At 46.0% G+C, this 285321-nt stretch overlaps 5 protein-coding genes and 1 non-coding gene across 13 annotated transcripts; 4 read left to right on the top strand and 2 right to left on the bottom strand.

The window, feature by feature from the left end:
• Nucleotides 1–61126: 61126 nt before the first annotated feature.
• On the top strand, nucleotides 61127–152470 carry JAM3 (junctional adhesion molecule 3). 4 transcript variants are annotated; one of them, XM_053595798.1, is made up of 9 exons: nucleotides 61154–61800; nucleotides 141799–141864; nucleotides 142301–142414; nucleotides 147038–147190; nucleotides 147685–147887; nucleotides 148753–148852; nucleotides 151049–151178; nucleotides 151266–151320; nucleotides 151655–152470. In XM_053595798.1, exons 1-9 carry the CDS (start codon nucleotides 61518–61520, stop codon nucleotides 151688–151690), a joined length of 1140 nt encoding a protein of 379 aa, XP_053451773.1. In that variant the 5' UTR covers nucleotides 61154–61517; the 3' UTR covers nucleotides 151691–152470. The 4 variants fall into 4 exon arrangements, with proteins under 4 accessions (XP_053451777.1, XP_053451776.1, XP_053451773.1 ...); XM_053595799.1 differs by lacking the exon at nucleotides 61154–61800 and adding an exon at nucleotides 93744–93954; XM_053595802.1 differs by lacking the exons at nucleotides 141799–141864; nucleotides 142301–142414; nucleotides 147038–147190; ... (3 more) ...; nucleotides 151266–151320; nucleotides 151655–152470 and adding exons at nucleotides 70227–70428; nucleotides 77217–77601; nucleotides 78337–78726 and having other exon boundaries at nucleotides 61127–61800.
• On the top strand, nucleotides 117146–117252 carry LOC128589408 (U6 spliceosomal RNA). Its single transcript, XR_008380995.1, has one exon. It is a non-coding gene; the product is annotated as a U6 spliceosomal RNA (small nuclear RNA).
• Nucleotides 152471–152625: 155 nt separating the features above from the next.
• On the bottom strand, nucleotides 152626–216665 carry NCAPD3 (non-SMC condensin II complex subunit D3). Of its 3 annotated transcripts, none has more exons than XM_053595793.1 (36): nucleotides 216306–216665; nucleotides 215108–215249; nucleotides 211681–211835; nucleotides 207240–207402; nucleotides 205591–205775; nucleotides 204212–204379; nucleotides 204048–204109; nucleotides 203766–203853; nucleotides 200987–201120; nucleotides 199246–199318; nucleotides 198293–198418; nucleotides 197909–198161; nucleotides 197418–197474; nucleotides 197077–197166; nucleotides 191536–191609; nucleotides 190572–190706; nucleotides 189288–189508; nucleotides 185891–186082; nucleotides 185111–185208; nucleotides 184882–184997; nucleotides 183939–184046; nucleotides 181365–181479; nucleotides 181163–181270; nucleotides 179110–179348; nucleotides 177475–177554; nucleotides 170306–170443; nucleotides 169860–169993; nucleotides 169154–169353; nucleotides 165263–165373; nucleotides 163041–163223; nucleotides 161611–161777; nucleotides 161229–161368; nucleotides 159713–159790; nucleotides 156097–156168; nucleotides 155953–156013; nucleotides 152626–155595 (listed from the first exon to the last, which is right to left on the bottom strand). In XM_053595793.1, the coding sequence occupies exons 2-36, from the start codon at nucleotides 215169–215171 to the stop codon at nucleotides 155487–155489; spliced, it is 4497 nt and encodes a 1498-aa protein (XP_053451768.1). In that variant the 5' UTR covers nucleotides 215172–215249; nucleotides 216306–216665; the 3' UTR covers nucleotides 152626–155486. The 3 variants fall into 3 exon arrangements, with proteins under 3 accessions (XP_053451768.1, XP_053451767.1, XP_053451769.1); XM_053595792.1 differs by lacking the exon at nucleotides 216306–216665 and adding an exon at nucleotides 215553–215676; XM_053595794.1 differs by lacking the exon at nucleotides 216306–216665 and having other exon boundaries at nucleotides 215023–215238.
• On the top strand, nucleotides 216332–237511 carry VPS26B (VPS26 retromer complex component B). Of its 2 annotated transcripts, XM_053595796.1 has the most exons (8): nucleotides 216332–216554; nucleotides 225046–225202; nucleotides 229998–230162; nucleotides 232592–232767; nucleotides 234733–234875; nucleotides 235252–235353; nucleotides 235692–235801; nucleotides 235983–237511. In XM_053595796.1, exons 1-8 carry the CDS (start codon nucleotides 216332–216334, stop codon nucleotides 236080–236082), a joined length of 1176 nt encoding a protein of 391 aa, XP_053451771.1. In that variant the 3' UTR covers nucleotides 236083–237511. The 2 variants fall into 2 exon arrangements, with proteins under 2 accessions (XP_053451771.1, XP_053451772.1); XM_053595797.1 differs by lacking the exon at nucleotides 235692–235801.
• A 395-nt stretch (nucleotides 237512–237906) lies between these two features.
• THYN1 (thymocyte nuclear protein 1) lies at nucleotides 237907–243170 on the bottom strand. 2 transcript variants are annotated; one of them, XM_053595804.1, is made up of 8 exons: nucleotides 242930–243170; nucleotides 242773–242832; nucleotides 240806–240984; nucleotides 239912–239980; nucleotides 239480–239572; nucleotides 238827–238922; nucleotides 238442–238592; nucleotides 237907–238118 (listed from the first exon to the last, which is right to left on the bottom strand). In XM_053595804.1, the coding sequence occupies exons 2-8, from the start codon at nucleotides 242813–242815 to the stop codon at nucleotides 238072–238074; spliced, it is 678 nt and encodes a 225-aa protein (XP_053451779.1). In that variant the 5' UTR covers nucleotides 242816–242832; nucleotides 242930–243170; the 3' UTR covers nucleotides 237907–238071. The 2 variants fall into 2 exon arrangements, with proteins under 2 accessions (XP_053451779.1, XP_053451778.1); XM_053595803.1 differs by having other exon boundaries at nucleotides 242773–243170.
• A 91-nt stretch (nucleotides 243171–243261) lies between these two features.
• ACAD8 (acyl-CoA dehydrogenase family member 8) lies at nucleotides 243262–263976 on the top strand. The gene is made up of 11 exons (XM_053595795.1): nucleotides 243262–243474; nucleotides 246518–246618; nucleotides 247022–247191; nucleotides 249213–249322; nucleotides 249749–249825; nucleotides 250503–250640; nucleotides 252548–252683; nucleotides 252776–252873; nucleotides 253225–253377; nucleotides 254301–254403; nucleotides 263148–263976. Exons 1-11 carry the CDS (start codon nucleotides 243366–243368, stop codon nucleotides 263198–263200), a joined length of 1248 nt encoding a protein of 415 aa, XP_053451770.1. The 5' UTR covers nucleotides 243262–243365; the 3' UTR covers nucleotides 263201–263976.
• Nucleotides 263977–285321: the final 21345 nt, after the last annotated feature.

The following is a 285321-nucleotide window of genomic DNA, read 5'->3' as shown; positions in this document are numbered from 1 at the left end:
ATATGAGGACAATTAATGACAATTAAGGTCATGGGGGGGAAGCAGAAAGAGGGATGGAGGGAGGGGGGTGGGGCCTTAGTGTGTGTCACACTTTATGGGGGCAAGACATGATTGCAAGAGGGACTTTACCTAACAATTGTAATCAGTGTAACTGGCTTATTGTACCCTCAATGAATCCCCAACAATAAAAAAAAAAAAATAAACAAAAAAAAAAAAAAAAGAAAATGCCATGAAGGCTACATTGAACAGTTTGATGAGAATATTTCAGATTGTATATGAAACCAGCATATTGTATCCCTTGGTTGCACTAATGTACACAGCTATGATTTAACAATAAAAAATAAATAAATAAAAATAAAAACTATATCCTATAAAAAAATAAAAAAGAAACCCATCTTCTCCCAACTTGTGCACAGAAAGAGGGTGAGAACAAGGGAGTAGGAAAATCCAGAAGCTTCCCCTAGGAGCTGATGCCTCAGGCCAAGTTGGAATCTAACTGTGCTTCCAATGTTGTTGGGGTCCATATCTCCCACCTGAGCTGACAGTATGAGAGACCAAGTTGCTGATGCTGTGGAGCCTTTAAATGGTGTTATTTCCAGCCTAGTGTTGCATTAACACTGCTCAGCCTAGTGATTATTACATGATTATATATTAATCATAGGCTAATGATACACTCTCACCTGCTTTGCTCCTCAGGTTGTACAAGATCCCACCCACAGCCTGAAGAACACCAGCTCTTCCCAAAGTCTGCACCCCATCCCACCCTCAAGGACCAGCCCTGCTGTCAGCACTCTATCCACAGATAGAAGCAGTCACTTCCTATGTCCACACTCTAAGCTAACAATGTCCACAGCCAGGGTTTGGAGCCCACAGGTCTTTGCAACCCTCTTTCTTACCTTCAGATGACAATGGTTTAAGATAGCAGTCTCCAATCCTTTTGACCACTCTCCTGGAAGACAATTTTTCCATGGACCAGTGGGGAGGGATGGTTTGGGGATGATTCAAGCACATGGCCACCCCGTATAATGAAATTATTATACAACTCACCATAATGCAGACTCAGTGGGAGCCCTGAGCTTGTTTTCCTTCAGCTAAACAATCCCATCTGGGCATGATTGGAGACAGTGACAGATGAAGAGTGTTGCTCAGGTCCAGTCTACTCCATAATCTTGTTTTGGTTGTTGTCACTCATAAGGAGCACGCAACCTAGATCCCTCACATGTGCAGTTTACAATAGGTTTCATGCTCCTGTGAGATCTAAGGCTGCTGGTGATCCGACAGTAGACAGAGATCGGGGGGTGATGTAAGCAATGTAGTTTTGATGTTTTCTGGGATCCAGAAGAAGAGGACAAGGCTGAAGCTGTGGTTACCTGGGACTCGTTAACTCATCTGAGTGCTGATTCCACACTACTTTGTGCCAGGTGTTCATTCATCCACTCATTTAATAAATGTTTGTTAAGCCTTTTTCAGCAGGTGCTGTTTCAGGCAAAGTGAAGAAGACAGACTGATGCCCTGTCCTCAAGGACCTCCACTCCTGACAGAGCTACTGTGACGGGCCTGGGGACACAGCCGTGAAAGCTCATGGTCCTTGAACATGGAGTGAGGACAGTATCAACCAGCCATTTCAGGGCCTGGTCTGAGTACCCACTGCTGTGTTGAATTTAGAAGTCAAGAGATGCACCCCAAAGACAGAAGACTCACTCCCTGACCTCAAAGAACAGAGGCTAGTAGGAAAGAAGGGCAAACAAATACAAGACAACTGACCAGGTACCAAGGAACCAAGGGAATATAGCAATGAGATGGGCTTGACGAAATGATCAGGGAAGATGCCGCTAAGTGTGTCTGCACCTGTTTCAGGAATCAAGCCCCTCACCTATGATTTATACTTTGCCTCGCAGCCTGTTCATTTTTTCAGGAGTCTTTCTGTGCCATGAGATCATTGGTACATGCTTACCCACAGAATAAGCAAGGCATAGAACATGCCCAGACACAGGATATAACGTTGTGGGCCTAATAGTTATTAGCAGGCTACCTTGAGGAGAAGAAAGCGGCTGGGGTAGTAGTGGTGATATTGGAGACAAGGGGCTTCCTCGGCAAGACTGGTCACCTGCAGATGATGTCAGCAAATGCGGAGCCCAGGCCACACCAACTTATTTGCAAGTTGTGACCACTGTAGAGAATGTGTTCACCTTACTCATCTGTGTTGGCTCAGGTAGGCAGTTTATAAGGTGGCCCACAATGGTCCAGACCACCCAGTATTCACATGCCTTTATATCATCAGCACCTTAAGGCTGACAGGTGTTACCAATAGAGTTCTGTGGCAGCAATGGTGTAAAACTTCCATCACCAGACCATAAAGTCATTGTGCTTTGCTCTCCTGGATTACTCACTTGGGAGAAATCATTACCAGGCTCGGAGGACACTTTAGCAGCCCTGTGGAGGGGTCATTGTAGAGAGGAGCTGGGAACTCCTGCCAAGAGGCAATACCACCTTGCCAGCCATGAGAATTAGCCTCCTTGGAAGCATGTATTCCAACCTCAGTCAAGTCTTCAGTTAACTGCAGCCCAGGCTGACATTTTATTACAGCCCCATGAGAGACCCCCAAGCCAGGACTACCTAGCCAAGCCACTCCTGAATTCCTGAAACCCAAATACTATGAGAGGTAAGGTATAGGTATGGTTGCTTTCAACGGCTAAGTTTTGGGATAATATGCCATGTAGCTAAGATAACTAATAAATATCCCTAGCAATAATGTGGTTCCTAGAAGACAACAGGGGTGGTCAGGAAATCTTTGATGAATGAAAAATGAATGAAGCTTCCAACAGAGGGGCTACAAGTCAAACATTATGATAATTGATAGGAGAAAGGCCATGGGTGGTCATGATCAGGAGAACCAACATCCAAAACTTGGAAAGATAACGAACTTGGGTACTCAAGAAATGTCATAATACTTCCATCTTTTAAAAATCAAAATAAATTGACTCCAAGTCACTATTATTACCCAAGACCCTTTTCCACTCCTACCTCAACCTCACTCAAGAATCTGGGAAAGAACCCGATGTGGGAAAAGAGCTTTTACTCCCATCTATCATGGTCACTTCTGATACCTTCAGAGCCCACACACCATGATTCTTCAAAGTCAGGTTGTACTATCTAAAAGGACTTTCTTGGGAGCCCCAGGGTCTAGAATAGTCTCTTAGAAACACAATTAAGCCATTCCTTCCTGTGTTCTCACACAGCATTCATTTACTAACAAATGTTTATTGGGTGTTGTATTAGCCAGTGTTCTCCAGATAAGCAGAACAAGATCTGTGTTTGAGTGAAAGAGGGAGTGCTGTGTGTATTTGCATGCATGTATATGGACAGAGAGAGAAAGACAGAGAGATTTATTTTCTTTTCTATTTATTTTAAGGAATTGGTTCAGGGGGTTGGAACTGACAAGTCTAAAGTCTGTAGCACAGCCACAGGCTAGAGAAGATGCTGATGTTGTAGGTCAAGGCCAAAGGCAGTCTGCTGGCAGCATTCCCTCTTCTTTGGGGGAAGTTAAATCTTCTTCTCTTAAGATTTAAGAGAGGGTGAGGCCCACACACATTCTAGAGAGCGATCTCCCTTACCTAAAGTCTACAGATTTCAATGTTAATCTCATCTAAAAAGTGCCTTCACAGCAACATCCAGATGAGCCACCAATATTTGGGTACCATGGCTGAGACGAGTTGACACATAAAATTAAGCACCATAGATGCCATGAACTGATCCAGGCACTAGGGATATAGGAGTGACCAAAATAGACAAAATGACAAAATCTTGTCCAAGATTTTGGACTCCAAGGGCGGGGGGAGTAATAAGAAACAAATAATCAAATACGTATATCATATTTAGGTAGTTCTTATGCTAAGAAGAAACATAAACCAGGTGAAATAGAAGAAACTAAGGGAGGTTGCCATTTCAGATGATGGTCATGGAAGATCTCCTTGAGAAGACAACATTTGAGCAGAGATCTCAACACATGAAGAAGCAAGTCATATGAATACTCGGGGGGAAGAACATCCTAACCTAAACAGCAAGGTCAAAGGGCCTTCTCCCCCGAGAGCTGAGGACTGAGATCGCATGGCCTACTCTCCATTGTGAGGAATCGCTGCCCGGCCTCTCCTCCCCATCATGGGGAATCACTGGTCTCAGAAGCTCTCTTTACCCCAATTCTTCCAAAGAGCCCAGACTTTCAAAACAAAAGCTAGGAAGGGAGTCTGTCTTTTGGTGATAGAAATCTAATCTGCATAAGCAAAAGAAGGAATGTACAAGACCCAGCTACTTTCTTGGGAAGGGGTGGGGAAAATATAAACAGACCAACAATTAGTTTTCTCAAAAAATCCAACAGCCGCAGGACCAGCAAGTACCCATCATACTCTACTCCCAGCTGGGATCTGGAGACAGATGGAGGAGAAGCAGGAAATCTCTCAATTTTGGAACTCTCTGGTTCAGGAGAACTTAAAATTTTCCTGATAAAAGCTAGGGAATTGTTTTTACCCAAACTATCAGGCTTTCCTTCCCCCAACCAACCTAACATGGAGTGGAAAGGCTGAGTGGGAACAGCCATGTGATCATCTCCACTCACACCATCTCAGAACTGGAGCCCAGGGTTCCCTGGAGAGAAAGCTATTATACCTGCTGCTGCCAGACTCCACCCATGCCCAGGCCCTGGGGGCCCAGGAGAAGCTACCGGAAGCTCAGAGAAATCTTAGGCCATTGTGACCACTCCCTAAGAGAGAGAGGAGTCAGTGAGGGGCACTGGCCTCCTCACAGCTGAGCCACTGGCAGCTGGCCATGGGCTCAAGGTAGGAAAGCTGGAGGTGGAAGAGGGGAGTTGAGCTTAACCAGAGACCTGCAGCCAAGGAGGGCTGAGTGGCCTTGGTTCTATCCTCCCTCTGCCCCCTCCCCCTTCACGCTCCACACACAAAGCCCCTAGAGAAGATGATATCTGGAAAATTGAGATCAACTCAGTCCAACAAATGGTGTGTGCATTATATTTTCTTCTCTGTACTAGGTACTTGCCAGGTGCTGGAAATGCCAAGAGGAATAAAATGCAGCCCTGCCCTGTGTGAGCTGATCTGAGGTTATGGCACGATCCCTGGCATACCAGCCGTCCGAACAAAGCATCAGTGGGAACAAAGTATAAAAAGGGTGCAGAGGAGGAAAAAATTAATTCTGCCTGGAAATTGCAGCTTAAGGAAAAAAGGAGGCAGATTTCTCAGAGATGGTGACACGTGATCTTGGGGAGTGACTGGGGATGATGTAAGGTGGTGGAACAGAATGTGTGGTGCATATTCCAGGGTGGTCCCAGGCCCAGACAGAGGGTAGGAGGCATGAGGGAGTGGGTACAGATGGATGAGAGACAGATCTGTGCTTCAGACAGGAAGCACCCTGAGAAGAGCTAGGCCCTCATCCCATAGGCAGCTTTTAAACTTCAATGTTCTTAGCCAGAAATGGGTATCTCAAAGTCTTTAAGAAAGATGACCCTGGAGGGAGGGGGGTGGGGCCTTGGTGTGTGTCACACTTTATGGGGGCAAGATATGATTGCAAAAGGGACTTTGCCTAACAATTGCAATCAGAGTAACCTGGCTTATTGTACCCTCAATGAATCCCCAACAATAAAAAAAAAAAAAAAGAAAGACGACCCTGGTGTCAGCAGGGTATGAGGTGAGGGGTACATGAGGAAGAAAAGGGGATGAACAGGGAATATAGACCCAGCCCAAGGACAGGGAAGAGAGAGTGGATCTGAGGGAGGGCTCAGGCTCAGCTGGCTGGAAGGGGACCTGGAGGGCAGAGGAGGAGGGGTGGCTTGTCTAGGTGGGTGCAGAGATGAGGAGCTCAGGTATCAATGTGGAGAAGAACAGGCAAGTAGGGCAGAGGGAGGGTGATTGGTGGGATTAAACCTGCGGTGCATCTTACTAGGGTACATGTGAAACTTAGTAAATGTAGAATATAAATATCTTAACACAATAACTAAGAAAATGCCAAGAAGGCTATGTTAACCAGGGTGATGAAAATATGTCAAATAGTATATAAAAGCAGTGTATGGTGCCCCATGATCGCATTAATGTACACAGCTGTGATTTAATCATTTAAAAAAATAAAATAAAATAAAGAACAGGCCAGAACGTGAGCCCCATGCAGGCAGGACTGGCCTGCCTCCTCCAGCCGTAGCCCAGTGATGGACACATGATGCTCAATGATGTGGGGGGGGGGGGGGCGGGGGGGCGGGGCTTAAGAGCAAAAGAATAAACACGAAGTCGTAGAAAAGGAAAAGTAACAGTGAGGTCACCTACCCTGCTGCCCTGCGAGGGACAGTTGCTTTCCATTAAAGGGCACTTCCTGCTCAGCAGCCCTGAGGGAAATATTTCCAGTCAGTGGGGTCTGCGGCTTGCTCTGCTCCTTCTGGCTTGCAGGCCAAGCTGGGGCCCTGTAGTGAGTGTCAAGCGCAGATCCTAGAGTGGGAGAGAGCTGTCAGGAGGCAGAGGGCACAGCCACAGCAGTAGAATGGTTGGGGAAGGAGGACAGTGAAGGAGCTGAAATCTATTAACAGCAGGAAATCCATAACTGGGTCTGAGGCCAGGAAAAGGGATTTGCAAAGAAAATTCTATCCAGGGTGTATTTTCTCCTTATCACAGTAAATGGGTTGCCAAAGTGGTATTGCTCTGTATGAAAAGCCTACTGTCCTTTTAAAAGTGCACACAGACAGCCATGCATTATATCTGCTGTGTGTACATAAAGAGAGAAACCTATCTGCAGCTCCCATTCACAAATGCAGGGCCTCACACACTCTGAACGAGACAGGCGGGGGAGCAGCTTCTGCAGGACAGACAGCTCTCCCTTCAGCAGGGTTCATGCTCCGCGTACGCATCACCGTGGAATTTGTGCCTCTGTATACATTCTGGCCTCTCCCTTTTTCAACAATTTTCCTGTGACTTCAAAATTTGTGTAGAGCAAAATTGACTCTTTTCTGTGAGTCTATAGCTCTGTGAATTAATACGTGTGTATGGAGTCATGTAACAGCTCCATCAGCCCAAAAAAACTCCCTTGAGATACCCCTTCATTCTCTAGCCTCACCCAACCCATAACCCCTACAACCATTTGTCTTCCATCACTATAATTTTGTCCTTTTAAATATGTCACTTCAATATAGTGAGTGAATGGGGTTTACGGCACGTAACCCTCTGCGACTGGCTTCTTTCACTGTGCACCATGTCTTTGAGCATCACCCATGGTGTTACTCCATGAGCAACATGCTCTCCTTTCTGTGAGTCAGTGTCCCCTAGGATGAACGGGCCGTGTTTTGCTCCCCTGCCCTTTTGATCCTCCTTAATCCTTAGTGCTTGTTGCACAGTGTAGGACAAGAAAGAAGGAAAATAGGCTTTGGCTTCCCACCTCCATTCATTACACAAGAATGTATTGAGTGTGTAAACTGGGATAAAATTCTAAGCCTGCTGCAGCTGAATTAACCCCTCATTGGCCAAGGGACACCTGAAAACTGAGTTCCCAGCCATGAAAGGATGAGAGGTCAGACACACCTCATTACACCCCCTCCCTTGCTAATAACCATTGGGCCTTTTTCTTTAAGGGCTAATCTGAAACCAATCTCATCATCTCTACTCCTCTCTATTTTTGGTTTCAGCACTGTAACTAACCATGACTCTTCCCTGATAAGAGACTACCAACCATGGAGTGATTTCAACCAGTCAATGGAGCATGTACAGAGATGGCTTTTCCTATCCTCTGCCATTTCTGAACATGGACCTCTTAAAGGGGCAAAAAACTCGACTGAGCGTGCAATGTTTCTCCTTTCATAAATATTCATGACTCCTCCTATAGCTTGTTAAATAGTCATATTTGGTTATTCTGCTCAATATAAATTCCTGTTCCCATTGCCCCTCCCTCCAAGCGTGTGTTCCTGGTGTCTTCCATGTGTTTGCGTGTTGTATGACTGGGGTCTGCACTTCCCACCCTCACATAGCTTCCCTTCTAGTAGGAGGAGACAGGTGGTGAATAATACACATTAACACATAAATGGTATGGTGTGTTAAGAAGTGGGTAGTGCGATGAGGGAATGAGGGAAAAATAGAGACAGACAGGAGTAGTCAGAAGGGTGAGCAAGGGGGCTCCTCGTTGGGAAGGGAACACTCAAGCAAAGCCTTGAAGAAGTGGGGGAGTTTCATCAGTGGTACCCCAGGGAAGCGGGAGGCCAACAGACCCTAGTGGATCAAAGTAAACACAATACTGTGGTGTTTAGGGAAGAAGGCACGTCTCTAAGACTGGGTGCTCAGCCACTACCATGCCTCCCCAGCTCCTGGCTGTGACATTTCAGAGCCTGCAGGATGGCTGCCTCTTACTCACCTCTCCATAGCCAACCCCAGAATAGGTTCCTGAAGCCCACTCAGGAGAGCCCAAAGCAGCATCCCAAGCCCTCCCATAACTACCTTCACCCTCTACGCAGCATCACAGACCCTTTATTCTCCTCCTGGGAAATTGGCATCTGGCCCAATTCTGCAGCAGTGCCCTGAGCTGAGGAGTCTATGGAAGGTGCCAGGGGTCAGGCATGGCCTTAGTCTTGGGGCATAGCTTCAAGAGGCTGAGGGGACAGGGATGCCTGGATCCCCAGGAGCACTCCTACCAAGCCTTGTTCCCAGAACTGGCAGAAGGGCACTAACCCACACCTGTCCCACTGGTCAGGGTTCCAAATCTCATTTCATTAGCATTACAAAAGTAGGGTTAATCTTCTCTTGGTTATCTGGCCACTATTGATTTTTAATTCTTGTCTTACAAAGACAAAGTGCCTTCAGTAGCACAGATGTTCCCAGGGGCCCAAACTAAGGGGATGCAGGGGAAAGGAACATTCAGCCAAGATCACAGACCATCTTGGGGCTCTATCAACAGGTTCTGGGAGCAGGATAAGAAGCCAGACTCCTCTGAGCCTTTCAACTGCCCAGGACCAGGGAGAACCCCCAAAGGACAGGGACTCAAACCCCCCAATGCCCCAATTCGGCCCATCTGCAGCTGGTGGAGACAGCTCTGATTCATCTAAGTCACATGCAAGTTAAAAATAAATATCAATAACCAGTGGCATAAAGAAAGGAGATGACATTTTGAGATGCAAATAAAGTGGGAAGTCCTAAAGCCAGGCAAGGAGAGTGGGAAACCTCAGAGCCCCTGTGCATTCTTGAAGCCAGCAGACAATTTGGAGACCACCCCTTCTACCTCCACATGCCTCAGGCCCAGACACAGAACACCAGCTGCTAATTTGTCAGCGTGGAATTGTGAAGGCTTCTTACACACAGTGCCCTCCTGGTCAGCAAGGCTATGATGGGCAAACTTGGGTGCTAAAAGACAAGGGCTCCCATCCACATGGGTCACTCAGCACCTCCTGTGCCTGAGTTATGGGCGACACAGGCACAGTGCCTGCAGAGGCCTGGCACAGAATAGGAGCTCAGCTGGTAGCCAGCTATTCACTCCTTTCCTGCTTCCCTCAGAAGACAAAATCCAATATTTAGAGAAATCGGTTTAAATGATGGAAGATAAAAATCTTGATTGAATGCCAAGCATGAGAACTTTCTCATACTAAATCAGGCACCAAGGATTCTACGGGAATATATGAGGTCCTTGGAATATATTAATATATGAAATAATAAATTCCCACTCCCACCCACATAGAGCTTAAAAACCTAGCAGGGGTGTTTATAAACAAGCCTCTGCGCATGAGGGAAATTAGAAGCTGATGGGGATGTGTTCTCCACTTTTATGCAGCTCCCACTGTCTGGCTTCCATTCCGTCCTGCCCAGAAGCAACGGCAAGATGGGAGGGGAGTTGCTGCCTCTACACCAGGCATTTCCACCTATGCGCTCTTATTGAATTCTCAAGGCCACCCTGGGAGGATCAATATTCTCATTTTCAGATGGGCCAAGGGGACCTCAGCCGAGTTGGGTGAGTCACCCAAGAGTGGAATTGTCTGAGATTCTAAAGCACATCTGCCCACCCCACCCTGTTCTTGCTCTCCCCGCCCAATGTTGCTATCAGTAGAACCCCTCAGCCCAAGCCTGGGGACCTCTCAACCTGAAGAGTCTGTGATTCACTAATACATTGCATCATCCAAGCGTCTGGGCCCTCTGCTGCCCGTGCTCTTGATAAGCGCCTCTGAGGTCCCATAAGTCTCCCTCACTACCACGCTGTCCCAGAGCCTCCTGCTCACGTGCTCCCTCAGTTTGCAAAGTGCCCTTCTCTGCTCAGCTGCTGAACCTAAGGGCCAGGTGTCACTGCAGGACTTGGAAGGCAGGGTGGCCAGGTGGAGCTCAGCTCCTAGTCCCCCCGCCTGCCTCTGGGATGGCCAGATCACCCCCAGCACAAGGAATACAAGGCCAGAAACATTCACCCCCTGAAATATTATCATCTCCTGGTTCCTGGTATGGGGGGACAGGGTGCAGAAATTGGCTGATTAGGAAGGCTGCATTAACACCCAGTCAAAACAGCTCCTTAAAACAAGCTTTGACAAAATTGTCACATTAGATGTATCTGAATAAAGTCAGCCAGGCGGCTGGCAGAGCACAATTCTACATCATTTTGACAGCCTGCATTAAGAAGCTGCAGGCACCACCAGGAAATTACCTCCAAGCTAAGCCCAAATTATAGCCAGTGCAACATATTCAACCCTTAGAGGGGCGAGAGGAGGCCAGGGAAGGGGCTTTGAGGGCCAAGTGTGGACATTTTCCTCTCCTCTCCTGCCTCAGTCAGGAGCGCAGACAGCACGACTTCCTGAGCCGTTAGGAGAGAGTTTTCCCCTCCCTCTGGGCAGGAGCCCTCCAACGCCCACACTTTGTCAAGTCTCCCCATTCAGGGGCAGAAGGCCTGACTCTACGTCCTCCTGCTTCTGTTGGGCTTGTCCATCTAAGGTGATTCACCTTCCCTCCTGGGTCCCCCACTTTCTTTCCTGGGGGGAAAAATAGAAAAAATAATAATAAAACAACTAGAATCAGGGTTTTGCAAAGTGTGTTCCTTAGATTTGCAAAAGGTAACTTCAAGGTGATCCGATGGGAGGGGAGACTGCAGATGAGCTGAGACTGTGCTGTTTTTTACCTTCTCTACACACTGAGGGCCCAGAGAAGGTAACTTTGAAGGAAGGGTCTGTTGTTAATATATATATATATATATATATATTTTATTTTATTTTATTTTTTTTTTTTTTTGCAGGTTTTGGCAGGGGCTGGGTTTGAACCCGCCACCTCCGGCATATGAGATCAGTGTTCTACTCCTTTGAGCCACAGGCGCCGCCCTGTTATTAATATTTTTTAAAAAATGAAGGAGGGAGGGAGGGGAAAGGAAGGAGTGAGGGAGGGAAAGTACAGAGGAAGGGAGGGAGGGAGAGAAAGGAAGGGAGGAAGGGGAAGGGGGGGATCGATCAGACTTCTAATTGCTCTGGTAGTCTGTGCTTAAAAAGTCCAGTAATCTAGTCCTCAGGGCAGGCCTTTTCCAGAAGTAATCATCCTTATCCTCATAGGCTTCATGGCAAGTACAGAAACCTTACTGTACATTGGGCACCCCACCTTTCCCCAGACGGGGTGATCTGATGGCTGAGCCTCCAGCTTCTGGAAGAGGAGGGGAGGCTGGGAGAGCTGGGGTCTCAGGGGTCCCACGTGGAGAAGACGGAAGAGGAGACTGAGCGAGGCGGTGTCCACTCCCACCGCACAGGGTGTCACCACTGCACTCTGATCTCTGACCCAGCAGCCTGGTGGGGAGATTCTGGGGAGGGGGAGGGTATGAGGACTCTGAATATTCATGATGCTAATTAAGCAGCAGCTAATTGGAAAATGTTGGATTTTATTAAGACCTCAGATTTATATCGTTGCAACAGGCACCAACACAATAACAATCATCTAATGGGCACTTTGGGCCCTTTCCAGCGTTCCTTTCCTCTCTCACTGGCGGTTAATGTGCAGGGCAGAGCATGCTGGTGAGCAGACGGGGCGAGGGGAGCCTGTGGCTTGGATTGTGCAGCAGCAAAGAGGCAGGAGATGAGGCTGGATGTGCTCTCCGCACCCTTCCTGCATCCTGAGCAGCGCTGCTGAGCCAAGGGCTGGGGAGGAGTTTTGAATTTTCTGCACTTCAGGATTTCTGAGATGCGGATCAAGGGAGCTAAAGAGAAAGTAGATGCTTCCCCACCCCCGCCCCAAAGACAGAGAAGGCTTCACGCCTATCTTCACACCTTGCACTCAGCAGCCGGCAAAAAGTTAGTGGAATAAACAGGAGCTAACGGACTTTAGACCCAGGAAGCACTGCACTGAGCTCCAGACTCCTGTTTCTGCCCCGTGGAGCTGGGAGCTGCACTTCTCAAGGTCAATGTCAACCTGAAGCCCGGAACAACACTCCAAAGTTGGGGAAAACTCTGATGTTCTGGTTAAATTTCCCTGCCCTACAAAGAGAAAGAAACATCGCCTTTAAAGGAAACAGTATAAAAAGTAAAAGGTGACTTCGATCCTTTTTTTTTTCTTGTTTTGGCCGGGGCCGGGCTTGAACCCACCACCCCCGGTATATGGGGCTGGCGCCCTACTCCTTGAGCCACAGGCACCACCCAGTGACTTAGATCCTTTGAAGAATGCCTACTGTTGTGATGTTACACTAGAAGGCAAATACAAATCTTCTGTACTTTGGGATTTGCTAAAATGGACCAGGATAGAAATGGAACAGAGAGGGGCAGCCTGGAAGCCCTGTCATAGTGAATATCTCTGTTATTTACGAGGATATCAGAGCTCAAACTACTCCAAGTTAATAGTCCCATTTTTATCATAGAAATGATGGAGAGGGAGGAGTAATAAATGCCTACTAAGAAAATAAAAATGGAACATTAGAATCAGAGGAAAGGGCCATAAATACCCCCTGATTAATGGTGCCTTCAATAAATTTACCTGCTTTGCAGAACTGCCAAAGTCACCAGCAAAGGCCTCATGATCCTAAGGCCCAGTGAGCCACAGACCCCTACCTGAGGTATGGGCTGAGGGGCCAGGCCTGAGCCCCATCCCTCTTCACACCCTACTGCAGGCAGACCTCGCCCTTACACAACCCTCCACAGCCCAGCAGGCCCTTCCGAGTCAGCAGGCAGGAAAGCCCTCTCAGGGACAGCAGGTCTACCTCCAGGAGGCAAGGCAGGACTGGACCCCCATCCACAATCATGGGTAAGGAAGAGGTGATGCCCATATCAAACGCTGCTTCTGGATGGATCAGTAAGGATGTTTCTGGATAAAGTTATCGTCTGAGTCACTGGATTCAGTAAAGTAAGTTGCCTTCCATTGGGGATGAGCACCCTCTAATCTACCTGAGAGCATAAAGACAGGAGGGGAATGATTCTTCCCTTCCCGCCTGCCGGAGCTGGGACACCTCATGCCATCCCCTCTCACCTTTGAACTGGGACTCACGTCATCGGCTCCCCTGGTTCTCAGGCCTTGGCACTTGGACTGGAATTGCAGCACCACTTTTCTGGGCCTCCAGCCTGCAGACAGTATATTGGGGGGCTTCTCAGCTTCCATCATTGTATAAGCCAATACCATACCCATACTAAATGTCCGTGCACACATCACCTGTTAGTTCCAGTTCATTGAGGAACTCCAACACTCCCCTGGCATTCACAAACCCAGGAATAATCTGGGAACAAAGTCTCCACTGAGCTGACCCGACAGCCTTCCCTCTGCCTGAACCTCAGTTTTCCCATCTGTTAGAGGAGAGTGAATAGTGACTGGGGTCTGTGGAGGAGAATCATGCGGACACATCTGTTGAGTTTCTTGGTCACAAACTCCCCACAGGATGATGATGGACATCTTAATGAGCTTGATTGCAGTAATTATTTCACAACGTACAGATGCCTCAAGGCCTCATGTCTTATGGCTTAAAAATATACAACTTTATATGACATTTGTTCTCCAAAGAAGCTGGGGGTGGGAGAGCGTTTCACTTAAAAAAAATCTTTATCCTCTTCTGTCTCTTAACTTACTCTTTCAAGGGGAAGATTTAGTACATTGCTGACAGTTACTTGAAATGTGAAATCAATGTGTATATAGAACTCTAGAGTATGTGTGTGTGTAAATATCTATGTTCCCTATTTCTTTTACAGGCTTGGTAAGCCTTCCAATCACTAAGCAAGAGTTTTGATAAAATGGAATGTCATTGTAACTCCATATTATAATCCCTTGAGATTTCCTGCAAGTTTGTGCTTCTAAGTATTTAAAAATCAGTAATTTAGGCTCAGCGCCTGTAGCTCAAGCGGCTAAGGCACCAGCCACATACACCAGAGCTGGTGGGTTCGAATCCAGCCTGGGCTCGCCAAACAACAATGAAAACTACAACCAAAAAATAGCCGGGCGTTGTGGCGGGCGCCTGTAGTCCCAGCTACTTGGGAGGCTGAGGCAAGAGAATCGCTTAAGCCCAGGAATTGGAGATTGCTGTGAGCTGTGATGCTACAGCACTCTACCCAGGGCGACAGCTTGAGGCTCTGTCTCAAAAAAAAAAAAAAATCAGTCATTTTTCCAGCAGTGAAAATAAATAAATAAAAGCCACTCCCAAGAGCCTGGGGTCAGTTGCAACCCAAGCCAGGCTATCTCTCAAAGGAGAGAGGGAGCGGAGCCAGAGTAGCCAGCACAGTAAGAAGCCCAGGGGTCTGGCCCCAACCAGCTGGTGTCAGCAAAACTGACGGGGAGAGGAAGGTGCCCAGGTGTGACCCTCCTTTGAGAGATAGCCTGGCTTGGGTTGCAAGAGGTAAGACTGCCACAGAGGATCGGATGATTGGAGTGAGGGAGCTTCATGGGCCAGGGCTCCCGGCATGGCCCAGAGAGGAGCCCTCATGTCAGCACGTGAACCCGGGGCCTTTGCAGGTTCACAGGATGACACACAGGTCCACATGGGATGAGTCCCCCTCCCAGTCGGCCACCAAAGCCCGTGCCTCACCACCACATCAGGCAGGAGAAAGAGCCACTGTTTCCATTATTCCCTAATCCCTAGGTTTTTTTCCTTTTATTCTCAAAGTGATTGTGAGAGCCCAGAGTCCCACACCCACCCTGCCCGGGGCCCAGCTCACTGCTCTGGCTTCCTCCCACCTCCCTGCCCAGCCCAGAGGCTGCGTTCAGGCTGCTCATTTCTCTGGCCAAGAAGATACCTGCTTGCTCCAGACTCTTCCCGCTCTCACTGCAGTCCCATCAGGGCCTGCTCTGCTCTCCCCTCGCCTAGGCATCCTACGTGGTCCCCCAGTCTGCAGAGCTCTCTGCTGCCCAGACAGCACTGGCCCTGCCTTTGGAGCCACTGTCTGTCCCCAGGGCAGCATGCTGGTGTCAGTCAGCATCCTCTCCCCAGCTATGGTGTGAGACACGGACAGAAGCTCTGCTTCCTATACTCCCCCTGGGCAGGCCCCAAGCTGCGTCTTGCACAAAGCGTTTTCTGGTCTCTTCCCTTTGGCAGACCTGCATCAGGGTCTGCACATGCCAGGCACAGCACTGGGCACCAGGGATTCCAGCCTGAAGCGGCTCAGCCCTCAGTTCACCTGCATCAGGGGTCTGCACCAGGCACAGAGCTGGGCACCAGAGAATCCAGCCTGAAGTGGCTCAGCCCTCAGCTCACCTGATTCTCTGTCCCTTCATCATCAATAATGAGAGCACAGGGGCAGCTCTCTCCAGACAGGCGTTTAGCACAAACGAGCAAGAAGGAGAGCAGGCCTGGGCAGCTGCCCACGGATCTCTAGAAAGGGCTGCGGACACAGAGCTGCTGGCCGAGGGCCCCTCTGGCCTCCTCCTGGAGGCATCAGGTCTGTCCTTGACTTGGTGACGGATTTGGCAGCTCCTCACCCCACCATCTGTCTGCCTCCCTGCCAGCCCTGGGTTTCTGACCCCAGCTGGCTCCCCCAGCAGGCTCTGTCGGCCACAGCCATCTCCTTGCCTAAGTGACAGCACTGCTTGTCACTGCAGCCAGGCAGCAGCACGTGGCGTCCTTGGCTTCTCCTACCTGCGGCGCACGCAGGGCTGTCCTCTCCCCACCGCAGCCCTGCCCACACTCTGCAGCCGTCCTGTTCTTCCCAACCACACCCCATCACCTGGGGAAGCCTAACTGTTTGCATGTGTAACCCGGCAGACCTCTGGCCCTTCTCAGCCTGTCCTCTCCTCCACAGCAGTGATAAGGCACAGAATTGCTGTGAGGGTGAAATAAGGCCACAAGTGAGAAAGCGCTTTGCAAATCCCAAAGCACTCTAAGACTCTAAGATAAAAGTATCAGTATTCTTATTTCTACACTACAACCCACCCCAAAGCTGATCACCGCAAGCTGGGCTGAGAGAAGTTCCAACGCTCAGAGACCATCCCCTCCTCCTTCCTAGACAGATTCTGTTGGGTCACTCATGGCTTCCCTCAGCAAGCTGAGCCCCGCAGGGAGCATGGTAAGGTTCCATGAGATTGTGATGGGTAATTTTACTTGTTAACTTGTCTGGGCCACTGGTGCCCACACACTGAGTCATACATTACTCTGGGCTTTTCTGTGAAGGGGCTTGGGATGAGGTTGAATCCGTAGATTAAGTAAAGCAGGATGCCCTTCCCCACATGGTGGACTTCATTCAACCACGTGCCAGCCTAAATTCAGAACAAAAGGTTTGATCCTCCCACAGGTAAGAAAGAATTCCCTCTGCCTGGCCACCTTCAAGCTGGGACATCAGCTTTCTCCCCCATTCAGACTTGAACTAGAACATTGGCTCATCCTAGGTCTCAAGAAGGCAGACTTTGGATGGGAGCTACACCCTTGGTGCTCCTGGGGTGGCAGTTTGCAGCTGCAGAGCTTGGGACTTGTCAACTTCCAGCATTGCATAGTCAGTTTCAGGTTGGCACCGTGGCTCATGCCTACAATCCTAGCACTCTGGGAGGCCGAGGTGGGTGGATTGCCTGAGCTCATGGGTTCCAGAACAGCCTGAGCCAGAGCAAGACCTCATCTGGAAAAATAGCTAAGCATTGTTACTTGGGAGGCTGAGGTAAAAGGCAAACACCTGAGCCCAAGAGTTTGAGGTTGCTGTGAGCTATGATGCCAGAGTACTCTACAGAGGGGGGTAAAGAGAGACTCTATCTAAAAAAAAAAAAAAGTAGAGCCAGGTCCATGTACACACACACACACACACACACACACACTATGGTTCTATTTCTTTGAGAACCCTGGCCAATCCAGCGACCCTCTAGTGGTCCTCAGCAGGCAGAGTGTGTGAAAGGAAATGTTGGTGAACTTTTTGATTGTCATAATGACTTGGGGGAGGGGATGCTCCTAACACTTAGTGGATGAGAGGTCTAGATGCCACATGTCACCTAACATCCAGACTTGTCCTTTAAGATGCTCTGGATTGAGTCTCAGCCAACATCTCCAAGTTTGCCCCTCCACTCTGGCCACGCTCACTGCTCCAGGACCACGCAAGCAGCCCTGGCTCCCTTTGAGTTTCTCAAACACCCCGAGAGCTCATTTCTGCTCAGAATCCCACACTCAACAGCTTCCCTGCTAGGAGCACTCTTCACCACCCTCCTGCGCCCACCCAGATGGTTAAGTGGCTTGTTCTTTCTCGTCTGTCTCAGCTCAGAGAGGACTTTCGTGACCATTCAATCCCTCCCACCCAAGCGACTCAAATCTGTCTGTCTCTCCTCCCACAGAGCACTCGGTCCCCTGGGAAAGGATTGTGCCCCTCCACTTCCTTGCTCCACCGCTGCCGATCCACTCCCACTGGAAAGCCAGCCCCGTGAGGACAGGGACCCTGCAGCATTCACCACTGCATTCCTAGAATACAGTAGGAGCTCAGCCAGTGTTTATTAGTCCTTGAATGAGAACACATAATGTTCCAGACGCTGTGCTGGGCACTGGACAAGGTAAAGTGGATGCTCTTCCCACCGTGGGGAATGGCAGGCTCTGGAATTCATCTGGGGAAGCCATCTTTGTCCTGGCGTTCCTGGTAAGAGTACTGGACACCTGCACAGTCCCCCAGGTGTTTTTGTAGGACCAAGTTTCTGCCTCAGTCCATAGGAGAGACACACCCTACCCCTGCTCTCACCAGCTCTGCCCTAGGGCTGGGTCCTGTGTCCTCTGGACCCCACCCATCTCCAGAAGTCTGACTTGTGGTGTGATGACCACCCCAGCAGGCTCTGCAGCCGGCCTCCTGCTGTGCTCCATCTGCCGAGTGGGTCCTCACATTGGTTGGCACAGAGTGGCTTGAGACTGCCCTGCCCCTTAACACTTCATCACGTGTGGCTGTCATCACAGGATGAATCTAGGGGACAGGGGTACATTCTCCACAGCCCCGACTCTCTCCAGATTACCCACAGTTTAGGTAATCCCTGCTGTCCCATGCATGTACCACAAACTCAGTTAGGTTCAGATGGACAAACTCACCCTGCTGTGGGATTTGGTCTTAAAGATACTGTTTCAAAACTGACTGGCCTTCAACTTGATCCAATGTCTACTTACTGGCTCCATGGGGCTTCAGATTAGTCAAGTCTCTGGTGCTCACTGGCCAATCTTTCCTTTAGTGGCAGGTCTGGGAATCAAACTCTAGGGTTGTCTGCAGAGAACAGGGCTTAAACAGGACACTCACGGTTGCAGGGAGGACATACACCCAGAAAAGCCAGTGAAGTAGATGACTAGCTCCACAGGCCAACACCCACCTGCTGTGGGTGTCGACCTGCTGTGACTTGAGGGATGACCCCTGCCTTTCTTTTTTTTTTTTTTTTTGTAGAGACAGAGTCTCACTGTACCGCCCTCAGGTAGAGTGCCGTGGCGTCACACGGCTCACAGCAACCTCTTAACTCTTGGGCTTACGCGATTCTCTTGCCTCAGCCTCCCGAGCAGCTGGGACTACAGGCGCCCGCCACAACGCCCGGCTATTTTTTGGTTGCAGTTTGGCCGGGGCTGGGTTTGAACCCGCCACCCTCGGCATATGGGGCTGGCGCCCTACTCACTGAGCCACAGGCACCGCCCAGACCCCTGCCTTTCATTCTGGCACAGTCACTGAAGCTTTTTGTCAAAAATGTAAATGTTGGTGGCGCCCGTTGCTCAGTGGGTATGGCAACCAGCTACATACCCCGAGGCTGGCAGATTCGAACCCAGCCTGGGCCAGCTAAAAAAGCAACAATGACAACTGCAACAAAAAAATAATAGCCAGGCATTGTGGTGGGCACCTGTAGTCCCAGCTACTTGGGAGGCTGAGGCAAAGAGAATTGCTTAAGCCCAAGAGTTGGAGGTTGCTGTGAGCTGTGACGCCATAGCACTCTACACAGGGTGACAGCTTGAGACTCTGTCTCAAAAAGAAAATGTAAATGTTATTATTCATGTGCAACCCATTAGCAGTGAAACATCAGCATTACCACACCATCACTTTATCATGCTACCGGAGGAGGAAGGATCCAGAATATAGGAAGAAGAAAGAGAAGGAAGTCTTATAGGCAAAGACTTTTGTTTAAGAATTTTGCCTCAGGTCACAGCTTTGTGACACTATCTCTGGAAGGGAACACCGCATCCAGGAAGGGATCAGGAGGTGTCAATCCCATGTGGCTTGTCAGCCTTGCCCTGACGCTCTCGCTGAGCGGGAAGAACTGCTTGTCCTCCCCCCTTTACGGATGTCAGTCTGATCACTAAACTATCTCTGCAAAGCGCGAACAATGATTTTTTTTCCTTCAGATCACTTGGTACAAGGTTGAAATGATTTAAAGGGAATTCGTGAAAAGTAAGGGGGGAGAAAAATGAGAAATCAGAAAATGCAGACAACTGTTTTCCTAATGCAATGAATACACCCCTTTCTGCAGGTGGGAAGGGCCCTGCTTGTTGAGATATTTTCCAAATGTCCTCAGGATATGAGATGACTGTTCCGTAAAATGTATATCAAATACCAGAAGTGTCTTTTTCTTTTTCTCCGATGTAAGTTTCATTATGTTATGCTATAACCTATTTGCACAAAGCAAAACACTTTAATAAATAATAAAAGTTGGAATATAGATTATAGTCAGCTTTCTAATTTCATGTGTTTTCATTGAAGCTACACATTCTGATCAAGCATATCTAATATACAGTAGAAGCTTCATAGCTGACCACTTCTCTACATTGACCACCTCCATATATTGACCAGTTTGTTACAGTCCTTCATGTGGTCAACTTACAGAGTTTCTACTATATTTGTTGAAACTACCTGGAAGCTGGGAACAGAGACCTCATCTGGACCCTAAACAGAGGGAACGTTCTGTTGCTCACAGCAGTGAGTTCTTCTGGCGTGGGGCTCCCCTACCATGTAGGCAAAGCTGAACTCAGCCTGCAGCCCAGGCACTGTTTTTAAGGGCTCAGTGAGATTTATATCTGGGACTAGTCTCTCTACTTCAGTGTTTTCTGTAAGTATTTTTTTTTTGTAGAGACAGGGTCTCACTTTATGGCCCTTGGTAGAGTGCCGTGGCCTCACACAGCTCACAGCAAAATCCAACTCCTGGGCTTAAGCAATCCTCTTGCCTCAGCCTCCCGAGCAGCTGGGACTACAGGTGCCCGCCACAACGCCTAGCTATACTTCAGTGTTTTCTAAAGAATTTTTTGCAATTACAAAGTAGCCACTAGCTAGCTACATGTGGCTTCTGGACACTTACAAGGTAACTAAGGAATGAGTTGGGTTTTGTTTTTTTTCTTTTTCCTTTTGAGACAGAGTATCACTTTGTTGCCCTCAGTAGAGTGCGATGGCATCACAGCTCACAGCAACGTCAAACTCCTGGGCTCAAGCAATTATCTTGCCTCAGCCTCCTGAGTAGCTGGGACTACAGGTGCCCACCACAATGCCCAGCTATTTTTAGAGACAGGGGTCTTGCTCTTGCTCAGGCTGGTCTCGAACTTGTGAGCTCAGGCAATCCACCTGCCTCAGCCTCCCAGAGTGGAGGAATGAATTTTTAATTTCTTTTAAATGTGATCACATTTTGTGCTTATTTTTTGAGACAGTGTCTCACTTTGTCTCCCAGGCTGGAGTGTAGCAGCATCAGCCTAGCTCACTGCAAACTCCAACTCCCCAACTCCTGGGCTCAAGTGATCCTCCTGTAGCAGGGACTACACATGCACATCCCAAGCCTGGGTTGACTAATATAAACTACAGAGCCAGACGTGCTAGCAGCTACTGCATCAGATAGCGCAGCCCTGGTGAATGGCCGCCCCAGCACCTGAGCTGTCTGGCTCCACCTTCAGCCTGCCCCCTCCCACCCCCACCTCCCACCTCCCCACACACACACACCCCTCACTCCAGCTGCCCAGGCTGAAAGAACAGTGCAGGCTGTATCTCTCCTTTAAACCCTGCCTTGTTTTCATCATATTTGCATGGCAGATTTATGTCTTTAACCTTTAACTGCTCCTTTAACCTACTGAGGGATCTGTTTCTCTCCAGTTTAGATGGTGGACTCTGCCCGCCCCCCAGGAGTTCTTTACTTGTCCCTTGTGGGTGCCTGGAGGCTGAGGAAAAGCTGCCTGACTGGAGCAGAGAAGTATCAAGGAAAAGGAATGTAGATGTGAGGCCCTCTGCTGAGAAAAACCCTGGAAAATTACAGAGCAGAGAAGTGAAGAAGGTAGCAGACAGTGAAGGAAGGCTGAGTGATTTAATGTCTAGAAAAGCTGGGTTTGGGTTCTCTTAACTATGAAAAAGGGTCTTAATATTTCAGAGCCTCAATTTCTTTGTCTGTAAATTGAGGAAACATCCAGTAGTATCAGTAAGGGTTCTCCAGAGAATCAGAACCCACTGATTTAGATAGAGGTATAATATAGAGAGAAGGGGATATTATATACAGAGAGAGGGAGAGCCAGAGAGAGCTACAGATGAAGGCTGAGGTTTAAGGAATTGGCTTTCACCATTATGGGGACTGAATCTGTAGGGTGGGCCAGCAGGCTGGAGATCGTGGAAGAGCCCAAGTGGTAGGTTGAGTCCAAAGGCTGCTCCTGGCAAAATTCCTTCTTGCTCACAGAGGTCAGTCTTTTGCTCCATTCAGGCCTTCAGCAGACTGGATGAAGCCCCCCCATATCATGGAGAACACTCCCACTCACTCAAAGCTCACTGATTTAATGTTAATTTCATCCAAATATCTCCTCACATAAACAAGGAGAATAGTGTTTGACCACATAGCTGGGCACCCTATGCCCCAGCCAAGTGGACACATAAAATTAACCATCACACCATCCTATCGTGAAGGTCACATTCATTTACATATTTGAGAGAACATGTTTTGGGACTATCAAGAGCTATAGGAAGGCGAAAACCAACAGGTAGGGCGGCGCCTGTGGCTCAAGGAGTAGGGCGCCGGTCCCATATGCCGGAGGTGGCGGGTTCAAACCCAGCCCCAGCCAAAAAAAACAAAAAAAAAAAGAAAACCAACAGGTATAGCAAAAAAGGCCCAACATCACTAATCATCAGTGAAAATGCAAATTAAAACCACCATGAGATATCACTCTGCACCTGTCAGAATGGCTATTATCAAAAATATGAAAGATATGTCTTGGCAAGGATACGGAGAAAGGGGACCCCTTCTCCCCTGCTATGGGAATGTAAAATAGTGCAGCCATCATGGAAAACGGCATGGGGGGTTCTCATAAAATTAAAAATAGAACTACCCTAAGATTCAGTGATCTCACTTCTGGGTATACAGCCAAAGGAAATGAAATCCGTATGTCAAAGAGATATCTGCACACCCACGTTTACTACGGAATCATTCACAATAGCCGAGATACAGAATCAGTCTACGTGTCTAATCAACAGATAAATGAATACAGAAAATATGCACAAAGGAATACTATTCAGCCTTAAAAAAATCAAATCCTGCCTTTTGCACAACATGGATGACCCCAGAGGACATTATGCTAAGTGAAATACGCCAGGCACAGAGAGAATAAACATCACATGATCTCACTCTTGGATCTAAAAGAGTTGAACCCAGGGCGGCGCCTGTGGCTCAAAGAGTAGGGCGTCGACCCCATATGCCTGAGGTGGAGGGTTCAAACCCAGCCCCGGCCAAAAATGCAAAAAATAAAAAATATATATAAAATAAAAAGAATGCAAAGAGTCAGGAGGAAAACAAGTGTATGCTCTAGAGGCAATAAACAGGACTGAGTGGGGAGGGTGAGCCTAGACCCTGGGGGGTTAGGTGAGGCGGGACAGTGTCACAATATCTCAGAGGATGGGGTCTTGCGTGAGTTTGTGGCCCAGGAAAGGGAAAGCAGTGGATTGGGTGACAACTTGAAGAAGTCACCCCCAAACTTGATGAGGAATGGGATGCAGTGAGGAGCAAGATAGAGAAGGGGACAGCTTCTGTGAGTGTGACAAAGTGCTCTGGACTCCTGGGGGTGATGTTGAGCTGTGGGAATGAGGGTGATGGCTTTGGTTGTGAACGTGTTGCGTTTTAAGTGGCAGCAAGGCCTTTAAAAGAATGTGCCCATGAAGAAAGGCTCCCGTCATTGACAGCTGTGAAGACTCTAAGATTTTATCCCAGTTATAAGCCAACGTGGTGGACTGCCGCAGCTTCGTGGATGCTGGCACAGGCCACAAGACCCTGAGTCAGAGACAAAGGCTTTGTCACTCACAGCAATACCAGTAGCCAAAGTATCAGCATTTCTCAAGCCCCAACTCCTACAGGACAACAGGAAAAGGGCCGAGTGAGTCCTGCATAAGCAGGAACTGATATGTTCCAAGGGAGGAGCCCTGAGCTCAGGACAGTCAAGTCCTTTATACCTGGGAGTTTATCTGGCTGTGCCCAGGGAGGCATTAACCATATTGTACCAGACAGAAACAAACCTGCCCTTTACTCCGAAGGGAGACCTACAAACGTCCTAGAAAAGGCAGTCTGGAGAAGAGGAGGCCCTGTCTCTGCAGAAACGCCAGCCCCATGGAGAACTGACCCTCAACACCAGTCTGGAGCTTTAAGAAGGGAAAATAACCGGCGATTTAGATTTGGGAGTCTTTGGCAAATGCCCAAACATAGGAATGGATTAGTATTCCTTAGAGTCCTTATCTATCAGGATCCCGGCCCAGAAAATGTATTCATCCCCACCGGTCCAAAACAAGAGTTTGTAATGAAGGGTTACAGAAGAGGGATGGCAGGGTGAGGGGACAGTGGGGATGCAGTGCACCCCTCAGTGGCTGCTAAAGACCTGGGCTGGTCACAGATAGCAGCCCCCATCACCTTGTCTGACCCCACAGCAGCCTTGCCATGGGGTACAATGCAATCCCTGATTTACAAATTGGGCGACCGTGCCCAGGATCACAGAGCTGCTCTTGTGCTTTCACAGGCCGAAATTTTTCTCCCATGCTGCAGTCTTCCCCAGAGAGGGGAGCACAGTAATGGACCTTGGGAAACATTCAAGGCGAAGAAACACATTCGCAGGCATCATTTCCTAACGGTGCTCACCCCATATGGATTCCCCCCACCCCTGGGGGAGAGAAGAGCACACAGCGGCTGGGATTGTCCCTTTGAATACTCACCAGGAGATGCCACACTCCTGATCTCTCTCTTTCTCTCCAGTGACACGCCATCACGCATCAAATGCAGTGAAAAGTACTTTAGTCTTATAAGGCCCTCTGGGATCTGGCCCCAGCAGGTCCCTCTCTGGGACCTAACTTCCTCATTTGCTCTTTCCCTAGGACACTCAATGAAACCCGATCTCTCTGTCCCCCCTTAAACATGCCAATCACAGGGCCCATCAGGTCCTTGACACTGGCTGGTCATTTTACTTGGAATTATTTTCCCCAGGTTCCATAGGGCTCGCTTCCTCCCTTTACCCAGGTTTCTACTAAAATATAAAAGATAGCCTTCCCCCAGGAAGCCTTCCCAGTCACTGTAGATGTAATATCTGCCCCCCTTCCTCAGTCCTCTCTCTCTCTCTCACATACACACCCCATCACTTCCTCACTTCCTTTATCACCACTTGGCAGTGTATTTATCTGTTCATCATCTTTCTTCAATACTAGCAAATAAGCTCCCCAAGGGTAGGAGCTTCCTTCTTTTCCACTGTCTCCAATGCCCACTTCAGTACCCAGCAAATACTAAGGGCACAAAAGAATTGCTGCTGAACGAATGAATGAATGGAACAATGGGGGGGGGAGTGTGTGAGAGGGCTCAGGAGATTCCAAACTGGGTATCCCAGCCGTCTCCTTCCTTGCTCTCCTGCCGCAGGCTGTGGCTGTGATACTCCAAATGTTGACTCCAGTGCCTCCCTGCAGAGTTTGGGTCTGTTAAATATTGCAGAGTCTCCCGGGCAGAGCAGATGCTGAATGTCAGGAGAAGGTTTGTCTCCAGAAACAAAAGCAGGAAACGCTCTCACCGCTTCCACCCTCCAGATGTCAGAGGGCTGCTGTCCGGCCTTTAGAGACCGATGCCTCGCCCCATTCCCTGGCTCCTTCCAGGGCTTTCTCAAGAAAAACAACTGTGCCTTCTGCCCCATGGTGCCTCCCCACATTTGCTTTCCTCTCCAGCCCTGCAGACACAGAGGCTGTGGGGGGCCAGAGGGACTTCCCTTCCTTTTTTTCCTGTATATGCAGAGTGAGAAAAGTCACCGAAGCCTCCTTCTGCACATTCGTGTTTGGGATGCTGGATGTGCTTGGAACATCAGGAGGACACCCAGAGATCTATTTTCCAAAGGAAAGCTCTTTCTTAGGAGAAATGACTTGAAAAAAGAAAAAGTCAGTGGTTCATGAGCACCGAGCTACGGTTCATGAGTTAATGAGCGCCAGCCACGTAATGGGAGCTTATATGTGTTTTGAAAGGATGAATCGTGTAAGATTGCCAACCTCGAGAGTCGGGGAGGGGGTAGCACGGAGGGGAGGAACTCAGTCAGAAAGCAGGTCACTCTTGCTTTGGGGCCACAGCCTGGAGCGACAGGGCTGCCTCTGAGTCAGCATCAGGGCACCCCCTCCCTCTGCTGCCTCCAAGGACACTGGATATTGAGTCTCAACACAGGGAACCTTAAACAGTAGAAGAGCTCTGAGAAGGTGTAATTACAGATTTTCCAGATCATTCACCACTGATGGTGATCTCTAAACACAAGAGAGGGAAGACTCTCTTGCAAAGTAGAGGGCCTGCTGGGATGCCGGCACCTAGGGAAGAAGGGGCAGTCAACGACAGCGCTGGCGGGCCATGGACGCAGAGCCAGAGACGGCCACATCAGAGCCCCAGCCCCAGCCCCGCATGACAGTGAGCAGGAGAACCCAGAGCAGGGACCCTGGGCAACAGGGACAGAGGCCCAGACAAGTTACTGTGGCCTCTGTGGATAAAACACAGGAAGACCATAGTCCACCTCCGTGCTCTGCAGCAGTGGAGACGTTGCCAAACCACAATGGGGGCCGCACAGCCTGTAGCTGAAGGTTAATCCCGGAGGTGCATAGAACAGTGGAGCAGCCCTGGGCAGGGAAGATGAGGACCCATTTCTAGTTTCAGCTCTGCCACTAACTCATGGTGTGCCTTGAGCAAACCACATTACCTCTTGGAATCTCATTTCTTGTCTGTAAAGTGAGATAATGTCACCTCCTCAGCGACTTGTGAGGACTATTCCAGACGCCCTGCACACAGACAGAATGGCCTGGCCTTCCCCACAGCCCCAGCACCAGCCTTGGTGGAGGTGACCTCTGCTCACCACACCTCACCTTGCTGAACTGTGCCTCTGGTGACATGATGAAGGACCCTCCAGACTCCTTAGCCAGGATGACGATGAGTGCCCCTCCCTCCCCGCTCTGTCCCTGAATCCCCAGCTGTGATTCTCACCAGGAACATGTGATATGGCCTTGAAGGCAGCAGAGGAGCCCGGGAGATGGTGCAGCCACTAGGCCTGGGGGCAGAGGTACGCTTCTTGTTGCAGGAAGACAAGGCCCAATGGAAAGGAACGAATACCCAAACACCGTGTTTAAAAGAGGAAGGACTGGTTTGGCATCTATGGCTCAAGCAGCTAAGGTGCCAGCCACATACACCTGAGCTGGCGGGTTTGAATCCAGCCAGGGCCCGCCAAACAACAATGACAGCTGCAACCAAAAAAATAGCCAGGCGTTGTGGCGGGGGCACCTGTAATCCCAGCTACTTGGGCAAGAGAATCGCTTGAGCCCAGAAGTTGGAGGTTGCTGTGAGCTGTGATGCCACAGCACTCTACCCAGGGCGATAGCCTGAGGCTCTGTCTCAAAAAAAAAAGAGGAAGGGCTTTATTCCAGCTGGCAGAACAACGGGCGCACCAGAGTCCAAAAAAGGCCGGGCTCCCCAACTGGCTCAGTCTTCTCCTTTTCATTCCCAGTCAAAATGTTCCAGCTCACAGGTACCTTTCTCACTGGTCAGTTTGAATCAAGCTAGAGAAGCAGCCTCCAGCTTTTACAGAACCGGGGCTTTCACAGAAGCAGAAGCAAGTGTTAGTTTCCAGGTCCCAGAAAGTTAAACTTCTACAAATTCCTAAGAGCTGAGTCACCACGGAAGGAACTTGCTGGTATATGCTTGGAGCCTTCTTGAGAAGACTTCTGTTCTCTTAGCCCTCACTTTTTCTGGGAATCCTCTCTCATCCTTGCTCCCAGGGAGTAGGCGAGGAATTTGGTGAGTCTACACAGCAGCCGGTCGGGATGAGGAGGGGAGGTGGGCGCTGCTCCCTTCCCTGAGCCACTCACCAAATTCCAGCAGTGGGCACCTGCTGTTTGTGCCAGTGTGTCCTTGGCTAGAATCTTCAAGGTCAGGGGTGCTCTAGGTGTTTTTTCCATGTCTGCATATGTGTGTTTACTTAGTGAGAAGCCCTGTAGAGGTTGGATTACAGAGGAGGCTGAGAGTGCCTCAAGGAATGCAGATGAGGTCCCACATCCCAAAGGGCACATCATTCCTCCTCCTGCCCCAAAGCCTAGAAGATCATAGAAGATTCTGTATCTACCAGAAAAGTCTTTGTGACAAAGCCAGTTCTCTGGCGGGAGGTCTGCTGTGGGAATTGCTTAGAACCCTTCTAAGATGGCCAGTAATTTTGGTATCTAGGGACTGAGGAGTTAGTTCCCCAGGACACAGGACTTCCAGGACAGTGCTGAGCACACCAGGATGAGCTGGTCTCCAGACCCTTGTGAGCTAGCTCTCAGTACCATGATGGATGACCTTGGCCCTCCAGGAAACTCTCCAACCTTCCACGGCAATGCTTCCACCAGCCTCTAGAGGAAAAAAGGGAAGGGCTATGCCCGCCTGTAGCCACCTGTCTTGGTTACAGGCAAAGGCATTCTTCCAGGGCAGGTCTCTTTTTTTTTTTTTTTTTTTTTTTTTATTGTTGGGGATTCATTGAGGGTACAATAAGCCAGGTTACACTGATTGCAATTGTTAGGTAAAGTCCCTCTTGCAATCATGTCTTGCCCCCATAAAGTGTGACACACACCAAGGCCCCACCCTCCTCCCTCCATCCCTCTTTCTGCTTTTCCTCCCCTCCCATAACCTTAACTGTCATTAATTGTCCTCATATCAAAATTGAGTACATAGGATTCATGCTTCTCCATTCTTGTGATGCTTTACTAAGAATAATGTCTTCCACGTCCATCCAGGTTAATACGAAGGATGTAAAGTCTCCATTTTTTTTTTAATGGCTGAATAGTATTCCATGGTATACATATACCACAGCTTGCTAATCCATTCCCAGGGCAGGTCTCTTTTTTTCTAGAAGCTGAGCTGCAATGAGGGATGAAGGCAGAATCCAAAGCCAGAAGAGAAACCAGATGAAGCCCCTGAGCCTTTTTTTTTAATTCCACCTGCTTTTTGACAAAGCTGAACCCAGTCCCTTAAAATATCCCTCCCCGGGTTCTGGGGGACCCTCTTTACCTGCTTGTCTGCTCTTATGAAGACAGTGGCGTCCTGCTGACAGCTTCAGCAGAAATATGTCTAATTCAGACACAGGAACAAGGAAGTTTCCTCCTCCCTAGGCCCTTGGTAAACAGATCTCCCCCCAGCAGGGGTCTTTCCCGGCCCCTCCTCAAAGGAGCTTAGGACCAGGGTGAGGAGGGGTATAGCTGCTTCAGTAAGAATTGGGTGTGCAAGGAATCATGACATCTCCTACTTTCGAAGTATCTTAAGCCTTTCTAAGTGCTCTTGTCCATACATTTTCTCTTTTGCGTCTCATGTCAATCCCAGGAGCTCCCAGGAGCCGGAGTAATTTGCTCAAGGTGACACAGCAGAGCTGTACCAAGGCCCAGATTCTGCCTGTCCGCTCTTCCTTCTGGCCTATTTTGCTTCATTCATGAACAGCATCACCTACCAAGGCCTGCCAGGTGCTAGATGGCCCAGGCATATGAGGAAGCATCACGCCACATTCTGATGAGGACCAAGCCACGGTGACAATGACCTGGGACGTGGCCCAGATCCCCCACCTCCAGAACCCCCACCTTAGACATCTAAGCCCAGCCGGAAGCCAGAGGAAACACCTTTTAGGACAGGCTGTATCTGCAGGGCAATCAGCAAGAGCTCAGCAGGTCTCTAAATACCTGTGTTCGTTCCAACAGATACCAAAATATAACAGAGGTGTCAACTCAGAGGTGTCAACTCTCTTTTAAGGCTGCATTTTCTATAGTTTCTCCAACTTAAAGAAGCTTTTGGCAACATCAGATCTTCTGAGTAATTTCCTGCCCAAGGAGAGGCTGCGAAGACCATAATTACATTCTAATGTTGAGCATGGAAATACCACCCTTCCTCCAAGACATTGTCACCAAGGGGGAGACACCTATCAGGGTAGTCAGTTCCAGGGACCAGGACCCTCCAGTCAGTTCCTGTGACCTTGTTTGAATTACTGAGTCAGAATAATTCTTATTCCAAAAGGAAGATGCAACCTTTGATAGTAGTCTGCAGCCGAGTCCCTGGGACTCAATCCACACATGCCAATCGCCATGGTTCATCCTCCTACAAGGGTGTGGCCTCGGGCCAGCAACTCCGTGCCTCTGCATCTGTGAAATGGGAATCCTGACAATGCCTGGAGGTGGTAACAGAATCCTCCTGAGGATTAGAGGAATGGAAAGAAGGCTACCTCTCTCCAGAGTGCTGGCTCACGGAAAGTGTCCCAACTATCTTGGCTGTTACTACTACCGGGTACCAAGAAGGCAGAGAAAGGTTCTCATCAGGACTTTCTGTGTGTCACTGTGACTAATTGTTATTTTTTATTTTAAACCATGAGACAAATGGCATTAATCCCTTTTGACAGAGGAGGAAATGGGCTTAGAGAGGTAATAGGGAGAGTGGGGGCAGGGCAGGGCCAGAGAGCCATGGGGACCATATGTAGACACACAGATCCTGCTGGAAGCCTCCCCCACTGCTCACTGTGGGAGGCTGCAGTTCTGGTGCCTCGTTGGCCTGCTCCAGGCCCAAGTCGCTGGGCGTCTGCCTTCCCTGACCTCTGCAGGCCTCCCCTCTCAGCACCTTCACACATCCCGCCCCACTTCCCTGAGAGTGCCTCTCCCTGCCACGCACCTGGCCAGCCCCTCCTCACTGGCCACCAGCCCATAGGATAACCGTGCACATTAGGAAAATTTGTCCACGTGAGTGCTCACAACAGTGCCACACAGGCCGGAGCTCAGACATTCCTCTGAGAGGCCCCCTGACCTGCTTCTCTAAACAGGGCCTCACTCGTCATTTGCCACAGCTCGGCTGTACATTTACACGTGTTTATCTATCAGGGCCCACCACTCCCCTGCACTCGATGAAGGTAGGAACTGAACCTGCTTTTTTACCAGCACTGGCACATACTGGATACTTACAAAATATTAATTACGTGGCAAATTGGATGGATAAAGGAAAGAAGAAAGGAATTAAAAGTAAGCAGTATGTCTAAGTTAACTAGGTGTCACCTGCCTGGATTCTGAGAACATCATTGATGAGGGTTAAAAGAATATTGCTGGTGATGTCACCAAAGGAACTCCAACCAGAAGAGCTGGATCTGCGTGGAGTGCTCAGTGTCACACTGAATTTCTGGAATAGTTACTGTACACGGGGAAAGGGGTGGAGACCTGCTCCACTTGCTCCCCACGACATTCTCAGGGAGGATCGCAGTCTCCCGCACATGCGGACACTTAATGCATGTTTGGTAAACGAATGAATGTTTCCAGCCGGTTTGGTTTCAAATCCGTCCTATTTCCATATTTAAGCTAAAATCTTATTTTGTTGATCATATCTTCACAGGAAAGCCATATTCAGTGGAAATTATCAGGAAGCTCCCTGAGAAGTGTGATGCTTAACATAGGTCAGGGCCTGAGTATTCAAACCTCACAATATTGAACTGGTATCTCTTCCTGCCACAGTCTCTTTAAAAGTAACGACACAGACCTGGCACCAGGGCTCATACCTGTAAACCCAGCACTCTGGGAGGCCAAGGTGAGTGGACTGCTTGAGCAAGAGCAAGACCCCGTGGCTACTAAAACTAGAAAACCAGGTAGCACCTGTGGCTCAGTGAGTAGGGCGCCGGCCCCATATACCAAGGGTGGAGGGTTCAAACCTGGCCCTGGCCAAACTGCAACAAAAAAACAGCCGGGCGTTGTGGCGAACGCCTGTAGTCCCAGCTACTTGGGAGGCTGAGGCAAGAGAATCGCCTAAGTTCAGGAGCTGGAGGTTTTTGCTGTGAGCTGTGTGATGCCACGGCACTCTACCATGGGTGATAAAATGAGACTCTGTCTCTACAAAAAAAAAACTAAAAACTAAAAAACCTACCCAGGCATTGTATTGGGCACCTGTAGTCTCAGCTACTCGGGAGACTGAGACAAGAGGATCACTTGAATCCAGGAGTTTGAGGTTACCTTGAGCTATGACACCACGCACTCTACCAAAGGCAATAATAAAAATAAATAAATAAATAAAAATAGTAACACAATGTACATAATAAATACAAATCATCTCCACCCCAGTCCAAAGTCTGCAATTTTAGCCATGCGTCTTTGGAAAAGTCTCTTCACCAGGCCTCACCTTATAAATGTGGATAATCAGGTGTGAGGCTTAAACTAGGCATCACCCAGCCCACAACAAGGCACCCTGATCGTAATTGTTCATACAGGAGGTGCCACTTCAGACGGAAGCTGTTTAAAGCTCAGAGAAGATTTTGCAGGAGAATTTCCCTGACATCATTCTATACACAGAAAACGTCAGGAAATTCCTTGAAATGCGCGGTCTCAATAAGCGTATTTCCTTTCAACCTCACTTCTACCTCAATCAACTATCCAGTTTGAGGTGGATCCTTATTGAAATTCTTAAAAAAAAAAAATTGGCAATAAGAATGTATATTGCAAAACAAAATGTGTTGCTTTTAAAGTGATTTTGGAGCCTCGGTAATTAGTCTAGCAAGTTCCAAAGATACATTCTGTAGTCATCCTTCAGTATTTGTTTCGTTTAGTAATCTGCCTTTCTTAAAAAAAAAAAAAAAATCAACTAGGGGAAAAACATCCGTTCTGTGGCTGCCTGGGACTGAAGGGCCCCCCCCAGGCCTTGCGGGGTTCTGTGTTATAAGAAACCTCCCTTGGATCCCACAATCTTTTTTCCTGCCAGGCTGCTCCTGGGTCACTTCTCAGCTCTGGTAGCTGCTGAAACAAGACAGATGCTGCTATATAAAATAACTCAAGAACATACCAAAGCCTGTTGCTTCCAGCACTTGGAAAATTTGACATTCAAATATGCAAATATTTTATGGCACGAAGAGAGAAAAAAAGAGAGAAGGAGCTGCAAAGTCACATTTGAAATAAAACATACTAGAGATGTAAGCAAACTGGAATTTACACTTCTGGATTATAATTAAACGGGTGTTATTATCAGAAAGAGCACAGAATTTGCGCTGATTTGCCACAAGGGTCTCTTGTCACTGCTGAAGTCATCGGACACGTCACTCAGTCTTTGGCACTTGTGTGATGACAAAGCTGAATTTGCAACCCTGGATACGAGCCCCACTCTCAGGCTGACCCAAAATGCATGTTGGCACATAGGGCACAAGGGGCGTGCAGCGAAGAAGTCAGAACGCTGTTGTCACCCCATTTTCCACAGTGCAATATTTATACCTCTTTAAAGATGGAGATTAAAATTCTGTCCATCACCAACTTTCACACCAACTTTTTTTTCTTTTTTGAGACAGAGTCCTACTCTGCTGCCCAGGCTAGAGTGCCTGGGGTCAGCCTAGCTCACAGCAACCTCAGACTCCTGAGTTCAAGTGATGCGCCTGCCTCAGCCTCCCGAGTAGCTGGGACTGCAGGCACCCACCGTGATGCCCAGCTAGTCTCTTTTTTCTTTTTTTTTTTGTTCTATTTTTAGTAGCAATGGGGTCTCACTATTGCTCAAGCTGGTCTCAAACTCCTGAGCTCAAGGGATGCTCCAAGACAGAGTTCTAGGATCACAGGCGTGAGCCTCAGCCATTCGTACAACTTTGCGTTAGTTTTCAGGGAGCTCTGGGGGGATGAACAAAGTCAGTCTTACAGTCTCAGGTGGTGAAGTAAAAAGAAAAATAAACCAGGCTTGGCACCCATAGCTCAGTGAGTAGGGCACCAGCCATATACACCGAGGCTGGCGGGTTCAAGCCCAGCCCGGGCCTGCTAAACAACAGTGACAAACGCAACCAAAAAATACCTGGACATTGTGGCAGGCTCCTATAGTCCCAACTCCTCGGGAGGCTGAGGCAAGAGAATCACTTAAGCTCAAGAGTTTGATGTTGCTATGAGCTGTGATGCCAGGGCACTCTACCAGGAGTGACATAGTGAGACTCCTTATCTCAAAAAAAAAAAAAAAGAAAAGAAAAACAAACCAGAGGTCCAACTCAATCTGGGTCAGACCATTAATTGCTAAGTTATTTTGATAAATTTAACCTTTTCGAGTCACTATCTCTCCATACATGCTAGTACAATTAGGCTAGAGCAGTGTTTTTCAAACTTTTTTAATCTCCCAGCACACTTGAACCTATAGTTAAACTTCCGTGGCATACTTAAATTATGTTGATCAAAAAAAAAAAAAAGAGGGCGGCGCCTGTGGCTCAAGGAGTAGGGCGCTGGTCCCATGTGCCGGAGGTGGTGGGTTCAAACCCAGCCCCGGCCAAAAACCACAAAAAAAAAAAAGAGTTAAAAAAGAATATACTTACTGTGCTTTGAATTTCTTTTGAAAATAATTTAATTAATGATCTTTACAAATTTCTGTGGCACACCAGTGGAAAATCACCAGTCTAGACAGTTCCAAAGTTGCCTTCCAGGTCTTGAAGTCTATGAGACATTGTAGGGGAAAGATTAGACTCAAACAGATCTGAGTTTAAATTATGGTTTCACGCCCAGGTGCAGTGGCTCATGCCTATAACCCTAACACTCTGGGAGGCCAAGGTGGGTGGATTGCTTGAGCTCAGAAGTTTGAGACCAGCCTGAGCAAGAGTGAGGTCTCATCGCTACTAAAAATAGAAAATCTAGCTGTGTTAGGTGCCTGGAGTCCCAGCTACTTGGGAGGCTGAGGCAGGAGGATGAGCTATGAGGTTTCTATGAGCTATGATGACACCACAGCACTCAACCCAGGAGGATAGAGTAAGACTCTATTTCAAAAAAATAATATATAAACAAATAAAGTTATGGTCTCATTATTTACCAGCTTTGTGAACTTGGGCAAGTTGCTTAATATCTCAGAGCCCTGGTTTCTTGTGCGTAAAACAGAAATGGTAATGGTTCTTATTTCACAAGGGTCCTGTGACGTTTAAGTGCAATTATGTCAGTAAAACATTTGACACAGGGTAAATTCTGGTTTTACGTCCTAGTTCTTACCATTTCTTTCTTCTCTTTTGTGACAGAAGCTACAGAATACCACTAATCCTGATGAGAAGGTTAATATCCTAGATTATTAACCTCATCAATGCTATGTTCTAGCCAACCAGGATAAAACCAGAAGGTCTAAACACAGGCCCAGCCAAACATGGGACTAGTCACTTACCTGAAAGACCTTGCCTACTTATACTTGAACATCTCCTGGTTCCAGATGCACTTCTGAGCATGCCCTGCCATCATCAGGTGACATGTGTCTAGTGAACCGCAGTTATTTTTAATTTAAATCTAGTGATTCAGGTTGAACTTCAGTATCTGACTCCTCCTCCCCCCATAATTCACAGAAAAGTGTCCAGAAATGAGTTTTAAGTGTATCAGTTAACACTATCCCCCCTTACCTGACATAGATATTGACATTCATTGATTTGCTGAACTAAACCAGTTGATTCCGCTGCTATTTGTGCCTTTTTTTTTTTGCAGTTTTTGGCTGGGGCTGGGTTTGAACCTGCCACCTCTGGCATATGGGGCCAGCGCCCTACTCTTTTGAGCCACAAGTGCTGCCCTGTGCCATATTTTTTAATATTGAGACTTACCACGCCCCAGGTGGGATACTAGGCACTCAATAAACAAACATTTCTTTGCTTTGTTAGGATGAGGGAGCCCTACTTTACGGCCAGGTGTGGCTGCATTAAAAAAAAACATTATCAGGAAGAACATAATGAAAGAAGGCCACCTAGAGAAACTAGAAAGCACGCATCATTAGTTATCTATGGCTGTTCAACAAGTTACCCCAAACTTAGTGGTTTAAAACAATACACACTATTTCACACAGTCTGTAGGACTCAGAAATAACCTGGGAGCAGCTTAGCTAGATGGTTCTGGATCAGTGAGGGCCACAAAAATTGCAGATGACAGGAGGCCAGGATCCTCGGGGTATAGGGGTTGGCCACATACATGTCATTGGATCGAAAAAGAAGTCCGACTTTGGGCCATGGAGGGGACATTGGGCAGCAATTCTAACCAAAAATAAAGAGAGCGGGCAGCACCTGTGGTCCAGTGAGGAGGACGCTGGCCCCATATACTGAGGGTGGCGGGTTCAAACCCAGCCCCGGCCAAACTGCAGCAAAAAATTAGCCAGGTGTTGTGGCAGGCGCCAGTAGTCCCAACTACTCAGGAGGCTGAAACAAGAGAATTGCCTAAGCCCAAGAACTGGAGGTTGCTGTGAGCTGTGATGCCACAGCACTCTACCGTGGGCAACAAGTGAGACTCTATCAAAAAAATAATAATAATAAAAATAAAAAGAGAGGAAGAAACAAAGATATCACAGTGAAGATCAGAAAAGAAGTAGAAACTGTCCAATGACCCTGTTAAGAAGGTGGGCAGAGGGTCTGGCCACTGGAAGTCTGACCCCAGCGCACAGAGTGAAGACAGGGAAGAGCCTGGGAAGGCTCAGAAGCTGTGGATTCCAGAAGGACTGGTACTAGCCCTCTGGGAGAGTAGAGGGCTTGGGCTGGGGGAGGCATAGTAAATGCAGCTGAATCATCTCCAAGACAGCCTCCTGCTCCAGTACTTGAGGGTGCAAAGGGGTGGACGGATTGGCAATTGGTGTGTGACATGCACCATCTTCCAGGACACTCAGCTTGTGGCTCTTTTTTCATCAAAGAGAACAATTCAACTGTTGCATTTGGTCCAGCCTTCACTCTTGTCTTCTTTCCCTTGGACCTTTGATCAAGAAGTTTAACCTAGGGCGGCGCCTGTGGCTCAGTGAGTAGGGCGCCAGCCCCATATGCCGAGGGTGGTGGGTTCAAACCCAGCCCCAGCCAAACTGAAACCAAAAAATAGCCGGGCGTTGTGGCGGGCGCCTGTAGTCCCAGCTGCTCGGGAGGCTGAGGCAAGAGAATCGCGTAAGCCCAAGAGTTAGAGGTTGCTGTGAGCCGTGTGACACCACGGCACTCTACCCGAGGGCGGTACAGTGAGATTCTGTCTCTACAAAAAAAAAAAAAAAAAGAAGAAGTTTAACCTAGACATAAGTCTTGGAGTGGCCATGCAACTGGGTGTGGCTGGGATTATTTTATACTTTGGTAATTTACATCTTAGTATTGTAATTTAAAAATAAAAACAGAAGGCCTGGGCCAAGCATTGGCTCATGCCTATAATCCCAGCACTCTGGAAGGCCAAGGCAGATTGCTTCAGCTTAGGAGTTCAAGACCAGTCTAAGCAAGAGTGGGACCCCATCTCTAAAACTAGCTGGGCATTGTGGTGGACGCCTAGTCCCTGCTACTTGGCAGCCTGAGGCAAGAGGATTGCTTGAGTCCAAGAGTTTGAGGTTACTGTGACCTATGACTCTGCAACACTCTACCCAGGGTGACAGACAAAAATAAAAATAAAAAATAAAATAGGGCAATTCCCGTAGCTTAGTGGTCAGGGCGCCAGCCACATACACCAAGGCTGGCAGGTTCAAACCCAGCCCAGGCCAGCTAAAACAACAATGACAATTGCAACAAAAAAAATAGCCAGGTGTTGTGGTGGGCACTTGTAGTCCCTGCTACTTGGGAGGCTGAGGCAAGAGAATCACTTAAACCCAAGAGTTTCAGGTTGCTGTGAGCTGTAACGCCACAGCACTCTACCCAGGGCAACAGCTAGAGACCCTGTCTCAAAATACAAAACAATACCCATGAAGGCTATGTTAACCAGTTTGATTAAAATATTTCAAATTGTATATAAAACCAGCACATTGTACCCCATGACTGTATTAATGTACACAGCTATGATTTAATAAAATAAAATAATAAAAAGAATACAATGCAACAAAATAAAATAAAAATAGAATGAACCCAAATTATGTTTCAAAGTGTTATTCCAAAATTAGCTGAGCATTGTTCTGGATGCCTATAGTCCCAGCTACTAGAGAGGCTGAGGCATGAAGATTGCTTGAGCCCTAGAGTTGGAGGTTGCTGTGAGCTATGATGACCCCAGGGCACTCTACCCAGGGTGACAGAGTGAGACTCTCTCTCCCAAAAAAAAACAAAGTGTTATTCCATAAGCCACCATTCTAAGGCTCCCAGTGTTGCACTAAGCAGATAAATGTGGTTTCCTGAGGCTCTATTCCTTGCCTGGGGCATGACCTTGAGGGCGTGCCTGCTGGCTATTTACAGGTGCTGGGTAGCACTACAGCCTCTTCCCCAAGTAAATGCAGCTAAAGCAGCCCCTGAGTTGCCAAAGTTTTGTTGCCAAAGGGGCAGTGATCTTGTCCAGAGTGCCCCTTTGGCAACAAAGCTTGAGCCATCCTCTTCTCTTCCCTTCCTGGCAGGCTCTGAAGATCCCACGTGGAAGGTGAGGCAGGTGACGCAGGTCTGGAAAACCTGACTAGTGATGAGAGCTCTTTCAGGGCTGACAGCACAGAGCTGGTGTGGTCCCTGGGGGCCCCCAGCACTGGGGGAAGTGAGTCTGATCCCAGAGATCCGGGGGCTGTGCTGATGCCGTTGACTCTGGTGAATAATAAAATCAGGGCAGATCTGCTCAGAACCACCTGGCCGTGTCCCTCTGGGGAGAACACAGGGCAGAGACATTGCCAGCTGTGAGATGGAAGGACAGTCAGGCCCCTGTGGCCTGTGAGAATGACGTCATCTAGGCAGCATCTGGGACCCTGGGGGAGGGTTATTCCACTGGCTTCAACAGCCTTCAGTGCTCAAGGTCAGGACCTCATGAGGATGAAGCAAACTTGGCCCAAAATGCACTATGTGAACAGCAGAGCTGCCAAGGGTGAGCTGACATGCAAATACTCAGGGCAAAGATAATAGCATTTCCCCCAAGCCCTTGACTCAGCAGAAAGGCAGTTCACCCTTCTCATCAGTCAGGAGCTCCCGAGTGGCCCAGAGAAGCCCACAGCCCTACAGTGGGGAGGACGGCTGTGAGACCTCCCAGACGGCCTGAGCCTCTGGGCCCCTCCCCTTCCACAATATCCACACCCAAGATGGACTCAGGCACACCCTCCATCATCTTACTCTTCCTGCGGCTACAAGAAGGCCAAGCTCTATTTCAGCTGTTTTGCGTAAATTTTGTCATATCTAGGTTCATATCTTGCCTTGTTTTAGAGGCTTCTTGTCCCTAATATATATTCTTTGCTTCTTCCAGCACAAAGCTCAAAAAAAGAGGAATCTGCATATTTCCCCCCTTTAACAGGGGAGGAGGGAGACCTGAGGCCCTCTTCCCTTTCCTAACAGCCTAGCCAAGGGCACCCCGACAAAGGGCTTGCATGTATAAACACATGCACACACTTACATATGCACGCCCACATACTCTAAGAAAATGCAGATGAGAGAATGTATGTTAGGTGACCATGTCAGCACACCCTAGCTATCCAACGTTTATTCATCTGCTAGCTGGGCGTTGTGGCGGGCGCCTGTAGTCCCAGCTACTTGGGAGGCTGAGGCAAGAGAATCAATTGAGCCCAAGCGTTTGAGGCTGCTGTGAGTTATGACGCCACCGCACTGTATCCAGAGCGACAAAGTGAGACTGTCTCAACCAAAAAAATAATCATAATAGGGCGGCGCCTGTGGCTCAGTGAGTAGGGCGCCGGTCCCATATGCCGGAGGTGGCGGGTTCAAACCCAGCCCCGGCCAAAAACCACACACACACACAAAAAAAAAATAATCATAATAATAACAAGTTATCTGGTAATAGTAGTTGCTGTGCTTGTTGCTGTTTAACTTAGGGCAGGATAGGAAGACAGGAACAGAGTGAGCTGCTGCTCTGGTTACACACTGCTACGTAATGTTGCTCATATTATCCTACAAATGAGCTGCTAAAAACAACAAGTTTTGTTTGTTTGTTTTAATTACAACTCTGTGGTCAGAGAAGGGAGGGAAGGCAGGGTTCATCTGGGCAGCTCTCACTTGGCACCTCTGGTGCAGTTGCATTCAGACGTTGACTGACACTGCAGTCGCGGAAGGCTCATCCTGGCTGCATCTCCAAGAGGACTGGCTCACACAGCTCACAGTGCCTGCTGCCTTAGCTGAAAGCTCACGTAGATCTCCTGATCCCTACTGAGTACCTGCACATGACCTCCTCATTGGGTCTGGGCTTCCCCAGAACATGGTGACCCCAAGTCTGCAAAGGTCAGTGTCCCAGCAGGCAAGGCAGAAGCTGCATTGTTTTTGGCGACCCGGGTTTGGAAGTCATCTAGGGCTGCTTCCCCATCATCTGCGGAACAACGCAGGCACAAAGCTGCCCAAATTCAACAGACAGAGAGGTAGAATTTATAGGCATCTTTTAGTGCTCATTTTGCCGATGAACATGAAGGCAGCAAGTGAATTCTGAAACGATTCCTCCAGCATTGTAGGCAGCCGTGCATAGTGGCTAAGAGTTTTGTGTGGGCTCCAGTTCTGACTCCATCATTTATTGGCTGCACATCCTTGGACGTCACTTACATCTCTTGGATTTCTCGTTTGTAAGCTGGAGATGATAATAGTACTACCTTCCCTGGGCTCTGTTGGAAGGAGAGTGTGATCCACGGTAAAGAAGCTCAGTGAATGTTAGCTTTTAGGGTTGCTTCCATGCAGGTTTACACGGAACCCCTTGGTCTTGGGCTCTGGTTGTGTCACTCCTGACATCAACCCCAGACATCTTCATGCTTCCTGTGGAGATCTGTGCCTCCTTCCCGAGATCTGTGCCATCTGACTGCCTCCAGGGAGGGCAGACCTAGGGACAGACGTGATAGTGGATGAGCACTTGAGTTGGAGTCATCAGGTGATGCTGAGTCTAAATTCTAATTCTGCCTCTTGTTGAGGGAGTTGGCATAACCTGGGTATTCTCTGAGATGCAGTTTCTTCATCCGTCAAGAGGCGGGAAAGGGGCCGAAGATGTCCAACAAGAAAGTGCTGATGAAAACCCTCAGCAGTGCCTGGCATTTCCTGGGATTTGAAATTCATTTGGTATTTTTGTTTAGTTTTCAGAAGCAAGAAAACATGAGTCTCTGAGAAGGTGGCCAAAGAAGCTCAGAGGCAGCAGCAATAAACAACTCAATTAAATCATCCGTCCTCTTTGGCCAAGAACAAGGAAGCCTGGAGTCTGGTGGAGGAGGAAGTGGCGATTCTCTCCCTTCCTGCCTCCTCTGCACAGTCCTGCCCAGCTCCCTGCTCTGTGTGAGCTCTGGAGCTGACGCCACCCCAGCCTCCCCCTGCTGGAACCCGGGGGAAAGACCAGCCACAGTAGCCCACGATCTGTCTGGACTCTGGGCATCTCCAACCCTTCCGAGTCTCCCCAGTGGCTGGCTTTTTCACCGTGGCCCCTTGGGCCCAGTGACTGCAGGCTGGGATTGCACGAGACTCTGCTCCCTTACCGAGTCATGGCTCAGCCGCTCTAATACTTATCAGAGAACAAAACTTCAGCAAAGGAGCCAGACCCTTGGTGGGGGCAGGCTCTGTCCTTCCCCATAGTTTGCTCCCTGCCTTGTGCCTACTTTGTGTCAAAGAGCCTCATCCTCTGCCTTCTCTTTCTCCACCATATCATTCATTCATTCGTGCAACCAGTATTTATTAAATATCTCCTGTGCACAAAACACACAAAAACCACTGCTCTACTGGCCTGTATTTTCTAGCAGGGGGGAGGCTTCCCTGCCTCCCAAAGGGATCTCCCCGAGCTCCTTCCTCAGACAAAAACTCTAGAAGACAGCGTCCCCACATGGGCCAGGCAGGGGATTGCAGAGGACAAGAGTCTGGTAAAAGCCCAGTGAGGGTTTATGGTTATGGACACAGCACAGTGAAATGAGGTTCACAGGTGCCCCAGCGGGAAGTCAGATCTCCAAGGTACAGACAGCTCCTGAATGTGTCAAAAACAAGACCAGAGTAGGATGGAGCCCAGTGGTTGGGGAGAAATGCACCAGGTCTGACCAGCGACCTTGGGAAGGAGAGTCAAGAGAAGGTGGGATCCAGAGACAATTATTCTTTCTCTCTCTCAGGATTTAGGACCCACACGAAACATAATGCCAGCGGCAGTGGAGATGGAGACCGAGTGCTGTTCTCCCATGGGGGCTCTATAAACTGTCCAGCCCACGGATCTTTCAATCGAGGAGGCAGCTCTGCGATCTCAAGGCACAGGTGGTCACTGAACTCAGGGCCACTGGAGCAAGGGTCCTTCACTCTCACCTCCCTGGAAATGGGATTCTGGGGACCACAAGTATATCCTGGCTCTGGGAAAAGCGAGCTGCTTCAACTGCCCTAGACTCCAGCCACCAATAAACTTACCATTTCTCCACCCACAAAATGTGAGGCTCTCCGGAGTTCCTGGATAAAGCAGAGCTTATGTACTGCCAAGTGAACTTGTGTGTCAGCTTATTAAAAATGACTGTATATACCACACACACGGGCTGTTTCCATAAGGCGCTCAAAATGAAAATTAGACAAATGAGTCAAAGCTGAAAGAAATGAAAACAGGTATCTTAAATGTTTGACAAATTGCCCAAAAGTTCATCAATAGCACTTGGTTCTCTTGAGTCACTGCGTGACCTCTAGCTCTACCCATCTCTCACGAATCACTGTCCATGGCAAGATTCCACAACTGGAAGGTCGCACAGATATGCACTTCTGTTCTCTAAAAGGAAAAGACTTTGAAAATACTCTAGGGTACAGGAGAAGAAGAGTTTTCTGAGAGAACAGCCAGGGACAGATTAACCAAATTACATGGGGGTGACAAACACACTTACCTTGATCTTGCATAATATGAATACTTAATACCTTGTTTTACTTTTTAAAATTTTGCTCTTTGTGTCCTGTGGATGGTTGCCTGGACCCTGTTGTCTGTCTTTAGACTTGACCCCTCAAAGACACGTCTCTGTCTGAAATAATTAACTTTTATTTTAAAACATGAACAAGTAGGCAATTTCATCTGCTTCCAGTCAATGTAGAGAACGTGACCCTAGGTGTACCCTCAAGAAGAAAGTAAGACCGTTCCCTGCTCACCACTCCTCTCTGAGACGCACCTGATGGGAGAGGCTTACGGCATTGGGGCAGAAAAATTCTAAGAAGTGGCTCCCCCTGCCTGAACAGCGAGAGCCTCAGCATTACTGGACTTGCCCATGGAAGTCCCAGAAGAGAGGGAGGGAATGTTCCCATGGTTGTTCCTCATAATTAAGAACAAAAGGTTATTACTGGACAAAGGCACATCGTATTTGTTAGGGACACATGATTAAGTGTTAACAGAAGAAGAATCCTGAAACCCCATAGACAGGGAACCCAGAAACTGATAAATCCAGTTACTATTGTTACAAAGGGCAACAGCGACTCATGAGAAGGCCTTCAATGAGCAGGGATTGCAGAGATGTTGGCCAAAGGATACAAAATTTCAAGTAGGAGGAAAAAACTCCAGCTCTATTCTGGAACATGGTGACTACAGTTAATAACAATGAATTGGAAATTGCTAAGAATAGATGTTAGGTGTTCTCACCACAAAAATGCTAAATATAAAAGGTGATACGTATATTCATTAGCTCAGTTCAGCCATCCCACACTATACATATACATCAAGACATCACGTACAGATAATTGTATTAAAATTAAATTAAAAATAATTCTTTTTTTAAAATTAAAGTTAAGAAAGGAAGGGCGTGGAATATTTATGGAAGAAGTATAACATTTGTTCTCAATGGCCAATATTACGACATTTAAAAATGCAATAATAGGGCGGCACCTGTGGCTCAGTCGGTAAAGGCGCTGGCCCCATATACCGAGGGTGGCGGGTTCAAACCCGGCCCCGGCTGAACTGCAACCAAAAAAGAGCTGGGCGTTGTGGAGGGCGCCTGTAGTCCCAGCTACTCGGGAGGCTGAGGCAAGAGAATCGCTGAAGCCCAGGAGTTGGAGGTTGCTGTGAGCTGTGTGAGGTTACGGCACTCTACTGAGGGCTATAAAGTGAGACTCTGTCTCAAAAAAAAAAAAAAATAAATAAATAAATAAATAAATAAAATAAAAATGCAATAATAAATGGCACTCCATTAGTCTAGAATGTTCAGTTCATCTTTCAAACATGACTTTCTCCTCAGAAGTATGAAAAAACAATTTATGCATAAATGCAAACTTTTCCAAGAAGTGAGTACATTCTTGCACTTATCAGTCTAGGGCACATGATAGGTGCTCATTAGACATACTTGCTGTGCTGTTGAACTGGATTGAGTAAAAAATAAAACCAAGAGTCAGGGGTATCCGTTCCTCCCAACTATATCCAGCTGATCATGGCTCAGCCACCTGGGGCAGGAGCTGTGCTGGGCACTGCAGTCTGGCTCCTGTGCTGAGTCTCACACCTTCCAAGGAGACCTCACACCCATCTCTGAATTTCTTCTTGATCCAGACTGTTCCATGGGTATTTTTAGCCTTTCTTCTTGGCAGCTTCACAAACGCTTTTCAAGATGCTATGGGCACGTATTGAAAATTACATGGTAGAAATTGGGGGGGGCTCCCCTGAAATCTACCCATTGCACATTTATCCTATAAGCCCCATGTATGAGGGTCCCTGTCTTGTTCTCTGTCCCAGATTTTCCCTATGACATTCTTGGGTGCCAGAGCCTAGGCTAAATGTAGCCTAATAAATCACTATAACTTTGGCATGAAAAGGGAAAGCTTTTAACGATATTACGTTTTTGGTCATTAAGCAAAGAGTCTTTACTCCAAAGGACTGACCTTTACTTGACGTTAGGAGGCTGAGCATCTATATGGTGTATAAGCTTGGAAGTTTTAATGCTTCAACCAGAGAATGCCGGATGAGAGGAGAGAAAGGAAACCCAGGCAGATTTGCCTATTTGACATCTGTGGAAAGATACGTGTGCGTGAAGATCCCTTTCTTCTCCCTTCACTGAAGAAGTTCAGGAAATACAGCCGGAAGACGAGTGAAGTTAGGTGGCAAGAAGACTTGATGGATTTAGAAAAGTCATGTCTTAAGGGATTGAAAGATACTAGTGACCTCTTACATGCCGGGCTTAAAAAATATATTCCCTTATGATATGTTTAGGAAGAGGACAGGGGACTCAGAAGCTAATAGACCTACAGTGCAGGAGAGATAAACTAAAGGTGAGCTGGGGGTCCTGGGAAGAACACTGCAGGACGGGTAACTTTAAGAAGCAAGTCGCGGCTCGGTGCCTGTGGCTCAAGCAGCTAAGGTGCCAGCCACATACACCTGAGCTGGCGGGTTCGAATCTGTTGTTTGACAGGCCTGCAACCAAAAAATATCCCTGTGTTGTGGCGGGCGCCTGTAGTCCCAGCTACTTGGGAGGCAGAAGCAAGAGAATCGCTTGAGCCCAGGAGTTGGTGGTTGCTGTGAGCTGTGATGCCACAGCACTCTACCCAGGGCGACAGCTTGAGGCTCTGTGTAAAAAAAAAAAAAAAGAAGAAGAAGCAAGTCCACACATCCCGACCTCTGTTTCCTTTTCTGTTAGATGAAGGGGTTCAGGTGAGCATCTTCAGGACCCTTTCAAGCTGTGACATCGCATAATTCTACAGGTCTCGTCAGCTGGTGAAGAACACAATTGCACATGGGGAATCCCGGGGTTTGTAAGTTTACACTGCAGGGTAACTAACAGCTCAAGTTTCTCAGTTAACTTGGGGTGGGCTCTTAGACAAAACTGATGCCACGAGAACAGATTATCGCCTGAGCAGAACACAGGGTCACAGCAAACCCCTTCTTCAAATTAAATGGAGACCTTTCCGTTTGGTGGGGCTGAAAGGAGACAGAGAGAAGAATGAAGAAGAACCAAGACCTTTTGAGGAAGCACCACTGTGTGGGGACTTGGAGGACAGGGGAGAGGACTTGGATATTTGTCCACAGAAGAGAGGAGGTTAGGTCTCAGGTATACATGGCTATTCCTGCATATTCATAATCGTGCATGTAGATTATTCAAAAGGTGAACTGGGAGACACTGGCACTGATGCTCCGATCTTTTGTGGCCCTTTTAGTAGACGCAAAGCAGATGACAGGGAGGGCAGACTCATCTGCCCCCTCACAGTGATGGATGTGAGTGCGGCCGTAGCATGGCAGCCTCTTCCCACAGCTGATCCCTACTCAGAGACTTGTTGCAACTACCTGGGAAAACCACTATCAAATATATCAGTATTGGCTGGAGCCCCACAGCCTGGCCAGAAAGTGCTGTGATTGGGTACCAGATGCATGCCTACCCTCGCTTAGGAAAACTCAGCTTCACGTGTGAAATGACATTAATATCTGCCTCTTCCCAGAGGGTGGTAATATGATCAAATAAGTGGATGTTTATGAGGCTTCTCGAAGTGCAACAAGCTCCACCTGAGTGCGCGCTGTTATTACGACTGACCCTTCTGCTGGGTGTGCGGCTGTCATCCTAGACTTATTAATATTTGCCACACAAAGACATCTCTGCGCTCGCCACCTGGAACACACATCTTGCATCTGTTTTATTGGTTGCTGTCTTGTTCCCTTCCTTGCTTAAAAAAAATATCTTTTTTTCAATATGGATGCCTCTGAACTTCCCTCTCTCTTGACTGTTATTTCAGCAGCTCTGCTGTTTAGCTCCCCGGTGTCACAGCAGACGGTTGGTGGGAAGCCATGCTAAGCACTGTCACATCAGAATCCGGGCCTGGCTTCACAGAGGGGAGAAAGCAGTCTTCAGAGTTCATCGAAGTTTCACTGCTTTGCAGGGAGCTCCCTTTGGTGAAAGAAAAGAAAGGACCATTGACCCCACCACTTCCCATATCAATGCACACAACAGGTGCCTAAGAGGGAGCCCGGTGGTCCTTCGTCACCAGCATGGCATGGCTGTGGCCATCCTGCCTTCACGGGGTTGGGGGGTCGGAGACACCAGCAATAGGAGTTCAGGTGTGTCTGTTCCTGCTCTAGAACCCACACAACCCTGCCTGTCCTCCCGTTAGGGTGTCCGCACAGTGTTCACAGAGTGATGTATGTTCTTCTCGACACATTAAACTTGGTAAAACAAAACAAAGCCAGCTCTCTTTTGGGAAGCTGGATGATATGTGGACTGCGTGGCCTGGGTGAGGGATCAACCCGGGCTCCATGCCTGGCTCTGCCTCTTCCTGGCCCTGTGCCTGTGAACAGCGCCCTTCTCCTCAGCCTCCTGATCCACAGCAGAGTTCACAAACTGTCGGGAAATCGCTGCCTTTGCCAGCTCACCAAAAGGAATTATGATGTGCTAAACAGAAAGCGAGCCTTGAAATCAGACAGCATGCTGGCCCCGGCTCTGTCACTCCAGCTGTGTGACGCCGGACGAGCTGCTCTGCAGTCTCAGTTTCCCACCCTTCAGCAGGAAGGCCAGGTGATCAAAGGTAGAGATCTTATACTCATATACACATGTTTTCCTCTAAGGATAGCAAAGTGGAATTTAAAGTTGAAATCTTATAACATAAGCCTTGTGAGTCTGTAAGAAAGTCCCTGGACCCTTTCTGTTCCAACAGTCCCCGACTCTGATAAACCCTGAAGCTAAAGTATGGCCATGAGCTTTCACAAAACCAATTATTTGCTGAAAATTTACTGTATAATGTAGAGATGGGTTAGGGTTCGGGTTAGGGTTAGGATTGGGGTTGGGGTTAGGGTTAGGGTTAGGGTTAGGGTGTGACGCCAGACGAGCTGCTCTGCAGTCTCAGTTTCAATATATTGTTTAATCACAAAAACATAAGATCACATATGCCTAGTGGCAAAAGATGGAATTACACATGCAGAACATCTCCCTGGACTCTGGGCCAAGGGCCTGACCAAGATTTCACATCTTTTATATTAACCTGGATGGGGTTGAAACACATTCTTCTTAGTAAAGTATCATAAGCATGGAAAAGCACGTATCCGATGTATTCCATACTAACATGAAGCCAGCAGATGAACAAATACATGCACATGGAAGAGAAAAACTCAATTCAATTCAAGTTGGGGGGAGGGAGCAGGAGGAATGGAGGGAGGGGAATCGGGGAGGAGGGAGGAGGCCTGGTGTGCTCCCACCTAATGGGCACAATGTAAGGGTTTCTAGCACAGCTCCTGGGTGCTGGACACAACTACAACCAGGACCTTACCTAAAAAATGCAAATATCGTAACCTAATTGTACCCTCGTATTACCAGAAATTTTTAAAACTACTGTAAAAACAAATAAAATTAAAATTCTAAGATCTCAGGATTCAAAAGGTATAGCAGGTGGCCCTCAGGCCTTCCCCTAACACACTGGGTTTGCCAGTCCCATGGTTTGGGGGACATAGTCCACAGGAGTTCCTGTGATGGTCCTGCAGGAGGGGCCCAGCTCACAGCTGGTTCAGATGGGAAGGCCAGCAAACGGAGGAAAGGGCACAGTTGTGACCTAAAAACATCACCTGGCCAGAATCCAAGTCTTGCACCTCCCTGGTTTGTAAAAAGAAACTCTGGGGTGGCGCCTGTGGCTCAGTGAGTAGGGCACCGGCCCCATATACCGAGGGTGGCGGGTTCAAGCCCAGCCCTGGCCAAACTGCAACAAAAAGATAGCCAGGCGTTGTGGCGGGCGCCTGTAGTCCCAGCTGCTCGGGAGGCTGAGGCAGGAGAATCACCTAAGCCAGGAGTTGGAGGTTGCTGTGAGCTGTGACGCAAGAGCACTCTACCAAAGGCGATGGATAAAGTGAGACTCTGTCTCTAAAAAAGAAACTTTGAAGAACTTTCTTCCTCGTTTCAAGGAAATTAAGGCACAGAATAGAGAAAGATACTTACCTGGGTTTGAAATAAATCAGATAGAAACGCATGGTGAGCATTGCCTGTGAGGGTCTGGTAGCCTGGAGGCCCCCTCCCCACCCGCCCTTGCACCCTTCCCACGGAGTGTGGGCTCGAGTATCCAGGGGGCAGACACTCTGAGCTGGGGGACAACTTGCCTGGCAGGAGGAAGAGGAAGAGACCTCTCTCTGGCCAGCCAGCTACTGTTTGGCTGCTGGGTTTATGTTTTTGGAATAAATCACTTGGTATGATAATAGAACTGGAGGCGCTGGAGCGAAACATCGTGACAGGAAGCGTTCCCACTGGCATCCCAATCAATTCTCTCTTTGGCCCTGTGGTCCTCTTGCTCCTGGACAGAGGAAACCCTGACCCAACCTAGGAACATGGAAACGAGGTTCCTCCCGCTTCTTCTGCTCACTCCACCCACCAGGACCAGCAGGCTGTCTTGCCACCCATGTCTGACTTTCTAGAAGAGGGAGGTCTCAGCATTTATGAGCTGTATTTACTTTTGTTTGGCTTTTCCTGTATGTTTTGGAGGTGGAAGACCTCTGCTCTGCCTGGACAGGGACATCACAGGTCATGTTTTCCAGTCCTCTCGCCTTCCATGAAGACGGGTTCAGTGACTGGCCAGGGTCCAGCTCATGGCGGACCCCACAGCTGCACCTCTGTGTTCGGGTTTTCCTTGCTGTGATGCTCTTTCCATGCAGCATGCTCACCCCAGTGAGGAGACTGCTGACCGGGTGCCCGCTCACCCCCCGTAAAGTCAGATCAACCCTGCACCTGCCCTGTACTCTTTCCAGGGCATTTCCCCAGTGGGAGCAAAAGCACCTTCCTCCATTCCTTTCCCTCTGCCTCATCTTCTCCCTTCACCCTCCAACGTGCCCCCTAAACATTGCCTCTGGGAGCTTCCTGATCCCCAGGCTGACTTGACTATCTCTCCATTCTGTTCTTAAAACTCCGGGTCCCTTATGGCCCACTATAGACCTGTTATATTGTAGTCAAGCCAGTGATTTCCCTGCCTGCTTTCTCATTCAACTGAGAGCTCCTGTGAGGGCAGAGACCCTGTTTTGGGTAACAAGGCCCCCCAGCATCTAGCATAGTGCCTGGCACCCAGCAGACATGCAGTGAGGCTTGTAGGATGTATGCAGAATTGCTCACATGGGCAGCAGATGTCTGCCCCACCCCTGGGCTTCCAGTTTCTCCCAGCCTTCCAGTCATGGAAAGGAACAGCAGGTGGGGTGGAGGAGGCCCCCGTGGAGGTGGTGCTGGGAGGGAGGGAAGGCGGGAGCAGGCTCGAGATCAGCTGTGGGAGTAGTGAGGATGATGAGTCCAAGTGCAAGGAAACACTAAGTCACCAGGAAAATCACGAGCCACCCGAATGCAGGAGAAACCAGAGACGGAGAAAATGACGGGTTGACGTTGTGACTTCATTCAGAGCTTCGTCTGTTGCAAAGGCTGCTGTGATCAGGGAAGTGAGGTGGTGTGTCTCCAAGCTGAACGCCCCATGGTGAGGGGCCCTCTGTGTGTCTGCTCCATGCCCTCAGGCCAGAGCTGACTCAGACCACCACACACCAGATGCCTGTTGAAGAGTTTGAGAGAATGGATGGTAGGCAGGATTGCTGTTCAGTTTCCAGAGCTCCCTGCTTGGAGGAGGAAGGGCCAGGAGTTAGATAACCCGAGTTTTATTCTTGCCCTTTGACCAATGAGCAGCATCTTTGAGGAACCATTTCATCTCACAGGGCATCAGTTTGCTATTCTGGAACCCCAAATGTGTGTCTAAGCCTGTGCGTCTGTGCGTAGCCATCCCTCAGGCCCCCAGCTTGAGAGGGATTCTGGGCCCCAGCCCTAAAACCCACACTGCATCTTAAATGTTCTCTAGTGATGAGAGACAGCAGAGATCTGGTTGTGACGGAAATTCAAAACAGGTGGACTCAAGGAGGACCCCAACTCAAAAATCAAGGCTATACAGTATAAACCCCTGCACAGGCTGACCGCTGCATTCAAGGAGGAAGCAGAGCAAAGCTGACAGCCTCTGCCACCTTGGGTCTGCCCCTCTGTCCTCTCTGCTCCTGTGTGTGTGCTGGGGACAATGGGGAGGGAGACTTTTGATAAAACCTCTCGTTAAAATGCTCCCCATAGCCTCTGCTGAGTGGCCTGGATGGCTGGTCCACCCCTGCTCTGAGAGGCAAAGTTTGCCCTAGAAGAGGCCAAATCAACGCCATGATTCTCTTGCCCTTGTCCTTGGCAGTCCTGATGGGGCAGCTCAATGTACGTGCTGGTTGCTGGTGTCCCAGCGTTACAGGGCAAGAGGCTGCAGTCCATGCAGGCAAGTGGGGGGAGGTTCCATAGGAGGGAGTTGTTCATTGCTCTGTGGGTGGTGGATGCTGGCGAGCCCACGAGGAGCAGAACTGTCAACGGAGGACTGGGCTCCTCAGAGCTGAGGGAAAAGATGCTTCACGGCCCGCCAGACCCTCCCAACAGGGAGGGGCACAGGAATTGGGGTTTCATTTGCAAGGATCTCTGCGATAAAGATCTTGGTTATTTGGTACCCCACCTGATGGTTAAATCATCCTGATTGTCAGAGTTCTGGGGGTCAATGGAATGTTCTGGATGTAGTCTGCAGGAGAGAATTCTCACAGGCTGAAACCTAGGCCACTAAGGGACACTCCTGAGCAAAATGACCTTGGCTTTTCCCAATGTCGTAAGAAACACTGATGGATGGGTGGGTAGCTCTGCATAAGTTGTCTGCACGGGGTGAACATTCCGGGCTATGGCGAGAGCCCCTAGAACAGTCAGAGCAGAAGGGGACAAACGAGAACCTGGGAGTGGAGAGGAGCTTCACAGGGTGAGCCTGGCAGGGACCCCCAGCTGTGGGTCCTCACAGGCCGCCTGGGCAACATGGAGCTCTGCTCTGTCTGGAAACACGCTGCTGCCTCTGGCTCAGATGTCCTTGAGGGTAAAGAAAGGACATTCCCTAACTTAGCCCATTTGCATCTCAGATCCTTCATAGTGCTTTGGCATCCTGGCAACCTTGCAAAATCTAAACCTTATTCTTCTTCCTGGTCAACTTTCCTTCTCCTTTGAGATAAAGAAAAGCTGAAAAAGAAGCCAGCACAGTAGCACTCTAATCCTGGCACTCTGGGAGGCCGAGGCAGGTGGGTTATCAAGCTGAGAAGTTCAAGACCAGCCTGAGTGCGAGTGAGACCCCCATCCCTAAAACTAGCCAGGTGTTGCGGCAGGCACCTGTGGTCCCAGCTACTTGGGAGGCTGAGGCAAAAGGGTTGCTGTGAGCTTCTCAAACCCAGGAGTTTAAGGTTGCTGTGAGCTCTGATGCCATGGCACTCTACCCAGGATGAAAGAATGAGACTCTGGAAAGTAAGAAAGGAAAGGAAAGGGGTTTAGGACAAGCAAAGGAAAGGAAGGGAAGGGAAGGGAAGGGGAAGGGGACGAGGACGAGGAAAGGATAGGAAAAGAAAGGAAAGGAAAGGAAAAATTGAAAAGGAATTAAAATATTCAAGGCATATGCTGGGTGTTGCCCCAGTCTGAGATGGGGGGATTTAATGAAAACCCTCAAAATCTAGCCCTACTCACCTGAAATAGCCCACTCAACCTTCTCCAGAGTGACCCCAGGAAAGTAGGGGGGACCAGAGTGTCTGTTTCCAGCTCAGCTCCCCTGAATGCCCCGTACTGGCACTGCACCCTGACTGCTAATTTCTAAGACCCTGCACCCACAATAGAAAGTAGAGCCATGTAGGTCTCCTCAAATCCTAACTGGGCATTTTCCAGATACGTGCCTTTTTGGTCTGTTTGGTTTTGTTTTTAGGATATAAAAGTATACGTTTGTTTTATATTAGAGGGAGGAAGAGAGTGGGGGTAAGAGATGAGAAAAAGTGAAGAATGTTCAATACCACTGAGCAGGTAGTACTGAAAGAAGAATGTCCTCTAGGTCCTTAGAAGAGGAGGACAGCAAGGTAAGGAGTAGCAAACAGCAGCAGCACAGAGACTGTTAGAGAGAGGGAAGAGAGTTGGGGGAAGAGATGACAGAGAGAGAGAGAGGAAGACGGGAGGGAGAGCGAGCAAAGGAGCGAGAAAACAGCATGGCACCCCAAAGAAAGACAGGAAGACTGCTCCAAGATGCATGCCTCTGGACACCTTCCCCAAACATGGAAGGTTAGTTGCCAATAGTAAAACAGCCTCTGTGATTAAATATTTCCTGCAGATGTATTTTTTTCATGATTTACACCTTCACATCACTCATGTTGCTGTTCCATTGTGACCCCCTCACATAATCCAAGCTGCTTCTTCAGACTGGTCAGGTTTTCTTGCTTCTCTTTGGAATAGAGAAGGGGGGGATTGAAGAAAAGTTACTGCTGTCCCTTTCAAGGCAGATGATCAGGGTAGCCACTCCAGGGATGGGCATTGGCTTCCCCTGTCCCAGGTCTAGTCTCTGCTGATGCTTCACCCTTATCACCTCCCTGAGTCCCCGTGAGGCCCTGTGAAACAGGCACCGGCATCCTGGCGGGACAGACTTGGAGACGTCAGCTGCTCTCCAGAGCTGCCCAGAGCTCACTCAAGGTTAAAACCCAGGTCTCCTTAAGTAGAAGCCCTGGCTCATTGTCTGCCGGGGAGCAGCCCCTCCTCCCGCTTCTGATGGGAGGGTTGCTGTTCTGCAGGCCTGGGGTCCTGGCAGTGCTCATCCCGCCGCCTACCCTTCACTCTGAGAAGATCCCCAACCTGCTCACAGCACCACTGGACAATGAAAGGGTTAAAGAACAGCCTTCAAGGCTCAGAGCTCATCAGTGTAAGAAAGGCCGCCTTTGAATTGCCTCTGAATCACTGGCTGCCAGGCAGCCCCTCCCTGCCAATGAGGCAGGTGAGGTGGGAGAGGGGAGCGGCCAGCCCTTAGTCAGCAATGACTCCCAGTGCCTTCTCCTCCGCAGATTAATCACCTCCAATTATGGCTCCTATTATGGATCCTACCGGGCACGAGTCATTCCCAGCAACGCCTGCTTTGTCTGACCCTCGCCCCCCTTCCAACAGGCTGCTTATTTGACCAAGATGATGGTTACATGCTGTACCTCCCAGAACCTCAAAAAGGTACCTCGGCAGCCAAGTGACTCAAGAAGAAGACCCACCCTCTACCCCCTCACCATCTGCTCTCATCACCATGAGTCTTCTGGGGCAAAAAGAAAAGAGGATGTGAAATCCCTCCCCCCCAGCAGCCTATTGAGGACTATGAACCCCGCCATTAACTGATTGGATAATACCTTGTTGTGTTTCTCCTCAGCAGTGACTAATAAAGCTTGTTCTTGCTTCCACTAATTATTCATCCTCATAGAGAAGGGTGCCAGCACCTGGCATGGCTCTGAGACACCCTTGGAGGGCGTCCCGTGGCCCGCCCACCCTCTCCCCCTCCCATCTCTCTCGCCAGCCTCATACTCACACCTGCCTCCCTCCCTCCCTTGCCAGGAAGCCTGGGCCCAGCTGCCTCTGTGGAATTCCTAAGCTTCCTCATCTTGGCTGCTGACCCAAGCACATGGGTCCCCCAAAGGCACTAGGCCATTTGCCCTCTTTGGGGTATCACCCTGGGCTCCCCAACCTGAGCAGCCAGCTGAGCTGAAAGAAGGGCACTCAGCCTCCTGTGCACGAGCCAGGACTCAGCGCCAGGGTATCAAGTACATCTCTCTAATCTCTCTAGCATGGCACAGCTTACAAAGAACTTTCCCAAAGTCAGTTCATTGATCAAATTGTAATTAGCAGTGATTGCTTACTATACAACCATCCTCTGAAATATATGGTGTCTTTCAGAGATAAGGAAACTGAGGCTCGAGACACCTGCACCCATACTCACTCAGTAAGTGAGAACACAGGGTTTCATATTATGTCATGATCATCCCAGTGTGAGGATGGTGAAACACCTTCCAAAAACCCTTCTGTAGAGTACATGGGCTTTAGAATTAGGCAGACCTTAGCTTGGCACCCACAGCTCAGTGGTTAAGGTGCCAGCCACATGCACCAGGGCTAGTGGATTCGAACCCAGCCAGGGCCTGCTAGACAACAATGACAACAATAACAAGAAAACAGCCGGGTGTTGTGGCAGGCACCTGTAGTCCCAGCTACTATGGAGGCTGAGGCAAGAGAATTACTTAAGACCAAGACTTTCAGGTTGCTATGAGCTAAGATGCCACAGCACTCTACCAAGGATGACATAGTGAGACTCTGTCAAAAAAAAAAAAAATTAGACCCCTACTTGATTCCTCCTTTGTTTAGCTCTGTTTTCTTTGGTGATAGACAATGTTCTAAGCACTTTTCAAATAGTCTCAACTTATCTCCCCTAAGTATTCTTTGAGGCAGGAATCATTGTAGCCTCAGTTTGCAGCTATGAGAGTAGAGACGGGGTCACTTAGCTAACTAGGGGTACAGCAGGGCCAGACTTTTACCACTCCACCGAGCTGTTCCCAGCTTCTCCAACTTCTAACTGCATGAACTTGAGCAAATCCCTGAAGTTTTTTGTTGTTCCTATATTCTCATGTTGTAAATGGCAATGTAAGAGATTTCTCTGCAGTGTTGTATGCGGGTGAAGCAATAATGCCGAGAGTGCCTATACCTGTGTGCTAGGAAGACCACTCCCAGAGGGCCGTGATGGGGCACAGGATGGCTCTCGGGGATGCCAGGGGTCAGGACAGGGCCCAGGAAAACGTGCCACATGCTCCCACCCTGTGTGGCAATCATTTCTTTTCTAACCACATCTCCCAAGTCTGCCTGATCAACCAATCCTTGAGATACTTCTGATTCTGAAAAGCAAAAGGCTCTGTAATTAAGGTTCTTTGAGAATCGGATGAAAACTATAAACCACTTCTCCAAAAAATTTACATCACACTCAGAAACATAGGCATGTTCTTAGACCTTCAGGGAACAATCCCCAGATCGCCAAGAGGCCCGTTAGCCCCACCCCACCCCGTTTCCGAGCCTTTTCTCTACACAATCAGGAAGCAGCCTTACAATCGTGTCAGTAGAATCATGGCTAAGACTGTCAAACCTTTTCTCTTCCTTTTCCTGTTCATCTTCATACCCAGGCTCTGCTCCTCCCCAGACCCGCTGCACGCTGTCCCTGGCCAGTGCAGAAGCTGCAGTGGTGGCTGCTATGGCTGTTGCTAAGGGAGCCAGGAGGCCAGGGTGGGGGGAGGAGAGTGGGCAGCAGCCCAGCAGGGCAGCACCCCCTCTGCACATCTGAGCGCCTCAGGCCCTGGAAGCGGTGTTCCCAGCTGGCTGCCATGGCAACGGCAGGCTTGGGAAACTGTTCCTCGCAGTCTGGACAGCTTCCCTGCCTTGCCTTCCTGCTCTCCTCTCCCTAAGTGGCTAATTGAGGTGTGAAAGGGTCTGTGGTGAGTGGGCAAAGGGCCACAGAAGGCAAAGCAGTGGTCTCGTGTTCCACACTAAGTAGACACCCCCGCCGTCAGGAGAGCTAACAGGCCAAGGACGCAGTCTGAGCCAGCTCCTGAGCAGAGGGCTGTGACAGGGAGATGCCCTGCCCTCCGCAGGGACCTTGCCAAGGTCCATCCTTGCCAAGCGTCATCCTAGGAGGATACCCTACTGTTTTGTCCCAGGTAAGCCAACAGCCAGGTGACACCTTGTTACCTCTAGATGGGTGACTACCAATTTTCCTTCAGGCTAATGGGGAGGGGTTGTAAGGGTAAGAGATTGGGAATGGGTAACCATAGGTCTAGTTTAAAGGTGGCTAAGCATAGAATGAAGTCAGAGGTCAAAGCAGCACATTAAGGTCCTGTCACAGTCTCAAGACCACGAATGCACTGATTGTAAGTGTTATTTAACATGATCAGCCCCTGGGCGGCACGTGTGGTACAGTGAGTAGGGCGCAGGCCCCATAAACCGAGGGTGGCAGGTTCAAACCCGGCCCAGGCCAAACTGCAAGAAAAAATAGCCAGGTGTTGTGGTGGGCACCTGTAGTCCCAGCTACTTGGGAGGCTGAGGCAAGAGAATCACCTAAGCCCAAGAACTGAAGTTTGTTGTGAACTGTGACACCGCGGCACTCTACCGAGGGTGACAAAGTGAGACTCTGTCTCTAAAAAAAAAAATAAATAAATATATATATATATATATATATATGGAATAAAGTAGAAGGATCACCTCTGTGACTTAGAGCACCAGGTGCCCAGTGGTGACTCTCCAGAATTTCCATAAGGAAGAAAAGACCTTGTGCTGACAAAATAGCCAGGGCAGCATGTCCAGGAGGCTGCCAGGGCAGCTCTGCTCTCAGAAGCATTGAGAGCAGAGGGAGGTGGCTAGGCCCAGCTGGAATAAGGGACTGGCCAGGAACCAACATTTAGAAGCACCTGCTGTGTTCTTGGAACTCTAGTCCATTTGTTTGTTCAACCTTCATGGTAAGTCTATAAGGTTGATAGGACTGTCCCCCTATATTATGGAGCGAGAAGCTGAATTCATAGAGGTTAGGTAACTTGAATCAGGCCATAGAGAATGTAAGTCCAAACTTCACTGGCTTCAGATCTGTACCATTTCTATCCTATCCTCTGACCTCCCACAGACAGTGGTTGTTCCTCATGGCCTGTCAAAGCCAGGACCCTCCCCCCCCCCAGCCTCTTAGCTGGGAATCCAAGTGGTTCACCTTCCTCCTTAGGGCTCCCTCGCTCACACAGCAGATGGGCATCTTTCATCCTGCAGCTATTTTTATTCTCTTCTTACCCTCCTAGCTCAGTCCAAACAGGAGAGCTGAAGTCAGAGCCAGGAAGCCAGAAGCCAGAATAAGGCTCTCAGCCCATCTTTTTTCCCCTCAGGCAGAACAGAAGACAGTGGGGTCCTCATGAACTCTGAGTGCCAAGGAAGGGTTCTCAGAGCTGCTGGAGATAAGGTCTCAGTTACCCCCAGCCTTGACTCAGAGTATGCCCTCTCCAAACTTTGCTCTCTGACCTCTGCTGGCCTGGCCACCAGAAACTCTGGTGAGATCAGAGTCAGAAAGCATGTCCCCTTAGCGTGCTGTTTTCATTTCTGTGATGGACCCTCTCTATCTCAGTCTGGCCTTCCTGCTTCATGTCAGAAGAAGACCTTGAGCTCCACCTGGCTTGGGTGTTTAGCCTCTTTGGACTCTGTTCTTAGGTGGTAGTTTGTAGTCACGGAAGAGCTCAGGGCTGCGAGTCAGAAAACCTATATTCTATTCCACGTTCTGCTGTCAACAAGCTGGGTGAGCTTGGACAACTAACTTAGCCTTTCTGGATCTTGCTTTCCTCACCTGCCATAATTGAGCCAATGCATCCATCCCAACATTCAGAATTGCTTCTCTGAGCTCAGTTAAGAGATTTAACTTGTTAAATCTACACAAGCTGCCAACCACACCCTCCACCCCCAAGAGTCCCTGTCCAAAATATAAAGAGGACAGGGCTGTTGGTTTGCTGGGTTACGACTTCCTTCCGTTTGAGGCAGGAAGTCAAATTTTAACTGTGCCACATCAGTACTGAAGCTGGGGTGCTCAGGTCTCCTGCACAATGAGTTACATAAAAACAGCTCACCTCTTAATTCCTTCTCTCTTTGTTCTGCTCTTTTCCAATCATTCAGTCAAGTAATAGTATCAAGTGGATGTGTCTGCAAGGCACCACACAGAAATGTAATCCAAAATGACAAGGTCCTTGTCTAAGAGGAACTTACAATTCCACAAGGATGCCACACAGACAGGAGCATTAAAGGCAGCCCGCTGCCCTCATGCCGTGCAGAAAGATAAAGGATTTTTAAATGCCTTTTCATGTTTCAACATTTCTTTTACCCCCTTCAGTTGCTAATTTTATAGTGATACCATGTTTTTGGTATCTGTCTTCAAGGCACGATCCTGTCTTCTGCTTTCTCATCCATGGAGGAAGTTAAGCGGCTCCAGACCTCAGTACCTTTTCTGCAGACCCACCTGCCATGCCCTCTCTTGCCAGAACCTCACCTTGAACCTGGATGTGCCAACTAGTCTCCATATCTCTGCAGCCCAATGTAAGGGGTTGAAGCTGTGACATACCAGCCGTTTCTGTGCAAGAAAATGACACAACAGGAGCTGGGGGATATGGGACACTGGGGCTCGACTCCCTCCCCTCCTGCGAGCCCTGGGCTTCCTGGTGTCCCCATGCTTCTGAGTCTTTCTCAGAACTCACTCAGGAGGCCTCTCAGAGGGCAAGTGCTGCTGGCTTCCTCCTCTCCCTCTTTAGTCCTGGCACCTAACACATTACACCTGCTCCATAAATACCTTCTCTAGAGCTCTTTGTAATTTATGAAGGGTTTGCACTCATAGTTTCTCTTTTAATCTTCCCAACGATCCTGTGGGATGGGGTCATTACTGCATCTTCTTTATAGATAAGAACCTGAAGCCTGGAGGGATTTAGTGAGTGGTCCAAGCCGGACCCAGCTGAACTAAGCTGGGACTTAACCGAGCTCTTTCAGCTTCTCTGGGATATTAGAGGGAGAAATTGCTTCTCCCCACTACGTTCATCATTCTCATAAGATGTCATTTGTACCACCAGGGTCTGGTGGCCAGTAAGTCTGGAGGAGATCTCTGGGGGGCCTCTGAGAGGCTCTGGGGGATCTGAGGGGAGCTCACATTTCAGTATCTCCCCATCTCCTTATACTGCACAACAGCCCAGAGCTCAGGACATGACAAGCTCAGCAAAGGAAGGAGAGCAGGTGAGAGCCCGGGGTGCTTTGGTGTCCACTCCCCACCTGCGGAGCAAGCCAAGTGTCCCAGGCTGATGTTAGATCTTTCTGTGGTGGGGTGGGGAGTTTAAAATATTTAATGTGGGGCGGCGCCTGTGGCTCACTGGGTAGGGCGCTGGCCCCATATACCGAGAGTGGTGGGTTCAAACCCAGCCCCGGCCAAACTACAACAAAAAAATAGCCAGGCGTTTTTGTGGGTGCCTGTAATCCCAGCTACTCAGGAGGCTGAGGCATGGGAATTACCTAAGCCCAGGAGTTGGAGGTTGCTGTGAGTTGTGATGCCAGGGCACTCTACCGAGGGTGATAGAGTGAGACTCTGTCTCCAAAAAAATAAATAAATAAATAAATATTTAATGTGTTTTTTAGGGTTTCATAGGATTGTTTTTTGTTTTTTTTTTAAGACTGAAATAACAAAGAAAAATTAAGACAAAATTAGGACACTGGCCAAAATTAGGCTCCAAAATTAGGAGCCTCCTGTGAAAACTGGTAAGCAGCTGGTGGTGCAGTCTGAGGGCTGACCCATCGTCTTGGCTAGTGGAGCCTAGCTGCATGGGCAGGAGAGGGAAGTGTCAGGAGCTCTCCCTGAAGAAGAAGTCAGTCAACTCCACAGCTGCTAAAAGGTCCCTTAATGAGGCCCTGCGTGAGTCTGTAAGGCAGCGTTTTTCGGCCTTTTTCATCTCACAGAACACTAGAACCTATAGTTAAACTTTTGCAGCACGCTAAAATTCTGTTGAGCAAAAAAAAAAGAATGTACTTACTGTGCTTTGGACTTCTTTGGAAAATAATTTAAGAATCTTTAACATTTTTGCAGCACACTGAAGATCCTCTCGCGCCTACCAGTTGAAAATCACCGCAGTAAGGGCTGGAGGCAAGTCTGCCACACGTGTGCCCTTGAAGCTGTGCTTACCGCTCCCCACCGTTCATATAGGAGAGGATGGAGCTCCCTGGGCTCAGACCAGAGTCAGGACCTTTGGGGAAGGGATGTGAGAGCCAGCTCCATCCCTCCCATGCAGGCTCTGCTTCTGGCCACGTCCAGGCTAGCTTAAACTGACATGACACCGGCTCCTCCAGCAGTGAGAAGGGGAACCCCAAGTGTGAACTTAGGAAGAATCAGGCAGGGAGCAGAGAGAGGTAAAGGGAAGGTGGAGGGGAAAGGGCTGAGCCCTACCATGCAGGGGAAAGCAGGCAGGTGACTCACAGGTGGAAAGGAGAGAGAAAAAAAGCAGAGAAGGAAGCAAGAGGCCAGCTAGCTGGGCAGAGAAAGGAGACAGAGAAACCACAGGGGGCTGGGAGCGACAGGTTGGGTTACCCTGTGAGGACAAGCAGACATAGTGGCCCATCCTCCCTTCCTGCCACTGGTGGTCAGTGTGAGACTGACAGCTGCTAGAAACAGGCCCTGCCCTGCCCTGCCTTCCCCTCCCACGGGCTCAGCCACAGGTCTTCTCTGCTCCTCACCCCTGCCAACCTCTAACTAACCCTTCCATGTTTTTTCACTCTTTTATCTCATCCACCTGCCATAATCAAGGGCTGAAAATCCAGAAGCCAAGCTTCTGATTCCCACTCTGTTCCTCAAACGCCAGGCAGCACCAGCAGAGGGACTTCTGGGTGGACACCACAACTTCTTCATTTATAACCCTCTCGTGAGAATCATAAGGGATGACAGAGTGGATAGGAAAGGACTGTGAAAGCACCAAGGGGCTAAGACACTCAGGATCCTAAGTTTACTCCCACGACTGAACCCCCCAGGTTCCTTTAAGGAGAGAAGCTCCTTTTCCTCCCGTGTCACCCGCTGGGGCCATGTGGCTTGCCTATGTGCACGACCCACCTTGCAACTGTCTTGTCCCAGGCTCAGCTTCAGAAGAGGAGGCATTGAAAGGTGGGTGGACTTGCCAATATTTTCTAGACAATTAACCTGACTGTGGTCTGAGGGTAGGACCCAGAGTTGGAGATTAACAAGTTTTATCCCTGGAGCAGGAGAGTTAGGCTTTTAACATGTAGAATAATCTAGGTGAATTTTGAAGGAGCCGCTGAATATGTATGAGAAGAGAGAGAATATGAATATATGGGGGAAACCGCAGAGAGGCAAAAGAAGGAATGAGGCCTGAGAGAAAGCAGAGCCCTAAAGGAGACCTCCGGGATGATGGCATGAACGTGCTTGGACGGAGACAGGGAAACAGGAAGGGGAGAAACCAGGAGAAGATCTGGGAGAGAAATAAAGAGGCCGCGAGTTGCTGAGCCAGGCAGCCGGTGGAGCAGGCAGATGGGACAACAGAGTCAGAGAAGCCAGCCACAGCGCGGGCACACGGCGAGCCTGGCAGCCGAGCCCTGTGGATTCCATGGGAGCAGATGCTTCTGTGGGAGCAGCAGCTGATGGCCCTAGGCACGTGCGCCCTCGTTGACTGCAGGCCCAGAGCAGCGTCCTCGGCAGCCAGCCTTAGCCTGGAGGAGCCGCGCGCGGGTCCAGAGAGGCAGACGCACGACAGCCTGTGCCCCGTGGGGGCTCCATTGCTTCCCCTCCATCCTCCTGCAGGCTCCGCCCACCCCTCCGTCTGCGTCCTGAGGCCTGTGAATCCCAGGGAAGCCATGAGCTGCTACATCACGCCGGAAGGAAGCGGGCTGCGTTGGAGGGGTGAGTGTGAGCCACGGCGCGGGGCGCTCAGCTCCTACCGGGGTGGGAGCATGTGCAGGGTTGGGCACACTGGCGGGAGGGGCGGGAGGGGGAGAAACGTCCGGGGCCTAGTGGCCAAGAGGCTGGGACGAGGTGGGGAGGGGATTGATCCCCAGCAACCCTTTCCCCCTGGCTGCCTGGAGGAGAGTGTCTGCAGCCCCTCACCCCCACCCAAGCCACCCAGACTGACACAGCCTGTTGTGAGCAGCAAGCAGCTGAGTGGGCCCTGGGTCCTGAGTTGGAAGAGCCTGGGGGCCTCTGTCTTCATTCTCTGCAGTGGCTACCCACCAATGGACCACTTTCCTATCACTTAGCACTCTGAGAGCATCTGCAAGACCCCCACGGGGGTGACATTCCCACCCCAAGAATTCCCTCTGAAAGGAAGGAAGCTCAGAAGGGCCTGGGGAAAGGAAGGTCTCCACTAGAATGCAGCCCTGCCCTCAGAACAAAGGCAACTGCAACACTGCCCCTCACACCCACCCCAACCCCACCCCCCAGTGGCATCCTCAGAACAGTGAGGGGACACCCCAACATCAGGCTCCCCGCTGTGCCTGGGGCAGTCCTTTACTGGTCCAACACTCAAGGCTAGGGGTTGCTGCCAATGGCCCCGGAGTGGACAACAGCCCTGCCCTGGGAGGGAGGAAAAAGCTGGTGGGGAGTCCGTATTGGGTTCAGGCGCGATCGGAGCGAAAGGCAGGTACCGTGGAGCCAGATGGGCCAAGTGGAAACAGAAGTTAAGTAGGAAGAGACGGATAAACAGCAGACACCAAGCAACCAGCCAAGCATATGCTTTGCAAGCAGGCAACACAAGCACCCAGTAGGGTTTTGGTGGGGGGAGGGGACATGAGCCCACAGGGAGAGGGACATTAGGTTTGCTGTGAGCTGACTGCTGCCTGGTCAGAATTAGTGATCTAATTCTTCTTCATGGTGCCTCAGAGAAACAGAGCTGCAGCTAGTCCTGGCAAGGAAAAGAGGCATTTGGCCAGGTGGAAGGAAACTGCTTATGCCAGATGCCCAAGGAACTGGTCTCTGGCCGAAGGAACACAACCCCAGAGTTGGAAATCTGAATATTAAGTGCCATCGCCAAGACCCCATAGCAGAGACCCCTAGTGCTGAATCAGATTCGGGAGCGGAGTGAGGACTGCTGCCTGCAAACCTGGGAAGTCCTTGAGCCTGTAGGTGCCGGCTTCCCCCACTGACGAAGCCCACGCAGGCAGGCTGGAGCCCTGTCTGGGTGATGTCATCCTTTGAGCTCCAGGCAGGGAAGAGGTGGAGCCAAGCTGGAGCTTTGCGGAGTTTCAGGCTCCACCTCCAGACCAGCTCAGCTTCTGGGCCGTGTCTTCTCAGCTCTCTCTTGGTCAAGGCTTCCTATCCAGCCTACTGGAAGCCAAGAGCTGCTGCAGAGCTGGAGGAGGTGGGAGGGCCACCAGAGGCACGCTGTGCAGAAAGCAGGGCCAGGCAGGGGATGGGCTTACCAGGGGCCCTTGTCCACCCCACCATGCTGGTTCTCATGTTCAATTAGGGGAGCTCAGAGGTTTTTTGGGTGCCCACTTTCCTTGTAACCCAGCCTCAGCCTTTCCTCTCTACCCAACATGTCCAAAAATGCTCATCTGCTCTGCCGAGTGCCAGGTGTCCCACTGGAATCGCTTTCTCTGAATACTGCTCCAGGGAGGAGTCGCTGTCAGTGGTAAGCTATAAGAATGCAGACTCTGAGCTGAATCTGAGCCTGTTCTAAGCCCCAACGCCAGCCAGCCCTCCTGCAGAATGGTCCCTTCACCTCTCACATGCTCGTGCTGGACATAAGCCAGCCCATACCAGCTGCTGGCCGCTTCCCAAAGTTGGCATAGGTCCCAGCTTCCTGCCTCCCCTCCTCCAGGGCTACCCTGGCCCGTACAAGTCACTGTGGCTTGGAGCGTTGACGTCTCTGGGCACAGCAAAAACCTGCTGTTGCTCTGCCTGTTTTAGATATGGAGGTGATATTGGGGGTTGCATCAGGCAGCAGCATACCCACCCCAGGGTAACACAGGTGCAGAACCACCCTGGCCTAGTCCGTAAAACTCACCACACCACAGGGCCTCTTGTTTGGACTCAGCTGCTTGGCACAGCCCCAGTGCCCAGGAGCAGAGAGGAGCTTTCCCAGGTGCAAGCCCTCGGCCGCCTGGAAGCCAGGCCCCTGGGTGGCCACATGCCCAGGGCAGATGCTCAGCTCAGTGCCAGGGCCCTCTTAGCCCTTACTCAGTCATCGGCTCTGTAACCATATGTCTGGGACACAACAATGACACTAGCAGAAGGAAAGGAGGGCCTGGGAATGAAATCTCTACTTTTAGTCCTGGACCAAGGGCCTCTTAGCAAGACCAGCACTAGGGCCAAATCATACCAGGAAAGTGCTACCCTAACTTTATTGACCTGCACGTGAAACACTAATCGCTGTAATAGCCTACATTAACATACACACTATGCTTTTCAGGCAGCTTTTGTTTTATAACGAATTTGATTCCCATAACATTGCCGTGATGGGGAGAAAGCAGATGGTATTTCGATCCATTTTATGGATGAGGAAACTAAGGCTGGATTTGAGTATATGTTTATAGAAAGGCTTACGAGGCATGCGAAGGTATACAAAAATAAATGAACTAAATAGCTTATTATGAACCTATCTGAGCCGAGAGTCCATGGTTCCAAAGGCCTACTACCAGGATCCTTCCCCACTTCACACCACTCCATATGCTCAACTCAAAGTAAAGAGACATGGTAGTGACTGGGGCAGAATTTCCACCCAGGAATGGCTCGTTGAGGAAGGAATAAGGAAAGGAGAGCGGGGCAATTGTGTGTGGAATGGCCAATCACCTGGCGCATGGGCCTGAGGTGGAGGGGTGTGGCCTGGGGTGGAGGGGCGTGGCCTGGCATAGAGGCGTGGTCCACACGTGCAGGCACAGACCTATGAAGCTTGCAGTTTCTGTGTGCCCAGTGTGTGCAGGCCGTGCATCCTGTTTTTAGGTGTGCACATACATGATAACATTGTGTTTGTTTCTTAGGACGTGCCAGGGAAGGAGATATGCATGAACTTGACCTGTGCACGGTAGTAGCACATCTATTGATGGCAAATGTGTATATCTTAAGGACAGAAAGGGATGATGAGGATGTGTTTATGTGGAGGTGTGAGCAGGGTTATACATATGTCACATAGTTCTAGGTGACTGTAAAAAAATTATTCTGTTTCAAGAATGTGTATGTCAGCATAGCTCATGGATTTGGGTGTACAAGCATGGCCTGTGCATAGTGGTGGATGTGTAAGTATGTAAGGAACTCAGCACCAATTGTGGGAAGGTTGCTTCCCACCCTGCACTCTAACCCCAGGACTCTTTTTTTTTTTGAGACAAAGCCTCAAGCTGTTGCCCTGGGTAGAGTGCTGTGGCATCACAGCTCACAGCAACCTCCAACTCCTGGGCTTAAGCAATTCTCGTGCCTCAGCCTCCCAAGTAGCTGGGACTACAGGCACCCGCCACAACGCCTGGCTATTTTTTTGGTTGCAGCCGTCATTGTTGTTTGGCCGCCCGGGCTGGATTTGACCCCGCCAGCTCAGGTGTATGTGGCTGGTGCCTTAGCCGCTTGAGCCCCAAGCACCGAGCCTAACCCCGGGACTCTAACTCAGTTGCTTCCTTATCTTTCTTTCAAAGGGATTTTCGAGGGCCTTCGTACCTAGCACAAAATGATGCCTGTGCTCAGGCCCAGGCAGTGCCGGCAGAGCCTGTGCTACCTTGCAGCACATCTTTTTCATCCACTCCCCTCCAGTTCCATAGAGGACCCAGGAGAAACCTCAGTCCTGGGCAGATCAGTTATTGCTAATAAAATTTAAATTCTGGCCTGGAGATGCTGAGGAGGCCTGGGAAAGAGAAAGAAAAAGGTGGCATGGATTCCATAGAAGGGGCCTGGAGTCAGCAGATTTTATCCCTGCGGTCCTCACATGTCCAGCTCCACTCCCACCCCCATGCCCAAACCCAGTCCTAACACCAATCCCTGAGCCCACCTCACTTGCATGGACGCCGTGGCCAGGTAGGAAGACTTTAGCTCTGAGGGGTGGGGGGCCACGAGAAGCTGCCCAGTCCACGCCCTTAAGAACAGTGCAGACCACTCCACAGAGCAGACAGGCTACCTTCTCTGCCCTTCTCTAACGTCCAAGCAGGTGCCCCTGTCAGAGAACTGGTAAGGAAAGGTCTCCCCTGAGCAAGGTTGCCCCGGTTCTCCTTAGCACCCCTTCCCACACATGTGCCATGAGTCCCAAGGAATACAGAACCCTTGGCACACCCATCCACTGGGTCCAGCTGCCCCGGGAGGCCATCCATGGTCACACAGAAGACCACTTCTCCTCCATCTCCAGGTATTAGGGCTGTGCTGAGCCCTCTCCCACTGAACTGAGATTTATAAGGGTGTAACCTCTGCTGGAGCAAAGGCAGCCTCGCTTCAGTCACAGAAAAGGATACTAAATCCTGAAGCTCAGTCGCAGTCTCTTGCAACCTGGCCCAGCCTTAAGCCTCAGCCTCAGTATCAGAGGTCTGGGAGGGCAGGAGCACAACCAGGGTGTCACCCAGTGCCGTGAGGACAGTAGCGCGTAAGGTTATGAATGCTTTCTCCCCTTGCCCCTTGCCCCTTGCCTGTTGCTGGAGGACGCCCTTGCACCCAGGGCATGGCAGACAGGCCTGCGAGGGATCTCAGTTCTACTCCAGGGTCCCAGCTGCCCCACTTGCCTCACAAACAAAAAAGCTGAGACCCCCTAAAAATGGGACTTGACCATGGTCACAGAGCTCATTTGGGGCCCTGACAAGATTGTGACTGGTTAGGAGTTTTGCAAATGGGTTTTTCTATAATTTGGTAGAACCTAGTCATTTTTCAGAAGGCCAGACGGTGGCCAGCTCCCTCTAATCCACACTGCTAGAACACTGTGATTAAAATTCAGCTGCATAGCTCCTGCTGGGAAATGCAGTGATACATTCATCATTGCCGGCCCAAGTAACTGCCTCCCACTCTTAAAACAAGGGCTCTAAACCCCAAGTCCACACATGAGCTTTGTGGAGCTCACAGCCCCTCAGATTGTGGGCAGCTTTTAGAGTACCTGTGTTCCGGACATTTTTCTGAAGATGTGTTCACAGCTTTAGTTGATTTGCAAAGAGATGCATAATGTGGAAGAGGTTGAGGGTCATTGCCTTAAATCTTTAGGAATCTGGGCTCCATAGAAATCTGATTTTAGGGGCGTCGCCTGTGGCTCAGCGGGTAGGGCGCCGGCCCCATATGCCGAGGGTGGCGGGTTCAAACCCAGCCCCGGCCAAACTGCAACAAAAAAATAGCCGGGCGTTGTGGTGGGCGCCTGTAGTCCCAGCTGCTCGGGAGCCTGAGGCAAGAGAATCGCCTAAGCCCAAGGATTTGGAGGTTGCTTTGAGCTGTATGATGCCATGGCACTCTACGGAGGGCGATAAGGTGAGACTCTGTCTCTACAAAAAAAAAAATCTGATTTTAGTCATCAGCTGCTAGGCACCTTACCAGCATTCAGAGACAACAAGAGTTGGTTGTTTCTTCCTAGATTTATGACTATGTATTTTGCAACGTGTAAGAGCATCTATGCTCTAGAATGTAAGTCCCTTGAGGGCAGCATTCTTGTCTATTTCTTTGCCCATGTAAGGTATCCTGGGTCAGTGTGTGAGCGTAGAGGGGCACTTCTCTTCCCATGCACACTCCTGCTTGGTCTCAACCACATGAATTACTGTCATTGGAGGAATCCTGATGCAAGAATTGTAAGAGTAATTTCACGATTCCTTGTTGGGCTTCTGGACCTTTTTTGTCTTTTGTTTTTTTTTTTTGAGACAGAATCTCCCTCTGTCACCATGGTTTTTGTCCCCTGGCATCACAGTTCACAGCAACCTCAAACTCTTGGGCTTAAGCAATCCTCTTGCCTCAGCCTCCCAAGTGGCTGGGACTACAGCCATCCTGCACAACGTCTGGCTAGTTTTTCTATTTTTAGTAGAGACAACGTCTTGCTCTTCTTGCTGAAGCTGGAGTGGAGCTCCAGAGCTCAGGCAATCCACCTGCCTCAGCCTCCCAGTTTTTTGTCTAGTATTAAAGAATGATCACCCTGGGGTCATCAAAGTAGTCCAACCAAACCATGCATCCGGGTCTGACGCGGGCTGTGCCGTGTGCCCCAGCTGCCCAGCACCTGTGGGAAGCTTGCTGCTTTAGGCACAGAAAGCTAAAGCAGGGGCACATGTGCTCTCACCCTGTGATCGCAGTATCCGGCAAACAGAACAGGACTGAAAATTTCACTCTCGGAGCCTGAACCTGGGGTTCCCAGGGACAACAAGAGAAGAGTTCCAAGTCTGACAAGGACCTGGCCAGACTCGGCCTCAGGACCGGCCCCAGCCCCTCCACTTCTCTGTGGATTCCATTTGATCATCCCCTCCTTGTCCCACTTTGCCGCCTCTGCAGCTCAGCTGCTAAGCCCACTGGGGATTAGGAAGCTGGGGCCACGAGGGAAGGAGGAGGGCAGCTCGTTCTGGGGCCAAAAGGGCTCCTTTCTGGGGAAGGAAGTGAAGAAGTTGGGGCTCTCAGGGCACCGGCTGAACCAGCCTTCGTGCCGCTCCTCAGCTTTGCCCACGTTGGCTGAAACCTCCTATGGAGAAAAGAGCTCTGAGAGGCGGCTCTACAGCTGCTGCTGCTTCTGTCTGGGGCTAAAAATAGCCTCCTCTCTGCCCATGTCCGGCACAGGCTGGGCCAGAGCTCTGAAGAGGACTCATAGGCAGAGGGAAACAGAAGGTAGGACCACAGACAAGTGTCCCCAAATGGGCAAAAGCCAAGTGAGGGTGGAGTAGGGAGAGGGTGGACTTGGGCTGAGTCTCAGCTCCGGTCTTCTTTTTTTTTATTTTTATTTTTCTTTCTTTCTTTCTTTCTTTCTTTTTTCTTTTTTTTTTTTCTGAGACAGAGTCTCACTCTGTTGCCCAGAGTAGAGTGCCATGGCATCGGCCTAGCTCAAGCAACTTCAAACTCCTGAGTTCAAGTCATCCTCCTGCCTCAGCCTCCTGAGAAGCTGGGACTACAGGCACCTGCTATTCTTCTATTGTTAGTAGATACGGGGTCTTTCTCTTGCTCAGGCTGGTCTCAAACTCCTGAGCTCAAGCAATCCACCTGCCTCAGCCTCCTGGTCGTTTCTGTCCCAGACACTCTTTGGGAAGGGGATGGGGTCTCCATCCCTATGTTTCTGAGGTGGAGAATAGACACAGGGAGGATGGGCAGGCTGGCCTGGGTCTGTCCTGCTATTAACACTGATTGCTGACCCAGCACCATGTAAAAGGAACCTACAATGCAGGTATCATTGTTGTTATTATTTCCTTTGACATTTGAGGAAATGAAGGCCTAGAGACATCAACTCACAAGGCCAGAAGGTGGGGGCTGGAGTCTACCTGGGGCAGCCTGAGTGCAGGGCCCACATCACCAACCCCAACCCCAACCACAGCCATGGCCCCAGCCCAGCCAGGGCACAAAGGGGCTGAGAAAGAGGGAATAAAATTCCAGGGCTACAGAAGGGCAGCCCCACCATGGCTTAATGGCCCACCTTCCAGAGAGCTCATTATAATCTTGGACACATGACATGTTCCTAGGCCCACGGATTTGCTGGGATTTTAGTAAATCCTCTCTAGCGGCCGCGCTCACCCTTGCATGCCTGCACATCGTCATTTTCAGAAGAGGCGCAGGCACGCCACGGCCAGCTGGCTCAGGGTGTGGGGGCCCCAGAGACACAGAGGATTGCAGCCACAGCCAGTGGTCCACGCTGTCAGTGTAGGAACAGGGCGGAAGGGGCAGCTAAGGGCCTTAGGAGCCTGAGTTATTTAAGCGCTTAGAGTAAAGCAGATTTGGATTTCACAAAGACGGGGTGAAAGCGGGGAGGATAGAAGGAAGGACTACAAGGGAACTAGAGAAAGGCAAGGAAGAAGAGAGGAGGGGAGAACGGAAGAAAGTGAGATTCTCAACGATGACTGCCAGCCTGGCCTTTTCATCTAGAGGAGCCTAGGAGAGGAAGGCTGGTCCTGCAGAGTGAGATGGAGCAGCAAAGGAGACAAAGAACTCAGGTGGCCGGGACAGAGCCCTGGTGTCACCAAGAGAGCAGGGAAGAGGCGGTGGGGACCTTGGTAGCCTCTGGGTCACAGGTGCTCATACAGAGTGGGCTCGTCCTATCTCCTCTACCAGCGTGTCTGTTGGGCTCACCTTGTTTAAGGCCAAAGCGCATGCCATCCTCCCACGGAGCTACTAATGCAATTAACAAAACGCATTCATAAATCTTTTTCTTTTTTTTTTTTTTTTTTGTGGTTTTTGGCCGGGACTGGGTTTGAACCCGCCACCTACAGCATATGGGACCAGCGCCCTACTCCTTGAGCCACAGGCGCCGCCCCGCATTCATAAATCTTGCGTGGCATCTGGAGTGCAGGGGCCAGAGCCAGAGACGCTGCAGAGAACTGTCCTCTCCAGCACCAGGCCCTCCTGCAGAACACAGCCAAGGCTCAGTAGGGACTGCAAGACCATCCCCTTCCTGCTGAGTCCCATCACAAGGTGGGTTGGGTGGGTTGGGGAGGTGGTCAGGAAGTACAGGGAAATCAGTAGAGGCTGGGAAGATGGAGAAGAATGTGCGCTTCTGTCTGCAGGGGCCTGGGGAGTGGCTCAAAGAGACAGCATTCTGCAGAGGCCCAGAGAATCACCTCTTTTAGATTCCACCTCTGGAGGACAGAGAGCAAGAGTGCGTAAGATCGAAGGCATCTTTGGCGATGCAGGCGTGACTTGGAGGCACGTCAGTGTTTGTGTGTGCGCGCACGCGTGTGTGTTCAGTCTGGAAAACTGGTGACTCACTAGAACAGGGAGTTTTCTGATCCGAAGAGCTTACATTCAGCTATTTTTATCTCTTCTTGTCTCTTGGTCCTTTTTCCCCTTGTCTTTCTCAAAAGCAGAGGAATCTAGGGGAAGGAATGCTGTGTGGAGGCTGGTTAGCTTAAAGCTTGGGCCCAGAGGGGTGCCCCCTGGAGATGCAGGATATCTACATATCTGTGGTCTCTGCGCGTACAGCAGGTGATACGGAGACGACACACGTTGTCAAAGTCTGGCATGTGCACGTGCTCACCATGCATACGAGCAAGTAAGAGCCCGGCCAAAAATGTCCCTGGAAAATTCCTACCTAAACTCTTGGATGTGAGTTGGTGTACGCGCTGTGCTGTGCACACTTCACTTTGCAGCTGCCTCCCCAGCCCAGCCCCGTACTTTGCACCACCCACATGGGAACATTCGCATGAGCCACATGCACTGTCCTGGCTCTGTTTTGTGGGTGGCCCCAGCCCCTGCGTCTTCTCTCTTCTCTGCCCAGCCATTCATCCAAAATCATGATATCAGGAAAGCCTTTCTCTGCTGATCATTAATAGGGTACCAGAAATGCTGGTGGTTGGACTTGCTGGGTTTCTCCTGTGACTCAGGGCAGCTGACCCACTCACCTGCCACCTTTGGCACTGAGAACCCTGCTCCCTAGTCCTGCAGTCATCCAGTGAGATGGAGTCTGGCAACTACTTGCAAAGGCCAGGTGGGGCTCCAATGCTGCCCTCCTCCTGTAAGCTTGGCCCCCTAACATGGAAAAAGGGAGAAGCGGATGTGAGTTCTGGATGCCATCTGGCTCGGTCCAGCATGGGTGTGGGCAGAGAGTGGACTGCATTCTTCAAGGTGCCTGGACCTTGACCCCACATTGACAGGACCATACGTACATCCTGGTGCCTGGCACAGAGGTGCAGGGATGCCGCCTGTGACCAATGCCTCTGTACTGCTGCTCCCTTTGGGGGGGGGCACCCTGCCTCCCTTCCCACACTCGTGCACCCATGGACTCATACACAGTGGCATAGGTCTCCATGAAAACTCTCTTAGAAGACCATGTTAAGAGATAACACAGAGATTCCATGATTACAGGCAAAGCAAGCCCTGAGCTCTGCCAGTTCCTCAAGACTGCAGCTTATGTGCCACTAAGATGCCCCAAGCCAAGGAGGCCCAAGTTAAGGTGTGCGTCATTCCTTAAGCTGTGTCCTCTGGAGGGGCTGCATCTACCAGGGGAGGGGCACCTGTGTCTCAACTGCCTGCCCAGAGGCACTGTGGTTCCCGATGTCCAGGGAGCAATGGGCATGAGCTCCTGGGGAGAGCAGCGTCCATCTCCCTGGCTGCTGCCTCGCTGCCCTTTGCTGCACAAGCATTGGGAGATCAAGTGGTCTGTACAAGGCATCCCAAGTCATTTCTTAGGAGGGCAAAGCCAGAGTTCCCACCCCAGATCCCTGCCTCGTAGGGAAGAAGACAGTTAGCTCTTATAATTGCCACCGGGGTGTGTGAACCACACAGGACCATTAACTCTCTCCTTCCACCAGGGCCTGGGGGCCTTCATGGAGAACAGGACAGGGGTTTCTTCATGGACCTTGAGCAATGAGTAGATTTCACCAGGTGCAGGAGGAACTTCCCAAATAGGGGAACCGGCCTGCATGAGGGTGTAGTGTTGAGGATGTCAGTAAGAATTGGGGGAGAAGTCAGATCTTGCAGGCGGGCAGACCTGGGCTCTAGTCCCGCCTTGACTAGAATCCAGCTTTCCTGCTCTTGCCTCTAGAAGTGATTTTGTTTGTTTAGACACAGTGTCTCACTTTATTGCCCTCAGTAGAGTGCTGTGGCATCACAGCTCACAGCAACCTCCAGTTCTTGGGCTAGGGCAATTCTCTTGCCTCAGCCTCCTGAGTTGCTGGGACTACAGGCGCCCACCACAACGCCCGGCTATTTTTGTTGCAGTTGCCACTGCTGTTTTAGCTGGCCAGGGCCGGGTTCGAACCTGCCACCCTCGGTATATAGGGCCAGCACCCTACCCACTGAGCCACAGCCGCCACCCTCTAGAAGTGATTTTGAATGAACAACCTCTCTTCTCACTTACATGGAAAGAAAAAGTCTTTGCCTTTCGTGAATGATCTGGATACCTTTAAAGTGAATGCCTTCTGGGCGGTGCCTGTGGCTCAGTGGGTAGGGCACCAGCCTCATATACCAAGGATGGCTGGTTGGAACCAGCCCTGGCCAAATTGCAACAAAAAAAATAGCCGGGGGCAGCGCCTGTGGCTCAAAGGAGTAGGGCATTGGCCCCATGTACTGGAGGTGGTGGGAAAGAAAAAGAATAAAAAATAGCCAGGCATTGTGGCGGGTGCCTGTAGTCCCAGCTACTCGGGAGGCTGAGGCAAGAAAATCGCCTAAGCCCAGGAGTTGGAGGTTGCTGTGAGCTGTGACGCCACGGCACTCTACCAAGGGTGACATACTAAGACTTTGTCTCAAAAAAAAAAGAAAATTAAGTGGATGCCTTCTAAGCGGTAAATGGGATACTAACAGGACCCACCACATAGGGATATTCTGAAGATCAAATGAGACTTTGTAGAAACCTGTTAGTACAGAGCTAAGCAAGTATGCACTGTTATTAGTTATGATTGTGAGCCTGCTTACAGGCTAGGACCATGATTCTTAACCAATTTTGCCCCCAGGAGGACATCTGGCAATGTCTAGAGATATTTTTGTTGGCACGGCTTGCAAGGGTGGGAGGGAGGCGGCTCCTGGCACCTGGTGGCTGGAGGCCAGGCTGCTGCTGAGCACCCAGCGATGCATGGAACAGCCTCAACACAGCCCAGTCCAGAATGTCAGGAGTACACAGGTTAAGACACCCCGGGCTGAAGACGTTTTCCTAAAGATAGTGAGGCGATCGTGATTTTCCAGCAGGGAACAGCATAATAAAATCTAGGTTTTTAGAAATAAAATTCTGGGGCGGCGCCTGTGGCTCAGTCGGTAGGGCATGGGCCCCATATACTGAGGGTGGTGGGTTCAAACCCGGCCCCGGCCAAACTGCAACCAAAAAATAGCCGGGCGTTGTGGCGGGCGCCTGTAGTTCCAGCTACTCGGGAGGCTGAGGCAAGAGAATCGCTTAAGCCCAGGAGTTGGAGGTTGCTGTGAGCTGTGTGAGGCCACAGCACTCTACCGAGGGCCATAAAGTGAGACTCTGCCTCTACAAAAAAAAAAAAAGAAAAAAATAAAATTCTGACAAAGCTGTGATGCAACTAGAGAGAGTTCAATTAGCAGTCACTGCAGATGGTGGCGCCTGTGGCTCAAAGGAGTAGGGCACCGGCCCCATATGCCAGAGGTGGCAGGTTCAAACCCAGCCCTGGCCAAAAACTGCAAAAAAAAAGGAGTCACTGCAGATGCCCAGATAAGTGTGACAGGACAGGCACAAGACCAGGAGGGCAAAATTCAGGGACCCTGGCTAAAGGAGAATTGAGCAAATGTCCCTGAAGGAAGGGAGACAGAAAGGACAGACAGGGCCAGTGGGGGAACCCCTAAGTTTCTGGCGTGTGGGTCTGAGTGGAAGGTGGTGCCACCTTTCTGTTGCATGTGAAGAGAAGACTCCAGGTGGGAGCAGGGCCCCTGCCGGGGGAAGGGCCTCCAACAGTCTGATGTGACCCAGGCCCTTCTAGTCCACCTGCTCCCACGCAAAGCACCACCCTTCAGGAGAACCTGACCATGCCCATCAGTGCCCAAGAGAGGTGGACATCCCGTCACACAACTCCCCTCTCCTTTCCATTCCCACATGGCCCTCCGCTAAGTGCATGACGATAGTCAGGCCCTGAGGGAGGAAGTCCTCCTGAGAAGTCCAGGCAGACAAACCACAGGACAAAGATGGCCTTCCCATGCTCCTGATGTCCAGGGCATGTCTCATCTTTTAAGGGATCAGAGGACCCATGGCTACCATGTACAGAGAAGGGGGCCAGGCAAAGCCATGGGCAGACCTGGGCAGCAGAGATGGAGCCACCTCATAACCCCAATTCCTTGGCCCCTTTGATTGAGTTCTGAACACAAGTTAGAGGAACCAGAGGAGGCCCCGGGAAGTCAATGAGCAGATGAGCACGGGAAGCGTCCCATCGCCTGCCCAGTACTGGGGAAGACACCCTCCTGAATGTCACAGCTGCAGTTGGGAAGGCAAGACTAACAGGCAAAGAACAAACAAAAGATGAAGAGGCCAGGCACGGCGGCTAGTGCCTGTAATCCTAGCACTCTGGGAGACTGAGGCAGGTGGCTTGCTTGAGTGCAGGAGTTGGAGACCAGCCTGAGCAAGAACAAGACCCTCCCAATACAATTAAAGAGACCCCTGGTAGGGTATAAAGAGCCCTAAATGGAGGTGAGATCAGAGTTCTAGTGAATGCCTTGGGCCTGAAGCAGGTCTCTGCACCTCAAAAAGGTGCCACCTCCATCTAAGTTACAGATAACTCCTCATCATCTGGATCGCAGATGCCAGTGGTACTTCTGGTTGATTAGACCGACTGCCCCAAGCACAGTGTTGGGAAGGATTCTGAGGCTCTGTGGAAGTGCAGTGGCCAGGTGGCCAGGTTTCCTCCGTGTACCCTGCGAGATATCCAGACAACATGTTTGCTGATGATCAACCATTCTGGGCCAAGAGCAATGGACAGAGGTCATTCCTGAGGACTCTTCCAGCTCCTGTATTCTGTGACTTAAATGTCAGATTTCAAGGCAGTGGCTGGAAGCACAGGCAAGGGAGGAAGAGATCCGTGTGGGCTGGGATGATCAGGGAAGGCTTTGGGAAGGAGGCGGCACTTTCTCTGGGCCCTGGGATGGGGGAGTGTGGGTAGCTGCACAGCAGGTGGGAGGACATTTATGGGCATGAAACTGGGGCTGAGTATGGGCTGTTCTTGGTACAGGAAGGAGGAGGCCAGCATCACTGGAACGCACTGTCTGTGTTTGGGGCAATTAAGATTATATATGTGGGGCCAGTTATATATAAAAAGCAAGAGCTAACATTTCCCGAAGGCTGATCATGTGGTGAGCCACAGAACACAGATGCTGTCCCAGGCACCATCTCTCCCAGCCTGCACACCTGGCACTCATGGTGAGGACTGTTGCTAGACTTCCCTTTAGAAGTGGGGACAGAGACATTCAATGGCTTGATTGGGGTCACACCACTGGTAGGTAGTAGAGTCCAGCATCCAGCCCAGGCAACATGGTTCTAATAGCCTCTCAGAAGCCAAGCAGTGAGGAAGTCCAGCAGTGCGGCTGAGACATTGTGGCAGAATCTGTGGCTCCCGAGGTTCAGAAAGAGGGTGAGACAGCTGCAGGCTGAGGAAGGGAGGCCTTGCCCTAGGTGATCAATCACATGCGCAGATCCAAGCCAAGGACAGGGCAAAGTGGACACAGACCACAGATAAGCGCTGGGTCATTTGACACTTTCCCCAAGCCTGAAATAATCTATCGGAAGCAACAAGAAATGTCCCAACACTGTGAGGATAAGGCAGGAGGATGTGGAAGGCCATGGAATTTCAGGGTCTTGGGGCTCAGCCTGTGAGAGGGGGAATAGAGCCTATGGGGCCACAGCAGAAGCCAGAAACAGAAGGCCACAGCAGGACTTCCAGACAAAGCTTAACCCTGCCTTTGCCCAGGGCCCCAGCCTCTGGCCCCTGCACTGCTGCCCCTGCCTGCCGCCCGCCCTGGAGAACTTTTGTTCTTTCTCCTTTTTTCCCTAGCCCTCTTCCCTCCCTCCCGCCCTTCCTTCCTTCCTCCCCCCTCCCTCCCTCCTACTGGCTTCTCCTTTCCTTTCCTCCTTGAGATTGAGTGGGACAAGTACTTGTCCCATCTCATCTTGAGTGGGAGGAAAGGAAGAATTTCCCTTTCCTTCCCTCCTTCTCTCCCTCCCTTCCCTTCCCTTTCCTTCCTTCTTTCCTTCCTTCCTTCTTTCCTTCTCTACTTCCTTCCTTCCTTCCCTCCTTCTCTCTCCTCCCTCCTTTTTTCCCTCCCTCCTCCTTTCCTCCCTTCCTCCCTTCCTTCCTGAGCTCCAGCCTCTACTCAGCTTGGACTATCACCCCTATGGGATGACCGAGAACGTACTGACAGGTTTCCCTGCCCCCAGGCCCCAATCAGGGAACAACTGAAAGCATCTCCTACTCTGATCTCTGCTCCCCTGACCCTGTCCCCGAGGCTCAGCTGTCTGGGAATGGGAATGAGACTTCCGGGCTTCTCACCCGACCTCCCCCCAACCCACCACACTGCTCTCTTTCTCAGCTTGTCCCACTCCATCTCAGGCCCCCAGAGGTCCTCCCTCTGCTTTCTCCATATGGCCTCAGGGAGGCCTCGAGCCCCCATGGAGCTTCCTCGTGTTGAGGAAGGGCCAGAGCTGTAACCCTGGGCTGGAAGGTCCCGGAAACCAGCCGCTGTGCTCCTGGCATCTCCTTGCCAAGCTCTGCTCTTGCCGTTCAGTCCACGCCTGTTGACTGAAGTCTAATTCTTAGCTCTCTGTCCAGGAGTGCTGCTCCTTTCTGGGCCACTGGGTCAGAGCAGCCACTATCACTGTCAGGAGAGTCATCCGACTTCCCAGCTGGATTTCCCAATGCATCGTTCCTCCTCATTCTGGGAAGTGTCTGGGCATCTGTTGCAGTGACGCTGCTCCTCAGCACCCCGCCTGCCAGCAAAGCCGTTTCCCATCTTATCTCTTCCAAAGCTTACTGCCCTAGCTCCTGGGGCCTGAGCCCAAGAAAAAACACTTCCCTCCCTGCAGTAACAAAGGAGGGCAAGCTCACGCTTCCCCAGGATGCCCTTGGCTGCCTGCGAGAGGCTGTCTGGGAGGCTCAGACTCCAGGCTTTGCTGCTGCTTCTCTGCAGACCTGGTGGCCCAGTTCCCTCAGCCAGGTGAGTCACCAGCATCCTCACTCCTGGACCCGAAGCTTCTCCTGTCCCTTCCTTCCTTCTCTGTGTGTGAATCCCTCTCCGTGCACACATACCCACACACACCATCTCAGGTCCTATCTAGATGTGTTACTGACAGGACTTGGGTTGTAATAGGCAAATTGGTTTGGGAGTCAGAGACAGGAAACCCAATGATGCCTCTCTCGCTGTCTAGAGAGTCACGAAATAAGAGAGAGAGACAGGCCACCTCTGCCCGCACCACTGGAGGGGATGTGGGTCCTCTGCAGCTTAGACCCACCTTGGCATAAGAGTCCTGGGGAGCTTGAAGGGCCTTTCTCTCCATCTGATTTTGGATGCCAAGAGGGGGATGGACCCCCAGAGAGGGTGTTGAGCTTGAGCTCCTTTCTAGTGGGAATCAGATATCAATGGCCATTAGCCCTCCAGTGCTGCTGCTTTAATGTTTCTTTTTTTTCTTTGGCCGGTGCTAAGTTTGAACCCGCCACCTCCAGCATATGGGACCGGCGCCCTACTCCTTGAGCCACAGGCACTGCCCCCAGTGCTGCTTCTTAAGAGCAGGGCAGGCAGGTCACCAGGCTCTGGTAGCTGGAGAGGGAGGGGGGTGCTGTCCAAAAGAGGAGCAGCCATCCTGATGCCATCAGACCTCTATTGTTACATAAAACTCCAGCTGACATGGTGTAAGGAGTGACTAAGAAAACTTTCCAAACTTTCCAAAGACAGTTGGTGATCCTCCACCCTCCGCCGTCAACTGGTGAGAACTACCCCCACAGTGAGAGGAGCAGAGAGGAAGACTCCGAGCTCCCGTGGCCCTGACTCATCACACACATAAACACTCCCCAACACTCTTTCCCAAAACAGTTCCCCTCCCACCCATCCACCCTCCTACCCGGGCTGGGTGACAAAAATGAACGCCCCAGAGATCTTGCCAAGTTCTGGGCCAGGCTTAGCCCAGGGAACATGAAATTCCCCCATAGAATGGGAGGAGCAGACACCCCCCTCCTCCTCCAGAAACAATGTGTGTTAGAAGGAAAATCACCACCTGAACCTCCAGCGATCACTGTCTGTTTTTTCAAATACTTTAGATTTTTTTCCCTCAGAAAAAGGGCTCAAAGCTCTGTAGTCGGCGGCGCCTGTGGCTCAGTTGGTAAGGCGCCGGCCCCATATACAGAGGGTGGCGAGTTCAAACCCGGCCCCGGCCAAATTGCAACCAAAAAATAGCCGGGCGTTGTGGCGGGCGCCTGTGGTCCCAGCTACGGAGGCTGAGGCAAGAGAATCACCTAAGCCCAGGAATTGGAGGTTGCTGTGAGCTGTGTGAGGCCACGGCACTCTACCGAGGGCCATAAAGTGAGACTCTGTCTCTAAAAAAAAAAAAAAAAAAAAAAAAAACAATAAAAGCTCTGTAGTCATAAAATATTAGGGCATAAAGGACTCCCAAAGACCATCTTGAATCCTCTCTCCTTCCCTCTTTCCAAGCATGTACCCACCTATCTTCTTTATCCATCCCTTCCTTCACCAAGGAGCTCCTGAGTTCCTGTGATCTGCCATATACAATACAAGCACTGGAGACCAAATAGCCACTGTCTGTTCCCCAAGGAGCTTGTCATCTCTGAGAAAGCAGAGAATAGGCATCCAGGTGTGTGTCACAAGCACTACAGTGGGAAGAATGCAAGTTCTAGGAGCACCAAGAAGGGCACGTCACCCAACTTGGGGCAGTGGGGGCATTCATGAATACTTACTTGCTGGAAGAGCTTGTATTTAAGTTGAGCTATGACAAAGAACGAAATTCCTCTTCTTTCAATGAGAGTTCTGCTCAACACCTAATATGGCAAAAGCCCAGGGTTGGGCATGCTGCATGAAGGTGGATATAATGTATCCAGCAGTAGAGTTTACCTGCTGGTGAAGGACATAAAGCAAAAGAGTAAATGTCTAGAACATACTATTATATGGACTCAATGCAAAGAGATCATAAATGTTTGAGCTGTTGGCTATCCCAAGTACCCAGATTTAAATCATTACATATTGTATCAATGAGTCAAAACATACACTCCAAAATATGTATAACTATGATACATCAATAAAAGACCCCTCCCCAAAAGAATGTGCTACTGTAAATTAAAATAAAATCTTAAGGCTCCCGCCCTCCTGTGGCTGGCTGACTGGCTTCTCTCTTGGCCAAGAGGATCCCCTAAAACCGAGGTGCTAGACATGAGAAAGGAGATCAGACATGCCTATTCCTATCCCCCACCTTCTTAGAGATGTCTTTTGTGATGCATTATCAGGCCTGAGGCCTGATACACATACAGCAAATCACTTGAGTCTGAGCATACATCCTGTAGTGTCGCTGACTGATAGACCTTTATCTTAACTCAAGCATTCCTTTTTGCTGACTCCTGGTCTATTAGGCAGAGCCTAACTCTTTCAGCTAATTGTCAACTGAAAAATCTGTAAACCCACCTATAACCTGTGGGCCCCCCACTGTGAGATACCCCACCTTTTCAGGCCAAACTGATGTTTGCCTTCCAGGTGTTGATTTATGAGTTTACTTACAATACTTGTCTCCCTGAAATGAATAAAACCATACTGAAACCACGGCAAGTCCACTTCCTCAAGGTTTCTTGGGTCCAGGTCATGGTCCTCAAATCTGGCTCAGAATAAACCTCTTTACATTATTTCATAGAGTATAGCTGTGAAGTACCAGATAATGGTCCCAAGAGAAGGACCCACAGAGTTCCAGTGTTTAAGAGAGAGTGAGGGGGTCACGCCTATAATCCTAGCCCTCTGGGAGGCCGAGGTGAGTGGACTGCCTGAGCTTAGGAGTTCAAGACCAGCCTGAGCAAGAGTGAGACCCCATCTCTAAAAACAGCTGAGCATTGTGGCGGGCACCTGTAGTCCCAGCTACTCGGGAGGCTGAGGCAAGATGATTGTTTGAGCCCAAGAGATTGAAGTTGCTGTGAGCTGTGATTCCACAGCACTCTGCTGAGGGTGACAGAAAAAGAGAGGATGAGGGGAAATACCCAGCTGGGAGGATAGCAGCAGCTCCATGCAAGAAATGGAATTTGGGTTCGCCTTGAGGTTGGATAGGATTTGAATGGAAGTGGGTGGGCATTCTGAGCAAAAATAATGATGCCAGGCAGCGCCTGTGGCTCAAGGAGAAGGGCGCCAGCCCCATATACCAGGGGTGGCGGGTTCGAACCCGGCCCTGGTCAAAACTGAACATAATAATGTTAGTAAAGTTTAAGAACTGGTGATGTATGTTTGGGAGAACTAGCCCAACCACAGCACAGGAGAGGAAGTAATGGGAAGTATGGCTGTGCACAGGTTGAAGCCTTCTGCACAGCTCTGGCACTTAAAGCAAGGCCCAGAGAGGCTAAGCAGCATTCTGGAGGTCACAGGTTAGGACATGACTGGGTCTTCTCAAGTCAACCTCAGCACTCCTTGGACAGGTAACAGACTCTCCTTGCAATGCTTAGAGGCATGCTGGAGGAATACTTGTGGCCAGCTCACCGCACCCACCTGCAGAGGGTCTCCATGTAAAGTCAGGGACCCTTGGCCAGCAGTCCAGCCCACCCTGCTCCCTCTCCTGCATTTCTAGGATAAGTATGTAAGTGCTGGCATGGAGAGCAGTAAAATCACCAAAACAGACTGACCCAGGGGCTCACCTTGGCCCTCGGCCAGCCCAGCTGGAAATATTTGGAATTTCTATGGCTGTTCTTTCTTCTTCACCACCCTCCAAATACACTGACCTCTGGCTTCAAAGCGTTTAACCCTTTCTTGTTTGATGGACATACCCAGTCCTGGGCTAACGTCCACGTGGGTGCATCTGTCTACGACGGCAAACTCTTATAATGCGGGGACACTGAATTCTCTTTGAAGAATTGAGCACAGAAACCAAACTAAGCATTTAAAGTAAGCATTTGGCTTTAGAAGGATGGTTTAAGAGGAGCGGGCTAAGAGCAAGAGACTGTAACAGCAAAAGTCTACCACACGGTGGCGAAGTGAGGCCAGGGAAACGGTGCGGCGCTCGGGGCAGGCAGGGGACCGCTCCGCCCCGCGGCTTTCCCGGGACAAGGCCGCGCTTAGGGACCCTCCGCGGGACCTCGGGCCATCGGGAGGATGCACAGAGAAGTGGTTTTTGCTCTTTGCTCTCCTCTTTCTTTGTATAAGCCATCTGTGACCAAGAGCAGAGTCTGGAGCACCTGGGGGGCCTATGCCCTTGGACCCCGCTGTGAGAAACCATCCCACCTGAGCGCAGGTGGAGGGTGGAGAGGCTGCGTTCAGGGACAGGAGGACGTCTCTGTGCCTGTGTGTGTGTCGTTCTTGAGGTTGTACAGATTGGTGAGCAGGGGCAAAGATGCTTTTTTCTTAATCTAAGGAGCTTCTTAGAAACAAAGCCAATTCCTGGAGGGAAGCCACACCCTGGCATTTGCTGCTGCCCTGGATTTGGGAGTTTAAAGGTGCTGTCTATCCTAAGAGAGGGTTTGGATGCTTTTAAGAGGCGTAGGAGATGTATTGAAATTTCACCAGACCGGCTTGGCGCCTGTGGCTCAAGCGGCTAAGGCACCAGCCACATACCCCTGAGCTAGTGGGTTCGACCAGCCCAGGCCCGCCAAACAATGATAGCTGCAACCAAAAAATAGCCAGGCGTTGTGGCAGGCGCCTGTATCCCAGCTCCTTGGGAGGTGGAGGCAGGAGAATCACTTGAGCCCAGCAGTTGGAGGTTGCTGTGAGCTGTGATGCTACAGCACTCTACCCAGGGCAAAAGCTTGAGGCTCTGTCTCAAAAAAAGAAAAAAAAAGAAAGAAATTTCACCACACCCCAATAAATATGTACAATTATTATGTACCAATAAAAAAAAAGCAGCACAGAAGTTTCCTTTCTGCTCTTCATCCAAAATCCATCCAACCACAAACATGCAAAGCAAAAATGCGTCCCACTTCAGTCCTCACGTGTTAACTAAAATTCCTACTAAGGTACTTTTTGTTTGTTTGTTTTTGAGACAAAGTCTCACTATGTCGCCCTCAGTAGAGTGCTATGGAGTCACAGCTCACAGGAACTTCAAACTCTTGAACTTAAGTAATTCTCTTGCCTCAGCCTCCCAAGTAGCTGGGACTACAGGCGCCTGCCACAACACCAGGCTATCTTTTTGTTGCAGTTGTCGTTGTTTAGCTGGCCCGGGCCAGGTTTGAACCAGCCAGCCTTGGTGTATGTGGTGCCCTAACCACGGTGCTCCAGTCACCCAGCCCCTACTAATGCACTTTTGCAGATACTTCTTTTCTACTTCCCTGCTGCTCAGAAGTGTGTCTAACACGATGCATACCCATCTATCTTCATCTCAGCCACGCATCCCCCCTGCAGGGCCACTGGGACCCTCTGCATGTCTCCTCCCGTGAGGACCCAACAGACCATGTGCAGCTTTACCTCATTTTTCTCCACACAGAAAGGCAGATGCTCTTGAACATGCACACTGAGACCACAGACACCGTGCCATGCAGAGACAAGAATAACAGTCCCCCGCAGGCTGGGGGCCCAGCACCATTTGACCTTGGAATGGGAAGTTTGTTTCCCAGGCGTGCCTGCTGTTCTGAGCTCAGCTGGAGACACGGAGGTGGAGGAGGAGACAGAGAGCAGCTTCTCAGAGAGTCAGACCGACCTTGACCTCTCCTTCCATCCCTCCCAGCTCCGAGGGTGAGGGTGAACAAGGCCTAAGAAGAGGAAGACTTTGATTTGGAATTTCTCTCTCTAAGGTCGGGAGAGTGTGAGGAAGACACACCCAGAAGAAGCTGGTCTCCGGAGGGGCCAGGAAGGATTGTCTCAGACCTTTGAACTTGGCCTTCACTGGGCTACCAGAGTCAGAATGCTTGCAGATGCAAGAAAGAGAAGTCATGTGGGCAGGCCTATGTGAGGGAGGGAGGCGTAGGGTGGAGAAAAGAACAAACGGGGAGGTGGAAGGAAGCGATTGAGGAAGGGGTACACAGACAGAATAAGTCAGAGGAGCCAGAAGAAACGTATCTGCACAAGGAATCTATCTCAGAAGCCCAAGAATGGAGCCTGTCACAAGAAGCAAAAGGAAAGGGGTCCGAGTGAGAAATAAAGAGAGAGAAAGAGGCCCCAGAGAGCAGAGAACCTGAGACAGAGGGCTGAGGGCTGGAGCCAGTGCACCAGCCTGTTTGTCAGGACTGCCGGCCTCAGGAGGGTGGGCAAGGCAGCTGGCATCATCTGTCACTTATAAGCACAAGCTCCCCCTGAATCCCGATTAACAGGAATTAAATGGCATATGGCTAATCCTCCCTGCCACAGTTGTTAATACTCTTCAGACACTGCAGAGGAAACCATGCGGCCTCCTCATTCTGGAGGCTTCTTCCAGCAGCGGGGCTCTGCCACCCCACCTGCTGCAGAGGTGTCTAGCCAAGGGGAGGATGCAGGGAGTGGTTGGAAGGCTTTCTCTAAATCCTTGAAGAGACTCCTAATTCTCCACAAGTGTGTGCCATGACGAGCTCTTTCCTCTTGCAAAATACGTTGTGTCTGTTTTATTTAAATAGTCACAGAAAATTCATGAGGGACAAGGAAATATATAACATAATTTCCATTAAATATTAGGAAAACGGGGTGCCCGTAGCTCAGTGGCTAGAGTGCCAGCCCTATGTAGCAGGGGTGGCAGGTTTGAACCCAACCTGGGCCTACTAAACTAAAATGAAAAAAATATATATATAGGCTCCACACCTATGGCTCAAGTGGCTAAGGCACCAGCCACATACACCTGAGCTGGTGGGTTCGAATCCAGCCTGGGCCCGCCAAACAACAATGACAGCTGCAACCTCAAACTCTTGCGTTCAAGTGAACCTCTTGCCTCAGCCTACCAAGGAGCTGAGACTACAGGTGCCCGCCACAATGCCCGCCTATATATATATATATATATTTTTTTTTTTTTTTTTTTTTTTGAGACAGAGCCTCAAGCTGTGGCCCTGGGTAGAGTGCTGTGGCATCACAGCTCACAGCAACCTCAAAATCCTGGGCTCAAGCGATTCTCCTGCCTCTGCCTCCCAAGTAGCTGGGACTACAGGCGCCCGCCACAACACCTAGCTACCTTTTTGGTTGCAGCCGTCATTGTTTGGCAGACCCAGGCTGGATTCAAACCTGCCAGCTCAGGTGTATGTGGCTGGCGCCTTACCCACTTGAGCCACAGGCACTGAGCCTCTTTCTTTCTCTCTCTCTCTCTTTCTTTCTTTCTTTTGAGGCAGGGGTGGAGTGAGGAAGATATCTCTCTTTTGCTGAGGCTGGTCTCTAACTTCTGGCCTTAAGCAGTCCTCCTGTCTTGGCCTCCCAAAGTGCTAGGATTATAGCCATGAGCCACTGTGCCCAGCCTAGTTTTGTTTTTTAATTCTCACGGATAGGTTATTGTTGTTACTCTCAGTTGTTCCAGTCAGTGTCCACCTGCTGACTAAATTGTTTGCTCACTATTGCTTCTTTCACCTTATGATTCCTTGGGTAGTTTCTACCTTTTTTCTGTTTTGTTTTGTTTTTGTTTTTGTGGTTTTTGGCCAGGGCTAGGTTTGAACCCGCGACCTCTGGCATATGGGACCGGCGCCCTACTCCTTGAGCCACAGGCGCCGCCCATACCTTTTTTTTTTTTTTTTTTTTAGAAACAGTCTCACTTTATCGCCCTCAGTAGTGCTGTGGTATAACAGCTCACAGCAACCTCCAACTCCTGGGCTTCAGTGATTTTTTTGCCTCAGCCTCCGAAGTAGCTGGGACTATAGGTGCCCACCACAATGCCTGGCTATTTTTTTGTTGCAGTTTGGCCCCGGGGCCAGGTTCAATCCCAGCACCCTTGGTATATGGGACCAGTGCCCTACCCACTGAGCCACAGGCACCGCCCTTTTTTTTTTTTTTTGAGACAGAGTGTTACTCTGGCTCCTTGGGATTGAGTGCCACAGCGTCACCATAGCTCACCACAACCTCAAACTCCTGAGCTCCAGTGATCCTCTTGCCTTAGCCTCTCTAGTAGCTGGCACAAAAGGTGCTAGCCACAGAACCTAGCTTATTTTTCTATTTTAGTAGAGACAGATCTCACTGTTCCTCAGGCTGGTCCCAAACTCCTGAGCTCAAGCAATCCATCTGCCTTGGCCTCCCAGAGTGCTAGGATTATAGGTGTCAGACACGTGTCTTGAAGCTGAGCAGAGCTCCCTGTTTCCTCCCTGTGGACTGTCCTGGGAAGTAGGTAGTGCCAGGCCTGGGATATACAGATACTTCAGTCCTGGGAAATAATACTTGGATGGGAAACAAATCATTGCCTGGAAAAAATAAATGGTTCAAGGTGTGATGACTGGCAGCATCAAGGGTGCAGAAATGTAGGTGCTCTTAGGGGATGGGTGACAGGAGTCCTCTGTCCTCTGCAGGCCAGAGGTGGCCGTCCCCAATGTGGTAGGTCTTTGCTGCGTGGCTTGAGTCTTTGAGATTCTGACATCACCCATGAGGATCAAACACATCCACTCCTCCTGATGCAAAATTCTGTGGGAATATAATTACATGGGATGAAAGAGAAACTGTAGAGCAGCGGTTCTCAACCTGTGGGTTGCGACCTCTTTTTAACAATGAAAATACATTGCAGCATTAGGAAGGTTGAGAACCACTGCTGTAGAGTCTTATCCAGAGTCCTTGTCTACTTGCTTAAGGGGCACGATATTGAATAATCTTTGGGGAAAAGGTTTCTTGTGGGGTAAACCTCATCAGTTCATAGACCTGGGAAATGGGATTGAATCCCCTCCCCTCATCTCCTGGCTATTTCCAGTCCTGGAACAGAATATCCTCTGCAGTGACAACCACCAAAAATTGCCCTCCTCATCCCTGGAAAGGGCTGAGCAATGAGAGTGATCATGCCAAAATCCTGGGCACTGTGCCCTCAGGAAACCCTGGGGCAGGGGTTGACTCCAGCCAGGACTCTGTGTAAGATACAGGACCCTGGCAGCAGAGGAGGGTGAGTGGAGAGGTTTGGGCTCTTGCTAGGTCTGCCAGGAAGTAAACACTCCATGGCACAATTTGTGTGAAGAGAAAATTACCTCTAATTGGGAGGCTGGAATAAAAATACCTCCCATCTGTAAACAGAGTAGCAGGCGCATCCTGGAAGCACTGAACTGAAGCGGGATGGTGCCCTGTTGCCCTCCTCGTGTCCCACCCTGGGGTTTCCTTCCTCCCGGACCTCAGGCTCAAAGCAGCAAGGGCTCTGGGGCTTTGCCCCAAGCCAATTCAGATGGCACACATGTCCTCTAGGCTTATCGCTGTGTCTAGCCCTGGGGCACAGTGGAGGAACACAGTTTCTCACCTTTTTCAGTTTAGTGTGAATATTCAACAGAGTGAAGGGAAAAAAAGTACTGATCTGTTTTATGTCATCACTCTTGTCCCTCCTGGAGGGCGTCTGGGGACTGTTGTTTACTCTGGTGTCTGGGGGCGGGGCAACTACCTAAGCCCTGCTTCTCCACATTCTCAAAGAAAGAGGTGAGGCAGACACTCTGATAAAGGCAGCCTGGGTGACATTCTCACTAGGACTTGGGATGTGTGATTCTTAGAGACGTCAGCCTTGTGAAGCAAATTCTGTGTCAAGGGGCTTCCGTTGTGCATGCTCACTGTTGGTTGTTGTATTGTGTTTTTTTTTGTTTTTTTTTTTTGAGACAGAGCCTCAAGCTGTCCCCTTGGGTAGAGTGCTGTGGCATCACAGCTCAGCATCACAGCTCACAGCAACCTCCAACTCCTGGGCTTAGATGATTCTCCTGCCTCCACCTCCCAGGCAGCTGGGACTACCTGGACTTAAGCAATTCTCTTGCCTCAGCCTCCCAAGTAGCTGGGACCACAGGCGCCCCCACAACGCCCGGCTATTTTTGGTTGCAGCCATCATTGTTTGGCGGGCCTGGGCTGCATTCAAACCTGCCAGCTCAGGTGTATGTGGCTGGCGCCTTAGCTGCTTGAGCCACAGGTGCCAAGCCTGTTGTGTTGTGTTATTATGAGCACTGGTGAAAAAGACCCCCTGGCTGATGGAGGCACAGCCAGGACATAAGTGTGTGACTTTTTTTTTTTTTTCGTAGAGACAGAGTTTCATTTTATTGCCCTCGGTAGAGTGCCGTGGCCTCACACAGCTCACAGCAACCTCCAACTCCTGGGCTTACGTGATTCTCTTGCCTCAGCCTCCCGAGCAGCTGGGACTACAGGCGCCCGCCACAACGCCCGGCTATTTTTTTGTTGCAGTTTGGCCGGGGCTGGGTTTGAACCCGCCACCCTTGGTATATGGGGCCGGTGCCCTGCTCACTGAGCCACAGGCGCCGCCCCAAGTGTGTGACTTTCTTTAACCCCTGGCATCTATGACAAGCTGACTTTAACCCCTTTCTTTAACCCCTTGCATCTATGACAAGCTAACACACACGTACTCCTATTCTTCTTTTGGTGGGAAAAATATGAAAGGTTTTTATGTAGGCTTCTTTCTAGGAAGCCACTTGACAAAACTTTGCAATAGTAGAAACTTTTTCAGCTGGACCATTACAAAGGAGAGGGATATGCGAATAGTCGAACTGCAGAGCGTGAGCAGCCTTTGTTATTGGAAGAGATGGAAATTGTGCTGCTACTGTTTCCTTAGATGGGTGCTCGAGGGGTTTTCCTATTTAAATAGAATTCAAGAAACACGTTGAAGAGAAAGAGCCCTCATTGACCATTGGGATAAAAAGTGGAAGAACATATTGAAAATAGTGGGGGGAAGATGGAACTTGACAGGAGGGATGGAAGCAGCAGAAATGTAACCACATCTTTGCTAAACCCTGAAGAGAAATGGCTTTTTTTCTTTTTCAGAGACAGAGTCTCACTTTGTCGCCCTCGGTAGAGTGCCTTGGCGTCACAACTCACAGCAACCTCCAACTCCTGGGCTTAGGCGATTCTCTTGCCTCAGCCTCCCGAGTAGCTGGGACTACAGGTGCCCGCCACAACGCTTGGCTATTTTTTTGTTGCAGTTTGGCCAGGGCCGGGTTCAAACCCACCACCCTCGGTATATGGGGCCAGCGCCCTACTGACTGAGCCACAGGCGCCGCCCGGAGAAATGGCTTTAATGGAAGGGTTCTGGGGCCAGAGACTTCTCTGTAGCTGTGAGAGTTTGCTTGGGGTAATCGTATAATGGCACAAAGAAGGAACAGAAAACATGATGGTGTTACTTTTTAAGAATATAAAGAAAGGAAAGTGAACAACCAAAGAAAATAAACATACATGGATGTAAAACTCCCTCTTTGCAGCCCATCCTCTCTGACCCCTGCAGAGGGAAGATCCTTTCCTTTATCTAGGGTCTCCAGGAACATTGCAACCATTTTGCTTGAAGTGAACTAAAATAGTAGCAAAGGAAGGAAGCATAGGTAATAAACATTTAGGCACCAGCCCCATATGCCAGAGGTGGTGGGTTCAAGCCCAGCCCTGGCCAAAAACTGAAAAAAAAAAAAAAAAAAAAAAAAGGTAATAAACATTTACTCAGCCCCTAGTAAAATTCACATGTTAATTTCACATAATCTTCACAATCACCATTTGAGTTGAGTATTATTATTCCTATTTTACAGGCAAAGAATCTAAGGTTTAAAGAAATTAAATAACTTTCTCAAGTTTACAAAAAACCCAGTGGGCCCAGGCTCAGTGGCTGACGCCTGTAATCCTAGCATTCTGGGAGGCAAAGGCAGGTGGATTGCCTGAGCTTATGAGTTCAAGACCAGCCTGAGCAAGACTGCTACCCTGTGTGTAGTAAAAATAGAAAAACTAGCTGGGCGTCGTGGCAGGCACCTGTAGTCCCAGCTTCTAGGGAGGCTGAGGGGCAAGAGGATTGCTTGAACCCAAGAGTTTGAAGTTGCTGTGAGCTATGACCCGAAGGCACTGTACTCAGGGCAACAGAGAGAGATTGTCTCAAAAAACAAACAAAGAGGGTGGCGCCTGGCTCAGTGAGTAGGGCACCGGCCCCATATACTGAGGGTGGCAGGTTCAAACCCAGCCCCAGCCAAACTGCAACAAAAAAATAATAACCAGGCATTGTGGCAGGGGCCTGTAGTCCCAGCTACTTGGGAGGCTGAGGCAAAAGAATCACCTAAGGCCAAGAGCTGGAGGTTGCTGTGAGCTGTGATCCCATGGCAGTCTGCCGAGAGTGCTGTGGTGTCGTAGCTCACAGCAACCTCAAACTCTCGGGCTCAAGCGATCCTATTGCCTCAGCCTCCCAAGTAGCTGGGACAATAGGCACCTGCCACAATGCCTAGCTAGTTTTAGAGGCAGGGTTTCTCTGTTCCTCAGGCTGATCTCAAACTCCTGAGCTCAAATGATCCACTGCTTCTGCCTCCCAGGGTGCTGGGATTTCAGGTGTGAACCACTGTGCCTGGCCACCCCCTTAATATTTTAAAATAACAAAAGAAAACAAAATCTGCCCAGAGGTGAGTTTCACAGGAAGCCCCAGTCTTTGTTGCCACTTGATCTGCATTTTCCGTTGTATTGAAGATTCTCCGCTTTTTAAAGAAATGTTTCTCTTCTTTGTAAGCTACACATTAGAAAGAAGCTTTTTTTTTTTTTTGCAGTTTTTGGCCGGGGCTGGGTTTGAACCCGCCACCTCTGGCATGTGGGGCCAGTGCCCTACTCCTTTGAGCCACAGGCGCCACCCTAGAAAGAAGCTTACTCAGGAGGATGTGCTGTGATAGAGACAGACTCCTCAGATCTGCTCACTGAATACTGCCAGAGCTTTGCTTCTGGCCTCATTGAGCTCTGATTCTCTTCTGATCAGTGTCATAGTTCTCCAGGGAACAGTGAAATCCTGAGGAGGAGCAGGCACAGGTATCCATCTTGCCCCACTGAATATGCAGTTAAGCTTCCATTCTAGGATCATGTTTTGGCCACCAGTAATGACTTGAGGAACCCATGTGGGGAGGAAAAGCCGTGTTTTACAATGAAGCACCTGCCATCCACTGTCCTAAGAACCTCTGCCCCTTATATTCATGCAGCCTTTCTTTTTTTTTTTGCAGTTTTTGGCGGGGCTGGGTTTGAACCCACCACGTCCAGCATATGGGGCTGTAGCCTTACTCCGTTGAGCCACAGACACCACTCCTCATGCAGCCTTTCTTTGTAATCTCAGTCTGAGTTTCAAAAGACTCTCTAGCAGAGAAGACCATTTAACAGACAGACCATTTCACAATGCAAACACGGGAAATTCAGCAAGAGGGAAGAGGCACCGGTTTCTGAAAACAGCCCTCTCTCACCGGTCAAACACTATCGCACGTTTCCCAAGTAATCAAACTGATCCCCTCAGTTTGGCGAATATGCCTGACCACGTGACCAGGAGCTAAGGGGATGAAGAGAGAAAAAAGAAATGTCGGTGGGCCTAAGAAAAATTTTCCTTTAGGGTGGCACCTGTGGCTCAAGGAGTAGGGCGCCTGTCCCATATGCCAGAGGTGGTGGGTTCAAACCCAGCCCCGGCCAAAAACCACAAAAAAAAAAAAAAAGAAAAGTTTTCCTTTAAAAAATTTATCGATTTTGGGCTGCGCCTGTGGCTCTGTGAGTATGGCGCTGGCCCCATATACCGAGGATGGCAGGTTCAAACCCTGCCCCGGCCAAACTGCAACAAAAAATAGCCCAGCATTGTGGCAGGTGCCTGTAGTCCCAGCTACTCTGGAGGCTGAGGCAGGATAATCACCTAAGCCCAAGAGCTGGAGGTTGCTGTGAGCTGTGATTCCACAGCACTCTACTGAGGGTGACAAAGTGAGATTCTGTCTCTAAAAAAACAAAAACACAAACAAAAATAAATAAATCAAGGGCGGCGTCTGTGGCTCAGTCGGTAAGGCGCTGGCCCCATATACCTAGGGTGGCAGGTTCAAACCTGGCCCCGGTGAATTGCAACCAAAAAAATAGCCGGGCATTGTGGCGGGCGCCTGTAGTCCTAGCTACTCAGGAGACTGAGGCAAGAGAATCACTTAAGCCCAGGAGTTGGAGGTTGCTGTGAGCTGTGTGATGCCACGGCAGTCTACCCAGGGCCATAAAGTGAGACTCTGTCTCTACAAAAAAAATAAATAAATAAAAAAAAATAAATCAAAAAGAAGGGTAATCTTTATAAAATTTTTTCTCTATTTTGTCTTTGATAAAGGAAGAGTGTCCACCACTATAAAATAACTTTTACATACTTTTACTTGTGACTTTGGTACATAGTGAACTGAAACACAAGATTTACAAAAAGAAAACCACATAGAGTCATAAGAGTCATAATAGGTGACTGAGGTTTTTTTTTTTTCAAGACAGAGCCTCAAGCTGTCGCCCTGGGTAGAGTGCCGTGGCATCAAGCTCAGCAACCACCAACTCCTGGGCTCAAGAGATTTTCCTGCCTCCTCCTCCCAAGTAGCTGGGACTACAGGCGCCCACCACAACACCCAGCTATTTTTTGGTTGCAGCTGTCATTGTTGTTTGGCAGGTCCAGGCTGGATTAGAACCCACCAGCTCAGGTGTATGTAGCTGGCGCCTTAGCCACTTGAGCCACAGGCTCCGAGCCGTGACTGAGGTTTTTTTTAATAATAATTTTAATCTGACTTCATGAGATTTTTGAGAAAATAATTAATTCATACAATGGTTCGAGCAATTATAAAGACTCAAACAGAAGTTATATAGTGATTTATGTTGAATATCTTTGGCAACAACCAATCTATTTCACATTTCTTGTTATTTATGTATATATATATATCGATCTAGTATATATACTATATAAATGTAGTTTTACATTTCAAAATGTAAAAATGCTAAGAAATGTAGAGTGACTGTATAAAAAATTAAAGTCCTTCAGTTAAAAATTAAAAAATAATGGCTTGGCGCCTGTAGCTCAGCAGCTAGTGTTTTGACCACATATACTGGAGCTGGTGGGTTTGAATCTGGCCAGGGCCTGCCAAACAACAAGGCAAACTACAACAGAAAAATAGCCGGGCATTGTGGTGGGCTCCTTTAGTCCCAGCCACTTGGGAGGCTGAGGCAAGAGAATGGCTTAAGCCCAAGAGTTTGATGTTGCTGTGAACTGTGATGTAACAGCACTCTACAGAGGGTGATATAATGAGACTCTGTCTCAAAAAAAAAAATATCAGGTTGAAACTGACATATTGTACTAACAATTATACTCGGAATTCTGTTATTACTCTGTTGTTTATGGGACCAACTTTTAACACTACAAGATTTTTTTTTTGTGCTAGATAAAATAAAAGCTTTTCAAGGATTTTCCACAGTATTAAATGACACTTAAAATTCTCCTGCCTCCTTGGGTCCAATTTCAGGTTGATTTTATTCTTCTCTTCACCTTGTCTGCTGGTCTTCATAAGATTTTGCTCCATTTTTCTTCCTTAGATTTGCCATCCCTCACTATTAAAAAAATCAGAGCAGGGAGGCGCCTGTGGCTCAGTGGGTAGGGCGCCGGCCCCATATGCCGAGGGTGGTGGGTTCAAACCCAGCCCCGGCCAAACTGCAACAAAAAAATAGCCGGGCGTTGTGGCGGGCGCCTGTAGTCCCAGCTGCTTGGGAGGCTGAGGCAAGAGAATCGCGTAAGCCCAAGAGTTAGAGGTTGCTGTGAGCCGTGTGACGCCACGGCACTCTATCCAAGGGCGGTACAGTGAGACTCTGTCTCTACAAAAAAAAAAAAAAAAAATCAGAGCAAAGAATCAGTTTGCTTTTTTGCAAATTAATCTATAGGGCATACCACCATGCTTTCAGTCTACCACAGAAATAAATTATGTTTATTTCAGCAAGAAATTGCTTTTGTGTGTTGTATAATGTGTGTCTTGATTATGTTTTAAACAAATTTCAGCGCTTTTTCTTCCATCAAATTTGGAATCGGAGGCCTACAAGATATGAAGACAGTAATGTTTCCAAGATAACTGAGGTGCATCCTTATTTGTAAAACAGGAGACACTTCATTTCCCAAATTTTAATGGAGTGTTCCTTATCCGACCCATAGTGATGTTTTTATTCTATAGTTACAGAAATGAATCCCGCTCCACTCTTGAACATGCTTCCTTACTCTCTTTCCACAAGTTCGTTGAAAGAGACCCCCTGGGCCCGTCCCAGAGCATCGCCGTATCCATAGCAACCAGAGTTCAGCTTCCTCTGTTACCATGGTGCCGGCTCAGCCGGGCCTGGTGGTCGCTATGGTAACTAGGGGCGGGTCGCAGGGTCCCGGCAGCTGGGCGCATGCGCGCGGGGACTACTGTGCGCGCCGCGCGGTCGCGGGCCCCTCAGCTCCCCTAGACATGGCGCTGAGGCGGCGGTCGGGACTTCGGCTCTGCGTCCGTCTGTCCGACTTCTTCCTGCTGCTGCTTTTCAGGGGTGGGTTTGTGAGTTTTCACCTTGAGAAACTAGAGGCTGGGGGTCAGGGAGGCAGAGCGGGCCGAAACGGCGGGCGCCGGCAGGGACGGGAGCAGCGGTCCGGGCGTGGAGGAGTCCGGGGGTCCCGGGCCGGAGGGGCGCAGGCCCGGGCGACAGGGGGAGGGATCCGGGCTGGGCTCTGGGCTAGGGCCGGGGCAGGCTCGGGCGGCTGACGAGGCGCGGCTCGGTCACGGGCTGGGGGCCCGTCCCGGACGGCGGTCCGGTCCCGGGGCGGTGATCTGCCCCCGGGCGGGGGGCTGGTCCCCCGGGGTGGGCCCGACGCGGGCGGCGGCCTGTCCCGGCCGGGAAGGGCCGATCCTGGCGGGGACTCGTCCGGGCGGTGGGCCCGGCATCCTGGAGGACTGCGGCCGCCGCGGCGTGGGCTTGGGAACTTGCTGGAAGACACCGCACAGCGGACGGGGATGAGGGGCGTTGCGAAGCACTCGCCAGGCAGAAATCGCGGGGCTCGTCCGGCTTCTTGGTCGCAGCCCTCTGGGGACCGGCTGTTCATTTCTCACTCTTGCCGTAAACAAAGGAACTGCTTTCCTTCCTTTCCTAGAAGCAAAACGCATGGATAGCCACCTTTTTTTTTTTTTTTTTGTCTCCAGACTGGCTGAGACCACCCAGCCCTGGAAATAGCATTTGGGCCATTTGATCAAGATACGCTCATAAACTTGGGAGTTTTGTTTCTTACTGTTTTGGAATTCTCGTTAGATCTGCACTTCCCTGGATAGTTAGACAGGAGGACTAACGTAGCTTCCATTTAGTGAGCATGTACTATATACTAGGAGCTCATTGACTCCTTGCAACAACTTCGTGAGCCGGGTTTTATTTATTTTTATCTGAGTATGGGATAAACTTTTTCTTTTATTCATGAGTTATGTCACATTGTTAGTAGACTGTTTTTAAGTAAGTAGGACATGAAAAAATTTTTTAATTTCATCTTTTAAATATTTGCCATCTTTTTTCCTTAATATGCTTGGTAGAAATGAGTCTTGAGGTGGGTTTTATCAACCCCTTTCTTAGAGTCAAGTCAACTTGTCAAGACTGGATTCTGAGTAGCGAAGAAGACTCAAATTCACGTCTGCTTAAAGCACTACACTATACTCCTTCCCCTGGCAGGCGTCTGTTGGTAACTAGACCAGGACCTTTTTCAGTTCTTAGGCCATTTCACTGTTTGGTTTACTTGCCACTGTCATCCCTTGATGTTTTCCAGAACATACAGATTAAAACACGAGAGGACTGTTTGGGAGTAAGGGGGAACAGACTTAGGAAAACAAAGCGTTCCTGTGTTTTGTGCTAGTTCTGGTAGGATGTTGGTGATGGTGATGGTAAAAAGTGAGAGTCTGGGCCAGAAGTGCTGGAAATAGGGCTCTGTGACAAAGGACGAGTTTCAGTGTATAGATGGTGGCCATGTACTTTGCCTGAAAGTAATTTCTAAAACCAGATGTGGCTGGAAGATACAAGTGATCAGGTGGCTAGCCAGGGGACAAGGGTGTCAGGAATGTCCAGCACCCACTGTGTTGGTTACACTGACACTGTCCTATTCACCAGCCTGAAACAACTCCCTATTGTTCACATGGTCTGTTCACATGAAAGTTTCCAGTTTTTATTGCAAAAACATTTGGCAGTTTAGTTCAGGAATAAGTTTCATCTTGGTAGTTTGTTAATAAAAGTAGAAAATGCTAAGAGCTTTGAATACCCTTAAACCTCTGATTTTGCTCTCCCTGAGGGATTGGTTTTGTGGCTCTGGCTACTAAGGGCTGAGACTTACTTGCAGAGAATAGGAGGAAGGATCAGATTTTGCAAACTAGGACTAATGACAAAGTCAAGGTTGTAGAATGTATTAATCTACTTTGAAGGTATGTAGCTATCTTTTTATAGGTGGGGGTTCTTTTTTCAATGTTTAGTTTGTATCCTAAACATACTTTAAAACTTTATTCTTCCACAGATTGTGACGGGTGTGTTTTTATATTTTTTATGATTATTTTTTCCAATCGCTATTACTATTTATTATTCTCAGTTAAAAAATTTCAGTTTCTGATATATTAGTAGATATTTCTATAGTAGTTACCCTTTACCAGGCTTTATTATAAAATTTCATATGTATTAATTCATTTAATCTTGATAAGAACTCTATCCCATTTTGTGGATTAAGAGAAGTATGGGGAAATTGAGAAGAGTAAAGTATTCCATGTACCTTAAATTTGGGAATCTTCCATTGTTTATCTTAATCCAATCTTTGATTAGTTGTACTCTTCCATTTAACAGTGAAATTCTTTTTTTTTTTTTTTTTTTTGTAGAGACAGAGTTTCACTTTATTGCCCTCGGTATAGTGCTGTGGCGTCACACAGCTCACAGCAACCTCCAACTCCTGGGCTTAGGCGATTCTCCTGCCTCAGCCTCCTGAGTAGCTGGGACTACAGGCGCCCACCACAACGCCCGGCTATTTTTTTGTTGCAGTTTGGCCGGGGCTGGGTTTGAACCCGCCACTCTCGGTATATGGGGCCAGCGCCCTGCTCACTGAGCCACAGGCACCACCCAACAGTGAAATTCTTTTTTTTTTTTTTTTGTAGAGACAGAGTCTCACTTTATGGCCCTGGGTAGAGTGCCGTGGCGTCACACGGCTCACAGCAAACTCCAGCTCTTGGGCTTATGTGATTCTCTTGCCTCAGCCTCCCGAGTAGCTGGGACTACAGGTGCCCGCCACAACGCCCAGCTATTTTTTTGGTTGCAGTTCAGCCGGGGCCGGGTTTGAACCCGCCACCCTCGGTATATGGGGCCGGCGCCCTACCGACTGAGCCACAGGCGCTGCCCAGTGAAATTCTTATTAGAGGTCAGTTTGACCAAATTATCAAGTGTTCAAGGCTATGTAGTTTGTATATAAAATCTTCTTTTGTTGAATTCACCGCAGGTGAAATTCACTTTTACAGATGTTATGCTTCATGTCATTTTGAATGGGGTTATATAGGAATTACTGTTAGGTTTCTAATCTTTGAGGTCCTAGACAGTAGTGTTACATTTAAAATTAAAATAGTAACAGTTTGCATTCTTGGGATAAGACAGTTTGTATGCTGAAGCATATCAAAATTTGAAAATAAAAAATTCCAGGAAATTTTTGGAAAACTTTAATTCTTCCATTTGTGTCTGTTGGGACTATTGAAACATTTTTTGGAATGGCATAGCCTTTTACCTAGTTTTAATTTTTCTTAATTAAAAAAGACAGAATCTGACAGAATCATTGTGAGACTTGTGTGCCTTAAGAAAAACAAAGAAGGGCAGCGCCTGTGGCTCAAAGGATTAGGGTCCCGGCCCCATATGTTGCCGTGGTGGTGGGTTCAAACCCAGCCCCAGCCTAAAACAGCAAAAAAAAAAAAAAAGAAAGAAAAGAAAAAGAACACCTGCTTTGAAAGCCTGCATTATTTCTATCAGCTGCTCATTCCCAAATGCCTTGTTGATGGGCATTTGTTCTTGAGTGCTCAGGCTGGGGAAAGTGAATGGATAGCTACTAGAGATACTTAATTGCAGTCATTGGGGTATTACATCCAGACAGAATTACCATTCCCACAACTCCAAACCTCTATGGAACTTGTTCTTAAGGTGGCCCCAAAAGGTAGGTTGAATAAATTCTTTTGGAAAAAAAAAACAAGAAAGAAATCCCATTTTCATCAAGCACACCTTCTGAGACAGCCGCATAAGGCGACAGAAACCGCTATGGGTTTAGTACATTCAGCTCGCAGCTGTTAGAAATGTGATATTAGCAAATTCCTTCTCCATAAATTCTTCAAATGTTTTTAAAGCACAAGTGGAGTAAAAGAAAGGAAAATATGTGTGAATGAAATTAGGATGTATAGAGTGGGCTGAACGATGACCTGAATCCATGAAATTGGATTCTGTTTTAAGATATGTTTACAATCTGGGTGGCGCCTGTGGCTCAAGGAGTAGGGCGCTGGTCCCATATGCCGGAGGTAGTGGGTTCAAACCCAGCCCCGGCCAAAAACCAAAAAAAAAAAAAGATATGTTTAGAATCAGGTGCTGTGAAATTGATGATGCTAGGGTTGAATACAAATTTCCAGTCTTTGTGTGTTCCCTCTGAATTTTAGCAGTATATGCAAATAACTTCACTGGAGTATAAAGAGATCCTGAAAGAGAGTTTTGGTAAGCATATTCTTTTACACCTAGTTTAGCAAGGACAGTGTCTACTGTGGTCCTTCATATGGAGAGCTAACGCCTCAATTTAACTGTCTCTTTGCCCCCTGCCCTAGCACACAGAAAGCTTCCTGAGAACTGGCCCTTGTTTCTGATGTTCAAGGAATACTGTAGTATTTTGTGTGATTGTGTTTTAAGTACTATCTCTATTATGTGTTATATATTTCATAGTTAATATGTGTAATAGGGGTTTCATTGTTGTTTATATAGAAACAGAAATTGTAATTAATAAAATTAGAACTGGGCGGCGCCTGTGGCTCAGTCGGTAAGGCGCCGGCCCCATATACCGAGGGTGATGGGTTCAAACCCGGCCCCGGCCAAACTGCAACCAAAAAATAGCCGGCCGTTGTGGCGGGCGCCTGTAGTCCCAGCTACTCGGGAGGCTGACGCAAGAGAATCACTTAAGCCCAGGAGTTGAAGGTTGCTGTGAGCTGTGTGAGGCCACGGCACTCTACCATGGCCATAAAGTGAGACTCTGTCTCTACAAAAAAAAAATAAATAAATAAAATTAGAACTATATAAACATTTTTTTCTTATGTCATTTTTCATTTTTAGTGTATCTTAAGGCTTCTGTGGTTCAGTCTTCTTTCTGCAAGGTATTCCCCAAATCATATTCTGTCCTGTTCTTGCCATCTGCTATATCTGACAACTTCAGCTCACAGTGATCCTTCCTATCTCTAAATAAACATGATCTCAGTCTGTAGTTCATTTCAATACAACAAACATTCATTGAGTATCTATGATACGCCAGGCACTGTTCTCTGTGCTGGAGTACAAAAAATAAAGCATCCCCAGCCCTTAAAGAGCCAGGGTAACCCATGCTGAATTATATTGGGTTTTACTTTTGGGGTGTGAATGCATTGTATTTTCCTAGTGATATTAAAAATTTGTTAGGACTAGAGGCTGAATTTATTTTTGTTTGTATCTTTTCAGAGGTGACTCTGGTAAATACTCAGTTTGTCTCTGTCACTTGAAGGTCAGTTAACATTTCTTAAACTTTCTTATGTGTCTAGGCCTTTTTTTTTTTTCCTTTTTTCTGAGACAGAGTCTCCCTTTGTTGCCCTTGGTTGAGTGCAGTGGCATCATAGCGTATGGCAGACTCAAAGTCTTGGGCTCAAGCAATTCTCTTGCCTCAGCCTCCCAAGTAGTTGGGACTACGAGCACCTGCCAGAACGCCAGGCTATCAGTCCACCTGCCTCAGCCTCCCAGCGTGCTAGGATTACTGGTGTGAGTCACCACGCCCAGCCTCAGTGTGTAGGCATTTTTTATATACTTTATTTTAATTCCAGTGGCCGTAGGAAATTTTGAAAAATCTAAGTTTTTATTATAGTAGCTGCCATGGAAGAAAGAGAACAATAAGTATTTCTTGACTTGGTTTAATTTAAAAATCTTTTTGCCATCCAAGGTTAAGAAGAAAAGATTGAGAAATGCTTAAGATATAATTTAAGTGTTACCTGGCTTATTGTACCCTCAATGAATCCCCAACAATTAAAAAAAAAAAAAAGATATAATTTAAGTGTTGCAAGCTGCAGGTATGTCAGCATATGCTATGTGATTATAATTATGCAAAACATTTTATTCTTAGGGAGAAAACCTGGAAGAAAATGAACCAAAATGTTGGTTAGGGTCTGTTTCTGAGTGGGAGGTATTATGGCTGATTACTACTGATTTGTTTTCCTGACTCATTTTTTTATCTTTTTTCCAAGTGTTCTTTAATGAGGATATTTTTTGTGTAATGAAAAAAATTGCGTTTTGTTTGGCTTCCAGTAGATATAATAGTGGAATTTGAAATTTGGCATTAGTAATGGGAAAACTTAATTTGTTTAGTTTACTGTGGTAGCATGTGGATTGTGCCTTTTTCTAGTTCCTTAATGTCAGCTACATTAGATGAAGGAAGCGCTGCCCTGAGGCTCAGTTGTTTGATCACATGTTTTTTGTGACTCATTTAAGAGATTATCACCAGATTTTGGGTGGGAGAATCAGCTGTAGCTTCCTCAGCAAATGGTTAATTGGAAAACTAAAAGATAGCTGCTGAGAGGACCTACCTGCCCTCTTCCTTTTTTTTGGCCGGGGCTGGGTTTGAACCTGCCACCTCCGGCATATGGGACCAGTGCCCTACTCCTTGAACCACAGGCGCCGCCCCTGCCCTCTTCCTTTTGAACCAACAAAATTATCTGAGTAAATGCCTTGGTTCATCCCTTTATAATCAGTTGACATTTATTGAGCACCTACTGTATGCCAGCTGGGCAACTCCTGGAGGATCTGGTTTTTTTTTTTTATCTTTTGGGTAGTAGAAATACAGGGTCAAATTGACTTCCGCTGAAAGTAGGCCCTGAAAGATGTTTCCTGAAGGAAGCTGTCAGCTGATGTACCCTATCACTTCTTCCTGCCCAACACAGACTTCCTTGCTGGATATCTTTCTCTAAGGAAAATATTTGATGTCTTTAGAATGAAGTGCAGCTGTCCAGAGGCTGACAGAGAATGCAGTGAATCCTAAGACAGCTGCAGGTTGTGTATTTGTGTGTGTGTTTTCCCTGTGTTTTTCAGCATCTCTGTCAAGGTACTGAACATTTAATCAGCCAATACATTTTTATTTGGTAGTTCTCTGTTTTTTTATGGCTAAAGCTTTCCATGGCAAAACAGGGAAATTTAAGAAAATGCTTTTCTTGACCAGAGGGAACATATAGTTCAGATAGTTAACAGAGCAGCATTGGGGTAAATATTTTATGTGAGGCCATCCATAAAGTTTGAGTGCAATTTATGGACATCTTTGTTTTTGGCCGGGGCTGGGTTTGAACCCACCACCTCCGGCATATGGGACCAGCGCCCTACTCCTTGAGCCACAGGTGCCGCCCTATGGACATCTTTTTAAATTGCACATGAACTTTATGTCCACCCTGTATTTAGAAGTGAGAACATTTATGAGGACAGACAAGTTTGCAAACTCATCCTAGAAACAATGCTGCATATCTCATTCCTGAATGTCACTGTGATCACTTTCAAAGTATTCCTCTTACCCATCTGGTTATCTTACTCTGGGCTGGCCTGGTAGAGGAGAATTTCTAGAAGGAGCCAGACTTTTAGGGATAATTTTGATCGGCATACATGCAGATTTTGGAGAATGGGGCTGATGATAGCCCAAAAAGTGGAGGAAAGTATGAATAAAGGCATGGACTTAGGAATGCATATGTTGTATTTTGCAACCAGGAAGTTGTTATGATAAATAGTAACAGCTACCAATTATTGAAAACTGATGCCAGGCATTGTGCTGATTGCTCTGTCCAATGTCTGAGTGAGCTTGGGCTGCTGTGACAGAATACCACAAACTGTGACATAAACAACAAACGTTTGTTTCTCACAGCTTTGGAGCTTGGATGTCCAAGATCGAGATGCCTATAGATTTGCCTATAGATTTCCTAGTAAGGGTCCTGTTTCTGGCTTGCAGATGACTATGTTCTCATGTGGTACACGGAGAGAGCGAGCTCTGATGTTTCTTCTTAGAAGGGCACTGATCCCATGATGGGGCTTCATCCTCATCGCCTCATCTAAACCCGATTACCTTCCAAAGGTCCATCCCCCAGTACCATCACATTAGCGGTTAGGGTTTCGTCATATGAGTTTTAGGGAGACACATAACATTCAGTCCACAGTACCTGAGTTATCTTAATTGGTCCTTTTTTTGTTTTGTTTTTGCTATACCATCTAATTTTGTGTAATTAATTGGTCTTCATAGTTACTTTTATAGGTTTCATTTTGCAGATAGACTCTGAGCTTGGGGCAGACTCCAAGGTCACAGTTAGTGAGTTAAGGGACATTAAAGAAAACAATGGCAAGAAACTAGATTGTAAAGTGCTTTAAATTCAGGGTAAGGAATTTGGACTTTATAATGTAGGGGGTGGGGAATGTGGGGCCTTGGAGTCACATATTGCCTTGTGAATCTTTGGGGGCGGCCTTTTGACTGAATCTAAATTTTACAGAACAAGTCCTTTTATAAAAAGAGGTGCAGCAGATAAAGGTGAAGCTTTTCTTGTTTCCTTAAAAAAGAACCATCTTGAAATCAGAAGGACACAGCTTCTCCACCCTAGTGTGGTCTCTTGATAACTGAAGTAATTTTTGGTTATATGTGAAAATGTGCCTTGTATCTTGGTGTTGAAATTCAGATTTGCTGGCTGGGTGCCTGTAGCTTAGTGGTTAGGGCGACGGCCACATGCTCCGGGGCTGTGGATTTGAACTCTGCTGGGGCCTGCTAAACAAACAAACAAACAGACAAAAAATAGCTGGGGACTGTGGCCGGCGCCTACAGTCCCAGCTACTAGGGAGGCTGAGGCAAGAGACTGTCTTGAGCCCAAGAGTTTGAGGTTGTTGTGAGCTATGATACCACAGCACTCTACTGAGAGGGACAAAATGAAACTCTAACTCAAAAAAAAAGGAAATACAGATTTGCTGGATACATAATTTTAGGTTGACAGTTATTTTGTTTTAGAACTTGGACTGTATACACTTCCTGGATTTTGCTGTCACTCTTGTGAAGTCTGTAGTCATTCATGTCTTCAGTCTTTTCTGGGTTGCCTGTTTTCTCTCCAGCTACTTTAAAGATCATTTCTTTGTTTCTGGCATCTGAAATGTTGCTACGAGGTTTCAGGGTGAATTTCTTTTCATGTGTTCCACTTGTTGTATGTTGTGCTTGCTTTGTGTATCTGTGAATTTCTTTCTTTCCTAAGAAGAATTGCCTAGCTTCTATTTTCTTAATTATTTTCCTTCTGAGACCCTGATTAAACATACTCAGTCATTCTGTCCTCCAATACTGTTAACCTTTGTGTCATAATTTCATGTTGTGCCTCTTGTGCTATTCTGGTTCTTTTTGTTTTATAGCTTACTAACTCCTGCTTTCTACTATATCTAATCTATTAGTTAACCAGTGTACAGAGTTTTTCTACAAATTATTTCTAAAACTTTACTTGATTATTTTTATCATCGGTCCTCTTTTGCTTGCTTAGTTTTTTACTGCTTTTTAGGTTTTTGAAAACATTACATGCACAGCTATTTAATACTTCATACCTTAACCGGGCGTTGTGGCGGGCGCCTGTAGTCCCAGCTACTCGGGAGGCTGAGGCAAGAGAATCATTTAAGCCCAGGAATTGGAGGTTGCTGTGAGCTGTGTGAGGCCACGGCACTCTACTGAGGGCCATAAAGTGAGACTCTGTCTCTACAAAAAGAAAAAAAAAAAAAACCATACCTGATATTTCAAGTATTTGTAGTTCTTGGGGATCTAAATCTATTGTTTGTTGCTTCTTATAACTCTTACATATGGTAGTTGGTTTCTTTGCTTGTAAACTGTTACTAGGTTTATCTTTTTTTTTTTGTAGAGACAGAGTCTCACTGTACCGCCCTCAGTAGAGTGCTGTGGCGTTACACGGCTCACAGCAACCTGCAACTCCTGGGCTTACGTGATTCTCCTGCCTCAGCCTCCAGAGCAGCCGGCACCACAGGCGCCCGCTACAACGCCCAGCTATTTTTTTGTTGCAGTTTGGCCGGGGCTGGGTTTGAACCCGCCACCCTCGGCATATGGGGCCAGCGCCCTACGCACTGAGCCACAGGCGCTGCCCTACTAGGTTGATCTTAATCTCTGAAAATCTAAACCTAATCTAAGGATGCTTTTTCTTGAGAGTATATTCTTCCACTGAGTGCCAGGGCTGACACCCCCTGTGCCCAACTGTGGCCCACAGCCAGGTTTCCTTACCTGTCGTGCCGGATGTGGTGAAAATTATGCATGGACCTTTTTTTTACTCATCCGTAGTCTTCAGTGTTTGTGTATTTTTTTTTTTTTTTTGTAGAAACAGAGTCTCACTTTATGGTCCTCGGTAGAGTGCCATGGCCTCACACAGCTCACAGCAACCTCCAGCTCTTGGGCTTAAGCGATTCTCTTGCCTCAGCCTCCCAAGTAGCCCGGACTACAGCCGCCCGCCACAACGCCCGGCTATTTTTTGGTTGCAGTTTGGCCAGGGCCAGGTTTGAACCCGCCACCCTCGGTATATGGGGCCGGCGCCTTATCAACTGAGCCACAGGCGCCGCCCGTGTTTGTGTATTTTAATGTGCAGTTCAAGAAAACTCTTCTTCCAGTGTGTGTCAGAGAACAAAAGAGTTTGGACACCCCTTTAGCCTTTCAAGACCTCTGGCATAATTAAAAAATCTCTTGGTTTGTTGTCTCTCTTCCTCCTGGCCCAGGAGCTCAGTCTCCCTACTGAAGTGTTACAATGAGCATTCACCTTCAGTGTAACATTTCTCACTGATCTTACTGCTTTCTAATTTCAGCCCATAGCTATTTTGGTTTGTCCTTTTTAAAGATTCCTCCACCTTCTGTGAGCCCATAGATGCTGTCAAAACTGGTTTATGTAGGACTAGTTGTTGAGTGCAAGGGCTCTTTGGAGGATCTAATCTATACTACTGGAAATGGGAATCTTAACTTTTCTTTACCTCTTCCGCACACCATTCTGCAAGGGTTCATATTATAAGGGTACTATTTTTTCACTGTAAAATATTTGCTATTTTTTGATCCCAAGAAGGTTATGATATTGTATACCCCTTGTGAGGAATCACTGCTTTAGGATGGGGCAAAGATACATCCAATCTTACAACTATAGTCTCCGTCCTTGGATCAGTTTGTCTGAGAAGCAAGTGTCTATCATTCAAGATCTAGTAACTTAATATTTGGAGAATTACAGTTATTCCACTAGAGAGCGACCTGAAAAAGCAGCTACTTAACTCTGCTAGTACCAGATGTAGGTGAAGACATGCAGAGGCGAAGTACAAAGGTAACCCTGAGCTTCCCAGCTGAAATCTGGATTCTGATTTCTATTGGATGAAATGCAGGTTTGCTGAAAGGATTAGCCCCATGTGCTGTGAGGACAAAAACCACCCACTACGTCTCTGGAAGGCTCCATTATTTCCAGCCTTCAGATACTTTTCTGGGTAAAGGAAGGAGCCAGCCCAGCGTGGTGGGTGTTAGGCATTCTGGATTCATTTCCAGTTTTGCATGTGATTCATGTTTTGGACCTTGGGGAAATAATATTGGTTTTAATCCAAGTCACTTGAAAATATTTTAAACCCACCTCTCTTACACTACTTCCAAAACATCCACATTTCTTTCCCATTGTTATTAGATCCAAAAAGTGATTTTTATAGGCATGTAAGATAAATTTTAACTGATTAATCGCAGTAATTCATTAATGAGTTTCATATTTGTTAATTCTAATTGCATCTGAAGGTTTTAAAAATCTAGTCAACAGAAATCTCCACTTCTAAAAGCTTAGATATATTTTAGAGCCACGTGAACTTGGTTTGAAGTCTTGCTTTACTCTAATAGATTGGGAGAGGTTCAGAGCCTCAGGATTTGTGTGTGTATGTGTGGGTGTGTACAACCTTTCTTACTAGATCAGGCATTTCAAGAGTTCCTTTGTTTACTAGAAAGAATAAATGGATAGCTGGTTGATGGGTCGGTATTTTTAATTCAGCCTGATTTCTAAGCAGATTGAATTATGAAGTTTTCACCATATTTGGTCTATCTTGTAAGTCCACTGGTCTATAAACAATGAACTTAGAACCTGAGCTGTGAATCTGTAGAGCAGTGGCTCAGTAGGAACGAATATCTCAAGTGGTTTTTATTTTATTTTTTTTGTAGAGACAGAGTCTCACTGTACCGCCCTCGGGTAGAGTGCCGTGGTGTCACACGGCTCACAGCAACCTCCAACTACTGGGCCTACGCGATTCTCTTGCCTCAGCCTCCCAAGCAGCTGGGACTACAGGCGCCCGCCACAACGCCCGGCTATTTTTCGTTGCAGTTTGGCCGGGGCTGGGTTTGAACCCGCCACCCTCGGCATACGGGGCCGGCGCCCTACTCACTGAGCCACAGGCGCTGCCCCTCAAGTGGTTTTTATTTGCCAGCCACTGTTTTAGATCTTGGAACATCAGTGAAGTAGCTTATATTTTAAACACTTTATAGAAAAAGGTGAAATCTATGTACCCTCTCCCCCAAAAAACTACTTTTATGCACATACATAAAAAGTTTTATGGAGGCTCAGTGCCCGTAGCTCAGTGGTCATGGTGCCAGCCTCATACAGCGGGGCTGGCGGGTTCAAGCCCACCCCGGGCCAGCTAAACAACAAGGACAACTGCAACAAAAAAATGGCTGGGCATTGTGATGGGCGCCTGTAGTCCCAGCTACTTGGGAGGCTAAGGCAAGAGAATCACTTAAGCCCAAGAGTCTGAGGTTGCTGTGAGCTGTGATGCTATGGTACTCTACCCAGGGCAACATAGTGAAACTCTGTCAAAAAAAAAAAAAAAGTTTTATATATTATTTTGGAGTGTTTATGGCCCACCAGAAGACCATTTATGCACCTCGGATTGAGAAGCGTGCTGTAAGGCACGGGATCCCTTTGGGGGAACGCATCCTTAGAGTATCTTCTGAAATAGATGCTGACAGCTTGTGGCGTTCAAGACCAGTATTCAGAAGTATTATTTTATTCTTTTATTCCTTCTTTCCATTCTGTAAAGCCTGACTTTTCTGTTAAGACTGTTTTATGGATGACAATGGTTATTGTCAAGCATCTGGTCATATTTTCTGCTTTTTCAACTTAAATTACTCTCTAGAAGTAGGTCTGAGTTGAGACTTTGATTAAAATTGAAAAACAAAGTGTACATGTAATTTTAGGATTGCCTAACTCTACGGTTTTCGTAGTGTTTTGTCATGTTAGTACAGTTGCAGGAGGTATGCAGAGTTAAGCCATATGACAAACAGCAAAATGCTGAGACGAGATTATTGCCGGCCCTCTTGTCTGTGGCTGGTGTCCATTTATGACAGGTCTCTTCCTCTGTTTCCCGGCTTTACCTTGTTTTCTCTAACTTAGTAGCAGTATGAGGGTGTTCTCTAACACTGGCTGGGGCGTGGGCCTCAGCAAAGCCAGGACAAATACTTTCTCCTCTTACTGCCCTGTGGCTAAAATCCCACATGCTGTCTGCAAATTACAACAAACTGTTCCTTAGAGTGAGTTCAGAGTCAGGTAACAGTTTCTGAGGAGGAGTATGTTTTGTGTTTTGTTCTCTCTTTACGCACTGACGCACAGATTTTACTTTCTGTGCTTTTCTTGTCAAGTACATTTCCTTTGTGCAGAGTAAATAAAATCTGTTAAAACTTGGGTTGCTTCTATCCTAATGTGTGAGCAGCACGTTTCAGCTCAAATTTTTTTTTTAAGCTCTTTTAATGAAACCTCAAGGAAGAAAATTAGCTGGAGTTTAGAGGCTCTAAATTTAATCCTCACAGAGCATCCTTTTCTATACCTTATCTGTAGAGGACTAATAATGAGACGTGCTGGGTTTCCAGTGGCGATCCCCTTCCCTCAAGGGAGAAGTCACTGGATTTGGCTTTCTGGGTGACAGAGATGGGGCACATCTTTGTGTGTCCCCATCTACCCTTTCCATAGAGAAGTTGGGGAGATGGAGTTGGGTTCTAGAGATGTGCTGCTTAATTTTTTTTTTCTTTTACAAGATTATGGCTGTGTAATAAAGAGGAAAATGGTCATAAGTGTTTAGTTGATTCATCTTCTATTGGGGGATCACAAGGTTTGCAGTGGGGTCTTTGGCACTGCAGAACTGTTCCATTGCTTTTCCTCACCTGTGCATTGGTCTTTTTCTTGATATCGAGGGTGTAGCCTAAATATTAGGGTGTAGCCTAAACCTTGGGGTGTAGCCCAAATGCAGGGCATCACCTTCTCTTTAATCCCCAATATCCTTTTCTGTAAAGATTTCTTTCTTTCTTCTTTTTTTTTTTTTGTTGCAGTTTGGCCGGGGCCAGGTTTGAACCTGCCACCTTCAGTATGTGGGACTGGCGCCCTACTCACTGAGCCACAGGCACCGGTTCTGTAAAGATTTATTTTCCTGATTTCTAACTGCTGCTGCTGCATCCTCTGCTACTTCTATTATTACTAACACATTCCATTTAATTCATAACTATTCAGAAGCATATTTAAAATGAAGCTTATCAAAAGGCTTTAGGGCTCCTCACTTGCAAAGGAAACCCCTTATAGGATTTTAGCTAGCAGTGCACCCTCAAATTTGCAAAAGTAAGGTGCTTTTAGCTATGGCTGATTAAGACTATTCTTTTTTTTTTTTTTTTTTTTTGTAGAGACAGAGTTTCACTCCATTGCCCTCTGTAGAGTGCTGTGGTGTCTCACAGCTCACAGCAACCTCTGACTCCTGGGCTTAGGCGATTCTCCTGCCTCAGCCTCCCGAGTAGCTGGGACTACAGATGCCCGCCACAACGCCCGGCTATTTTTTTGTTGCAGTTTGGCCGGGGCCGGGTTTGAACCCGCTACCCTCGGTATATGGGGCCGGCGCCCTGCTCACTGAGCCACAGGCGCCGCCCATGATTAAGACTATTTTTTTCTTTGAATATAGCCCTGGCCCGCCAAACAACAATGACTGCAACCAAAAACTAGCTGGGCGTTCTGGTAGGCCCCTGTAAGTCCCAGCTACTTGGGAGGCCGAGGCAAGAGACTCCCTTAAGCCCAGGAGTTGGAGGTTGCTGTGAACTGTGATGCCAGGGCACTCTACCCAGGGCGACAGCTTGAGGCTCTATCTCAAAAAAAACAAAACAAAATGAAAAAGACTGTTTTTTTCCTACTCTGCCTCCCCCCTGTCATGCTGCTTATGTTGGATAGGTGTGGAAATGGTCATAGGCATTTCCCCAGCTAAATGGAATTGAGGTGGAAGCATAGTCGGTGTGGGACAGTGGGTTCATTTCTGTGGGCTACAGCCACTGGTTGCATAGGTTGTTGCTGGGCATCTCAGTGTTGGAATGGCTTCCAGGAATATCTGCTGTGTTATCTGACTCACGTAGGATCGTGGCCTGAAGTTGTAGGGTCTGTGAGGAATGCCACTGTCCATGTGTGCTGCTATAATCCACAGCAGTGAGGATGTTGTTGAAAAATTGGGTGATGGGGCAGCACCTGTGGCTCAGTCGGTAAGGTGCCGGCCCCAAATACCGAGGGTGGCGGGTTCAAACCCGGCCCCGGCCAAACTGCAACAAAAAAATAGCTGGTGTTGTGGCGGGTGCCTGTAGTCCCAGCTACTTGGGAGGCTGAGGCAAGAGAATCGCTTAAGCCCAGGAATTGGAGGTTGCTGTGAGCTGTGTGATGCCATGGCACTCTACCTAGGGCCATAAAGTGAAACAATGTCTCTACAAAAAAAAAAAAGAAAAACTGGGTGATGAGTTTTCTCATGTCAAATAGTATTTATGTTTAGTAATGTTACAAGGAAACTTGAAATATCCCCAGATCTTAAGTATGAAAAGAAACTTTAAGGAGAGGTTTTTCAGATTTAACAAGTCTTTAAAACCCTGCGTGATTTGCAATAATGCATTTTGCATTTTCCCATGATATTTCCAGTAATGAATTATGAAGTGGAAAGAAACCTTTCTAAACTATTAATATTACATCTTTTGATTAACCATGCTAAAGCAAAGTCTTAATTGCTCTATTATTTCCCTAGACAGTATTACAAAAATTATTGGCATATAATGAGGTGATCAAAGATCCTTAAATATGTGGGAAAGATTATAGAGACCAAGGAATTAGTAAAAATGTTATTTTTCTAGATTTTGTGTTATTTGTGTTGTCACCTTTAAAAATTTGTAAATTTTTTGTGATGTCCTCTTTTTTTTTTTTTTTTTTTTCTTTGCAGTTTTTTTTTTTGGCCGAGGCTGGGTTTGAACCCGCCACCTCCGGCATATGGGGACAGTGCCCTACCCCTTTGAGCCACAGGCACCGCCCTGTGATGTCCTCATTCTTTTTTTTTTTTTGTAGAGACAGAGTCTCACTTTACCACCTTGGGTAGAGTGCCATGACTTCACACGGCTGACAGCAACCTCAAACTCTTGGGCTTAAGCGATTCTCTTGCCTCAGCCTCCCAAGCAGCTGGGACTACAGGCGCCCGCCACAACACCCGTCTATTTTTTGGTTGCAGTTTGGCCGAGGCCAGGTTTGAACCCGCTACCCTCGGTATATGGAACCGGCGCCCTACTCACTGAGCCACAGGCGCCACCCGATGTCCTCATTCTTAATAAATATTCACTTTGTAACTTAATTTTGTATTTGTTTTCCTAGTGAGGGGCTTAAAACTGGATATGCTTCAGGCTCCACAGTGACGGTCCCAGTCCGAGTCTTCTTTGAATCATACTCTGGTGTCATATTGACTCACTAATTTAAATCTTTACTGGCAGTGTATTATCCCTGTGTGTGTATCTTAACTTTTTAAATAGTTGATGAGGTGAGGACCCAAAGCTTGTCGTCTGCCTAGAGGAATGGTTGGAACATAATAGCTGTAAAGATAACTCATTGGAGAGAGGCCAGTACAGCATAAGGACGAGTTTCTGTTCTTTAATTGTGGGCTTGGGAAGGCGGCAGGTATTCACTAGCTATTTTAGGGGGGGTTGGCAAGTATTTCTGTTCAAACATACTATAGCCTTGACGGATAAGAAGCCACAAACTAGTTTTGTGTTTCTTTCTTTCTTTCTTTTTTTTTTTTTTTTTGTAGAGACAGAGTCTCACTTTATGGCCCTCGGTAGAGTGCCGTGGCCTCACACAGCTCACAGCAACCTCCAACTCCTGGGCTTAAGCGATTCTCTTGCCTCAGCCTCCCGAGTAGCTGGACTACAGGCGCCCGCCACAACGCCTGGCTATTTTTTGGTTGCAGTTCAGCCGGGGCTGGGTTTGAACCCGCCACCCTCGGTATATGGGGCCGGTGCCCTACTCACTGAGCCACAGGCGCCACCCTAGTTTTTGTGTTTCTTAATCTTTATTTTATTATTTCTTAAATGTTTATTTTGTTTGGAGTTAGAAAATCTGGGTTCTGGGCGGCACCTGTGGCTCAGTGAGCAGGGCGGGTTCAAACAAAAAAAAAAAAATCTGGGTTCCACTTCGACACTTTCTAGTTTTGAGTTTTTATACTCTCCTAACATATCTGAACCCCCTTTTCTTAATCTGGAGAGAGGGGATTATAATACCTACTTTATAGAATTGTTACAAGGACCGAATGAGATTGCGTATGAAAGCGGTATTGTAAATTATAAAATGTTATACCAGTGTAAAATATTATCATTCTGTGCTTTGTTTTGAGTTGTGAAATTTCAAGGACCTCTTGTTCTTTAAAACCTAGGTTATAATCCTAACTTGGAAGAACCTTCTCTTAAAAACTTCTCTTAATGCTTATTTTGATGATATGGCAAGTTTTAAAATTTATTTTTCCTATGTTGAAAAAATATTTTATCTAAAGTACAGATTGTTGTGCTAAGTTTTTCTAAGAAAACAAAACTCTAGTTTTAAGTTTCATGAGTAAAGAAGAAAGATTTCTCTTTGGCATTCTTGGATTTAAAAAGTGGTTCCGTGATATTTGTAGTAAAGATTAGACCTCTTATGCCTGGGGAAAATTTTCATGCCTGAACTAGCAAACTTTGAATAATAAGAGATTTTAGTGGAAATTCCAGCATATTTTTAAGTAAAGGAGCTGCCAGTATAAATCAGTGAATTTACATTAAAAATAAACAGCTTATTAAATAAATAGCTATTAAGAATGGATCAGTTCAGGTCAAGAAAATGCCATGTAAATAGACAGGCCTCTGTATTCCAGAGACTGTTTTCACCTGAAAGTTTTAGTATTGCCTTTTCCAAAACACTCTTAGTGAAATGAGGCAACAAAATTTTCATGTCCTGAGATTATGATGCCATGTAGTGGGAGGATGTAGTGTTAGGATGAAGGGGATATCTGTACGTTCCCAGCCCAGTTCCTCAGTTTCCCCTTTAACTTAATTCAGAGTTTCATTACATACCGAAAGCAGTGTTATATGCTTGACATTTCTTTTTTTTTTTTTTTTTTGTAGAGACAGAGTCTCACTGTACCGCCCTCGGGTAGAGTGCCGTGGCGTCACACGGCTCACAGCAACCTCTTAACCCTTGGGCTTACACAATTCTCTTGCCTCAGCCTCCCGAGCAGCTGGGACTACAGGCGCCCGCCACAACGCCCGGCTATTTTTTGGTTGCAGTTTGGCCGGGGCTGGGCTTGAACCCGCCACCCTCGGCATATGGGGCTGGCGCCCTACTCACTGAGCCACAGGCGCCGCCTATATGCTTGAAATTTCAACACCAAAACAAACATTGAGACATTCTTTACATTTGGAAGTAATATATTACCCACTTGCTTCCATTGCTCCACCTCCAAAGCTCTTTTTGTACATCCTAAAGGGCTGCTTTCCTTAGCTATTCAAGGCTTACCAAGGGCTCAAACAACACTTATTAAAAGCAGTGGGAATGGGTTGGCGCCTGTGGCTCGGTCGGTAGGGCGCCAGCCCCATATACCGAGGGTGGCGGGTTCAAGCCCGGCCCCGGCCAAACTGCAACCAAAAAATAGCCGGGCGTTGTGGTGGGCGCCTGTAGTCCCCGCTACTCGGGAGGCTGAGGCAAGAGAATCGCTTAAGCCCAGGAGTTGGAAGTTGCTGTGAGCTGTGTGAGGCCACGGCACTCTACCGAGGGCCATAAAGTGAGACTCTGTCTCTACAAAAAAAAAAAAAAAAGCAGTGGGAACGGATGGTTTGAGAGGTGTCAGTCTGCATTATAAGCCACGCTGGAGAGTTTAGTTTGGATGTGATTTGTGTGTGGGCTACTCAGAACTAGTGAGTTCCATGCTAGTGAAGAGTACTGGAGGATTTATCTGTGGAATCTAATCCCCATTTATCAAATAAAATGAAACATTGCTGCTTTAGGTTTGTGTTGAACCTTCTTGTATCTTCTATTTTTACTTTATATTTTCTCTCGTCTCCTCTCCTCTCCTCTCCAGCTCCTCTTCATCAGTAAGATAAACTTAGCTTCATGAAAATCACTGGTTATTATTACTTTTCTCACTTTCCCAAGAGTAGTGAAAACTCTTTTTTTTTTTTTGTAGAGACGGAGTCTCACTTTATGGCCCTGGGTAGAGTGCCGTGGCCTCACACAGCTCACAGCAACCTCCAACTCCTGGGCTTAGGCAATTCTCTTGCCTCAGCCTCCCGAGTAGCTGGGACTACAGGGCGCCTGCCACAACGCCCAGCTAAGAGTAGTGAAAACTCTTGATGGACTGGAACCACTGGGTTAGATGCTAGTACCGCGAGGTGGCCCGACTATTCACTCCTGATAACCATGCCCAGAGAGTGTTGATGTTGTCCTTGAAGGGAAGTGTTCCAGGCCCAGGATTCGGACTGTATCACGTGGCCAAGTGGCACCTTTGCAGGATTGGAAGCCTGGGGGGGAGTGGAGGCAGGAAGGAATGGCAGAAGAAGGCAGCCATTCCTCCTCCCTCTCTCCCTTCGTAGCCCTAGGTAGAGTGCTGTGACCTCATAGCTCACAGCAACCTCAAACTCTTGGGCTCAAGTAATCCTTTTGTCTCAGCCTTCCAAGTAGCTGGGACTACCGGAGCCTGCCACAAGTGTTCTTGAACTCCTGAGTTCAAGCAGTCCACTGCTTTGGCCTCATAGCATGCTGGGACCACAGGCGTGAACCACTGCCTTGAAGATGCTTTTTAAAAAATCTATTGAAATCTTTGAACTTAGAAACATGTATAATTGGGTTATATAATGTGATTCTGAGCATATATAAATTCACAATACGTCAGAGCTTGAAGTCCAAAACTCAGGGGTTTGCAAACTAAGACAATTAGTCATTTAAAGTCATTATCTGCCATTATGTTTTCTTGTTTTTTTCCCTCTCTTTTCTGGTACATTGTAAGAGGAAGCTACAGTATCATCTAGCTAAAATTCTTTCTGGGTTTGTTCTTTTCATGGGGCATCAGTATTTTTAGTGGTTTTTTTTTTTTTTTTTTTTTGTAGAGACAGAGTCTCACTTTATTACCCTCGGTAGAGTGCCGTGGCCTCACACAGCTCACAGCAACCTCCAACTCCTGGGCTTAAGCGATTCTCTTGCCTCAGCCTCCCGAGTAGCTGGGACTATAGGCGCCCGCCACAACGCCCGGCTATTTTTTGGTTGCAGTTTGGCGGGGGCCGGGTTTGAACCCACCACCCTTGGTATATGGGGCCGGCGCCTTACCGACTGAGCCACAGGCGCCGCCCTATGGTGTTTTCAGTTAGAAATGTGATGGAGCTAACAGGTAGATGCTGTGCATTGGCCTAGGACTGAAGAGCAGTTAAAAGGGGTCATTCCAGTTACAGCTCTGGATGTGTCTTAAGGGGAGAGGCAGAGAGGAGTTGTAACATAGAATGTTTAGCTGATGGAGTCTGGCGTCAAGGGCATATCATGCTAATAAATGTGTGTAATGATAGGCTGTCTGAGGCAGGGGAAGGAGGGGCTCGCTACCTCAGGGTGGTATTTGGAAACATGAATTATTTTTTTCTAACTGTAAGAAGAATTTATGGACAGTATAAATTTGGTAAGCTTAGAAAGTATACATAAAGAAAAATAAGTATTCATTCCTAATATTTCAGGGTAATGTGACAATTTAACCTTTTTTTTGAGACAGAGTTTGATTTTGTAGCTCTCGGTAGAGTGCTGTGGCGTCATAGCTCACAGCAACCTCAAGCTCTTGGGCTCAAGTGATTCTCTTGCCTCGGCCTCCTGAGTAGCTGGGACTGCAGGTGCCCGTCACAACGCCTGGCTATTTTTAGAGACGGGTGTCTCGCTCCTGCTCAGGGTGGTCTTGAACCCGTGAGCTTAGGCAATCCACCTGCCTGGGCTTCCCAGAGTGCTAGGATTATAGGTGTGAGCCATTGCGCCTAGCACAATTTAACATTTTTAATATATTTACTGTTAGTCATTTTCTGTACATTTTAAAAAATAATTGAGTTTACATTCTAAGTAAGATTTTTTATTCTGCATTTTTCATTCCATGCTCAAAATTCTTTAGGGGCTTCTTGTCAACTTAGGTATAAAGCTCAAACTATTGTGCTTGTTATAACTCGGGTTTTCTCTGCCTGGTCACTGTGGTTCGGCTCCTGCGGCTTGCTCTCATGTTCTCACACTTGCCCACTGCATCATGCATTCTGTCCTTTGGCCACCTTTTTTCTTTTTGCAGTTTTTGGCCGGGGCTGGGTTTGTTTGACCCTGCTACATCTGGTGTATGGGGCCAGCGCCCTACTCCTTTGAGCCACAGGCACTGCCCCTTGGCCACCTTTTTATGTAGTTGAACCCTCCTTATGCGTCAGATTCGATCTTAAAGTCAATGCCTGAGGGAAGCTTTTCCTGATTTCTCAGACTCATACCTCCTGTTAACACACTTTACCAGCTCCCTATACTTTTGTGGTTTTTATTGCAATCACAGTTAACTGTGTTGACTTAGAATGTTATGTATATACCGTATGTGTGTGTTACTAGAATACATGTGGAATGCAGGGGCTGTGAGAGTAGGAATGGCTCCTGGTATGTCTTGCCCCTTAGAACAGTATATGCTAGCTGTGTATACCAGCATAAACTACTACTATTATACTAGTATGTATGTATTACTGGCCCAGGAAGGTGGGCAAACAATGTTCAATATTTGTTGAATAAATGAGTAATACATGAATGGATGAAGGATTATGGTAAGTAGCAGCTTCTCCATTTATATATAACACATTTGTTAAACTACAATAGAACACTGTAAGTTGACCACCCAAGAGACTGTAACCAACTGGTCAACAGATGGAGGTGGTCAGCATAAGGTACGAGGCCCACTGTACTGAGAACGTACATGTGTGCATGTCCAGTCACCGTAGGGAGGGGGTCAGTGCAGGGAGGTGGGCAGCTATGGAGGCTTTGCTGTGTGTACTTGGTAGTTAGTCTCTGAAAGTCAAATAATGGACTCTTTTTCACTGTATTAAATGCTTTGTGAAGGCGTGCAGGCGCTGCCATTTTTTTGAGACAGAGTCTCACTCTGTTGCCTTAGGCTAGAGTGCTGTGGCATCGTAGTTCACAGTTCATGGCATCATAGTGCAAACTCCTGAGCTCAAGTGGTTATTTTGCCTCAGCCTCCCAAGTAGCTGGGACTACAGGAGTGTGCCACAACGCTCAGCTAGTTGTTCTATTGATAGGGTTTCACTCTTGCTCAGGCTGGTCTCAAACTCCTGAGTTCAAGCAGTCCCCCCAGCTCAGCCTCCTAGAGTGCTAGGATTACAGAGCCACTGCGCCCGGCTGGCACTGCTGTTCTTGACCAAGGCAAGTGGGGCCCAGGCTCACTTTGTCAGGCATCAGGACTGGGAGGTTCTGCCATGGACAGTGCTCACCAGCAGCTTGCTGTGACTTTGGAATTAGGTAAGTAGAGTCAGATACCTTCTCTTGCACGGGCTCACTAACTCCTGCCCGGTCCTTGTTTGTCTGTGTTCTAAGATCAGGCAACCCACAATATTGAAAGCTCTGCCTGAGGATGCTCTTGGTGGTACTTGGCTAGAGTGTTTGTTTTTCTTGCTTCAGCAGCAAGACCTGGGTGGGGCTCCAAGCAATTGTCACTGTCACCCCTACACGCAAAATTACATCCAGGTGGGGATTTTCACCTGCTATTCTTGGCAGCTAAATGCCTATGATCATTGAGTAGGATGTTTGCAGTGGCCCCAGTGAACACAAGGATTGACCTCATTGAATTGGGGGAGAGAGCAGTAGGGTCACCGTGTTGACAAATGCTTCCCAGCAGAGACCACTCTGAGTGCACTCATTGAAGGGAGCACTACCAAGTTATAACTCTAATTAGTCCTTTGAAAATTAGGGCCTTGGGGGCAGTGCCTGTGGCTCAAAGGGGTGGGGCGCTGGCCCCATATGCTGGAGGTGGTGGGTTCAAACCTAGCCCCGGCCAAAAACTGCAAGAAAAAAAAAAAGAAAATTAGGGCCTTGGTACTCAGGGTGTGGGCAAGTAACATAAAGTAACATAAAAACGGACGGTTTCTGTGCTTGCTTTGGCAGCACCTACACTGCAATGGGAAAGGGACAGAGAAGATTAGCATGGCTGCTGTGTAAGGATGACATGCAAATTCATGAAGGATTCCATAATTTTTAAGTAAAAATTTGAAAAAAGGACCATTTCAGTTCAAGTCCAGATGTAGTGAATTTTTATTTTTATTAAAAATAATAAAAGGGTGGCACATCAACATTTGAGGCCCCTGGTTAGGTTGTATGATGTGTTAACTGAGTGTTTTCAGTAAGGGGCCCAACCACGCCTTTGGAAACCTGAAGCTTAATCTTAGACGCAGTGGATGATTTAAGATGTTTAATAGCCTGAGTTTTTTCCTGACAGGGTGAAAAAGTAGCCCCCACTTATATGGTCATGTAGCAAGTTAATGGCACAGTCATAACTCAGTATTTCTGTAGTATTTTAACCTGGACTTTTTGTTTCCATTTATTTATTTAATTTGCCCGATTTTATATTTTGTTTTAGAACAAAACTTAGTCAAAGTAGTCTTCATGTGCCAATGGGGAAAAAAAGAACTTTCCGTATTTGTATATACATTTGGACTATGCTGTTGCAAAACCTAATTTTAGCAATTGGAAAAATAATGTTGGTTTATTTTCTCTCTTTCTATTGCACTTTTTTGCCTGTCACACTTGTCAGACCCAATGCTGACAGTTTTGTGAGATTTATTACTAAAATTTAAATTTAACATAGTAAATGAATCTTTTTTTTTTCTGGACATAAATATAACCATTAACATTATCTGGCCTTTAGAAGGCATTTATACAGGTATTATGTGTGGGCTTGAAGTTTGGTATGAATAGGAAAGGGCCTGGGTTCTCTGCTCATCTTGTCTGCTCACTTCTTTTTTTTTTTTTTTTTTGTAGAGACAGAGTCTCACTGTACCACCCTCGGGTAGAGTGCCGTGGTGTCACACAGCAACCTCTAACTCTTGGACTTACATGATTCTCTTGCCTCAGCCTCCCGAGCAGCTGGGACTACAGGCGCCCGCCACAACACCCGGCTATTTTTTTGTTGCAGTTTGGCCGGGGCTGGGTTTGAACCTGCCACCCTCGGCATATGGGGCCAGCGCCCTACTCGCTGAGCCACAGGCGCCGCCCTTGTCTGCTCACTTCTATCCAGGTCTGGGGATTGGTATGGTGGCTTTGTGTGCTGAAATAAACATCAAGGCAAGGGCTTTTATGCTTTTTGTTTTACTTCATTATACTTTAGAGTGGTGGTTCTCAACCTTCCTAATGCCACAACCTTTTAATACAGTTCCTATGGGAGTGACCCACAGGTTGGGAACTGCTGCTTTAGAGTATAAAGTCTAATGAAGACATTTGCTTGGGACTCTAACCACCTGCTCTTTCACCTAAGGGAGGGAGTGTCTTTGAAGTCTCATAAATCAACTTTATGAAGCACACTGCTTACTTTTCCCTACAAAAGTGGATCAGGTCCATTCCCTGGGACTAGTCAGTATTTACTGAGTGCCTGCTGTACACACAGGGCATTGTGCTAATGTGTGATTCGGGCTTTGCCCTCCAGGGAAGAGCTAGCCATCCCTTTTCTGCAGCCACACCCTGCATGTACAGACATCACTGAGATGCAGAAACCGCAGTGTGTCCACTCCATCTTTGGATTTCTTTTTAGAGGAGTGGACACAGAAGGTCAACTTCAGAGAAGAAAACTTAAGAGCAGTTCCAAATTAGCTGTAGTCTTCTGTTTTGAAAGAGCTCTCAATAAAACAAAAGTAGTTTTTGAAAAAGTACAGTAACCAAAACCACATGTAACCCCATTAGAAAGTTCACGGGAGATATTTGGGATTGCAAAACTAGCTTAATAAATTGGTAGAAACAGTAAAACTATTGCTACCTGTGCTGGATTTTGTTTTTTCTACTTACCTGAAGTTAGAATCAGTAGTCTTAGGCTTCAAGGCCAAGGCAGATATAGGGATACGTGTTCTTTGTACTTGGGTTAGCTATCCTCTTCATGTGGTAGCCTTATCTCTAACAAGAGAGCTGAAGTGGCAAAGAGAACCCTTTGCTGCCTCAGAATAAGGACATTGTCAAAGTGCACAGAACTGTGAATTAGACAAATTACATTTTATCTTTTATCTTGCTGGGCCTGATTTTTGTGGTTTATTGAGCTTTCTAATAAGTGTGATTTCAGGGCTGGCTTGCAAGGTGCAGCTCCACCTGCTGATGTTCATGAGGGATAGCTCTGTAAGCTCTCTGACCTTCATCCAAGGTATCTTTCTACTAACCTTCATACTGATACCCTACCATTAGAGACTGATCTTTGGGTAAAGCTAGAGTTGACAGAAAGTCTCCATTTAAATGCAGCTAGGTTGTATGAGGTAGGAAAGATGTGAGACAGATGTTAAGATGAAGGTGTTAGGGGAAACCGTAAGCAAGTGGCTCATGGCCTGGGAAAGGCAGGCCCAGGAACAGTTTCAAAGTTACGTTAACAGTTTTGCTGAAGTTTGTGTCTATTTTCTTAATTTTATTTTCTCTTGCACTCCTCAGTGCTTAGGAGGTTTTTGAAGGCGTATACATAAGGAGTCTATTTAGATCCTTCTCTTGCTGTCTCTCTTTCTCTGGTGGTGGTATTGGAGGATAAGACAACATTTGTCATTTGTAATTAACTGTAGTACATTTGTAAATCAAATTCTGCTGTACTTTAGTGCTTGATTTTTCTGTTTCTTTCCAGATTTCTGCTGTTTGCTTCTTTTTCTAACCTCATCCATTTTATGCTTTGCCCCATAGAGATTTTCTAATGTTGTCACCCTAATATACTTGTAAGTCAAAGGTGTGCTATTTTTTGACATTTCTTCTGTCTTTTTTTTTTTTTTTTTTTGAGAGCCTCAAGCTGTTACCCTGGGTAGAGTGCTGTGGCATCATAGCTCACAGCAACCTCCAACTCCTGGGTTCAAGCGATTCTCCTGCCTCTGCCTCCCAAATAGCTGGGACTATAGGCGCCCGCTACAATGCCTGGCTATTTTTTGGTTGCAGCTGTCATTGTTGTTTGGCAGGCCCCGGCTGGATTCGAACCTGCCAGCTCAGGTGTATGTGGCTGGCGCCTTAGCCACTTGAGCCACAGGCGCTGAGCCATTGCTGCTGTCTTTAATGTTCAACCTCTCCTTTGATCAGAGTTAAATTTCACAATGTGGTGCCAGGGCTATCTGAATCTTCCGTGGTTCCCCAGCTCCCAGTGTCAAGAATGAGGATTGGGGACTGAGTGTGGTAGTTCATGTCTATAATCATAGCACTTTAGGAGGGTGAGGCAGGTGGATTGCCTGAGCTCAGGAGACCAGCCTGAGCAATAGTGAGACCCTGTCTCTAAAAAACAGTTGGATGTTCTGGTGGATGCCTGTAGTCCCAGCTACTTGGGAGGTTGGGGCAAGAGGATTGCTTGAGCCCAGGAGTTTGAGGTTGCTGTGAGCTATGATGCTATGGCACTCTACCAAGGGCAGCAAAGTGAGACTCTGTTTTAAAAAAAAGAGAAAGAATGAGTACTGTACCTAGTTGAGTCAATGATGGAGTGATCACAAACACAAAACAATTTTACACAAAGTTTATCACGTAAAGAAGGAATGCCAAGTAAAGAAGACAGTTACACAAAGTAAAAATCTGTTCCTGAGAGAGAGGAACGGGTCAGTCTCCACAAATGGAGATAGACTTGGGTGTTTGAGCATAGGACTGCCTTTTATTTTTTATTTTATTTTATTTTTTTGTAGAGACAGAGTCTCACTGTACTGCCCTCGGGTGGAGTACCGTGGCGTCACACAGCTCACAGCAACCTCCAACTCCTGGGCTTAGGTGATTCTCCTGCCTCAGCCTCCCGAGCAGCTGGGACCACAGGCGCCTGCCACAACGCCCGGCTATTTTTTTGTTGCAGTTTGGCCGGGGCTGGGTTTGAACCCGCCACCCTCTGCACATGGGGCCGGCGCCCTACTCACTGAGCCACAGGCGCCGCCAGGACTGCCTTTTATAAGCTCACTAGTCTGTCCCACCTTTCTCCTGGGAGGACTGGTGGTTGTTTCTTACCTTTTGGCGTGACTGACAGGTTGGGTTTATGAAATAGATTACATCACAGCGTAGTTATGTCATAGTTTTTCCTTCTACACATGTGTCTTTCCCAGAATCCTTCATGAAGCTCCTCGCATGCTATGCTAATTAGATGGTAATGAGCTCTAGGTCAGTTACAGATCATTAGCAACTTTTTACTATGTATTTTCCCTCCAGGGAACAGTTCCTCTTAGCAGTTTGTTTCCTAGCTACATTTCAGCTCCTTCTGTCCACCCTCAGCCACCTCATTGCCACCTGTTTACCCTCTACCAGACCTAACAACAGGAGAGTGACATTATGTCTTTTTTTTTTTTTTACTTGTATGAAATTATTATTATTTTTTTTATTGTTGGGGATTCATTGAGACATTATGTCTTTCATTAAGGTGTTAGCTCAGTGGGTGTAAAGATAGAAATGTATCCTTATTACTTTAAAAGGTGTCACTAAAACTAATTAGATAAACTGTATATTTATGGTTAGAAAAGTACTTAAGGTGGATCTCTTTCCCCTTTAAAAAAAATCAGAAGTCGGTTCCTGTGTCTGTGACTCTTCTGTAGGGCCCTGTGTCTTCTGAAGAGTGATCACTTTCTGCATAGCATACAGTGTTCTTTGCTGTTTTCACCCACAGAGCCTTTCTTGGTGAGGGGGAGGTGTGATGTAGGAAAATTGTAAGGGCTTTTGAAACCCATTTGAATTGATGGCCCAGATGGTGAGGAAAATCCCTTGGGGAACTAAAAATTGAATGGGTTATAGCAGCTTTTTAGAAGCCATAATTAGACTCTAATTCTCTTTAAGACCACTTTATAGAGTTCTTACTTTTTTATTTATGCATCTGAGTTCCTTTCTTCAATTGATAGCTCCTTGAGGGCAGTCTTGGGTTTATAAACCATTGCAACCCCAGCGCCTAGAAAACAATTCTTTGATAATGGCTAATTACACCAATTAAATACTTTCTGTGTGTCAGTTACTGTATTAAACACTTTATGTATGCTATCTTATTTAATTATTACAACCTTAAGAGGAAAGTATTATAATTATCTCCATTTTATGGATGTGAAAACAGAGATTAAGACCCAGGTCACAAATACCTCATAAGAAGTGGAGATAGGGGCAGCGCCTGTGGCTCAGTCGGTAAGGCGCCGGCCCCATATACCGAGGGTGGCGGGTTCAAACCCGGCCCCGGCTTAACTGCAACCAAAAAATAGCCGGGTGTTGTGGTGGGCGCCTGTAGTCCCAGCTACTCGGGAGGCTGAGGCAGGAGAATCGCTGAAGCCCAGGAGTTGGAGGTTGCTGTGAGCTGTGTGAGGCCACGGCACTCTACCGAGGGCTATAAAGTGAGACTCTGTCTCTATAAAAAAAAAAAAAAAAAAAAAAAAGAAGTGGAGATAGAATTCAAACCTAAATTGTTTCTCTTTTCCTCTTCATGCCCCTTTTTTGGATTATTTCCTATTCTATTTTATCTTTTTTGTTGTTTTGTTCGTTACAGTTTATGATGTTGATACATTTAAAGAGTCATGGTTAAGTATTTTGTAGCATGTACTCAATTTAATTTTGATGGTTTCTCACGATTAGATTTGGGTCAAGATTGAAGAAGGTGGTTACTACAAGGTGAAAGTGCCTTCTCATTATCACATAGGAAGCTTCAAAGGGTATCTCCAGTGTCCTCAGCACTGGTAATGCTGACCAGGTCTGGGTGGTGCCTGCCACTTCTCAACTGAAAAGTTACCAGGTTTTCCCTTTGCCTTTCTTTCTTTTCTTTTTTTTTTTTTTTTGTAGAGACAGAGTCTCACTGTACGGCCCTCGGGTAGAGTGGCGTGGCGTCACACAGCCCACAGCAACCTCCAACTCTTGGGCTTACGTGATTCTCTTGCCTCAGCCTCCTGAGCAGCTGGGACTACAGGCGCCCGCCACAATGCCCGGCTATTTTTTTGTTGCAGTTTGGCCGGGGCTGGGTTTGAACCTGCCACCCTCGGCATATGGGGCCTGCGCCCTACTCACTGAGCCACAGGCGCTGCCCCTTTCTTTCTTTCTTGTTGCAGTTTGGCCTGGGCTGGGTTTGAACCCGTCACCCTTGGTATATGGGGCCAGCGCCCTACCCACTGAGCTACAGGAGCCACCCCCCTTTGCCTTTCTGTCTGTTAGAAGTCTAGCCCACGCTAAAGGGGAGGGAAATTAAGTTTTATCTTCTAGAGGGAGAAGTGTCAGAGAATTTGTGGATATATGTTAAAACTACCACAGTAATTAACAAATATTCAGGGGCGGCGCCTATGGCTCAAGGAGTAGGGCGCTGGTCCCATATGTCGGAGGTGGCAGGTTCAAACCCAGCCCCGGCCAAAAAAAAAAAAAAAAACAACCACAAATAAATAAATAAATAAATAACTATTCAGTGAATCAGATAATTATGAGGACATCTGAATATTCTGTTTCTTCTTAATGTTTTACTGTTAATTTTGGTAGTCATTAGTAGATCTTGCCTACAGCAATTATTACTATGTTGTTCTAATGGTGATTTTCTATTTTCCTTATTCTTTCCACATTTATTAATTGTAATTCTTCCATAAAGAAAACTTGTCCAGGGAGGCGCCTGTGGCTCAAGGAGTAGGGCGCCGGTCCCATATGCCGGAGGTGGCGGGTTCAAACCCAGCCCCGGCCAAAAAAAAAAAAAAAAGAAAAGAAAACTTGTCCTGTATCTCCTATTTATTTGGTTATCCATTAATTTATTGATGAGTGTGGATTCATAGATACTACTTCTTTGTATTGCAATCTGATAGTATCATAATCTCTCTCTCTCTCTCTCTCTCTCTATATATATATATATATATTTTTTTTTTTTCTGATGGCTCCTGGTCCTTTGGTATTTTTTTTTTTTTGGCTGGGGCTGGGTTTGAACCCGCCACCTTTGGCATATGGGGCTGGCGCCCTACTCCTTTGAGCCACAGGCGCTGCCCCTTATTTGTTTTTTTAGCACTTCCTTACTTTCTGACAGTACAAGATGCTCCAAGCTCATCTTATGCTTTCCCTGTCCCAGAATCAGCCGTTTCTCCAAGGAGTCTTGGTTTCCTTTACTGGAGAGTGGTATATAGAAGATAAGACCTTGTATGTCCTTTGTTGTTACAAGGCTCTCTCCGTGGGCAGGACTAGGACGTGTATGTGTTGATGCTAGCCCATGTATATACACGTCTATATTTAATTTTCTATTTGTATACCAATTAAATGTTAATTTATACTAATACATGTATCTCTGACTCTAACCCAGCATTACAGAGTTAATTCAGTCTTTTCACCTTGCATATTCATAACTTCTTTCTTTGATAGTGAGAAAGTTGGCTGTCATTATCTATAATGTATTTATAGTTATTTGTCCAACCCTTACATAACATATATTTTAAGGATTGCTAACCCACACTGCTCTGAGAAACAAATTTACCAACTAGAGTGCAGTGTTTGCATAAAAATCTTTTGTTGGTAGCCTTGTAATTTCCAGTCAGAACACTATTTGCCAAAGTTGTTTGTATCAGAACCAGGTGTGATGGCTCACGCCTGTAATTCTAGCACTCTGGGAGGCTGAGGCCTGTGGATTGCTTGAGCTCATGAGTTCTAGATGAGCCTGAGCAAGAGCGAGAGTCCTGTCTCTACAGAAAAATAAAACAAACAAAAAACTCCCAGCAAAGTTGTTCATGTCAAATCCTTTACCCTCATCCACTTAGTGAGGTCATGTCATGTATAACACAGTTTCATTTGTCGTAGTCTGCGTTCCATCCTGGTTCCCTTTATATTCTGGTTGATTTTTTTTTTTTTAATTGCTATAATAAACTTTACTCTTTGTGGTGCATGGTTCTAACAGGTTTGACAAATGCTTAGGGTCATATATTAATATTTAACAGCGCAGTGCTGTTTCCCAATAGTTCCATTATAAAACTCCTTTGTAGTCTACTTCTGTTCTGGCTTCTTTTTAAAACGAAGTTATTCATGAAAATAAATTATTTCAGGGATCCTGATAGTGCATTTTGTTATGGAAACAAACCATTAGGAAAATACTAAAATCGTTTTTCATAGTGGCTTTTATATGAAAATCATGTAGTTTTGGCAGGGCTGGAATCATTAAGCTTTGTTAGGTGGAAATTAGCAGTAAGAAAATGAAGCTAAGAAGACAATTGCTTTGTTTTCATTCTTGTTCCAGAATGATATTCTTTGATGTGGCTTTCCTCTCAAAATAGGCATCTCTGATTTTCTTTATTTTTTATTTTTATTTTATTTTATTTTTTTTGTAGAGACAGAGTCTCACTTTATGGCCCTTGGTTGAGTGCAGTTGCCTCACACAGCTCACAGCAACCTCCAACTTCTGGGCTTAGGTGATTCCCTTGCCTCAGCCTCCCGAGTAGTTGGGACTACAGGCGCCCGCCACAACGCTCGGCTATTTTTTGGTTGCAGTTTGGCTGGGGCCGGGTTTGAACCCGCCACCCTCGGTATATGGGGCCGGTGCCTTACCGACTGAGCCACAGGCGCCGCCCTATTTTTTATTTTTATTGAGACAGTTTCAAGCTATCGCCCTGGGTAGAGTGCTGTAGTGTCATAGCTCACAGCAACCTCCGACTTGGGTTCAAGTGATCCTCTTACTTCAGTTTTTCTATTTTTAGTAGAGGCGGGGTCTCGCTTTTTACTCAGGCTGGTCTTGAACTTGTGAGCTCAAGCAATGCACCCACTTTGGCCTCCCAGAGTGCTAGGATTACAGGTGTGAGCCACCGCGCCTGGCCCATCTCTGATTTTCTTATCCATGGTAAAGCAATTGAGTATCATTGAATGGTAGCTTATCATTTAAAAAGAAAGTAGAGGTCGGGCAGTGCCTGTGGCTCAAAGGAGTAGGGCGCTGGACTCATATTCGAGAGGTGGTGGGTTCAAACCCAGCCCCGGCCAAAAACTGCAAAAAAAAAAAAAGAAAAAGAAAGTAGAGGTCACTTGTTAGAATAACTGTCCAAAACACTCTGCCGTCCTTAATATTTTTTTTAATAACATAGTTTTTGCAGTGTGATCACACAGCTTTGCTGACTGCTCCTGTGTTTCCCATTTGCTTTTCTTTTTTTTTTTTTTGTAGAGACAGAGTCTCACTGTACCGCCCTCGGGTAGAGTGCCCTGGCGTTACACGGCTCACAGCAACCTCTAACTTTTGGGCTTAGGCGATTCTCTTGCCTCAGCCTCCGGAGCAGCTGGGACTACAGGCGCCCGCCACAACGCCCGACTATTTTTTTGTTGCAGTTTGGCCGGGGCTGGATTTGAACCCGCCACCCTCAGCATATGGGGCCGGCGCCTTACTCACTGAGCCACAGGCACTGCCCCCCATTTGCTTTTCTTTACATCCTTCTTTATACTTCTGTCATTCTTTCCCCTTTCCTGTATTCATTTACATGTTCAGTGAATAATAAACTTTATTTATTTAGCTCTATTGTGTATGTGGCACTAAACTATAGATTTTACTCTTGTATTGGCCTATTTTCTTGTCTCTTTAAGTTAGCTTTAATATAAACTTAAAATGTCTTTTACTTTAATTTTTTTTTTTGTAGAGACAGAGTCTCACTTTATGGCCCTCGGTAGAGTGCCGTGGCATCACACAGCTCACAGCAACCTCCAACTCCTGGGCTTACGCGATTCTCTTGCCTCAGCCTCCCGAGCAGCTGGGACCACAGGCACCCGCCACAACGCCCGGCTATTTTTTGGTTGCAGTTTGGCCGGGGCCGGGTTTGAACCCACCACCCTCGGTATATGGGGCCGGCGCCTTACCGACTGAGCCACAGGCGCCGCCCGTCTTTTACTTTAATTTTATTTATTGACTACATATTGTCAGTATATAATACACATACGTAATGAATACACATATTAATTCAGATCTTAAAGTATAAGTGAATTGAATATTCTTTATTGAGATAAAAAAGTCAGTTAAATTGCTTTTTATTTATTTATTTATTTTTATTTTTTTTGTAGAGACAGAGTCTCACTTTATCACCCTCGGTAGAGTGCCGTGGCGTCACACGGCTCACAGCAACCTCCAGCTCTTGGGCTTACATGATTCTCTTGCCTCAGCCTCCCGAGCAGCTGGGACTACAGGCGCCCGCCACAATGTCAGGCTATTTTTTTTGTTGCAGTTTGGCCAGGGCTGGGCTTGAACCCGCCACCGTGGGCATATGGGGCCGGCGCCCTACTCGCTAAGCCACAGGCGCCGCCCAATTAAATTGCTTTTTATGTGAATGTTTGACTCAGTGATCATCGGTGGAAAAAGGTTTTTCTTCCCATGTATTAGAGCAGGGGTCCTCAAACTACGGCCCGCGGGCCATATGTGGCCCGCCGAGGCTGTGTTTTTGCCACCGCTGCCTGTCCTGCTTAGCAGCAGACTGTTCCCCGGCCCGCAGTGCGTATGTGTGGAATGTGCGCCGCACTCTCTGTCTCTCAACTCCTCCTCTCAGTCTCGGGACTATCGGATGCACACTTCATCACTTGTTACGACGGTGACAAATACGGAACCGGACATTGACCATCTCATTAGCCAAAAGCAGACCCATAGTTCCTATTGAAATACTGATAAGTTTGTTGATTTAAGTTTACTTGTTCTTCATTTTAAATTTTGTATTTGTTCCTGTTTCTTTTTTTTTTTTTGGCAGTTTTTGGCCAGGGCTGGGTTTAAACCCACCACCTCCGGCATATGGGGCTGGCACCCTACTCCTTTGAGCCACAGGCGCCACCCTCCCGTTTTGTTTTTTTACTTCAAAATAAGATATGTGCAGTGTGCATAGGAATTTGTTCATAGTTTTAAACTATAGTCCGGCCCTCCAATGGTCTGAGGGACAGTGAACTGGCCCCCTGTGTAAAAAGTTTGAAGACCAAGGGTGGCGCCTGTGGCTCAGTCCGTAAGGCGCCGGCCCCATATACCGAGGGTGGCGGGTTCAAACCCGGCCCCGGCCGAACTGCAACCAAAAAATAGCTGGGCGTTGTGGCGGGTGCCTGTAGTCCCAGCTGCTCGGGAGGCTGAGGCAAGAGAATCGCTTAAGCCCAGGAGTTGGAGGTTGCTGTGAGCTGTGTGAGGCCACGGCACTCTACCGAGGGCCATAAAGTGAGACTCTGTCTCTACAAAAAAAAAAAAAAAAATTTGAAGACCCCTGTATTAGAGAAACATTTGATAGTTTCTACTCTGTTCTGTTTCAGGTGATAGTGCACTGAAACGAATGTGGGCATATGAGAATATAATTTTTTGTGTTACCAAGGGAATGTTTGTATCATATTTACTTTTCTTTTAACATGTTAAACCTACAGTTCATGTTTTGCAGTTTGAATATATTATCTCTTGTTGGTATGTCAGTGGAATAAAAAAAATTAAATAGCTGATCTTTACTTCCATACGGTAGTACTTGATAGGTGAAATTACCTTACCTCTTTTACGTCTAGGGTCCTTAAAGTGGCTCACTCATTCAGATTCTAACATCGAGTGATAATTTCTACACCGTCTTTCACAGTGATGGCTGTGGCTATTTCTGTGTACCTCTGAAGGGTACAAAGATGAAGCGAGCTCTAGATAGGATGGGGTTATTGCAGCGTGTCTGCAGTTACAATGCAAAAGTAAGTTTGAGTTATTCTCTATAGTGTATGAGGGTGCACACTCCTCTCTTGGAATTCTAATACCAAAATCTGTAATCATTGCAAATAGTGTTTGTAGGCTCACTCAGAAAGTAGCTTCATGCCAAGATCTTATTGGTAATGTATTTCTAGATGAGGTATTTTACAAAACAGGAATATGCTTTAACACATGTTCTGTGTTTAGTCACACACATTTGTCATGCCTCAGTACCTCCTAGATAGGTCTCATGGCAACAGACAGGAGAATTTTATGTGTTTACCTGTGCTTTAGAGCCAAGTATTTTTTACAGTTGGGTTTGATTGGTCTGCAATTAAAAAAAGTGACAATGTCAGTTTCATGCAAAGATAGTGGCCCCTTCTCCACCAAGCATTTGTATAATTCCATTTACTTAATTCTTTTTTTTCTTTTTTAGAGACAGAATCTCATTTTATCGCCTTCAGTAGAGTGCTATGGTGTCACCTCCAATTCCTGGGCTTAGGCAATTCTCTTGCCTCAGCCTCTCTAGTAGCTGGGACTTCAGGCACCCGCCACAATGCCCGGCTATTTTTTTGTTGCAGTTTGGCCTGGTCTGGGCTCGAACCCGCCACTCTCGGTATATGGGGCCGCCCCCCACTTACTTATTTCAATATAGAGCAAGGCTCGTGAGTCAAGGGGAATACTATATAATTCTGTTTTCAATGCATAGGTTCTCCCTGAACTATGGAAAAAACTGGGAAATCATTGTACCATCACAGTAGAAGTGGATCCATTATTTGGGCCATTCTTTCCCTTCCTCCTTCCTTTGCTTCTCGCTCTCTCCTCCCTTTACCCTCCCTTCACTCTTCTCTCCTCTCTCCCTGTCCCCTACCACTGGTTTAGGATATTTCATCCATATTTTTACTTGGTTTGATGCTGACCACATAAGGTCCACCTCTCTCCTTTTGTTTTCTCCTATAACTTCTCTCTCTCTTTTATTTTTTTGTTTCTGGCCAGGGCTGGGTTTGAACCCGCCACCACCAGCATATGGGGCCGGTGTCCTACTCCTTTGAGCCACAGACGCTGCCCTGTCCTATAACTTCTCTTAACATAGCAGTAATTTCTTCCCTGTGGAAGTCTCCATTTAAACTCTGCAAATCCATCAGAAATAGAAGAGCGGGTGGGTAACACAGTCCTGGGTAGTTATTTCTTTAAATACTTATATCTAAGGTGACTGCTAAGTGAAGTTTCACTCTGGTATTTTCTGACCGGATAAATCAGATTTGTGGGCAAGAAATCTTTGGTGGTTTGGGTTTCAATACAATTGAATCAAATAGAAACACACAATATAGTGTACACCAAAAAAAAAAACCACCCCAAAACTAGTGTCTCACCTAATGCCTGTCTGCTAGCTTGAGACTAGAACATTACATGATATTGCTCTGACTCTGTTTTCAGAGTTGCCACTGAAAGAGTTCTCCATAGAGAATTTATACGTGAAATTATATAGATTTTTCTTCTAAGAAGTGCCATAGGAGTTTTTGTTTCTCCAGAGAAATAGAACTATTAGGAGATAGAGATTTATTATGAGGAATTACCTGATGTGATTATGAAGGCTAACGAGTTCAAAATTGCAGTGTGGACTGGCAGCCTGGAAGTCTTAGGAGAGCCAGGGACACAGACCGAGTCTGAAGGCAGGCTGCTGGGGCAACTGCGTTGTATTCAACTGAGTGGATGAGGCCTGCCTGCATTATGGAGGACAGTCTGCTTTACCCAAAGTTCATCACTGCAATGTTCATCTCATCCAAAAACATCCTTTCAGTTGACACTTAAAACATAAACCTCACAGGGCGGTGCCTGTGGCTCAAAGGAGTATGGTGCTGGCTCCATATATTGGAGATGGCGGGTTCAAACCCAGCCCCGGCCAAAAACTGCAAAAAAAAAAAAAAAAAAAAAATAAGTAAACCTCACAGCCAGACTTATGTGAATTCTTTGATATTTGGTTGTGTCTTTTACATTATTTTTAAGGGTCTGTCTGGTATATAACCATTTAGGTTAGCCTAGGTCACAGTGGGCAAGTATAGCTGGAACTTCAGCTGGCTGTGTTCTCGTCAGAGCCCGTAGTTGACTGATAAGCTGTATATTCTTTGCTGGGTGTGCATGTGCGAATGGGTCTGGAAAATCCTGGCCTATTTCCTCCGCTTCCTTTTCAGTCCCTTAAAAAGTTGGTTTAAGGAATAGAGACCTTGTTTCAGTGACGCTATTTGGGGGAATATTTTCTTCTCTAAGGTGGATTCTGCTAAGGGATCATATAGCAGTGGCAGTGTTTTGAAGAGTAAACATGTAGCTGTTTTCCAGAGAAAGCCTCATTGCCACTTATATTTAGACTGGAGCCCCAGTGGCCGGCCATGCCGCAGAGTGCCCGTTGACACTGCTGCGTTCTGGTCAAGGAAACATTTCTTTTGAGCAGGACTGGAGGGAATGCCAGAAGGCTAAATATAACTCTTTAGAGAGTCAGACATGTGCAAACTAGTTCTTAGTGAACAACGCATCTGACTTAGAGTGAAAACGTTCTCTAAAGGATCTTCTTTCCCTCTTGGTTTGTAGTGGTGAGTATAAAAAATTAATTTAATTTTTGTGGAATGCTAAGACAGACTTTGATTTTTCTGTTTTTAGCTACCTTTGCAGATATATGATGATATATATTTTAACTTTATTTTTATTTATTTCTTATTCATTTATTTATTTATTTGCAGTTTTTGGCCGGGCCGGGTTTGAACCTGCCACCTCCGGTATATGGGGCCAGCGCCCTATTCCTTGAGCCACAGGCGCCGCCCAGATAATAGCCATTATTAAAGTTAGCCTCTTGTCCCCATACCCCAGCATTCAGTTTGTGAGTCACCAGGCCTGATCTCTTGGTAAGTTTTGTTTCCACAAGAGAAAAAGCCAGGCAGTTTGCACATTGAGGCCTTGCTGTGTCTGGATGCAGGTTGAATGGTCATCTGTGGAATTGAGTTTCTCGCAGACCCTCGTGCTGCTTTAGGATGCTTGTAGGCTAGGACGCTAAAACTCAAACAAACCAATCAAAATAAGCCAACCTCTGTTGAATCAGGAAATTTGTGGGCTGAGACAAATATTTCTTCAACATCTGTTACGGATTAAATATATTTTTTACTATAATATTCTATGGTGTTCGTTCTTCTTACCCGAGGCTGTAGGTACTCTTTATAGCCAGTGATTCCTCAGAATATTCAGGGAGGCATCGCCTTCGTGCCCACAGAGTGGTGGGTTCCCCAAATGGGGCTACCTGTAAGATTACCTGGATGCCGGGGGGGGTGGGGGGGGACTACAGATGGAGACCTTTCTCAGCCTGTTGAATTAGAATCTGGGGTGCTCACCAGGGGGGAAGGAGGTGGATCTGGCAGTGGCACTTTAAACAAGCAAAGTGATTATCATCAGTTGTCTGGCAGTAGATCCCTAGACTCTGCCAGAATTTCCGGAAGGTCTCTTAAAACTGATATAAGAAACTGCAGTTGTTGACCACAGCTGCTAAAATTGTTCCAGATTAGGAAAGGGAAGGGAAACAAAGAACACAGTAGTCCAGAGAAGCATCCGAGGCGCCGTGTGAACTGGGAAGGTCATTGTGAACAGCGTTTCCTCTCTGCCTTATCAGTCCCATCTGCCGGCTTCCTCCGCTCTCCCTCAGCTCGGTTCCATCTCTTCCCTGAAAGGAAGAGATGGCTCTGTTGAAGAGGACAGGGCCAGCTGCAAGTCACGTCAGAGGCTTTTTTTCAGGCCACTTCCTCTGCAAACTCCTCTAAAAGGGTTTCACTCAAACTATGGGATCTCAGTTCAGGGTTCAGGGTCTGACTCATGTTTTCCTTTTAGTTTCAGATCTTCTTCACACCTATTTGTTATCATCTGTTAGTTCTGGGTAGATTCTAATATCATGTTTCTTCTTACAAGAAAGGTAAAGCAGAAAGTAGGGACTAGGAGTCAAGACTACTGGCTTCTAGTTTTTACTTTGTGACTGGCCATTAACCTCTCTGGGACCTTATCCCCTGTCTAAGAAATGAGAACGAGTGTAGTCACCCATACCTAGGTCGATGGTATGCTGGGATGCTCAGACAGAGTGCAGAATGTGCTGCCAGACAGCCAGACGGTGTGCAGAAGAATGCACACTTGTTAAGTCCCAGCAGCACTGTGTGCGTACCCTTTAGCTCCCTCCTGCTTCATTATTTATCAGAATATCGGTGGGAGAAAGTACAGTGTCTGCTTTGTTCTTTTCTCCATATTAGGCATCAGTCCTGCAAGCTGGTTGACAGTCCTATTTGGAAAAAAATACCACAGTGGGTTTAGTTCTCTTTAGCAAAAGGAGAAGCAGCATATCATCACACTTGCTGCCTGTCAAAATAATGCCTTTGTAAGTTAAAGGTCTTGAATCCCCCCCCCCCCCACTTACTGCTGACTGGCTCCTTACATGTGAACATTTATACTCCATGGAGCTTGTAATCTTTTCTATCACATCCCTTCCCTAGCCAGCCCTGTCTTTCCAGGAAAGCATCTATTTTCCTAGTAGACAGTGTCCAGAAGGGTGGAATGCTTGTTAATTCTTGAGCCTAGCTACTTTTAACCAGATGATGGCAAAACTTAGAAGTTGATACCAGTGTCCTCTGGCTCTCAACCCTGCATTTGCTGTGCTGTTGAGAGGTGGTGACTTATGCAGATGAATGGCCACACTGTGCTCCAGCCCTGCATCTCTCTTTGTTGTCCTCTGCTGAGCCTGTGCCATAGTGTCCTGTAAGATTGGGTTATACTCCTGATTTTTTCTTTTTTTTTTGTAGAGACAGAGTTTCACTTTATGGCCCTCGGTAGAGTGCTGTGGCCTCACACAGCTCACAGCAACCTCCAACTCCTGGGCTTAAGCGATTCTCTTGCCTCAGCCTCCCGAGTAGCTGGGACTACAGGCGCCTGCCACAACGCCCGGCTATTTTTTGGTTGCAGTTTGGGCGGGGCCGGGTTTGAACCTGCCACCCTCGGTATGTGGGGCTGGCGCCTTACCGACTGAGCCACAGGCGCCGCCCTACTCATGATTTTTTTATCTCTTTCTGAGAGCTGAGAGGAAAGTGTCCTGACTGGGACGGGCCTGTGCTGTTTATTTTGGGACATTTCTCGTTTTTGCAGGCTGCAGATCTGGCTTACTTTCGATCGTAGTGCATCTTGCCTCAGCCTCTTTATTAGTACAGGCAAATGGGTGCACACAGATGGGGGGGGATTTTGCTGGCTAGGTCTGAGGACTGTGCAGATGGAGTTGATTCAGGGATACCATTCCATTTGGTTTTAGAAGTCCTTGTATCATCTCTGTTCACCTGCAGAGATATCCCTCCTGGGAGTGGACCCTGGGGTCTGCATCTGGCAGACTCATTTCTTCCCCCAGCCGAGGTTAAATGAAGACCAACAACCTTTGTCAGTTGTGAATTCAAGAATGTTTTGATACTCAGAAATTTAGGATTTCTGGATTGGTATAAACTAAAATTTTTTTTTACATTTCCATTTATTTTCCTTGTGTTTCTTGTTCTTTCAATCCTCTCTGTAATAGTTTGCTAGGAATGGTAAGACAAAATACCACAAAGGTGAAGCTTAAACAACAGAAATTTATTTTCCTACAGTACTGGGGGCTGGGAAGTCCAAGATCAAGCTGCCAGCAGGGTTCGTGTCTCTTGTCCTGCAGGTGGCTGCCTGCTCACTCACCGCGTCCTCCTTTGCGTGGTCTGTGGCCTGTGTACACGCATCCCTGGGGTCTTTTTGTAAGGACACTAAGCATGTTGGATTAGGGCTCTCTCTTAGTACTTTGTTTAACCTTAGCTATCTATTTCAGTGCTCCCTCTGGAGTCACGTTGGGAGTTAGGGTGGATTTGGGAGGGGAGCATCGTCCATGGCAGCCTCTTCTCAGTCCTCCCTTCCCCTTCCTTCGTTTTGTTTTTTTAGCCTGTCCCTCCTTTACTTGCTTTAGAAATCATGTGGAATTTTCCAGAGAGCTTCATTTGTATCATTCCACTCACGTATTTAGGGTTAATATATTTTCTGTCTTCAGATTTAATTAAACCCTTTACATTTGAAACTTGCTGCTCTTTGGACCTCTAGAAGGTCTTGGTCCTTAGATAATAAATATAATTATAATGGTAATAAGTGATCAGCTTCTAAAATGTTTATTTATTTTCAATTATTGGCGAAAGAAGGGTAAATATTTTTTAATAATATTTTAAAGTTGGGAAAATTGAGGGGTACAAAAGTTGAGGGATACAAAATCACATTAAAAGTCAATAAGAGTATTAAAAACAGGGCCCTAATTTTTTGATATTAATTCATAACTTTGGCATATAAAAGAGTTCTGGATTGGAACACATCTCATCAGTTCTATCTAAATTGAGTAAATCCTGGGAAATCATGAAGCCAAGCATGCCAGTTTACCAGTTCCCTGTGAGAGTGAGCGCTCCATTGTTGAAGGAAACATGAAAGCACAAAACACTGAGTCAGACGAGTCCAGGTTTGGATCCGGGCCCTCCGGCCAGCCTTGTCATACACTCCGGGCAGATTTCTATCGTGCCATTTATCATGTTGGATTAAAACTTTTTGTGTCTCTCTTCCCCATTTATAATCAGTATGTTTTCTAGAAACTTCTTGGATTTCAGGTATTATGGTTGGGAATCAGCGCTACAAAGAGGGATAAGAATGGCTAAAATAAAAACTTCAAAAATAGTAACAGTGCAGGCCAGGCACGGTGGCTCACACCTGTAATCCCAGCATTTTGTGAGTCCAAGGCAGGTGGATTGCCTAGGCTCAAGAGTTTGAGACCAGCCTGAGCGAGACCTAGACCCTCTCTCTACAAAAAATAGAAAGAAAGTAGCTGGGTGTTGCTGGTGGGCACCTGTAGTCCCAGCTACTTGGGAGGCTGAGGCAAGAGAATTGCTTGAGCTCAAGAGTTTGAGGTTTCTGTGAGCTGCGACACCACGGCACTCTACTGAGGGTGAAATAGACTCTGTCTCAAAAAAAAAAAATTAAAAAAAATAAAAACCAGATACAGCAAAATCTGGGGAAAGGGGAGAATGTGATTTCTGGAGTTACATTATTATTATTATTATTATTATTTTTTTTTTTTGGCCGGGGCTGGGTTTGAACCCACCACCTCTGGCATGTGGGACCGGCGCCCTACTCCTTGAGCCACAGGCGCCGCCCTGGAGTTACATTATTATAATAATCAAATGTGAGATTTTCAACAACAGCAACTAACAACAATCACAAAGTGTACAAAGAAACAGAAAAACATGGCTTATTTAAAGGAAATAAATGGATTGGCAGGAACTATCTGAGAAAAATCACAGACATTGGACTTACTAGCCAAAGACTAAATGATACTATTTAAAATATGCACAAAGGCCTAAGGGGAAAACTTGGACAAGGAACTAAAGGAAATCAGGAAAGCAGTCTCTAAACAAAATGAAACTATTAAAGACATAGGCCAGGGTGGTGACTCACGCCTGTAATCCTAGCACTCTGGGAGGCCACAATGGGTGTATTGCTTGAGTTGACCAGTTTGAGACCAGCCTGAGCAAGAGTGAGATCCTGTCTCTACTAAAAATAGAAAAACTAGCCAGGCATAGGGGTGCATGCCTGTATTTCTAGTTATTCGGGAGACTGAGGCAAGAGTTTTGAGGTTGCTGTGAGATAAGATGCCATGGCACTCTACCCAGGGCTACAGAGAGAGAGGCTGTCTCCAAAAAAAAAAAAAAAGACTTAGAAATTATAGAGATAAATCAGACAGAAATTCTCTAGCTCACAGCACCCTCACACTCCAGGGCTTAAGTGTCCTCCTGAGTGGCTGGGACTACAGGTGTGTGCTACCATACTTGGCTAATTTTCCTATTTTTAGTAGAGGTAGGGCCTTGCTTCTTGCCTAGGCTGGTCTTGAACTCCTGAGCTCAAACAACTCTCTTTCTTCAGCCTCCCAGAGTGTTAAGTTTACAGGTATGAGCCATCACGCCCGGCCCAGCAGCAGATTTTTGCAAATAAGAAGAAAGAATAAGCAAAGTAGGAAAAACAATTAAAAAGATTGAGTCTGAGGAGCAGAAAGAAAGAGGAGCAGTGACGGAGTCTAAGAGACTTGTGGCACACTGTCAAGCTGACCATCATATGCACTGCGGGACCTTGGGAAGGAGAGAAGAGAGATGAATGAGCAGAAAGATTATTTAAGAAGTAATAGGGCGGCACCTGTGGCTCAGTGAGTAGGGTGCGGCCCCATATACCAAGGGTGGCCGGTTCAAGCCCGGCCTCGGCCAAACTGCAACAAAAAAATAGGCGGGCATTGTGGCGGGCGCCTGTAGTCCCAGCTGCTCGGGAGGCTGAGGCAAGAGAATCGCGTAAGCCCAAGAGTTAGAGGTTGCTGTGAGCCGTGTGATGCCAGGGCACTCTACCCGAGGGCGGTACAGTGAGACTCTGTTTCTACAAAAAAAAAAAGTAATAAAGAGAAATGCATTTCCCCAGTTTGACAAAGGGCATGAATCTGTAAACTCATGATTCTCAGTGGACTCCAAGTAGGATAAACTGAGAGAGAGTCACAATGTGATACATAATCAAACTGTCCAAAGAGAAAGAGAAAATCTTGAGACCACAAGAGAGAAGTGACTTGGCAGATACATGGGACTTCAGGAAGACTACAAACTGATTTCTTTCTTTCTTTTTTTTTTTTTGAGACAGAGTCTTATTTTGTCACCCTTGGTAGAGTACTGTGGCATCATGGCTCACAGCAACCTCAAACTCTGGGGCTCAAGCAATTCTCTTGCCTCAGCCTCCCTAGTAGCTGGCACTACAGGTGCCTGCCACAACGCCTGGCTATTTTTTTGTTTGTTTAGTAGGCCTGGTCTGGGTTCAAACCCACCAGTCCTGGTGCATGTGGCTGGCGCTTTAATCAGTGAGCTGCAGGCGCCAAGCCTATAAACTGATTTCTCAAAGAAACATTGGAGGCCAGAGGGAGGAGAGATGATATATTTAGTGTTGAAAGAAAAGCACATGTACATGTATAAGCCAATAATTTATATCCAGCAAAACTATCCTTCAAATATGAAGCAGAAAATAAGACATTGCCAGTTTAGCAAAAGCTGAGGGAATTAATTACCACTAGCTAGCCCTCTATAGGAAGTTTGAAAGAGATACCCTCAGATTGAAATGAAAGAATGTTAGACAGTAATTTGAAGCTGGATGAAGATGTTAAGATCGCCAGTAAAGGTAATTACATGAATTATTACTAATACAATGTTGGTTTATAACTCTACTTCTAATTTTCTACTGGAATTAAAAGACAAATGCATAAAAATAGAAATCTAGGTTATTTGGTATACAGTGTGTATAGATACAATTTATGACATCAGTAACCTAAGGGGGGATAGAGTAGTGTTTGTATACAATTACATTTATGTGGTATCAATTAAAATTGAGATGTTATAATCCCCATGGTAACCACAAAGAAAATATCCAGAGTGTGCATGCATTAGAAGCAATGAGAAGGGGATCAAGATGTGTCACTCCCAAAACATCAACTAAACACATGAATGGAAGAAGTGAGGTACAAATAAAACTATCTAAGACGTACTGAAGCAAAAGGAAAAATCACACAAGTAGGTCTTTATCAGTAATTACTTTAAATAAAAATGGGTTAAATACCATGAAATGTGGAATTTATTTCTGAAACACATGAAAACCAATTATGCCATATAATAAATGGAGACAAAACCACAAATCATCCTGTTTAATGGAGAAAAAGCATTTGACCAAACATAACATCCTTTCATGGCAAAAAATATTCAGTAAAATAAGAATGGGAAGAACTTCCTGAACATGTTAAAGGGCATCTATGAAGAACCTGCAGTTGACTTCATGCTCAGTGGTGAGAGATAGAAGATTTTCCCCTACGATCAGGATAAGACACAGGTACCTGCTTTTACCACTTCCATGCACCATAGTATTAGAATTTCTAGCCAGAACAATTTGACAAGAAAAAGGAACAAAAAAAAGAAATCAAAGTTGGAAAGGAAGAAGTAAAATTATCTCTGTTTGCAAATGGCATGATCTTATGTGTAGAAACCATGAAAAAAATATATTAGAACAAGTAAATGAGCTCAGTAAAGTTTTGCAGAATACAAAAGCGACACACAGAATTTCTGATTCTCAGTCTGGCAGGCAAGGAATGTAATAGTCCTCATTCTAAGGCTGGGTGCAGTGGCCGACACATGTAATCCTAGCACTCCTGAGCTCAGGAGTACGACCAGCCTCAGCAAGAGCAAGACCCTGTCTCTAAAAATAGCTGAGCATTGTGGCAGGAGCATGTAGTCCCAGCTACCGGGGAGGCTGAGGGAAGAGGATTGTTTGAGCCCAATAGTTTTGAGTTTGCTGTGAGCTATGACACTACAGCACTCTACCAAGGATGACAAGGTGAGACTCCATCTCAAAATAACCCAAAACAAACAGTCCTCATTTCATCTTAATGTTGTTTTACTAGTGTTTTTTTTTTCTGAGACAAAGCCTCACTTTGGTACCCATGGTAGAGTGTCATGGCATCCTGGCTCATAGCAACCTCACACTCTTTGGCTCAAGCAATCCTCTTGCCTCAGCCTCCTGAGTAGCTGGGACTACAGATGCCCATCACAACGCCTGGCTATTTTTTAGAGATGGAGTCTTGCTCTTGTTTGGGCTGGTCTTAAACTCTTGAGCTCAAGCAATCCACCTGCCTTCACTTCCCAGAGTGCTAGGATTACAGGTGTGAGCCACCGCCCCAGGCCTTTTTGTTTTACTTGTTGAGTAAAAAGCAGAACAATCTGAAAATTAATCTGCTTAGATATGTCAGAGAATTGAGGTCATGGGTCAGATATTGCTCCTGAAGTGGAGAGAGACCGGCGGATACAGAGAATCCCAGTGTACCACCACCAGAGCAGGACCTAACCACATCACTGGAGGCCTTGTAAGTCTGAAGGTAATAGGTCTTGGGGGGTCCAGTCTTAGGAGATACCCCTACCTCCACCAGACTCTTCTGAGTTTTGCCTTTAGGAGCTCTGCTATGCCTTCATGATGAAGGTGAAACAAAAATGCCCTCATGGCTTCTGGCAGGGGAAGGAGATTTTTGTAGCCAGTGCTTAACTTACTGGGATTTTTTCAGAGCCTGATACTGACCTGAGGGAGAGGAAATACCCAACTCCAGTCCTCTAGCCATCTGTCCCACCTAAAAGGTGGGGGCTCAGAAGCACTGGTGAAGGTCATAGCCCAAGGGCACAGGGTCACTAAAAGATTGGGCCTTGATGATTCTTCCTCTTGCCTATATACAAGGAAGAATAAGAATTATGTTAAACTTCTTAGATGTAATTCTGAGCAAGAAGCTAGAATGGAAGTGGGAAGAATGCAGTGTTCTAGTCTGGGATTATTAATTAAAAAAAAAAATTAAGCAGTTTGGGTATATTGTAGTCTGTTTTCCAACCCTTTTTATTAGATTCCTTAAGGTTTTTGCTAGAACCAGTGACTCTTTAGAAAGAAAGAATCAAAGTGTGTCCTTAGCATGGATACGTGTAGATAGACCATTAAATAAAGAAAGGAGAACAGATTGCTGTGGCCAGTAGGCTGCCTGATGTGTAAGGAGTTGGGCAGCCGCCCTGAGCACTGAGTCCTTAGCTGCTGCAGTGAGGAAGACTCAGAGATTGCTATGGCCAGTAGGCTGCCTGATGTGCAAGGAGTGAGCACTGAGTCCTTAGCTGTTGGAGTGAGGAGGACTCAGAGACCCTCGAAGGGTGCCCTGGTTTCTTTGGGGGTAGCATGTTTTCTTAGTCCAAGTAGCTTAAGAATGACGTTTTGTATGCTGTCAATGGAGCTATTTGATTTTCCTTCCAAAAGCATTAGTTGAGAAATTTTGAGACCACGATAAACTGGTTTCTAATGTTCGCCAAAACACATGGGGAATCAGATAATTGGTTAGAAAGGGATTGCCTTGTAAGTAACATATCTTATTTTCATCAATAAGATAAACTTAACTACATGAAAATCACTGGTTATGACTACTTTTCTCACTTCCCCAAAGACTAGTGAAAACTCTTGATGGACTGGAACCGCTGGGTTCGATGCTAATACAGCGAGGTGGACGCACTGTTCACTGCTGATGACCATGCCCAGAGTGTTGAATACAGCGAGGTGGACGCACTGTTCACTGCTGATGACCATGCCCAGAGTGTTGAATACAGCGAGGTGGACGCACTGTTCACTGCTGATGACCATGCCCAGAGTGTTGAATACAGCGAGGTGGACGCACTGTTCACTGCTGATGACCATGCCCAGAGTGTTGAATACAGTGAGGTGGACGCACTGTTCACTGCTGATGACCATGCCCAGAGTGTTGAATACAGCGAGGTGGATGCACTGTTCACTGCTGATGACCATGCCCAGAGTGTTGAATACAGCGAGGTAGACGGATCGCTGACTGCTGATAACCATGCCCAGAGTGGTGGTGGTGTCCTACAAGGGGAGTGTTCCAGGCCCAGGATTTGGGTGTATCATCGTGGCCAAGTAGCACCTTTGCAAGATTGGAAGCCTGGGCAGAGAAGAGGCAGGAAGGAGGAATGGCAGAAGGCGGCCCTGAGGGTCTGGGTGAGGGTGTCAAAAGGTTAATGATGACTAAGAAGGGAAATGCTTTGAGAAAAAGCTTTAAAGCTATAGGGGCTTGTTCTGGGACTGAGAAGGAGAATGAATTCTCAGAACTCTTTCTCTTGGTTCCTTCCAGTGAAGGTCAAATTGAGAGAGAAAGTAGTTAACTTGCTGTACCTCAGAGACTTTATAGTGGATGAATACAGTTGCATCGCTGTAGTTAGTGACTGTAACCTACTTAGAAGGGAAACACCTGACCTCAGTCCAAGGTTTCTCTGCTGTTTTAGAGATGCATTGTCTCTGATTTTACTTTTTTTTTTTTTCCTTCAGGTTGCTTTATAGAGGCGGTGAATCTCAAGTCTAGCAACCGAAACCCAGTGGTACAGGAATTTGAAAGTAAGTGCCTGGGAGACCCGAAGAGGGCAGTGTGCACCACCTAGTGGACATTTGGTGGTCTTGCCGCCAGCTCAGGACACGTTTCTGGTTGTGCCCAGGAGATGCTCCCCGCGGCTGCTTACTGACCAGTGCACTAGGTGCCTCACTGGCAGGCCAGCCCTTTCCCTGGTGTTGTGATTACACAACAAAGACAGTTTTTATGTACAAGCAGAGTATTTACTGGAGGGAACACTGTATGTAGTAAAATCTTTGCTACACTCTTTAATTTTCGGCAAAAACTCACCTTTTCTCGGTCTCCTGGAACTTGGAGGTGGCTAGGCTTTAACCTGCATGGAAGGTGTTCTTAAACTAGAGCTAGCTTGCAAGGTCTGGGTATATAAGTGAACCTGGAAGCATTCCATTGTTACTGAGAGTTCCTTTTTCCTTTGGTTATTAGGTGTGGAACTGTCTTGTATCATTACGGATTCGCAGACAAATGACCCTAGGATTGAATGGAAGAAAATTCAAGATGACCAAACCACATATGTGTTTTTTGACAACAAAATTCAGGGTATGATCCTATGGTCCTTCTTTGTCCTTATGTATTGGCATGCCTTTTGGCCAGAAATTTACCTGAGAATGGTAACCTACATCTGTAGCCAGCATTTTTTTTTTTTTTTTTTTTTTTTTGAGACAGAGTCTCACTGTGTTGCCCTTGGTAGAGTGCTGTGGTGTCACAGCTTACAGCAACATCAAACTCCTGGGCTTAAGTGATCCCTTGCTTTAGCCACCCCAGTAGCTGGGACTACAGGTGCCCGCCACAATGCCTGGCTGTTTTTTTGGTTGTAGTTGTCATTGTTATTTGGCAGACCTGGGCTGGCTTTGAACGTGCTAGCTCTGGTGTATGTGGCTGCTGCCTTAGCTGCTTGAGCTACTTAGTTCACACTTTTTTTGTGTGCCAGAACTCAGAACCAGCTATTTTTTTATTTTTTTGTTGTTGCAGGTCTCATTGTTTAGCTGGTCCAGGCTGGATTTGTAGCCAGGATTTTTAAAAAGTTTAGTATTGTGGAAAATTTCTGACATATGCAAAAGTTGTGAGAATAGCATATTGAACTTTCCTGTACCTGTTACCCAGCTGCAAAATATCAATTTGTCAGAGTTTTAATCTGTTCACAACTCATCTTTTTGAGGAAAAGTGGACTTTTTCTTGGGCCATCTTCTCATTATGATCCCTTACTTGAGTGATATAAGTGAATTACTCAGAAGGATCCTGTGTAACAGCAGGGAGACAGCAGATTTCCTGAGCCTCCCACTGTGTCCAAGGCGGGGTGCTGGGGATACCCCACAGGGAGAAAGCGCAGGGTGCTAGGGTGATGCCAGGGCGGGGAGGACGATGCTCAGGGAAGGCTCTGTCCTGGGGCCTCTGGGCCAGGGTGTGAAGGGTGGCAGGTTAGCCGGGCGAGACTGTCGGTGGTGGTATGGAGGGAGGAGATGGCCAGAGGGTCTGCTGTGTGGGAAAGGGCAGAAGCAGCAGCCTGGCTGGGGCAGAGGCTTCGTGTTCCCCCCCACTGCAGGGGCGTAGACTGGGGGAGATGAGTCTGGGGAGGCTGCCTGGCCATGTAGCAGCACTGAATGCCCATCAAGCATGGATGGTATCTGAAGGTCCTCAGGGGAAGTGCCCTGCACATCTGCTCCTCATTAGACTCAAGTGGCTGTTTTGTAGAGGAGAGATTTGGGGATGGGAAAACTCAGAGATACCACATCAGAGTTCTTTCGCACAACCCAGGAAGAGCTGCTGTTGGCCTGAGCTGAGGAGAAGTGCTAGGACTCAGCTTTGATGGGGCTGGGGGAGGACATTGCCCCTCTGACAGGAGGGCAGGAATAAACAGGTACAAATGCAGGTACATTCCTAAGTTTGCAGTAAATTGAGAAAGTCCATGGGAGCATCCTGAACTACAGGCTTTCTCCTTGGGGTTTTCCGTATCATCAGGAGTCAGAGGATCTTAAAAATAGTTGTGGCTCGGCACTTGTAGCTCAAGTGACTAAGGCGCCAGCCACATACACAGCTGGCAGGTTCGAATCCAGCCCGGGCCCGCCAAATAACAATGACAACTACAACTAAAAAATAGCTGGGCGTTGTGCAGGCGCCTGTAGTCTCAGCTTGAGGCTCTGTTTCCAAAAAAAAAAGTTTTCCCACTAATACGAAGTCTCTTCTTCACTTTTTTTTTTTTTTTTTTTTTAAAGAGAAGGAAATGTTATTCTCAGCAAACAAGTCCGTTTTCTTTGGCCACTTAGGCTGACCCTGCTAAACCTTGTACATTCAGTTCAGATCACCAGAGAAACCAAGTGAGAAATTCTTTTCTTTCTTTATTTTTTTTTATTAAATCATAGCTGTGTACATTAATGCAATCGTGGGATACAATGTGCTAGTTTTATATACAATTTGAAATATTTTCATCTTAACTGGTTAACATAGCCTTCACGGTATTTTCTTAGTTATTGGGAAATTCTTTAAAGAACTTCCTTTTTCTGGGGATCAAACATTTTATTTGTAGCTGCAGGGATGAGGAGTACAAGGGGTGGTGTTTACCACACAGAATATGAAGGCCGGAGGGCAGCTTGCATCTCCTTGGTCTCTGCTCTTGCCTCAGTGTAGGACTGTACGGAAACTGCCCCAGTGAATTTGTATTTACTGTATTTTACATGGTAAAAATTCTAATCCTTTAATGAGGACTGTGTAACAAACCTTCTTAGTAAAAATTGTCCCTGAAAATGGTCACTCCCTATTGTATGAGCATCTTCCTGTTTTTGTTATGTTATGGTAAATCCTTCATGTGCTTGTCACTAGTTGTCTGGTTTAATAATAAGTAATTTCTACTTTTTTGTGTCATTTTTTTCCTAACTCCTTCCTCTGTTTGTTTTCCAGGTTTTTCATGCCTCTTTGAAAGACTTACTATGTCTGTTTATGCTTTAAATTGTTTTTATAATTCATCCAGCATAATTATCACCCTTTGAATGTAAAACTCAGTGGCTGTTAGTGTATTGACATAGTTGTGAAAGCATCACTACCGTCAGATTCCAGAAGGTTTTTATCAGCCCCAAAGGAAACCCGTGCCCATTAACCCCTCCTTCCAGCCCTAGCAACACTTGATCTACTGTCTATTCCTGTGAATTTGCCTGTTGAGGACACTTCTTATAAATGGAAGCCTGCCTTTTTCTGTGGCTGGTTTCTTTGTCTTAGCATAATGTTCTTGGAGTTGATCTGTGTTGTACCATATGTCAGTCCTCTAGTCCCTTTTATAGCTGAATAGTACTGAATTGTAGATACGCCATTTCAGTTTAGCCCTTCTTCAGTTCATGTGCACATGGATCATTCTACTTTTTGGCTATTATCAGTTACACTGTGTACAGGTTTTTATGTAACATGTGTTTTCATTTTGCTGAAATGAACAGGAGTATAATTTCTGAGTCTTAGGGTAGTTGCATGTTTAATTTCTGAAGAAACTAACAACGTATTTTCCAAAGTTGGTTCACCATTTTATACTCCCACTGTAGTACATTTCCCCACGTCCTTGCCAGCACTTGATATTGTCTGACTTTTTTTGCATCTAGCCATCCAAGTGGCTATGACGTGGTATCTCAGTGTTTATTTATTTTTATTTTTTTGAGACAGAGTCTCACTTTGTCACCCTGGGTAGAGTGCTGTGGTGTCAACCTAGTTCCCAGAGAGCTCAAGTCCTGGGCTCAAGCAATCCTCTTGTCTCACCCACCCAGGTAGCTCTGACTGCAGGCCGTGATGCCCAGCTCATTCTCAGTGGGGTTTTGATTTGCGTTTTCCTCATGAATAATAATGTTGAGCCTCTTTTAATGTGCTTATTGATGACTTCTATATTTTCTTTTTTTTTTTTTTTTTGTAGAGACAGAGTCTCACTGTACCGCCCTGGGTAGCGTGCCGTGGCGTCACACGGCTCACAGCAACCTCTAACTCTTGGGCGTACGCGATTCTCTTGCCTCAGCCTCCCGAGCAGCTGGGACTACAGGCGCCCGCCACAACGCCCGGCTATTTTTTTGGTTGCAGTTTGGCCAGGGCTGGGTTTGAACCCGCCACCCTTGGCATATGGGGCCGGCGCCCTACTCACTGAGCCACAGGTGCCGCCTGACTTCTATATTTTCTTTGCAAAGATGTCTATTCTCAAGTCTTACATCCCTTTTTAAGTTAGGTTATGTATCTTTATTATTGAGTTATAAACTCTGTATTCTGGATACTAGTCCTTTGTTAGACTGTGATTTGCAAATATCTTCTCCCATTCTGTGCATTGTCTTCTCACCCGCTTTTGTCCTTTGAAGCATGTTTTTAGTTTTGTTGAAGTCCAATATAATTTTTTTGTGTGTGCTTGTGCTTTTGGTATCATATCTAAAAAAACTTTACTCAATACAAGATCATGAAGATTTGTTATTTATTTATTTTTTTCTAAAAGTTTTAGAGTTTTGGCTCGGCACCTGTGGCTCAAGCGGCTAAGGCACCAGCCACATACACCTAAGCTGGCGGGTTCGAATCCAGCCCGGGCCCGCCAAACGATGACGGCTGCAACCAAAAAATAGCCGGGTGGTGGGCGCCTGTAGTCCCAGCTACTTGGGAGGTGGAGGCAGGAGAATTGCTTAAGCCCAGGAGTTTGAGGTGGTTGTGAGCTGTGACCCCACGGCACTCTACCCAGGGTGACAGCGTGAGGCTCTGTCTTAAAAAAAAAGAAAAGTTTTAGAGTTTTAATTTGGTCTTTGTTGCATATGGAGTGAGGTAGAGGTCAAACCTCATTCACTTGCATATGGATATCCAATTGTCCTGGTATCATTTGTGGAATTTTAGTTATTTTTCTAACATTGTTTATTTTTTTCTTTTAATGGGAAATCCCTTCTGGAAGTGATGAGAATGAGGTTCCTGGCTTGACCAAGAGAGACGCATGTAACAAGTGCCTCTTAGACACCAGGGACTATTTTTGGTGCTCACGTTACAAATAGGAGTAAGTCATGGCTCCTGTCCTGAGGGAGTTCACTTCTATTATATGGAAATAGAAACATAAACCAATTTGCAGTCTTCTTACCATGGCATCAAATTCTGGTTCCCAGAACCATACTCTCCAGGGGGCAGAGAAATCTCTAAAGGAGTTTTTAGTGCCCCTGGGTTTCTTTTCTACAGGAGACTTGGCAGGTCGTGCAGAACTATTGGGGAAAACTTCCCTGAAGATCTGGAATGTGACACGGAGAGACTCAGCCCTCTATCGCTGTGAGGTGGTTGCTCGAAATGATCGCAAAGAAATAGATGAAATTGTCATTGAGTTAACTGTGCAAGGTAGGAATTCATGAAGGAAAAACATTTTGCCCCTTTCGGTCCTCATGAGTCTCTGGAGAATAAAAGGGATCAGTTTCTTTTGATTTCTTTTCTTCCAGAGGTGTATTTCTGAGAGTATCACATGATTTAGAGAGGGCGAACTTTTGAAATCTGAGTGTAGAGTTGGGGTAGGAAGTGAGAGGAATCGGGGCGGGGAGTTGGGAGGAGAGGCTACATTCCTCCGGGTAAAGGAGGTGCTGTAACATAGTCCCTGTCTCTTCCACAGCTCCGCCTGAAGATGGAAGGAGTGGGCAGGGCCTGTGGGGTGGCACTTGGGTGGAATGAGCTGGGGGGCAGGGTGCAGTGGTGGCGGGTCAGTCTGCACATGCGCTCTGGCAACTGCGGTGCGAGAGCCCTTGGCTGGCTTTCTTGTCTTCAGACCTGAGTTCTGGTGCGCTTTGACAAAAATAGAGCCATGTTGCTGAGATCTTAAATACCAACCTGTTTTCCTCCAGTGAAGCCAGTTACCCCGACGTGCAGGGTACCAAAGGCCGTACCCGTGGGCAAGACAGCAACGCTGCACTGCCAGGAGAGTGAGGGCTCCCCACGGCCTCACTACAGCTGGTATCGCAACGACGTGCCGCTGCCAACGGATTCCAGAGCCAACCCCAGATTTCGAAATTCCTCGTTCCTCTTAAACTCTGAAACGGGCACTCTGGTAAGATCTCTTCTAGGAAGCGAGGATGGAGATGTCTCTGTTGGGGCAAGGGGTGCTTATTGTGGAAGGAATAGCTATTAAGAGAGAAGCTCTTAAGACAAAAGCTTGAATCTCCAGAATGTTGGAGATGAAAGAGGAAGAGCGACTGAGAGGGATAGAAAACAAATGTTAACAGTGGGTGAGGGCCTGATTTGGGTAATCTACTATAAAAATCATTATGAGATAATAAAGGAAATTTGATTACTACCTGGATATTTGATATTAAGCAATTGTTAGTTGTTTTAGGCATAATGATGGGATTGTGGTTATGGTTTTTAAGAGTCGTTACCTTCTAGAGATTCACTCTGAAGTATTTATGGATAAAATGTGTCTGGAATTTGTTTCATGATCAAGCAGTGGTGGTGGGGGAGAGGAAACAGATTGGTCATGCGCTAGAGGACAGACTGACCTCACAGCAGGTGACACCGGGCTTTCACCACGTAGAGTTCTCTTTTGGGAGGTGTTTTGTGGGTCTGGAATATCCAACTACATGTAGTTACCAGGCAGATTACAATAGGACCTTCCACATTTGTTTTGCCAAAATGTTTCCCGAGGAGCAGTTACTGTCAGAGTTCCTTTACTAGAATAAAAGTGAAGTTCTGCTTGTCACTCTGGACGTTGTGAGGCTTTCGTATCTTCACTGGGGAGCCCACAGGCAAGAATGTCGGGAAGGAACCGGCGCAGTGCCTGGGAGGCCCTGGGAAACCAAAAGGGGCCACGAGGGCGTGTGACCCCTGCTGGACTCAGCAGGCTCTGGCCTGGCCAGCTCCGTTTCGTCCCTCACAGGTCTGCCTGGTGATTGATGTTCACTTGTTCCCTGAAACAGGTTTTCAGTGCTGTTCACAAGGAGGACTCGGGGCAGTATTACTGTATTGCTTCCAATGACGCAGGCTCTGCCAGGTGCGCGGAGCAGGAGATGGAAGTCTGTGAGTTACTTTCTGAAAAGATTTCGTCTGAAGACTGGGAAGTGAATAGAGGATTTTAAATTTAATATTTGACTGTCAGTTTAGACAGCTGTTCTGCCCCAGTCAGCTTTTTTGTGGAGCTGACTGTATCCACCAAAGTCCACTGGACACGGAAGAGATGGCTGAGAACCCTCGGAGTCTAGATGAGTGGGTCCCCAAAGTGGACTTTTTAGGGCCTTCTGCTGTTGGAAACATTGCCAGTCACGTAACTTTTACAACATACTTAACAAACTTTATTTCTTTGGTAATTGGTAGAATTATCAAAATATAAGGTGGTGTGTGAGACCTCTAGAAACATATCCAGTCATAACTGTTTTATAGGAAACTGAAAGAGCTTCAGCCCCAGTGTTTTTACCTGTTCTGTGCTGATATTGTCTTAGAGGACTGCTTCTCCTGGGATGGGGGCAGATGGGATGTGTCCAGATCATTTGGGGATCTTCTTGAATCCCTCCTTCCTATTTGTAACCACCTCCAGAGCAGTGTTTTCCAAAACTGCCTCATAAAGATGGTCCTGGTGGCTCCTGCCTGTAATCCCAGCTGCTTTGGAGAGTGAGGTAGGAGGATTGCTTGAGGCCAGGAGTTCAAGTCCAGCCTGGGCAACAGCAAGACTCCATTTCAAAAAAATTAACTTGATGATAAGCATCATTTGGGACCACTCGTCCACTTTCAGAGTGCAGGACCCACCCAGGGTGTGCCAGAAATGTGTGTCAGTTTGGAAAAACTGCTTTGGGGTTGTTTCTTCCTGAAGGTTTTTGTTATTTATTTATTTTTTTGGTAACTATTTCTTTGTTTGCTCTAGACCTATTGAATCTTTAGGAATGAAGCTTGAGAACTGACATTTTATTTATTTATTTTTATTTTATTTTATTTTCTTGAGACAGAAGTCTCATTATGTTGCCCTCGGTAGAGTGCTGTGGCGTCACAGCTCACAGCAACATCAAACTCTTGGGCTTAAGCGATTCTTTTGCCTCAGCCTCCCAAGTAGCTGGGACTATAGGTACCTGCCACAAAGCCTGGCTATTTTTTTTGTTGTAGTTGTTATTGGTGTTTAGCAGGCTAGGGCCGGGTTTGAACCTGCCAGCCCCTGCGTATGTGGTCAGTACCCTAACTAACGACTGAGCTACGGGCACTGAGCCAAGTGAACCGACTTTTTTTTTTTTTTTTTTCTGAGACAGAGCTTCAAGCTGTCACCCTGGGTAGAGTTCCGTGGCATTACACCTCACAGCAACCTCCAACTCCTGGGCTTAAGCGATTTTCTTGCCTCAGCCTCCCAAGTAGCTGGGACTACAGGCACCCGCCACAACACCTGGCTATTTTTTGGTTGTAGTCATTGTTGTTTGGCGGGCCTGCTGGATTCAAACCCGCCAGCTCTGGTGTATGTGGCTGAAGCCTTAGCCACTTGAGCTACAGGTGCCGAACTGAGAATCGACATTTTAAAAACCAAAATTTTAAGTGATTTTTAAGTGTATACTCACATTTGAGAACCAAGTCCCAGGGTAAGGGAGAAGTTTAACAACTCCCACGTAGTTGGCTTTTATTGTTGATGAACTCCCTGCATATTTTCCATGCATTTCTGTTTGCGTAAACAGCTGCCAGCGTCCTCACGCTGAAGCAGACCTGGAGCTTTTGCCCAGAAGGTAGAAATGAGAAACCAGAATCCCAGAGTTTCCTCCGAAAGGACTTAGATAGGAGGCCAGGCAGCCAGTGAAGTGAAAGGTCAAGTTCTTATCTAGTAGTTTTTACTTTTAAAAAGGCTTAAAAATTGCTTTCTTCCTCTAAATAATCCACAACAAAGGAAGGCCTTGGAAATTCGGGATTTTTTTTCTTCTCTAGGACTCTCAAGTCCTCCTGCATCCCTGGTTTGTTCTGTCCTTGTAACCATTTCCTCCATTGAAAATAGTCTCAGCCATCTAGCCAGAGGATTTTTAAGCTGAAAATGCCAAGCCCCTTTTAATGCAATATTAGGTTCATCTGCATTTGAACTGTGGCAGTCTCAGTATTTTTACACTGAAGTTAGGGTTATGGTGTCTAGCCTATGTTTTCAGTTTGCTTTGCTGGTTGTAGTGGCAGGAGGTGGGTGAGGAGGTGGCACAAGGGACAGAGTCTTTGATAAGAGCAGTGTGGATCGTCTTTTTCCTGAAACCTCCTTTTCTTCAGATGATCTGAACATTGGCGGTATAATTGGTGGGGTCCTGGTTGTCCTTGCTGTACTGGCCCTGATTACTTTGGGTATCTGCTGTGCATACAGACGTGGCTACTTCATCAACAATAAACAGGATGGAGAAAGGTGAGCCTGCTTTCCACGAAAAAAGCCCTGTTCAAGTTGGCACTGATAGAACCACGGCACTGAACTGTTGTCTTCTCCTATTCACAGTTACAAGAACCCAGGGAAATCAGATGGAGTTAACTATATCAGGACAGATGAGGAGGTAATCATTTAAGAAACCTGGAAATCTAGGTGTACACAGCAGAGAAAACCATGTTCCTCTGTGGAAACACGGGGGTCCCCATAGGCAGATTTCTGAGTGACACTGCAGATCCTGAGCTTCTCAGCCTGTGACAGTATTGTGCACACACTAGTGGGATTAATGCTTTGCAAGTGTCAGTAGATGTTACTGTTTAAGAATTATTTCATTTGTTTATAGTTTTGCCCAATTATTTTTGTCAGGGACAGAGCTTAGCCCATGTTAGATTTGATGGAATTTTCCCTTCTCACTGCTCTACTAGTCCCTTGATGGTTCTAACTGTGTGTTGGCTTTGCAGGGTGACTTCAGACACAAGTCGTCGTTTGTGATCTGAGACTTGGTGTGGCTGAGAACATGCAAATACCTCTGCTAGAAACTTCTGTCAAGGGCTGCCATGAGCCGCGTGTACTTGGACAAAGCTAGACACTCATGCAGAAGCTTTTAGTTTTGGGCAAAGTTGACCACTACTTCTTTCTTACTCTTTAACCACATGAATAAAAGAATTTTCCTCAAAATGGACAGTAACCACAGAGAAGAAACTGAAAGTGTTCACTGAATTGGATTCCTGGCCTATTGCTGGCCCGGATCCCACACAGTATTAGGCTGATGTTACGGATCTTGCTCATACACACTCTGCTGTGCTGGGCACTGTGGACCTGGGAAGCCAGTTGATCTGCTGACTGTTCATCAGCCAGGCTGAGCACCGTATGAGGTGAGGCGGTATCTGGGTAGCCCCCGAACGTGAATTATAGTAGTGAATCCAGAAAAGACTTTTCACACAGTGACCCGGTTCATTGGCCCACTGACCCCACTGCACAGTTAGTTCTTAAAGGCTCTGTTGATTGGTGTTGTAGTGTCCATCCTGGGGAATCTTTTTGGATCAGCATTTTATAAAAACAACCAAAATCAGCAAGGTAAATTGCTTGCTGGAAGAGGGATCTTCTTACCTGAGGAACCCTGCTTATCTAAGAGGGTATCAAGATTTCAGGAAAACCCTTACTTTAGGCTAAGTCAGAAATGGTACTAAAATAGCTTTTCTATGGGGTCTTGTTTATTTTATAACATTTTACATTCTAAATTTTTGCTAAGGATGTATTTTGATTATTGAAAAGTTTCTATTTAAACTGTAAATACTACGTATATTGTCATATAATGTTAAATAACATATTTTTTTAAAGAAGTTCAATTTATGGTAGATGTACCAAACTACTAGTGTTAAATTGGAAAGTATCATTAATGAAGAGTATTTTGCCCAATGGAAGCTTATTGGAACATTCCTTTTTCCACATAAGTTTTTAGCATTTTTCAACAAGAATATTTAATTTTATCTACATCAGACCATTGTTGCTTAGGAAATCTTTAGAAGTTCCAGTTGAGCAATGTTGAAATGTTTGTATCTCTCCTAAAGAAATCCAGTAGCTCTCAGGTTAGCTTTGAACTAAGATTACTCGTTGAAAGATTGCCTTTTTCTGAGATTACTAAAATTATATATGCCCAGAGACCATCCAGAAGCTGTTAGATGTATACCATAAACCACATCAGTCAACCGGCAGGGTTACGTCAGTGCCACACTAGATCAGCATGCGCACTGACTCCAAGTGCTGCGCAGAACGCCCACTGCCACCTCTAAAGCTCCAGCTATGCCTGTGTCTTGATCAGCTTTAATATAAGTGTCGTTCATGTGCCATGAGGTACGTGGTTCATGCTGGGACACTCTAAGGTGGACACTTTAGGGAAGTTGGTGTCTTCCAAGTAGCGTCCCAGCCATTGGGTTCCTGTGACAGACCTCTTTTTGATTATGAATAGCTCATAAACAAAGCAGCTACTGCTATTTTTTTTAAAGGTGGTTGTAATTATTTATATAGTTCTTAATACTGTCTGGGACCACAGGCAATTTTGAAATCGAATTTGTCAGCTACAACAATAGTTTTAAAAGAAAATAAAGCACACTATTCCTCCTTTCTACGCAGAAAGCACCCAGACACTGAAAGTTCTGTCTCCCTTCCTAATGAACCATCCAGTGGAGGGCCAGGCCAGCGTTTGGGAGAGTATCAGTAGTGCAGCTGGGGGGAAAGCCTGATGGGAGGAAAGTAAACCGCCTGAGTCAGAAGTAGGCTTCTCATTTTGATTTTAATTTTTTTATCTGCCTGAGACATGTTCTCTTTGTGGGGCATCAGCACACCATCCAGAAGCCATTGTTAAGAGCAGATATTCTCAGCCTCACATACAGTGTGGTGCTGGACCCATGATGGGAAGTGGTTTGAAGCGAGGAGCTTCTCAGAAGGGGTGCCTCATTCCACTATGTGCCTGAGGGCGGTTTTCATAGACGACCCTGGTCACCTTATGTTTTAGCTTTCAGTGTCTTAATTTTTTTATACTTTGACCAGTTTTTTTTAATTGAATACTTGAGGTTATGTTGACTTTTCTAAGTCTTGTGAAATCCTTTGCTGTGGGAATTGGGCAGCACTCACTGATCACTGTCTTCTGCGTTGGCATCTTCGATGCTTAGAGTTCAGACTGTTGCTTCATCTTTGCTTCCTCGTGCTGAAAAGAGGTAGCTCCCCAGTCTAACTGTTGAGATTAACACTCCAGTCTCCTCCTTGGTTGTCATAGTGACAGGGTAGTCTTATCATTTCCCTCCTTATCCTACAATCTTCTACCCTAGTGCCATGGGAACTGGGTCTGATGAAGTAGAGAGAAGTGAAAAGTGGAGTCTGGGAAGTAGTTGTCTACGACTGGAAGACTGTAGAAAGAAAACACTCATGCCTTATGGGTATGAATGCGACTGAAGACTCAAGAGGCCTATTTGAGGCTGTGGTTCTGCCTTGAGTATGGATGTTGCTGTACATAGATGTTACAGATTTGTACTAACACACCTATAATTTGGTATTTGTTAAACTTCAATTATAAAAAGCTTTAAAAAAAAATCAAACTTTGTTTCATTTGTTTTTTGTTTGCTTTCACATTGGATTTACCTTTTCTTCCTGCCATTTTATTAGCTAGGCAGATACACTGGAAATAGTTTACTACTGTCCTAGACTGGTGGTTGGTCTGTTCATGCAAGAGCAGCTTTGTGAGTCGCTGTACCAATGACAAGTCCTTCTGTGTCATGGCTCACGTGTGAGAGTGCAATGGAATCCCAACCCCTAAATTACCACATTTTAATTAAAAACACAGCTAAGATGCAACTTTGTACTTTTGTTTCTATAATACTGGGATGGAAAAATGAACCAACTGCATTTGTTTCTGGACGTTCTTGGACAAACCATTACAAGTTTTCATAATGGTGCCAACTGAAGAGACTCAAGTTAATCCTCCATTGTGGGAGCAGTCCTTTGCAGAGAGTCACACAAATCAGCCTCAGGGCCACTCTGGAGAAGGGACACACAACTGCTTTTGAACTAACAAGGAGTTAGTTAGTTCTTAGGAGTCAGGCAGCTTGTGGGTGGGAGCAAGGCAGGTGGGCAGATGAAACAAACCATAAAGACAAGTGGAACCATTTGTTCCCTAATAGGGAAGATTTAGTTTCATTCTTCCTCACCACTGTATGTAAACTTTATTAGGAAATGACCACTGTAAAAGTGCTGTTCTAAAAATAGGAAGATACTATTGAATACCAGCAGGCTGTATTTGTGCTAATTTTTATTCATTTTAGAAAGCTGTACATTTTTTTTAAATCTGCAATTATAAATAATGGAAAAGATACTACAATCTAAATTTTGTCATTAGATATGGGAAAATATGTACTATAAGGAATTCAAACACTTAATAGAGGCTTGACTTAGAAGGCTGGAGTTTTTAAGTTGTGTTCTATAAAGACCAGATAATAGCTTATCCGAATGACATGACACTTTCAAATGGAATAAAGTTAATATTAAATAGATTAAGTTTAGGGTAAGAAAATCTAAATCTGGCCTTTCTCTGTTATTTCATAATTTGTAACTACAGATGTCACAAAGGGCAATGTAAAAGGGCTGCCAGCTACAAGGAGAGCAACTCCAGTGCTGGGATCCTGAGGAAGAACTTTGGTATCCACAGTAACACATCATTCCAGGTGCACAGAAAGGGACCCAGCTGCCTTTTCAAGTGTAGGAAACAGAAGTTTTGGACACTTGCTGGAATGCACTGCTTCAGTTGGCTGTCTGCAGGGGAGTCTTTCGGAGGGATCTCCTGCTGGGGGTTGGGGTATTTTTATTCCTGGCTGGAGACTTCACATTCCACTGCGGAGGCTGTGGAGGCCTAGGAAACATAAGGCACAGTCATTCTGGAACTAAAAGATTGACCCTGACAAAAATGTCTACCTCAGAATGAATTCCTTTTTTTTTTTTTTTTTTGTAGAGACAGAGTCTCACTTTATGGCCCTCGGTAGAGTGCCGTGGCCTCACACAGCTCACAGCAACCTCCAACTCCTGGGCTTAAGCGATTCTCTTGCCTCAGCCTCCCGAGTAGCTGGGACCACAGGCGCCCGCCACAACGCCCGGCTATTTTTTGGTTGCAGTTTGGCTGGGGCCGGGTTTGAACCCGCCACCCTCGGTATATGGGGCCGGCGCCCTACCGACTGAGCCACAGGCACCGCCCCCAGAATGATAAACTTACGATTTATCAGGCAATGATAAACATAAAATGTCCTTTCCTTGACTCTGGACTTCAGTTGTCTCTGGAAGGGAGTTGGACACAAATTCAATCTCAGAACCTCAGAGGCAGCTAAGCTATCAGTCTAGAAGGAAACTGAGATCTTACCTTTGAGTGAAGGCGTCTGTGGGCTCCCTATGTAACTGACTCCTGCTCCAAACGTGACATCGCTGATGGTATCTGGGTAAAGGGAACACCACTGTTGGGTAGAAGCAGGCAGGAGACAGGCGGCGGACAGCCCCTGGACTGGTCAGAGGTTTCCCAGTGACTGCCTTGCTCCTGGGAATTCTCCCGTCTCTCTTGACTTCCTTTCTCCCACCAGGGCCCTCCTGAGGCTGCTCCCCTGGTCCCCATCTCTGGCTTCTCCCTCCCCCCACGCCTTCCGTGACTGCCATGTGCTGTCCAGCAGCTGCCAGCTCCGCAGTCCTCCCTCCCGAGTCCCAGTCACACTTGCTAGTGTGCTCACCGGCTCTCCTGAAGACCGCTCCCCAGCTCACGGCCTCCCCTCCATGACATGTTCCTTCTACATTGCCAAGTGGGCCATCCTAGCTAGAATCCAGCCTTCTCTTCCCCGTGACGGCAGTAACCGAGTCCTGTCACTTCTGCCTCCCAGGCGTCTCTCCATTCTGTTCCCTGTGGCCCTGAGCCCTAGCCCTTGAAATTCTGAGGTGCTGTCCTCCCAGGGCCTACTTGTCCCGCCCACACTCAAGGCAGGAGCGCGGGTGTCAGGGACACAGACGGGCTGGGAGTTGGGGCTCTGTGTTTACTGGTTATGTGAGCTGCTTTAACCTCAAGTTCCCTCACCTCATAAACGGGGAAAATGCACCTCCCGTACAGGGAAGTTGTCAGCAGTGAGCAGGATTATCATGTAAAGGTTAACATGGCATCTGGTAGAGCGAAGTGCTGAAGAAATGCCAGGGTCTCCTGTGATTAGCACCTATTCTCCCCTGCATCACTGGAGTTAGTTAATCAAGAAGCTGGTAAAGTCACTGCCCTGCTTAGATATTTTGATAGCTCCATGTTCAAGGCAAGCCTAAAACCCACCTTCATTCTGAGCTGGTCCCAAGCTACCTTTACAGACTCAATGGATACACCCACACATGGGCTCTGACCCCCATGCTCCCCTGTCCCAGGTGCTGAGCAGACCTCTCTTGTCACCCTGTGTCTGCACACTCAGCTTCTCTGCCTACCCCAACTGACTGCACCCCACCCCGGCTTTGAGAGCGCTGTGTGGCCTTGCCCCTCTGGGGCTGTGCCTTTGTACAAGTTTCTATCTCGGGAGCAGAGCATGTGCCCCGAGCCTGCTGTCCTTTCTGTGAAGTGAGTGTCAGAGTTCTTCCTGTTCTCTTCACACTTGATCTGCTTGTGAGTACAGGCCGTACCTTTCCAGTCTGCATGGTGAAGCTCATCACGGCAGTGCAGGGCCGTGCACCTGACAGCTGCTCACCAGCAGAGAATTCTGTCCTCCCACTGCCGTGACAACAGCTCCATTCTGCTTATTCCTGTTCCCGGGAGGCCTTGCCTTGTGCTGTCATTAGAAATTCCCTTTCCTTCCTCACACATTGCTCTTCCTGTCTGGAAGCCTGGCAGCACTCCAGTGGTAAGTCTCCCACCTTAGGAAAAGCCCCTGTGTGGTGGCTGCTAGATCCCAGTGCACTATGCTCAGAATCAAAGGCAGAGGCATCTTTGCTGCCTGGATTACAGCAGCAAGAGGTACCTGCTAAAAGCCCCACAAGACTTTCAGTTAAAATCTTAGCTCTGATTTTAATTCATTTTCACTTAGCAAAACCACTTTGTTTCTGTTGAACACCATCGGTGAGCCACTGGTGTTCTTTGAAAAGTTGAGATACTTCCTGATAGTCACCCCCATTTAAACTTAAGAGTTGTCACAAAAATTTGTATTTATAAACTATAAAGAAAGCAGAACTGAATGCTTTTATCTGGTAATTCTTCCAAGGAGAGCTACCAGGAGACCCTTCCTCAGGCATTTCTTCCTGGTTCAGCATATGGAGAGATGACACCAACAGCACCGCTAGGGTCAAGCCTGGGGAAAGGGCATCCTCTGCTGATCCCAGGACACCTGAGAGCCCTGTGTTCAGTGCAAAGGTGGCTTCACACACGCAAGTGAGAGCAGAGGAACAAAGGCTTCTAGCCACAGACTGAAATCAGGAACTCGTGGGATGAGCAAAATTCAAAAGAGGAGCATTCTTTCCAATTCTTCAGTCTATGGTCCCCAACTGCCCAAACAAGAGCACCTGGTGCTGCTGATGGACACAGAACAGACAGCAAACTCTTCTGTGTGAAAGAGGCTGAATTTTTACATATGTAACATTGCATCTGTTCAATATATAGGTACTCGACATTACCCCCCCGCCTTTAATGACAAAAGCCGTCATGACTTGGTTGTCATCCAGGGAGGGGTGGTGGGACAATTTCCTTTAAAAGGAGGACCTGGATGACAATCATGCAATCTGTTACATGTTCTATAAGGCCACAGCAGCATGGTTAACAACCCATAAGTTGCAGCTAGAACACAGTAGGCACTCAGTGACAGAAATGCTGAAGTGCACTGAATGGTGACGTGCTACTTTGACGCTTGTTACTGCGGGGACACCCTACACTGTCCCATCTCTGAATGCCCCAGATCAGGACTGGAGAGAGGCTGGGAAGGGGCACAGAGGTGGGACCAGGGGCCTGAGCTCAGCTCCCAGCTCTGCCATCCAGCTAACCACCCAACAGGTTCCAGACACTGGGGCAGGCCGTGTGGAGAAGCGGGAAAAGAAGAGCCAGGGACGACAACGAAGCCAGGGTGTGATGAGTGCCTGCGAGAAGTTCAAAGCCACAGGAGGGGCACCTGCCCTAACCTGGAGGTCACAGAAGGGGACAACGCAGACAGGGATGTGGTGTGAGGGCCAAGTCAAGGAAGAACGTGGCGGGCTGCTGGCATTGGGACACGGCTGGGGTGGAGAGTACAGGGCACGCAGGCACCAGGCAGGGTCTTGTGTGGTGCACTGCAGATGTGGGACAGTAGGAATTTTTTTCTTTTTCCTAAGGAAGGAAGTCTTGCTATATTCCCCAGGCTAGCCTTCAACTGCTGGTTGCAAGAGATTCTCCCACCATAGCCTCTCATGCGTATGGGGCTAGGCCAACCTTAGCCACCACACCTGGCTAAGAATTTCTTCAGACTACAAAAATTTTCTCAAAATAATGGTCTTCACAGTATTTGAGACAAGGAGCTATATAACAAAATAATGGGAGAAAACATTTTGCTTGTCTAACTCATCTGTATAGAGGTGCTAGTGCTGACACCTGCCACTGTGCAGAGCAGACCTGGCTCCGTAACACCGGGGGCGCCTGTACAGCACTGGGGCACTCCATGCAGGTCTGCCTCTGCGTGCACCATCCAGGCTGCTAACCTAACTTCTTCGCACCTCACCAACAGCACCTGTCATGGGAAGACCTTGCACAGCCGTTAAGACGTTTAGTTGAGTTAATGTATGCAAGCATTAAGAGTGCTTGATAGTCAGTGAATCCTCAACTGATGAAGCTATTATGATCCCTCTGAAATCACAGGGATTTCAGGTCTGACTCCATGTGACGCACCACCATGCTGCTGACCACCAGGGGGCGCCTTCTCCAGTTCAAAGAGCCGCCCTACAACAGGGAGGGTTCAGTGCTGCTGCAGCCAATAGACAGAAGCCCTGTAGGGAAGACGGTTACTTACTCTTGGGGGTGCTGATTGCCCGTTTAGTTGTATGGTCAATAGCCTTGTTGGACTCTTGCTCCAAGCTGTATGAAGATGCTGGGATGAAACAAAAAATGTGTTATCTGTCAAAAAAACTTCAAAGCAGTATCAGAGAACAACAAAGCAACCAAAAGAAAAATTTGCAAAATACATGATAAAGTTAACATCCCCAGTGTTTAAAGTATTCTTATAAAAAGGCCCTTAAGAAATACAAGTCAGGGCAGCGCCTGTGGCTCAGTGAGTAGGGCGCCGGCCCCATATACCAAGGGTGGTGGGTTCAAACCCAGCCCCGGCCAAACTGCAACAACAACAAAAAAATAGCCGGGCGTTGTGGCGGGCGCCTGTAGTCCCAGCTGCTCGGGAGGCTGAGGCAAGAGAATCGCTTAAGCCCAGGAGTTGGAGGTTGCTGTGAGCTGTGAGAGGCCACGGCACTCTACAGAGGGCCATAAAGTGAGACTCTCTACAAAAAGAAAAAAAGAAAAAAAAAAGTCTATTCTCATTAAAATTAAAAAAAACATTAAAACCCTACCACCACTTTTGCTCTATAATGCTCAGCAAAGACAATGGGAAATTATAATAAAATCGGTGTTTCTAAGTAAGAAAACAGACACTCGGGGCAGCGCCTGTGGCTCAGTGAGTAGGGCACCAGCCCCATATACTGAGGGTGGTGGGTTCAAACCTGGCCCCGGCCAAACTGCAACAAAAAAATATAGCTGGGCGTTGTGGCGGGTGCCTGTAGTCCCAGCTACTTGGGAGGCTAAGGCAAGAGAATCATTTAAGCCCAGGAGTTGGAGGTTGCTGTGAGCTGTGTGAGGCCACGGCACTCTACCCAGAGCGATAAAGTGAGACCCTGTCTCTACAAAAAAAAAAAACAGACACTTGCGCAGGAGGAAAATTTGGCACAAGTTATGCAGAACAGTTTGACACTGTCAAAGTTTAAAAGGTATTCATGGCCTTTGACTGCTGGGAATTGATCCTAAGGCTTACACACATACCAGGGTATACGTACAAGGACGTTTACAGCAACATTACTTATGTTAAAAAGGTGATCTGTCTCTAGTTTAGGACTGTTTAAAAACGCTGAGGAAGACCAGCATTACAGGGGAGTACTGAGTAAACCCTGCTGCCTCCACAGAGGGCGTGCTGGAGAGCCGCTGGCAGGGAAGCTCGGACAGAAAATCTCATGGAGACATTTCCACTATATCTTGTTGTATAGAGAAGCAGGTCATAAAACAGTATAAACATCACGTTTTTTAAGTAAACAAAAAATGTGTGAGGACAATGCTGGAGGAAGGACCACCTCACGGCTGTGGGTGAGTTACATTTTTCAGTACTGTACAAATTAAATAAGCATTGTTTCATTATCTATAATCCTAATTGTGCAATTAATATTGTTTTAATGATAAAAACAGAAACCATCTGAAAAGCAATGAGAAGTAAGCTTGTTCTGCGTTTTAATCTCTGTGCTGTATCAGGTGCCAAACTGAAGGCTTACCCTGGTTGCATGTTTTCTCTGGGCTTCCAGAGCTCAGAGTGAAAGGCAGCACGCTCAGGCTCCGTCTGCGATGCCTGCTATTGGATTCCACAGCTTTCTTGACAGAATTCAGGATGGCAATGGTGCTCAGGGACATGGGCCTGCAGAGAGAGCATGCAGGGACACTGAGCTTCTCCCTGCAGTCCTCACCCGCTTCGGTGCGAGCGCATCCCTCAGCCTTGCTCATTCCAACCTCCCGGGGGGACTAGACAAAGAGGCAGCAGGGCAGGCACAGTGACAACACTCTCCTGCCTCCTGCCCACGTCTGGTCGGGACGTCAAAGCTGGCTCTGAAAACACCACCACAGAGAATCCGCCCTGTCACAGACTCCGTGACCCCCTACCTGGCCTTGGGCATCAACCTGTTTGACAGTCTGGCTTCAGGTGCAGGAGCCAAAGGCGGTGCCTGGCCAGTGCTTGGCCCAGGCAGTGAGGGTTGGCTCACAGCAGGGGCCGCAGCAGGATTTTCGTGGCTGGCAGGAACTGGCCTTATTTCTAAACATGGAGCAACCTGTCAGCGAAGATACCGAGTATTTACCTTCTAACACTTTTTGGCTGGGAACATTCCAATTCCTTTCTTCTGGATATTTGACATATACAATAAATGATTGCTAATGATAATGGCCTCACTGTACTATTAACCACCAGAACCTCTTCCTTCTCACTGCGTACTTGCAGCCAGTAACTAACTTCTCATTCCCTACCTCCCCCTTTCCAGCCTTTGGTAACGACCGTGAGAACCACTTCTTTAGCTCCCACCTGGGAGTGAGCACATGTGGTCTTTATCTTTCTGTGTCCGGCTTATTTCATTTAACACAATGTCCTCTAGATTCATCCAAGTTGTACCAAGTGACAGGATTTCATTTTTGATGGCTGAGTAACAGTCCCCTGGGCACAGCAACTCATCTGCTGATTGACATTCAGGTTCTTCCATGGTTATTATGAACAGTGCTGCAACGGACACGATGGTGCAGGTGCCTCTCTGATAAACTGATTTCCCTCCCTTTGGATATATCCCCAGTGATGGGATTGCTGCATCACATGAAGTTCTATTTTTAGTTTTCTGAGGAACCTCCATCCTTCCCTCTGTGGTGGCTGTGCTACTTCACATTCCCGCCAACAGTGTACAAGTGTTCCCCTTTCTCTGTTTAGCACTTTCTTTGGAATGTAATCTTCACTTGCTATGAGCAAGTCCATAAGTAATCTATTTTAAACTCTATCAGCCCTGGGCAAGTAGAACTTCCTCTTAAAAAGGAGGATACTGTTAGCCAACTGCCAACTGTGGATGCGTGGCATGAAGAGAAAAAAAGAGTAATTTAGTTTGTCTTCATTACGTTTTAACACCGACCTGTCTGGACTTCTCAGGTGGTGGGATCATTGCGCTTCTGACCAGGAGCAGCCGCTAAGCCAGCAACACCTCTGGGAGGACCTGCTCTGCAGAGGGCTGTGCTAGGAGACTGATGACAAACTAAGACACCAGGTAGATCCAGGCACTTGCAGACAATGTCCCTACTGCCAGCTTGCGTTCTCAAACTCCTACGATTTGCCCATCTATCATTACAATGATTTTCCAGACAGATTCCTGTACCGCAGCCATGAGCTATCAGTGTATTTGTTGCTTAGAACAAAGGCACGTGGACATGGCCAACAACCAGCACTCCTGAAGGTCTCCCTCTGACCAACCTCTGAGCACATGTGAGTTTCGAGGAATGGTGGGCAGTCTGGGAGAGCAGACTGCGGATCTAGTCCCGCAGCGGGCAGGCTTTGCGTCTACCTGTACTGGCGGGGCCGCGCCAGCGCCCTCTGCTGTCCTGCTCATGTCTGCTTGCTGGGCCAGCTCTTGCTCCCGGGCTAGCTGCTCGCTGTACTTCTTCAGGTCATATTCCAGTTCTGATGCCAGCTGTTTGTCAACTGCAAAGAAATCTTTGACCTCATCTCGGTAATCCTGCATCACCTCCTGAAACAGACCCAGGGGCATCCTTTAATATTTTCTTGACTAAAAACATAAATTCTCCAACATGCCTCCATAAATACTAATGGAACGAATTATTCGTAACTGTTGTCATTGCTGTTCTTCACAGTGGCTGCGCTACTTCACACTCCCACCAACACTGTACAAGTGTTCCCCTTTCTCTGTTTAACACTTTTCTTGTTTTTTTTTTTTTTTTTTTTTGTATTTTGGTGGTTTTTTTGGGGGGGGACAGAGTCTCACTGTGTCACCCGTGGTAGAGTGCCATGTTGCCACAGCTCACAGCAACCTCAAACTCTTGGGCTAAGCAATTCTCTTGCTTCAACCTCCCAAGTAGCTGGGACTACAGGCACCCACCACAATGCTGCCCTCGTTTTAGACATGGGGTCTTGCTCTTGCTCAGGCTGGTTTCAAACTCCTGCGCTCAGGCAATCCACCTGCCTTGGCCTCCCAGAGTGCTAGGATTATAGGTGTGGGTCACCATGCCTGGTCAACACATTTTTTTGGGAATGGAATCTTTGCACGTCATGAGCAAGTCACAATTTCTATTATTGAAAGCAGACCATCTCCATTACATTAACTAATAGGTACAATGGTATATTCCAAGGAAATACTAACCACCCTTATGATGACCACAGAAAGAGGTGAACGTGACTGAGACACCAAGCAAGAGTTCTGATCTCTTGGCAAGCTCCCCAAATGCCTGTCAGTTAACAGGCAACTCCATTTCCTGGCTCAGACTGGGTTTCTGGAGGGAGTCCCAGGAAGTGCTGCAGTCTAAAAGCTGTTCATCTGCCTACAGTAGCTTTCCCCACAGGCTCTAAGGCTATAATCCCATTTCTGTGTCTCTTCTGAAGATTTTCTAGAAAATCTTTTACCATATCTGGGTAGGAACATTCTCAGGTCTTGAAGAGGTTTGCTAGGGATAAGGCCACTTGGCTAAGAAAAAGAAACTGTTCTACTTAAAGTATTAGAAGGAGAAAGATATCTTTTGCAGCTCCAGCCAGGAGGGAAGTTCCAGCAAAGAGAAAGAAATCTATCAACTCTTCCGGCGGCCACCCGGAGTAGGTTCCACAGGCCAGAGAAGAGAATCATTGTACTACTGGTATCAAACAACTCTGTGGCCATCCCTTGGGTAAGTGCCCAGAGACAAGAGACAGACTTCTTTTTCCTAAATGTTTAAGTAGTCTAATGAGGATCTAAGCTCTTTATTTTCCTTTCTGAGGTCTGAAACAGGGCAATAAAAATATAAGAATAATAGAAAATTCTTGTTTTTGCCATACTATCTTTTCCACCTTAGCTTCTCAAGATAAAAGCTATCTGAAAAACTATATTCAATACTTCTGTCTTTGCTGTTTTGGGGAAAAAATTCATGGTGTTTTTTTGAGGAAAAATCCTACATAATGTGAACAGAGAAATAATTCTGTTTGATTAAAGGGAAAAAACCTGTTGGGTTTATTTCTGAGTGGAAGGTTTTACATAAAGGCGGTTGGCCTCCTTTGGTTCTGTGCTGCAGTCGGCACAGGCTGGCTTTGCCCAGACCAGGCCTCCTCTCGGGCCTGTGCACCAGCGCAGATCCCAAGGCAGTCATTATGGAGCATCTGTTACCCAACTTTTCAATCTGAGACTGTCATAGACCAAACTAAATATTATGACAACTTTCCCTTTACCCCTCCCCAGGATGAACTACAATGATGACTCTACTCTGATCCCAGCTGAGAAGGTCCTCAATATGGAATCTAACCCCACCAAGAACATGCCTGGCCTTCACGACGGGTCAGCTCTTCACAAGCCCGACTGCGTGGCAAAGAGGACAGGTGACTTCAGGGGGACTCAGGGACAAACTCCCCGTCTTCCCCCCACAGTCACAGGCCTGTCTGGCAGGTGTTCCTTTACAAACCTAGGCAATGCTGGTTTTGTAGCCTTGGAGTTGTCACTCTGACTGTCTGAACCATCACAACTGGCAGAAGATCTCAGTGACCAGCTGCACAGGGACAACGGCCCCACAAGCACAAGTTCATTCTTACCCTGAGATAGTTCATGAGTTCCCGCAAGGCTGGGATCTTATTTTTCTCCAGCACAGTCTTCAGGGAGATGATAATTGGAATAATATTTTCTATGAAATTCCTCTTTTGAACCTGTGGTAACACAAACACAGGCACGTCTTAGATGTAAAAACTTCTGAAAGGCAGACTTTCCCTTGATCTAGTTCTTTTAGTTCTTTTGCTAGAGTCAATCTAGCATATTATATTAAGTTTATTTTTTGTTTCTGATTAGGATCTGAGAGTATATAAGACCCCCCTGCCTTTTTCCAGGAGACTTTATAAGCATCACCTCAAAACACTCAGAAGGCTTTGTCAAGTAGGGCAGGATAAATATGACTCATGTATTCCAATTGAGCAAAAGGAATTAGAAATATGTTAAGTAACTTTGCAAGAAGCTCTGTATCGCCACACAAACCCATCATGAACCTTTGGCTCTAGCTCCAGATTCAGTCCCTGTGTTCAACATCCTCCCTTTTGGAATGAAAACCAGGTCACTTTGGCTGCCCACGGAGGCACTGTGTGTTCCTGCTGGGGAAAGGACAATGTTCTAACAATGGCTGGGCATGAGGACAGCCAGCTTTCTTTCTCTTTCTGATCTGTGTGTGGAAATTTGCACACATTTAGGAAGTGCTATGTATTAAGCAGTGCCTAATTTGGCCAAGTCTTTAAAATCTTTACCTTGAATGATCATTTTAACCACAAATATTTTTGTAATAAATGTCTGAGAATTAAAAATAGTTCATGGGCGGCACCTGTGGCTCAAGGAGTAGGGCACCGGTCCCATATGCCAGAGGTGGCGGGTTCAAACCCAGCCCCGGCCAAAAACCACAAAAAAAAAAAAAAGTTCATTATACTGGCCCCCATATACATGTTTATCCTTCTGAAGCTGAAAGCACTCTTTCTTCTCATTTAAAGTCACATGTATACTTCTTTCTTATAAACCACTTATTTCCAAAAAGTCTTATCAGAGTTTCTGAAACAGGAGGGGAATAAGAGAGAAAAACAATGTAATAAAATTAAACCGGAGCACATGGTACTTTAGGGACAGTCTTAAGAAGTGGCTTAAATGCGTTCACTCAAGTGTCATCAACACCTTCTCAGTCCCAGGCACAGAGCTATAACCTCTAGGGATTTAGAAATGAAGCAAAGAATCCCCACTCTGCTGCTCCTACATCAGTGAAGGTCTGTTACAGCCAGGGCATGAGGTGACAAGTGGCAGGTGTTGTAGATATAGGTATGGAGGTGGGATGCCTGGGAAGGCGCACACCTCAGAGATGACGCTGAGGGTGTGTGGGGAAGAGGCAGGTAGGAGGAGCAGCCCATAGGGGCCTGGAATGGGGAGCCCAGAGACAAGGACGGAGGGAGGGCTGGAGGGTTGGAAGGAACAGCAGTTCTGTGCGCCCTGAAGAAGTATCAGGGGTTTATGCATAAGATGACAGGAAGCCACCAGTGTTTAAAAAATATCACCAGTGAGCTATAGCTGATATAGCATAAATTTACTCATTCATTTTAAGTGAACAGTTCTTTGAGTTTTGACCAAAGTCTACACTGAGTTACCAGCACCACGAACCCACCACCCAAAATCTCCTTCCGCCCATTACAGTTGACCTGCCTCTAATCTATTTTAAGTTAAGATAGAGAATAAAATGATGAAATCCATACTTAAGAAAGACTGCTCTGGCAATAAGACGGTGCATGACCCGCAATGAAGAAAACTAGAAAGAGTTAAGAAAGCTCCTGGGGAAAACGGGCAGGAGCTCCTGGACACAGCACAGACTCAAGTAAAGTCAGAGCAGAGAGACGGATCTGTGGGATGAAACGGGCAGGAGCTCCTGGACGCAGCACAGGCTCAAGTAAAGTCAGAGCAGAGAGACGGATCTGTGGGACGGAGTGGGCAGGAGCTCCTGGACACGGCACAGGCTCAAGTAAAGTCAGAGCAGAGAGACGGATCTGTGGGATGGAATGGGCAGGAGCTCCTGGACGCAGCACCAGCTCAAGTAAAGTCAGAGCAGAGAGACGGATCTGTGGGACGGAGCGGGCAGGAGCTCCTGGACACGGCACAGGCTCAAGTAAAGTCAGAGCAGAGAGACGGATCTGTGGGATGGAATGGGCAGGAGCTCCTGGACGCAGCACCAGCTCAAGTAAAGTCAGAGCAGAGAGACGGATCTGTGGGACGGAGCGGGCAGGAGCTCCTGGACACGGCACAGGCTCAAGTAAAGTCAGAGCAGAGAGACGGATCTGTGGGATGGAATGGGCAGGAGCTCCTGGACGCAGCACCAGCTCAAGTAAAGTCAGAGCAGAGAGACGGATCTGTGGGACGGAGCGGGCAGGAGCTCCTGGACACGGCACAGGCTCAAGTAAAGTCAGAGCAGAGAGACGGATCTGTGGGATGGAATGGGCAGGAGCTCCTGGACGCAGCACCAGCTCAAGTAAAGTCAGAGCAGAGAGACGGATCTGTGGGACGGAGCGGGCAGGAGCTCCTGGACACGGCACAGGCTCAAGTAAAGTCAGAGCAGAGAGACGGATCTGTGGGACGGAGCGGGCAGGAGCTCCTGGACACGGCACAGGCTCAAGTAAAGTCAGAGCAGAGAGACGGATCTGTGGGATGGAATGGGCAGGAGCTCCTGGACACGGCACAGGCTCAAGTAAAGTCAGAGCAGAGAGACGGATCTGTGGGATGGAATGGGCAGGAGCTCCTGGACGCAGCACCAGCTCAAGTAAAGTCAGAGCAGAGAGACGGATCTGTGGGACGGAACGGGCAGGAGCTCCTGGACACGGCACAGGCTCAAGTAAAGTCAGAGCAGAGAGACGGATCTGTGGGATGGAATGGGCAGGAGCTCCTGGACACGGCACAGGCTCAAGTAAAGTCAGAGCAGAGAGACGGATCTGTGGGATGGAATGGGCAGGAGCTCCTGGACGCAGCACCAGCTCAAGTAAAGTCAGAGCAGAGAGACGGATCTGTGGGACGGAACGGGCAGGAGCTCCTGGACACGGCACAGGCTCAAGTAAAGTCAGAGCAGAGAGACGGATCTGTGGGACGGAATGGGCAGAGCTCCTGGACGCAGCACCAGCTCAAGTAAAGTCAGAGCAGAGAGACGGATCTGTGGGATGGAATGGGCAGGAGCTCCTGGACACGGCACCAGCTCAAGTAAAGTCAGAGCAGAGAGACGGATCTGTGGGACGGAACGGGCAGGAGCTCCTGGACACGGCACAGGCTCAAGTAAAGTCAGAGCAGAGAGACGGATCTGTGGGACGGAATGGGCAGGAGCTCCTGGACGCAGCACAGGCTCAAGTAAAGTCAGAGCAGAGAGACGGATCTGTGGGATGGAATGGGCAGGAGCTCCTGGTGAACTGGATGTGATCAGATTTTACTTTTCTGGGGTCAAAAGCTTTCTGAGGTCAGGGGTTGCGAAATTTATATGGGTGATCCAGGCCAGGCCCCAGAACACCGTGTGAGCACCATGGTGACGGAGCTGCCCCTCGGAGTCGTTCAGGTCCAACAGAACCCAGCCTGGCACACTGGACTCCCGTCTGCAGCGGCACCAGGCTCCCTTTGGGTAACCTGTAGGTAATGGTTCCCTTCCCTATAACCGACTGTAGGAGAAGGGAGAGGTGAGCAGCAGGAGGAACGGAGGACTGATTCAGCTTTGACAGAGTAAGTCGGAGGCACATCCTGGCAGCAAGTGGAACTGGGATCGGGCTCAGAGAGAAGATGGGGTTGGAAACACAGCTGTGAGAATCATTACTACCTGGGCATGAGTTAAGGCCACCACCAAGAATGAAATCGGGATCTTGGGAGTATCACCAAGATTTGGGGGGCAGATGGGAGGCACGGGTGTGAGTAGGCCTCTGTAGGGAAGAACACACACTTACTTGTGAGATGAGTTTCTTCTGGGCTTCCTGCATGACAGCGTTTGCCAAGGCCATGTCGTCTTCTTCTAAGAGGAGGTCCTTGTCTGGTTTGGATCTCATTGCCAAAAGCTTGATCTCCTTTGAGCTGAGGACGTCAAATGTGTCCGAGAGTAACTCACTGGCGTCCAGGTCCAGGGGCAGTATGCCGTCGGCAAAGCACGCTGAGAGAGAGCACAGGATCAACTGAGAGACTCAGCCCAGGGGAGAGTGCGGTTCACAGGCCTGGGTCCACCTGGGCTGCCTAGGCATAGCCCATGGCGAACCAGGACAAGATGACAGGGGTCTTTCTGTCAGCATCGTAGACCTCCTGGGCCATTATCAACACAGCATTGAGACCAGGTGCGGTGGCTCAGACCTACAATCCTAAGCACTCTGGGAGGCCAAGGTGGGTGGATTGCCTGAGCTCAGGAGTTTGAGACCAGCCCGAGCAAGAGTGAGACCCCATCTCTAAAAATATAGCTGGGCATGTGTGTGGTGGGTGCCTGTAGTCCTGGCTACTCAGGAGGCTGAGGCAGGAGGGTCATCTGAATCCAGGAGTTTGAGGTTGCCATAGCACTCTACCCAGGGCAAAAGGGTGAGACTGTATCCCCCCAAAATAAAAACAAAACCCAAGACACAGCACTTGCATCTGAAAGCACGCATTTTATCCTAAACACACCAGGCCTACCCAAAATGCTGAGGCAGATTTTGGAAGTCATATCGAATCGCTGTTCGTCAGTGAAGTGCTCTAGAAGAAATTTGTAGATTCGCATTCGTCTCTCTCTGTTTGCCTTTCCCTTCAGTGAAAACAGCTGCTTCTCTCTGTGGCAGAACAGGACAATTTTACTGCGTCACCTGGTCATGGGTGACAAGGACTTACAGCATTTTAACAGCATCCTAAAAGCTGCGTGTCAAAGGCTCAGCCCGCTGCCGAGACCCCAGTGATCAGCACACACTTCCCTTAGGAATCTATCCCCAGGAGGACACTGTCCTTCACTGTCCTGCCAAGGAAAATAGTGACCACCACAGTTAACAGCTGGGCCGGGGTCTGCATCCAACTACTGTGTACAGAACAGCCGGACCTCTCCCGGGCTCCCCACCTGCCACCGAGACCACCTGTGTGGCTTCACTGACCTCTCTGACTGGGGGAACTTGTTATACTTCTCATGCTTCTCATAGTTATTGAAGTGGAAAATACACTCGATGAAGTGCTGGAAAAACATGACGGGATTCCTCTTCAGTAAGAGATGAGCCAGGCAGAACTCCCCAAAACTGCAAGGGAGGGAGAAACGAAAGAAAGAGACCCATTTGCTATTTGCCAACAGCTTCTGAACACCCCAGGAGCTCTGTAAAAACAGAGGAGAGCTGTCCATGATGGAAAGGGCTGCTAAGTCTGTCCCCAGGAGCAGCTCCATCAGCTCAGAAGCCAGAGGCACCTTCAGCCTTTGTGGTCTGTCTTGACTCCACAGCTTCCTTCTGAACGCAAGGCTAGTGCGGAGGCTTTCTCCACCAGGTTTCCTTTCAAAATTCACGTGAGGTGTTGTTATCCAGCTGTACTTCGAGTGGGAAAAACCAACCAAGCTACCCCAAACTGCTTTTTCAAGCCAGGGCCAGTATCCTTAAGGCTGATGCAAAGACAATGGTCACCTGGAGAGACTCTAGCCTTCATCCCCCAACTTCAAGTTCACTGTCCACAATAATGAACAGAAATCACTTTTTTCTAAGTGGGGTCTAATGGCAAGAGCCTCTCCATCTGGATCAGCAGGGCAAGGATCCTCATCCCAGAGACAGCCTCGCCGTGAGCCCTGGGCCCTCGCCTCCAACACGAAGCTGCGGTACAGATGCCTCCAGCTCCCAAATGAAGATTTCAAAGCCAAATGTAGAGACAAAAGCAGTGTTTGAAAAGGGCAGTTTCTGTCTCATCAAGACAGCAGGAGAGAGAAAGCCAAAGCGCTGGTTTGGGCTGACGGGTCAACCGGAGGTAGCACGGGGCTCACTGTGGGCCATTCACACTGTTGAGACCAATGTTTTAACCTCATTTCAGGGTTCAGATGCAATTTCCACCCACACAGGAGCGCCAGTCAGCTTTCCACTGTCCCTGTGGCTTACACACGCGGCTCTGGAGCACATTAGGACTTTACTGGAGATGTACATTCCCCTTCCCATGGCATGTTCCTTAGGCTGAGATCCTAATCAGTTTGTATTCATAGCATACACAGCAACCAAAGTCAGAGGCAGCAGCTGAGAAATCATGACGGAAGGAAGCCGAGATTGACATCTCACTGCTGACAATCACACTTTGACTATGTACCTGGAAAATAAGGGGCAGCCTGACTCAGAAATGAAAACGAAACAAATAAAACTCTACTTAACAAAATGGAATTCCCTGAGGAAAAATTCACTTAAGACCAGCTAGAAGACTTATTTAATAATAGTCAATGTTGGGTGGCACCTGTGGCTCAGTGAGTAGGGTGCCGGCCCCATACACGGAGGGTGGTGGGTTCGAACCTGGCCCTCTCCAAACTGCAAAAAAAAATAGTGGGGCATCGTGGCGGGTGCCTGTAGTCCCAGCTACTTGGGAGGCTAAGGCAAAAGAATCACTTAAGCCCAAGAATTTGAGGTTGCTGTGAGCTGTGATGCCATGACACTCTACCCAGGGTGACAGCTTGAGACTCTGTCTCAAAAAAATAAAAAGAATTCACCTTCTGTGCTATTTTATTATAGTTAATGGACTGTGCACAGCAGTTTCCAAGTCTTCCTGAACTTTCTCCTCTGACCTGAAGCAATTTACATGGAAACATAAAACCAGATAAAGTCAGTCATTCAGGCAGAGAGAGAGGCTGCTCTGAGCTCTGACTTGCTGTCAGCTGTTGGTTTACTTAGTTTAGGTCAGGAATCCACCTGGCTGTGGTGACCAGCAGGCGAAATACTAGTGAAAAGCAGGCTTAACCAACTACACAAATAAATTCAATAGCAACGTAAAAACTCTGCCAGGCCTGAAAGCAGAGGCACAGAGCTTTCCATCCTGAGAACAAAGTGTAACAGCCAGGACTCATCCCGGCTGCTACACTGACTGGGACTTTATTAAAAAGGCAAGTTTCAGCCTTCACTGGATTAAGACTCACAGCTCCTACCAGCCTGACAAACCAGGGAAGAAGGACCATTCTGGTTTTTGTTTGTCTGCTGAAGAGTTAAAAGAAACAAATATTCTAATAGTGGTCCTGGAATATAGCTTTAGGTGACAAGAGGTGGCACTTTTCAGATACTTGGATTAGAAAACCTCAATGCTCTCCAGAAACCTTGGTAGATTCGGAGCTCAATCAGCATTTTTTCCAACCTCTCCTCCCCAGAGGACAACTACCAGGAGCCACCCAAGCCACTCCTCCGACCCAGGGGTACGTCTAGCCATCTTATATGGCATTAACGCATTACATGGGAAAGAAAGGGAAGACCAGCTAAGCCTGAGCTATAACCGTGTTATAATCCTGTAAAAGGAGATTATTACTCTTACTAAAAATTGCAATTCCTTAGTCAAACAGCCCAGTGAGGCCACCCAGGAAGAGCCTGCTCAGTTCTATTTTCAGCTTTTGTAGGAAACATAAAAATCTGACCGCTTTCAGATTTCTGTCCAAGCCAAATACCATTTGGAGGCAGATATCTGCTCAATAACGTCTGCGGTTAGTGAATTCAGGTTCCTCATCTGGCCTCCAACACTTGTCTACTCAGGTTAGGACTGAAGGCTCAGAGCCACTTATACCAGAACTCGAGGCTTGAAGCAAGCGCTTGCCACACCCTTCTTCTCCTTGGCCAGTACCCCCAACTCAAGCCTCCGCTGTCTGTTACCTACCCAGGCCCTCCTCAGGGCTTTCTCGGCCTGGACTGCTAGTTCTTCCCTCTGATTTGACATCCCGTGACTCCTCCCTCTTGCCTTGAACCTTCCCACTGCGCACCGTGCACCCCTTACCCTCTGAAGTGATTCTAGGGTGTGACCTCCTCTGCATAAGTGACAGCTGGCTCTCCCCAAAGACAGCATTCCTCTCGCAGCCCTGCCAAAGGGAGGCTGCTTCGTCTCCCACATCCCACAGAGGACGAGGACGCTCTCCCATCGTCATTCACTCATTTACCAGATGGTCACTGCATGTCTGCTGGGTTTTGAGCTCCCTTCCAGGGGTTTACAGCAGTAAACAAAACCCCTCCGCCCCCAGGAGGCCCATATAGCAGCGGGGAGACCAATGCTGGCTGCACAGGACAACGCTGCCAGTGCTATGAAGAATGGGCGAGCTGGGAAAGGCACAGGGAAGGGAGGGCAGCCAGGTTTGTTCGCTGGTTATCACACACACCCCCCCCCACATGCACATGCGCACACACATTCCCCTTACCCACTGTCCAGCCGGTGGCCATCCGGCCCTTCCTGTGGCACCCCCCGCACCTGCTACTGTGCTCTCTCCCCTCTGGTACCTGCTCCCTAGTTTTCCACTCTATTCAAACTCCTGAGGACTCAGGGTGTCGCCTGTACAGATGAGTGCACGTAACACCCTCACTTCCTGTCTTTCTGACTTCACTGCCTGCAGTAACCTCACATCTGTACTTCACCTCACCACGCACAGCCACGTCCTGGACCCTGTCACCACGATGGACATCAGTCCACTCATGGGCAGCCTGCTGATCCTTCCAGCTGTGTGACTTCCTCAGCTCCATCCCACTTGTTCTACAACTCCAGCAAGCCTTCTAGACAGTCCAGCAACCTCCTCTCCCCCAAACCAAGACATCTTTGTCTTTTCTCCATCTCGATGGTCCATCATTTGAGTCATATTCTTGTCTTGACCCTCTCTGCCCTGCCTTCTTGTACTTTTTCCCAGTTAAACTAAAACAGTCCACTTATTACTGGCTGTTGCCCTGCGACTACTGCCCTATAAGGCTACCACATTGTAGGCAGAGGGGAAAATATATCATTCCATTTTGTAGCCTCCAAATTTGGGGTTCATTCGTTCAACTAAAAATGTCATACAGGGATGGTGCTTGTAGCTCAGTGGGTAGGGCGCCGGCCACATACCCTGAGGCTGGCAGGTTTGAGCCCAGCCCAGGTCAGCTAGAACAACAATGACAACTGCAACAGGAAAAAAAAAAAAAAAAAAAAAAATGGCCAGGCGTTGTGGCGGGCGCCTGTGGTCCCAGCTACTCGGGAGTCTGAGGCAAGAGAATCACTTAAGCCCAAGAGTTTGAGGCTGCTGTCAGCTGTGACACCACAGCATTCTAACCAGGGTGACAGCTTGAGACTGTTTCAAAAAAACAAACAAAAAAAGTCATACAGGTTGGGTACAGTGGCTCACACCTGTAATCCTAGCACTTTGGGAGGCTGAAGTGGGAGGATCACTTGCTCAGGCCAGAATCTTCAGGAAACCCAACAGGACCAAAAAAGAAAGCCCCTCTAGTCTCTTTGAAGACCTGCATTAGCAAATAACTAAGAACGATGCACATTAATATATTTAGTGTAAGCAGACAGGCTGAGCCTTTGGCGTAAAATATGGGAGAGCAAGTCAGGCAGAGACAGATGAATACCACATGTTCTCATAAATATGTAGGAGCTAAAAAAAAAGATGAGGTGGTAGAAATAGAGAGTTAGAGCTGTGGTCATCAGAGGCTGAGAGGTGACAGGAGGATGTAAAAGATACAAAGTTATTGCTAGATGGGAGGAATAAATTCTGTCACTCCATGGCACTGGAGGGTAAGTATAGTTAATAACCTAGTGAATATTCTCAAAAAGCTAGAGGAGAGGAATTTGAATGTCCCACATGCAAAGAAATAATAAATGTTTAATGTGATAGATGTGCTGATTACTTGATTTGATCATTACATGTTGCATAGATGTATCAAAATATTACTCTGGGATGGCACCTGTAGCTCAAGTGGCTAAGGCACCAGCCACATACACCAGAGCCAGCGGGTTCGAATCCAGCCTGGGCCCACCAAACAACAATGACAACTACAACCAAAAAATAGCCAGGGGTTGTGGCGGGTGCCTGTAGTCCCAGCTACTTGGGAGGCTGAGGCCAGACAATCACTTAAGCCTAAGAGTTGGAGGTTGCTGTGAGCTGTGATGCACTCTACCGAGGGCAACAGCTTGAGACTCTGTTTCAAAAAACAAACAACAACAAAAACATACTCTGTATTCGATAGATAATGTACAATTACTACATGTTAACTAAAAATAAAAGGGGAAAACAATCAGAACAGTGACATAAATTATAGTCAGCAAAGGTAGTTACCTAGTCATCATGGTCCACATCTGAACCGTGTTTTTTTTTTTTTTTTTTTTTGTAGTTTTTGGCTGGGGCTGGGTTTGAACCCACCACCTCCAGCATATGGGGCGGGCGCCCTACCCCTTTGAGCCACAGGCACTGCCCTGAACCGTGGTTTTTAACAAATCCAGATTGCAGGGTGGCGCCTGTGGCTCAAGGAGTAGGGCACCGGCCCCATATACCAGAGGTGGCGGGTTCAAACCAGGCCCCGGTCAAAACAAAACAAAACAAAAAAAAAAACAACAACAAAAAATAAGAAACAACAACAACAGCAAACGAACCCAGATTGCAGAGATAAAATGGAAAGATTTAAGGGGGAAGTATTAAAATGCTAGAGCGGGGACTGGTAATTTTATTAGGATGTAAAGTATCTCTTTAGAGGAGAGGAGGGAAGGAGATGGGGGTGTCACGGTGTATGGCACACATCGTGGGGGTGGGACATGATTATAAGAGGGACTTTACCTAACAAATGCCATCAGTGTAACCTAATTCTTTGTACCCTAATGAATTCCAAACCAGAAAAAAAAAAAAAGTATCTCCTGATCTGCCCTTCCAATTTCTTTCTGATTGATGCCCTTACCACCCACACATATAGGTTCTGCATATATTTTGTACATTGACAATTGCTCTTTGTAAAATACATATATAGCAGCTAACAAAAGTGGGGGGATATGAGAAAAATGCAGGTTAAATAACTAATCTTACCCTTCGGGTTCATCATGTGAGTGCCGTCCAAGCACCTGTCATCATGCCTACCTCTGGGCTGTGCATCACATAAAGAAGGTTATGAGAATCAGCGCTACCCATGCAGGGTGAAGGTGAGAGTGTGTTGCATAGCTGTCTTGGTTCCTCTCCCAATTATGCAAGGAAAGAAAAAGTGACAGCCTTAGCTGTTTGCTTCTAGCTGTAGACAGTGTTAATTAGAACATTAACCTTCTACTAGTTTGTTTTGTAAAATGTTCCTCCTTGGAAAATTATACTCAAAGAAAACTGAGCAGAAATTCTTCCACAGAACCCAGACTAAATTATTGGTAGCTATATTTAGAACCAGAGGGACCCATTATTTATTGCTATTTATAGTTAATGAACTTTTATATAGACTTTCTCCCCACTGTGGTGGCTTTAAACATGGCATTCAACATTCTATTTTCCAAATGTAGACTAGCTTTAAAGAGTATTATTGATTTAACATAATCCAGAGTAGCAAATTCTATCAGACCATTTCTTAACCCCTTGAAAATAAATCTTTAAAAAATAGTAAAAGAATAAGAATTAACAGTTGCTAAGTAACTCCCCTCCCATCTAATTCTCAAGAAATACTTATTTCCGAGGAGCCTTGCAATTGGTATACTCAGTTTCACACTGTGAAATCCCTAGATCCCTAATTCCTAGAATTTCTTCATTACAATTTCTGCACTTAAAAGAAAGCCTGTGGCTCAAAGGAGTAAGGTGCGGGCCCCATATGCTGGAGGTGGTGGGCTCAAACCCAGCCTGGGCCAAAAAAAAAAAAAGAAAGAAAAAAGAAAGCCTGAACTTCTGACTCCAACTTGGCTGATCAGAATCTCTCTGCCAGGGATCAGCTCTCTCAGTCACTTTGGGGTTCTCTCTAGAAGTCAGACAATATAGTCACATTTATTTGGCCAAGGAATCTACACAATGAAATGAATATTTAGTGGCTACTATTCTATATAATTTAATAGGACAAAGACATACACTGTCCCTCATCCTTCCTTTAGGCAGAGCAAACACTGTTAGCAAATGCAGTCAATGCTGAGATTGTCTATTGATGACTCTGAATGGGGTTTTGGGAGTAAAACTTATACACACAATAAAACTTTGTTAGGTAGCTTAATATTTTAAAATTTGCTCACTTACCTGGCAACTACCAAAAGCTTACTTAATCCTAAATAACTCAAATGTAAACCAAGTTGAAGGAAAAGAAATCTAATATATACCAGAAATGAGGCAAATTGTTCATTGTCTCACAGGCGAGCAAAGATTTACCTGGCGATGTCTGGGTGTGAATCTGTTATCGTGCTGACAAATCGGAAGAACAGAGAGCCCTTCCACTTCACAAACTCCTCCTGCAGAGAGAGGAACGAGCACATTTCAGGGTGGGTGTCAATGTACCAGCTTCACTGTACAGTCTCGCAGCCATCTGTGCACGCTCTCTGGTGACACCACGCTGTCAGAGCCGGGGTCTGTCGTGTACGTCAGCTTGGCCCATCAGCTCCCATGTCCCAGTCATCAGGAGGGCACACACCACTTGTAGTTACAAAGGGACGTGGAGGAGGATGCGCACAGAGCATATCAGACCTTCCACCCTACCACGAAAATGACCAAAAGCACTTGGCCTGAGAGCAGAGGTTCTCAATCTGTGGGTTGCAACCCCTTTGTATCCTGTCTGCAACCAAAAAATAGCCGGGCGTTGTGGCGGGCGCCTGTAGTCCCAGCTACTCGGGAGGCTGAGGCAAGAGAATCGCTTGGGCCCAGGAGTTGGAGGTTGCTGTGAGCTGTGTGAGGCCATGGCACTCTACCGAGGGCCATAAAGTGAGACTCTGTCTCTACAAAAAAAAAAAAAAAAAAGAAAATACATCCTGCATATCAGCTATTTACATTACGATTCATAACAGTAGCAAAATTACAGTTATGAAGTAGCAACAAAAATAATTTTATGGTTGGGGGTCACCACAACATGAGGCACTGTATTAAAGGGTCGCAGCATCAGGAGGCCTTAGGAAGGTTGAGAACCACTGCCTTAGAGGGAGGTGCCCCTTGTTAAGTACGCAGTGCACAAAAACCTGAGTGTATGAAACATACCAGGACAGATGAATCCTCCTTTTAAAAATCAATTATTATTTTCTCCTCAGTACAGACCAAACATATCTTTTTAATGGATATAAGAGTATCTAATATTTTATAAATATATATAAAAATATCTACTACTCGGGCAGCGCCTGTGGCTCAGTTGGTAGGGTGCTGGCCCCATATACCGAGGGTGGCGGGTTCAAACCTGGCCCCGGCCAAACTGCTACCAAAAAATAGCTGGGCGTTGTGGCGGGCGCCTGTAGTCCCAGCTGCTCGGGAGGCTGAGGCAAGAGAATCGCTTAAGCCCAGGAGTTGGAGGTTGCTGTGAGCTGTGTGAGGCCACGGACTCTACCGAGGGCCATAAAGTGAGACTCTGTCTCTACAAAAAAAAAAAAAAAAATACCTACTACTCTGTAGAGCTCTGTAGTTCCCTAAGCTCTCACACACTGGGATGTCTTACTGGACTCTCAGAGTGACAAAGCCTTTACATCACAAACAAGTAAGTGAAATCTGAGCAACACAGGCCTGTTCAAGCTTGGGGAGAGTAACGAAATGACTAGAACTAACCGTCTACTGAGCGCGCTTTTCCCACATGGCATTTAGCTCCCAAGATGAAACTTCACTCTGCTTGACAGCAAGTCTGAACAAACACCCAAACGAGCATTTCCAAGTCATGATCTGTTTAAGAGGAGTGATAATCTAAACTAGAGATGAGACTAATTATTTTTGGATCCTAGTACAAAGCAAGCACATTTCCTGTGCGACTCACACACTCCCTAACGCGGAGGCAGTGGTGGAAGGTAGAGGGACAGGTCGCACCCTCGCACGAACCTGCAGGAGGTTGGTCAGCAAGATGAGCGTCTGCTTTCGGATGAATGGATCTGAATCCTTCAGACACAAGGAGATGTTGGGAATGTACTTGTCCACCATGACCGTGTAGCGGATGCAGAGGTCACACATCACGATGATGACGTTGTTGCGGACGGCCACGTCCTCGCACACCTCCAGCTCTCGCACGAGGGTTGGGATGCTCTTCTTTGCAAGATCCTCATGCTGTAAGCATAGCTTACCTGGCACGGGAGAGAGGAAGAGATCTTGTTTCTATTCCAATTCCATGCCTAAATCTTCTCTAGACATATCTTGCTATAAATTTTACTTAACGTTAAAACATCATACCCACAATCGCAGACAACAAAAAAAACTGGAGGCAGACCCACTCATCTTAAATGTTAGAAAGTTTAAAATACCTTCAGGAAAAATGGACTCCTACAGAGTTTCATAAGATATATACTATGGGATATTCCTTCACACTAATATATGTAAAATCATTTTCCTTTTACGTTTGAAGATTGAAGTTATCTATTAACTTGGACAATGACCAACTATTTATTTATTTATTTTTTGAGACAGAGTCTCCCTGTGTTGCCCTCAGTAGAGTACCGTGACATCCTAGCCCATAGCAACCTCAGACTTCTGGGCTTCAGTGATCCTCTTGCCTCAGCTTCCCAAGTAGCTAGGACTACAAGCACCCGCCACAACGCCTGGCTACTTTTTGTATTTTTGTAGAGATAGAGTCTCGCTTTTGCTCAGGCTGGTCTCAAACTCCTGAGCTCAGGCGATCCACCTGCTTCGACCTCCCAAAGTGTTAGGATTACAGGTATGAGCCACTGCGCCCGGCCATGACCAACAGATTCCAACAGATAATACACTTTACTTTTGGTTATACATATACTTTATCAAAGCTAAATATCTTGTAATGAATTTGAAATTCGAGGTAGGTTAAGTAGGAAAAGATGATCATCTCGTATTTTTATTTCTTATGTTAGTAGGAAGGATGCTGAGTTTTATTTGTATATTTTTTTGTGGGCTAGAGAATGTTCTGCTCTTATTTGCCATCCTTAGGTATTCGAAAAATAACCAATGTAACAAAAAATACTGACGTATCTTTTTTCATTTGAGATAGGCTCTCGCTCTGTTGTCCAGGCTAGAGTGAAATGGCATCATCATAGACCACAGAGACCTCAAACTCCTGGGCTTTGCAATATTCCTACCTCAGCCTCCCCAGCAGCTGGAACTACAGGTGTGTGCCACCAGGCTCAGCTAATTTTTCTGTTTTTATTTTATTTTTTTTTTTAAGAGAGAGGGTCTCACTTGTGCCCAGACTGGTCTCAAACTCCTGGCGTCAAGTGATCCTGGCACCCCCAAAGTTCATAAACCTCACCTAGTATAAAACACACAATCACATGAAGGGGAAAAATAAAATTATAGCACTTATTGGTCAGTGTTTTAAAGATTCACAATAATTTGAGTTCATGGAGAAATAATGTTAATAGTTCATCTATCAGGACTGAGAAGTTTTTTTAAAAAAGCATCTTCTTTTATAGACTGAACTTCAAATTTATTTTTTCATTCCCAGAAATCAGTGCAGTGGAGGCACAAAGTTCTTGATGAACAGAGCTCACAGTGCTACATTATGAATACAAAAAAAATGACAGAACATTAAAGGCTAGTGAGGGTATTGGAGAAAGAGTACAGAAGCAGGTGTAACTGAGATAAATGAACACAATCCTACTAGAAAACAAAGGCTTCCTATCAAGAGTGTTCTCAGTCTTACGTTCTTGGGTAGTTGTCAGCCTGAGAGCTCCTAGTGTGAGCCAGGCTATCTGTCAGCTTCCTGGGTCTCACTGAGCTCATTGTATGTCTACAGCTCTGTTAGCTTGTGGAGCTGGGCACTCACCAGAGAATTACCTCCCCAAATCACAGGAGCTAGAGCACATGTGATCTCAGCAGCACACAGCATGTTACCACGGCTGTGCTTTTGTTAAAGACAAAAGCTACATACACAACGTGACTGCACAGTTCTGTTCCCCTGTGGCTTTCTTACCTAAGGTGATAATGGCATGTGCTCTAATCACAGAAGGCATGACAGAGCCCTGGACCTGGAAGGGTGGCTGAGAGGCGGGGTCGTCACTGGTGCCTTGAGATGGCCGCACTACAGGAAAGGGAGAAAGGTTTACTGCCAGAACCTCCCTGGTATACGCAGCCTTAAAACAGCGCGGTGCAGAGTATGATTTCAAGTGCCTTACGGTAATCCGCTTCAGCAGAAGAAGCCAGAATGGACTGGATCAGAAGGAAGATTCTCTTCTCTACTATGGCTGGACACAGTTCGGCTATATCTCCTAAGGTAAAAATGTACTTCACCTATGAAGAGAATGGGTTTGCAATAAAAATACGGCCATGGAGAAGTTAATTCTAGCTAGATTAAGGATATGTGCGTGGGGTATTTTACCCCTGGATTTAAAAAACTTTACTTTTTTTTTGTTTAATAAAAATACCTGGCCATTGTAAAAAAATTGTGTGTACAGCTTTTTTTCAAAGTATTTCTATAGTTATATGGCTTTATATTTGATTCTCTTACATAGTTACTAATAATGCTATTTTGAAGTTTGCAATTATTATTTTGAATAGTAGGTACCATCCTTTCATGCCAATGTACTACAAATAGGTTTAATGACTACATACATATGCCATTTAAGAACCACAGATGTCATCGTGATTTATTTCACTATTCCACTATTAATGAATACTTACGCTGTTTCTAACCCTTTGCAAAAGCTTACACGCGCTCTGGAGAACACCTGTGTACCCTGAATACTGCTCTATTTCCTTAAAAGTGAAAACCAGGGTTACAGAGTATATGCAAACCTGTTTTACATATTAAAACCTATTTCCAAATTGCTTTCCAGAATGCTTTACTATTTAGACTTCTATCCAAAACAGACCAAGTATTAACATCGGCTTCCTCGCAGGTGCCATCACTGTATTACTGTTCTTTTTTCTTTACCTCCAAAATAGAAGGGTGATACTAAATAGTATAATCTCAAATAAACGCTTATTCTAGGATAAGAAAACCAATAACAAGATGTACGTGGGTTTAAAAAACCTTGAACATGCCATAGCTCTTAATAGATTAAAAAAATACTTAAATTCTGGGTGGCGCCTGTGGCTCAGTCGGTAAGGCGCCAGCCCCATATACCGAGGGTGGCGGGTTCAAACCTGGCCCCGGCCAAACTGCAACCAAAAAATAGCCGGGCCTTGTAGCGGGTGCCTGTAGTCCCAGCTGCTCGGGAGGCTGAGGCAAGAGAATCGCTTAAGCCCAGGAGTTGGAGGTTGCTGTGAGCTGTGTGAGGCCACGGCACTCTACCGAGGGCCATAAAGTGAGACTCTGTCTCTACAAAAAAAAAAAAAAAAAAAAAAAAATACTTAAATTCTACATAAAGAAGCATGGCCAAACTTCCTCACATATATTTGGATTGAAGAGCAGCTTCTGGTAACATTACTTCACAGTTGAAAAAAATTCTTAGGTGGGGAAACTCATTGACCTTGCTAAGCATTTTTCGTAGTGTGGACAGAGGATTTGCCCAGAGAAATTAAAAGAGCAAGACCCTCTAGAAACCTTGGGCCTTGGTACATGTCACGGCCATCGTACCTCGAGTGCCCAGATTCCAATCACAGGACATTTTATTAAAGAATGTGTGACCGGCACAACGGTCTTCTCTTTCAACAAATCTAAACGTGGTCTGTGCTTACCAGGAACTGTAAGAGCTAGGCTGACACAGCAGGAACCCAACACAGGAAAGAAGTGCTCTACTGATTTACACAGCAGGGAAAATGGCAAGTTTTGGTTACATGATGGCCTGTTCTGAGGGCATCAAAAAGCAGGGGATTATTTCCTTTCTTGGACAATGTCAGAAGTTGGAATTAGAACTGTCATAACACATTTTGTTGACAGCCAGCTGGTTCAACTTGTGCTGGCTCACAGGACTCTCCTAAGCAGGGCCGCCCTGTGACATCATCTTGCTTCTCCAAGGTCATCTGTGTTTTCATTGTCAAGTTTCTCATTTTATTTTACATATCACTTTGCAACTGCTCAGTACTATTCCCCAGGTCTACAGTTTGATGTCCAAACAGCTTGCAAGACATGCTATAATTTATTTATTTTTTTAAATCAAATGAACCAGTCAAAAAAATGAAGCATATATTCACGTTATTATTTTCTTACCTTATTATTTCTAAGCTTAACTTTACCAAGCTTACAATACATATTTTATTTTCCTTATTAGAATCAGGTTTCATTAAGATCTAACCAGATTAAACATTTATTTCATTTATTTATTTATTTTTGAGACAGAGTCTCACTATGTCGCCCTCAGTAGAGTGCCATGGAGTCACAGCTCATAGCAGCCTCAAACTCTTGAGCTTAAGCGATTCTCTTGTCTCAGCCTCCCAAGTAATTGGGACTCCAGGCGCCTGCCACAACGCCCGGCTATTTTTTTGTTGTACTTGTCACTGTTGTTTGGTAGACCTGGGCAGGTTTGAATCTGCCAGCCCCGGCGTATGTGGCTGGTGCCCTAGCCGCTGAGCTATGGGTGCTGAACCTGGATGAAACATTTACTGCCAAGTTTTCTCCCAGATAATAAGTACGTAAGAAAAACATAAAATAGGTTATCAACAAAAATTTTTTTTTTCTAAAAAGAGAGTAAGCTCTAGGCTAGGAGGGCTCTTTCTTATTAATGGCATTTAAGGTGCATGTTGCGACATCATTGCTGCTATTTATAAGCAGGAAGAGGAAATAATGGTTGACACAAGCAACTCCTTACCAGCAGGTCTTTGTCCAAGTTTCCTGCTCCACCCTCCTTCAGAACGACGTTGGACAGGCAGTGCTCACAGGTGGAGAGCACGTCCCCACACACCTGGTGCAGCAACTCCTACGGCAAGGCAAAGGTCACCTCTGAAGGGATGAGCGTTCGCATCTCCCAGAGGACCCATGAGACACATTCCCAGGAGAAACCCTTGTAGCAGTCTCGCCACGAGACTGGCTAAGCTGAGTTTGCAGATGATAAATGTACTGTGTTTTTTTAATTTTTAAAAAATTATTTGTTATTAAACCATAACTTTGTACATTGATGCATTTATGGGGTTCAGGGTACTGCTTCGATGTACAATGTGAAATGCGTACAGTGAACTAACACGTCCATCACAATTATATCTTAATAGTTTTGAAATGTACTGTTGCATCATGCCTGTTATTTGCAAATTCTGCTTAGCTGGTCTCATGGCGAGACTGCCAAAAGTGTGTCCTGTGGTTTTGGACAAATTGTGGGGAAGCCACAAAAGCAGACCTCATGGCAGATGCACTTAAAGATTAAGGGTTTCCAACTCCTTGACCAGGTGGAAAATTGTCTAGTAACTGTTCTTGAAATGAGGGTGGCAAAGAAGGAAAAGGAAATCCAAAGGTGTCACCGACCTCATCAAAGATCACCTGGCAGAGTCCTTCCAGGAGATCAGTGTCAGTCAGCAGCCTTACTGCCCTAGAACCGAGGTGGGGACTATCTTGGGGAGTCATGTTTTTTATCAGCCAGATCTTCTGGGGAGTGTCAACTGCTAATCATACAAGCACTGCCTTGTTGGAGCAATAGCTGCTGGGGTGTACACATCCTTACAGGTCTTCTGCCTATAGAGAATGCCGCTCAAGCTTTGAAACAAAATAACGTGTCTAAGTACAAATCAGTCAGAAATACATCAAGCTATCTGTGGGCCCACCTGCTCCTCCACTGCTGTCTCTGCAGATGTCCTACAAAGCCTTTGCAGGGCGTCAACAGCTGAACTGATCAACTCCAGAGACCACTGAAATCCAATCAGTTTACATCTGATAACACCTAAGAAAGAAGTCAAAACCCTTGAAGTGTACTGCTTAAAAACATATGTAAATATAAAAACCAGTAATGAATGAAGGGCAATGCCTCTTTAAGATTCTCCTTTAGACACTCACCAATCACCTTGTCCCGGGTGCCCTTAGGAAGATGCTTTGCTATATGCCCAATAACACATAGGATATGTCCTAAGGTGTTTGAATTGGGATTCTGCTGACTAGAGAAAGGGCAGGAGAAATATCAAAAGAGAAACAAATTAAACATTGTTGCCAAAAAATGCCTTTTCTTCTGGATTAAAAGTTAACCTTATTTCTCATTTCTTTCTTTTTTTTTTTTAAGACATAGGGTCTTACTGTCACCTAGGCGGAAGGTCAAGGGCACCACGATCATAGTTCACTGCAACCTTTGAATTTCTGGGCTCAAGCAATTTCTGGGCTACCTCAGTCTCCCAACTACCTGGGATTGCAGGTGTGGGCCACTATGCCTGGCTCATTCTTTTATTTTTTGTGGAGATGGGGTCTTACTGTTTTGTTCAAGCTGGTCTCGAATTCTTAGCCTAAAGTAATCCTCCAGCCTTGGCCCTCTAAAGTGCTGGGATTACAGGTGTGAGCCACCGAGCTGGGCCTTGATTCTTATTTATCAAGTTCCTTTATTATGCCAGGTTAAAAAGATAGGATAGCAGTAAATAAATAGCTATCAAATAGGCCACTTTCTTTGTGGTTTTTTTTTTTTTTTTTTTTGGCCGGGGCTGGGTTTGAACCCGCCACCTCTGGCATATGGGACCGGTGCCCTACCTGCTGAGCCACAGGCGCCGCCCTATAGGCCACTTTCTTAAAGCATGAGCTTGGTTTCCAAGAATCTGGAGTGTCCATTAGTGGTTAAATGACAAGCATGCAAACCTGCTGATTTTCTCCCAGGACTCTATGATTTTGGTGTAGTTGAGCTTGGGTGACGAGCACGCAATCTTGGAGAGCAGCATCCAGGCTGGTGCAGAATGTTCCATGCCAGTGTGTGATATGACATTGTTTATAAAAGTGGGTGAGAATTTATCTTTCTTGGCCCAAATATGAAAAGCCTTATTTAGATAGCGGCTGGAAAAAAAGATAGAAGGCAGAATTGTCAGTATAAATACACAAAACTGTTCAGATCAGCCCTCACTGAAAGGGTGTCGACTTCTGCTGCTCTAGGACCCCGCTGGCACAGGAAATATCCTTTGGAACAGACAGGTTCCTAGCTTATGGCTCATCTGATACCGTCTAGACATCATTTTAATTTTTAGTATAGAATAAGCTGCATTTATTTTTCTCCTCATAAAATATTTATTTTTTAAAGCAAACAATAAAACTTCCCCATTTATTTGAGACCTTTCTTATCTCCTACAAAATTTCTACACAAATACATAAAATAGGTTACTGACAAGAGATACACACAGAGTTTATAGGGTGAGAGTGAAAAAAATAGAAACACTGTCCTTTTTCTAATGGAAGAAAATGACATCCTAGTGCTTAACTACAGTGATACTAACTGAGCCAAAATTTGCAATAGTCTACTATCCCCCACTCAGGAACAGATTATTTCAAGCCTTTATAAAATAAAATAAAAACTGCTTCCGCTGTATTTAAATGCTGGTGTTATGTTCTACTTGTTTTCAAGCCATTTCTCATTTTACTTCTTCCTGTAGTATGGAATGAAATCATACAACTCAGGAGATAATGCTGTATTAGATGAAAACACATCTCTTCCCCGATTAATTTTTCTTAGACTTCTGGGAAAATGTGCACACACACAAAGATCAGTAAGAGTTTCTCATTCAATTCTTTAAAAAAGGGAAATTCTCAAAGCATGCAGAACAAGACAACTATAACAAACTAAAATACACCCACATACCTCAGCAAGCATATGGTTTTGTTAACGCATTAGCTCTCGATTAAAAATAATTTATCTGTATATGTCAAGAGTTTTACTGTAGTTAGCTCACAACATGATTTACGTATGATTCACATCTGTATACCACAAGATGCAAGAAAGTCAATAATTTTAAATTTATTTTAAAAGAATGGCACAAATATTAAGTGAAGTTATTATATGAAGCCAAAAGAATGGAGACCAAATTCTCTGAAATTCCAGTTTTTAAATCTCGCTTTTCTTTGGCAGCTGACATCCAACCACATCAAGGGAGCAGTTCCCGGCAGGCCTCCCGTACCAACCCTCAAGCAGCCCTGCTGTGGGCCTGCAGCCTCCCCTACCGAGTCAGGAAGCCATCTAAACACTAACCCTAACCGACCTCCACACTAACGCGAGCACCATGGCCACCTTCAGCTCCCCGTTTACTCGCCCTGTAATAAAGGTTACGAACAACACCCTTTGCTTTTAGATCTGGTCTAGCCTTGGATCTGCTTTCATTTCCCTTCACTAAGTCCTTTTTTCTAAGTATGCTAATTGCTGATTTTGAAAAGCTCCATTCTTAGTCCTGAGCTCTCATCTACAACCTAACTCTGGGTGATCTCATTCATTGCCAAGAGCTCCCCACTCACAGGAGACAAAGCACCACAAGTAAAAACTGAACTTCCACCTCCAGTATGCGGTCCACACCTCGGTCAAGGCCTGGAGCCTTCAGCTGCTGTGCCCTTGCACTGCCATTTCCTGCCTGGAAGCCCTCACTCTTCTGGCTGCCTGAGTAATCCCATGCTCCTTAATATTCAGCTCAGGCCACTGCTCTGGGAAGCCATCCTAAGCTAGAAGAAAGAGAGAAGGAAGAAGAATAAATAAAGAAGAAGAGGAAGGTGAAGAAGAAAAATAAAGAGGAGGAGGAAAAGGAACAAAAGAAAGGAAGAGAAGAAGAAATCATCACCAAAACGCGATGCAACTTTTCTCTACGCTCCCATCACTGCTTTCTACCGAAACTGTGACCTTGTCTCTTTCCACTAGACTTGAGAGCAACATGACGAGAGCAAGGGAGCCGGATGAATTCTTCCGTGAGTTGCAGCACTTAGAACAGTACTTAGAAAATCAGGTCTGCATTATGTTTGTTCAATCAACAAATTAACCATTTCCTCCAATCCTCAAGCTCCACCTTCACCAACTACCACTTCCTGCTGTTAGGCTGCTCTGAGGATGTGTCCCTCTCTTCACGCCCACTGCCTTCCCCTTAGTTTAGGCCAGTGGTTCTCCACTTCCTAAGGCCGCCATGTATTTTCATTGTTACAGGTTGAGAACCGCTGGTTTAGGCCCTCTGTCTATGTGACTTACTTCCACAGTAGCCTGTTTTCTCAGACGCCAGTTCTGTCCTCTCATTCACTAAACACCAGTCCGTTCTCTACACTTCTGTATGCCTTACCTACTGTAAATTCATTAACTGCCCCCCCTTGTTTTCAGTTGCTCAATTACAACTACCTAGTTTCATCTCAGGCCCAGCCCCTACACCGCAGCCAGCCACACTGGAGCCCACAGAACCTTGAGCAGGGCACTGCTCTGTGCACCCGAGGCTGTTTTCTCCACAGGGGGTGCCCTTTGCCCTTCAAGATTCATCTCAAAGGTCACCTATTCAGGAAAGCCCACGCTCTCCCATGCTCTCTCTCTCTGCTAACTTTTCTTGATATTCTAGCCATAGTTAAGAACTTAGCATTTTCTTTACAAAGGTTTGTAGAATTCTTTATGCCACCTTTTTTCTAAAAAAAGAAAATTGATACCCTAGCTCCGTGGGGCACAGTACCACGTTAAACTATTAAAAATTACTGACCACCCCAAAACTGTTCTTTATGTGGGATATATCTATTAATTCTCATCATGCCAGAAATTAAAATTGAGAAATTCAAAATTACTTGTCAATTCATTGAAAAATAATAAACCTACTAAGTTAACAATATTGTTTCACATAAAAATAACTAAACGTAGAGAGAAGAGTGTCATTATTTTGTGCTCTTTACAGTAAGGCTTAAACAGATGACAGGTGGATTCTCATGTCTGCTTCTGTACTCAATCTCAGTGTTGCCATACAGCTTCTGGAAGATTCCTCTATAATATTAATATGCTGTATCTATGAGTGTTTCCTACTATATATTAAGCTGTATAGGATTCAGAGGAAAGTAAAGAAAGTGGTCAAAATGGTGTCACCAAAATATAGTCACCACAAAAATACTAAGAGATCTGAAGCAGGTCAAGAAAAAAAGGCACCAACACAGAGCCTTCATATGCACTAAACGACACGGAAAGTTGGTTTTTCAAGATCAGTGGAGAAATGTATTAATACAAAGCCTCGGCTTTCTACAATGAGCAGAAGCCACACAGTCCGCATACCTCAGTCCTGGGCTCTCTGTGCTGAGGAGAGTAAGAAGTGCCCACGCCAGCACCTGGCTGTTGTCTCCAGTGTGAAATTTACTGTGGTGCTTGATGTTCTGCAGCAGGACCTGGTCGAGGCACTCCAGGGCCTTCTCCTGCACGGTGCTCTCACAGTCCATCACCACCGGGACGATCCCCATCAGCCAGTCTTTCTGTATCTGGACACATCCGGGTTGGGCCTTAGGATTGAAAAATTATGATGTCAGAAGGTCTCGTGCTATTAAAAGTCTAAATACGAGTCAGTGAAGTTGCAAACAATGTTTTGAGAAACGTGAAAAGGAACGGCACGTTTGATTGCAAATAAACTACAGAGTGAAACAGAATCAACATTCAAAATAGAGGCTTATTGTAAATCAGTGCATACTAAAATTTCAAACTTATACATTAAAGTCCTCGTTGTATTAGTAAATCAGTATGTTTTTTAGTCTTTCGAAATCAAGAGCAAATAATTTATCCAAAGGAGCAATCAGAAGAGATGGGTATTGTGACAGTCAAATATGCATTTGCTTACTGCCTTCCATCATGAAATAAAAAGACACGCTTTCAGAATTCTTCAGCGGCTTATTAGCTGACAGAAGAAGATTATATATAGCATCAGTGGGTCTGCCGTTTTGGCAATATCATCTATATATAGCTTTTTTTTTTTTTTTTTTCTTGAGAGAATCTCACTCTGTCATCCCAGGTAGAATGCAGTAATAACTCACAACTACCTCTAACTCCTAGGCTCGAGCAATCCTCCTGCCTCAGCCCCCTAAGGAGCTGGGACTACAGGCGCCCACCACAATGCCCAGATAATTTTTCTGTGTTTATCAGAGAAAGGGTCTTGCTCTTGTTCAGTTTGGTCTCAAACTTCTGAGCTCAAGCAATCCTCCGTCCTCGGCCTCCTAGAGGATTGGGAGGATTACAGGCATGAGCCACCGCGCCCAGCCTGAATGTGTCTTAATGGAAAAATTAATCTGGGTGTCTAGCACAACCAAAATAATTCTAAAATTTATTTTTTCTCTGTGAGATTTAAATTGAAGAAGAGGCTAACGATCAGCATTCTCTACCATTGGTTCCCACTTACATGAAGTATGTCTATCATACATCATTGAAGGCGACCCGTTCTTTTCCCTTACACTGCACCGTGGACCTGGCAGAGTTTCTAATGGTCAATGTACCATCTAGCAACAGGTAATTATTGTGAGCAATTATTTCTAATGTAAGATACCATGCATTAGATACATATGCCTTGCCTCTCACCATAAGAAGTTCAGTGAGAGACTGCAGAGCCTGCTTCCGGACAGACACTGAGGGGTCTCGACACCGGTCTCGCAGAATAGACAGGTCTTCCGTCATGTTCGAGACTTCACAATACTTCAAAATACTCACTAATACCTGGAAGGCAGACATGCAACATGAAGTGAGGACTAACATAAATGTGCAAAGAAAACCGTGGACAATGGAATATTTTCTTTTTTTTTGAGACAGAGTCTTATTTTCTTGCCCTCGGCAGAGTGCTATGGCATCACAGCTCACGGGCTTAAGCGATTCTCTTGCCTGTGGCTGAGCCTCCCAAGTAGCTGGGACCACAGGTGCCTGCCATTAACACCCAGCTTTTGTTGTTGTTGTTGTTGCAGTTGTCATTGCTGTTTTAGCTGGCTGGGACAGGGTTCAAACCTGCCACCCTCAGTATATTGGGACAGCGCCCTACCCACTGAGTCACAGGCACTGCCCTGGAATACTTTCTTATAGTTAGTTTGTGGTCGTTAACATTTTAGGAGCAAGGGATTCATCCTTCCTCTCTGTAACATCCCATCTTTTAGAATCTGATGAAAGCTAAGGCCTTTCTCAGAAAACTTGGGACATACATTTTATATAAACAAATATTTACAAACAATTTTACAAAGCTATTAAAATCCACCCAATTTTATAAAGCTATTAAAATGGCCCCCCGCTTAAGAATCCCTCTTCTAAACAAAAGAAATTAAGGATATAAATTTGTGGTTCTTAAAAAGCCAGCAACTCAGTAGGGAAGCTTAAAAATAGATTATCTTCCAGTTCATCTATACAATTTATATATAATAGGATCAGGGTCAAGTAACAGCTAAGTGAAAGCGGATTAAGCAATGAAGATGGCCTGGGGGTTTTAAAAATATTCTCTTGCTTTTCCAAGTTTTTAGTGCATAAAAGAGAGTGCATTAAAAATGTGGGAAAAAACTCACACCTGGAGTGCAGACTTCCTAACGTTGGTCTTCTCATCCCTAACCCTCTTTCTCAGCATCCCCATGACACATCTTCCTGTGGGAGGAAACACCAAAGAGTCATTATGGTCTGAGAAAAACCACACGCATTCTAATATTGTACCACACAGTACCAAGAAAATATGTTTATTTTAAAGATTCAGTAACTAGCTTGTTTTAGACCATAACCAATCAAAGTATGAAATGTTATAGAAAAGAAGAAATTTTCACTAATCAGGTATTCACCATAAAGCACATAATTTAGAATATTAAAAATTCAGTTGTAAATCCTGGCTCCCAAAAATTCTAAATAAATTATTCAGCTCTTCTATTGTGTTCAGCTACAAATAGGAAAATCTAACCCTTGGGTTGTTATAAAGATTTGATGAGATAATATATAATAGAAAACTTCAAAACTTTTCACTCTAAGGCCTCTTGAAAATTATTAAGAACCCCGAAGAGCTTTTTTTCTTGGTGTGGATCATATCTTTTAATATGAATTAAAAATTTAAACTTAAAGATGTAAAAATGTTTACTAACTCATTTTAAAATAGCAAGACACGGGTGGCACCTGTGGCTCAAGGAGTAGGGCGCCAGTCCCATATGCTGGAGGTGGCGGGTTCAAACCCAGCCCCGGCCAAAAAAAAACCAAAAAAAAAAAAAAAAAATAGCAAGACATGGCTGGGTGCGGTGGCTCACGCCTGTAATCCTAGCACTCCGGGAGGCTGAGGCGGGTGGATTACCTGAGCTCACGGTTGGCAACCAGTCTGAGCCAGAGGGAGACCTTGTCTCCAAAATTAGCTGGGGGTTGTGGCAGGCGCCTGTTGTTCTAGCTACTTGGGAGGCTCGGGCAAGAGAATCATTTGAGCCCAAGGGTTAGAGGTTGCTATGAGCACTCTACCAAGGGCCAGTAAGTGAGACTCTGTTTCAAAATAAACAAACAACAACAACAAAAACAATAGCAAGACTCATTAAATGGCAATGGACACATTAAATAGCAAATAATCCCTAAATTGATCTGTAGATCACTCCCTATCAAATTCAATATGGCTTTTGTTTTTACAGAAATTCACAGCTGATCCTAAAATTCATATGGAAGTACAAGGGACCCAGAATAGCCAAACCATTAAAAAAAAAAAAAAAAAACAAATATGGAGAACTTCCACTCTTCCTGATTTCAAAACTTAACTAAAGGAAACCAGAATATGTCACCCCAAATTATGCTTCTTTGATATAAATTTTTTTTTGAGCTAAAGGAAATTAAGCAGCAGCAAACAGAGGAAAAGCTCTAGCTTCTCCCATTTCTGCCTAGAGGTAAGATACAAATTCTTCTTTCTGGAGATGACTCTAGACTTTAATTGGCCAAGAGATGGCCAAAGCAATCTACAAACCTCACTTCATGATTTTCCTCCCATATCCAGACAGTTTCCAACTTACGATGGTTTAACCTAACACATTTTCAACTCTACACTGGTGAGAATATAATATAATAATGCCCTCAAACCATTCTTTAAATTTTGATCTTTTGTTGAGCTAGTGGTATACTGTAGGATAAATACTCTGTCACGAAGCTGGGCAGTGGGAGGGAACCACTGGGAGGGGAAGCAACCAATACCCTACACTGCCCTGCTGCTAGTGTTTTTAAATACAGCTTTTTATGCTTTTACATCCCATTACATTCACAAAATGCTTCAAACATTCTTTGGGACCACTGTGCTTTCAGCTGCATTCTGTTTTCACTCAGTGCAACATTCAGTGAGCTACATGAGATATTAAATGCTACATTATAAAACAGACCATGTGGGGCGGCGCCTGTGGCTCAGTCGGTAAGGCGCCAGCCCCATATACCAAGGGTGGCGGGTTCAAACCCGGCCCCAGCTGAACTGCAACCAAAAAATAGCTGGGCGTTGTGGCGGGCGCCTGTAGTCCCAGCTACTTGGGAGGCTGAGGCAAGAGAATCGCTTAAGCCCAGGAGTTGGAGGTTGCTGTGAGCTGTGTGATGCCATGGCACTCTACCGAGGGCCATAAAGTGAGACTGTCTCTACAAAAAAAAAAAAAAACAAAAAAAACAACAACAGACCATGTGTTTGATGATTTTGTCCAACTGTACGCTAGTGCCAGTGTTGTGAGCACATTTATAGCAGGCTAGGTTAAGCTCTGGTGGTCAGCAGGTTAGCTGTATTAACTGCATTTTTTTTTTTTTTTTTGTAGAGACAGAGTCTCACTTTATGACCCCCGGTAGAGTGCTGTGGCCTTACACAGCTCACAGCAACCTCCAACTCCTGGGCTTAAGCGATTCTCTTGCCTCAGCCTCCCGAGCAGCTGGGACTACAGGCGCCTGCCACAACGCCCGGCTATTTTTTGGTTGCAGTTCAGCCGGGGCCGGGTTTGAACCCGCTACCCTCGGTATATGGGGCCGGCGCCTTACCGACTGAGCCACAGGCGCCGCCCTTAACTGCATTTTTAACTTATGGTATTTTCAATTTAATGATGGGTTTTATCCCACCGCAATTTGAGGAGCATCTGTATTTACCTTCCTAAGGTTTCCTACCCTTGGGAGCCTAAAACTGCTTTCCTTTGGTCTGTTCTTTCCCTACAAATTTACTGTTCTTTGAAGATTTTATAGAAGTGGACTATTTTTTTTTTTTTAAACAGAGTCTCACTTTGTCGCCCTTGGTAGAGTGCTGTGGCGTCAAAGCTCACAACAACTTCAGACTTTTCGGCTCAAGCAATTCTCTTGCCTCCGCTTCCCAAGTACCTGGGACTACAGGCGCCCGCCAGAACACACACCTGGTTTTAGAGACAGGGTCTCGTTCTAGCTCAGGCTGGTTTCGAACCTGTGAGCTCAGGTGATCTGCCCACCTCGGCCTCCCACAGTGCTGGGATTACAGGCGTGATGGTAAGTGGACTTTTAAGTGACTGCTTTGAGGTCCTTTGCCTTAAGTTTCTCCTACATGACTGATAAGCACTGCACGCATTAATAAACTCATTTGTTTTTCTTGTTGCTGTCTCATTAATCTTTACTTTATTTTATTTTTTTTGAGACAGAGTCTCAAGCTGTCACCCTGGGTAGAATACTGTGGTGTCAGAGCTCACAGCAATCTCCAACTCAGGCTCAAGTGAACCTCTTGCCTCAGTTTTTCTATTTTTAGTAGAGATGGGGTCACACTTTTTTTTTTTTTTGTTGTTCAGGCTGGTCTCGAACTCGTGAGCTCAGGCTATCCATTTGCCTCGTAATCTTTCTTTTTGTACAGGGGTCTGTCCCAACTAAGAACTCATGAGGTTTGTGGAAAAGGTTATTTTTCCTCTCCCACACTATAATGCAATGGCAATTAACATAGTGATGCAGTGGCATAACCGAAGACATACAGATTATTTGAATAAAAATGTGAGTAAGAAATATGCTCACAAGCTCATACTAACAGGCAACTGGTTTTCTATAAGGGTGCCAAGACCGTTCGAAGTGAAGAAATAGGGCTGGACTTTACCCTAAACATAAATTTATTTAGGTTGGTGCAAAAGTAAGTGTAGTTTGGGGCCATGAATTTTAAATCATTATAACTAGGTCCAAACACAAAATAGGAACCATTACCATCAACACATTGTTGCCAATGAGAAATAAGTTCGTTTTTTTCTGTAGTGTAAAAATTCCTGCTTCGGGATTTGACAAACTCTAAGAAAGCATTTTCTACATCCTGTTTGTTGTAGAAGTGTTTTCCCTGCAAAAAAGTTGTCAAGATGCTTGAAGAAGTGGTAGCTGGTGGTTGAGCCATCAGGCGAATGCAGAAAATGAGGCAAAACTTCATAGCCCAATTTGTTCAACTTTTGGAGTGTTGGTTGTGCAATCAGCAGGTGGGTGTTGTCCTGGAGAGGAATTGGGCCCTTTCTGTGACCAGTGCTGGCTGCAGGCGTTGCAGTTTTCACTGCATCTCATCAGTTTTCTGGGCAGACTTCTCAGATGCGATGGTTTCGCCAGGATTCAGAAGGCTTCAGCGGCTCAGACCAGCAGCAGACCACCAAACACAGACCAGAACCTTTTTTTTGGTGAAAGTTTGGCTTTGGAAAGCACTTTAGAGGTCCCTGTTGGTCTAACCACTGAGCGGGCTGTTGCTGCTTATTGTATGAAATCCATTTTTTATCACACATCACAATCCCATCAAGAAATGGTTTGCTGTTGTGTAGAATAAGAAAAGATAACACTTGAAAATGATGATTGCTCTGATGCTTAATCAGCTCAGGAGGGACTTACTTATCGAGCTTTTTCACTTTTCAATTTGCTTCAAAAACTGATGACCACAGAATGGTTGACAATGAGTTCTTCAGCAACTTCTGCTGTAGCTGTCAGAGGATCAGCTTCCAGGACTGCTCTCAACTGGCTATTGTAACTTCTGAGGGTTGGCCACTATGCTCCTTATCTTTAAGACTCTTGTCTCCCTTTTTCGGTGGTCTTCGTGAATCACCACTGTACTGTACGTTCGTTAGCCGTTCCGGGGCCAAATGTGTTCCTGATGTTGTGAGTTGTCTCTGCTGCTTTACAATCCATTTTCAACTCATATAAGAAAATCACTAGAATTTGCATTTTGCCTAACATCATTTCCATAGCCCCAAATAAACATAAAATAAACAGCAAGTAATAAGTTGTTAGCAAGAAAACATAAAGCAAAGAATGCTCATTAGAATGATGTGTGACATAACCACATTATTTAGGAATGTGTTCCAGTACCAAACAGCAAATTTCAACAACGCAAAAACCGCAATTACTTTTGCACTAACCTATAATCTCCACTGCACTCTCCCTAGTAATGGTTCCTTTGGTCCTTTTTGGGTCAATAATCCCAACAGTTCACAATTGACTTTAATAATAAAATAAAACATTCTTTTTTCTTTTTTTTGTGGTTTTTGGCCGGGGCTGGGTTAGAACCCACCACCTCCGGCATATGGGACCGGTGCCCTAGTCCTTGAGCCACAGGCGCCACCCAAAATAAAACATTCTAATATTCGGGTGGCGCCTGTGGCTCAGCCCCATATACCAAGGGTGGCGGGTTCAAGCCTGGCCCCGGCCAAACTGCAACCAAAAAATAGCCGGGCGTTGTGGCGGGCGCCTGTAGTCCCAGCTACTCGGGAGGCTGAGGCAAGAGAATCGCTTAAGCCCAGGAGTTGGAGGTTGCTGTGAGCTGTGTGAGGCCACGGCACTCTACCGAGGGCCATAAAGTGAGACTCTGTCTCTACAAAAAAAAAACATTCTAATATTCTTTTAGGCGTTACAAGTACTGGGGTTGGGGGTGGGGAGGTCAGTACATGTTAACTACAATGTGCCCTATTCTTTATGTTAAAATGAAATAACAGCATAGTACAAGGATATCAATTAAAGATATAAAAACAATTCTTCCACTTCAAGAAAACATGATGTTTTCATTCTTAAGGGTCAATTAATCAGAAAAAAAGATCCACAGTTTCTAGACCGTACTTAGGGTTATGTGAAATCCGACAGTATTACCAATCTGATAGTGATCAATCTAACATACCGCTAGATCCAATTGTTTCACCATCGCCGATTCCGTTGATACCCCCTGAAGGTTCAGAAGGGTTAAGTGTCTGCCTTTGATAGGAAAAAGCTTAAAAATAAAAAAAAAGAAGCACAGTCACTGAAGTAACAAATGTATTATACTTTTTAATAACGTAAGTGTGGCATGTTACTCATATAAGTTACTGTATTATCACTGAAATAAATTTCAACTTCTCTGGTGACAAATAGAGTACATTATAATTATAACAGCTAAGTATGAAGATAGACAAAACATTTCAAATATTCAGGAAAATTTTAAAAGACAATTATTCTATATTTGACAATATGCTTATCCATTACCTGATGAATTTCTCTGTATGGTACCAGGGTGACTCTCTATTCCTAAAATTGTAGAACCTAAAAATAAGCAGATAGGAAAGGAAGTCACAGTAGCATAAACCCTGAGTAAATATCCACAGAGGGATCCAAATCAAGACGTTTAGGTCTAAAAGCAAAGCAGGCCGATTCTACATTGCCGACCATTGATCATGATCCCCCTGATATGCACTTGGAGTGGTCCTGGGTCCAATCAGTGCAAAGAGTGGTACAGGTAGCTAACGGTCTCACCTCTAAAATATGAACATTTGAAATTAAAAAGCCTTTTCAAATGTATTAGGCTTGCATATTTAAAAAGTTATTTGACAGTAAAACATACTTCAAATGGTTTATGAGGATAAAAATAGATCATAACCAGATCAATTGTTTTTGCCACATCAAAGAATGATTCCCTTGCAGTCTATTTCTTGCTAAGTACAAGACCAGTTTTGTTCCACAACAGTCACCATACTTACTGTTAACTAGGAGTTCCAGAATACTCTCCGATGCAGTGGTAGCGGTCAGTTCCAGACAATGCGCAAAGCTGGTCAGTGCCTTGCTGCGGACAGTAGGAGCCTTGTCTGAACAACGGTCAAACATAATTTCTTGCACCAAGAACTTATGCTTTGTGAACTTCTGAAGCTCCACGGAGAGAGTGCTATCCCCCTCTCTTTCAGGGAGTTCTAACAGAGCTAAGACAACATCGAGAGTAAAAACTCGGTGTGGGATCTGATAAAGCAAAAGCATAAGAATTGCATGAGACAGGAGAATCAAAGAAAACTTTCTTCTCATTCATAACTGGCTACTATGAGATGTTTGCAGAGCTAGGACCCAAGATTAGATGTAGCTATATCTCATACCTTAGAACTTCGTGAATATTTGTAAAGCCAGGCAATGAATGTAGCATACTCCTCACAAGAAAGTTTACTGAGCAGCTGGACTAGGGACTGGGCTGCAGAGGTCCGATACTCTGATTTATCTGTCACCTGAAACACAAAAATGGAGCAGTTGCCAAGCCGATCTCTCTGTGCAGAACAACAGAAACATGTTATAATACAAGGGAAAGTTAGTGAGTGCAACTAGTTTACTGGTCTTTAAATACCAGGTAAATTGCTAATACATTTTAGGTTTTAGACCCCTTTTGAAAGCTAACTTGTAAGAAATCCATAAGCCCTCTCCCTAGAAAAATGTACATACAAATGTAGCATACAATTTCAGAGAGGTTATGGGCCCATACTGTCCACAGGTCTCAAACTGAGAATCAATTTTCTAAATGGTTATAAAAATTTAAGAAATAATTATGGAAATATGAACCCTGGATAGTTGTTAAAATTAAAGAATTAACTGTGTATTTTTTCAGGTGTGTTAAGATTTTGTGGTTATGTTTTTCAAGAATTCTTATCCTTTAGAGAAACATACTGAAGAAAAGATTGATAGAATTTCCTTCAAAAAAACAATCCTTCTAAATGACCCCCTTCCAAAAGCCAGTGTGTGTATTAGAAGTGTGTGTTTTATATATGTATGTAAATATGTACATATATGTTGGGGAGCATGGAAGGGGTATAAATGAAAAAGAATTGTTGAAGATGGGTGAAGAGTATCTGGTGGTTCAACATCTCCTCCTTGTTTCTATGTGTGTGACATTTTCCAAAATGAAAACTCTTACAGAACTCTCTGTCTGGGGGAACGTCTAGTGACTATTAAACACAACTACTTTTGGTGATAACACAGACTCCCCAGAACACGCACACACGTGCACACTTCACCTTCACACGCTCTACACCTCTGTGTGATCACTACAAACACGCGGTACCTTGGCACAGATGTGCTGCAGTAAGGTACGGAGCACCGGGAGTGCGCTCGTCCCGAGGTCATCCACGAGCAAGCTATTTAAAAGAAAAACACATCCGCCGTTTACAACACGGAGAGCAACTCTGACCTCAAAAACCACTACTTCTACACAGGCAGTCCCTGGGTCACAAACAAGATAGCTTTGTAGGTTTATTCTTAAGTGGAATTGTATGTAAGTTGGAACAGGTATATTTACCTATTACCTGTAATAGCCCCCGTTCATAAGTGTGAGTCACATGTCAGCTGGATGTTTGGAACCCAGGGACTTACCATGATAGCCTCCATTTGTAAGTGTGGGTTGTACATAAGTCGGATATTTATAACTCAGGGACTGCCTGTATTTAGAACCTAAATATTAAAAACAATCTACCCTTATAAGAGTTGTGTCAGTAGAATAAAAACTAAAGATATAACATACAGTATAAAACTAAGTACTTCCATGCAGCTTGGAGAGTTGCTGCTGAGTAGCCGAGTCCTTTGGGAAGAGCATCAATGTAATCGTCATGTGACTCTTTTGACTGCTTGTTCAATTTCATGTTAAGGTGTAAAATATGTCCATTTGGGGTAAATATAAAAATTGACGAAAACACAGTAACACCTCACGGAGGCTCAGCAAAATGCTGCTGCTTCCGCACGCTTGTAACGTTGCTTCTCCAAACTTTAACCCAAGCAGATATTATAACGCCCAGATTTAAGCCTTTTCAGCGCTAAATTTACTGGCACCATTATACAAAAATTATTGCTACTAGCAATATGATGAACTCTCATGGAAAAACCAAAGCAAAGGTGTTTCCACTTAAAACATCTTAGTTATTGAATGTTAAAAAAAATCCCTAGTGAGAGACATTTGCTCAGTGACAAAACGACACCACCCACGCCCTGTGTCTTGAACCACATCACACGCTGTGCCTACCTGCAGGTGTGGACACACTTACCACATCTCTGCACCACTTCAAACTGCATGCCAAACATTCAGCCAAGGAGGGAAAGAGAAGCCGACGCCACAGCAAACATGTCTTTGCCCATAAAGCTAAGACATGAGACTTTTTTTTTTTTGGTTTTTGGCCGGGGCTAGGTTTGAACCCAGCACCTCCGGCATATGGGGCCAGCGCCCTACCCGTTTGAGCCACAGGCGCCACCCTAAGACATGAGACTTTTTAAGTGAAGCTGAGTAACCCATGAGGGAAAAGGCAGTCTACCAATAATTGTTAAGAAAGTAAAAAGCAACTTAATTCTTCCCTTCAGGAAGTATTTTCTATAGGGGGAAAGGAATAGAAAAGTGAGAAGAAACAAGGGAAGAGTGGCAAAGAACAACGCAAAGAGACACAGAGCAGAAAGAAAAAGAAGAGAGAAAGAAGAGGCAGGTGTGTTGCAGTGGTGAACGCTGGAGCCAGCAATGATGGGAGGAGAGAAGGGGCGACTGTCCTCTCAGAGGCAGACCTCACGGCTGCACGCGATTCAGCTGGAGGCTGGCTCTGGCCCACACAATGCAGACTCCTTACTTCTTTAACAATGCGCCACTGGGAGGTACAACAGTGACCCAGACCATGTGCACCTGACTAGCTATGAAGTGCCTTACTATGGCCCCCAAACCACCATCTGGCCAGGAATTCTAACTCTGTAAGTGACAGAAATCTTGGTTAGGGTCCAGAGAGCTGAGGGAGAGTGATGAAGAATGAAAATTCAAGATGTGTGTGCGTCACCTGATAAACTGGACTGCCTGGTTTCTATGATTGACGACTTGGGCAGTGATAGTAAGAGGGGTGTGATGGGATCCTTTGCCTGCCTCTAGCATTAATAGTACATTGAGCAGATGATGGAAAACATAACTGATAACCTGGAAGAGAAAAGAAATTTCAATTTAAAATCTCACAGATAATTCAAGGGCCCAGAGTGATACAGACTCTAGGAAACCACTTCAAGACATGTGAAGGTAAGTCAGGTTAACATAATTGCTAGCTGAATACTGGGGATGTGTTTTTTGATAATCACTGGGCATTCAATAAATATATAATGTAAACAGTGTGAAAGAATTGTTATCATGGTAAGAACATCATATAGTTTCTCTCTCCACCTCCTACATATTATAAACCAGAATTTAGGGCAATTCATTGTCATTTATAAATGGCAAAGAATACTAATATTCCCTTAAAAAAGAAAAGGGGAAGATGGCTGGGTGTGGTGGCTTACACCTATAACCCTAGCACTTTGGGAGGCCATGGTAGGAGGATCGCTTGAGGTCAGGAGTTCAAGACTAGCATAAGCAACACAGTGAGACTCTGTCTCTATAGAAAACAGAAAAATTAGCCTGGCATGGTGGCAGATGCCTGTAGTCCCAGCTTCTTAGCAGGCTGAAGCAGAAGGATGGCTTGAGACCAGAAGTTCGATGTTGCAGTGAGTTACGTTGATACCACTGCACTCTAGCCCAGACAACAGAGCAAGACTTTGTCTCAAAAAAACAAAAAAGAGTCAGGAAGGGAAAGAATGATCGCTTACACTTGTATTTTACCTGTAGTTTACAAGGAATCTTTTAATACACTATTTCACATAATTTAGTCAACTGGTTAATTCCTTCATCCAGTAAATAAAACATTTACTAAAAACCAAGTCTGTGGTTGTATTAAGCACTTTCACATATACAGCTAGATTTTACTATATTTAATTTTAAACCTCACAGAAACTCCATAAGGACATAAATAATTTTCATTGTATAGATAATTTAAAAAACTCCAAAGGTAGGCTGTCCAAGTTTAAGGGCTAGCCAATTAAAGACCTGGTTACCACTTGACTAGTCTTAAAAAAATAAATAAATAAAGATCTGGTTAAAACCACAGTGCCCCACATTAAATCAATACTTTCACAATTAAAAAAATACATCTTTTGAGACACAGTTGACCTAAATGGATACATTTTCCCATCTATTTAATCTTTTTTTTTAGTCTCATTTTGCTGCCCTTTGTAGAGTGTTATTGTGTCACAGCTCACAACAAACTCAAATTCTCAGGCTCAAGTGATCCTCTTGCCTCAGCCTCCCGAGTAGCTAAGACTACAGGCACTCATCACAATGCCCAGCTACCATCTATTTTATCTTTTAAAATGCTAAAAAAAAAAAAAAAGGGGCATGGAAATTAAAAGCATTAATGTGAATTCTATCACATTCCTTTTTCAAGCACACAGAAATGATAAAGCTAAAAACAAAGTATCGAATGTTTTGTACATAACAAAACATGGCATGGTACTCAGCATTTGACATGCTTAGCATGCTTCCTTTTTTTAAATTTCAGATTAATGTGAGGGTACAAGCAATTAGGTTACAGTGTTTGCATCTGTTAGGTAGACTTCCTCTTGTTGATGTGCCTAATTTCATTGAGTCTTTTTTTTTTTTTTTGTAGAGACAGAGTCTCACTTTACCGCCTTCGGTAGAGTGCCGTGGCGTCACATGGCTCACAGCAACCTCCAGCTCTTGGGCTTACTGATTCTCTTGCCTCAGCCTCCCGAGCAGCTGGGACTAGAGGCGCCCGCCACAACGCTCGGCTATTTTTATGTTGCAGTTTGGCTGGGGCTGGGTTTGAACCTGCCATCCTCGGTATGTGGGGCCGGCGCCCTACTCACTGAGCCACAGGCGCTGCCCAATTTCACTGAGTCTTAATCCATAAGGAAGGTAAGACTTTTTATTCTTTTTGTCCAGATGCAAGCAATGACACTTTTGTCAGGTTTTAGGACTCATAAATGTGTGACACATTGCTAGTTAGTGGTAGGGTCAGAATTTGAACAGAGATGTGTAAAACCCCAAGTAATGTTTTTAATGTCAATGAAAGTCTACCAAGAGCCCAAATCTTAACCCTGTTATTGCCTCTGCAAATTAGCTGTATCTCGGCCACCAAAAGTCACATGACCCTGGTTCATCACAGTTTTTGCAAAGTATTATTGCTTTATTAATGATATCTAAGTTTAGCTCTACCGTGCACATAACCCTAACTCCAGTGTTTATGCTAGTGACAATATTAATGTCACTTGGGGGGCCAAGCCCAGACACCAATTCTCACCAGGAATGAGAACTTAAAATTCTTGTAGGATACCAACTATAATAATACAAATACTAACAGAAATACGGAGGTACACATGAATTGCCAAAGAGAAACTTAAAAATTCTAGGATTATTCTTTTCAGAATGATTTGATGAATTTCTTTTATAAAAGTAACTGCTCAGCAGCTTATCCGTTCCTCCTACCTTATTTACATCAGAACAATTTTTTCAGCTTAAAACCTAACAATAATTTGCAGTGGCCAACAAATATTTTGATATATAATTGGCAATGAAGAACTGACATTGAACAGAAACAGTGATGTCTATTACACAAATAATAGAAGATCCGGTAAACTAAAATGGCGTTACAGCAAAGGCTTTTACAGTCTTTCCACTGTATGGTCTGTCTGCTTTCAGTTCAACTAGTAACTAAATCAGACCCTCATCTCCTTTACCTTGTCTCCTTGTCCATGAATTGAGGAACACAGCAAATATAATCCATGATAGGCCAGTTCTGGTACGTATTTTGCTTGGTTAAGATCTCTAAAGAAAAAAGGTGAAACGTTACTTAATGAATATGATTTTACTCATGAGTATTTCTTAACTCTCAAAGCCATATTTAAATGAATAAATTCTACCCATGTGCCAATCAGAATAGAATGGCATTGATATTTCTGCTGGAACAAAAACGATTACACTATATTTAAATTGTAGCACTGGAAGATTGAATGGCTCACCTAACTTGTGTAATATTAAATTCATGAGGAACTGGCTCGAAATTCGTTAATGCAACAAAGACCTGGAAAACAGATACCGAAAAAAGGCCTGATTTTTTTTTTTTTTGGCACTCATTAAATATACCCTTTGAAGTTGTCCCAAGGTTCTTGTAATTTTCACTTACCTCTACACAATTCTGTACACATTGTGGCTTCTCTTTCAGGGAAAACTTGGGCAGAAGCCTTAAAAAATTCTTCAAAAGGTGAAAGATGGCATTTCGAATTTGAGCTAGGTCTTGGGTAGAAAAACAAATATTCTCTTCATCTTCTTGTTCTTCTATAATTTCATCCATCTAGATTACAAAGAAATGCATGGGGGACTGGGTGATAATGCCTAGCCCTCTGCCCCACAGTTTTTGATTCACTCAAACCCAGCGCAGTTAAATTCCAGGTAGATGCTGACAGAGCTGATGTGAGTTCAACCAAGTTGTTCTAAGTCTGTTCTAGGTTTCCATGGTCACAATGATAAGTTACCAGGTGAGATGACCACTTTAGTACTTTCTAGCTCTGTGGGGTTTTTCCGTCAATGAAAATTCTTGTGCTTCCTGGAAAAATTCTTGGTTGAGACAGTCTCACTCTGTTATCCTGGGTAGAGAGCCCTTGCATCGCAGCTCACAGCGACCTCAAACTATTGAGCCCACGCAATCCTCTTTCCTCAGCCTCGTGAGTGCCTGGAACTACAGGCGCCTACCACAACGCCTGGCTAGTTGTTCTATTTTTAGTAGACAGGATTTTGCTCTTGCTCAGGGTGGTCTTGAACTCCTGAGCTCAGGTAATCCACCTGCCTTGGCCTCCCAGAATGCTTGGATTATAGGTGCCCAGCCTGGAAGTCTTGATGTTAATGAACCTCTACCATTCTACCTTGTCACACAGGAATTTGGAATTAAAACTATTCAGCTCTTAAGGACACGCGCCCTCAGTGTACCTCAACCACCCCCTCTGCCAACAAAACGAACATGAATGTGGCAAACACACGGGTAAGAACGTTGTCAAGCATTCCTAGGAACAGGGCTGAGGAGAGATGAGCAAGACAGTAGAAAGATGGCAAGGCAGAAAAGTGTCCTTAGAAGTGTATGAGGTACAGCTAGTATGGAGCAGCCAGTTTAAAGAACCTTTTGCGGTCGGCGCCTATAGCTCAGTGGGTAGTGCGCCAGCCACAGACACTGTGGCTGGTGGGTTCAAACCCAGCCCAGGCCTGCTAAAACAACAATGACAACCGCAACAAGTTGTGGCTGGCACCTGTAGTTTCAGCTAGTTGGGAGGCTGAGGCAAGAGAATCGCTTAAGCCCAAGAGTCTGAGGTTGCCGTGAGCTGTGATGCCACAGCACTCTACCCAGGGTGACAGCTCGACACTCTGTCTCAAAAAAATAATCATCAAAAATATAACTCAATCCTTAAACAAAATCATGTATTTATATAGATATGTTTTATACACTTAATCTTAGATAAAAGGCCAAGGAGTGATTCTGTACACATATGTTTTATTATCCAATTTCCTTCTTACATCAATATATTCTTTCCTGGGTGGCTTTCCTCTTTTTCTGTGCCTCGTTGGGTTAGCCTGAGAGCTTGTGGGCTGCTCTTTCTTCCTTTTCCGACTCGAGGTAGATTCCTGAGGCCAACTCTTCTTCAGAGTCTGAACACATTTGTCAAACATCACTGGGTGGAAAACTTGATTGGCTACGCTGCCTATTCATAAAGAATAAAGAGTGAGCAAGCGAGAGTTCATAGTCTTCAAATACATCTGCAACAACACATGAGAAGTTAAAAAGCACAATAAAGGCTTTTCACTAACTTAGAATAACAATGAACCTTGAGCAAAAGAGCACCATTTTCAACATTTAAAAACAGAAGGGAATTGGCAAGAACACAGCTTGCTGGAAGGCAGCAAGTGGCCCACACTAACAGCTAACTCTTTGCCCTGGCACAAACCTCAACCTTAATCAGAAGGAACGGCGTCTGGCAAGGGAAGAGAAGAGTAAAACTGGGTTTCTATAACCACTGCCTTTCTGAGAGAAAGCCCAGTGACAACTAAGACACTGCTTAGCAACAAAGTTCTTTTTTTTCTTCAAGACAATGTCTCACTTTGTCACCCTCGGTAGAGTACTGTGGTGTCACAGCTCACAGCAACCTCAAACTCTTGGGTGCAAGCGATTCTCTTGCCTCAGCCTCCTGAGTAGCTGGGACTATAGGCAGCTGCCACAGTGCCCGGCTATTTTTAGTGATGGGATTTGGCTATGGCTCAGGCTGGCCTTAAACCTGTGAACTCAAGCAATCCACTCACCTCGGCCTCCCGTAGTACTGGGATTACAAGTGCTAGCCACCATGCCGGGCCAGCAACAAAGTTCTTCAGGAACTTATTTCAAAAGTCATTATGGGAGCATTAATAGCATAATTAAGGGTTCAAACCTTTAAATACCTTTTTACCTGTTCCCGAATCATCCTTAACATTAATTACACATGCATTTATGTGAATAAGGACAAGCAACAAGCTGACACAATTTATGATTTTCTTTTCCACATCAATTTTGAGTTCTCCAGCTCAATCTCTATGTTCCTCTCTCTCTTGCCTTGAGTTTGGCATAGAGAGAATGGACTTGTCCAGTGCCCACAGGAGGAGCAGCCATGTAAGCGCTCTGACGACAGGGAGGCAGGGCACTGTTCACAGACAGATTCCTTTCTGGTGCTTTCTTTCATCCAGTATTACTAGCTACTTCCATGCTCTCCTGATCAGAATGACTTTACCTATTTTTTGAGCACCCACATAGGAAAGAGATTAACACAGGGACTCTCCACAGCGATTTTTCTCAGTCTGGACAAGCAGTCAGGAGGAGAAAAGGTATATCAGGACGTCAGGTGGGGTGGGGAGAGTGGGACTGATGCTCGTGTTATCGCTCAGATTATTTGCATTAGGTGATTGACACACAGTATAATTTCAAAAGACAAACACATGCAAAGAAAAAAGGGAAAGAAAGTTATCAACCCCCCGAAACATGCCATGTACTCCGCAGACTTGCTCACTCAATCCTCAGCACGACTCTGTGATACGGATTATCACTGCCCCATTTTATAGGAAACTAAGTGTAAGGACTGAAAATGATTTGGAAAGGAAAAGTGATGAAAGATTTGTCCCATCGCATCCAGTACACGTACCTGGTACTTCCAGTAGCAGAAAGTAAAGCCCAGCAGCATGAAGGCCGTATTCTCGATACTGCACGCTGACGCTCTTCTTATGAACTATCTGAACAAAGTGATAGAATAATGCCACCAGCGTACTGTGGGAAATGTTATTCTCAGTGAGGAAGGTCCAAATGCTCTGTGCGGAAGGGCAAATCACAAAAGCCAATAATTAGAAAAATCTCCTACTATTTGAATTTTATAAGTACTTATGGCCTTCCAAAAAGGCCACCTGGCTCTTAATGATAAATGTACCATATTTATTTATTTATTTCAGATAGAGTCTCATTTTATCCTCCTTGGTAGAGTGCCATGGTGTCATAGCTCACAGCAACCTCCAACTCTTGGGCTCAAGTGATTCTCTTGCCTCAGCCTCCCAAGTAGTTGGGACAGTAGCTGCCACAATGCCTGGCTATTTTTAGAGACAGGGTCTAGCTCTAGCTCAGGCTGGTCTTGAACCCCTGAACTCAGGCGATACACCTGCCTTGGCCTCCCACAGAGCTAGGATTACAGGCATGAGCCACTGCACCCAGTTAAATAAATTTTTTAAAAGAATTTTTTTGGTAAATTTGAAGCACAAACACTTTTGAAATTATTGTAGCTTAAAATTACACTAAGTCTGGCTCAGCATCTGTGGCTTAAGAAGCTAAAGCGCCAGCTAATACATCTGAACTGGCAGGTTCGAATCCAGCCCAGGCCTGCCAAACAATGATGGCTGCAACTAAAAAATAGCTGGGTGTTGTGACGGGTGCCTGTAGTCCCAGCTACTTGGGAGGCGGAGGCAGGAGAATCACTAGAGCTCAGGAATTGGAGGTTGCTGTGAGCTGTGATGCCACGACACTCTACCCAGGGCGACAGCTTGAGGCCCTGTCTCAAAAAAAAAAACACAAAACACTACACTAAATCTTTTGGGATACCATGTATTAGTGATTGCTCAGCAAGTTAGCTCTCCATCTAGATTAAATGTACCTAAATCCATTTATCATTAATTACTAAGGAAATCAGAGCAATTTATCTAAATATAAATGTTCTGCAGATGTGAGCAACGGGAGCAGGAGACACTGGAAGCCTCTCCCTCAATACATTTCAGAAGTAGCCTGGGGAAGAAAGGAAAGAAACCCTAGAATAAAAACCACAATTTTATTAATTTCATCACTGTCCTATACTTTCTCTTTTTAACCAGATGAAGAGGAAATGGGTTATTGAACTGAACCAAATGCAGCAGGAAATAAATATGGTTTATCTCTGATACTGTATCTTAAATAAAACAAAGGCCCAATACATTTAAGCAACTGGCTTTCGTGCTTGCTGCTTCCTTGAATAGACAGGGGAAGTGTCAGCCAGCTTCAGATTAGCCCCACTGCTTAGCACATGCCTCCTGACAGTGAGACCACTGAAAGTCTTTTCCTTTCCTTCGCTAGGAAACTTCTGGAAGCAATCACTTCCTACCTTCACAGTATCACATCCTCATTCCTAATGCCACCTGCACTTCCAGGGCACTCACCTTGGAGGTCACGCGGGACCTGTTTGGTCTCTTAGGCCACGTGAGCCCACAGCCACAGTCTGGTCTTGGCCATTCTCCCTCTGCCTTCTGACTGCTCCTTCTCAGGCCCTTGCAAACAGCTGTTTCTGTTCTGTCTTTTCTCCCTAACTGACCTCCAGATCGCTGTATTCCTACACACACCTGGATTGAGAGGACCCTCCTCTCTCTCCTGATCTTCTAGTCCTTATTTCTAACTACTTGTTACGCCTCTCAGAACTGCACATCTCCTAACAGAATTTCGCGTTCAAAAGTCTACACTGGAACTCATAGTTTTCACTTAACCTTCCTCTTTCTCCCTCATTCCCCAGCTTGGTCACAACGTCATCTTCCCAGTTTCAGAAAGTTTCTTTCTTTTGCTCTCTCCCTACACTCAGTCAGTTTAACACTTTGCAGCATGTCTGAGCTATCTCACAAGGGATTCCTAGTTCATAAACCCCTACTAATCCTACTTCAAAAAATGTTCCTAAGAACTAGGAACTTTGTTTCCAATTCCCACAACTGTAACTGCAGACCATGCCACTGACACTTATAACACCGGCATCACCATAAAAGTCTCCCAAGGGATCTCCCTTGTATATATTTTTCTTACTTCAGTCCATCTATGGTCAAGAACATTTGTCCTAAAACAGGTCTATTCACGTTACTTAGTCTACTGTTCACTGTAACCTCTTCCAGATGGGGCTGACTGTGAGATTACACTTTTTACACTCTGGTTCACAGGTCCCCTTAGGCTCACAGTGCCACTGTACTTCCCCAACCCCTGCAGCTGAGTTAATATATGCATGATGGTTAGAACAGAACCTCATAAACAAACCCATTAAAAAAGTTTCAACTTCACAGTTCGCCCTCACTCAAAGCTCTGAGACCTCTCCTCAGTCGACATAACCATCCTAGGTCCCGCCTCACATTTCTTTTTTTTTTTTTTATTATTAAATCATAGCTGTGTACATTAATGCGATCATGGGGCACCACACTGGTTTTATAGACCGTTTGACACATTTTCATCACACTGGTTAACATAGCCTTTCTGGCATTTTCTTAGTTATTGTGTTAAGACATTTACATTCTACAAAGTTTCACATATATCCTTGTAAGATGCACCGCAGGTGTAATCCCACCAATCACACTCCTTCCACCCATCCTCCCCACTCCTTCTCCTATCTCTCCCCCTTCCCCCTATTCTTAGGTTATAACTGGGTTATAGCTCTCATGTGAAAGCCATAAATTAGTTTCATAGTAGGGCTGAGTACATTGGATACTTTTTCTTCCATTCTTGAGATACTTTACTAAGAAGAATATGTTCCAGCTCCATCCATGTAAACATGAAAGAGGTAAAGTCTCCATCTTTCTTTAAGGCTGCATAATATTCCATGGTGTAGAGAGTGCAGGGAAAACCCTTAAAGAAATCGGTCTGGGCGAGTATTTTATGAGGAGGACCCCCCGGGCAATTGAAGCAGCTTCAAAAATACACTACTGGGACCTGATCAAACTAAAAAGCTTCTGCACAGCCAAGAACACAGTAAGTAAAGCAAGCAGACAGCCCTCAGAATGGGAGAAAATATTTGCAGGTTATGTCTCCGACAAAGGTTTAATAACCAGAATCCACAGAGAACTCAAACATATAAGCAAGAAAAGAACAAGTGATCCCATCGCAGGCTGGGCAAGGGACTTGAAGAGAAACTTCTCTGAAGAAGACAGGCACACGGCCTACAGACTTAGGAAAAAATGCTCATCATCTTTAATCATCAGAGAAATGCAAATCAAAACTACTTTGAGATATCCTCTAACTCCAGTAAGATCAGCCCATATCACAAAATCCTGCCTCACATTTCAAGAATTCTGTGTGCTATTCTCGCCCCACCACTCACAGCTCCCTCCACATTCCATGTCACATCGCTCCTTTGCCGGCAATGCCTTGCAATGCTAATTTCTGTTAGTCAACACCTTACTTATCTAGGAAGATTCAGCACTAGCTACTTTCTTTCTGGAACCTTCCTAATTCTGCTGTGCTCCCTTTCCCTTGGCCCTGTTAGATGATATGTACATCCTTCTTAGAGCACTTTTTACACTCTGGTTCACAGGTCCCCTTAGGCTCACAGTGCCACTGTACTTCCCCAACCCCTGCAGCTGTGTGTGGTTGATGGACTCACTTTTGCCAGTGCTCAGGTCCACTCTTCCTCCCTGGAAAGGCCCTGGACCTAGGGAGAGGCCAGGTATCTTAATGATGCCTTTGTCTACCTAAGTACGTAACACAGCGCTCAACATTATGTTGAAGGAGTGTTGAATTACATGATTTAATTTTTGAACAGTTACATGAAACTTGTAACTGAAATATTTTTATTTACTTTCCATGTTTCAGAGATGTTGATATCTAAGTCGTTTTTGCTGTGTTTCCCAATCCTTCTGTTTTTTTGAAAAGTAGTGAATGATTTAAATATTAATAAGCACACTAGGTAGAGCTCAAAATTCAAAGGAATTCTTTGGATAACTCTGTAATTCAACTAATCATTCCTCAGTTGATGAACATCAGACTCTCTTGTAGTTAAGGCTTGAATTGTTAATTACATTTTCCTTTTACTTCTTTCCATTTTTAGTTTGTTTGTTTTTTTCTTTGTTTTTGCCTTTTTATGTTTCCTTTAATTTGCTCTTGTAAAAAAGTGGTCATGGCTTGGGGAAAAATATTAGACTAATACCTTGAACTGTTTTGGAAGTGATTAGGATATTCCAATTAAATGAATGAAATTCTTTATATTACTCATATTGTACTCTATATAAATTGTATGCTAAAAAAGCTAATCTTTAGATTATGATGATGATTTTTATCTTCTACTTTTAAGACCTCAAGTTGACTAGCTTAACTTTCTATTTTCTTACTTCTGTGGATCCATGTTCTTCAGTAGCGAAGGGGTAAAGGCTTTCATAGAGTTTTGTGAATGCACCCAATCCAGTCTCTATGATCTCCGCCTCTATGCTGACATCCAAAGGCTCAGTCTCTGTGAAATCCAGTTCCCACACTGTGTCCACCCATCCTAAGGGAAAATAAACAATGCAATTAGTAAGTGCTCTATAATAAGTAAATTACCAATCACCTTTAGACTCCAGGTACATCAAAGAGGAGAAAAGTTTATAAGTCACAACTCACATTTAACTTGTCATATGTAGGTGTAGTGTAATTAAAGGTAAGCAGAAAAGGTGAAAAGGATCTTTTTTTTTTTTAAATCATAAATGACAGCTGGCTATTAAGTTAACTACCTTCCAAAAATATCAAGGAAGAAAATCCTGGCTGGGTACAGTGGCTCAACCTGTAATTGTGGGACTCTGGTAGGCCAAGGTAGGTGGATTGCTTGAGCTCAGGAGTTCAAGACCAGCCTGAGCAAGAGCGAGACTCCATCTTTACTAAAAAGAATTAGCCAGGCATGGTGGTGGCTACCTGTAGTCCCAGCTACTTGAGATCAGGAGGTTGAGACAAGAGGATTGTTTAAACCCAGGAGTTTGAGGTTGTTGTGAGCTATGACACCACGGTACTCTACCCAGGGTGACAGAGTAAGACTCTGTCTCAAAAAGAAAGAAAATGCTTTTAAGACGTAACAGTTTGGGGGAATGACACGTTAAAACACTTAATGGTCAGGCCTTCCCATGTGTCTAATCTAGACAGCAGAGGTTCATCAGATTAACAGTCAGGCCTTCCCATATGTCTAATCTAGAGAGCAGATTAGAGGTTCATCAGATTAACGGTCAGGCCTTCCCATATGTCTAATCAGATTGCCCCAGACGCTCCTTTGTGAAATTCTCATAACCAAGTTAATAAGCCCACATAAGGTATATAACATACTTTATTGTGCCCTTGGACAATAATGGAGCATGAAAAAATAAGATATGATTTCCCCAAGAAGTTTAAACTAGAGGGGGCAAGGCAGATTCATACTCATAAAGATACTCAGTGACTTCATAATACACTGATGTGATAAGGTCGTATTAAGACAGCATATAACTGGATTTCTTGACAATCTCTCTTACCTTTAAACTCCTACTTATCTCACAAACTATATTTAATGTTTTGTGAACTTCAACTTACCATGAAGACTAGATGGAAAGATGTGGATATCTCAGATAAAGTATTAATCAGGTGCTCCTTCAAATTAATATTCTAAAAATATTTGTTCACCACTGATTTAGAGAAGTTGGGCCAGGGTATAAATAAATAAAAACAGAGACAAATGGGTAGCCTCAGCCTTTTGTTCATGGCTCTGCACATTATGTGGCACTCAGCAAATGAAGTGTTAGAGTTAACTAAGACCATCTTCCGTAGAATATACTCTGCCTACCATCTTTTGTCACTTGAGCTTGGACCTGGGGGAGGAAGTCCCTGTACCTCAAGTGGCTCTGTATAACATCCTTCCAAAGATACGCAACATGCTGCCTTAAGGAAGATACGAAAAATACAATCGAATCTCTCTGTATTTTCAGTTAAAGCTCATTATAGATTACAGCAAAAGTTACCCCACTTCTTATTATGGCTTTTTCCATGATAGCTCCCAAGACAGTAACTGGCCCTGATATCTGCCATTTGTTCACACAAGTCTTCTGTATTGATTGTTGAGGAGAATATAGGGAAAAGTGAGTTTGATTATTTTTCTTCAATATTCTTATAGTATTCAAAATAAATCCCTCACTACCTATTTTCACACTGTCAAGCAGAAGATAATTTCTGCTCTAATTTAGAGGAAAGCCTCTAAATGTGCTAGGGATACAGAGAAAATGCTGGAGGGTTCTTGTCCACAAAGATCCTACCATCTCATACTTAGGATACCAAAAAAGAAAGCCTATGATAGAGGAAAGACCATAAAATTTTCATTAGAACAAGGTGGATATTCTGACTTGATTCCCTTACATACGATTAGTCTCCACTTCATCATTGGGAACACAGGATTGTGAAAGGTAATGTGTACAGACAGCCTAAAAATGTGCTAGCCACATAAAAGATACTCACTGAATGATAGTTATTATTTTCACAATGAATGAGTTGTTAAAATAGAAATAGATGTGTAAAACATAAAATGATACAGAACTTAATAGGAAATATTACCAGAGGAGGAGGAGGGATAGAGGTGGGTTAGATGATTCTTTCCTTGGACTTGAATATAGGAGTTTTCCAGGGAAAGAAATGTAGCAAAGTGTACCCCAGAGAGCACAGCATAACCAAGCACAAAGGAAAAGAAAGTATAAAGTATTTAGAAATGAACTAAATACTAAAATAGCTACAACATAGGGTTTCAGGGTAGAGGGTGAGAATTACTATGTATTTAGCAGTTATTATGTGCCAGGTATGAAGCCATCTTCACAAAAACCTTCTGACATTCGCTTTATAATGCCCATTTGATAGATAAAGACATTGAGGCTTAGGAAGGTGAATTAAGCAACTTGCCCAGTAATACATGGTTGCCATGTGGTAGAGCTAAGAAACCTATTCGAGTATTCCCAACTCCACAGTTATACTCTTGGAAAAGAATACTGGAGAGAATGGTGAAGGCTCTTTTAAGGCATGCCAAGGATCTGGTTATCTGTTCAGGAAATGTAGGGGAAACATTAAAGGTTTAAGAGACTTGACAAATTTAAAGTTGTTTTCAAAAGTGGTCCTGCAGAGGTGTGGAGGATGGGCTGGCACAGTTAACATCAGAGAACAGCTAAGATACACTCCCACAACAACCCAGGGTGGTTATAATGAAGGCTTGCGCCTGGGCTGCAAGCACTATCAGGAATGGAGTGGGAGGACCAGAGACACCTCCGAAGCAGGAGAGGTGGTGGGCCCGAAAGGGGACACGAGAATGCCACGTCTGGTGCCGTTAGGGGGCTTTGGGAATTCCCGTTTCATTCATGTGACGTTTGATGATGCCTGCGTGTGAGACATCCAGCTGAACCTATGAACATGAAGTTCAAGAAATAAGTCTGGCAGAAGAAAGCGAGTGCAATTTAAAATCACAGGAATAAATAAAAACACACACATCCACGAAGATTTGCAGAATAAGCAGAGTTAGGCGGAGAAAACAGACGCACAAGTACTAAAAGAGACGGGCCAACATCAGCTTTTATTTTTTTAACGGTTACGTGACTGGGTTGAGCCTCTGGGTTAAACTCGGTGGACCACTATCCTGGTGTGACACAGCTCCAGGGGCCCCAAACCCTGGCGACAGCCCCCTCCCCCACCCTCACTCGCACCTCGGCCCGATCCGGGCTAAGGTGCAGTCGGAGATGCAAAGCATCCGAGGTCTGCACCCGGGGCCTCGCGGCTGCGTCTCCTCACCAGGGCTGAGATCCAACGGGCACCAAGGCTGCAGGCCGCTCCCAAGGTCCCGCAGCGCCACCATGTTCTCCCGGGAATTGGTTCCTCTCCGCGGAGCTCCTCAACTTTCAAAGCTCGCTCCCGCGCGCGCTCCGAGACGTTCCTGCGGGCCAATCAGAACGTGCAGAATTTCCCATCGCCCAATCACCGTGCAAGCCGTTTTCATGCTACCAACCAATCAGCTGAGTCGTGAACGCACGCGCAAAAAAAAAAAAAAGAAAAAAATGGGGCAGGCTGAAAACTGGAGGCTGAAACAAGGTTCATCAGGGTGATTTTTCAGCTTTTCCATTAAAGTAGAAGCCAATAACTAAGCGAAGGCCTAACAGCGTCTTTCTAGCCTTGTTTGTCACAAGTGGGAGGAAATGTAGAGTAGTTGGGACAGGGTACTTCCTGCAATAACCGTCACCTTTGCCCCCGTCCGGCGACATTTCGCGTGAGTGTCAAGGGGCCACCTTCACCCCGTCAGCCCTCGAACGTTGTACATAACCGAATCTGGAAGGTAGCCCAGCGTTTGTGGAGCTACAATGATACAAAGAAAGCAAACAGAGGGATTCCGAGAAGACATCTGCAGTTCTTTTGATTTTGCCTGGGCCAGGATTCTACTGGGAACGGGCTGCGGCTGCCATGTCGGCTGAGGGAGTGACAGCGCGCCCCTGCCACTGTGCACTTGCGCAGTGAGCACGCCGCCTAGCGGCCGGGAGGCCAAAGCTGGAAGAGAGCGTGCGCATGCGCGCGGCGAATCCAGCGCATCCGGGCTGGAGCTCGGCTTCCCCCTCCCCCGCCCGGCGCCGCCGAAGCACCTGGGTGCGTTGCGCCGCCAGAGGCTGGGCAGCTGCCTGTGCTGCTCGGTGCAGGACCCCACCTGGTGGGCGCAGGCCACGGTCACCCGGCTCTGCGCAGCAGCCCTCCTCAGCATTGCCCCGCCCGCCCTCGCCCGCTCACTGCCGCCGGCGGCTCGGGCTGGCTCCGGGCGGCGCTCCGCTCCTCCGTGCATTGCTGCTCCGGGCGCTGCAGCCCGCCGCCGCCTGCCTCCCCGGCCCTGCCCCTCCCCCGTGGAGCCCGGCTGCTGTGCTGCCGCCGAGCGCGCTCGCGCGTCGGGCCCTCGGGCCTGTCTTCCCTTAGGGCAGCCAGCGCCCCGGTGCCGGGGAGCGGTCCCTACCGAGGCCGGCCGGGCCCGGCGGTGAGATGAGCTTCTTCGGCTTCGGGCAGAGCGTGGAGGTGGAAATCCTTCTGAACGATGCCGAGAGCAGGAAGCGGGCCGAGCACAAGACGGAGGACGGGAAGAAGGAGAAATATTTCCTCTTCTACGACGGGGAGACGGTCTCCGGGAAGGTGAGCCTTGCGCTCAAGAACCCCAACAAGCGCCTGGAGCACCAGGGCATCAAGATCGAGTTCATCGGGCAGATCGGTGAGTCGAACCCGGGGACCTCCCTCCCCAAGCGCCGTCAACGGGGCTGAGGGGTGGGCGGGGAGCAGCGTGATTCGGGGCCCAGCCCTGGCGAGGCCTGACACCGTCACTCATCTGCTGCAGCCTGGGGCCTGGGGCTCAGACACAAGTCCAGCTCGTGGGCGATGCCCCCTGCCTTGCTGTCCTCCCTGGCAGAAGTGACAGCGCACTGCCGGGGAGGTGTGGAGGCCGTGCGTGGGAGGGCCCGGCTCTGGGTACCCCTGGCTCTAAAGCAGCTCCCAGCCCCCAGGATTTCAGAGACAGGTGCTTGAAGCCGCAGCCTGAAGGTGGGTTTGTTACGGGGGGACCGCGCTCCCAGCACTGGTCTTCCCGTTGACTGACCACTCAGACCCAAAGTTAAGCTGCCAGCCTTTTTTCTTTTTGAGACGAGGTGTGGAAGAGAGAACTTATCAGTCCTCTCTTACCTGGCCTCAGCTGTGAGCTACCTGTCCCAGAAAGAAGACCTGTAATTTCCAGTCTCTGACTGCTTCTCCCGCCTGCACTTTTCAGGCTTTTATTATTAGATTCGAGTTTCCAGTTGTCTCATTTTCTCCTTAAAGACAAAGAAGGATGTTTCCAAAACCACAATTAAGTGATCAGAATTCTTCAGTGTGCTAACAGTCTTCAAACGTGATTGTTAATCGTGAGAACTAGACAGTTAAAAGGCATTAACCAGAAAGAAGATTTGGGGAGCTTCTGGTGAAGACTGGGTGTCTCCAGTTCTAACACTATTTGGAGTCTTGCGTGTTATTAAAATGCTGGGGCACTTGTAAAACAGACCGTTTTTGTCCTTAGGCCAGGAGTAGATTTGCAGTAAATACTCTGTGGGCTGCAAACACCTCTGGTAGAGAATCTGTACCCTGTACCACACGCTGCCTGTATAACACTGTTTTTAGAGACTTCTTTGAGCTTGTTAAACTCTCGTATCTTGCGGGTCTAGGCAGAAATTTGTTCTCTCCTTTTCACGGCTCCAGGAAACACTGAGACACCGGATAGGGTTTTGGAAAAGAAAAGGAGTCCTGGTGGCCTGGTTCTGCAGTCCACTGGTATTTTGCCTCAAGCATTTGCTTCTGGTATTTAAGAATAGATCAGATTAAAGACTGGCTGATCCTATAGGAACCTTTTTGTGTTATTTTAAGGCCAGAATATGAGAGACCTGTTACTGTACCTGAAAAGGACCAGAAGAGCAAATTGATGCCTTTTATTACTTCTGATACTTTCCTGCGTCTGGCTTAGATGGCAGGGTTGCTCAAAAGCAGCATTGGTGACATTGGTGATAATGCTTTGTTGGCATAGGATATTTAGCATCATCCCTGGCCTTAATTGACCAGTTACCAGTAGCATCTCTCACTTGTAACCACAAAAATGTCTTGCTAGTACTATTGCCATATGTCCCCTGGAGTATAAAATATCCCTAGTAAAAACCTGTATGGTATAGATAAGATGACTCCAAAGCATTTTATGTTAACTGTAATATATGAAATAGTCAACAAATCATTACCTTAATCTATAATGGGATTAGAGCTAAAATTATTAAAAATAAGGAAATCCTTGCCTCTGAGAAATGGTGTTTTGAAGTAGTAGTTTTAAAGTTACTGCATTGATTCTTCGACTCCATAATACCAGTGTAAACAGGCGTGTTTAATCTGTACCTATTTCATCACTCCCAGGAGATGGTACCTTGCCAATTTGGAAGATGACCCAGAGTATCTCTTACCCCAGACAGTATGAAATGAGACTTTCTAGGAGGATGAGTGTCCAGGCTTCCCGCTAGTCTAAATGAAATTCCTGCCTTCCTTGGTTTCTTGGCTAACTCCTTAATCCTAACACATTATCCCTGCTGAATTTTCTCAGAAACTTTTGTTGCCTCACCTAGTAACTTCTTCTGGGCCTCTGACCCAATCTGGGCTGAGTTGACCATGAGACACTGGGGAACTTAGATCCCTCTCTGAATCTCAACTTTCTGAACTGTCAAGCATGGATAATAATATCCCCGGGTAAAAATATTTGTCATGCCCGGGGATCATGCTTCACGCCCCTTACAGAGGGTTCTTGTATAAAGTTACAGTAGTTGATGTAGTGATGTTTTCCATTTCACAAGTTCAGTTATCAGTCTTTGGTTAATACCTTTTTACCCTAGACCTTATACCCTACCCTCACAATAAGATCATCATTTTACTTACAGGGCATGCACGTTTCAACACTTTGCCTTAGATGTCTTCCTTTGGTCACAGAGGCCACTCACACCTGAGGCTGTAGCTAGAGCCAGTCCCAGCTGTGTGTTTCAAGTATACAGCTCACTCTCAATTATCTGTGGTTACAGAGGGCATAGTGAGAGGCTAATACAGAATGATGGATATTTCTTATTACAGTAGAACCCCTGTAAGTTAACCAACCAAGGGACTCTAACAAGCTGGTCAACATATGAGCTGGTCAACATAAGACCTACTGATAGGTACATGTGATGCGTGTCCGGTCTGTGAAAATTAGGTCAACTTGAGGGAGGTGTGGTCAGCTATAGGTTCTACTATATTTGGTCTTGGAATGTATTTCTTGATTGAGAAGGGAGCATTAGAATGACCTTTCTAGTTACGTTTGTTATAAAAGGGAGTTTGTGTTCCTAAAATACACACATAGACAGGTAAGTAAAGGTGTACCAACCTATATGGAGGCACAAAGTGACTTTTCTTAGGCTCTTGTACACGGTGGCCATAAATTTAAAATTGCACACGAACTTTCTAGCCACCCTACATTTCTCCTATTTTATCTCTCAGTTCCCCCAAAGAAGCAGGAGATGAAGTATTAGTCTCACAACCTGAGAAAGTCTTTGAGAACTGACTCCAGGGCACCAGAGCGAGACTAGTGAGCAGCGTTGAACAAGCTGCGGTCTTGTGGTTTTCTCCTTCACTGCATTCTTCGACTGTGTATAAAGTGGGTGGAACTTGGGCCACATTCTGAGGTCTAGTTGTATGGGTGACGTGGGGGGAAGACATCATTGAGCTCTGTCCCTCTTCCTGGTTGATTTGGAGGCAGGCAGAGGTGTGACTTTGCCTCCCCGCCCCCTTTCACGGTAACTTGCTCTGCACTCTCCTCTGCATCTGTGACTTCAGTGTCATCCCGTAGTCTGACGACTCTCCCTCTCTCTCTTTGTTCTGACTGGGATTCTCTCCTGAGTTCCACACCTGTCTTTCCAGCTGCTTCCTAGACACGTCCACCTTGATGCCTGACAGGTGCCTCGGAGATGCAGCCAGACAGAAACCCTGCCTTCTCTTTCTCTGCCCGAGCACCAGCACCAGCCCCAGCCCCGCACCGTCCCTGTTGCTTCTACTGATTTCCCCATTTTAGCTGATGTCACCTGTTTCCATTCAGCCTCAGAAATCTGCACGTTACTTCAGGCCCTTCACTACCCCCTGCCCCGTGCATCTGGTTGGCTGCTAAGTTTTGATCAACTGTAATAGCTCTGGGGTGGATTTTAAATTGAGGTCTCCTCTCCATTCTCAGCGCCTCTGCCTTTATTGTTTCTATGGGTGGCGGCCTCCTAAGTGGTCTCGCATTTGCTTCCCTCGCCTTTCAGGTTATCTTCTGTAAGGACGAGCTTGCTAAAAGGCAGTTCTGACACTGTCATCCCTTAAAATTCTTCTCAGCTCCCACTGTTTAAAGTGGACAAACATATCCAAGTCCTTCTGCAGAGGTCCCTGCCTCATCTCTCCCTGCCCTGCACCCACACCATGTGTGGCTTCCTCAGAACATCCTGTTTGTTTTAGAATCTTGACATCTTCTTTTTGTGTGGCGACATCTTTCTGCAAGGTATTGCCTTCCACCCACGCTGTCACTCCCCCCTCACAGGCCAGCAGCTATCCCCACGCATCAGAAACCTTCCCTGACTTCCCCAGACTGGTTTCAGTGTATCCACCCCTGATCTTCCAGAGGCCTCTGTGATCCCTCTTGAAACAGGATATGACAGGGTTATGACCTTTTTTTAAAAAAGCTTGTCTGTCTTCCTTACTAAATTCAGAGCCCCTGAAACCCAGGGACTGCCTTCAGATTAGCCATTCACGTATGGCTAATCTCCAGTCTTAGCGGCCAGCATACAGAGGGGGCCAGTGATAGTATCTAAGTACACCTGTCAGACCTAAGAATTGACAGAAACTATTCTCGAGATGGTTTTTCTCATTTCCTCCTAGATAAGGGAGAGTTATGTTAATGAAAGAAAGGGAGAGTGCAGGTTTACTTGGCTGGTTACCATTCAGCGTCTGGGCTTCTTGCTCTTGCTTGTGGAAGAGGCGACAGTGGGCGAGGTACACCCCTTAATCCAGGCTGCTGCGTGCCTCCTCCCTCCCCCCCACCCCCAACTTGCTGGCTTGCCCCTGCTGGAGCAGCGCCTCTTACCGAGGGGCCTGGGGTGGAGGAGCCTTGAAGCTGATGTCAGCTCACCTGCTTTTGCATCTTTCTGTCCGCACACTCTCCTGTGCCAAGCTGAGGCTGATTTCCCACTGTAGGGAAGAAAATAAGAGTTGTCAGACCTGTTGTCCATCCCGTCCTGAGTCAGCTGCTCAGAAGTTGCAGTTTGCATGTTGCCCCCAAGGGTATGAGGTCTTGTTTATTCACATATGACATGCGTGAATAAACTTTTCTGTCATCCTCTGTTAAGTTTTTAGGTCACCCTGCACCTAATATACTCTATCTGGTGACTTGCTGTGTGTTCTGACTCTGCTAGCACAGCTTGGGGACGATATTTCCGGGCCAGGCCCATGGGATAGAAAGACCTTGTTACCTGGCAGCTAATGCCCACACCTTTAGAAAGCTGCAGAAGTCTGTAAGGACCACTGAGGAAACAAGTGTGTTTGTAAAAGTAGGAGAGGCCATTGTGCAGCGAAGCCTTTGGGGAACCCTGGTAGATGAGGGAAGGCAGACCTGGGCCCCCTGGGAGACCAGTGGGGTTAAATAAGCCAAATGTAACTAGAAACTTGCAGGGAAGGGCAGACAAGGACATTCCTGTACTCTAAAGCCAATAGACATTGTCTTGATTTTTTTTGAGACAGTTTCATTCTATTACCCTGATTAGAGAGAGTGCTGTGGCATCACAGCTCACAGCAACCTCAAACTCTTGGGCTCACGTGAGTGATCCCCTTGCCTCAGCCTCCCAAGTAGCTGGGATTACAGGCACCTGCCACCACACCTGGCTAGTAGGTGTAGACAAAATAGAAAAACGTAAGTCTAACTCTTGCTCAGGCTGGTCTTGAATGTCTGAGCTCGAGTGATCTGCCTGCCTCGGCCTCCAGAGTGCTGGGGTAGATTACAGGTGAGAGCCACCGCACAGACCTATCTTGATTTTTCAAAAGTTTTTAATAAACCCATCAGCACCAATCAAGCCTTTACTTTTAAAAGCTCCAGAGGCCTTCTGTATTTCAATTCTTTAACTCTTGAAATGCTAAGTAAAAAACATATTGAGATTAAATGGACTGATTCCTGCCTACTTAATAAGCTATTAGTGCACAGGGGTTGAACAGAGCTGCACCGCAGGGCACAGGCAGCCAGGAGGTGCTAGTACTCCGTAGGTTTACCAGGAGCTAGGAAACAGGTGGGGGCTGTGGCTGGCAGGAATCTTGTGCCGGTTGCCAGCCACCAAACAGCGGCTGGGAAAATCAGATGAAGAGGAGGCTGTTTGAAGGGCTTTTTGCCCTTTGTGACTTAATGTTTCTTCTAAGACTGGCATGAAGCCTGGATTAAACACGATCCTGGCCCCACTGTGACCACCAGTGTGTCTGTCACAAGATGATTATGTTGCAAAACTGGTTCATTTTCCTTCCAAAGTGGCAGATTCACTTGTCAACCGTTGGTGGCGAGTTTCATCATGAAAACATCCTGAGTACCAAAGTTATTTCCTACTGATGGTCTGAGATGGAAACTCAAGATGGGGTAGTTACCTTAACAAAAAACTTAGTTCCTGCTTCTAGCCTGATGTGGTGGTCTCTGAGGACTCAGCTGGTTGCAGAGTTGAGGGGTGACTGTGGTTTCTTCTTTGGGATGGAATAGAGGCCGTTTATAGTCTCTTCTGAGCCAGCCTTACAGAGAACAGCGTTAGAATTCCTGTTTTAATTTATGCAAGAGAAGACCAAACTGGCAAATAGGAAAGTACTACAATTTCTGTCCTTTTGCCCTATGATGTTTGGAAGCATTGCAAATAGTTTCTAAATTGTAGGTTAAAAAGGCCAGTCCAGCCCTGCTCGGATCGCACACTGGCCACTGTCCCATGACATTTGAGGTAGGAGCTGATATTTGTGTTAAGTCCAGGGGGAAAGACTCCAGGGAGAACATGATGCTATGCAGGGAAGGACTCCTACCCCAGGTTCCCTGCAGGGCAGGCAGAACCTTCTGCACTGTTGCTAGGATCCATGAACGCTAGCAGCCTGAGTGCTCTCTGAGCCTTCTCTCTTGTTTATTTCTCATGTTGCCTTTGGGCTGTGCTCCCACATTTGTGTATTTTTCCGTCCTCTTCCCATCATCCTCTTGACTCTGGGACTTCCCACTTAGAGCTCATGCTTCTGTCTCCAGGAACTGTGGAACTGAGGCAATACATTCCCAAGTTAAGGGAACACTCCCCACATGGGAGCCACCACCACCAACCAGGGCTCAGGTAGCAAGGGTAAGCGTGTTTCTGGGGCTGACCACGGCTCTGTTCCCACCCCATGCCTGCGTCTCCTTGCTTTTACTGAGGGGTACAGTTAGTGGATTGTTCACCCCCCCACCATTGTTTGGAGTTGTTATCTCCTATTCAGTGGCTTTGTGGATTATCATTCACTACCCAGAGTGCTGCTTGCTGCTGAGACCAATTAGTATTTGGAAGAGAAGGTGGGTTACTTGTAATGAGATTGATTGAAGTATAGCTATATAGATCAGCCACAAACCATAACCACAGAATATATTGTGAATTCATATGGAAATAGCAGCATCACTAGTGTGGGGTTATCCACGCACTGCCACCTGCCACCTTCACCAGGTAGGTGAATCTTACGACAGAGCCCCCTGATTCAGAACGCTGCCATCAGGGCCAGCTCCTGGACCAGCAAGGGGGTGGATTTTTCACTCAGACAAAACCACCTAAAACCATTTTTTTCTTTTTGGAAAGAGGCGGTAAGAGATCTCTTTCTTTCTTTCTTTCTTTCTTTCTTTCTTTCTTTCTTTCTTTCTTTTTTTTGTGGGTGTTGGGGGACAGAGTTTCAGTTTATTGCCTTGGTAGAATGCCATGGTGTCACAATTCACAGCAATCTCCAACTCCTGGGCTTAGGTGATTCTCTTGCCTCAGCCTCCTGAGTAGCAAGAGATCTCTTTTTTTCCTTTTTTTTTTTGCAGTTTTTGACCAGGGCTGGGTTTGAACCTGCCACCTCCGGTATATGGGGCCAGCATCCTACTCCTTTGAGCCACAGGCGCCGCCCCAAGATATCTCTTCCTTTGGCCCAAGTAGGCTTTGATCCTAATCTGGCTCAGATCTTGGGCTGTGCAGGGTGGACCCAGAGGAAATGCTGCTCTCCCCACTGCCACGAATGCTCAGGTTATCCCTGAGAGAGATTACCTCCTGTGACCCAGAAACGCCGCGCACCCGGTCTCTTGGGCAGTTGTCCTAGAGACCATTTTCTGTGGTTTAGTCTCTTTTCTCCCCAAGCAGCAAACCACAGAAGCAGCAGGTGCACTCTGCCTGCTCCGTTTTCCCAGTTCAGCTGCCTTGCTTGTCGTGGACCACCAAACAACAATGACAGCTGTAACCAAAAAATAGCCAGGCACTGTGGCGGGCGCCTGTAATCCCAGCTACTTGGGAGGCTGAGGCAGGAGAATCGCTTGATCCCAGGAGTTGGCGGTTGCTGTGAGCTGTGATGCCGTGGCACTCTATCCAGGGCAACAGCTTGAGGCTTTGTCTCAAAAAACAAAAAAAAATAGCCGGGCATTGTGGTAGGCACCTGTAGTCCCAGCTACTTGGGAGGCTAAGGGCAAGAGAATCACTAAAGGAAGAAAAGAAAAACAAACAAACAAACATAAAAAAAAAACTTCAAACTAAGATGAGTGAAAGCCAGTTGAAATTGAAAGCAAAATTAAAACAAAAAACAAAAAAGATTATTATAAGAATGCTATGATTAAATAAACTATACACATCCTTTCAAAATTTATAAATGTTAAAAAGAAAAGCTATTTAAAGAAATGTGGCATTTTTGACATTGGTTCTGCTGACTTAATCCTTACTAAGAGATGCTGTCCCGTGCCCTGGAGCAGGGTCCTGTTGAGTTCTTTCTGTGCCATGGGTGTTTACCGTGTAAAATGGAAGTCTTTTGGGGAAGGCTGGAAGGGGTCTGTTTTGGGGGGAGGGCAATCAGAGGAGTGGAACCTCCAGCCTGAAGCCCCCTTCCCAGGCCTCGTGTGGCTCAGGACCTGATAGAGGATGGCATTGTTCTCTCTCCAGAACTCTACTACGACCGTGGGAACCACCACGAGTTTGTGTCTCTGGTGAAGGACTTGGCCCGGCCTGGTGAGATCACCCAGTCGCAGGCCTTCGACTTCGAATTTACCCATGTGGAGAAGCCGTACGAGTCCTACACGGGGCAGAATGTAAAGCTGCGGTAAGTTGTGCTTTCTGCTTCCCTGCTGCGCACCAGGAGCTACCCCACGTGGACAAGGACCTGAGGTGTCCCCCTTTCTAAGGATCTTTATATGGATCCCAAGAAGGACGAGTATTATGAGCTGCAGAGTGCTGGTGGAAGTTTGACCGTGGGCCCTCTGGGAGGAAAGCTGCCGATTTCTAGTGTTTGTCAATTTCTGGGGTGTAACTGTCTCCAGCATGGCCCAATTCAAGCTAATGTCCCTAAATGCAGAGGTGGGGGGAGATGTGCAGTAGCCACCTTTACATCACATTACACAACGTACGTGCCCGTAAGAACAGAGAACCATAAAGTGTAGGGAAATAATTAGGAAGCAATGAATTTTTGGTATGTGTTACTTTTGTTTGTAAGATCATTCATTTCATTGTAAGTTTATATCATTTAACTTTAAATAATGGCCGTGTTAAACAGCCAGGTCATAAAATTCCTGAAAATTCAGCTGTCGGCTTTGCAACCCGGCTGGCCCCAGTGCATCTCCAGCTCTGGGACTCAACTTTCTCACTTGAAAAGTGGGTAATAGATTTGGATTCTAATTCTAGATTTGTCCTCTCCTTCTCCCGGGAGTGATAAGAAAATAAGCTGTAACACCATGGGACAAGCTCTTAAAACATGGATGGACATGGGATTGTTTTTGCTGTTCTAGTCTTGGAAACTGAAGGTAGACACCTGTCTGGGCCTCTGGGGTGAAAAAAATACACGTGGTGTAAAGACTTTTAGATGCAACCTCAAGATTATGTGATGTCACTGGCATAAAGCAGGCCCCTCTTTGACTTAGAGTACCTGATTCCCAATCTTTTTACTGTCTCATAAGATCCGCTTCTTTCATCCCCTTGGGCCTGAGTTCAGGATGGTGTAGATTAGAGTAAGACCTTGAACTCCCTTCTTCTGGTCTCCTCTCTTCCAGCAGAAGACTGTTTATAGGCTCTTCTTTTTAAGTCTTTAGAGAGGTCTGAACACTGACCTTACCCCCGGTAAGGACAGTGTTTTATAATTGCACTCAGAGAAGGCAGTCACAGTGATGATTATCTAGTCATCACTTAAGCTAGACTATGGGGTTATTTATTTATTTATTTTTTGCAGTGGATTTGTCTTAGGTGTTTATATGTCAGAACGATGTTGTAAACAGTACCATTCCTCAAAATATTAAACATAGAATTATCATATATGACCCAGCAATGCTATTTTTGGTTGTTGTATCCAAAAGATTTGAAAGCAGAGTCTAAAACAGGTATTTGTATACCCGTGTTCATAGCAGCATCAGTCTCAATAACCAAAAGGTGAAAGTAACCTGAGTGTCCGTCAGAGGATAAATAAGTACACAGATGTGTTCTGTACGCACAGCGTGCTATTACATAGCCTTACAAAGGACGGAAACGCTGTCACATGTTTCAGCACCTTTGGGACGTCGTGCTGTATGAAATAAGCCAGTCGCACAAGGACAAGAGCTGTATGATTCCACTTGTAGGAGGGGTACCTGGAGTGGTCAGATTCATAGAGGTAGAGAGTGGACTAGAGGTTGTCAGCAGCTGAAGGGTGAGGCAGAATTAGTGTTTCATGAGTGTATTTCAGTTGGGGGTGAAGGAGAAGTTCTGGAGGCAGATAGTGGTGAGGGCTGCGCAACCACGCAAATGTAATCAGTGCCACCGAACTGTACGCTTAAAGGTGGTTAAAATGGTAAATTTTATGTTATATATATTTTACTACGATAAAGAAAGAAAGACATCACTGCCCAAATTAGATGAAGATTTTAAGGTTCATTTTGAGAAAGTGAAGAGGTAAAGATAGAAAAATTAGTTGAGGATAGTTTATTTTTTTTCTTTTCTCTTTATTTTTTTAATTGTCACTAAGACAGGGTTTTACACTGTTGCCCAAGCTGGAGTACAGTATCATGTTCATAGCTCGCAGCAGTCTCAAACTCCTGGATTCAAGTGATCCCCCTGCCTCAGCCTTCCTAGTAGCTGGGACAACAGGTACAAACCACCACACCAGCTAATTTATTTATTTATTTTTATTTTTTGTAGTGATAGGGTCTTACTATGTAGCCCAAGCTGGTCTTGAATTTCTAGCCACAAACAGTCCTCCCACTTCAGGCTCCCAATGTGCTGGGATTACCGGCATGAGCCATTGCTCTCAGGCAAGGACGATTTCTAAAAGATGTGAATTCTAAATTAAGAACTTATTACACAGCAGAGGGAAAATGTGAAAAGACTGTTTTGGATTTATTCTCTTTCTTTTTGGGCAGGGGGAATGGTTCTTTTGGAAAATTAAAGTTAATCTGTATCATTGGATGGATGAGATGGGTGTGGGGACAAAACTGCCCGAAGGCCAGTTTGACGACCTCAGAGTTCCACTGTGGAGGGCGCAGTGGGAATGGGCAGCAGCAAGGGCCTGACCAGTGAGTACAGGCTGCCGCTGTGACAGTGGGAGAGAGGGCCATCGGGAGGAAGAAGTGTTTTGTAGATAAGATGGTTCTCTCAAGTTTACAGAGGATGTTGAAGTACTGGCAAAACCAAGAAGTATAAAAGTTCACCAGACAATTAGGAACACAAGCCTGGCACTGAGGATGGAGGAGAAACTTAGAAATGCGCAGTGGGGAATCAGCTGCTCAGAGCGGTAACTGAGGTTTTTCAAGGAGTGGGCTCAGAGGCAGAAGAGCCAGGACCCACTGGGGCCCAGGAGCAGGTGGAGAATCAGGATGGTGCCCCTGTGGGGCCAAGGGGAGAGCATCCCAAGAAGAAGAAGTGTTTCACTGACACAGACTAAAAGGCCACTTGATTTGGCCACCGGGAGGCCAAGGTGTCCCTTCAGGACAGCAGTTGGGGATGGAGGAGAAGCCAGGGGCTGGGAGTAGTGGCTGGTGTGCGAGCTGCAGGAGTCAGTACAGGTCCTGTCTGTGACAGCGGTCTCTGAAGAAAGAGAGGAAAGGACAGGGCAGGACAAGAGTGAAAGGCTTGAGGAGGGTTTGGGGGGTTTACTTTGGACCTTTTTATAAGCTCAAAGGAAGCTTTAGCTAGAGAGAAACTGACGAGCTTGGGAAAAAAGTAGGATCAAGTGGTAGATCAAGGCTCCTCTGTCAGAATACTGGGAAGCTTTTAGAAGTGTAATGCCTGTATCCCTCTCCTGAGCAAGTACAAGTCGGATGTGCCTGGACATCAGGATCTTGAGCGCCTCTGCCCCAGATTCTATGTACACCCACACGAAGAGTCCTTGTGCCACTTGGAGGAGAAGGAAAGATCTTGGGAATCAGAGGTGCTGGTGCAACAAGGGAGGGTGATGACGCAGAGGCCTCAGTGAGCAGCAGCTTGAAGCAGAAAAGGCAGAGAACTGTAAACCTGACTGGGAAGGCCTTCATCTCCGAGTGAAGAGCAGTCGTTGGGGTGTGGCCCTCCAGATCCCCAAGCGCAGCCCTGTGACTGAATCCAAACTTCACAGAACAGACTCCTTTATAAAAAGGATTTGTTCTGTAAAAGTGGGATTCAGTTGAAAGGCTGCCCACAAAGATTCGGAAGGTCACATGGAGTCCTAAGGCTGCAGATTCCCCAGCCCTGAAGGGGATGGGGAGACTTGGGAACCTGAGCAATTAGAAAGTGTTAGGGACAGATGTCTTGGGCAGTGTGATGGAAGTTACTGAGAGGAACAGAAAGGATTACCAAGAACTTAGTGTCCCATGGAGGACAGTCGCCTAAATGGGTAGTTGATGTGGTCAGCATATCTTTATACCTGTCTCCAGTAGTTTTTGGCAGGCAGTAGGGATTATCCAAGTTGTATTGAGATGGAAACATACTTGAAGGGCCTTCCCTTGAGATGGGTATTGGCACAGGATCAAGTCAAGGGGTCAGGGTTACTGGGGAAGGCAGTGCTAAACTGGCTGGCCACGGAGGTTAGGCGTGTCCAGCCCTTCCGGGGTTGTGTGTCTATCACCTTTCTCACTTGTTTCCTACCACAGCCACCTCCTCCCCAAGGGTCGTAGGTTCAGCCAGAGACCTGTTATTCAAACAGACCAGCTCCTCTCTGCGTCTGTTGTTTGTAAGGTTTGCTCTTTCTGGAATGTCCTTTTCTCTCTCCCACAGCACTGCACTATCTGAGTTAACCCTTCCCACGTGTCCTAATTTTTTTGTTTATTTGCCCATCTCCCCCCAGTGGACTGTGAGCCTCCCAAGAGAGTGTATCTGATTCATGCTATGTCAGGCGCCTAGCAGGGTGCTGAGCTCAGTAAATGTCTGCTGAATGCACAGCTGGCTTAATTTTTTCTTTCCCCATTCCTTTCTTTTAACTATTAAAAAAGGTTTACTGATTGAATATAGTTAAATGAACAGGTGTGCAAATATAAGAGTATGAAACAGATCCCTGTGCCCCAAACCCAGGAATTAGTTGAGAAAATAAAACTCATACACAAATACATGGTAGATGTAGTAAGGGCCAGAAAGGGCCTAAATATAACACGCTGTTGGAGTACAGAGCAGAGAAGTCACTTTTACTTGGAACAGCGTTCTTAGCCCACAGGCACGAGCTCTGAAATGCGATTTGGGGGAAGGATCTTTGAACTCCCTGGAATTGTAGTTGCAATATCTTGTATATAGGTGCATATGTGCATTTTTTTTTTTCTGGGAGGAGGGTCTATAAATTCAGAAAGGGATACAAGTCCTAAAAGGTTAAGAACCTTGTAAGGGCTTCTCTCAAGTGGGCCAGTTTGGTGCCCATTGCTAAGTAGCCTCTGGACCAGGAGTATTTAGTCATGACAGCCCCATCTTTACAGCTATTTCCTTCGAGCCACCATCAGCCGCCGCCTCAATGATGTCGTCAAAGAAATGGACATTGTAGTGCACACACTCAGCACGTACCCGGAGCTGAACTCTTCCATCAAGATGGAGGTTGGAATCGAGGACTGTCTGCACATTGAGTTTGAGTATAATAAATCCAAGTAAGTGTCCCGGGCCCTATGGCTATAGAATTATTATTTAATAAGCTAGGACTTGACCCAGATGCAAATCGTGGCACCCCGTGACTCAGCTCCCTCATGGTGACATGCCATGGGGCAAAGACCACAGAAATAGAGCAGCGAATATATGTGTTAAGCTATCTACAGGTAGAGTGATCAGGAAATAAAACTTCATGTGCTTAAACTAAGCTATGTTAATTTAAGGTGGTGTGTTTTAAGTTAAACATCCCATGATGCCTTGCAACATCAAGCTGAACCAACTTGAAGGCTACTTACGTTGAATTCTGGGTGCAGGTCTTTCCTTCTGCTGATGAGAATAATCTCAGAATTCCATTCCATGATCGTTTGTTTCCTCCTTATGTGTCTTCAGAAATCAAAATGAGGAAACCAAACACTGGCTACAGTTGGCTGCTTCTTCCCTAAACTAAAATAAATTGTAGCAAAGAATACCTGATACACGTTTTGTCTTGAAATAACTTTAACTAGCAATGTGAATATTGCTAATTATACTGGGAAATGTGTATATTTTAAACAGTGTTTACTGTTAGATCATCAAAATATTTCACTGTATATAAGTCACAGTTTGACAGTTTCATTGATATGCTTTTGATGCATTCCTGAAAAGGTCTGGAAATCAGACGTCCAAATGTAAAAGGGGTGTTCTCTTCAGAGAACTAGAAAACCCCACAGACTCTCTGTTGAGGGCGTGCACCGTGGTGTTCCCGGGCCCAGTGGTAGCCAGAGGCTGGGGCAGTGGGAGCCGCACCAGGTGGTTAACCTTTGAAAGGAGCTGGGAACTTGGTTCCTGGAATAGGGGTGAAGAAAAGATGTTTTTTTGCTGATACCTGGCCTGAAATCCAGGGGGACCCTGTAAAATGACCACTGTGACCCAGAACCATCTCTGCTTGGCCCAACCCCACCTGTGGAACGAAGGGTGGGGCAAGCTGGAAGGGCGCTGGTCTGGGTGCTGGCATGGGAACTAGCTTTTCCCCTTTCTCAGCCTTGGAGCTATGGTGTCCTGGCCAGGAAGTAGCATCCAAAGGGACTTCCCTTTCGTGCCCCAGCTACCTGGTGCGGGCAGTGGCTGGCAGCCTGCCACCTGTAAGAGCTCAGAAGAGTCCCTTGCCCACAGTGCGTCCTAGACCAGAGCCAGTGTGGAAACAGGGACGGGACCTTCTGGATTGTACCTCTCCTTGTGCAAAGGAGAGGCAATTACAAGTGTCCAATTCCTATGTTCCACCCAGCCTGGAACTTGGAATCTGGTCCTTTTCTGCCACTAATGATTTTACCTCAGTTTCTCATCTGAAAAATGAGAGGTTTGGCCTGGACCAGTGGGTTTCAGACCCATACAGGAGGGATGAGGTGGGGGAGGCGCTGGGTGTTGTGGCCTGAGAAGTCCCACCAAGAGCAGCTTTTTTGTGTCCTTGATGTAGGTGTGCTTTTGTGCAAGACTCATGTAGAATAGGAAAGTTCAGTTCATGAAAGTTTGCAAACCTCTAGCCTCCCTGGTCTCAGAGCATCCTCCCCGCCCCCCCAAACGTTGCAGGTGTACTGAGGTTGTCTGCCTGGAGTGTCCACAGTCTTCCACTGTACGCAGAAAGGTGGTGGGAAATAGAGGGGCGCACTCCAGCCAGGAACTGGGGTGCATACCTGTCTCTACTCCCCACTCACATACCAGTCAAGTGATCGATCCTCTCCGAACTTCCGTTACCTGTTAACACAAGGAGGCTGAATTCTAAGTCCCTGTCAGCATTCATTTTCCATGAGCTGAGCTTAAGGTTCGAAGATTTCTGCCCTGCCTGAAACAGGGCTGTGCACATGAAGACGACCAGTGCCACTAACTGACCCAAAGAGAAAAGCTTGATGCTGTTCTGCAACATGGCCGACTTGCTGCTGGCGCACGGAGCCCTGTGAACGGAGCCCAGATGGCAGGCCCTGCTACGGACGGTGGTCTGTTTATCTTGCTCTACTGCTGCTGCCTGGCCTACCCGGCCCAGAGCAGACATGCCTGTGTGAGGCGAGCCGGTCCCCAAAGGGATAGAGAGGCTGGGGGAGACTAGTTCCTGTATTCATGGGACTGGCCTCTGACCTATTAGAATATCTAAAAACGTACACAAATATAAAGGTTCAAGAGGAAGAAGCTGCATGGCCAGGAGACAGAGCTGATGAGCAGACTTGAACAAGTGAGCAACACACAGGAAAGACGGCCTTTGCGTTGGAGGTGGAAGAGTGGTAGGGTGGAAGTCATTTGCTCAAGTAAAGACCCGTTGGAACCCGTTCTGCCACAGCAGTGAGGGCGGGGAGATGGGCGGGTGCGCGCTAGAGCCGTGTGTGACTAGCCGACGTGGGTGCCGGGGCCGGGTGCTGCCCTGAAATCGCTCCAACATGTTCCTTTACTTTCCACGTCTCAGGTACCACTTGAAAGATGTCATTGTAGGGAAGATATACTTCCTGCTGGTGAGAATCAAGATCAAGCACATGGAGATAGACATCATCAAGCGTGAAACGACGGGCACGGGCCCCAACGTCTACCACGAGAACGACACGATAGCCAAGTACGAGATCATGGATGGGGCGCCTGTGCGAGGTGAGCCTCCCGGCCCACACCTTTTCTCCCAGGCCCTGCACAGAGTTTTAGAGGCGTTTGAGGGATCACATTGCCAAAATAAGACACCCTATTAACCTATAATTTCTTAATCTCATCGTGTGCTGTGGGTGCCTATAAGGAGGCAACAGAAAGCTGGGTATGTGCAGCTTTGGGCTCCCACTTCATCGTCACCCAGAAAAGTTCCATTTTGGCCTCATTTATGTATTGGGCTTGTACTTGACATTTAATCTCTGGGCACGGTGGTCATGCCTGTGAACCGAGCATTTTGGGAGGTCAAGGTGGCAGGAGTGCTTGAGGCCAGGAGTGTGAGACCAGCCTGAGCATGTAATGAAACCCTGGTCTCTACAAAAAATAGAAAAATTAGCCAAATGTGGTGGCGAGAGTAGTCACAGCTACGCAGGAGGCTGAGGCTGGAGGATCATCCCTTGAGCCCAGGACTGGAAGGTTGCAGTAGACTGTGATGATGCCACTGCACTCTAAGCTAGGCGACAGAGTGAGACCCTGTCCCCACAAAAGAAGAAAAAAAGATTTAATCTCAAGAATTATGCCTATTAAAAAACGAAGAAAAATGTTTGAATAGTACTGGGATAGCAGATTAAGTTTGAACATTTTATTGCTTTTTTCTTACTGACATTCTAACATTCTTTGGGGCTCAGGAGCAAGGAATTCATGTATAGTCATCCTTTTTGTGACTTAGTTCTAGCTCTGGTAAAATCATTCATTCTCTGAAGTCATTTGGCAAGTATGAAAGAACACTACTAGACACTGGGGCCGGCATTACCAGGTGCTGCAGCCAGCACCGGGAACTCGAGGGAAGTGGTCCTCCGCCATGCACATGCCCCTAACGTTGCATCCGTGGTCAGTGGAGTTGAGAGCGCCGTATTATTTAGGGAATCTGTGTGATTATTTGGAAGGAGCAGTCATTTACATTCTGCACCAGCTCTGTGGCATTCAGTGATGAAAAATGCCTCTTCTCACTTTGAATGATTGGTGCTCCCGAGGTTTTCTTCAGTCTCTTCCCACAGTCTGTTCCACTGGAAGGAGGAGAGTCACAGTGGGGTCACCGGGGAGCTTTCAGCAGATTGCGGGGTGTGGGTTGGGGCCAGGTTTCCCCGCTCTCTCTCATGTCCTACTTTTTCTCTGGCTGTGCAAGTAGAGCTAATGGTCATTTTTCCTCTGTCAGTGAAATGGGGCACAGAGAAATGATACAAAACAGCAGATAATTAAATGATCAGGTATATTTAGCTTCCCATTACATTACAGCTTTGGCCTTTCCCAATAGAATTACTGCTCTAATTTTGTTCCACTTATACTGGGAAAGATGTGATGTTAGAGCTGGAAGGAACCTAAAATATTAACACAGCCTGATTCTGTACTTCTCCACATGAGAAAATTAGGGTCCAGAGAAAGGAGCAGACTTATTCTCAGAAGCCACACCACGGGGTACCGGAACAGGGCCAAGATGAGGTTACTGTTTCCATACCGCCACACCACCCTGCCAAGCCATATTAGCGTGGGGGTGTATTTGGGGGGTATACACTAACCAGGGTGGAAGGAGATGGCATTGAAACTGGTAGGCGACATGGTGAGTTAGCTAGACTTTGACATCTGCCTCTTGGGAGCCCCAGAACTAGACGCTGTGGCATGTAGTTGAAAGATGTTTAACAGTAACATCCCTGTGCTATTCTCACCCATCTGTTCCTCACTGCTCCCTGTTTCAGAGAGGACCTTTGGAAGCAGCTGCTAGACCTGGAAGGGAGTTACAGAGTTCCATTTTTGCTTCACCAAATTGCTGGGCAGCAGAGGGCAACTTCCCCAAAGCATTTGCTTCAGTGCTCCGTGTCACGCTCAGGGTAGCGTCTCTGCTGTTGTCAGAGACTGACTTGGTGTGAGGCCAGCGGGTCACTTTGTGCTTTGCTCTTATCCCTGCCTCCCCCCTTACAGGAGAGTCCATTCCCATCCGTCTCTTCCTGGCGGGGTATGAGCTGACGCCCACCATGAGGGACATCAACAAGAAGTTCTCCGTGCGCTATTACCTCAACCTGGTGCTGATAGACGAGGAGGAGCGACGTTACTTCAAGCAGCAGGTGAGGCCCAGGTGTCCCCCCAGGCCCCGGCTGCACAGGGACACAACAGGAAGGTAGAGGCTCCTGTGGAAGCGGAGTGGTGCTGGGGAGAGAGCGTCTAAGTCCCTAGGCCTCTTGTTATTGTACCAAGAGGCACATCAGAGTGCCCAGCATCCCCCACAAGCATGAACGTCCCCGATTGATACCAGGAGTTGGCCTTCTCAGGCCTAGTTCCCGCGACACCTGCCCCTCTGGCCACGCTCTGGCAGCTGCTGCCTTTAGTAGAGATAAGCGGAGGAGACTTCTGCCCAAGATTCCCCAGGACAAAGCTGGGAGCCCCTAGGAAGCCCCTCCTGCACCTCCCTCTCAGGTGTCACCCCCCCCCCCAATTCTACAGGAAGTGGTGTTGTGGCGGAAAGGTGACATCGTACGGAAGAGCATGTCCCACCAGGCAGCCATTGCCTCCCAGCGCTTCGAGGGCACAACCTCCCTGGGTGAGGTGCGGACCCCCGGGCAACTGTCTGACAACTGCAGGCAGTAGGCCCCCAGGGCCACGCCGCTGCTGGGCTTATACCACGACACCCACCAAAACCAGTGGCAGATGGGGGGAGGGCCGTGTGAGGCTCAGCGGCCCGTTCTTTGCAACCTGAAAACAAATCATGTTTTTGACTTAAATTGTTTTCTCTGAAGAACCTGAGGGGGTTGGGTTGGGAAGCAGTCTCCTTGGGACTTTGCGGCTAATGGGGCACAGGGAGAGGTGGCGTCCTGGAGGCTAGTCTCTTGGGAAAAGGAGCCTTCTGTTGGGCCCTCCTTGCCCGATGGCTCTGTGTCTTACAGGAGAGCAGAGCACACATCACTGGCTCCGGGCTCTCCAAGCTTCCTTGTATAGGAGCTGAGGGTGTCCCTGGAATTCTGAGTTGCCAACAGGACCCTCCACCGTCCCTGAGGTAGTGGCTGAAGGAGTCGGGCCTGCCCCATCCTGAGTGCGGGGTAACACTCGCGATCAGGAAGCTTCCTCTTTGGGAGTCTTGGATGTGGTGCTCTGAAGTTTCCAGAGGCCACTTTCTTTCTGGCCTCTGACTGCTGGGACCCAGGCAAATCCCTTCTCCATCTTCTCTGGATTGTCAGTAACATCCTGGAAGAGAAGCCTGTGGAGGGGCCTTGGGCACAGGGCAGCCCTGGGTCAGTGTCACGCACGAATGGCCGCAGTGTTGGACCCTGGAACTGAGCCAGGCCTGCTGAGGAAGATCAGTACATGGCAACTGTCTGCGTTCATGGCTCCACCAGCTACCCTGAAGTCTGGGTTGTTCTAGGGTGTTGCTCCATGTGCCCCAATAAGCCCTCAGCAAGAGGGTCTGTTCCCTTTAAGAAGAGATCCCAGGAAGGGGCTGTGATCCCTTTGCCTCCCTCATCTCTCCTTGCCTTTCACTTAGTTTCTGGGAATTGGGCGTTGGTTTCAAACACTTGCAAATTTTATTCTTACTACTGCCCCTTCACCCCTTCACTCCTCTCCCTGTGTGTTAAGGGAGGACGATGAGGGTTTCAGCAGAAGACTCTGCTACCACAACTTGAGGATAATTCTGCTTGCCAAATTACACCTTCATCGTCGCCAACTAACCAGGTCCAGCACCGTTGGTTTTGTTTAAAAACACATATACAAAAACTCGGTGGATGTTCTTGTCACCCCACAGAGGAGGGCAGTCCCCCCTCGTTGCCGTGCTGCCGCCTGGGGCCTGCAGTATAAAGGTGTTTAGTGTCCTCTTCTGCCTCATCTGGGATGACAGGAACTTCTCCCCTCCCTTCCCTTTACAGGAAGACCAAGCAGACCCACTGGCCAATTAGTATAATGTCTAGTGGTCTGAATTCTCAGAATTTGGAAAGTAGACTCCTTGGTTCCTGTGCCACCTTTCAGCTAGTGTGGGAAATAGGATTCCTCCTTTCCTCAGCAATCTGTGCAGTCTTGCCTCATGGATCAGAGCTCAGACCGGAGGGAAGGGCATGTGGGGGTGATGTCTGCAGATGACGGGACAGCAGAACTGAAGGAGGTCAAGTTGCTTCTCCCATGCTGGACCCTGAGTTCAGATGCGACACACAATCCCCATGGGAACAAGACCCTCCCCTCCCCACCCCCCAAGCTGCCCTTGGATTATCAAGCTTGGGGCCTAAGTGTAAGAGGGAGGCAGGTTCTGGGTTCCTTGCTTTTTTCAGAGCATGAGATGAGGCTTTGGTGTGCCTCCTTTTTTAATAGCTGGTATTCTAACTAGCAGCATTCATCAATTCCTCTGCCTCCCAACTAACAACACAAATTCATTGTCCAACTTTCCTAACATCTTAACCTTCTGGGAGAACTAGAAGAGTTTACTTTGATTCTCTTAGGCGCTGAACAAAAGCCAGCTGTTCTGTTTTCTCTTACACTCTCCCCATTCTCTGTCAAACTGTGAAAGTGAGAGAGGCTCCTGCCCCTGCCCCCGCCCCCCAACCTGGGAGTGCATAGGTACTAAACCAAGCAGTGCAACCTGTAATGAGGCAGCTGCAGTGTTTACGTGTCTCTTAACGTGTCACCTTTTCAATGGCTGTATTTTCAAAGAACACTGTTTTAATGGTCTGATTAAAGGAGGCCCCTGTGGCTTTGGGGGCATTGTGCCCTGGGTCCGCCAGGTTCTGTGGTCTCGTCTACACCACCCACTCTGACGTCAGGGAAGGATAGACACCCGTCCTGACTCCCAACACAGCACCTGCAAGCTCAGTGCTCAGCCTCTGGTGAACACCTATGTAGACAAAGCTGACAAATGAATTTAGGTTTTACTCCTGTCTGGAAACTTGTCCTGAAACTGCTCATAGATGGTTGAAACCTTTGTGAGGTGAGTGAGTCACCAGGTGACTTCAGGGGTAGGTGAGCGAGGCTGTGTGGAAGGTGAGCCTCAGCCTCCTCCTGCTATGTATGAAACGGGACAGAGCCCGACACCTTGTGGAGTGGCAGAAAGAGCCCGCCCAGAAGCAAGAGATTGCACTGGAGTATTCTGCAGCCAGTGTGGTTTTAGAAGAAGGAAACTTTCAACTTTGATATTAATATTTTATTGAAAAAAATACACAAAACCACCTATGTACACAAGTCCAGGTGAACATAACAAGTAAGCTTTCTTAAACCATCTTTTGTCTTAAAAAACCTTGAATCCTTTGGAGTAATGTCCTGCCCATCCTGGCAATAGTGTCTCAGTTAACGTGATTCCTTTTCTTCCAGACTCAAAATAAAATCAAACTCTTCTACAAAAAGGGAAGAGAAGGGACAATTAGGTTTTATGTCTCCTCTTGAACAGGAGAGTTATACAAGGCACAGGTACTTCACAAGTTACTAAGGCAGGCAGTCAATCCTTCAAAAACTATGGTGTTTCTTACCACGTGCCAGACACGGTTGAGTACTAGGTGCACAGTAAAGAGTATTCTGGGAATATCCCTCCTTCATGGATGTTACAGGTAAAGGTACTGATTCAGGTTAAAACATGCTCCTATCTACTCAGCTAGTGAATAGGAATTCATGGGGTCACTGTGGTCTGTGGATGATACGGTAAAGGACTCAGTCTTCTTACCTTGGGTCAGGGGCTGAACTGAGAGTCTCTGGCGAGTGAAAAGAGCCATATTTTTTAAGGGGCCACCAGTGGCTTTGTGAGCTTGATAATAGGTTTTGAGCTCAGCCAGGGGGATGAAACGCTTCATCATCCGAACAAACTGGACATCCACCTACGTGACAAAAGTGTACGTGACAGAAAGACATGTCTGGCCAGACACTGACCCCTTTTTACCTGCTTACAGGTGGCCCCTCTGCAGAACACCAGTGTCCTGCTCCCACCTCCAGAGTCAGCATAACCTCGTCTGAGGAAGGGCTGGCTGTATGCCTTGACCTAAAACTACCCCAGACTCTCTACCTCCCTTTGTCCATCTTTCCCCTCTCATGAAACAGAAGAACAGTCTTACCATGGACCATTTAGGGTTGTCCTCTTTGCTGGAGGGATCATAATGGGGGCTGTTTTTTTCAAACTGTGTATGGTCTGGGTAGGCCTCCTTCACAATCTGAAACCAAAACCACAGTCTCGAACCATATGCCTGAACAGTCAGCTCCACGGTCAGTCTTTAGTCTGCTTCTCACTTGCCCTGCACATTCTTAGCCCATCTGCCTTGTTGTAGAGCCCACAAGGGCTCATATACATGGAAATAGTATGTTTATACAGTTTAAGGCAAGCACAATTAGGAAATCAACCTTATTTTTACAAATCTTAGAAGCACAGTCTAAAGCTGAACAGTAAAGGTTATTACTGGTACCATGGGTTTTTTTTCCTACAGTCTATTTTATCCTGAAAATTATCAGCTTGGAAGAACTATCAGGCCTGTTTTTGAATGAGATCAGGGGTGAGAAACAGAGGTCTTTGCTAGTGGGACCTGAAATGAAGGCCCACTTTGTTCAAGTCTTTGCCATACAGGAAGGAACCAGGACAGGTTTTCCCTAGTCCTGGGACAGGGTATAGGTAGGGGGTACTTCTTTTTTGTTACCTACTTAAGCTGTATCACTTTATATCTACAAGAGTAAGTCTCCAGAGGGAAAAGGCTTCAAATTAAAGCCTGTAAATAACCTTCATAAGTCCTGCAATGCCTGGCTCTTTGCAGTTGCTGTGGTAGAAGAAAGCTTCTTCCTCCAGCTTCATGGCTCTAAGGAAGTTCCGAGCCTGTCCCAGAAGAGAAGAAACAAGAATGATCTTCCCTGGGAAGTAGTAGCTTTTACCAGAAATCAAGTCTGCTTTCATTAGTTGGGTTTTTCTTTTTTGTATCTTCTCTTCAATTTATAAGAGAATTGTTCCCCTTTTCCAAGACACCCAGACTTACACCCCAGGTAGGAGCTGGTCAATTGCAAATTTCATGTAGTCAGAGTAAAAGATGTGTTTTAATACATTTTCAGGTCTAGCTTCTGGGACAAGGCAATCCTGGCCAAGAGGTTCTGCTATTATAAGTCATAAGGAGGGAGGCATTTATCCCTTGGGTCTCAGGAGTCCTATTTCCATTCTTACCTGGTAGTTGCGAACACCATCCCAGCATGTTGTCTGCTTAGGCTGTGCTTTGAGATCCTCAATGCCAAACTAGGAAAGAAGAAATAACGTCATTCATTCGATATTTTGTGGCCAGCTGGTAAGAATGTATGGAAGCAGATAGTTCCCTCCACTACACAGAGAGATGCTATTGGAAAGAGGAAGGAAGTATTAATAATTCACTGGGAAGCAGCCCCATGAGCTATTTATGTTGGCCGAATACAAGTAAGCCTTATCTTCTTATCCATGTCAATTAAGTGGATTAGCTGCATGGATAATCCAGATGATAAAGTAATCTTCTGGTTACATGCATTTCACTTGTGAAAGTATTGTGTATTAAGTAATATATCTACTTATGTTTTCCCCAGGTTATGTTAAAATTGGTTTATTAATATAGCCATCCCCTGAATATATACCAGCTGTTGGCAAGGAGACACCCAGAAGCATGGCAAGTGGTGAGAGAAGCAATCTGAGGTTGAGGTTGGCAAATTATCAGGCCCAAATCTAGCTCCATGCCTGATTTTGTAAATAAAATTTTACTTGAACACAGCCACACCTGTTTGTTTGCATGCTGCTTACGGCCACTTTCTTGCTATAAGAGCAGATTTGCAACAGAAGCTATACAAGCCTACAATATTTACTGTCTGGCCCTTTGTAGACAAACTTTGCTGACCCTTATCCTACATAGAAGATTTACAAAACCAATAGCTGATGACAAAACATCCTGCTGATTTTATCTTTTCCTCAAAGGTAAGAGGTACCTTCAAAGATAAGCAGGTGTTGGAGCCCTATGGTGTTCCATAGTTACTTCTTACTTAAAAAGAAAAACAAACAGAACAGCATGAAGGGCCTGGAGACCCACGTGCCTGGTCTCACCTTCACATCTACTCCTTTCTCTAATCGGGTCTCTGGCTCTGACTTCATCAGCCAGTAGCTGCTTAGGCTCTTGACAGAGTTTTTAGAGGTTGAAGTCTTCTGAGGGCCGGAGTCCACATCAGCAGATGCCCCTGCTGCATCCTCGGTTTTGGTACGTTTTCCTGATAGTCCCTTCTTGTCTGCAAAAGGAGACCCAAAAAGAAAAGATCCATTGTGCTTGTTGAGGGCTAATGTTCCATGATGGAAAAAACCTACACTGTAGAGTCAGATTTGGACTCAAATCTTGAATCCGTCCATTACCTTAACCTTACCTTAAAGAAACTTCAATTTCTTATTTATAAAAGTTAGACAAGAATGCCTGCCTTACAGAGTTGTTTAGGATTAAAGGCCTTGCAGTAGCCATTAAATGTTTTCCTTCCCTCACTCTCTTCTATGCCTTTGCTCAGGCTATTTACTCCGGTGAGAAAACTGAGCAGTTTTGAAGATAAAATGAGGCAATACAAAGGGCTTAGACACCGCCTGCCATTGCAGTAAGTGCTTAATAAGCAGCTGTTATCATCCTCATCTCACACTCCTCGCTCACTGTGCTTTATGGTCTGCCTCCTTTCTGCTCCTTGAAGGTGCCAAAAATAAATAGAAAAACATAGTACATTTAGGACATTATAGACATAGTAAAGACTTGGTCATAGCAGACACTTGACAGTTAAGTTGTTAAGTTCTTATATCACAGGCCCCAAGCTCTCTGCTACTTAAACCCCATTTCAGTTAATCTGCATAACCTATGAGATGTTCTTCATCTGCAAAACGTACTCCAGATCACACATCCAGGAATGAGAGAATCAAGAGGTCAGGACTTGTCATTGAGGTCTACCTAAAATCTACACTTAATGACGATACGGTACTACCATGGTCCCCTAACCCCCCAAACAGGATAAACCTGGCCAGAACTGGCCCAAACTGGTCTGGTCCCCAGTCTGTTAGGAACCAGGCCACCAACAGGAGGTGAGTTGGGGTCTAGGGAGCAAAGCTTCGAGTTCTTGGGGCTAGCTGATACCACTGCCTGAGTTCTGCCTCCTGTCAGACAGCATTAGACTCAAAGGGGTGTAAACCGCACGTGCCAAGTGAGGGGTCTAGGCTGTGTGCTCCTTTTGAGAGTCGGACGCCTGCTGAACTGAGGTGGAGAAGGTTCTTGAATCATATCAAAACCATCCCCCCTCTTCCCATCTTTCCATGAAACTGCCAAAAAGGCGGGGACCTCTGCTTATATTACATCAGTCGTCATTAAATATCATTTACGTATATCTACCGCTGTGCACCCAGCAAACCTTGCTAGCCTAATTTCCTAATGGTCTCTTAAGAGTAAACATGCACGCTGCAAACACGAAGTGCTGTTAAATAACTACAGTGTGCTGGAGTCAATCTGGAATTCTTGCCATTCCCGAAAGAGGCACTTTCTCTACCTTCCATTGCATTGTTCTTCCTCTGCATATATTCTGAACGCCATCCGTCCTTGGAATATAAAATGATATGAGGTTTTCTGAGTACTATGGAAAGCCTTCCCCTTCCTCAAGGCTAGACTCAAATTCCACTTCCTTTTTAAGGCCTTCCCTGTGATTACTCCCTCCTTTCACACCCGTGACAATCAGTCTCTTGGACCTTGTCATTTAAATCTGTTTTTGCATTTTTCCTGAGTGTAGGACGTGTATATTCTTCGCCTTGGCACATGACGTCCTGTACAGCAAATATTCTTTGAGCTTAACAAATAGCTGTTGCTTGAATGAACGAAAAAGCAGAGACTCGGTAAAAGCTTGGTGGGTAAAATAACGATAGAGGGCGATAAGGAATGAAGGAATAAGAAATCACGAAGGCTTCTCCCCACAAGGAGGGAGTGGAATATGAACAGGGGTAAACAGGCCCTGGAGAAATGTCCGTAGGGGGGCTGTCTTTGCAGCCTAGGTGCAGCTCACCTGGGCCAGCAGCCGCAGCCAGCCTCTTCTGGGGTCTCGGCATGGTATTCCAGCGAGAGGCTAAAGTGCAGAGGATTTTGGAATCAACCGAGAGCCACGAGAAGCAAAGCTGAGTAAACCGAGAGATAAGAGAAGTAAAGCTACCCTCCAAACTTACGCAAGCAAGATGGAGGCAACGAGGGGAGGCCTGGAAAGTCTCAGACCTTTGCAAAAAAAAAAAAAAAAAAGACTGAGCTTGAGCCCCTTAAATCCCGCCTCCGTGATCTACACCGTTCCCATCTCGCAGTCTGCCCCTATACCCTACGGTTTCTGCTGGGTCCCTGTCTACGCGCTACCTGCGCAGACACCGGCTCACGCGAGGCGGCAGCGGCGTGCGCACCGCGCTGGTGACGTCGCTCAGCGACGCTGGCCGCGGGGCGTCTCGGGAGTTGTAGTCACGCGCCCGGGCGCCTGCCAGGAGCCGGCCGCGAGGCCTGCGTGTGGACTACAAGTCCCAGGGTGCGCCGGCCGGGGCGCCGGGCCGCGGCCCGGGACAGCGCGAGCTTGGCGGAGGTCGAGGGAGCCGGGACCCAGATTTAGACAGGACCGAGACGATGCTGGCGAGCGGCTGCCTGCGCTTCCGGGCGCGCCTCGGCCACCTGCGCAGCGGGCTCCGGGGCCCCGCCCACGCCGGCCGCCGGAGCGTGACCTCCTGCATCGATCGTAAGGCCCTCCCTGGGAGTGCGGGGACCCACGGGGCCGGGACTCGGGCGGGCACCCGCTGCTCGGATAACTTACCTTTATCTGGTCACCCTCGGAGCCTTGAGAAGTGCAGAAACGTGACTTTGGTGTTGCTTGGTTGAATGATTGATTTTTAAAATCCTATCAATGTCATAAAGGTAGTGAGAATGTAGAAAGCTGGGTGCTGCTGGTGGTAGATAAAAACTCCAGGGTTCATATAAGATTTGGTTGCCTATGCCCGGAGGGTGCCAAAAAATACGCATATTTTAACAAAGGAAATAACTGCATTAAAATTGTAATACTCAAGGCACATTCGCCTTATGCGATTACAAGAGACACAAGATGTATCATATACAAGATGACAAACGTTATCTGCACATATTATTACGATTTTAACGTATTTTCTTTCTTGAAATATGTATACGTATTTTGGCACTGTAGATTTTATAACCTAACACCTATAGATATAAAACACTGTTGAAACTCAGGCAGGAAGATTAACTATTATAAGTGGGAAACTACTAGCGATTACAAACTTGCATGTTTTTAGGCAACAGGCAAATAATTTGAATGTAATAACCGGACTAAAGGATAACTGGCCAGTTTGTGACTTCTCTTTCAAGCACCTGACCCCCCTTTTTTGGTTCTGAAATGTTTTAAAATATACTTTAAGGCTCGGCGCTGGCCACATACCTTGAGGCTAGCGGATTTGAACCCAGCCGGGCCAGCTAAACAACAATGACAACTGCAACAACTGCAACCAAAAAAATAGCTGGGTGTTGTGGCAGGCACCTGTAGTCCCAGCTACTTGGGAGGCTGAGGCAAGAGAATCACTTAAGTCCAAGAGTTGGAGGTTGCTGTGAACATAGTGAAAGTCTCAAAATAAATAAATAAATAAAATAAAATTTACTTTAAACAAATAACAGCTTTCTTTATAGCAGAATAAATCCCTTAGATTGACAGATCTATAAAGTACACTAAGGTATAGAATATTATTTTCTTCTAAGTGACCTAAAACTCCTTCAAAAGGCCGTGCCCTGTTCTCCTACTTAACATTTTGTAAACAAGGTGACCATTGTTGATATCAAAGCAGGTAAGGAATTGTTTGGTCTTATTTTTCTTTTTTTCATCTTCCACTTGAGCTACTGTGCAATAAAGGTTTTTCCCATTTCATTTGGCCTGTTTTCCTGTTTAGCTTTACCTTTTTAGTGTGTTGGCATCTTGAGCTCAGCCAGTATCTGGCAAAGTTCATGAGAGCTGGTGTTTGTTTCATTTGTACAGTGTTATTTCTTTCTAGGAGCATAAGTTTTTTACTTAGTCCCATGTTTTCCTGTATATAATTTACTTTTGTGTGCGTGTGTGTGTGTATAATTTACTTTTTAACTTAGGTCTTTCACTTTTTTCTCCAAGCAGTACTCTCCTTTTGTTAATCATTCTTTTTTCTAGAATGAACTATATTTGTTATGTAACTTAAACAAAAGTGTAATTATATTGTGTTTACTTGTGCATATGATTTTGTGTAAAACTAATCCCTGTTATTTATTTAGAATGCAATTCAAATTTATTTCTTAAGTTCCTTGAACTACTATTTTAAATAGAAGCAGTCATTTACAAAAGAAGAATTGTTAACATGTATTGACCTCTTACTAGGATTGAAATTGTGTAGCACTTCTGTTTGCCTGGTTGCTCTTTATGTGATCCTTGATGTGAATGCACCGTAGTCTTCTTTGTAACCCCAGCACTGCTACATAGTAAATACTCAATAAATATTCTTTGGTGAATGATCTTTGAGTGATGGTCTATAGCAGCAAGTTTGTGTGAATAAATGACCTGATCCCCAGAGAACCATTAATCATTTATCCCTAACTGTGTACCCAACAGAGGTTTCTGCTCTAAGCTTCTCAAGGCAGCCTAATCCTTAATCCTTACTACATTTCTGAGTCCCATTTTGATGAAGGGTCCTGATCACAGACAGAGTGCTTTCTCCTGGCTCACACAGACAGCCATTACCAATGCCTAGGTTTGCCCCAGAGAAACAGGTTTTGCCTGTTTTATTTTATTTTTTGGGACAGAGTCTCACTTTGTCACCCTCAGTAGAGTGCCATGGCGTCATAGCTCACAATAGCCTCAGACTCTTCAGCTCAGGCGATTCTCTTGCCTCAGCCTCCCAAGTAGCTACTATAGGCGCCTGCCACAACGCCCAGTTATTTATTTATTTATTTTAGAGACAGGGTCTCGCTCTTGCTCAGGGTGGCCTGGAACCTGTGAGCTTAGGGCACTTCACCCGCCTCAGCCTCCCAGAGTGCTAGGATTACAGGTGTGAGCCACTGCAAGGGCCTCTTTGTCTGTTTTCTTTAGAGGACTTTGCATTTCTGGAAGGCACGGAAGTAATTATTGTGAAGTGTGGCTCCATAGTTTTCCTTTGTGCTCTTCAGCATTGCTCATAATGACCAGAGTTTTACCACTTTAGCCCCTGCCCCCAGGGTTGCAAGTGTATTTTAATAAGGGGCTAGGGTAAGAGCTGTGAGGAAAGTCCTATGTACTGTCCTGGGTTGATCTGTGGGGGTGTGAAAACTGTCCCTCCACCATTTGAGGAACAGATTCATGACTGAAGTGTTATTCTCCTGCCATTAAAGGTTGTGCTGTGTGTGGGAAACACTCCATCAGGTCCCCTGTCTCAGCCTCGTGGTTCTTTTTTTTTTTTTTTGTAGAGACAGAGTCTCACTTTACGGCCCTTGGTAGAGTGCCGTGGCCTCACACAGCTCACAGCAACCTCCAACTCCTGGGCTTAGGCGATTCTCTTGCCTCAGCCTCCCGAGTAGCTGGGACTACAGGCGCCCGCCACAACGCCCGGCTATTTTTGGTTGCAGTTTGGCCGGGGCCGGGTTTGAACCCACCACCCTCGGTATATGGAGCCGGCACCTTACCGACTGAGCCACAGGCGCCGCCCATCAGCCTCGTGGTTCTTTGCAGTACTCTTCCCAACCCCTATCCTAGAACTCAGCATAGTCAATCCTGCCCACAGCTTCCATGGGACTGAATGAAGAGCAGAAAGAATTTCAGAAAGTGGCCTTTGACTTTGCTGCTCGGGAGATGGCTCCAAATATGGCAGAGTGGGACCAGAAGGTAGGCGTTATCATGCTTGTGGGTAGACGCTCCAACCACTGCCTCGTGCAGCCATCTTATCTTCATCTCCATGTAGTCCTGATTGATCAGTGTCTCCCCTGCAAGTGAGAAAAATGATAATGGATAACACCTTTCCTAGAAGACATTCTCATCATCTTGTAGATACCTTTCTTTTTTTAACTGAACAAAGACTTGGACGTGAAACCAAGACAGTTCTATAGATAAGAAACATTTTAATGCCAGGAAAACAATTCTTACAGAGCACATCCTAACGGATGTCAGTGTAAGACAAGCAGGCATGTTAAGAGAATCCCATGTGCAGGCATCCCGCTGTTGTCACCTGACCCGCTAGAGAAACCCCCAGCTCTGAATTGTTACTGCTGCTGTTCTCTGTTGTACGTAGGAGCTGTTCCCGGTGGACGTGATGCGCAAGGCAGCCCTGCTGGGCTTTGGGGGGATCTACGTGCGCACAGATGTGGGTGGGTCTGGACTGTCACGGCTGGATACCTCTGTCATCTTTGAAGCCTTGGCTACAGGCTGCACCAGCACCACAGCCTATATAAGCATCCACAAGTGAGTGCCCAAGCTTGGAGAGCACAGTGAAGGGCTCACATGGGTGGGAATTTCAGATTCATAGAGAGAAAATGGACTTTTTCAGGCCGATTGTCCTTGAGGAGCTAGACTGAGAGTACACAGCAGGCCTGCTCCTGCCTGTTGCGCTTGATTCTGTTGTCTTGTGTACTGCTTAGGGAATTGGGGCAGCCAGCCTTCTCCCAAATCCTGCAGTGAGCTAGTACAGCGGCCTTCTCCCAAATCCTGCAGTGAGCTAGTGCAGCGGCCTTCTCCCAAATCCCGCAGTGAGCCGGTACAGTGGCCTTCTCCCAAATCCCGCAGTGAGCCAGTGCAGCGGCCTTCTCCCAAATCCCGCAGTGAGCCGGTACGGCGGCCTTCTCCCAAATCCCGCAGTGAGCCGGTACGGCGGCCTTCTCCCAAATCCCGCAGTGAGCCGGTACGGCGGCCTTCTCCCAAATCCTGCAGTGAGCTAGTGCAGCGGCCTTCTCCCAAATCCTGCAGTGAGCCGGTACGGCGGCCTTCTCCCAAATCCCGCAGTGAGCCGGTACGGCGGCCTTCTCCCAAATCCCGCAGTGAGCCAGTGCAGCGGCCTTCTCCCAAATCCCGCAGTGAGCCGGTACGGCGGCCTTCTCCCAAATCCTGCAGTGAGCTAGTGCAGCGGCCTTCTCCCAAATCCCGCAGTGAGCCAGTGCAGCGGCCTTCTCCCAAATCCCGCAGTGAGCCGGTACGGCGGCCTTCTCCCAAATCCTGCAGTGAGCCGGTGCGGCGGCCTTCTCCCAAATCCCGCAGTGAGCCGGTTCTGCGGCCTTCTCCCAAATCCTGCAGTGAGCTAGTGCAGCGGCCTTCTCCCAAATCCCGCAGTGAGCCAGTGCAGCGGCCTTCTCCCAAATCCCGCAGTGAGCCGGTACGGCGGCCTTCTCCCAAATCCTGCAGTGAGCTAGTGCAGCGGCCTTCTCCCAAATCCCGCAGTGAGCCAGTGCAGCGGCCTTCTCCCAAATCCCGCAGTGAGCCGGTACGGCGGCCTTCTCCCAAATCCTGCAGTGAGCTAGTGCAGCGGCCTTCTCCCAAATCCCACAGTGAGCCGGTACAGTGGCCTTCTCCCAAATCCCGCAGTGAGCCAGTGCAGCGGCCTTCTCCCAAATCCCGCAGTGAGCCGGTGCGGGCAGTGAGCCGGTGCGGCGGCCTTCTCCCAAATCCCGCAGTGAGCCGGTGCGGCAGCCTTCTCCCAAATCCCGCAGTGAGCCGGTGCGGCGGCCTTCTCCCAAATCCCGCAGTGAGCCGGTGCGGCGGCCTTCTCCCAAATCCCGCAGTGAGCCGGTGCGGCGGCCTTCTCCCAAATCCCGCAGTGAGCCGGTGCGGCGGCCTTCTCCCAAATCCCGCAGTGAGCCGGTGCGGCGGCCTTCTCCCAAATCCCGCAGTGAGCCGGTGCGGGCAGTGAGCCGGTGCGGCGGCCTTCTCCCAAATCCCGCAGTGAGCCGGTGCGGCGGCCTTCTCCCAAATCCCGCAGTGAGCCGGTGCGGCGGCCTTCTCCCAAATCCCGCAGTGAGCCGGTGCGGCGGCCTTCTCCCAAATCCCGCAGTGAGCCGGTGCGGCGGCCTTCTCCCAAATCCCGCAGTGAGCCGGTACAGCGGCCTTCTCCCAAATCCCGCAGTGAGCCGGTACGGCAGCCTTCTCCAGGAGCGTGGGCAGGGTCCTGGCACCCTTTTCCTCAGTCCAGAGATGGACCCACCCGTGATCTGAGAGAGTGACAGGAAGTGCTTACATAGTATAACTCTGATTGTTACGGGCTCATGGAACCGCTCTAGAAGTAGAGTGAACACCCAGTGAATACCTTGACCCTGGTTCTCTCTGGATGGCACATGCTCCAGGAATATGTTTTAATCCCGGCCTTGCCTTCCAGGCCGACTTCTCACTCTGATTTTCCTTCCTACTCACTCCTCCTTGTCCTCTTTTCCTGTCTCCCGTTTCCTTTTCTCTTGCACCTTTGTTTCTGTCAACGTCTTTTCTTGGTGTACTATCAGCATGTGCGCCTGGATGATTGATAGCTTTGGAGATGAGGAACAGAGGCACAAATTTTGCCCACCGCTCTGTACCATGGAGAAGTTTGCTTCCTACTGCCTTACTGAACCAGGTGGGTTTGCTGCACTGCGGGCGATACACACGGGGCTACCCACTGCTGGGAGAGAGGCGTGACGTGGGTGGAGTCCCGAGCATTCCTTCCAGCCTTTGACACAGAACTGCCGCTTACCAGCACTTAGGCTGTGGAGTAATAGATTCCCATGACCTGGTGTCACAGGACCCAGAGGCCTATGGGGCAGAGGCCTTGCAGGCTGGTGATCAGAACCGGCTTGCAGAGGCTCCCTGAAATACTCTCAGCTGGACAGTGGCCCAACGGACACAAGTTTCCACCAAGTACAGATGATTCCTTTGGCCATCTGGATTTTACAGTGACACACTCTGAGCTGTTTGTCTCTTGGGAAGATTTCCTAGGAGACAGAACTGCGCTGGGCTCCCTTGACAGCACCAACTTTCTCACCCCTTTTGACACCTGCTGTAGGAAGCGGAAGTGACGCTGCTTCTCTTTTGACCTCGGCTAAACGACAAGGAGATCATTATATCCTCAATGGCTCCAAGGTACTAGCACGCTGCCTTCCCAGAGCTTAGACATCACTCACTTTCCCCTGACATCTGCAAGTTAATATTCCCATAGAATTTTTATGTGTTAGGAAGAGAACCTCGAACCGCAACCCATTTCTCTTTATATCCACTCTCACTGTTTCTGTGTCTTCTGATCAGATTCCAGATATTTTTATTCACTTTTGTTTATCATTTTTTTTTTTTTTTTTTTTTATTGTTGGGGATTCATTGAGGGTACAATAAGCCAGGTTACACTGATTGCAATTGTTAGGTAAAGTCCCTCTTGCAATCATGTCTTGCCCCCATAAAGTGTGACACACACCAAGGCCCCACCCCCCTCCCTCCATCCCTCTTTCTGCTTCCCCCCCATAACCATAATTGTCATTAATTGTCCTCATATCAAAATTGAGTACATAGGATTCATGATTCTCCATTCTTGTGATGCTTTACTAAGAATAATGTCTTCCACGTCCATCCAGGTTAATACTTGTTTATCCTTTTTATACTCTGTCCAGCAAACCCTGGGTCCCCTAATTACTGTAGACTCCTCCTCAGTCTCTCTGTGGCATCGTACTTGTTAGTGTCCTATTGTTGGGGGGACTTCAGGGGTTTTCCCAGCTGCTAGACTCCCAGAACTTACGCATTTCCTGATCCCTACTTCTCCAACCTCACAGGCCTTCATCAGTGGTGGCGGCGAGTCAGACATCTATGTGGTCATGTGCCGAACGGGAGGACCAGGCCCCAAAGGCATCTCCTGCATAGTTGTTGAGAAGGGGACTCCTGGCCTTAGTTTTGGCAAAAAGGAGAAAAAGGTGAGTGGCTGTTGGACAGGAAGTGATTGAAGGTATTCGACTCTGCCACCTGCCTGACCAGCTCCTGCTCTGTCTCAGAAAATGGACTCACATACCTGCCAACCTACCTAAATAGGGTTTTTAGGATTTTTTACAGAAGCACAGAGACCAGGCGGTGTTAAAGAAACACCACCTGGGGAGAGTAGCTGAGTGTGCCAGGAAGTCCCACAAGCCACCTGCCTCTACTTCTGGCCTGTATTTCCTGTCCAGTTTCTCGTTTTGTGTGTTGTTACCCCATAAAGAGATACGTATAAAACTTGTGATTTTTAGCCAGAATTCTCAGGAATGAAAAGCTTGTAGTCCACTTTTCTTTGATTAAAAATAAAACTCTTTGGAGGTGATAGTGGGCATTTCAGTAATCTAAGAAGGACAGTGTTTCTATAGGTACTTTGGAAAATAAGACATTCCCAGGATTATGAAACCCCATTTCCAGGTCATGAATAGTAGAACTGTGATTACATAACTATAATTGATGATAAGGGTGAAACCCATTCAGGTTTTTCGTACCGGACCCTCAAATAGTCGTCTTATCACAAATTTGTACTATTAATGTAGTTGGGAGTTTTGGGGAGAAGTCAGGTAATGAAATAACCCCTCAATGTACTTCTTTCTCATAGCTTCTAGGGTTTCCATATTTTTCTGCACAATCCTTCCTGACCCCTTGCACCTACCAAGGAGTTATCAGTATAGTGCCCCTTCTCTTTCATAACATAGCAGATAGAACTAATGTGGGAATCATGCCAGCTCCTGGGGGTGAGTGGGGGACCTTCAATAAAAGGCCTAGGGATAGAGTTCATTTTTTCAAAAAAGGAGCACTGCTGGGTGTTTTTATATAAGGAAAGGATGTGAAGGCAGTAGTGTATGCAAAGCTAGAAGGGATATTTTCTATAGTTTGTGATTTTCAAACTCTGCCTCACTAAAGCTTAGAGTTCCTTGAAGCCTCAGACTACCTGGAAGAGGAAATCAAGCAGGGTGGGCCTTAATCTATGTATTAAGGTGTGAAGCATCTGAATAAGATTTGGTTTGAATAAAGAGGCTCTGCTGGCTTTCCAGTCTAGCTGCCTTATTTCATATAAAGAAAATGAAGGCCACAAAGAAGTCAGGTGATTTGTCCAAAGATGAAAAACTAAGCTAATTAGTTGCTTGAGATGGACTACATCTCAGGTGTGCAAAATCTTCCCCGAGCTTATGGCTCAGATATATCCAGCGCGTCCACGGCAGATCAGCTCTCTGGGAAAAACAAACATTTATAGTGTTTGCCCATTTCTGTAATGTAAGTATTCTCACTGTGGCTGATTTCAAGCTACTACTATGATGTTATAACTACTGAGTGAAGAAAAGAGGTGCATGTCCGGCTCTCCTGAGCCCGCACACCTATCACTCTGCAGCTAAGTGCTAGACCAGGTGCTGCCAACATCCTCCCCAACCTCACTACAACATCGTTTTGGAACAGTAAGCTTCTATAAGGAGAAGTATGCTATTGTTAAGACCTTTACATGTAAATTCAGTTTCTCCAAACAATCCTTATACTATCTGTTCTTATGAAAGAGTGTACTCATAGAGGCACCAAAAACAAGGGCAGATTCTGCCACATTCCTAAAAGGTGTGGGAAGCATTTGTGGGTGAGTCTAGCAGGATAGACATTAGAACGTAGATTCAGTAAGTTAAAAAAATGTTTAGCTTGAACAAAGTCTTCGTTGAGTGTTGACAAGCCTTTAAATCTGAACTTTCTCTTTTTCCTTGTTTTAAGTTCTTGTGGGTCTGAGTCCAGGGTACTGGAACCCATACCTCACAGACTTCTGTCTACAGGGAAGGCCGTCCTGCCCCGTGGATTGTTGGGCAGCCACACAGTCCCTGATTTTTGCCAGGTGGGGTGGAACTCCCAGCCAACCCGAGCTGTGATCTTCGAAGACTGTGCTGTCCCTGTGGCCAACAGAATTGGGAACGAGGGGCAGGGCTTCCTCATTGCCATGAAAGGACTGAATGGAGGGAGGATCAATGTTGGTGAGGACATGAAGGGGCAGGTGAGGAGGGAGCAGGCTGGGGCAAGCAGTGTCCTTGTGGCTCAGCTGGGATGTTGGCACTCTTCACTCCAGCTTCCTGCTCTCTGGGGGCTGCTCATGCCTCAGTCATCCTCACCCGAGACCACCTCAATGTCCGGAAGCAGTTTGGAGAGCCTCTGGCCAGTAACCAGGTAAAGTCCCGGTACCTCTGCACGGCTCTCCACTCTTTGCAGCCCCTGAGGCCTTCTTTAGGAGACAGAAGCTGTGATGTCCCTTTGGGAGACCTCCCACACTCTTAGCCAGAGCTTGTGCTTTGTCTCCATCAGTAATGTTTTTTAGAGGCAATGATATTAGAGCACAGAGCAAGTGAAGTGGATTGAGAACTCATAACGCAGCAAAGTTTCTCTGCAGAGAAGGAAGAGCCTTTGAAGCTTTGGTTCACTTAGCAAAGGCACTCCATGCGGGATGTCTTCCTGAGGGTCCTGGGTCAGGTGCTGGCCTCAGCCCCTCCGTAGTCTCTTCCCTTCTCCCTGCTGCTGCAGTACCTGCAGTTCAAACTAGCTGATATGGCAACAAGGCTGGTGGCCTCGAGACTGATGATCCGCAATGCCGCGGTGGCTCTGCAGGAGGAGCGGGAAGATGCAGTGGCCCTGTGCTCCATGGCCAAGCTGTTCGCTACGGATGAATGCTTTGCTGTATGTGATAAGCCCTCAGGCTATCCTGGGATGGGTGGGCAGCTGCTAGGCCTGGGGGTTTTGAGAGGCGTAAGTCAGCTTTGGAACACACCCTTCCTGGGATGCTGTAGGACCACCTGATGCGCAAGGATCTAAATGAACGTTTTTTTTTTTTTTTAGAGAGACAGAGTCTCACTTTCTCACCCTCTGTAGAGTGCTGTGATGTCACAGCTCACAGCAACCTCCAGCTCTTGGGCTTAGGCAATTCTCTTGCCTCAGCCTCCCAAGTAGCTGAGACCATAGGTGCCCACCACAATGCCCAGCTGTTTTTTGTTGCAGTTTGGCCTGGGCCGGGTTTGAACCCGCCATCCTCAGTATATGGGGCCGGTGCTCTACTCACTGGGCCACAGGTGCTGCCCAGGATCTAAATGAACTTTTGAGAAGCTGTATGGAAGCTTTCACAGCAGGCTTTTGGCCTGCTCTGTGCCGTTACGTACTTCATTATGTCACTGTTGTGTGGTTGTGTTCTAGATGAGACACCGCCTTTGCAAGGTTCACAGCAGACCAATGCCTCTTGCCCGGATTTAGCTCTTTGCCATGTTTGCTTTGTCAGGGGCAGAGCCACAGTCAAGCTGTGTGTCCACTAGGTGGCACCTTAGCGTCATATAATCCCAGCCAGGACAGCTGTGGGCAGCTTCTGCCCAGCAGATTCTAAGTGACAAAGGCAGAGGTCTTTGGGTTGCCTGCCTGGTGGGCCTCAGTGAGCAAACTGCCCTTGTAGTCTCTGACCACATGGGATGTGGACCCCTCTTGGGGCTTGGCTGTGAGCTGTTCTTCCTCATTAGTTTACGGCAGGCTGATTGACCGGGGCTGTGGTAGGGAGGGAAGCCGCCTGCCCTCCAGTCTTCCACTGTCAGTGACGTTTGATCCCTGTCTCCCTGCAGATCTGCAACCAGGCTTTACAGATGCACGGAGGCTATGGCTACCTGAAGGATTATGCTGTCCAGCAGTATGTGCGGGACTCCAGGGTCCACCAAATTCTTGAAGGTAAAAATTGCCCAAGATTATTGTCTTCCTTTCGGGATCAGTGTAGGAGCAGGGCTTAGCCCAGCCCCTTGGTCCCATCTCGCCCTGTCTGTCTTTGGCTTCTTCCTTCCTTTCCCCAGCCCTGCTCTGGAAGTGGCCTGTTGGTGCATTAGAAAGGGCACCAGCCTGGAGTCAGGAGACTGCTTTGTCACCTTCAGTAGGGCCTCAGGTCATTCTGCTTTGTCATCTTCAGGAGGGCATCGGATCATTCTGTTAGTGCTCCTTTTCCTTGTAGATTGGAGAGAAGGCTCGAACTGAGAGAATTTATGAGAAAGCACGTTAAAGGCTACAGCAGGGGCTATTATTTACTGTTATATAGTTCCTGGTTTCAGGGATCTCACAGGTTCTATATTAGCGGTTCTCAGCCTGTGGATCGCAACCCCCAGGAACTGTATTAAAGGGCCACAGCATTAAGAAGGTTGAGAACCACTGAACCACTGTTCTATACAGTTTTTTACAGGGTAAATATGAGCTACCATCAGTATAAGGGTGTCTTCTTGGTAGTCGCAAACATTCTGTCTGGGAAATGTGTGAGCTGGGACAGTCTGGGAAATGTGTCAGCTGCTGGAGTCTGGCTTGGGGCGTGCCTTTCTCCACTCTCTCGAGCCAGTGCCTAAGTCTTGAAATTCTACGACTTGTTCTGCTGCTGCAAGTAGCTGGACTCAACCCTGTAGAAGAGCAGCTGGGCAGAGGCTTTGCTGAGTGACTTTCAGGGAAGGAATATGGCTGCTTCAGTGGGGACTTCATACAATGGGGTCTCTCTGCCTCCTGGAGTTTCTGCTCCCCTGGTCTAGTGTGGGCCTGACAATTTGCATTTCTCTTTCTTTTTTTTTTTTTTATTGTTGGGGATTCATTGAGGGTACAATAAGCCAGGTTACACTGATTGCAATTGTTAGGTAAAGTCCCTCTTGCAATCATGTCTTGCCCCCATAAAGTGTGACACACACCAAGGCCCCACCCACCTCCCTCCTTCCCTCTTTCTGTTTCCCCCCCCATAACCATAATTGTCATTAATTGTCCTCATATCAAAATTGAGTACATAGGATTCATGCTTCTCCATTCTTGTGATGCTTTACTAAGAATAATATCTTCCACGTCCATCCAGGTTAATACGAAGGATGTAAAGTCTCCATTTTTTTTAATGGCTGAATAGTATTCCATGGTATACATATACCACAGCTTGTTAATCCATTCCTGGGTTGGTGGGCATTTAGGCTGTTTCCACATTTTGGCGACTGTAAATTGAGCTGCAATAAACAGTCTAGTACAAGTGTCCTTATGATAAAAGGATTTCTTTCCTTCTGGGTAGATGCCCAGTAATGGGATTGCAGGATCAAATGGGAGGTCTAGCTTGAGTGCTTTGAGGATTCTCCATACTTCCTTCCAGAAAGGTTGTACTAGTTTGCAGTCCCACCAGCAGTGTAAAAGTGTTCCCGTCTCTCCACATCCACGCCAGCATCTGCAGTTTTGAGATTTTGTGATGTGGGCCATTCTCACTGGGGTTAGATGATATCTCAGGGTTGTTTTGATTTGCATTTCTCTAATATATAGAGATGATGAACATTTTTTCATGTGTTTGTTAGCCATTCGTCTGTCGTCTTTAGAGAAAGTTCTATTCATGTCTCTTGCCCATTGATATAAGGGATTGTTGGCTTTTTTCATGTGGATTAATTTGAGTTCTCTATAGATCCTAGTTATCAAGCTTTTGTCTGATTGAAAATATGCAAATATCCTTTCCCATTGTGTAGGTTGTCTCTTTGCTTTGGTTATTGTCTCCTTAGCTGTACAGAAGCTTTTCAGTTTAATGAAGTCCCATTTGTTTATTTTTGTTGTTGTTGCAATTGCCATGGCAGTCTTCTTCATGAAGTCTTTCCCCAGGCCAATATCTTCCAGTGTTTTTCCTATGCTTTCTTGGAGGGTTTTTATTGTTTCATGCCTTAAGTTTAAGTCCTTTATCCATCTTGAATCAATTTTTGTGAGTGGGGAAAGGTGTGGGTCCAGTTTCAGTCTTTTACATGTAGACATCCAGTTCTCCCAACACCATTTATTGAATAGGGAGTCTTTCCCCCAAGGTATGTTCTTGTTTGGTTTATCAAAGATTAGGTGGTTGTAAGATGTTAGTTTCATTTCTTGGTTTTCCATTCGATTCCAAGTGTCTATGTCTCTGTTTTTGTGCCAGTACCATGCTGTCTTGAGCACTATGGCTTTGTAGTACAGACTAAAATCTGGTATGCTGATGCCCCCAGCTTTATTTTTATTACAGAGAACTGCCTTAGCTATACGGGGTTTTTTCCAGTTCCATACAAAACGCAGAATCATTTTTTCCAAATCTTGAAAGTATGATGTTGGTATTTTGATAGGAATGGCATTGAATAGGTAGATTGCTTTGGGAAGTATGGACATTTTAACAATGTTGATTCTTCCCATCCATGAGCATGGTATGTTCTTCCATTTGTTAATATCCTCTGCTATTTCCTTTCTGAGGATTTTGTAATTTTCTTTATAGAGGTCCTTCACCTCCTTCGTTAGGTATATTCCTAGGTATTTCATTTTCTTTGAGACTATGGTGAAGGGAGTTGTGTCCTTAATTAGCTTCTCATCTTGACTGTTATTGGTGTACACAAAGGCTACTGACTTGTGGACATTGATTTTATATCCTGAAACATTACTGTATTTTTTGATGACTTCTAGGAGTCTTGTGGTTGAGTCTTTGGGGTTCTCTAAGTATAAGATCATGTCGTCAGCAAAGAGGGAGAGTTTGACCTCCTCTGCTCCCATTTGGATTCCCTTTATTTCCTTGTCTTGCCTAATTGTATTGGCTAGAACTTCCAGCACTATGTTGAATAGTAAAGGTGACAGAGGACAACCTTGTCTGGTTCCAGTTCTAAGAGGAAAAGCTTTGAGTTTTACTCCATTCAGTAAAATATTGGCTGTGGGTTTGTCATAGATAGCTTCAATCAGTTTTAGAAATGTGCCACCTATGCCTATACTCTTCAGAGTTCTAATTAGAAAAGGATGCTGGATTTTATCAAATGCTTTTTCTGCATCTATTGAGAGGATCATGTGATCTTTATTTTTGCCTCTGTTAATATGGTGGATAACGTTTATAGACTTGCGTATGTTAAACCAGCCTTGCATCCCTGGGATGAAGCCTACTTGATCTTGATGAATGACTTTTTTGATGATAAGCTGTAATCTATTGGCTAGGATTTTGTTGAGAATTTTTGCGTCTATGTTCATGAGTGAGATTGGTCTGAAATTCTCCTTTTTGTTTGGGTCTTTTCCTGGTTTTGGTATCAGGGTGATGTTTGCTTCATAGAATGTGTTGGGGAAGATTCCTTCTTCCTCAATTTTCTGGAATAATTTCTGCAGTACAGGAATAAGCTCTTCCTTGAAGGTTTGATAGAATTCTGGAGTGAAGCCATCTGGACCAGGGCATTTTTTGGTTGGAAGCTTTTTTATTGTTTCTTTGATCTCAGTGATTGAAATTGGTCTGTTCAGGAGCTCTATTTCTTCCTGGCTGAGTCTAGGGAGAGGGTGTGATTCCAAATATTGATCCATTTCTTTCACATTGTCAAATTTCTGGGCATAGAGTTTCTGGTAGTATTCAGAGATGATCTCTTGTATCTCTGTGGGATCAGTTGTTATTTCCCCTTTATCATTTCTGATTGAGCTTACTAGAGATTTTACTTTTCTATTCCTCGTTAGTCTGGCCAATGGTTTATCTATTTTATTTATTTTTTCAAAAAACCAACTCCTTGATTCATTAATTTTCTGAATGATTCTTTTGTTTTCAATTTCATTGATCTCTGATTTGATTTTGGATATTTCTTTTCTTCTACTGAGTTTAGGCTTAGATTGTTCTTCTTTTTCCAATTCCATAAGATCTCTTGTGAGATTGTTGATGTGCTCTCTTTTAGTTTTTCGAATGTAGGCATCTAAAGCGATGAATTTTCCTCTCAAAACTGCTTTTGCAGTATCCCACAGGTTTTGGTAGCTTGTGTCTTCATTGTTGTTATGCTCAAGGAAGTTAATGATTTCCTGTTTTATTTCTTCCTGCACCCATCTGTTATTCAACAGAAGATTGTTTAGTTTCCATGCCTTTGGGTGGGGTCGAGCATTTTTGTTAGAGTTGAGTTCCACCTTTAGTGCCTTATGGTCTGAGAAGATACAAGGTAAAATTTCAATTCTTTTGATTCTGTTGATAATTGTTTTGTGTCCCAGGATATGATCAATTTTGGAGAATGTTCCATGGGGTGATGAGAAGAATGTATATTCTTTATCTTTGGGGTGGAGTGTTCTATATGCGTCTATCAAGCACAGTTGTTCTAGAGTCTCATTTAAGTCTCTTATATCCTTGTTTAATTTCTGTTTAGAGGATCTGTCCAGCTCTGTAAGAGGAGTGTTAAAGTCCCCTGTTATGATGGTATTATCAGATATCATATTGCTCAGACTGAGTAAGGTCTGCTTCAAGAATCTGGGAGCATTTAAATTGGGTGCATAAATATTTAGAATTGAAATGTCTTCTTGTTGTATTTTTCCCTTGACCAATATAAAGTGACCATCTTTGTCTTTTTTGACTTTAGTTGCTTTAAATCCACATGTGTCTGAAAATAAGATTGCAACTCCTCTTTTCTTCTGAATTCCATTTGCCTGAAAAATTGTCTTCCAACCCTTGACTCGGAGCTTTAATTTGTCTTTTGAAGCCAGGTGTGTTTCTTGCAGACAGCAAATGGATGGCTTGTGTTTTTTAATCCAGTCAACCAATCTATGTCTCTTCAGTGGGGAATTCAAGCCATTAACATTTATTGAGATAATTGACAAGTGTGGTAGTATTCTATTCGTCTTATTTTGTGAGAGTCCATTGCTTAGTTTTATCTTTTGCATCAGTGTGGAGGTTAGGTTCTGTCCTTTAATTTCTGAGTTCTTACTTTGCTGCTGATCCATTGTGGTGGTCAGTGTGCAGTACAGGTTGAAGTATTTCCTGTAGAGCTGGTCTTGTTGTGGCGAATTTCCTCAATGTTTGTATATCCGTAAATGATTTGATTTCTCCGTCAATTTTGAAGCTTAGCTTAGCAGGGTACAGAATTCTGGGCTGAAAATTGTTCTGTTTAAGTAGATTAAAGGTAGATGACCATTGTCTTCTTGCTTGGAAAGTTTCATTAGAGAAGTCTGCGGTCACTCTGATGGATTTTCCCCTGTAGGTCAACTGGCGCTTACTCCTGGCAGCTTGCAGAATCTTTTCTTTGGTCTTGACTTTGGACAGGTTCATCACAATGTGTCTTGGAGAAGCTCGGTTAGAGTTGAGGCGACCTGGGGTCCGATATCCCTCTGAAAGCAGTGTGTCAGAATCTTTGGTGATATTTGGGAAATTTTCTTTTATAATATTCTCTAGTATGGCTTCCATTCCTCTGGGGCATTCTTCTTCCCCTTCTGGAATTCCTATAACTCGTATGTTGGAACGCTTCATAAAGTCCCATAATTCTGACAGTGAACGTTCTGCTTTCTCTCTCTTCTTTTCTGCCTCTTTTACTATCTGAGTTATCTCAAAAACTTTGTCTTCTACCTCTGAAATTCTTTCTTGTGCATGGTCTAACCTGTTGCTGATACTTTCCATTGCATCTTTAAGTTCCCTGATTGACTGTTTCATTTCCTTCAGCTCTGCTATATCCTTTTTATATTCTTCATATCGTTCATCTCTTATTTGATTCTGTTTTTGAATTTCCTTTTGGTTATTTTCCACTTTATTAACAGTTTCCTTCATTGTTTCCATCATTTCCTTCATTGTTTTCAACATGTGTATTCTAAATTCCCTTTCTGTCATTCCTAACATTTCTGTATAGGTGGAATCCTCTGCAGTAGCTACCTCATGGTCCCTTGGCGGGGTAGTTCTGGACTGGTTCTTCATGTTGCCTGGAGTTTTCTGCTGATTCTTCCTCATGGGTGATTTCTTTTATCTGTTTACTTGCCCTAATTTTCCTTTCAATTCCTCTTGCTCTTTAAGTTCTTGTGCCTGTGGACTAAGGGTTACAGGACCAGAAGGGTGAGAAGGTTTAAGAGCAAAAAAGCGATGAAAGAAATGAGGACCGAGTGATAAGAAAAAAAGAAAAAAATGAAAAAAAAGAAAAATAGAGAAAGGAGAGTGGTTGGGTGAAAGGAATATTGACAAAAAGAAGAGAGGCACAGAAAGAGGGAGACAGAGCAATATAGGTGTACAGTAGGGTACTTTGATACAACCTTAAAAAAAAAAAAAAAAACACCTCCTGGGGGTGCCAAGTGGGGTGGTTCCCTTGAGGTCAGCAGCTCTTTGCTAACCTGATCAGACACAGTACCCCACCTCACCAAGTAGAGAGGAAAGACAAAAATGCTATAAATCAAACCAAAACAAGCAAACAGAAAACCTTACGGGATAAAATTGGCTGGAAAAACCAAATAATAGTGGTAGAAACACTAACAAAAATGAAGTTCTGATTATTGAAATAGGCAGCAATGGGAAATTATAATTAAACTAGAAAAATTGAGAAAGAAAAAGGATCTGTATGGAAAAGGTTGAACTTAAAAAACAAAACAACAATCTAGAACGTCAAAATAAACAAAAAAAACAACCAAACCAAAAAAAAGAAACCAAACCAACAAACAAAAAAAAACACACACGCAACCAAAAACAAAGCAGTATGTATATGGAAATGAATATTGTCTGGGCAACACGTGGTCTTCTGGGGTATGAGATGTTAATCACAGTTCTGATATGACTGGAGGCTGCTAGTTTCTCAAACCCTAGCAGGTAGACACCCTAAATCTCTCTTCAGCCCACTTAAAAGGCACTTTGAACTTGTTCACTTACTGAGCAGAAGCTTTCTCAGGGAAGTGCTTGTTGCTGGAATCACTGCTGAAGTGGCTATGCACTTACCCTGTGTGTCAAAACTGGTCTCCCTCTGCCCCCAGGGTTAGGGCTGCAAGGCGGCTCAGACCCCGCCCTTAGGCTACTTGGTCGCTGGGTTACCAGCTCCCACCCAATTCCAGCTCTGCGACCCTGAGGGCGGAGCTTGCCAGGGCAGATCGCTCACAATGTCTGCCTGTGACCCAGAGCCAAACTCTATTAGCTCCGTCTGGCTCAGCGGCTCAGACTGGGGCCCTAGACAAAGGCCAAAGTTCTCCGCACTCCCGCTCAGGCTCTCCCCAAGGCAGTTCAGCTGAGTGCCAAGTCCAAAGACACCAAAACAGTTCACAGGTAAGGCCTTTCTGGTTTGCAGTCTCGCTGCTACTGAACTTACAGTTGCGGGCGGGTTTAGGTGGATTGAACACACGCGACCACTTGCCGGTTTTCCACTGTTTTAGTCCTCCTCTTGGGGTCCAGAAGTCTCTCGCTGACTCCCTGTATCCTCTCAGGGGTGATGATAGGCAGATCCCACCAGCCAGAGATGCCTGGAGTCCTATATCCCCAGACTCACGGTGCCCAGATGCAAGGAAGCTGTTACTCGGCTGCCATCTTGCTCCACCCTCCTTCTCTCTTTCTTTTTTTTTTTTTCTTTTTTTTTGTGAGACAGAGTCTTACTCTATTGCCCTGGATAGAGTGCTATGGTGTCATAGCTCACAGCAACCTCAAACTCCTCAGGAGATCCACTTGCCTCAGCCTCCTGAGTACCTGGGAGTACAGGTGCCTGCCACGACAACCAGCTAGTTTTTCTTTTAATACACAGGGAGTCTTGCTCTTGCTTAGGCTGGTCTCAAACTTGTGAGCTCCAGCAATCCACCTGCCTTGGTCTTCCAGAGTGCTAGGATTACAAGTGCAAGCCACTGCACCCGGCTTAGAATTTGTGTTTCTAACAAGTTTTCCAGTGTGGCTGCCACTGCTTGTCTGGAAACCACACTCGGAGGCCCCTTCTCTGGAGTTAAGTCCGAATCACAGACTTCTTGAGGTCTGTTTGTGGCTCTGCTCTGGTAGCATGTGTCTGAGCTCAGTTGCTGGTGCTCACCTGAGGTCCCCTGCTTCTCCTTCCTTCCATCAGACTTGGCAGTTACTTTCTCACTTGGCTTTTATGAGGGTGGAAAACTTCCCCTATGTTCTAACTCTTGTTTTTTAACACTGCTGTAATACATGTGAAAAGCCAAATACGTTTATTTGTAGAAAAACTTGGGTACTGGTCACTTTACCACTTTGTTTTATCATGGACTTTACTATTGGGTAAATCTAAAATTTTAGATTTGGTTTTATTTGATACTGTGTTTACTCATTCCTCAAGGGGGTTTCTATTTTTCTTTGCGTTAAAGGCTACTATTAAAAATGAAGCAAATAATTGATACCCCCTTTTCAGGGCTTCAGGGGTTTTCTTCTTTTATAATTCAGTTTTCTGATTATTAAAAAAATTTATATTTACTATCAAAAACTTATGAAAAATAAGAAAAGTAGAAGAAAAAAATCACCCATGTTTCTACATTCAGAATAATATTTTGGTATTCGAAATTCCAATATTTTGGTATATCTCCTCTTGGACTTTTTTAAAGTAAATATTATTTATTGCCTGACATTCTTCTATACTTTGGAGAGAGGTCTGTGATCATCCTATTCCTCCCAGAGAGAAAAGCAGTGCTTCTATTTTAAATTCACGACTGTCCTAAACAGGACTTCGAGCAGCCTGGTCAGAGCTTTGGTGAACTTCCGAACTTTGCTGCTACTGAAGCCTCCTTCTCTGTCCGTCTTGCAGGAAGCAATGAAGTGATGAGGATGCTGATCTCGCGAAGCCTGCTGCAGGAGTAGCACCCACGCTGGCGTTCTCGTGTGGCCTGCAGTGTGCCTGCTGTCCGTGGTGAGGGCTGCTGCATGGGCCTTTCTGTTCCAAATGAATCATGGACTAGATTGAGGGGCTGAGCACTTCCAGCGTAGGACATGCTCTCTGTGTGCACACAGCAGAGTCCTCAGTGGAACTGGAAGAGCTGCCCTGATGGGAAGGGTCACAGGAAAACAAACTGCCTTGTTTTACTAATGCCAGGAAGGTGACAAGTGAAGATTCACCATCAAACCAAAGTCCTTTCCCGGATCCACAGTGTCTTGATTTGTCTGCATTTTGCTGGGTCCCTGGATCCTTCTTCTAAGAGCCTGGGAACTTCCACAGAAGCTCTTCTGATTATAGAGCATTATGTCCGGGGGAAAATGGCGGGAGAATCCTCTCTCGTCTGTTTCTGTTCTCTGTGGCACAGCTGAGCATGCAAAGGGTTTCTCTGGATAGCACTCCTCTGAATGTAAATCATGATAAAATGTGTATTTGGGAAACTGCTCCTGAGCTGTGATTTGGGGTTTATTTCCACTTCTGGACTACTTGAGTATCAAGGGCTGAGATTATTTGGAACTTTGAATATTTGTTGTCTTTCATTTTTAGAAGCCTGTGGTCTAGGATTGGGACGCAGATTTTCCATAACCCATCCTGATAAGTACTTTCCAAGTGCTTGTTTCCTTTTATGAATTTGCTCCTTCCTCTTTTTAAATATTTTTAATCACTATATTGACAAATAAAGTCTACCCCTTTCTGTATTGTCTCTGGGTCTACTAAACTTGGTTTTCATATTATCCTTGTAACTAAGCCTTTACGACTGTTTTTATTTTTTAATTTGATTAAACATTCAACTGGATTTTAAAGCAATAATCAAACATCTTGATCAATTTGACTTTTAAAAAGTAGGCTCCCTAAATTAGTAATAGCTTTGCCAACAACAATTGTTTATGATATATAAAAGATTTAAAGTAATATTCAAAGGTGAGGACTTTGGGGGAACCTTGTTATAAATGATTATGTTATTGTCTTTTCTCATCTCTATAGAAAAACATGTTGGTCAAGACCTCCTAGCAGCACTGATAAACTGAACAAGTTGAAACTTGCACAAGTAAATCAGAAAGGGCCCTTTCCGCTGTGTTTCTTGGAAGTGAAATAATGGACCATGACACAGCCTGTCTCAAAACTTTCCTAGTGACCTAAAAGTGACCTATACCTAGGAAGATATTTATTAATTACAAGTCAGTTTGGAGAGAAAAAAATGAAAATTCGGAATATTTAAAGAGAATCAAGAATGTCCCTTTCAGACAGAAAGAACCAGGAGCAGGAAAAATACAGGATTTGGGCGAAAGTTATCGATACTTTTGTTTAATTGTGGTTTGGGGTTGGCAGGGAGAGAAAGAAAAATTAAGTTGAATCTGGTTGGAGAGTTAGGAAAGCCACAAGTGAGGGTTTATTTGGTGAACAGTGAGAAGATGTGATGGGATGAATTCATTCCTGAGAACATTCTGGAATGCTTATGTGGGATGAAGGTGAGTGGGGAAGGACAGAAGGGAAGACATCTCTAGCCAATAGGTTCTCGAACCAGGCATGGTGGCTTCAGCCTGTAATGCCAGCTGCTTGGGAGACTGAGGCCGGAGGCTTGTTTGAGTGCTGGAGTTTGAGGCCATCCTGGGCAACATAGACCCCACCTCAAAAAAAAAAAAAAAAAACACCCTGGAAAAAACATTCTCAAATAGCCGGAGTGTGGGGCACTTTGTGCCTGAAGAGAAAGACAGCACATGTGAGGGGCTACCCATGCCACCATGGACGCCAGCCCTCCCTGGGAAGAAGGCTGCTTTCTGAAAACCTGCTTCTGAGAGGCTCCTATTCGGACTGAAAACAAAAACAGATGTTTGTCCCCTGGGTAAGATTTTGATGAAATGATAGTTATTAAAAGTGCATTTCTCACTGTTATCCTCACTTAGTATTCAGAGATTTCAGTTTCCCTGGCAAGGGATTTGACACAAGCATCAAGAACACGGCGAACTTGGAGCTCATCTCTCGCACGGCACACCTGCCTCTCTCACAAGGGAGAAAAGCAGAGCCAGTGCACACCTCCAGGAAAGCCTCTGCTGGTGCCATGTCAGAGCAGGATGCGTGGAGACCCGACACGGCTCAGGGTGGGCAGGGCTTGTGGACGGGGAGGCTGTAGACACGTGGTGGTAAGAACAAAGATGTGCCCGCTGTGTCCAGGGCACGGGCTGCCGTGTGATCACGTGTGTCATGATGACTTCAGTCATCATGGATGCTAGGTTGTCTTGACTCTAATAAGTATTTGAAATACTTCTAATAATATCACAGTTGGGGGGAAATGTAATTACTTTAATTATACATTATAATGATTATTTATAATATGTATTATAATAATATATTATGTATATAAATATATATATAGCTTTATATATATAAATATATATATATGGCTTTTTTTTTTTTGAGACACAGTCTCAAGTTGTCACCCTCAGTAGAGTACTGTGGCCTCACGGCTCACAGCAACCTTCAACTCTTGGGCTTAAGCAATTCTCTTGCCTCAACCTCCCAAGCAGCTGGGACTATAGGCACCTGTCACAATGCCCAGCTGTTTTTCTGTTGCAGTTGTCATTGTTGTTTTTAGCTGGCCCAGGTTGGATTCGAATCTGCCAGCCTCAGTGTATGTGGCTGGAGCCCTACCCACTGAGCTATGGCACTGCCTATATATAGCTTTAATTTTATATATTTACACAGAAGAATAAGTCACCTATTAAAATTTTCTCTTCATCCTTCATAGATTTGATAAATTACAAATACCCTGTTTACTTTAGTGCTTATCTGGTTATATTTTTACTTTAAAAATCCTAAGATTTCTCTAAAGCACTTTGCTGGGGATTACACATCTCTTGAAATTGAAATTGATTTGTGTTGTTAATCCCGTAGCTCCCCCTCAGCCTCTGTCAGTGCTGCTGGTAGGTTCCGAGATGGGGCCCTGGACTCAGGCCCCTACATCTGGATTTGACCTCCAGCTCTGCCACTAATTGTGTGACCTTAAGTAAAATCGCTTAAACTCTCTTTAGCTTATTTCCTCTGGTGTATAGTGGAGAAAATAAAAACCTCCTATGTCGGGCGGTGCCTGTGGCTCAGTGGGTAGGGCGCCGGCCCCATATACCGAGGGTGGCGGGTTCAAACCCGGCCCTGGCCAAACTGCAACCAAAAAATAGCTGGGCATTCTGGCGGGCGCCTGTAGTCCTAGCTACTCGGGAGGCTGAGGCAAGAGAATCGCTTAAGCCCAGGAGTTGGAGGTTGCTGTGGGCTGTGTGATGCCACGGCACTCTACCGAGGGCCATAAAGTGAGACTCTGTCTCTACAAAAAAAAAAAAAAAAAACAAAAAAACCTCCTATGTCACAGAACATTTGATGAAACAAGTGAAAGAATCCACATAAAGGGCTTGGAAAAGAGCACATTAAACAAAGCACTCAGTAAATATTACCAGCAATTAGTAAGCTCATTCATAAATGAACACAGCAAGCTGTGAGAGAATAAGTGACTTCCTCAGACACGCCAGTGTCAGACTGAAGTTGTAACACAACTCTTTCAAGAACATTTAAAACATATCAGATGGTAACTGGTCGTCCATTAGTGCTAAATACCAAATATTTTTGGTCTGCCTTTCTTTCAGGTAAATGACAGGATTGCATTGCTTTTTGCCAATTTTATAAAAACATATAATAAGCACATGAATGCATTGCTAAGCTCCCCCTCCATCTTTGAAGCGTAAGCCTCATTAGCTTCATGGCCAACAATCCTACTTGGCATTATCTAAATGTTTCTGTATACATTATTCTACCCAAAATTTGTTCTCTTTGTTGCTCAGAAGTCCTTGCTATCCCTGGGTATAACAATCAGCAAAACCCTGAGTAGACAGGGGGATCGCTGTGGAGAAGGGGGATCCAAAGAGCCTAGACAGTGTTTTTCAACCTTTTCTACCCTGTTTCCCTGAAAATAAGACAGTGTCTTATTTTAAGGTGTGCTCCCAAAGATACGCTAGGTCTTATTTTCAGGGGACGTCTTATCTTTCCTGTAATTAGGTCTTATTTTCGGAGGATGTCTTATTTTCGGGGAAACAGGGTATCTCATGGCACACTTAAACCTATGGTTAAACTTTTGAGGCACACTTAAATTATGTTGATCAAAAAAAAAGTAAAAAAATAATATGCTTCCTGCACTTTGAATTTCTTTTGAAAATAATTTAATTGATGGTTGAAAATCACTGGCCTAGAAAGTAGTGTGGGAGACCCAACCGATCAGTCCTTCCAATTGAAAAATCAAATTCTAGGTGCTTCGTGACCCGTAGCAGGGAGTGGATGAGAGGGACAGAATAATCCAGGTGACAAAATATTCTTTCATTGCTTAGATTGGAGGAAAAGTTATCTCCATAACCACTTTGTGGAGCCATCATCTGCTTTGGAAAAGAGAGGCCTGCGTTTTATTCCCAGTACAGTTGGCCCGGTGTTGGTTCATTTCTTTCCCTCTCCAGCCTTCATGTGGGCACTACTGTTTACTCAAGTTTTTATAAAGAGTTACATAAATAATACTTTAAGGCAGGTTACCCTCCTGGCCATCTCCCAGATGAAGGTCCTAAGCAACCATGACCACTGCAACAGAAAAATAGCTGGGCATTGGGTGGGTGCCTGTAGTCCCGGCTACTTGGGAGACTGAGGCAAGAGAATCGCGTAAGCCCAAGAGTTAGAGGTTGCTATGAGCTGTGACGCCACGGCACTCTACCAAGGGTGACTGTCTAAAAAAAAACCCCCCAAACCATAAAAACCTGTTCTTTCTGTCCTCCTTCCACAGACCTTCCACTATTTTCTCTGTTGACTAATTGTGCCAACCCGATTTACTCATAAATGAAAGAATTTGCTGTGTATAGATAAGCCCCTAGATTTTTCTTGCCCAATGTTACTTCCTACAATGTGATAACCAAAACTTAACAACCAGGAAAATGCCAAAGACCCAACCAGGAAAATGCCAAAGCCAGCATTTCTTGCCGAGTTGGCCAAGAGCAGCCTTGAGCAGAGCTGTTAATGTTAGGGCAACTCAACACAGGACCCAGACCCAGTCATTAGAAGGGAGGTTCTGGGAAACTACAGATGCTCAGTTTTAAGTTGGAATGCCAGATAAAACAATAATTGCCTAGGCGTTATTTGTAGTATTTATACACTAAGAAAGTACTTGTGTATTGACTTAAACCCTGGTGCCCTGTCCTGGTAACTCTACCCAGATGCAGCTCCTACCATGCTCTCTTGCCCATACTGTGAATTAAATATTCTAACATTTTCTTTCTTTTTCTTTTTTAATGTATGAATGCTCCTTTTGTTTATAAACCCATCTGAAGCCATGTGGGCACAAAGGCACAAACATATAATCCATGAACATACACAAAACATATCTAAGCATATATACTTACGTGCATATGTACACAAAATTCCAATTGATTTTACCTTACAACTCTAGCAATAAGATAACACAACTCACCAGTTTGTAAAAGACACCTTTCCTTTGACAAAACTGGAACTTGTTCACGAGGCTAAACTTTAGTTTCCCTGATAGGTAACCGATCATGCCAGGGGTTTACGGTTTTGGGGAGTTTTGAGTTTTTTTTAAAAAAACCTCTTTTACCTTTTTTTCCCTTTTAGTTTAAAATGAGTCTTTGCCATGTTTACATTTTAGCTAGAACTGGCTACAAGATCTCCAGGTAGCCTTTCAACTGCACATAGTGTAAATAATGGGTTTATCTGAATATCAGTAGAAAAAGTTAGCAAGTTTACAGTAGGCAGAAAATTAAAGAGAGAGAGCCTGAGAGACATTTTAACTTTATAGTGGCAAGTTGACCACTTGAGCTCCCTACTTTTTTTTTTTTATTGTTAGGGATTCGTTGAGGGTACAGAGAACCAGGTTACACTGATTGCATTTGTTAAGTAAAGTCCCTCTTATAATTGTGTCCTGCCCCCAAAAGGTGTGTCACACGTGACCCCCACCCTCCCCTCCTTCCCTCTCTCTGCTTCCCTGACCACCATGTACGAGGTCATCAATTATCCTCATATCCATTCTAACATTTTCTTAAAAGTTTCTCTGGTCCTAGGGTCTAGGAGATAGGGAAGTCCTTGAAAGAGCAATGAATGCATGTGATGTGTCTTTCCTGCTTTATCTTTCTCCTAGAACTTACCACTAGCTGACTTACTAGTGTGGAATGTTAGTACCTTGGAGACGTGCTTCTTTCCCTCTGCTTCCTCAGCATCTAAAGTGATGCTTCTTACAGGGGAAATACTCAACACAGATTTACTAGGGTGAGTAAATAAATTTCTAACCCAAGCCTTTGAAAACTTCTAGTCTGCCTATTCTAGAAACAGTCTCTTTTTATTTATGACATTGCAGAAGTCACAAAAGACATTGTTCAAAGCTGAAGCAGTCGGAACCTTCAGTGTAAAACTAAGAATCGCGATGATCTATATCAGAACTAGATAAAAATACAGATTCTCCGAGACTCATGATGGGGTTATATCCCAATAAACATAGTATAAATTGAAAGTATCATTAAGTAGAAATGCATTTAATACACTTAAGCTGCTGAGCATAGCTTAGCCTCACCTACCTTACACATTCTCAAACGCTTACATTTGCCAACAGTTGGGCAAAATCATCTGGCAAGTATGCTGTGGAGCAGTGGTTCTCAACCTTCCTAATGCCGCAGCCCTTTAATACAGTTCCTGTGGGTCGCGACCCACAGGTTGAGAACCGCTCCTGTAGAGTATGGAGTATCGGTTTACTCTTGTGACCACGTTTCAATTTTTTGACAGTTGTTTTACAAACCAATGTATGGTTTTTCCGGGAAAATGTTCAATGTGAACTGAAGCAGAATGTGGATTCTGGTGAATTTTGTCGATTTTTGTTTTAAATATTTGAGGCCCAGTTATTAAGTACATGCAAGCTTTGAAATTTTATGTCACGCTAGTGAACTGAACCTTTTCTTACTGGGAAGGGTATCCTTTTACTGGGAAGTAAAAATAGGGTTTCCTATTACTGGGAAGGGACTCCAGTAATGCTTCTTATCTTAAAGCAGACTTTATCTATTATCATAACTACTATAATGTTTTGTTAGTATTTGCATGCCATATCTTTGTCCATATTTTAATTTTGAGCCTTTATGTATTTAATAAACAACACATAGATTAAAAAGACCTGATCCAACAATGTTACCCATTAAACAGAAAATTTAGTCCACATTTTTTTTATTATTACGGTTCATTTCACATTAACATGAAAGCAAAACCATTAGGTTTCTGTGGGGGCCAGGCAGGAGGTGGCAGGGCCCCCCACAGCCTGGGGAAGTGTTGAGAGAATAACCCCCCCAACCCTCAAGCCACGTCTCCTCCTAGATTAACATTCTTTTCACCTGCCAGAAGTCAAGTAGCTGCTACTACTTTCCTTATTACAGCTTTTCCTCCTTACTGTTAATCCTTACCCCAGGCGTCAAGACTTACCTTGTTAAGGATACTTTATAAATACAGCTGCTTCCATAGTTCCGGGCGGGCTGGCTGCAGCCAGCAGCTGGTCGGCCCTCCGCTTTCCCATCCTAGCTGTCCTCTCCTGTGTCTTGCGGACTTGTGTCTTTCCTCATTTCCCCACCATTTCCACTCAGGAGTTTTCTCCTTCCTCCCACCGGTTGCTGAGAGGTGGAGCCTGACCAGGCACCTGAGTTCAAACAGGGGATTCTCCACCATTCTCCCTCTGCTTCAAACAGGGACCAGCGTCCGGGCAAGTGAAACTAAGCAGGTAAGGAAATTCCCCATGAGAAGAAAAAAGGGAAACTGCGCAGTTGGTGAGCATTTTTTATCACAGTCAGGAGTCTTTTCTTTCTAATTTCCCACCATTTCCACTCAGGTTCTCTCTCCCCCTCTGTGCTGGGTCTCTGGAGTTTACAATGTTTGCATTTATTAGATAAGGTCCCTGTTGTAACTGTCCCCGGGAGGTGTGCCATGTACCCTCACATTGGGGTCACACTAAGCCCCCCTTCTTCTCCATGGTTCTCCACCTTCCTCCAGCTTGAACTGAAATGAGTTTTTCTTTGTGTGGGTGTGTATTAGTTCATCTACTGGCTTCATGTTGGTATTGAGGACACTGGATATTTGCTTTTCTATTCTTATGATACTTTACTAAAGAGAATGTTCTGCAACTCTATCCAGGTTAATACAAAAGATGTAAACTCACCATCTTTCTCTCTCTCTTTTTCTTTTTTTTTGGAAACTCAGTCTCACTCTGTCTCCCTGGATAGAGTGCCCTGTGTCACAGCTCACCACAACCTCAAACTCCTGGGCTGAAGTGCTTCTTTTGCCTCAGCCTCCCAAGTAGCTGGGCCTACCCAGCATGTGCCACCACACCTGGATAGTTTTTCTATTTTTGGTAGAGACAGGGTCTTGCTCAAATTGGTCTTAAACTTGTGAGCTCAAGCAATCCGCCCATCTCGGCCTCCTACCCCGTTTCCCCGAAAATAAGACAGCCTCAAAAAATAAGACCTACTTACAGGAAAGATAAGATGCCCCCTGAAAATAAGACCTAGCGCATCTTTGGGAGCACACCTTAAAATAAGACACTGTCTTATTTTCGGGGAAACAGGGTAGAATGCTAGGATTACAGATCTGAGCCGCCTCGCCCAGCCTACAACTTTGAGCTTTCATCTGAGATTATTTTCTTTCTATCTGAAGTTTATCTTGTCAAACTTCCTTTGGTGATTTTCTGTTGATGGCAAATTTTCTTTTTGTTTATCTGCTATGTGGTTTTACCTTTATTACTAGACTTTCTCATCTATTCTTTCTATATTTCTTCCACTTTGTATTTTCTGTATCTTTAAGTTTCTATACTTTATTGTAGAGAGTTGGTTCAATCTAACTGATGAATTCTTTTTTTCATGTATGTTCTGTTTACTCCATCGATTGAATTTTTAATTTCCGTGAATTTTTATTCATTTCCATGAGCTGTATTTGGTTCTCTTTTACTATCAATTGTTCTTTCTTTGTCGTTTCTTTATTGCTTATTAGTTTTGCTTAATTCTTTTATCCCTTTAACAATTCTAAGTCACTTAATATACTTTGTGAGATTATTCAATTATCTGAAATTATTGGTCTAATTCTGCTTTAAGTCTGGTGACTCCTTTTCATGTTAGATTGTTTTCTCATGTATTTTGTAACGTTTATTTTATTTTTTTTGAGACAGAGTCTTCACTTTGTCGCCCTTGGAAGAGTGCCCCGGAGTCATAGCTCACAGCAACCTCAAATTCTTGGGCTCAAGTGATTCTCTTGCTTCAGCCTCCAGAGTAGCTGGGGCTACAGGCACCTGCCACCATGCCCAGCTATTTTTAGAGAGAGTCTCACTCTTGCTCAGCCTAAACCTGTGAGCTCAGGCAATCCACCTGCCTCAGCCTCTCAGAATGCTAGGATTATAGTGTGAGCCACTGCACCCAGCCTGTTTTGCACTTTTAGTTGTTAGCTCATTTTCAGGGGATTTCATCTGTAAAATCCTGAGCATACTGAGAACATGTTGTATCAGGTGCCCCAGGCATATTACTGACCTACGACTAATTTTATGTTCATTTCTTTAACACTTCCCTAATTCTTTTAGGGCAGTGGTTCTCAACCTTCCCAATACCTCAAACCTTTAATACAGTTAAAAGGGGTCACAACCCACACGTTGAGAACCGCTGTTTTAGAGGGAATCGAACACTTTTTCTGATGATAAATATTCATTATATGGGATTTTATAATATATTTAACTTACCATACATGGGGTTTATACCATTCATATAACTGTATTATAACATGGTTACTTTTTAATGCTTTTGTCACAAATACTAGTTTAAATTCTTTGAGGGCAGGAAAACACGCCTTATCAAACTTTGTATCCCAAAGTTGAGTATATTGCTTTACAGGCATAAAATGGCTATTGTATGAATGTCAAAACAGACTACTCTTGTTTTTAATTTTTGAGACCAAGTCTTACTTTGTTGCCCTGTGTAGAGTGCCATAATGTCATAGCTCACCTCAAACTCGTGGGCTGAAGTGATCCTCCTGCTTCAGCTTCCCAAGGAGCTGGACCTGCCACAATACCAGGCTATTTTTTACAGACAGGGTTGGTCTCCTCTTGCTCAGGCTGGTCTAGAACTGGTGAGCTCAAGCAGTCCACCAACCTGGGCCTCCCAGAGCGCTAGGCTTACAGGTGTGAGCCACCATGCTTGGCCAAACAGACTACTCTTTGTTTTGAACATATTTCCATCATTGTAGACATCACAATGTCATGCATTTTTTAAACCCATCACACTCTTAGGGGATGCACCTATATTTTATTCATCTGTGCTTTCCCATGCTTAAAAGCAATTCATGGCATATATTAGGCAGGAGCTCAAAAAAATGTATTAGACTAGGAAAAAAATTATCAAAGGATTTCTCTAAGGTTATTGAATCAGCAGATTGAGAAGTCAGTAACAGAAATTGAGACCTCAGACTCCTGGTTCAAGAGGCTTTCCTCTTTTTATTTTTATTTTTTTCCCCTCTTGCCACCTTTTATTACTTTGATAATTCAGATGACCATTGCACATGACCTTTTATCTTTATTGGATTTACCAGATACTTGCCTGTTCTTGTGGCTTTCTTTTCTTTTTCTTTCTTTCTTTTTTTTTTTTTTTTTTAGAGACAGAGTCTCACTTTATCACCCTTGGTAGATGTGGCTTTCTTTTTTGAAAGAGAAATTGTTTTTCTTTCTTTAAGCCACTCAATTAATTTTCAAAGAAAACTGCTTTCAGATCTTCATTTACATTGGCACATTTGAGAGCCCTAACCAAATCCTGTAATTATACAGCAATTAACTATTTGTAGAAGTCTACCCATTTGGTCTTACTTAATTAGCTTTCTAAGTTAATGTGGTAGCAGATTCTCTAATACCAGCATTGTTCTGAACTTTGAATCGATTGCTTAATTGTTTTTATTGCAAAGGAAATAGTTTTCTCTTTTTGAAATTTCTTTTATCATACCTTGTGGATTGTTTTATTAGAATTATCGGAGTTAAGGATGGTCACAGGGAATATTAAGAACATCTAATCCCAACCTGTCAAACAACCTCTCCATGACTCTTACATCTGGCTCTGCTTGTGGAAATGGTCTCAGTCACCCCTCCCCCCTCCTTTCTGTTACTCACTAATCTCAGTCCCAGTGTGTGACCATTTGACTTCCTCTCTCTTGTCTGACACCACCGTCATCCTTTAGGATTGGGACCCATGTCCAGTTTCACTTGTTTGATTCTCCCTGTTTTGTTTTTTTTCCCCATTCACTGCTTCTTCCCTCTCTGTGAAATAACCACCTGTTTCTATGCAGAAGGATGCTCTGCATCCAGGCCAGGTGCTCACACACTCAGGGCACACTGGGTGGACTCCCAGACTCCCCCTTGAGGGGAAAATCATACATCTTTTTCTGTAGGAAATGTGTGCACTTGTCATGGTGTGGGGAGAAAGGCCGGGTTAGGGACACAAAGATGCTTCAAATATGGTTCCTGCCATCAAAGAACTTGTTGGTTTCATTTGTCATCGCTAAGTCTGAGCTCCTCAGGCTGGGCTTGGAGCCAGCTCTCAGGTCCTAGGAGAGGCCTTCTTTTGCCTCGGGGTGTGAAAGCTGTAACTGTGGGCCGCCTGCCTCTGCCTTCTACACAGGGCCACTCTGGCGGGAGAGGCCTGCGGGGAAGTGTGTACAGGGTAGAAGATCCTGGGTTCCAGAAGAAACCTCCCCGGAGCTGAGCTGTCCCTGTGCTCTCACCACCCTCTCCAACCTGCCCAGGGCTCCTGTCCCATCTCGATCAGTCCTATCATCCCGACTAGAGCAAGCTCTCCCATCCCAGGCTTTCAGAACCACCTTCTTTACCTTTGAAAAGGACTCTTAGCTCTTTAAATGAGGAGTGTCCATCTATTGGTAGTGTCAGCACTGGAAAAGATTGGATTTTTCTCCCATCTAGTGCATGCAAGTTATTTTTAAATTTGTTTTATAATTTATCTACAGACAAATCAGACCCATAGCCAGTGCTATTCCAATGCCATTAATTCTTTGGCAGGTCCCTTGGTAGTACAGATAAACCTGCACTCAGCCCCTTTTGCGTGGGAGTTTCTAGGTATCAGATTCCATACATAACTGGGCATGTGAATCTAATAAGCCTGACCTTGAAAATGCACCAGAAGAGAGGCTGCTGTTTCCTTTTGTGCCCAGCAGGTGCATTGACCTTAGCGTGGGAGAGTGCAGTGTTCCTTAGTCTGGTAGCCACTTGTATGGCTCAGTCCGTTTCTCCTGCGAAGAGTCTCCGGTAGCAATTGTTCTGTCAGTGTTCCAACGAGAAAGGACAGCACGAAACAGTTTAGGACCGCCTGTGGCATCTTGTTAGTATATTAAAGTTATGTATGGAAATAATTTTACGTCAAATAGTTTATAAGGCTCGTAGTGAAAAACTGTAGCCTGCCTTCCCATCCTGCTTGATTCTTTTCTGCAAAGTCATTTTCGAAGCATTCATCTGTTTTTTTTTTTCTAGTTATTATCTCCAGATTTCAAAATCACATTCTTCCACTCCTATACTGATTTTCAATTTTAGGTAAATTTATTAATCCCTTGATATGGAAAATTAGAATTTACGGCTCTCCCACCTCTTCTGCTGGCCCACCAGCCTTCTCCCTGCCTATCCTCCCGTACTGTTATATCACGATTTTTGGTCCAATTAATGTTGGATGTTTATATTAACATAATGTTTATAGCCTCCTAGGGTTCTATAATCTCGTACAAAATTTTATTTTCTAAAATCTTGAATATTTTCTTGTTGGACATTTGGGGTACTAGTTAAGCCAGAATTGGTAAGTATTTGTCTATTTTCTAGACTTTGAGATAATATATTTTCATCCCGAAATGTAGTCATTGTATATTAGTCATAATGCTAATACTAAACAATGCTAATGATATTAGATAAAATGCAAACAGTTTGATATCAATGCAAATGCTAATATAATAATTGGTACCCATAGGCTGATTTTTTGGAATTTGTTTATAATTGAGACGTCATAATTATACAAGTTGATGGGCTACAATGTAATGTTTCAATACATGTATATGTAGCATGATGATCAAATCAGAGTAGCTTGCCCATCCATAACCTCAAACATTTACCATTTCTTTTTTTTTATTTTTTTTTTTTGTAGAGACAGAGTCTCACTTTATGGCCCTCGGTAGAGTGCCGTGGCATCACACAGCTCACAGCAACCTCCAACTCCTGGGCTTAAGCGATTCTCTTGCCTCAGCCTCCCGAGTAGCTGGGACTACAGGCGCCCGCCACAATGCCCGGCTATTTTTTGGTTGCAGTTTGGCTGGGGTTGGGTTTGAACCTGTCACTCTCGGTATATGGGGCCGGCGCCTTACTGATTGAGCCACAGGCGCCGCCCACATTTACCATTTCTTTGTAGGTATAATATTCATTCAAGATCCTGTTTGCTAGCCATCTTTTTTTTTTTTATTAAATCATAGCTGTGTACATTGATATGATCGCCATCTTTTTTTTTTTTTTTTTTTGAGACAGTCTTATTTTGTCACCCTTGATAAAGTGCTGTGGCGTTATAGCTCACAGCAACCTCAAACTCTTGGGCTCAAGTGATTCTCTTGCTTCAGCCTCCTGAGTAGCTGAGACTACAGGCACCTGTCACAGCACCCGGCTATTTTAAAAGATGGGGTCTTGCTCTTCCTCAGGGTAGTCTTGATCCTGTGACCTCAGGCAATCCACCCTCCTCGGCCTTCCAGGGTGTTAGGATTGCAGGCTCAGCCATTGCATTTTCCAGCCATCTTGAAATATACAATACTATTAGCTATAGTTACCCCACTCTGAACTTAGCTCTTCTTACCCACCTCTCTCCCTCTGGTCCCCTTCTTCCCTCCTCTCCCCAGCCTCTTCTACCCTTTCCTTCTTTGACACCATTTTTTTTTTTATTCCAGGTACGCGTGCAATCGTGCAGCTTTTCTCTCCCTGTCCCCGGATTATTTCACTTAAACAAAATGCCCTCCCAGTTCATCCATGTTAACGTAAATGACAGAATTTCATTTTTTTTAAATAGCTGAATAGTACTCTGTAATGTGTCTGTGCCCCTTTTTCATCATCCGTTCATTTATTGAGGGATATTCAGGTTGTTTCTACCTTGTGGTTTTTCTGAAAAGTGCCGCGTTAGACACCAAAGTATGAAGAGCTCTCAGACATGCTGGTTTTGTTTCTTCTGCTTGTATACCAGGAAGTGGAATTGGCTGGAACATATGGTAGTTTTATTTTTAGGTTTTTAAAAAAACTTCCGGGATGGTGCCTGCGGCTCAAAGGAGTAGGGCTCCGGCCCCCGTATACTGGAGGTGGTGGGTTCAAACCTGGCCCCGGCCAGAAACTGCAAACAAACAAACAAACAAAACCCCCAACTTCTGTACCGTTTTCTTTAGTGGTTGTACTAATTTACATTCCCACCCACATTGTATATGTTCCTCTTTCTCCACATCCTCACCAGCATTTATTTTCTGCCTTCTTGATGATATCCGTTGTAACTGGAGGGAGGCGATATCTCGTTGTGGTTTTGATTTGCATTTCCCTGACATTAGTCATGCGGAACATTTTGTGACGTACTTGCTGGCCATCTGTATGCCTACCTTAGAGGCATATTAATTTATCTCTTTTGCCCATCTTTAGATTATTTGGATTTTTGCTAATTGAGTTCTTTGAATTCCTTATATTAATATATTCTTTTATTGAGAACATGTATTACCACATGGTTTATTTCTGCCTTGGTGCTTACTATGGGGGGGTTTTACATAAATAGATATCAAAGATAAATGTAAGCATGCCTTTTGAAGCTTTGGTTTACATTTTTGCTTATGTATTCTGAATATTACCCTCCTTGTCAAATGAGAAGTTTACAAACACTTTCTCCTACTCCGTAAGTTGTCTCTTCGCTCTGCTGATTGTTTCCTTTCTGGGCAGAAACTTTTTAGTTTGATGTAATTTTATTTGTCTACTTTTGCTTTTGTTGTCTGTGCTTTGAAGTCTTATCCAAAAAATCCTTGTTCAGTCCATCGTCAGCAAGTGTTTCTCTGTTTTCTTCTCGCAGTATCATAGTTTCGGGTCTTGCTTTTAGGCTTTTATTCATTTTAAGATGATTTTTGTATATCCTGAGAGATGAGGGTCAGTTTTATTCTTCTGCATGTAGATAATCCAGTTTTCCCAGTGCTATTTATTAAAGATCCTGTTTTCCCCAGTGGGTGTTCTTGGCACCTTTGTCAAAAATCAGTTGGCTATAAGTGGGTTTATTTCTGGACTCTTGATCTGTTCCATTGGTGTCTGTTTTATGCCAGTACCATGCTATTTTGGTTACTGTAGATTTATTTATTTGTTTATTTATTTATAGGGTTTTGATTTGTCACTCAGGCTGGAGTGCAGTGGTGTGATCATAGTTTACTGCAGCCTGGAAGTCCTGGGCTCAAGCGATCTTCTTTCTTTAACCTTCCGAGTAACTGGTACTACAGATGTGTGACACCAGGCCTGGATAAGTTTTTTTTTTTTTTTAAAAGACATGGGAGTCTCATTAACATTACCCAGGCTGGTCTCAAATTCCTGGGCTCAAGGGATCCTCCTGCCTAAGCCTCCTAAAGTGCTGGGATATAGCTGTGAACCACTATACCTGGCCTACATTTAAAATGTATTTTCCAGTCAGGTAGTGTGATACATCTGACTTTGTTCTTTTTGCTCAAGGGTGCTTTTGCTATTTCACATCTTAAGAATTTTAGGATTCTCTTTTCTATTTCTGTGGAAAATGTTATTGGCATTTTGATAGAGATTGCATTGACTCTGTAGATGGCTTTGGGCAGTATGGACATTTTAACCATATTAATTCCTCCAATCCACCAGCCTGGGATTTCTTTCCATTTATTTTTGTATTTAACTTCCTTCATCAGTGTTTTATAGTTTTCATCATCGAGATCTTTAACTTCCTTGGTTAAATTTGTTCCTATTTATTTTATTTTTATAGCAGTTGTAAATGGGATTTATTTCTGTATTTCTTTTTAAGTTAGTTCACTATTGGTGTATAGAAATGCTACTGACTGTAGCATTGATTTTGTTGATTTTGTATCTTGCAATTTTACTGAATTTAGTTTTTTTTTGTTTTTTTTTTGTGTGTGTGTGTGTGTGGAGGCTTTAGGGTTTTCTGTGTATATGATTATGGTGTCTGCAACCAGGAATAATTTAACTTCTTCTTTTCCAATTTGGATGCCTTTTATCTCTTTCTCTTAATTAACAGTGCTGGCTAGAACTTCTAGCACTATATTTTTTAAAAGTGGCAAGAGTGGCATCTTGGTCTTGTTTCAGATTTAGCAGACAAGCTTGCAACTTTTTCTTGTTCAGTAATGAGTTAGGTGTAGGTTTGTCTTCTGTGGCCTTTATTGGGTTGAGATATAGTCCTTCTATACCTAATTTATTGAGAGTTTTTATCATGAAAGGATGTTGAATTTCATCAAATGTTTTCTGCATCTATTCAAATGATCATTTGGTATTTCTCCTTTTTTTGAGACAGAGTCTTGCTTTGTCATCTGGGGTAGAGTGCAGTAACATCATCATAACTCACAGCCTACAACTCCTGGGCTGAAGTGATCCTCCTGCCTTGGCCTCTTAAGTAGCTGGGATAGTAGGCATGTGCCATGCTTCATAGCTAATTTTTCCTATTTTAAGTAGAGATGGGGTCTCGCTGTCGCTCAGGCTGGTCTTGAACTCCTGACCTCAATCAATCCTCTTGCCTTGGCCTCCCAGAGTTCCAGCATTATAGGTGTGAGCGGAGCTCTGCCTGTCCTTGATTTTGTTAATGTGATGTATTATATTTATTGACTTGTGTATGTTGAACCATTCTTGTTTTGCTGGGATCAACCCCACTTGGTCATGGTGACTAATCTTTTTAATGTGTTGTTGGATTTGATGTGCCAGTATTTTGTCAAAAATTTCTGCATCTATATTCATCAAGGACACAAGGCTTGTAGTTTCTTTTTTATTGTATCCTTGTCTGGTTTTACTATGAAGGTAACGCTGGCCTTGTAGCATGAGTTTGGAAGTATTCTTTCCTCTTCAGTTTTTTGGAAGAGTTGAGAGAATTTGTTCTTTAAATATTTGGCAGAATTCAGCAGTGACGTCATTAGGTTCTCGACTTTACTTCGGTGAGATGATTGCTTCCATCTTGTTACTCATTATTGGCCTGTCCAGATTTTCTATTTCTTTATAATTTGGTCTTTGTACATTGCATGTGTACTGACATTTATCCATTTCTTCTAAATTTTCTAGTTGATAGTAGTTTCTTATGATCTTTTAGATCTTTTATATCTCTGTAGTATCCATTGCCTTCTTTCTTTCCTTCCTTCCTTCCTTCTTTCCTTCCTCACTTGTTCACCTTTGGTAGAGTGCTGTGGCATCACAGCTCACAGCAACTTCAAACTCTTGGGCTGAAACGATTCTCTTGTCTCAGCCTCTCAAGTAGCTGGGACTACAAACCTTTGCCACAATGCCCAGCTATTTTTAGAGGCAGGATCTTGCTCTTGTGCTCAGACTGGTCCTGGACCTGTGAGCTCAGGCAATCCACGGGCCTCGGCCTCCCAGAGTGCTAGGATTACAGGTGTGAGCCACTGTGCCCGGCCCTGTCTACTCCTTTTTCATTTCTTTATTTAAATATTATCTCTTTTTCAGTCTAGCAAAAAGTCTGTTAATTTTGTTTATTGTTTGTACAAACCAACTCTTGGTTTCACTAATCTTTTTGTATTCCTCTTGATCTCTATTTATTTATTTCTACACTGATCTTTGTTATTTCTTTCCTTTTATTAATTTTGGGTTTAGTTCTTGTTTTTCTAGTTCTGTAAAAGGTAAAAAGACTAGTTCTTTGTCCATAAAAGAAAACTAAAGTCCAATTTGGTAAATTGGACTTCATCAAAATGATAAGATCCCTCTTTGCAAAAGACCCTGTTGTAAGGATGAAATAGAGCTATAGAGCTATAGAGCAGGAGAGAAAGTATTTGTATTGATGTAAAATGATAAGTTGTTCATTTGAGGTCTTTCTAAAACAATGCCTAAAGTATTACGTAAAATATAATTAATAATATAACTGCAAATACTAACATAATAATAGTACTGATAATGTTAATTATTCTTAATACTAATATTAAAAATAAATATTAGGAGAGGAATGCTACAAAATGGAAACCCTCGGTTATCTAGTTTAAGTTGAGTTTCTGTCCTGGCATAGTAAGGACAGTATAAAAAGTTGGAATAGGCTTTGGGCAGGTAGCCAGTCTTAAAATAGATCACAGACTTAAATATAAAACTTAAATAAATATAACACTTAATATAAAACATAAAAATATAAAACTTTTATTATTGGGAGACAGTCTCATTCTGTAGCTCTAGGTGGAGTACTGGGGCATCACAGCTCACAGCAACCTCAAACTCCTGGGCATAAGTGAGCCTCTTGCCTCAACCTCCTGAGTTGTTTATTGTTTGTACAAACCAACTCTTGGTTTCACTAATCTTTTTGTATTCCTCTTGATCTCTTTTTTTTTTTTCTACACTGATCTTTGTTATTTCTTTCCTTTTATTAATTTTGGGTTTAGTTCTTGTTTTTCTAGTTCCGTAAAAGGTAAAAAGACTAGTTCTTTGTCCATAAAAGAAAACTAAAGTCCAATTTTGCCCATCACGATACCCAGCTAGTTTTTCTATTTTAATAGAGATGGGATCTCGCTTTTGCTCATGTTGGTCTGGAACTCTTGAGCTCAAGCCATCCACCCACCTCAGCCTCCCAGAGTGCTAGAATTATAGGCATGAGCCCTCCTGCCTAGCTAAAAATATATAAAACTTTTTAGAAAAAAAAATAGAAGATAATCTTTAAGACCTAAGGTTAGGGAAAGAGTTCTGAAACATAACACCAAAGACATTGTCCATAAAAGAAAACTGCAGTCCAATTTGGTAAATTGGACTTCATCAAAATAATAATATTTTGCTTTGCAAAAGATCCTGTTACAAGGATGGAATGGTGAACTATAGAGCAGGAGAGAAAGTGTTTGTAACTACACATCCAGCTAACAACCAGTGTCTGGATTATGCGGTGAACTCTCAAACTTAAAATAAGAAACAATTCAATTAGAACATGGGTAAAAGACATACAAAGACATTTCTCAGTAGAGGCTATGCTTATGGTAAATACACACATCAAGCCATGTTCAATATCACAGTCCTTAGGGATGTGCACACAGAAGCTATAACAAGACATCACTACACACTTACAACAATGACTAAAATAAAAAGCAGAGTGAAAATACCCAATGCTGGCCAGGATGTAGAGAAACTGGATCACTCACACATTGCTGGCAGGAATGTCATTGGAAAACATTTTGGCACTTTCCAGTAAAACTAAAATGAACTACAGTATGATCTAGTAATTGCTCTTTGGGGCATTTATGTCAGAGAAATGAAGACTTATGGTCTACAAATATGTCTACCTGAGTATTTTGTCTATAATAATCCAAAACTGAAAACCTATCTTTTAACGGGTGAATGGCTGAACCATACCATGGAATAGGAATCAGCAGAAAAGGAACAAACTAGGATATACCCAACAGCCTGGGTGAATCTTCAGAGAACTACACTGAGTGAAAGAAGCCAATTCCAAAGGGTTACCATACTGGATGATTCGATTTATAGAACATTCTTGAAATGACAAAATTATACAATTAGAGAATAGTGGTTGCCAGAGGCAAGGGTGAGGTCGGGGGGAAGACACTAGGTGTGGCTATAAAAGTACAAACAAGATCCCTGTGGTGTGGATTTCACATTTGCTCTGTGTCTTGACTGTATCAATGTCATATCCTGATTGTGATATTGTCAGACTACAGTCTTGCAAGATATTGCCATTGGCAGAAACTAAGTAAAGGGTACGAGAAAGATCTGTGTTCTTTCTTACGACAGCATGTGAATCTTTAATACCTTACAACGTAAAGTTTAATCAGAAGAATACATTTTTGGTGATATAGGGAGTTACCAAGGAATGATGAAAAATATTCACTGGGAAAATAATGAAAATTCAAATATAGAAAGCAAAAATTTACAAAATTTGAAGGAGAAATTGATGTATCCAACAATAATAGTTGGAGATTTTAATACATTGCCCCCCTAAACTGAGATATGCAGCACAAATCGTACTGTGTCAGGCTTTGGCTCAAAACACTCCAATGGCTTCTCAGTTATTCAGAGCAAAAGTGCAGGACCTCTTTCTGCTCTCTGAGGCTACAACAAGCTCAACTGCCTCATTAGCCCCTCTGTTCTAATCAGCCTCCTGGTGGGTACTGGAGCCTCATCCTGCTCCTACTTCTGCGGCTTCCTCAAACTCTGTTCAGCCTCACAGGTAATCCTGCCTCGGGGCCTTGTACCCTGCAGTTAGATCTGCCTGACAAGTTTCCTCCTGGTATGAAAGGCTCACTCCCACACTTCTTAAAGGTACCTACTCATCATCTTTTGATGCGTTCTGTGGCCATTCCACCTAAGTGTTTTTTACACATACACACTCCTTCCTTTCATGTTTTAAAGAAGTCTTTCCTCACAGTATGCTTCACCAGATAACCCAGTGTAAGTTTTACAACTTTAATCTTCTGATAAGTTGTCTGCCACACTGGCATGGTAAGGTCCACAGCAGCAGATTTGTTATCAGCTATTTTCTTCCCCATTGTTGTATTCCAGTAGTTGGAACAGTGCTTGGAATATAGCAGGTTTTCAACGAATAGACATTAACTTAATGAAATGAATAAAACTTAAAATATGGCTTTGCTTAGAGAGGAAAAGTTTCTCCTTTTTTTCTTCTCCTAGAATAGGGATATTGAACATTTAAGTATCTTGTGCTTAAGTGAAATGATCCAATATAATGTCATGAATTTGGTGAAATGATTCTAAAATTCATCTGGATTAATAAATGAGTCATCAGAGACATTCTTGAAGTCAAAGAACAAAGATAGGGATTTTAGCTACGTAATGTACATTTGTTACATAGTTTAAGAATATTCAGACATAGAAGACAAAACAATTAGGAAGGATACGACTTGTAAGATGTAGGCTGGGTGAGGTGGCTCACGCCTGTAATCCTAGTACTCTGGGAGGCCAAGGCAGGTAGGTTGCTTGAGCTCATGAGTTCGAGGCCAGCTTGAGCAAAAAAATGAGACCCTGTCTCTACTAAAAAAAAAAAAAAAAAAAAAAGTGAGGCAAGAGGATTGCTTGAGCCAAGAGTTTGACGTTGCTGTGAGCTATGATGCCACCGTACTTTACCCAGGGCAACAGCTTGAGACTCTAAAAAAAGGACATGTAAGATGTGTTAAGCATAGATAAATTAGTCACCTGTGAGATAAGTTTGATAAAGTAGTGTAGAGCCTATGTACATAAACAGAGAAAAGGGTGGAAGGACCAAATGTACATACACTCATATTCATAGCACCTACTCACAGCCCTTCAGACATAGTCAACTTTTATTTTGAAGGCAAAAGATATTGATAATGACAGGTTTCCATGGAGCCTGAAAGGTGTTAGTGAAGAGAGTGGCTGTTTAGGGCTTAGGGTTTATTGGTTCTTTTTACAAGCACAGAGCACCCATCCACTCCTTGATAAATGTGTGTGTATATGTGTGTATGTGTGTATGATACCTGAGAACATTCAAAGCATTGCCCAGACTGGAAACCTACTGCTTGGGGTAGACTTAGGAGCTTACCCATTCTGGGTCAGAGGAGCAGAGAAAGGAGAAGGCAGAGTCATTTCTTACTAAGGTCTGAGTCTTAGCAAAGCAGGGCTGCGTGAGGTGAAGGAAATAATTTCTGACAAGGAAGGAGGTTTATTTTTCAAATAGCTGAACACAGTGTGAAGCCAGAGTGAGGCTGATAAACTGGGGATGATGAGGGGGCTGGATACCTGGAGACTTAAGGGCTGGTGAAGAGC

Source organism: Nycticebus coucang, chromosome 6 (assembly GCF_027406575.1).
Source record: "Nycticebus coucang isolate mNycCou1 chromosome 6, mNycCou1.pri, whole genome shotgun sequence".
In the NCBI taxonomy this organism is placed as follows: Eukaryota; Metazoa; Chordata; class Mammalia; order Primates; family Lorisidae; genus Nycticebus; species Nycticebus coucang.
The sequence above is the reverse complement of the archived record's forward strand: the minus strand, read 5'-3'. Positions and strand labels throughout refer to the sequence as shown.

Bases quoted from the DNA above. Each gene is read 5' to 3' on its own strand.
- ACAD8 (XM_053595795.1), top strand. From the start codon at position 243,366: ATGCTGGCGAGCGGCTGCCTGCGCTTCCGGGCGCGCCTCGGCCACCTG. The intron at 247,192-249,212 runs GTGAGTGCCCAA...GTGTACTATCAG, and splicing joins GCCTATATAAGCATCCACAA to CATGTGCGCCTGGATGATTG. The intron at 249,826-250,502 runs GTACTAGCACGC...CCAACCTCACAG, and splicing joins ATATCCTCAATGGCTCCAAG to GCCTTCATCAGTGGTGGCGG.
- JAM3 (XM_053595798.1), top strand. From the start codon at position 61,518: ATGCTTCTGTGGGAGCAGCAGCTGATGGCCCTAGGCACGTGCGCCCTC. The intron at 61,801-141,798 runs GTGAGTGTGAGC...TTTTTCCTTCAG, and splicing joins AAGCGGGCTGCGTTGGAGGG to GTTGCTTTATAGAGGCGGTG. The intron at 141,865-142,300 runs GTAAGTGCCTGG...TTTGGTTATTAG, and splicing joins AGTGGTACAGGAATTTGAAA to GTGTGGAACTGTCTTGTATC.
- VPS26B (XM_053595796.1), top strand. From the start codon at position 216,332: ATGAGCTTCTTCGGCTTCGGGCAGAGCGTGGAGGTGGAAATCCTTCTG. The intron at 225,203-229,997 runs GTAAGTTGTGCT...CCATCTTTACAG, and splicing joins GGGCAGAATGTAAAGCTGCG to CTATTTCCTTCGAGCCACCA. The intron at 234,876-235,251 runs GTGAGGCCCAGG...CCAATTCTACAG, and splicing joins GACGTTACTTCAAGCAGCAG to GAAGTGGTGTTGTGGCGGAA.
- NCAPD3 (XM_053595793.1), bottom strand. From the start codon at position 215,171: ATGGTGGCGCTGCGGGACCTTGGGAGCGGCCTGCAGCCTTGGTGCCCG. The intron at 204,110-204,211 runs GTAAGTGAAAAT...TCTGTTTTCCAG, and splicing joins GTGTACAGAATTGTGTAGAG to GTCTTTGTTGCATTAACGAA. The intron at 185,209-185,890 runs GTTTGCATGCTT...CCCTTTCTCTAG, and splicing joins TCCTGGGAGAAAATCAGCAG to TCAGCAGAATCCCAATTCAA.
- THYN1 (XM_053595803.1), bottom strand. From the start codon at position 242,815: ATGCCGAGACCCCAGAAGAGGCTGGCTGCGGCTGCTGGCCCAG. The intron at 239,981-240,805 runs GTGAGACCAGGC...CTTCTTTCCTAG, and splicing joins AGAAAGGAGTAGATGTGAAG to TTTGGCATTGAGGATCTCAA. The intron at 238,119-238,441 runs GTAAGAAGACTG...CCCTTTTTGTAG, and splicing joins AGTTCAGCCCCTGACCCAAG to AAGAGTTTGATTTTATTTTG.